The sequence below is a fragment of the Thermobia domestica genome, chromosome 5 (genome assembly GCF_964235325.1).
Source record: "Thermobia domestica chromosome 5, izTheDome1.hap1.1, whole genome shotgun sequence".
NCBI classification, from domain to species: Eukaryota; Metazoa; Arthropoda; class Insecta; order Zygentoma; family Lepismatidae; genus Thermobia; species Thermobia domestica.
In genome coordinates, this window is record NC_137458.1 from 223,668,435 (window position 1) to 223,956,792 (window position 288,358).

A 288,358-nucleotide genomic window follows, 5' to 3' on the forward strand; every position below is an offset into this window, starting at 1 on the left:
TTAAGAAGATGAAACTCTGTATAGAAATTGCTTCGTAAAAGGATGTATAATAATAAAGGATCATATTTCATCATACCTCAGAATTTACTTTTCAAAGGTAGTAAACTATTAAATGATTAGCTTTAAGTTGAAAATAATGTCAGATGTGCGTTTATGGTAATAGATTATACTAAAACGATATATCATACGACTCCTTCATATATATATATATATATATAAATTACTTGAATCCAAGATGTAGGGCTTCAAGAGGGCTTTCATAATAGTACTATACATCAATAGATGCTGTACTAGCTTTATTACTCCTATGCAAATTATGGTCTCACTCTCTTTAGCTGTTCCCAAATTACAAGATTTCTCAATTTACAAGGGTCTCATTGTACACTGTAAACGCATTCAAAACTTTAGTTCCCTTGCAGCACTCTCTAATATTAGTCAATTGAGATATAATATTATACCGATATGATCTGATGTATAACTGGTTTAGAGGTGAGACACAAAAAATCTCGGAAGTCGAAATTTAAGGGCTATCCTAATATAGGGTATATAGATATAAGGATACCTCTTAATTTCCTACTTCAGAGTTTTTTCAGTCTTACCCTCTAAAATGGTTCCACATCAGATGAAAGTAACCCCTAAAAATGGCACAATTGAATAAAATTAATTTTTGCCTCAAACAACCTAAATTTTTGAATCCGGTTACAGTATACATTCTGAAATAGATGTTTGCAATTGATTCTTGTAAGCTAGGAATGCCTGAAGGGAGTGAGATCATATCATGAATATAAGTAATAGAGATTAAAGCGCATCTACTACTGTGCAGTATCATTATTGCGGCCATCTTGGATTCAGATCCAAGCTTTTTAAAGAAAGAGTGTTATGTGACACATCGTTTTAGGATAACTTTTTACTACAAACACATATTTGAAGTTATTTTTAATTTATATATAATCGTTATAAAATTACTAGCTAAACATGCGCTCTCTATACAGCGCATCATTCACATATGAGCACCAATCTACTTGTCATTCCTCACAACATTTGTACATGTCCCTTTACAGACACAAGCGAAGACATCTTGATAAAAACCGGCAAAGGGTACCATAAAGGGGATTTTTTTTTTCATTATTTTCTTAATATCTCGCACCGTCTGCAAGATTTGAGTCTACTTTCGGTTGGAGGTTCTAATTCATGTATTATCAGTATTTTCTTTCTTCTTGCATGCAGTACGTAACAAGCAAATAAATTACAGACACAATTAATTATAATGTCAGTGATATATGATGTTCATTGGGCAAAACACTGCAAGCAATAAAGATCGCAGATTGGAGAAATGATTATCCTTAGTTTTTAATTATCATTTGACCATGAAACAAACGCCTGAGAGATATACAATCTCTGTATACAACTATGTGTTGTTGGAATGTATAAAACGTAGGATATGACGCTTCAATTTTTAAAATTTCCCCTAAAAGTGTAATAAAGAAATAATGGTCATGCTTTTTAAATATTCAATTAGAACTGGACAATTTAGACAAAATTTGAGATCGATCTGTGAAAATGGCACGTTTCTAGCACTTATAGTTTTCGAGATCTCATTTTCGAAAGGATTGGAGACAAACATATAAACTTAGCATTTTCATACATACATTATATTTTAAAAATAAATAATGTCTGTTATTTTATAATCCATTACGGACTGAAGATCTGAATGTTTTGGACGAATTTGGGAATGTTTTTTTTTTTCTTATTTGGTTGACTTCTCTGAATTAAACCATCAAAGACTGATCAATGTTCGTTTCACTACATACCTCAAATAAGAAATTGTAAATGAGATTTATCCTTATTCAATAGATAAAACCCTTAGATATGTTCCACTCCATAAGAAAACAATATATATTTCTCTTCTTAAAAAAATCACACACAATTTATTTAAATGCCAACACAGAAAAATTAGGTGAAACGGTAAATTGTATAAAGTACCGTTTTATTTTTTTTCATTTCTTACCAATGCTTGCTTACTCCATTTGTAAATAAAGTAACAATACGACTATTTACTTCGACGCAATTGAAAAGATACTTTATCAGATAGTGTTTGACTGTCCTAATAGTCAGAGCTTTCGGAAGTTCCTGTGCATGTTCATTATTAATTATTGCTTTCGTAGGAGTTTGTAGATAGTACAGTTGACAGTCTCTGTTGAAATAAGTTATCTGAGTGTCTTTATCAGATATGTCGACTTGATCAGAGTTACTTTACATTTTCATGATGAAATATATTTAGTCCGACAGTGACAAACCAAATTGTCGGATCAAAATTACCTTCAGTGAACAAGAGAAGCTCTATTTTTTAGTCCAAAATTACTCTCTGTGTTACACAAGTGCACAGGCTGTGAAAGAAATGCGGTCTACTTAATGACTGCCATTATTAAAGCTTTAGGTGCCTCCATCTAGAAAGAAAATAATTTGGAGAAACAGCATGCCTCCATCTAGAAAGAAAATAATTTGGAGAAACAGCAAAAGTTCAAGAAAATATATATTTACTGGCAGTGAATTACCTGGTAGTGTATTGGGATACAAAGCTACTTCCAGAGTTGACAAAGCATAGAGAGTAAAAAGCCTATCAGCAATTTTCATTTCAAAAGGAAACCAAGTTACCTGGAGTGTAAAAAAATTGAAGCTGTGCTGAAAAGCAGCAAGTCGAAGTTGTATTTGACAAACTAATTGAATGAATGGTTGCAGATAAAATGTAGTCCTTGTATTGTGATCACCCCTTTAATGCATGCAGTGTAAATGGAGCTTGTGTTTTGCCCGAACAACCAGTGGGGCGTGATTTACCTTGTCTTCCTTGCTGACATCATATTTTAGAAATTTTGTTACATAGTGTATTCGATTTAAAGGAAAATTTACGTAGAGCAAACGTATTAGCAATTTACGTATTAGTTAGTGGTGGGCACAAAAACCGGCTTTTCCGTTTTCTTTAAAACCGATTCGGTTTTCAACGAAACGGTTATCGGTTTTCTCCAAAACCGGTTCAGTTTTCCACCGGGTCCTGTTTCGGTTTTCTTCAAAACCGGTTCCGGTTTTTTCCAAAATTTGTTCTATTTCTGACCAGAATAGTGTTTCGTTGTTCTCCGGAAACCGATTCCGTTTCCATAAAAATATTTTTATGTTTCCTAAAAGTTTTCACCGAAACCAGTTTTGGTGTAAACCGAACCGGTTTTGAAGAAAACCGAAACTGGTTTCGGTGAAAAACGAACCGGGTTTGGAGAAAACCCGACATGTCTGTTTTCAGATGTCAGTTTTTATAGAAACCGGTTTCCGGTTTTTATAAAAACCGGTTTTGCCCATCCCTAGTATTAGCATCCTTATGTACGATCTGCTGCTCATAACACCCGTCACCAGACCGTTGGATTTTGCATAAATTTTCTAACAAAAATAAATCAAAATGAAAGAACGATGACTACACGGAACTACTGAAGCTAGCAATAATGTTTCTAGGAAGAATATCACCTGCTGGAATTGTCTTCAGGTACGATACCCATAAGAATTTCGCCATCCATGGTGGATCAGCAAGACTATATATTGCCTTTATATATTTGTAAAGAAGCCAATTTCATCTTCAAAATACAGAAGAAAAAGCTCTTGAGAGATATGTGCATTTTTACTATCAGTATTTATATTGAAACTCGGTGTAGATACATCGAAACACATGTAATGATTTTTTATTATTATTTAAAAAGTTAGTTGCATATCAAAATTCTGATATTTCAACGACGCAATATGCCCAAACTCTAATAAATATCGATAATTAAAATATCTATATCGATGCGAAAACTGCATAAAACTTCGTGTTTATTATTGTGCAGTATTTGATTTTTTTTTTTTTAATTGTAACTTAAGTAGTTTTTGCAAGACAATAAATTTCTGTTGTTTGTGCTTAACCCCAAATCAGCTTTTTAAGCTCTTGCATGTTTTGTGTAACCTTACAAAACACATACCGCTGAAATCGTATCATCCATTAACGAAGAAACTATAACAATACCAGTTTTTCGTATTTCCTGTAAAATTACACAAAAATGACTTAACTGTACTTTGGAAACAAGATACTCATAAGTTTCTGTATGCCATTAAAATAATTGTTGGAATATAGTGTAAATTGCCTCAAATACCTATTTTGGAAAAGTCAATACCCAGGATACTCGGGATTGATACAAAAAAAGGCGCGAATGACGAGAGGTTATTAATAATGTAATATTGATGCTTAACAGCTCCGTCCTACGAAGCAAAGATATTTTTTATATGTTGCTTATCTTAAGAAAATGATATTTCCCAAGATGCTTATTAGGACACTAATATCGAGCGACAGATAATATCCGAATAACGCAGATAATTTCATTTTACTTTATTTTAAAGTTCTACAGCTTTAGTAAACAATAGGAAGTATTTTATTGAATTTGTTATTTAATTATATTTTGCGTATTCGTAAAAATAGAATTTATGGGTAAATATATCATAGTGCTAACATTGTCAATGGATCAAATAAATTACACTAGATAAGAAATGCAGGTTAAATTCAAAATGCTAATCTAGTGGCGCAGAAGTGTTATCCATAATTCATATGGTACTACCTATATTTCATGTTTCCTAAGCGCTGGGTTATAAAGGGGGAGCATGTGGAATAAAAAACACAATTACACCACTTCAACCCTATAAACTTTCGAAATATGGAAAGTGGGTAATGCTGTAGGAAAGTGGGTAATCTCAAGAAGAGAATACCTATTGTATTAAAAAGATAAACTTTCTTTTAAATGTTGTTTGAATTGCATGTTCGAAAGTTGACAATTCTAAATGCATATCTTCCTTTAATTTACAATATTCTTCTATACTTGTTCTGTGGTAAAACACAACTGCATCCTATTCCTTAAAAGTTTTTGATAAACTAGAAGTAATGTAACGTAAGTTTTTAATTAACATTAAGCACACATACAAAGTTTTTCACTTAAACATTGTCTAGTCCAGTCAGAGCTGAATTATTTTAAATGATTTGGTGTTATGCCAAATTTTTTAGATAATGTTAACAAGTTTTATACAAGTTACAGAGCATTATGCATTTGTTACAGTTCAAATAAGTAATGTGTAAAATAATTTTATTAGTATAAAGATAATTTATATTTTAAGGTTTGTCTTCAAATCTGAATTACTGTAATATACTCTTTATTGTTGAACGAAATCTGTATGTTTCGAAGCAAGCTGCGTTCTTTAAATTCCTCTAACGCATGCAACTTTTTAGGTAGTAAAAATACTAAAATATCAACCACTATTAGCTTTGAGTTTATAGACAATCGTGTTTTACCGAATATGTATATAACATTAAATTTCTTTCTTAGCCAAGTAAAATTAAATTAGTACACCTTCTGGGGTACATTTATTTACCAACATGAAGCATTTAAAATAAATAAAACACATAGGCATCTATAGGGTACGTTCTACCTTTAGCTGAATTACAATTTGTAATTAAACATATAAAGGCCTTTCCCTCTGTGAGTTGTGTACGTAATTAACTTATGGTTAACTTTAAATTTCTTCTTTTAATATAGTATTGTATTAGCTATTAGTAGCTTAGGAAACTATTTAATACGAAGCTAAATTTTAAAGATAAGCTCAATAATACATTCTGTAGGAGCTCATCTGCATATATTATGCTTCTAAACAGGTATATTGTAGACGCTATAAATATATATTCGTATGAAAGCAAAGGAGAAATGCGAGGTAAAATTTTATTTACAAATGGTTTTCCAGTGTATATACAGTACATATTCGTTAATACGTATTTCACTTCATCAATTTGAAAAATAATTGAAAAAGTACATACATACCACCACAATTGTTTCAACGTAAATTATCCACATTGTCTCTTTTACTTAAGAGGCTTACTTTAGTTTTTTATGTATAGACATAACTCCACTTTATTTTTTTTATTTGGAGTAACACTCATTACAATATGGAATTCTTAATGACACCTATTACATTTGTTTTAATTAAAAAACATAAAATCGCCTTTACATACTATAACAACTATGCAACGCAAATGTAAAACTAGCTACAATACGAAATATTCAATAATAGAGAAATACAGTTTAATACTGAACCAGAAAAGTGGAGAAAATATAGATCAAATCTGGTCACTATTTTTACTTTAGACAGATTACAATTAGTTTTTGTAGGTAAATATAATATTAACAATTTTGATTTTTGAAATAACAATCTAGGCATATCATAGAATTTGGATCCAACAGAATTTCCCGAATACGTGAAATGTAAAGAAGTTACATCATTTGCACTTCCTTACACATATTTATTTTCCTCTATAAGTCACTAATACTTTGGATCTAATGTTGTCTCTATGTATATATTAAGCAATACAGAATTTATTATTGAGAACTTCACAATCTCAAGTTATAACCTTTAAATGAACATTTGCATTGAAAAACACAATATAATAAACTGAACTTGTTCCCTAGTTCGCTAAATTTTAAATCATCCATCGTCAATATGTACAGGAAGAATGTGTAGCCGAAGATATTCTGACCTTCATATTTTTGAAGACCAAACCTATTTTAATTTAATTACAAGAGAACATTACTGATTGTAATTAGAATTACATTACTTATTTTTCGACAACATTAGAATATATTCTCTAGTGAATGTCAATTACAACCCGCATTAGAACACTGTTTACAGGTACAGGCATTAGGAAAACACAATTCGTAATTTGTGTACAAGTCCTGTAAAACGCAATAATCTAATTATGACACTCGTACGACGTAATACTGAAAGTATACAAACACCGTTCTAGGTTCTACTCTCCTTTCTGACACCCATCTCTCCTTTTGTTTTTCTGATAACCGATTCATCTTTTATTTTACACTATGCATTTATTTGCATCATTAGTATGATCGCTAACCCAATCTATGAATCTTGAAACTCGTGTATATACTCCTGGGTAATTTTCCCTTGCACATCCTTTGCCCCAAGAGATTATACCTGAAACAAACAATAACTGTTTTACAACAAAATTGTATTAACATTATCTGTAGACTCATTTTAACGGGAACAGGTCAAAACTTCCACAGCCAAAACCCCCACACTGAAGAAATGTCAAAACGCCCACACAAACGGTCATAACCCCCACACAACAGCTAACAGTTTAAGCTAGTGCAAACACTGTTTGAATCCTTACAATCAGACGTAAGCTATTGCACCAATGAGATGAGTAAACTTTCCTCAAAATTAAATAAATAAAACTGCTCTATATTTTATAATATTTCGTCAAACATGCAAATGCTACCCAGGGTTGGGAAGTAATTTGAATTGTTCAAGAGAAAGATATGTTATTAAAAGCAACAGCAAAAGGAAATGGTTCAGTCCCTTCCTTTCTCGAAATTTTGATGTGCAAGGTGCTCCTCGTAGTGGGTGACCAATCACAGAAGAAATGAATGGTATTCCGGCCAAAATGAAGGATGTTCGGCATGTAAGTCATTATTACATGACCAATGATATAAACTTTCATAACTAAACAATGTTATGTTCAGAGAAAGTTGGCTATAAAAACAAGCTCGACGTTTTGTATAACATGATCTCATTCAAAAACATTTACTCGAGCCAATTTTACTGCAGATTTCTACTAAACCGTCACGAACTCGAGCCATTTCTTAAGCAGTTGCTCACGAGTGATGAAAAGTAAATAACATGTGAAAGCAATGCTCGACAAATATAGTGGTCGAAGTAAGTAGAAGCACCACAGTCTGTGCAAAGGCCCACAATGACGCCCAGGATTTTTGACATCGTGCAGTTTATTAGAAGAAAAAAGTTCTAATAAACTGTCATAGAAAACATGGCAATGTATGCACATAGTATGCACTTATATATATTTATTCAATCTTGTAATTAACCCGAAACAAACTTTATATTTATATTTACTTACAAACATAATTAATTGAGAACAAATTTTCTAGCATATATACAGGGTTATTCAAAATGAAAAAGCACCTTGAAAGTATGTATTTCTAATGAACTGCAATAGATAGTAACACACATCATATATCGCTGAATAAAAAAAGTTCAAGGTTTTATGTATTCAATATTAGCACCAATTTTGTTGGAACAAACTTCGAATAGGTGGATCATTTTTTTCCACATACAAATTAACTGTTCCGTTGTTATTGAACTAATGCTATAACGATTCGATTTAGCAGATCTTGAAGAGCAGCAGGCATAGTTGATACACGCTGTTTCTTTTATGCAATTGCACTGCAACAGTGATTCATTCTTTGCATTCTGCAGCACACAAAACAACTTCTTTTGGGTCATCGTCATTTTCTCGTAAACAAATCATACCGCCTCTGTGCGTATTGAATGAAACTAATAGGTAAGGGCTTAAAACTTTGAACTTTCTTGTATAAAGTGGTGTGTAGTATGTGTCTCTATCTATTGTCATTGATTGGAAATAAATATTTTAATTCTGCTCTTTTTTTGAATATTCTTTATCTCGGTTGCAATCAGTTAAATATAAATATCTTTTTCCCAGTTTTGTTACTCTTCAAAATTCTCTTGTTCATGGTAATTCGTGTGCGTTTGTATATTCCTTTAAAAAAAAGATAGCCAGGCAATAATAATCCACAATTGCGTAATAAAAGAAAAGAATTATTTACGTAATTAGCAAATATTTTAGGGATAATCCTGGAACATTAGCGACAAAACATGGTAACAAATTAAGGCAGCATTTAGTGGTAGTTGCTCTTTCTAAGCTAGATTTAACGATGTAAGTCGTGTGTTCTTTTTGTGATGTTTAATGTGTTGTTTATTATATTTTAAAATGCGCTGGCAGTATCTCCATTAATATTGGGCTTAAGTGATAGGCACTGTATAAGTGTTAACAGAATGTTGTTAAATGTTTCATATTTGTACTTGTTGGAATTTATTCAACCACTCTCTAAAGGGTGACATTTGTAATAGCTTTAATTGTGAGAAATAGATCTCTTGGATGGATCTGCATTGAAAGGTAATTTAAAACTGACTTGTCAAGTCAGGAAAATTATTTTCTTCATTACAACTTGGAAAGAAGCGTAGCTACTATGACTACTCTTCTCTACATATGAAATACTAAATAGATTGAAATATTCCAATCATATGAAAAATATAATTGTGTTCCACTTGGGTGTACACTTCGAGAAAATTTATGTGTGTGTTACCTGCCAGCACAGATCTTCCGAATGGTGAGCTTTGGTACAGTAAAGGACCTCCACTATCTCCCTGTAAAAAGAAACAACATTCATTTAGAAACAATGAGTTACTCAGGGGAAAACAATGCTAAGTAACATTTTCTAACTCAGGGGAAGACAATGGTAAGTAATATTTTCTAACTCAGGGAAGACAATGGTAAGTAACATTTTCTAACTCAGGGGAAGGCAATGGTAAGTAATATTTTCTAACTCAGGGGAAGAAAATGGTAAGTAATGTTTTCTAACTCAGAGGAAAACAATGGTAATATTTTCTAACTCAGGAGAAGATAATGGTAAGTAATGTTTTCTAACTCAGAGGAAAACAATGCTAAGTAACATTTTCTAACTCAGGGGAAGACAATGGTAAATAATATTTTCTAACTCATGGGAAGACAATGGTAAGTAATATTTTCTAACTCAGGGGAAGATAATGGTAGGTAATGTTTTCTAACTCAGAGGAAAACAATGCTAAGTAACATTTTCTAACTCAGGGGAAGACAATGGTAAGTAACATTTTCTAACTTCCCAGCCAGCTGGAAAAGAAGTTCAATATTATTATGTAATACAATGCAGTGACACATATCAAATCAACTTCCCCTACCATTTGCTGATACGGATGTTTCCAAAATAAACTACGTATGGTGGTTCCATCCCAACCCTTTTACCTAGTCAATCAATTTCACCAAAAGAGGCGCTTATCACTGTCTCTTTCCGCCCGCTCATGTTCTACAATGTTCAAAGTAATTTTCATTTTGTATATCATAACGAGTCGACGAGTAGAGAGGATCTAGGTTAATTGTTCCAGAACTGGTATCACCAGTGATATTTGATCAGTTTGTCAAGTGATTTCGATAACTGGTTTGTATCATGAGAGTGGGAAAGCTTGGAAACTTGTATTGTATTACACCCGGTTGTGCAATCATATATCATAGCACTGTTCAGCTATTTTGTATCGTATGACATTCTTGTAAATGAACTAAAGTTTCTTCATACTGCAGAATCACTGCAGACGTGAGGCCCCGAACGAATGTTAATCTGCTAATGTAAGGTTTATGGTACAAACTTTGAATACTATAGTAAACATCAGTTTAGTATTATGTTGAAACAGCACGAATCATTAGTTTGGAGGCCATCATGCACAGATCAGCAACACCATTATGTCCATCCCCTAATTTTTGTCAGGTATTCGCAAGCAGCTGTGGTTAATGTTTTCCAAAGGTGGGAAAATAATAGTGGAATCAGCGCCTAACGACAAGGTGAGGCGCGCCCATATCTCATTACAGAGGTCGGACGTCGTAAAATTTCGAGATTTTTGTAACAAGGTAGGAAGCAAACTGTGGCACAATTAACAGCAGACTTTAATATTCTTTGATAGTTGACAAAGAAAGAGTGCGCCTGAGCGCATAGTTCAGCATAGTTAGATATAGGTCCCCTGAGCCGATAGGTAGCTAAAGCGACTACCTCGTCTGAATTCGTTAATGGAGTCACTCCGTTAACATATTAACAGAAAACGACCACTTTAATAGTGATTATTATAACCCATATCCCATGCATGTATGTGATTTTTCTTTCAAAAATCTGATTTTTACAATAAATAGCTAGAGCGATTTTCTTTGCCGACTTAGTTAATGGAATCAATCCGTTACTATTTAACGAATAACGGATAATTTAACAGTGGTTAACCCTATCCCACATATGCTTCACTTGATCCTCTCTACTGTCTTTACTAGAATTTCTTGCAAACAACAATTCAGTGTATCAGGTAATAGAAGCTTAATTATTGCTACCATCTGATACTTGCTCCATTATTTTTTCGGTTTAAATATTTAGTTCAAATTAGAACACTAAAATCTTGTTGTTTTATAACAAAATAAATAAATAAATAATGGAAGGAATCTATATATAAACATACCTGACATGCATCTGTAGTGCCATTAGTTGAAGTAGCACACATCATATTTTCCGTGATGTCCCATTCTTGGTAGTTACTATTTTTCTTGCATTCTTCGTTACTAATAACTTTGACAGCGGTTTCCGTCAAAAGGCTTGCAGATCTCCCGACCTCCGATGTCTTACCCCATCCTATTACTGTGACTTCGTATCCCGTGAAGTTATCTCCTGTTCATATGCAATTTAGAACTTTTTCTATCATTAGAAACACATAAATTTATTGGTTTGAAGCTACGTGATAGTTAGAAGATATACAGTTATTTGTCAACTCATGACTGACGCGATTTACGACCACGCATTCACAACCGGTAGTAAAGATTCGTTTAGGTGGTTATTCTTATCAACAACTTATAATAATAATAATAATAATAATAATAATAATAATAATAATAATAATAATAATAATAATAATAATAATAATAATAATAATAATATAGAAAAGCCACTGTTACGAAGATTATTAAATAAATATGATTGAAGTTTTGAATATAAACCAACTTCCTCATACATAGCCATTATTTCAATATGATAAAAAAAAATTATGAAGTTATGAACGTACACGGAAATTAAACTAACAAAAGCAAAAGTTACAAAAATGTAAAATGAATAAGGTACAAGAATGAAAAGATCATTATAATGAAAGATAAAATGTTGTTGGTGAAAGTAATGTGTATGGTAGCCGTTACACTAGATTAGAATGCGTATGATGTATTCTCGTGCGAACTCTCACTAATTTGTCTCAATTAATTTGTTTAATTAATAAGAGTTTGTAAAAACGAAAGTTTGTACAAATTCTGGTCCAATGTAATCGCAGCCTAAATTGTCCGCGGACGATTGAAATTTATTTTATATTGTATTGTATAGTAGACAACCACCGAGCTGACTTATGACCGGGCAGTCGTAAACGTAGTCCGTCGTTAAGTCGACAACTAACTGTACATTGTTGGCAGATTTAATCTAATTTTCAATACCAAATCGTACCTGTATTGCATATTTTGCTTTGACTTTTATATGTAAAAGAAAATTTGTACAAATATATTAAACTTTACACGAAGAACATGACTTGTATAGATGTCTAACATTATTCTAAATTCTAGTCTTTTAGTGTTTCATACCATCCAGAGTTGTTTATTTGAAGTGAGGAAAATCAAGGGAGGAAGTTCTTAATATTCGTCGAAATTATACTCACAATCTATGATTATATTCTAGTGAATCGCGTAGCAAGCCATGAGTGTCAAAGAAGCTATCAATAAAATAATTCTAGCTTAATCGCAATATATAATTAATTATTGACGTTGAACTGCATTCAATTCTTTTCTGAATCTATGATCTCTTGTAAGTTCTTAGAAGGAAGACCAACTTTCTCTTTTTCTTGGAATACTATTTTACAGATAGTAATGTCATATTTCAAAGTTAACACAAGAGACAAGGAATATAATGGTGAAGAAATTTATATCTCTCAATTAAATATAAAATTTACGGAGTACAAATATATATCTATTCGAGACATGAAGAAAAGACATTTCACAACGCTGACAGCACATTTAATACCAAAAATGTGATTTGTAGCGACATACAAATAATAATAATAATAATAATAATAATAATAATAATAATAATAATAATAATAATAATAATAATAATAATAATAACCAAGTTAAAACAATGCTAGAAAGCAAAAAAAATCTTTTAAAAAGCACTAAAAGGCAGAAAGTAACAGAAAAGGAGTCACTATTATTAATTAAAAAAAATTGTTTGAACTCTAGACAACGCGAACAATTTAATGCGTACTACAAAATTATACGTATTATGAATGGTCTTTTCATAAGATATTAATTTGTTTGACTTGACATATACGAATATTTTGTATATTTATACAAGTATTCTATACATTTGCGCTAAATATTGTTACGTTTTTAATATAACTAAAGAATTCGATGGAACAAACATGTGTTTGTTTAATATTGTCTAGGAATTGCGGTGAAGGACATCTGAATAATGAAATGAATATTTCGAAAATATCGACAATAAATTAAATTTTATACTCTAAGCAATTGTATGTGTTTGTGTGTGCGTGTTGTTATTTCAAATTGGAGGACTTGGAGGAGTGTGTAGATAAATCACTGTAAAATACTTATAAGTAACTATGTTCCCAATAGTTATAAATTCATTTCCATACTGATGTGGCAAGATAACGCTAAAATCTAACGATTCGTATATAAATTGAAGCAATATTACCAGCATATTAAAAAGTTAATTAAATTTTATGTATATTACATTTTCACGTTACTACATTTTCCAAAGCCATCCTCCCATCTACTACATAAACAAAATATAATATTGAAATGTTACATGAAACTTTTTAGTGTTTGCAAAGTAGTATTATCTAAATAGCCAATGTTTTGAAGGGGTTAGTCATTGATCAGCGAAAGCAAATTGTTTACGAACAGTTATATATATATGTGTGTGAATAACTCGTTCTTTACTGCCTCTCCAGACATTACGTGTATTCACACAATATTTAGCTACCACTATATGCTTACCATTCTTCTCCTTGTACAACGTGAGTCCAAGTAATAAAATTAGTGTGTATGTAGCACAATATACTTATGCAAACACACTGTCATTTTTACACAAGATATCTTATAAAACGATTCTTAGACCTAATTCTACGGTACCAAGGGCTATATCTGAGGGCAGCGGCAAATATAGGACACCCTTTTAACAATGTTCGACAAATTAACCATAAATACCATTTCAGAGATTTATTGAATCCCAGTAGATGAATAAGAGGTGCCTATACTGAAATTCTTTTTAAGACCCCATACTTTTAAGAATCATTGAATTACAAGGAAATGCGTTTGTGACTCCCTTTCAGATATATATATATAACTTCTAGAAGGAAAGATGCCTTTTTCACGATTTCTTGTGAATATGAATCATAGTGTATTTTCCATACTAATTGTTGTTGTGTTAGAGACGGCATTTTCAGGAATCGTCACTTAATTTGCTACAAATCAGAATATTTGACTCTGAATTAGAGGTGTTATATTAGAACTTTCAATATATGGTTGTATTTGATTATTTTGAGCTGAGTGTTACAAAATTTTCAACAATTTGTTTTATTTTCCTGCAGTATTATTTATAATGATAACGTTAATGTTATTTGAGGTAAAAACTTCAACTGTGTCGTCTCTCTTTTATACCAAAAACACTGACTGGTCACTTACGGAGCCTCTTCTCTTTCTTTTTTCAGAGTCAGAGCATCTCGAATCATGCTCTGACTACCGCATTTTACTATCGCATTCCAGAACTTTCAACAACTGGTAGTTCATGGATTGATAAGAGTTCTTATTTTTCTTAACTTCATCATTGAAGTATTCTGTCTTAATTTTAAAAAAATAACAAAACATTTGGTTAATACCAATTTATGAAGCATTGAAAGATATAAAATTGCACTCCGGGAAGAGGGAAGCAACGTCAGCTTAGTTTAAGGTGCTGTGCGAAAAGGAACATCTCATGTAGTGGCCGCTTCGTAACATAGTCACAAGTTCACCTGCCTTTCCAATTAATAATTTAATATATATATATATATATATATATATATGCACATTTATTTATGTGTGTGAATAAGTGACGGCGGACAAACGTTTTAGGTATTTTCAATCTTGATTGGCTCCATGAGAGATACTGCAATCAGGGGCGGAATGAAGTCCTACTGGTAGATAATAAAGTTTCATCGCTTAAAACTAAGGAAATAAAGGTTATCTAATGTATTAGTTGTTGTATATAAGAATTAGACATTAGAAAGTTCTCTTCATTTAGTTTCAATCGAATAAACTATAACTTTTATCTGTAACTTCCCTCACGAGCTACTTCTGATTTCAATATAGCGTACGTAAGTCATGGACTATCTGGTCATGTGTTCTGATTTGGGTTTTTCTAGCATTTCTCCGCCTCACACAGCAGTCCTTCAAACAACTGCCTTACGTACAATGTCATCACACTTTTTCTGTGACTGAAAACTTTTTCCTTACCTTCTTGGAGCAGATGGGAGAGAAGGAAATAGACAGTGTCTTATTTGCTGACGTGCAATCAACATAATGAATGTGGGTGGAATTTTCTGCTTCTCCTAGGAAAAAAGACTCATATATTATTTCAAGGACGAGAGGGACCACGCAGTAGATTTCCATGCTTTGCAACCCTCCTATACAAATTATTATGACAGACAAAATAAAGTATTTTTAGTGTGCTTTACAAGTTTGTAATTTGGTTGCACTTGCTGCAGAACTTTCTGTTAGTGTTATTTTATTTTATTTTATTTTATAAGCATTTAAGAAACGAATGAATATTCTGCAACTACATTTTAAATTGACTTACCTTCAAAATGCTACTGTGAAAACAACCACTCGAAGCCACAGGCAAATATGTGAGTTTTTACACATCTAATTCACATATAATTATGAAACACCTTCAAGTAGAGAGTGGTCAGTTACCAAGTCATTTGAGGCAGGTAGGTTTAAGGCGGAAAATACTTACGGGGTTTCAGTAAACTAGGTTCAAACTAGGCTTTCATATATATTCATGCGTATTTTGGAGCTTCTTCGTGTATATAGGTAGTAAACGCACCATAGCCATGAGGTAAGGGGCTACGGTTCCTGGTAGGAGAGTATATGTTTCAGATTCCACATTAAAAACTAGGTCCATGTCATGGTGCTGATTGTGAATTGTTGATTGAATTACTCATTTGCCTTAGGAAAGATCGAAATTGAATGTACCTCTCAATGTAAATGCATAATGAAAATGTTATCGTGTCTCTATTTTATCTTTCTTTTAAGTTTTACGTCCCACGGTTATGCCGCATAGGCTAAAGGAGATTGTGATGATGAGAAATGAATGAAATGGTGGAATGAAGAAAGTGGAAGGAAATGGGAGAACCCCGAGAAAACCCACCCATATAGTGTTTGTCCACCACAAACTTCACTTGGCTTGAACGGGAATCGAACCAAAGACCCCACACATCAGAGGTGAACGCTCTACCACTGAGCCACCACAGTCCCGTCCCTATTTTAGAAGTTAATAAATATTATAAATATGTTGTCCCTGGTTCGTGTGTATTGATTTTCTTGGGATACTCCCGTTTCTTTTCACATTCTCATTTCACTATACTGGATTCCACCTTTTCATCAGAGCACTTCGTGCCTCGATGCCGCTCCTCTTCACCGACTCGACAACTTGCTGCGTTGTCACTTCGTCATAAACACAGAATTAGACAATTCGTGTAGTTACTCGTGCGAGGGAGAGCGAGGGCGACCTGGCTGAGGCTCTGCTGTGCATAGTCATCGAGTTCGATTCAACTGTAATTTATTGAGCGCAATGATTCGAGACCCACTTTATAGAAAAGTGCAGGTACTTTTCTTATGAAATGCTATGTAATGTTCGATAAGAAATTTAATTCAGTTACGCAAAATGAGACGCTATAAGGAGAATTAATTTTGGTTCTGAGAGCAAGAACGAACGAATAAATAAAGCACCTTTTTGGGTATACCCGTATAAAAGCCAATTTATAATACGTAAAGTGTATATGGCAATCAGACTACTACAGTCAGTATATGGGAATCAGACATCGGGGGAAAGAGCGGTGTCCAGAAGGAATGGGGTAGACTCGGAGCGCGTCATGAGTAATTGAAAAGGGAATAAATATTTCACCTGATTTAATTTTCCGCCCAAAGTTACAAATATATATATATATATATATATATATATATATATATATATATATATATATATATATATATATATATATATATATATATATATATATTGCACGTTCATATTACAGTAACTGGTAAGAATAATGCAGCTGAACTACCTCAGCCATTACCACTGCGAGTGATTACAAATATTCAGAAAGATAATGTTTGATATTTGAGGGGATGGCTCCAGGTGTGTAATAATATCAAGAGGTTTTAAGAATCTATGGTTTTGCGATCTAAACAAAGATGTGTTATGTTACTCTCTTTCTCTCCAAATAATAATAATAATAATAATAATAATAATAAATATATCCACCCTAAATTCCCCTGAGAAATTCATGTACTTTCCGCCTTATAGTTTCCCGGGTATAATTGTCATAAATGTCGACACCAGGCCGGTAGCCAGCCCAAAAATGTAGGGGGGGCCGACCGAAGTTAAGGGTGTCCGATCTAACCATATTATAGTTTATCACCATATTATAGTTCATTTGCAAGCCTACCGTGAAAATTTTAGGTGGCCAGCGAAAATTTAGGGGGGCGCCCCAATAGATCTCCCTGGATAGAGGCCTAGTCGACACATGTCATTCGCTTTTCACTTTTTCTGTCTTTGCGTGGGGTCTCTAATCTATCGTTGTTCATTAAATGCTGCTTTCTTATATCATATACAGTAGATTTCGCAACGAGAGTGGCCGCAGCAGTTTTATCCACAGTCTCCCGTACGGAAGCTTTTCTTCCCCCTTCCTGTTCTTGTGAGCGGAAATACGAATAAACGTTAAAAATAAGTGGCTCTCCACTTTTAAGAATAAGCTTTTTTCTCCCTCCAATCCTGTAACATTCGAGTGACTGCACAGATGTTGATGGTTCCATTATTTACAATTAACTATTTACCAAAAACAATACTATATACAAGAAGCATAAAAGGGGGATGAAACACAAACACGAACACACACACACACACATCAAATCTTGAGACGACACACTCACGACAATAACTTAAACTCTACAAATAGAACTTCCGCACTAAAAACAATAAATAATGTATATATACAGTACAATTGATATATTTACATAAATATTACGAAATATTTTCCACGGATATACGCGAAGTAACGAGGCAATAGATCGCTTTCTCTAGGACAGAAGAGTGGCTCTTCAGCGATTGTTGACGTTTGGCAACAAAGGTTGTCATTCTCTCACTGGGGGTGGTTGAGTTGTAGTGTTGCTTACTCCTCTTCTTGAGATCCTCGTATCTATGACCAATGAATCGAACTGTGGGAGCCCCAAATGAATACAAGAAAAGATACAATTCTACTGTTCTTAGTCATTTGGAATCGTATCATCAATTCCGAAATTTGAAAACAACGCTAACGGTAAGTTTATTACTCTCATAGCGCTGAATGAAATTCATATAGCAAATTCTTTATAAGACAGCAATTCTCGTGATAAGCATGCCACGAGGGAATACACTCTAAGGGAAAATTCGTTTGTTAGGTTTTTAGACGTCTTTACCCAACAGCGAGACTATATAGAGACTGGACTTACAGGTTAAAGTGCAATCCGCGGGCCGGACTCAGGCCCACAAAGCATATATCACTTCGGGGCCGCCCGGACCGTAAATTTTTAAATATACAATCATATTTCTCGGTCCTTTTGGGGCCTAACTTTGTAAATGTACTGTACAACGATATTTATTGGACGTTTGGACCATTCTTTCTTAAGAACTATTAAAGCAGATCTGCAAAATTAAACTTCTAATTGCTGTAAATTAAAAAAATATATAATTTTTAGTAAATTATAAAGTTTATGTAATTCGGGTTTATTTCGGGCTAATTTGATTACCACATGAGCTCGGGCCTAAATGCTAAAACATATTTCGGACTCGGGTCGGACCTCACATTATAAACTCACGAGCCGGGCCGAGCCTGGGCTAAAAATTCCGACCCGTACAGACCTCTACTACGTGCACCGAAGGCGAGTGCTTTGAAGTAACGGGGGTTCCCTTAGATGAGTTATTTTATTTCCTCATTTAAAAATGGCAGAGTTACGGAATGACATTTTCTTTCACTCAACAATTTCCACATTTCTTTTTTTTTTAATTTTACAAATTCATTCTCAAAGTAAACAATGATTTTTCACCAGGGGAGAATGGAAACATAAGAGAAACAAGAGAACATGTTATAGATGTAAAACTATATAAAGAGGAAAAGAGAAAATAATTAAAGAAATACGTCTCTTTCATATATATAAAGCTTGTGCTGTGAAACATCGTGTTGATGTTGACTTCAGTCAAAATCTTGATTTGAACATATGCGATTTGAAGACATCCGGATCAAAAAGCACTTCAGCATCAGACAAAACTTTTCAAGGGCAGAAAAAAAAAAGCTACAAGTAGAATCAATGCTTTCTTATGTAAACGCAATACTGTAGACTCATTTTTCGAACTGAAAGAACGTTTTCATAGCCAAAAGGACTTGATAAAAATAATAAGACTTGAACAGCAAGGTGGTATTTCCTTTGAAGTGGGTATTAGCCAATAAGTATCTCCAAGAAATTTAAATTTAGAAAATAGGTAAGTAGGTTTATTAGATTTAAGTTATTTTGTATAAAATGATAAGAGCGTGAATACGAAGACACTATTCATCCTGTGGATAACAGTGGATCTGGGAGCAAAAGGTTTCTTTATAAAGTGCGAAAAGTTCTGCAGAAAAATAACAAGAACATTTTTCACGACAAAATCCCTTATATGCTGAAAACCTGAAAACAAGTGCAAAAAGGAAAAAAAAAAAAAACGCATGGAAAGTCCAGGTGCATACTAATAATGAAACTATAAATGGAGTACAAATTAATTTTTCGTTGCTCCGCTGGTATAGCGGGCTCCCCCGAGTGGTCGCGGGATCGATTCCCGCCGGGAGCTCACCTTCAATGGAGTGGTTCGGAGCCCACTTTAATCTGTAGGTCCACATCTCTATATAGCCCCCCTGTTGAAAAAGGACGTAAAATCCTAAACACTTTCACTTTCAGCTGGTATAGCCTTGGCTTAGCACTCGGGAGATCATGGAATTAAATCACGCGCCAGGACATAATGCATTAGGTTTTACTCACTCAGTCAATGGAATTATCTTGTGTCATTCATTGTGCACCCTTTTAAACCACATATGCCTCCGAAAAGTTAAATAATCTTAACTTCTTCGTCGTAATTTGAAAAGACGCTGACAATAAGTGCTCTAAATTTGTCTGAGCTCTTAGTATTTTCGAATGTGCTGAACGAAAATTCAGCCAATGTTTTTCTCAGTAGTGGATATTGAGACAATCATGTTTGTAAACAAACGGAGATGCAAAGCCTTGTGTTAAAAAAAAAAAAAAAGCGTCCAAACAAAATAAGGAACACATTTCCTTCAGCGTTCTATTTTCTGTAAAATTTGTTTTCTAACAAGCTTACTACACGAAGGGTATTCTTGAGCAGATTTACTAAATATACCGTAATTGTACAGACTTGTACAAACTTCGAAAGAGCAAGTCCGCTGACACCCATGGAAATGGAATTGACAACACTGAGCAGCTTAAAGGGATTTTTGCCATGCCATTTTGATTTTCTCTTTGTCCGTAATTAAAAGCGTAGCGGCATTTCAGATTTGGCTTGGGGGGGGGAGGGCAAGACCCCTTGATATAAGTAAAATTTCGCGTTTTTCACTGACATTACTATTTTATTGATAAAATCTATATAAATCTCAAACTCAGGGGGGAAATGCCCCTCCCTGTCCTCCCTGAATTAAAACCCGTTTTCTAGTATTTATAGTTGAGTATAAAGAAACATATTAATTTTGTAATTGAAAATTTTTAAAACATGCTAATTAAATACAGGATAATTAATAATTAATCACTTATTAAAGTTTTTACTTTTCGGCCCAAGGAAAGAAATTCAAAGCACCAACCCTGCAGAAAACGATTAATTACTTTTCCTGTATACGATAAAATAATTTGCAAAGCTTCATTTACCAACAATCACACTATATTTCATTTTAATTCCTTGATCCCCTAAAATTTCTATTAATTCAATTAAATATTGACTGTGTGTAAATGATGCTTTGTAAATTATTTTATCCTATAGAGAAAGAGTAACTTAGTCATTATTTGCAGGGTTGGTTCATTGAATTTCCTTCGTTGGGCTTCAAAGTAAAAAGTTAAATTATTAATTATTATCTTGCAATTATTTAGCACATTTAAAAATATCAATTACAAAAATCATAATATTATGTACCTTCTTATTTGCAACTATAAATACTAGAAAATATGCTTTAATTACGGAAAAGAAAAAAGAAAATGGCGAGGCAACAATCCCCTTAATTTACGTATTTATTATTTTTAATAATAGAAGGTTAATCAATAATATCCGTAATCTACCTACAAATTGTTGTGTCACAAACATATAAGTTTTCGAAAACTCATATGATAATTAATAGCGAACGTAAGATGACTTGGAAGAAAAGTTGCTGAATTGGATACACTGTCTTTAAAAAGCGCTGGGATCTTCAGCGAGTCCTTTGCCAGTAGCAGACGAAAACCGAAGTGCTCGGATCAAAAGGTGGTCACAAGAATAATTATTACATCATCATTCATTTGCTTTAACCACCGTCTCCCTTAGCCGAGAGAGCATAATCGTGGAACATCAAACTGAAAAATTTCATTTATTTTTTTAAAAATTATTTTCTCCATTACTTCATTTCTCGCATCAGTTTCACTTACCCATCACTGTTGTCATTTTCATTCTTTGCTGGTGATTTATGATTCTTATAGTAATAGACTACCTAGTCCATGAATTATTTACGTTTGAGAACACGACTACGTTATATCTAGACATGGCTACGTTATATCTATTTCTCTCACATGAATGAAAACTTATATCAAGTTTTTTAAACTCAGAAACTTTGTCATTAAGTTTACTATGAGCTACTCACCAGAGCATTTCTAAATCGTTACCTTTTGATGGAAGACACACTGGGTGTACATCGTTAGTAAAGGCTGCAGGTTTGTTTAATTTTACAATGGCAATATCATTGTTTAATGTAAATCCACTGAAATTTGGATGTTGGTAAATTTGACTGACTGTGAAGTTTTGTGTATCTTCAGTATTATCATCCCTGTCATATGCCCCTAAAATCACTTCAATGTTCTTCTTGTCACGTCTGAAAAAGAAATCATTTAAAATTCACAGAACTTTTAAAGTATATGATCATATATGATCATGAAATAGCACAGTGTAACTAACTCTGTGACGTAAGAAATACAAAAGGTTTATTTGCCGTAGAAATAACACCTTATCATTGGCTCTTATGCCGAGTAAATATGGTCTAATTTGTTATTTTATCCCTAATCTCTGAAACGTATTCTTTAAAAGTAGTTCAAAAATATATAATAAAATCATAATGTTTGGACACTTCACAAACCTAGCTTTTGGCTGAGTGATGTGTGACTACCACTCAACTAATATCTCAATTATTTCTTTTTTCCTTGGATGAAGTACTTTATTTCATAATTGAATCGGTTTCTGTTAAAAGGGCATATGTAACATTTTCACAATTTTAACTTTTTAAAGGAAATGAATGTTTTAGAGGTAGATGTAACAATTTCTGTTAAAAGGACATGTGTTTCTTGAAAGGTGTTATAAATATAAGGCATTTTTTCTTTTTTATAAACCAAACCGTCTCGTACGAAAATAATTTTTGTCATTTCCGGACAAATTTTTTTAGTGCGCATACGCACTTTTAATAGAAAGCGATTCAATTAAAATAGCTTCTTAATGCCTTCATAATGTTGTGTTAGCACAGTCTCCCGCTCCCCTTTGGCTATAAGAGAGCCTACCCACTCTAGTATAATGGACCCTGGTTACAATTCATTAATACCTAAGAATATTAAACCACTAGTGTTAATGATATGTCACTAATATAAAGGAGTGCAAGAGCTATGGAATTTCACTACTATATATGAGCACAAGTGCTAATGAAACGTCACTAACAGAAGAGTGTAACTATAAGTGAATAGTCACAGAAATACATAAGAATATTTGTGCTGGTGAATAGTGCTAGTGCTAGTAAGTGTTTACTAAAATAGGAATGCTAGTGCTTGTAAATCATCGCTAGCTCATAAGAATATTACTGCTAGCGAATTATCACTAGCACTAGGAATTCTAGTGCAAAGAATAGTCACAAACACATTGTAATGCTATTGTGAGAATCGTTACTAAAGTCTGTTCCAGGCAACCTGATAGGAAACTCCCCTACCTCCCACCACTTACCACTACAGAAGGGGAAAGCAAATCGTTCACCTTCACATGGAGGAAACTTTTCTAATAAACATAATCATGTAAACTAAATTCGTACGTCAATTCGCTCGTACGTCAAAATCAATAAGGGCTCAATCTGACCAATTTTGTATGAATGTGGAAGTTGATCCCTAACACGAATACAAGAACGGGAACTGCGGGGTTTCGAAAATAAAATGTTGATAAAAATATTTGGAGCAGAAAAGGCATACATTCAGGTGAAGTAAAACGCTATAGGCCTACAAGCTTTTATTTCACAACTACTACAGGTCACCGAGTATTATAGAAATAGTGAAGTTAATACGTATAATATAAGCATGTCACATTACTTGTATGGGAAATACGCACCAAGTCATTAAGCTCTGTTCAAAAAGCCTAGGAAAAGGAGACTATTAGCTGAGCGAAAGAGAAGGCTTCCGGACAATGTACAGCAGAATCTTTGAAGGATGATTGATAACAAACATGGTACATTGACTTTTCGCAGATTAAAATCTAATGGAAATGTTTGTTTTTTCTACGACGAGCCTTTGAGCTCTTTAAGCCAAAGCGTTCGTTATTTTTGTATAATTGAACGAACTCGTATTTATCGTTACTCTTTCTTTCTTATACAATTCTCCACTCTTGTTACAATATTATACTATCCTGCAGGCCTGGGGCCGCGGTGGGTCAGTGGTAGAGCTTTCACCTGTGATGGATGGAAGGAGACCCAGTTACGATCCCAGCTCGCGTTAAGTGATTGTTTTGGTGGACAAACACCGCGTGCGTGCGTGCGTAAGAGAATTGGACGTAAACCTAATTTTTCATGATAATACTTTAGCTTGTTGACAATTAAATTCTTTCTGGTATTACTCGCACCTTGGACAAATCTCGCGGTCATATCATCTAACATTACGCTTACTTAACCTCACACTCACTCGATTTTAATGCACACCCACTGAACCTCACGCTTATATAATCAATCCAACGTCACACTCAGTCGACCTCACGCTCACATCACCAATCTTACATTACACTTACTCGACCTCAAGATCATATTATGTTATGGAATTCAAGCTCAACCTAACGTTCACTCAGTCTCACGTTTACTTCGTGCGGTTGAGATTTAGTAAACGTAAGTCTTAACTCGTACGTAAATCCCGACCTCATGAGTTTGGGCACGTTTGTTTATGCATGCTCATAGTCTCAGCGCCATTATTGCAACTGTATTCAAAGAATATTATATAATATTATTGTAGTCTATCATTTGCTTGTAAGTGGTTTTGATAAATTGTTATGATGATTTATTTTGTGGTTGGTGTTCATAAGACTGCATCAACTTCAAAAGTAATCTGACAATTTTCACATTGGACATACAAATCAAATAAGACTTGGTCAACAATAAATCAAATGGTATGTTTTAGGGATTTTGGTATAAATAGAAAGTGGTAGAGAAAAAAAAAAAAAGAGCAGACTAACGCATCGACGCAGTGACCAGCAGTGACAATATAACGGTCATTGATAAGGCTTCCACCACAGAAATACTGTCCTTTCTCCGTTAGCATTGCCATCCAAGGGTATTGTCCTCTGTAAGCAGCTTGGCCGCCTACAACCCTTGAAGAAGGGCTAGCTGTACCACATCCTGAAACGACAAATAGAATTATTTCAGTAACTATTTTTATCATAATATTACTGTACGCCATTGGCCTCTTTATTATTCATTCAACTTAACAAGATAGGCCTTTGAAACAAACTTTTTTTCTTTTCCACGATTATGCACGTGGATGATAAACATGAGTTTGTGTTCCTCTTTTCAATCTACCTTCTAACATTTAGAGCAGCGCTGTCCAACGTTTTCACCTTATCGGGCGCAACTGGCTCCTGTTTTCCGACGTGCGGGCGCCTTTCAAAAAAATACAAAACTACTATAGAAATAAGCCTACTGCTATGGTACAACAACTACTACTTATTATTTATTTGTTATTAATATTATCATCATCACCATTATTATTATTATTATTTTGAAAATTGATACATACCTAGTGAGAAGACTGACACTGCACGTTTGCTGCCAGTTGAAGGAAATCTGGTGTGTAGCTGGAACAGGCTGCTTTTATTGCGTCATCCAGGTGAGAGGGTGTCAGGGAGGTTCGGTACTTATTTTTCATCATGTTCATGGCAGAAAATGCGACTTCGCAAAGACAGGTTGAGCCAAAGCAGGAACAATTTTTTTTAGCAACACTGCTCAGAAGGGGGTATTTTACTCTGTCCGTTAGAATCCATATATTAGTACAAGTTGCATAGGAAGATTTCAAAACTATATCTTCTTGAATAGTTAGGATTTCAAGTTCTAAATCTTCAAGATTATAATTTCCAAACACTTCACATATCCTACTACCAAGATCAATAACATCAACAGAGACAAATGGATTATTGATGAACAGAACCACTGGTTCAAGTGCTACAAACTGGGCAAATCTGTTTCGAAACACAAGAATAAGAATTTCCAAATGCTTTGAAAATTTTGAAAGATCACAACCAACACAATTTACCTTTTCCACCATAGATTTGAAGTTTAGAAAATGAGAAAGGGAATTCCTGTTTAAGTGAGCAATCCATTTTCTTTTGAAAAGCATTAACTGTACTTATCATGGCTGAAATGTTATGGCCTTTCCCTTGCAATTCTAGATTTAACTCATTTAATTTGAAAGTGATATCTGCCAAGAAAGCTAAATCTAGCAACCATGATGTTTCATCGAGATCATGATAATACTGACCCTTAGATGACTTAAGAAAGTCCCTGATTACATCCAAAAGACAACAGAATCGTTACAATGTCTTGTCCCTACTCAGCCACCTGACGTCTGCATGAAGAAGGACGTCACCATGCTCAGCATCTGATAAATTCAAAATACTTTTGAATAATCGATGACGAGTGGAAGATGACCTAATGTAATTTACTACACGAGTTACTATTTTCATGACATGGTCGAATTTTAAAACTTTTGCACATAAAGAGTATTCCCCAAGAGAGAGCGAGTCTATCCTTACAATGGAAATTTTTCAAGGCGCGATATGACAAAAGACGATCGTGTAAAGAAAGACAGCGCCGCCAGCAGCAGGCACGCGAACTACCGCGGTTGCCATAGCGTAGCGGTAGCCTTATCCAAGTGTAAAGTAACAAATGTTCAAATTAACTGTTGTGAAACTATTTCCTCGATTTTGTTGAATGCTTTTTCCCAGAGTTCAGAACAGCCAGAAGTGCAAGTTACTATTTTCGAAATGAAATAACAGAAATAAAAGAAAATCTAATGTTGAAAACAAGAAATTTTGCGTATTTTGAGTTCGATTTCAGAGGGCGCCAGGAAAATGCTTGGCGGGCGCCATGGCGCCCGCGGGCACCGCGTTGGACAGGGCTGATTTAGAGTTATAGAATGTATTTAAAATATCTAAAGAATTAATTATAACTTTTATAATAGCAAACGCATATTTTTAAACAAGTTATTGTAATAATTTAGGGGGATATTAGTGAGATCTTTTATTAAAATTTGATTGAACATTTGCCATTTATATTATAGTCGGTATTTGTGAGGTAATTTTGAAATGGTAAACGAAGTAAACATTACAGACTTGGAAATTGAAAGTGCGATTTCTGTGTTCATAAGATAATTTCATCTTAATACGTATGTAATCCAAAAGCAATTAATGCTTAGGTATACGTTTGGTTAATTGATTTGATTGGATTAAATTTAAGTTCTCTTTCAGCAGCGAGACTATATGAGATTTGGGAATAAAACTTAACGTGGGATCCGAACCACACGAGTTCCTACCAGGAATCGAACAAAGATCTCCAGGGTCAAAACATTTGCCATATAGTATTCCCATATAATGACGAGAAAGCTCTAGCATACAACGTCTGTCCCGAAAATAAATAGAAAAAAATCGGGGGGAAAATATTTCAGATCAAAGTCTAAATTACTAAAATTCTTCAAAATAGCTCCGTTGTGCAAAGACATACCTTTGCCAGCGCTTTGCCATTCGCTGTTTGCTTCCTGGAAGACGTCGGCGCGAATCTCGTTCAAGCACCTTGACACAGCCTCCTTGACATTTTCCAGCGTTTCGAAAATAATTGCCTTTCAGGTTTCCTTTTATAATTGGAAACAAAAAAATTTCCGCCGGTGCCAAATTGGAACTGTAGAGCGGGTAAGCCAGCGTTGCCATCTTGTACTTGGCCAGATGCTCGGTCACGAGAAAGGCAGTGTGGGACGACAACGCTTTATTCAGTGTTTTGAAGAGGGTCGTGGTGCAGTTTCCTGTTAACAACACCTTCAATCCCTGATGCGTTGCACTCTTATCCGCGGCCTTTCGAGAACTTCCATATAAAAATTACTGTTTACTGTCTGTCCCTGCGGAACAAACTCTTTGTGAATAATACCTTTTGAATCGAAAAAAGACGATAAGCATCACCTTCACCGAAGACTTGCATATCCTTGCTTTTTCCTGGCATGGGGAACTCTTCATGTGTCACTTTTCACTTTTCACTTTGACTTTTTGACTCAGGGTAGTACTCAATGAACCATGTCTAGTAACCAGTAACCACGATATCTAAAAAATTCAGATCACTTTCACAAAAGTCAAATAATTCAAGAGAGACTGTCACATGAGCAGCCATCTGATGTTCCGACAGCACCTGGGTGAACATTTCTACACACATCTTGGGAACCATCTGCGCTAAATTTTCTGTAAGAATGTTATGTTCTGTGGTTTACGGAATACTGTGCTCTTCTGCTAATTCAGACATCGATCGGAATTTTTCTTCTCTCTCATGTTTTGCAAATTTTCGTCGCACTATGCCTTTGACGGACATCCATTCTGCGTCGCCAACCTCTACTCTGCCTTCTCGGAACATCTTGTCCCAGCAAAAAATCATTCCTTAGGACACTGCTTCATCGTCGTAAGCATCTTTAACCATGCTCATGGTCTCCAAACACGATTTTTAGAAAATAACATAAGATTTGGTCTCATATTGTTGCTATATTCAACGGTATCGTGAAGTTATGATGTGAAGTTGAACATCGTTCAGTCTAAAACCAATTCGCACATTGTAACGACGCACAAGCAATTGATGAGGCTCACCTTGTTTCTTCAAGATCAACTACCACCTTTCCCGCCACAAAAGAGCCCCACTCCAACCGTCCGCGTAGGCAGGAACACATTATTCTACTTATTTTTGGGCAGACTCTGTATATTGGTTAGAATATCAAAATATCAACATCATAACGGCGGAACTTCAACTGATTAGAAAAAGAACAAGTACTTCTAATGAACCGTCGTTTTCACTTTAATTTTTAACTACGATACAAAATGCTGTCTTCGCTAAGGATTAAATATAAAATATGCTATAAATGAGTATACACTACAATTTGACACAAATTTTATATGATACAGCCAAAACATTATGACCATATATCTAATATCTGATACGTCCGCCTTTGGTTCGCAGGGCTGCAGTTCGGTTTGGCATGAAAGCAATGAAGCCTTGATAGGAGGTTGACTGTATGGTGCGCAACATCTGCAAACACAAGTCACTTAATTTTGTAACTTTCTTGGAGAGTGTCATGAACTCGAATCTGACATTCAATGACATCCCAACTGTGTTTAATTGGGATAAGATCGGGGAGTTTGGGGCTATTACAGCAGTTACATTTCACCTCTATGCTCCTTGAATCACTGAGTAAAGCACTGGCTTTGTGACGAGAAGTGTTTTCCGGCTGAAAGATGACATTCCCAGCTGGTCAATATGCCGCATGTAAATGGGTGTCCATGATCGAGTATAACCTGTTAATTTCTAGGAGTCGTCGTGGTGCCTCCCACACGCACTATCGGGCTCATGTGAAAGTTTCCCATACCATAATGGATCTACCACAGACCTGTTGTCATCCTATGTGTACGTCCAAAGCAGCTGTTCTTCTTTTTAAAAAAGTAAGAAATAAAAACGGCAGATTCTGACCGTTAACGGCAGATTGTTATGTTGTGCCATTGTTCGGTGGTCCAATGGATACGTGATTATCCAATCGTAATTAACGATTCCGTGTACTTAAGGTTTGGTCTCATATCTAACAATGTAGGCCCAACTCAAACATACTCATGCTTTGTTCATTGTTAAAATCATCTGTTAATTGTGCCAAATTTTGCGCTCTATCCTGTTGCACCAACCTCGAGTGTTAACAGTATCTGATATTTTTATGAGATATAGCCGCTCCATTTCGTGTGACTTGGTGATGGTTTCAAAATCCTTTTTCCAACTTTGGAAAGCATTAACTACAGCAGGTCACGAGCACCCGGCAAGTAGCACTGTTTCCGAGATGCTCGTTTCTATTCTTCTTGCTATTACAATCTAGCTCGTATCAATCTGTGATATATCGCCAGTCTTTCCCTTTCTATATACAAGCATTATACTGACTAGTCGAGTGAGATCCCTGTTACTGTTTGGTGAGCGGATCTGCTCTGTCCCATGCCTTTTACGTCAGCCCAATGACTTCTTCAAGAAGTAACATTCGGTCATAATGTTTTGGCTGGTGAGTGTATGTATTTCATATGGCACAATATGTAATATTTACACACGCTAAATTCATATATTATTTTGCACATGTAATTATTCTATATATTCGACTACGCATTCGTGAAAAACGCTATCTTCTTTGAAATTCGAAAAAAATATAGATTATCAACAGGTTTGGTTTGTCTTACAGCTTTCCCACTCTTAAATAAAAGTGAATTAAATTAACTGTGTAACAATCTAGTTCTTACTTCTTATATATCAATTAACAAATACAAATGAAAGGAAATGTTTAGTACAGCGCCGTAACTTAGACTTTTTTCTGGGGGGGGGGAAACATTCATATTTAGGCCCCTAGAAAAGTTGTTTTGAGTCCTCCCGAAAATTTTGAAAATAGGTTCCTCCTTTCCGTCTTTCTCTTACTCTTTGTGGACCCTGCCGCAAACCTTTGGGCCCGGTCCATACATGACAAATTAATTAAGGAGAAAATATTGACAAATCTCAAAGCCATACGAATAAATATTACTTCTATGGCCCCTAATAGTAGACACTTTTTACTGAAATGGGCCCGCGACTCATTTTTGTTTTATTTACTTTTTGTGTGCTGTTTTGTTTTTGTAATGTAGTGAACCTGTTTGATACTTCATTTATAATTTCATGTTTGTATCGTATGTGGAGTAAGAAAATTTTGTCTTAAAGTGGGCCTCCTCGAACGATGGGGAGCTTCTCCGGGGGCAATTGCCTCCACAAGAGCGCAGCCCTCGTTTAGTACATAAATAAAAACCAATACTTTTTTTTAAAGATGGCAGTTGAATGTAGTTAGGCCTATTAGTAGTGGCAGTTCCTAATAGTGGCTAAAACGAAGAGCAATCCGTTTCCGTTAAATTGGCTGCTGTTGCAGTATGTTGTGTATTTTGGCCCCATAATGAAAAGTCTCAATGCGCACGAAGCCCAAAAATTCCACGGTTTTGAGATATCCGCTGACGTTTATTATCGTCACTTAAAAGCATACAATCCTTTGAAAACTAAAATAATCATTAGGTAAACATTTTATCTATGAAGTATGAACAAGTCTCAGTACGGTATACTACTGGTACGATTTTTGGGGTCGCTGATTCCGAATCCGAGGCTGGTCAACCTCCAAGACGTCAAATTCAAGGTCATTTGAAGGTCAAATAGAGAGAGGACGTTGCAAGAATCTGAGCAAAAAGTACATAAATGTTTTCTGATTCCCTGGATCCGATTGTCATTTTCTTGACCCGACAAGATCATTTCGAGGCTATTTCGGGATCATCTCAATGTCAAACTTGAAAATCCGTCAGAAAAAATCATAAAGAAACATAAACTTTAGGATATCTGATTCCGAATCCAGGTTCGGTGTTAATCGCACCAGTAATATTGTCCATTTAGTTTTCCTGTCAGTCATTTGCAGCGTCGTCTTCTCCAATAAAAAAATTGTTCTCCATCTCGCATCTCATCATTCTTGAACTTCAACCTCCAGTATTTCACCTTCATTTCCATCGTTGTCCACATTATGATTAATACCATCTTGCATGTTTTCCAGTAGAACTCGACTAGGGTATTTGATTTGTTATTGATGTCAAACCCATCCTAAAAACCATAGGACACTGGCTACACGTCCACAACAACCTGATGTCTTCCCGGCGGGAGCTCATGTGGTTCGGATTCCATGTTAATCAGTATGTCCACGTCTCATATAGCTTCGCTGCTGAACGGGACGTTAAACTCAAAATCAACTCAACTCAACAACCTACTGTCCTAGCGCCGGACTTACAAGTGCAATAATACCCTAATATCGGACCATCTACTTCAACGGCCGGTAATTCGTCATCACTCATTGCAAAGCGTATCCAAAGCTGATATCGAGTAGCGTTTCTAAATCTTGAAAATATTCTAAAACGTAAATATCCTGGCTCAAACTCATTTCTATGTAATTGAAAAATATCAGTACTTTCATGGTCTAAATAAAGTTTCTTCAGTTACTCTAAAACCCTATCTATGAGTTTTTCAATCTTTTTCGATGGTTTTTCAAGTCTGACCTTGAAATGACCCTGCAATGACCTTGAAATGACCTTGTCGAATCAAGAAAATGGCAATTGGATCTAGGGACTCAGAAACCATTTAGGTACTTTTTGTTCAGATTTTTGCAACGTTCCCTTCGATTTGACCTTCGAATGACCTTGAACATGACGTAATGGAGGTTAACCGACCTCGGATTCGGAATCAGCGATCCCAAAAACTCTAGTATACCCTAGTGAGACTCCTTCATACTTCATAGACAAAATGTAGACCTAATTACCATTTTCAGTTTACGAGGGAACGTATGCCTTTAAGTGACGATAATAATTAGCGGATATCTCAAAAATGTGGGGTCTTAGGGGTTCGTGCCCATTGAAACTTTTCATCAGGGGATCAAAATACACAACATACTACAATAGCAGCCAATTTAATGGAAACCGGATTTCCATAAGCTCTGAGCGGGTTCCTTTAGATTTCACACGATATTGTATCTTAGAAAGTTTACCTCTCACAAAAATAGACTCTTGTTTTCCGCGTTTGCAGATCTGTTGCTAACTCTAGTGATTTTTTAGTAGTTCTCCAAAATTTTCACCTTACCTACAGATGTACTGATGGATTTTTAAAAAAATAACAAATTTCCCGATATTTACTCTAGCTTCTGATAATTACTAATTTAAATAGGCAGATGTGAAGATCCCCAGATTTTCATGTGACTCGCGCCTATTGCCAATTTATATGAAAAATGAAGCATTGATGTGATACATTGAGATTACAAACCACATATTGACTTCGAAACAATCTCGCGAGAGAGAAGAATACATCACCGTGTAAACGGATAAGTATTATTTCAGAAAATTTCATACTTATATTACTGTCTTTGCCTATCAGATCGTGTGCCAATTTTAGCATGTAGGGCAGAGTCACTTTCTTGCGTAACGTTGGCCTTTTAATTGCCAACTATAAGGATTTTCGTTTAAGTGATTTAGTAGTACGCCATTCGTCTCTTCTGAACCATCTGAATTACATCAACAATAATTCTTCTACTGCGTGGCAAATCTGACACATCCCATATCTTAGGCTTTTCATATCATCTCTTGGTACTTATCTCTTTAGGGCGTGGCTTTCTGTACGCACGCAAGATTTTAAGCCTGTGAACCACACAGTATATGGGGCCACCGTGGCTCAGTGGTAGAGCGTTCACCTCTGTCTGGTGCATCGGGTCCTTGGTTCGATCCCCGCTGACACTAAGAGAGCTTCGTGGTGGCCGAACACCGTGTGAGTTTTCTCGAGGTTCTCCCGTTTCCTCCCACTTTCTTCATTCCACCATTTTATTCATTTGTCATCATTCCCGTCTCCTTTACCTAGCCGGGATATTCATTGGAATTAAAACAAAAATTTAATTTCCACAGAGTACATATTGTTCCTTTTCATGTATGGACACCATCTTAAGAGGATCACCAGTGCATGCGTCACTGAGTAGTGTGATCAGAACAAATATTTCAACTTTCCTTCACTTATATAATTCAAATTGCTCTTGTCATTTATTAAAAATTTAATTTATTTGAAAAATATACCTATTTGTAACTTGTTTATGAGTTAGCATTATGTCCTATAAATCTTTATGATATCCATAATATGTGTCCAAATTCTACATTTATAACACTTACTGCACCAGCTTAAAGAAAATAGTCCCCGTGATGCAGGAGGAGGGCCTGGAGGCGGCAATCGATGATACGTCTGAAACAAAATATAGAAATGTGTACTTTAAAAAAAAAATAATTTTTCACTTTAATATTTATATTCATAATACAAACATGAGTATTAAATATGTAACCACGCTACCCAGCACATTTTTTTTTTATATTCAATTATTAATATATGTCGATATTTATTGTAAATCACTCAGCAGCAAACAATGTGAACATGTTGAAAATTATACCAGTTAACGCTTAAAGTATTATGACGAACTAATCGTTCATCTATAGATCTTTCGTTTAATGCAGAAAGTTAATCGCACCTAAAACGTAAGTATGGCATCTAAAACGTAATGAAACAACTTTGATCCATAAAATAATGAACCCATTTGTTTCTTCATTTAATATATCTTGTCTGGCTCATTTTCAAAGTATTGATTGTACTTAAAAAGAAAGTAATTAGAAGCGTAAAGCCTCTTGAGAAATTGGATAATTACTGTTTACAAATGGACAAATCACTGAAATGTTAATTCTTGTGAAGTTAATTGAATCAGTCGTTTGAGAGACCCGACCTGTCGATAAAATTCTACTCGTATTTTGAGCAAAATGAAAGAGACATTTTATGTTTGCTGTTTCGTATTTTTTGACGTTTAAATGATTTTAGCATTTGAATAGGTCTTTCGATCAGATTAAATGTTTTCTGTTTGTTTGTAATACATTTTTTTTTGTTGTTGTTGTTGTTTCAAAGAACGGACTAGTTTAATTTCTCCTGATCATAATAAAATTGAGTCCCTACAAACAGTGTTTTATATTATGTTAGTAGATATGTCACGACAAATTAAACTCTAAAATTAAAATAAACTAAAGTTTAAATAAGAGGCGGCATTTAAAAAGGGCAGAGGCAATTACCCCTCTGAGTTTCAGAAACATATGTCTTTTAATAAAATTGTGTACTAATATACTAATAAGAGTATGGAAGGCTGATGTCAGTGGATATTCTTCCCCCCACCTCACTCCCAAGTGGCAAAACCTGATATGACCCTATAGTTTGAATTTATTTATGACTCTATTAAATATGATGGAGCAAAACATGACTCAAAAAGGTGACAAATCCAGAATCGGGTATCGCATTACGTCATTATATTAATTCTTGCAGATGATATCTCAATCATGGATTTTTTTTTTTTTTTTTGACAAATCAGGTTTCACAAACAACTGATTCAATTAGTTTTTAATATATTCACAAGATTTAGAACTCGAAGCTGTAGCCATACAACTACTGAATGAATTTTAACGATGATACAAAATGGTAGCAGCTTATTTCATCTTAAATGGAACATTCGCAAACGTTCGCAAACATTCATCTTACACGCACGCCGATTACAATGAAATTTTGCAAGTAGATACTAGACATAAAATAAAGTGAACCGTGCTTTTTCATTTCTACGAAAAAAAATGGTTTGAAGGGGCCTAAGCCCTTTCCGAAATATGTTCAAAAATGCTCAAAATGTCCAAAAGAACAAAATTTACAGAAAATGGTGTATGCACATACTAGATAGAAAAGTGAGGAATGTGGGTTTTTGCTTTTCTATGAGAAAACGGTTGCCGGGTTGCAACGGCCCTCATTCAGATACCTCTAAATAATATTAGAAAGGTCAAAATCGACTAAAAAACATAAGCGATTCAGAGGAAACTATACATGCTGATACTAGACGTAAAAGTAAAAAAGTACGTATTTTTTCGTTTCTGCGGAAAAACGGTTTGAAAGAGCCTAAGCCTCTTCTGGAGTATTTTCAAAGTATTTCTGAAGTATTGGTTACTTTTACCTTAGATTACCGAGGAGAACTGTGCATAATTTACGCCATGCAAGTCTTAAGCTCCTGTTAGTAGAGTGGCTGAAAAATATTTTTTTATATAACGTTTAATACTATGATGTAGCCTTGCTGCCTCTGAAATAAAATTATCAACCTAGTAGGCTAACAGTGTAGAAATACCTAATTTATTTAACATTAAATTTTGAAGTTTGCCTGGGCTAACGTTGGTAATCAAATTGCATAATAGAGGCCATCACATTTATATTTAACATTAAATTAGATGGTATTCGATAACATGATAACCACAATCTTTTAATAATATTACTAAAATGCGATTTAAATATGAATGAACGGTGTGAGTAATCGATTCGAAAAAAAATGTCAATTTTAAATCTTCAGTTTCTCATTCATTGTTTATGCAATATAGATTAAAGATGGCGAACGATTAATGCACGTAAATGGTAATGGAAGAAATACTGGAATTAAAACGTGGAAGGAAATATGAGAACCACAGGATGGTAGAAGAACTGATTCCTATTTTGTCTGGACACCGTTTCCATCTTCCACTCAATCGTTGTTTTGTGTCAGAATTTTCAACTAATACCATACAAAAGATTCACGTGGGAAAATTCTCCTTTAAAATTTTCAAGCTTACAATGAATAAAATGACTTAAGAATAATTTTGAAGACAATCTTAAAATAATTTTTAAATACATTTCCTTCACTTTTCTTTCATCTAATTAGAAGCTATTAACAATACAACCAATTAGTAAGTAAATCTAATAGTGTATTATTATTAAGAATCGATTTTGTCACTACAATTTCAAGTTTTATCCATTTCAAATTTTATTACAATTTAAAATTGTGATATCGAACCCTACTCTTATCTGATCATTTCTCTGATTTAATACAAAATAGGTTTTGTGTATATTATACCAATTTACTAACCTGTCTGTCGCCATAGTATATATTATCTTGTCCTCCTCGGAACATTTCCCTTTCTCCGTAAAAAGGTCTCCTGTTGGACAAATAACTTCCTCCGTCTGTCCACACCAATTGTTCCTGGCGCTGTAAATAATAAAATGGATTCTTACATAAAGGAACGCATGAAAAAATATGTAACAAATAAATATTTTAGTGATTCCAAAACATAAAATGTTTAAAACATGTTAAATTGGAACTCCAAGGAAACTCTACGATAATGTAATACAACAATAGAAGAATACACAGCCTTGTACAAGTATGATTATTGTTTGTTCCATAAGTAGTCATTACTATACTACTGGACTTTACAATCTAAACCATACTACTGGCCATTAATAACAAAACAATTGCCTAAAACACCAAATTTGGAAGGCATATATGATAAAATACAAGAATGGAACGATTTCGTAGTTTGTGGCGTGCTTCTAATGCCTGTCACAACATACAAAACTTAGTTATCAAGAAGGATAATAACTGCTTCGCCACCCAGAGTTATTCGAGAAGGTAGCTAATCATGCGAATATATATAAATGTCTGTATATTATATGTTATCCACTTAGGTACTGGCTACCGGAGCCCGACTGACAATGAGGTATTTACCTACTATATTCCTCATCAGTTTGATGCATGTTAGGTCCGGAAACCTAGCAGGTCTTGGTAGAAAGCATATACAGAGAACAGCAGGCTGAATTCCTTTGGCGACATGGGAACACATGTTATCCTACTGCAAAATGATGTTCCTGCAGTATCCAGATTAAATAAGAGGACAAGTTTGGCTAGTCATGAATGTACGACGCAGTGGACAAACTTTCTGAGTGAAGAGCAATGGCAGCGTGAGGTGTAGCTTATGCATCCTTGTACCACAATGAAAGTTTCAGTCTGTATGGTGAGTACATACTTGTGCTGGATTTATCTACTCGGTTCCATATTTAGGGACACGTATATATCCAAGAAAGCAAGGACTCTCATAGCTGAATACCACTGTCCTCCATTGTAGTGATGAACAAGTGACAACAAAGGTAATGGTGAGAGAGTGGACTTACATATCTGCACCCTAACAGCACAATTACATAGGAGGCATATGCCTATCATGTTCCCTCAGGTACATGGGAATGTGTCTAGTATGCTCCTTATGTACCTCTGAGAGAGAAATAACATGGATGGCAAGTGATAGTCACAGTCTATGTCCGCCCCTAGGCACATGCCTGACATATACCTAAGGGAACATGATAGGTATGTTTTAGGTATTTTCTCCATGCCGTAAGCGTCAATGAACCAAAAAATTACTCCCTCAAAATATGTTAAATCGCCTATATGCGTAATGTGTTTACATTAAGGTGAGTCTAAAAAACACTTTAAACAAGTAAAAGAAAAAGTGTACTCGAGGGTGGGCGCGAACTAACAACCTTTGGACCACGTACTCCTCCGAGTTGGACACGGAGGCGATGATGAAGGAAACGTCGCTTGTAGAGGAATAAATTTTTGAGGTCTTTTGAATTTGGCTAATCAAAGTGCTCCTTTAACCGCGTATATTCGATGATAACCGTTTGGGATCAGATAAAATCTGCTCGCCCTGTAATTTCATAAGAAAATGACGAGTGTCTATTTACTTTATTTTATTGTTCTTCCATATTCACTTTAAAATGATCGGAGACAGTTGCCATCAAATAAAGTTGATGTGTTTGTTGCTTCTAGTACACAATCGCTTGGAAAAAGAAGCAACAAAATGCATCAAATGTGTGAAGATGAATTTAGAACACCTAAATGACGAATGCCTAGCATCTTATACTGTTAGGGTATCTGAAATAGTATGTACCTAAAGGAGTTGAGTTCAGCTGATTTTGGGTTTAACGTTCCGTTCAGCAGCGAGGCTATATGAGACGTGGACCTACTAATTAACGTGCAATCAAAACCACATGAGCTCCCGCCGGGTATCGAATGTACCTAAAGGACGTACCTAGAACATGACAGATATTGTCCCAAGTGATGACATAAAAACAAATGACTGTTAGAGTGCAAAACTGAGCCAGGTATATAAATGCTATATTTGTGGTACATAGTTGCAAATAGCAATTAGGTGTAACAAGTACCTAAAACTGTAGGTAGCTGAAGCACATACTTAGCACATGAGTATCATATGTGCCAAGTGTCGGGTACCTAAAAAGTAGCTGGGACACTTAACTGGCACATGCCTAGCACATCTTGTGCTGTTAGGGCACGAGAAGTCATGATGTGTCTGTACGAACTGTAATAGCTATACCAACAAGATGGGTGTCATCTCGTTCTGTGGTGTGTGTATAGAATGGAAGAAAATGAAAAATGAAATGTTTAAGTTTTACGTCCCACGCTTATTCCGGTTAGGCTAAAGGAGACGGTGATGATGAGAGATGAGTGAAATGGTGGAATGAAGAAAGTGGGAGAAAACGGGAGAATCCCGAGGAAACCCACGAGCACGGTGTTTGTCCACCACAAAGTCCACACGGCGCGAGCTGGGATCGAACCAGGAACCCCAAGCACCGGAGGTGAACGCTCTACCACTGAGCCACCGCGCTTCCCTAGAATGGAAGAGACATTGAGATAACTGACATCGACTTTCATTCTCCTTGCAGCAACTGATTCCATAATCGCATTACTATGGTCACATCTTGTCGAATATGGGTACTAATATGGCACGTTATACGAATGACAAGCCAATTGGATTCATTCTTCCTGGTGTTGAATTTTAATGGCCAATAGTATAGGGCCGGATTGAGGGGGAGTGCACCGATGCACATGAAGCCCCTCTTCGTTGTAAATATACACTATCTAAAGTGAGGAACTAGCAGTAAAAATAACAATACTTCCCGAAAATTTCTGCTATCATTTTCTGTTTGGGGCTTGAAAAGGCAGTTTTGCAAAAGCAATTGTTTAAGTCAATTTTCTGAAGGTTGAAGGAAAAGGATTCACCGAGACCAGCCACAGCAATTCCAGGCCATTTCTCCATTCACATCACAGATCCCAAATAGCATTTAAATATGCAAATTTAATCCAAATGTATATACAGGGGTAAAAGTGAGGGGAACGCGGGGACTGCCGTCTCCCACTTCCAAAAACTATGTACGGCGTCCCCCCAGTTCCTAAAAATTACAATGGAGAAAGATAAGCAGGAGGACGGTGTGACGTCAGGGCGCCGATCTTGAGGGGCCGGGGTCCCCGGGTCCCCCAAAGCTCATGTGCGCCCACCTATTGTATTTGTAAATATACAATATTTGGCATAATTTAAATACAATTTGCCTTAAAATCCTCATATATATACCTTCTGCATCCGAATGCCCCCCCCCCAAATTTACAGAGAAATCGGTGCCCTTGACCACTATCTACCGTCCCTCTATCTTTTCAGATCCACTTTTACCGTTATATATTCAATATGTGATCAATAGTATCCAGATACCCCCAAACATACATTTTTCATATTAGGTACATTAGTTGCCACCTACTGCCAGGTACTCATTATCATCAATCTCAGTAAGCATTAGACATCGTGAGAAAACAGAATGGGGCGCTCCGCGGAACTCACGGACTTCGAACGTGGCCTGGTGATTGGGTGCCACTTGTGTCAGAAGTCTGTACGCGAGATTTCCACACTCCTAAACATCCCTAGATTCACTGTGTCTGATGTGATAGTGAAGTGAAAACGTGAAGGGACACGTACAGCAGAAACGCGTACAGGCCGACCTCTTCTGTTGACTGACTGAGACCGCCGACAGTTGAAGAGGGTCGTAAAGTGTAATAGGCAGACATCTATCCAGACCATCACACAGGAATTCCAAAAAAAAATCAGGATCCACTCCAAGTACTATGACAGGCGTAAGGTAAGAAAACTTGGATTTCATGGTGGAGCGACTGCTCATAAGCCACACATCACGCAGGTAAATGCCAAAAGATGCCTCGTTTGGTGTAAAAAGCGTAAACATTGGACGATTGAACGGAGGAAAACGTGGTGTGGAGTGACGAATCACGGTACACAATGTGGCGATTCGATGGCAGGACGTGGGTACGGCGAATGCCCTGTGAACGACATTTGTCAGCGTGTATAGTGCCAACAATAAAATTCGGAGGTGGTGGTGTTATGGTGTGGTCGTGCTTTTCTTGGAGGGGGCTTGCACCCCTTCTTGTTTTGGGTGGCATTTTCACAGCGCAGCCCTACATTGATGTTTTAAGCACCTTCTTGCTTCCCACTGTTGAAGAGCAATTCGGGGATGGCAATTGCATCTTTCAACATGATCGAGCATCTGTTCATACTGCACGGCCTATGGCGGAGTGGTTACACGACCATAACATCCCTGTAATGGACTGGCCTGCACAGAGTCCTGACATGATTCCTATAAAACATCTTTGGGATGTTTTGGAACGCCGGCTTCGTGCCAGGTCTTAACGACCTACATCGATACCTCTCCTCCGTTCAGCACTCCGTGAAGAATGGGCTGCCATTCCCCAAGAAACCTTCCAGCACCTGCTTGAAAGTATGCCTGCGAGAGTGGAAGCTGTCATCAAGGCTAAGGGTGGGCCAACACCGTATTAAATTCCAGCAGGGACGATGGAGGGCGCCACGAATTTGTAAGTCCTTAATACTTTTGATCACATAGTGTGTATCACTTATCTTCGTATTGCGTAAGCATCGTTTGGTTTGATTATCATATGAAAATTAGGCAACTCGCTTGCAAGACGGAAAAAAAATGTAGTTCATTGATTTCTTACGGATTACATTTCAGTCATGGTTTCATAAAGACGTTTTTAACTTCCTGTAGTTTATACATACATACATAGATATTATTGCCTTAGTTCTATGAAAGATGTACCAAGTTTTGTTGTTATGTGGTCATAGGTAATTGTTTAACTGAAAAACAGTCTACAGGTATATAATTTTTTGAAGTTAAATTGTTAGTAATTTTAAACCGCATTTGTTCCCATATTTACAATATTTGTTTAGTGTTTATTGTGCCTTTTCATGACTAAAACAACGTGAAAATTAACACTTAAGTTTAACTTTAAATTAAAATTACACTAATTTCCAACTCCTTTTACGAATCGAATACGAGACTTCGTTACTAAAGGTGAAAACAGCTTTACCACTTTACCACTATCAACTTCTTTAAAGTAGGTTACGTAAGTCATTCTGAAAAATAAACACATTGCTGAACCTGACTGTACTTATTTAATATATAAAAACACATTTACACGTGACGTTTCGATCTTCTAGCCAAGATCCTCATCAGACGTACATGTTGAGTGTACGTCTGATGAGGATCTTGGCTGGAAGATCGAAACGTCACGTGTAAATGTATTTTTATATTAAATAAGTGCAGTCTTGTTCAGCAGTGTGTTTATTTTTCTGATTTTATTCGCAAGACGTATGACTATGATTGTGTGTAAGTAATTCTGATATTAGGGATGGGACTTGGGTATTTACCCACTGGGTAGGTAAATAAAAATTGGGTAAATACCCGGTAAATACCGAAATTTTATTTACCTACCCAAAAAATGGGTATTTATTACAAACTGCAAGATTACATAATAAGAAGACATAGTGGGTTTTAAAATAGCAGAATAAAATCTTCCAGATAGAAATATGTTTAAAGAAGGATGCAAACCTGAAACAGTGGAAACTCATAATTTATATCTGGTAACATTGCTTCGAACAATTCCTTTTCTAATTAAGTTCAGTGCTAATTCTAATTAAGTCCAAGGTAATTTTTACAATACAGAAACGAATAATAAGAATGATTGGGGCCGCTAAACTAAAAGATCACTGCAAACCAATATTTAAAAAATTTCGTATACTCCCAGTACCTTGTTTGTACATTTTAAATCTTCTATTTGTAAAGACACATCTAGAGGGTGTCCTTACTCGGGTAGAAGAAAAACATGATCATGATACAAGAAACAAACAAAACTTTTCCATTGTAGAACACAGAACCGTATTATATGAAAAAGGGTGTAAATACGCGGGTATCATGCTATACAATAAACTTCCCAAAGATATAAAGACTCAGGAATCTGTTGCTAAATTAAAAAAAAAAAAAGAACTACAGACATAACTATTAAAACACTGCTTTTACTCGATAGAGGAATGCATGAATTGCTAACAGAAACAACAACAACAAAAAACTACATTATCTACAGTAACCAGTGTCGTTGCTTGTTTTTAGCATTTGATATATGTTCAACGATTTCTACATACACTGCAAGTAATAATTACTCTTATTTTATTTTTAATAATATCATGCAAAATGTAATGGATAAGATGTAAGATGTAATGTTTAATTATTAACCTGGTGTGTGTAATTTTCATTATTATTGTTCTTTTTACTTTTGTGTTTATATATAAATGACGTGTCCACTTCATATGCATTGCAATACAGTGCTAAACGTATGAAAAAAGGACGAAATAAATACAATACAATACAATACTGGTATAGTTGAGAGTAGACGTGCCTCTTATCTTAGTTGAATTTCCTAAGTTTTCTTTTATTCAGGGAGAGAAAAAAACTGAAAATGGGTAGAAAAAAAGTAATGTTTCGAGCACATATTATGTACGAAGTGATAAATCAGTAAACTGCAAGTACTGTGGTAAAAACTATAAACACGCAAATGTAAATGAAATGTCAGATCATGTGAATAAATGTTTTAGGAGTCCTGAAAGTCTAAAAGAAAACCATTTTAAAAGGTTTACAAGGGAAAAGTTTGATTGTTGACAAAATACTGGGACAGAACAAGTGAGTGAAAGTGAACAGCCTACGTCAAGTAGTAACAATAAAAGCATTGATGACTCTTAATGACGAGGGTGGCTGATAAAACTTTGATGTGGTTCCATATATGAAGATTCCTCCATCAATGTACAATGTTCATCTAGTAGCATTATCACTTTTCTGGATACAATGACAACTGATGACAACGCAGGTAGCCTATATATGCATACCGTAACACATGTAACTTAATGAGTTAATGAGCTCACACACACATCACATATCAAGTTACGTTTTGGGTTGAGCGATAAGGGAGTAGTATGCTGGCTAGCAGTGTCTATAAGTTGTCTCAAAGTTCAGATAAAAATTGCAAATGGCAAAGGATAGTTAACTACTTATGTAATAACTTCAACAATTAATTTCTTATATATGACCCTGCATTTACCCTAGCTCAGCGCAAGTGTTTTCTATTAATGTACAAGTAATTTTATTTCATGTAATTCAAGGACTTGACATATGATCTTGTAAAAGAGTCAAAAAAGGGGTTGGTAAAACAATTTACATATGACTGAAAAGGGGTTGGTAAAACAATTTACATGTATTTTCAAATAGCTTATATTTTGCAAAATAATGACCACATGGTCAAATAAATTTAAAATTTTAGAGACAAATTGATGCCAAGTTTAATGAAATGCAAACACAACAAGATTCGAAGTATCTAAATCTTCAATGTGACGGTTGGAGTAATGTTCGTAATGAGGGAGTAATGAACTTTAATATTACAAACCCTCATCCAATATTTGTTCATTTTATCTCACAGAAGGTAACCGTCAAACTGCTGAGTGCATTAGAGATAAGTATTTGATGTGATTGAAAAATATGGCCCCAGCAAGTTCTTTGTTCTCATTAGTGATAATGCAGCAAATATGTATGAGGGATTTTCTCTTGTCCAAGAAAAGTATCTCCATTTGCAACCATTGTCATGTAGAACACGCGTTGAACATTGTCTGCAGTGATATTTTGAAGTTTTCTTCAATTTCCTCATTTATGGCAAATGTGGTAGACGTTATTAAAATGGATAAAAATACTCAGTATTGAATGCCTTTTCATGCAATTAACAATGAAAAGAACATTCACACTTCTCTTACTCTTCCATGTAAAACCCACTGGGGATGCTATTTACAATCTCTTAAAAGTCTGAAAGGTACAAAATCACTTTACACAATCTAGCTCTTCGTGAAACCACTGCAAGATATACAGCATTTATCAAAGACCACAAAGCAAGGTTGCTTGAAGATGAGGTTTTCCAGTTGACAGTTGAAAATCTAATATATGTTCTTAAGCCAAAAGTCTCCTGGATAAATATATTAAAATCTGATGAATGTAACATACACCGACTTTTTCCTGCTGTCAAAGAAATCGAAGAGCAACTAAGGAAGGCTGTACCCGAATTCCCATTGTCCGAAGGAGAAGATTCTTAATAATTTCGAAAGCAGAAAAGTTATAGCACTTCAGCCGATTCACTATACCAGAGCCATCCATCATCACAGGGGTTTAACTTGACTGCAGAACAACATGTCGATGGATTGGAGTTCATACAGAAAATTACAGATAACATGAAAGTATATCTTGTAAATGTTATGAAGGATTTCGCACATTAGAAGGCAAAGATAAGTTTGTGGGGCAAGAAATTCATTTGGACAAGTTCTGGTGAAATGAACTCAGTAATTTGGTGGCAAGGTTTGTGTGGAAGTTCCCATTATCTGAAGTCGCACAGTGGATATCAACAGCATCGGGATTATTAGCCGCTACAGAAAGTTCCTTCAGTAATTTCTCAAAAATTCACACTAATACAAGGAATAGACTAACTGCCTTCAGAGCCGGAAAAATTAGGTATAAAGCTTATAATTTGAAGTTGCATCACCGGGAACAGAAGACAAAAGTATTAACGCAGCGTAAAGAGACTGAGAAGACTGTTGAGTTAGAGCAACAGGAAGACTTAGAAAATAAGTTAGCGGAAGATAAAAGTTCATCACACTTGGAATGCACCATGTTACCAAGAAAAAGGAGAACCCATGAAGAAGACAGTGAAAGTGACACTTCTTAGATTTGTGAGATAAATGGAGACATTACCAGCGATTATTCCATATATTCATTTCATGTATCCGATGAATATGATGAGTAATCTTGGTAGAAATGCCATCTCATAACGAGATAACGTTTTGCCCTTATGTGTATAGAATATTTCGAGAACGTTACTAAGTCCTGAATGTTCTGTAATTCAGGACTTTTATTAGCTTGATACTGCCAATTGAGGTGTTTGAAACCAGAGAAAACTAACTGAATTTTGCTCAATTCTAAATTAAAGCATGGAATCATTTGAATTACGCTTATGTATCTGATGCCACCCAATCCTAAACTAATTAAAGAAACTGACGTAACCGTCATGTGAAGCCCATTACCCAATGGCATTTTATCTATTTTGTTCCCAAGAATGCTAGTTTCCCGCAAAACATGAAAATGCAGTTATTTCATTCTGGCTTCAGACAGCTCATTTTTTATTATATTGTGATGCCTAGCGAGCAAGTATAACAGTCTTCGTATATACTCCTACTCTTGCTGTTTTCCATTTGTAGTTATTAAAGCATGTATGATATAACAGAAAATATATTTCAAGTCATGCCAGTTGTAATGACTTGTCACCCATAACCACTTACAGAATGTAAATTAAAAGAAAAGCACTTATTCGCATTCCACGTACATTTTTAGTTTCTTTATTTGTAGAATCATAAATGTAGCCTTTATCAGAGTGATCAGTTCTTAAAACTGTGCTCTCTGGAGAAATATCAAAACAGGAATGACCACATAACTCATTTCTATTAATGAAAATAATAAATTTAATGCCTTTTGACAATTGTTCTAGCTTCTACTGGATCTAATGTTATACCTTTTCATTATTTTTATGTACTGCTTAAGAAGACATGTATCACATATATGATTGGAAAGAAAAAAACCCTTATATTTACCCAATTTGGGTAAATACCTGGGTATTTACCCAAGGTAAATACCCAAAAAATATTTACCGGTAAAAATCCCATCACTATCTGATATGAGTGATAATTGCAATTCGATATATAATGAAGTGCCTCAATAGACGATCCAATATAAAGCCTGTATTGGAGCCAAATAATGTCAATATAAAGCCTCTCCAAATGTGCAACATACAGAAGTGGTTTATTGAATTACGAGCTCCCGGCAGAACACATTTGACTCACGAACGTTCAGAACAATAGAGTGAGACTGATTCGTATATTTGCTTATAAGGAATACTGCACTGGCTATTTTTGCTGCTGTAAATCATAAGAGATTCGTTTCATTCTTTCTATTTTTAAAAAAAGAAATATAGAATAAAAAAGTGCAAATTTAGTGCAATAGAGTGCGTTTCTGTTAGTCAAGTCTAGCACAGTCCTGACGTTAGTCCTTCTCCATTGAAATTATAAGCCTTGATGCGGTAACAAAATGCAATTTTTCCGTTGTTTGATAGCAGCGAAGGACCCTCACTTGACCGACGTTGCACTGTAGCTCTCCGTCCCCTGCTCAGTCTTCTGTAGCTATTTTATCGAACTGATTCACTTTCATTGGAAGCGGAGTCTAAGCATGGTATGAAAATACCTTCTAGTCCGTAAAACATATTTTAAAGAAGAAGCAAAGGTCGCTGCATCTTAGTCACTAAGGTGCAGTAATTCTAACTCGGATTGGATACTCTAAAGCTATATTTTTCTTTAGCGTGCTGTGCTAATTTCCGTATTGTACGAACTGTATCATCCCACTGAGTATTCGGTATATTTTAGTGAAATATCTAAAATGCTCAGACCTCAGAGAATATTTGGGGATATGTAAGAATCTTACCCAGACTTAGTGGAGCAATACGGCATCTAGTAGCTGTATTTTCAAGACGTAGTTTTCTTAGATCAGAAAAGTTAGCGTGTTCTGAGGTTTCTCCTTTTAGATTTTTTTCCTACTATGCGTTGATATTATTGCTATTTTCGATTTTCTTTTTAATTATTTTGGAAGACAAAGTATGATTATCGTATAAAAGTCGATCACGAGATCTCGACGGATTTACACATTACATGGCTCCAACAAATAGAAAAAGAGATTATACGATGTCTGTCCATCCGCTCGTGTGATGTACACTAAAGCGTTTTTCACAGTCCTTTGCACCCTTTAAAAACAAACCGCGTAACTTGATGTTGTATCACTGCGCGCACGACTATTTTCTGATTGGTGAAGAGGAAATTGTTTCGTCTGTTTCCCGCAATATATCTGCTGCAGCACGTGCATGTATTTCTGCTACTGCGATGTGCATTACTCGTCTCACTCTCACACCATTGCCGTGAGGGCAAAATACCCAATACTATATAATCCCCCATCCTTTAAGAGAAACTGAGCATTGTTATTTTCCGCCAAACTGTAATTATAGATGAAATTACAATGAGTTATGTCAAATTATCAACTGAACGATAAAGAGATGGCATGGCGCTGGTATGTAACAGCAAGCATATTTATCATTATGGGAGATTATTTCTTTTTCATCTATTACCTAAATCATTAAGCATATCCATAAAAAACAAATGGTACTTCCCACCCCCCCTTTAGTTCAATTTATTGACGTGCTTTCTTAGCATGCGAACGTACAAATACTAACTTCAGTACTACAAAGTAATTAATAAATATTCTATGAGAACATGAAAATTAGCTATTATAGGTCTTAATTTTCTTCAAGTGAATTGAACAACGATGATATCGTTTGATAAAGTATTTGCTTTTCTTCTGCACGTACGGGTTTGCCTTGTTTATGTTTAACAGAATAACTCGGAACAGCAGGTAACCTGCTGGCTTCCTTGGGTGACATCTTTAAATTGTGGCGCGCACTTCGTATGTTTTGTCATTTGTTGTAACAGTTTTCTCTTACAAATTCGATTTTGGTTCAAGATTTCGATCCCATATAGATACATACTTTGAGCCGGATCCTAAATGTTCTTACTGTGCCTTAACAATACATTAATTACCGTAATACATTGCATTTGTTGTGTACTATTTGCTCATGGAAGAATAAACTGTTATTAGTCTCATTTTCAATGTTCCTAACTCGTAGTTATTTGTCAGTTTTTCACAAAGAATGGTTGTCAAATAGTTGTGTCATTTCATGAAAATGGGCTAAGAAAATGAAAGAATTCAAGTGTACTCGCTGTTCTTATTGAAGATAATAAGTTCCTTATAGTATTTCAGATCTTTGTTTGACCTTTCATTAGAGATGAGGAAATAGTCAATTAAAAAAGAAAAAAAAAAAAAAAGAAAGAGACAGTGAGGGGGATAGAGAGAAGTTAAAGAGGATAAAACCTGTTTTAGTGATTCATTACGAAGTAATATAAGGCTAATTTTTTTTAGTTATAATTTGTATATCGCCTTTTTAAAATACGATCAGAATAAATGACCATTTAAAAGATGCAAAAACCGAATATTCGGTGCCAGAAATGAAATAATGTGCAAAGGAATCTTCAAGATTTAAGAATTTTATAATATTGGATAGGAATGTACTTTTGAAACTTATTTTTTTCTGGCTGCAGTGAAATTAAGAGAAGGTCCTATATGCATGTTAAATAAAGTGTCTTTATTCCTATGTAGAATCTAAAAGGTTTCTTGGAATTTGTTGAATAAGATGTCGATAGTCTTCATACTCTCATGACTGATATTAGTTTATGGCGTAACTTTTCTGTTAGATATCAAATGAAAGGATAAGTCACGAGGATTCAAAGTATATTTTATAGGTATTTTATTACATATAACAAAGGAAATAAAATAATAAATTCTCTATTCAATAAATAAGTAAACTCAGTAGTTTTCAAGTTCTTGCAGAATTAACAATTGCTTGTTCCAAACACTCGCTCGCCTGTAATGGAAACGTACAAGGAGCTCAATTTTGAAATGAAATCCTTTGAAATCTTTCAGTTTTACGTCCCACGATTATGCCGGTGAGGTTAAAGGAGGCGGTGATGATGAGTAATGAATGAAATGGTGGAATGAAGAAAGTGGGAGGAAACTGAAGAACCCAGAGGAAACCCACGCACACGCTGTTTGCCCACCACAAGGTTCATTTGGCGCGAGCTGGGATCGAACCAGGAACCCGTGCCAGAAGAGAACGCTCTACCACTGAGCCATCGCGGCCCCCAAGAGCTCAATTCTGAATAGAAAAGGTGAGTACAATTGCACATGTTTCTGGATCTGATAATTAACTCCTTTATGACTATATGATCCGCGTACTCGTCATCGGGCGGGAGACCTGCGTTCGATTTCCGGAGGAAATTTATGTAGTTCGGATCGCTCGTTCGGCTGTAGGTCAAAATCTCATAGAACTTTGTTGTTGAATGGGACGATAAACTTTAATCCATCCATCCAACCATAGATCTGCCAGTAGGGTCACTAAGTCATCATGTAATAGTGGCTCTGAATCCTAACATTTTAGGTAGATTCTCAGCTAGAAGAAACGTTAGGAGTGGGGATAATAAGTTTTAGTTGTAATTTACACTGGTAGAAGAAATTCAACGTTCTGCCCTTTTTCCTCCTGGTGCGTGACTACGTTTACATAGTAGTTCAAAGATTCAGTGTAGCAGTCCGTACGCCACTGTAAACGAGAGAAAATGGTTCCTGATTCTCCTATCACAAGCCCATGCCATTTTATTTTTAATCTCATTGCTTTTCCCCCTTCAGTTTGTTTATTCATTTCTTAACACAAAATTACATATAACATTTTTTGTTTAATTAGTTGGCAACATTTCTACACTGCAGTCTGCATTGTTTACAAGGGGTGCAAAGCTTCGTGAAAATCACAATAGGCACCTAATTTAAAGGCCACTCCGCTCAACATATCTAGAACAAAATTTTAAGCTTAAAGTTTCTATACAGTTCTTCATTATTATTATTATTATTATTATTATTATTATTATTATTATTATTATTATTATTATTATTATTATTATTATTATTATTATTATTATTATTATTATTATTATTTTGTAAATAACAATATCCTAAAAACTTAATGTGTAAATAAATAAGTAAATAAAAGATTCAATTTAAGAAGTGAGCGTAATAAAATTTAGTGCAGTGGTCTGTGCTTTCTATTTATCTTGTTATTTATTCTTTTAGTGTTTTCAAAACATCTGATTTAACATTTACAACCTCTTATTCTTTAAATCTCTTATTTTGCAGAGCTTGTATTTAAAAATACTCTTTTTCAAAGTTTAATGTTCAATTCTTAACATGCAGAATATGTTATCCATTAGTCTTATCGTCACGAGTACAGTATCGATTAAACATAAGCAATCAATCAATAAACCCTTGTTTGGTTATTTATTTTCTTAACGAATTTCAAAATTATTTTTGTACGTATATGAAGATTAGGTAATAAGTAAAAGCTCTATGTATTTTGTGTATTAAAATAGGATAACTGGAAAACAAGAAATTGCAACTGGTAGTGCGAAACGAAAATAAGAGAATCCCTCATTTAAAAGGAAAGAAATACTGCAGTTTCGTCCTATGCAATCTGAAATTGTAATCTTATAGATAACATCTGTTCATTACTAGCTCAGTGTTTGACCTCTGGAATGGAATTTTTCCTGTCGATCTCAGTTTCTCTTAAATATTTCTCGTACACTTCCGCTTCCTTGTACGCATAACTTCACCATTATATCATTAGCAAGTGTATATTTCATAATGATGAGGGGTGGGAATGAGGAATTGAAAGTCAGAAACTCTGCTTAAAATTCTCAAGTTTACACTGAATAAAATGCCATTTTAGGATTTTTTAATGCACTCTGATGACTGTTTTTTATCTTCTTCTTCATCAGATCCTCACTTTTGGGGCAGGGGGTTCGTTCAATATTGTTATATCCTACACGTGCCTCATATCCTACACAATATATTATTTCAACGAAGTATAAAGTTATTCAACAAAATATGTAATATACAAAGGATATTTTTTATTATTACCGTAAAACGAGGTTACTTTGTACATCAGGGGTTACTTTGCACAAAATATGAAAAGTTTCACAGTCCTCTGTCGGCAAAACTATGAACAGTAAAGAGGAAGTTTCAACTGCCACCGTAAGATAGAACATCTAACTGTTTTTTGGCTATAATTTTGGGTGTTAACATCAGTTCTAATTACCCAGAGGGTTCATTGTTGTAGAGCAGTGTTTCTCAAAAAGTGTGGGTCGCGGGCCGTTTTTTGGTGGGTCGCCAAAAGTTTATCCTTTTAATTATGAAAATTTTATTTTGATGCAGAAACAGATGTTGAAAATTACTATTCAGAAAATAAAAGTTGGAAACACTTGTTAATGATGTGAAGAGGATGTGGTTACTCACTTGTCAGAGCCCTGCCCTGTTGTACAGTCAGTAGAAATGCTGGGTTAGGGTGGAAAGAGTGGGCGAGTCAAAATCTGTCACGGGATAGGGAATTGCGTCGGGAGTAGTTTTAACTCTGCGTTACCTTTCTATGGAAAAATTAAATATGATTTACAAAATTCAATTGCTTTGAAATACACCACCATTACGCAGAATGTCAATGTGTATTTGAATAAAAGTAGGTGGGCCACAAAATACTTTTCAATATTTAATGTGGGTCGAGGTAACAACAAGTCTGAGAACCACTGTTGTAGAGGTATGGAAAGCAGTCACTGCAAAGGCAGCCAAAATTTGAAACATAACACGTACAAGATTTTCCGTCAAAGTTAAGTCAGTTTGGTAGAATACTACTGTGTATAATGGGACTTTGATGCAATAGTTGAAATTGAAATGTGAAACGTTTTAAAGTCATAAAAAAAGTAAAACTGGGAGAAGGCGATTTTGGAGGTTACTTTGCACCGGTCCAAAATATCGCTTAGATAGGAAATTATTACTTACTCCTGCATTCTAAATTTAGGTAAATTTCCTATTTAGGAAGATGCCAGAACGAATTTCTTGTTGGAAAATTATTTATGAACAGTGGCGGATCCAGAAAAGTGGTTTGAGAGGGGCTTCACTCACAGACCGTTTTTTTCTTTTTTCTTTTCTTTTCTTTTCTTTTTTTTTTTAGAAATCACTAGACATTTGGGGGGCTTGCAGCTTATACGCATAGGAATGACTAACATCGGATTTTTTTTTTTTTTTTTTTTTTTTTTAAGAAATCATTCAATTTGGGTGGGCTTCAGCCTGAAAGTCCTAAACGAAGTAAATCTTCCACTGATTACTGTTGGGATGATATTCTTGGACATGAGGAATAACCAAAGGAAATAAGTTCACGAGGATCTTTTCGGTTCCGGAGTTGACATTTTTGTGGGACATATGCTAAACTATTAGAATGCGGTTCCTGTGCCTGTACCAGAAAATAAATAATTTTCTTTACAAATATCGATAATTCAAAGTAAGTACTGATACCGGTACCATCATTCTAATATCAATATTAGTAGACTGCATACAGTTTGTGCAGAAAGTAGGAGCTCCTCCGTAGCTAAGCGGTTAGCATACGCGCCTTTGGCGTGAGACCGGGGTTCGATTCCCGGCGGAAGCTCATGTGGTTGGGATTCCACGTTAATCTGTAGGTCCACGTCTCATACAACATCGCTGCTGAAAGGGACGTTAAAATCAAGTCAAGTCAAGTAGAAAGTAAAATGTATAAATACTAAAGGGAAAACATTGCACAGAAACCTTATGTTCGTATGTTGAACATACGTTTTTGTATGTGGTGCAAAGTAACCCCACCTATGAAATGAAATCTTTAAGTTTTACGTCCCACGGTTATGCCGGTTAGGCTAAAGGAGACGGTGATTATGAGAGATGAGTGAAATGGTGGAATGAAGAAAGTGGGAGGAAACGGGAGAACCCCGAGAAAACCCACGAGCACGGTGTTTGTCCACCACAAAGTTCACTTGGCGGGGGCACCCCACCTATGGGGTTACTTTGCACCAAAGTTTATATTTTAATAACTATGATCATACTGAATGTTTACTAATGAACTTCCATTAATGTTTTCCTTATATATCTAGCTATTATATGTTTAAAATACAGTATTTTAAATCATTACGTTTGTAAGTTACGTGCGATTTTCATTAAAATTGCTTAAATCTTGTGCAAAGTAACCACGTCTTATGGTATATTTAAACGAGGATCAAGGTAGCATAGCACTAATTTGAAAATATACTACTTAACTTCTTTTTATTTGAAAACGACGCCACTTTAAGTGTTATTATTTACAGAACATTTCTAAAAATCTAAAGATCTTGTGCTTTCCAAAAGTATATTGTATACAGTGCATCCCAAAAGTCATTTAACAGCCATGCTAGAAATTTGTAAGTCAGAGATAGAAGTAATGTAACAGTGTAGTAACATGTACTGGCAAGGAGTGGCTTGAGACCACTTCGGTAGCTCCAATCATTGATTCAGATTCTTTTCTTTAATTACAAAACGGATCCTTCACACATCACATCATTACTAGTCACATCATTTTCTATTAGAATTTTAAGTGAAACTTAAAGTTGAAATTAGTTTCCACGCTTTCTACTTCGGTGAAGGTCATCAGCTTTTTTCTTTCTTCGATGAAGATCATTAATTCGATGTTGACAACGTATGATTGCTGGATTGATACGATACTGGAACTTACGATATTTGTTCGTAACTGGCACTATATCTCATTAGTTGTTGATCTAATTGACTAAAAAAATATGATGTTACCCAATATAGAATGAATCCAGTCATCCTGGTATCGGGCCGGAGGATTGGATGATGGTTGATTGATTTGAAATTTAGCGTCCTGTTCAACACCGAAGTTCTATGGGACATGGATTTACAGTTTTACGTGGAATCCGAAACAAATGAGCTCTCACCAGGAATCATCGAGTGCGCATACACTAACCATATGAATGACTTTTCTGACGAGCGGGCGAGACGTTGCAAATGACTTGAGCCAAAAGAATTATCAGAAATAGTAATTACTCTTAAGACTGTTACTAATGTTATTAATCAATTGAAAGATAAGGGTTCAGTGCAAGATAGACGTTGATCTGGAAGACCCGAAACAGCCACGATAAGGAAATAATGACAGCACCGGCATTATTCGTAAAGTCCACACACACACACACACACACACAGAGGCAAAAGTATTCAACGACTGCCCGCTCAATGTGGTGTTGAGTGAGACTTTGATAAGCAGTATTTGTGACAACTTATGTGTCATTCACATTCCACAAGGTGGAAAAACGCAGCAACATATCAGCATCAACTGGAATGTGATCCTGACTTTTGGCGCAACATTCTGCATAGTGATGAGACTTATATACAGAGTGGTAAGAAACTATTTTAACAAACTTCGGGAGCTGATTCCTGACACCGAAACAGGCAAAAACGTCCTGTGGAACTTAAGTCAGTGAGGGATAGTTTCGGCGATATAAGGTACCGAAAGTGCGGGAAAATGAACTTCAGAGGGCTCTAATCCTAAAACAACGACACGTAGAGTGCGGTTTAGCACATGACACTCGAAGTCATATCTGCTCGATTGGAAAATGTATGTTTCAAACCTCCGCAAGATGTGTGTGAGAGATTCCCCAAAGGAACGTAGGGATCCCCAATAACCTAGCAAGTAATCTCTACGTTCCTTTTGAGAATCCCTCACACACATCTTGCGGAGGTTTGAAATATACATTTTTATATCGAACAGGTATGACATCGAGTGTTTATTCTAAACCACACTCTCGATGTTGCGTTGGTTTTGAATTACAGAACTCTGAAGTTCATTTTTTCCCACGCTTTCGGCACTTTATATCGCTGAAACTATACGTCACTGACCAAAGTTCCAGAGGACTTTTTTGCTTGTTTCCGTGTCAGAAATCAGCTCCCGAAGTTTGTTCAAATATTTTCTTACCACCCTGTATATATATCAACAGGAAGGTAATACGTTATAGGTATGTCAATTGCCAAGTCATTTAAGGTAGGTTTAAGACGAAGAACACAAATATTAAACCTTTCTCGTGGATACATAGTTAGCAGACCCATTTTCGTAATGAAATACCACGATTCCGTACTCTCCATAGGAGCACATGTAATTTCAGAATCTACGTTAAGCAGCGGGTTTACGTCTTGGTGCTGCTGATAGTGAATGTGAGAATGAATTATTCATGTGTTTTAAAAACGATCGAAATTGAATGCATTCTTTAATTTCAATACATCATGAAAATGTTATCGTGTCTCTATTTTAGAAATTAATAAATATGTAGTTGACCATGGATTATAAATCCCACGGTTTGCGAACAAATGGGTTACGGACAAGTTTTATGAATAATTTCGCTCGGTCTACGAACAATATCTATTTCGGGATACGAATGCACGCATGTATGCGTGTACCCACAATTTGACACCCCCAGCGTGCTTTTGCGTTTTGTCATAAACATTATTTGCTAGAGTACTGTAATTAAAACTAAGTTTTTGTTCGTTTCCGTACTTTGTGTTTTCTGAAGCCTTCTTACTTTTTGTTTAATTTAGTGTTACTTATTTGTCTATAAAAAGTATAATATTTACAAATTCTACTCTACCCTGTACTTTTCATCACAGAAAATACTTTATACTGTAAAAATGTACGGAACGAATTGACTTTAACCCGAAGGTCCACTGTATGAGAAATGAACCTACTTATCTTTTCAAAATTATTCGAGTTGTTCTTTTCGTTTCGAATTACACTATTAATAAGTACGTATGTGAATGGGCATGTAATAAATTTCACAGAATCGATTGAGAAAATAAAGTTGAACAGTGTTGGCAACATCTGTTGTTTTCCACTTCTTAAATAACTCGAGTTATTCGTGCTGAGCAAAACATGTAAAATTAAGTTAAATAATTCTGTATGAAAGGCATTTATTAGTTTATGGAATGGTAAACAAGGCTTTATTTTTGTTGTAATATTTGTGTCTCACATCAGAACTTGATAGAATTACTTCAAAGTTGAAAATCATTAGAGGCGCCAAACCCGAGGGATAATTTTCCGCTGGGGGGAAATGAAAAGCCGGATTTGAAAGCAATGCTGATATGACTTCCCACTTGTTGAACTCTGGAGCCGCCATTGAGAAAACAAACTAGACTTATAGTAAAAGAACGGGTGCCATTGAAGAGTTCTGCTTTCTATATCTATAGCTTTCCACCTGATTTTCTCACTTTCATCTCTAGTTTATAACGACTCACCAAGGGTAGTCGTCAACCTGGTTCGATCGTTGATATATATCTTGAGTGGTAGTAATAGTTTGCATGTAAAAATATCTTTAATAATTATACATATTATTATTCGCACCTTTTCTATCAAAATTATAACGTCGATGAACGGTATCAAATGGTTTATTAGTTGATACACTTTTATGTATTCTTATTCAAAACGTCATGCACACATACAAGATGATTAGGTATCCATAAACAACAACTACATAGCAACCAACTACATAACACTATCCCATAATATATCTTTTTTTACATATATTAAAAACATTCTTCTTTTGTTATTATTAAATTAACATTCTATTAAGTATATTGCTTATGTATGAGCACTTTCTGCCCACGGTGCAGGTAATTATTAATCTATCCAAAGTATTTCGTTATAAGTTTATTTTAGTCTGGGAAATATTTTGTTAAATCCATCATATCTTTACTAGCTATGTATGCTAGAAAATAGACGCTTGATTAGTATGAAGGATATTTTCTTTTAACTATTATTCTCTTCACCAAACAAGAAGTTAGGGGTCACGGTGGCTCAGTGGTACAGCGTTCACCTCTGGTCTGGTGTTTGGGATTCATGGTTCGATCCTCGCTCGCGCAAAGTGTACGGGTACTTTGTAGTGGACAAACACCGTGTGCGTGGGTTTTCTCGTGGTTCTCCCACTTTCTTAATTCCACAATTTCATTCATTTCTCATCATCACCATCTCCTTTAGTCTAGCCGGCATAATCGTGGGACGTAAAACTAAAGATTTCATCATTTCAAACAAGAAGTACTCTTCCGATCGTAAAATTTATTAGGCTACGGCTAGTTCGAAGAATTGTTCACCAAGCCATAAAACTTTTAACCTTGAAACTAAATTAAATAATTCAATCTCATTCTAAGTTAACACTTTTATATCAGAAAAATATAATATTGGTAAATAAAAACAGGTAACCTGTTCTATGAAATAAAATTTAATGAAATCTGTGTTTTATGTCCCATGGTTACTCTAAGAGAAATAGGTGATTAATGAAAGTGAAAAATTATGAAATAATTAGTGGAATGAACATAGGGAAGAAAACAGAAAAGCCTTTAGAAAAGTAAGACAAAATGTTCTTAATCACAAAGTCATCAGAGAAGCCTGAAATTAAATCAGAAACCCTCAAATGAGAGGTGAGCTCTCTACCTTTAGGCCATTGTGCCTTGGATTGCAACAAATGTATACATATTTTACTTTTTGAAACTTATAATTGATGAATGTCACGCCTCTTCATGCACGCCTTTCATATCTTTTCTTGACGTCCGTTTCCAGTACGCTGCCGAAAGCGTATCTGCAGCTCAACGAAAGATTGAAGTTCACATACCATTGTAACGAACGGGAAGCCGTAAATTACAATTTTTGTTTGTCATTTTTCCGATCTCCCAGCTAACCTCGACAGTTTATGTAAATATCACTTTAAGACTATTAAAATTGCATTGTAGGAAACAGATAATTACATAAATACCGTTACAAAAGGCTACATTTTTTTAAAAAAAATAAATAGCTGTCCTTGCGATTACTATTGTCAGCATTATCATACATGTGCATTATTACTCTATGTTTACTTGTTATTTTCTGCATACTTACTCATATAGTTAATGATGAGAAACTTCCTTATTTATTAGTCGGTAGATATTCAAAGGAGAGACCTTGGTTCAACTTCCTATGGAAGCTCATATGGTTTGCATTCCACGTTAAGCTCTAAGGCCAAGTATAACAAAAAGATTGCTTTGATGTTGTAAATGACGCTAAATCCAAACAATCAAACGATTACGAAGACATTAAATAATTTTACTTCATTTATACTCACGCGATATGCAAAAATTATTAAGACTAGCGAAGATATTTAAGGCTAGCGGAGACATTTCGAATAAGTACAATGGAAAATTGCACGTTATACATGTTTCAGGAATAAAAATTTTCTTCTTGACAGGAGCTTGCTGTTGTCTACTGTAATTTCATTTGGTAGTGTTAATTTCTAAATCAGTGGGAATCAACTGTGTGCTTGCATTATTATTATTATTATTATTATTATTATTATTATTATTATTATTATTATTATTATTATTATTATTATTAGTAGTAGTAGTAGTAGTAGTAGTAGTAGTAGTAGTAGTAGTAGTAGTAGTAGTAGTCGCCTCGAAAACAAGACAAGAGTCAAGACGAGACGAGAAACAGAACACCTTTTTGATTCGTTTTCGAGAAAAGAATCGATATGAAACGAGAAATTTCTTGATTCTCGTTGACAACACTAGTTCGCCCAAGTCTTATATCTCAAACACCGTTTTACTCCTACATCATTCATATGGTAAAGAGAAAATTAGAAATTAATAAAGTGATTGCGTGAAGACAATGAAGAGCATTTATCAGCCTTTAAAGATGCACAAGTCGTTACAAAATATACTTTAATAATAAATGTAGTTTAAATGTTGTTATTTACATCATTCGTAGCCTTGTCATAATACGGAAGAGTTCTGATAACATCGAAATGAAATTATGAAGAAAATCAGAGCATACAATTTGTATACACGACTCCAAAAGTGCATTACCACCTGCAATTCTCCTTTTCCTGCAATAGCAGGCAACCGAAAAAGCTCGGCGGTTGGGTTGGTTCCGAATTCGAAAGGCGCTGGACCAAACCTCAATTTTGTAATAAATATATCAGTGTGGCAAACTGCAAATAAGGGAATAAAACAAATTGTTAAAAATGACAATAATATTACCGTGACGGAAATGGATGACATCAAAAGTTACAAAATGATCTTACTTAAGCAGTTCAAACAAGATGAATGGCAAGAAACATATATAAGAGGAAAGCATTTCTCTCCTCACCTCCCACAAAAAGAATCTCATAAAAAAGAAAAAGTTACATAAATTTACGTAAGTTTTAATATAAAAGCCCCACTCTATATTGTGAAAGGTGACACCAGAAACGCAAGAACAAATAAACCAAAGTCAATGAAATTGTGCACAGATATTGTAGACGTAAAAGGAGGGAATACGAGTTTCGTATTTTCCTGGAAAAAAACGGCTGGGTGGGGCACGGACCTCTCCAAACCTTTGATCACGAAATATCATAATGCTAGTAACAGTATGTCAGAAGTATGTAAAAGACATGAAGAATTGTAACGGAACTTTTTGTATTGAAAATACGCAAAAACTAAAGGAATACGGGCTTTTTAAATTTTCTGCTGCGGAAAAACGGATTTAGGGGCAAAAGATCCCACCCAAAATTTTGAAACTTAACGCCCGAAAGGCAACAAGAAGTGAACCGAAGTGATCGAAATTAAGCGCAGATGTTGCAAACGTAACATGAGGATACGAGTTTTGTATTTTCCTCAAAAAAACGGTTGGGTGGGGCGCGGACCCCTCCAAACCTTTGATCACGGAAAATCAAATGTGCTGGTAACAGCATGTCAGATGTGTGTAAAGGACATGAAGAATTTAATCAAACTGCGGGTATGGACAATACGCAAAAAATAAAAGAAAACATTTATTTAAATTTTCTGTGAAAAAGCGGTTTTAAGGGGAAAAAGCTCAAACCCAAAATTTTGAAATGTGATGCCCGAAATGCAGAAGGAAGTGAACCGAAGTGAATGAAATTTTGCACAGATATTGTGGACAAAACGGGGAATCCGCGTTTCGTATTTTCCTGGAAAGAACGGTTGAGTGGGGCACCGATCCCTCCAAATATTTGATCACGAAAAATGAAAGGTGCTGGTAACAGTATGTCAGTCAGATGTGTAAAGAACATGAAATATTGAAACGAAACTTCTTGTATGGATAATACACAAAAAATAAAGGAACACAGGATTTTCTATGTTCTTCGCAAAAACGGTTTTAGGGGGCAACCTCAAAATTTGGAAATTTGACACCCGAAAGGTAAGAAGAAGTGAACCGAAGTGTAAGAAATTTTTCACAGGTATTGTAGATATAAAATGTGGGAATACGGGTTTAGTATTTTTCTGGAAGAAACGATTTGGTGGGGCACTAATTCCTCCAAACCTTTGATCACGAAATATCAAAAGTGCTAGTAACCGTAAAGGACATGAAGAATTGCAACGAAACTTTATGTATGGACAAAAAAATAAATGAATATTGTTTTTTTATTTCCCGCGGAAAAACGGTTTTAGAGGGAAAAAGCTCCCATCCAAAATTTTTGAAGTTGACGCCCGAAAGGCAGAAGAAAAAAATGAAATATTTGAGTCTTACGTCCCACGATTATGTCGGTTAGACTAAAGGAGACGGTGATGATGAGTAATGAAAGAAATGGTGGAATGAAGAAAGTGGGAGGAAACGGAGAACCCCGAGAAAACACACGCACACGGTGTTTGTTCACCACAAGGTTCACTTTGCGGGGGCTGGGATCGAACCCGGGACACCAAGCACCAGAGGTGAACTCTACCACTGAGCCACCACGGCCACTGAAAGGCAGAAGTAAACCGAAGTGAATAAAAATTTTCGCATATATTGCATACGTAAAATGAGGATACGAGTTTCGTATTTCCTTGGAAAAAACGGCCGCGTGGAGCACGGACCCCTCCAAACATTTGACCACGAAAAATAAAAAGTTCTAGTAGCAATATGTCAAATGTGTGTAAAGGACATGAAGAATTGCAACGAAACTTTGTGTATGAACAATACACAAAAAATAAAAGAATACGTTTTTTAATGTTCTGCAGGAAAACGGTTTTAGGGGGCAAAAGAACCCACCCGAAAAGTTTGAAATTTGACGCCGGAAAAGCAAGAAGAAACGAACCGAAGTGAATGAAATTTTGCACACGTATTGTGAAAATAAAATGTGGGAATACTAGTTCCGCATTTCCTGAAAAAAAACTGTTAGGTGGGGCAAGGACCCCTCCAAACATTTGCTCAGGAAATATCAAAAGTGCTAGTAACAGTATATCAGATTTGTGTAAAGGACATGAAGAATTCCAATGAAACTTTATGTACGGGCAATACGCAAAAAATGTAGAAGGGTTTTTTCTGCGGCAAAACGGTTTTAGGGGCAAAAGCTCTCACACAAAATTATAAGGATGGCGCCCGAAAGGCAAAAAGAAGTGAACCGAAGTGAATCAAATTGTGCACGGACATTGTAGACATAAAATGAGGGAATATGAGTTTGCTATTTTCCTGGAGAAAAGGGGTGGGTGGGGCACGGCCCCTCCATAACGTTTGATCACAAAAAAATCAAAAGTGCTAGTATGTCAGATGTGTGTCAAGGACATGAAGAATTGCAACATAACTTTGTGTATGGCAAAAAGTAAACGAATACAGGTTTTTCTAAGTTCTGCGGCAAAAGCTCACACCCTAAAGTTTAAAAGTTGAGCTCGAAAGGCAAAAAGAAGTGAACCGAAGTGAGTGCAAATGTGCACATATATTGTAGGCATAAAATGAGGATACGGGTTTCATATTTTCCTGGAGAAAATGGTCGTGTGGGGCACGGACCCCTCCAAACCTTTGATAACAAAAAATTAAAATGCTAATAACAGTATGTAGAAAGTGTATAAAGGACATGAAGAATTGCAATGAAATTTTTGTATTGATAATACGCCAGAAATAAAGCAATACGGGTTCTTTTATGTTCTGCTGAAAACTGGTATTAGGGGGCAAATGCTCCCACACAAAATTTTGAATATTGACGCCCGAAAGGCAAAAAGAAATGAACCGAAGTGAATGAATTTCTACACAGATATTGTGGACGTAAAATGAGGAAATACGATTTCCTACTTTCCTGGAAAAAAAGGGTTGGGTGCTGCATGGACACCTCAAAACCTGTGATCACGAAATATTAAAAGTGCTTCCAACAGTATGTCAGATGTGTGCAAACAACATGAAGAATTCCAACATAACTTTGTGTATTAACAATACGCAAAAAAAATAATAATAATTTTTATTTTTTGTTCTGCGTAAAAACGGTTTCAGAGGCAAAAGCCACCACCCGAAATTTTGAAAGTTGACGTCCGAAAGGCAAGAAGAAGTGAACCGAAGTCAATGAAATTGTGCACAGATATTGCAGACGTGAAATGAGAATACGAGTTTTGTACTTTCCTGGAAAAAACAGTAGGGTGGTGCACAGACCCCTCCAAACCTTTTATCAAAAAATCAAAAGTAATAGTAACAGTATGTCAGATGTGTGTAAAGGAAATGAAGAATTGCAACATAACTTTTTGTATGGACAAAAAATAAAGGAATATGTTTTTTTATGTTCTGCGGGAAAACGGTTTTTGGGGGGCAAAACCTCTCAAACAAAATTGTGAATGTTGACTCCCGAAAGGCAAAAAGAAGCGAACCGAAGGGAGTGAAATTGTGCACAGATATTGTAGACATAAAGTGAGTGAATACGGGTTTCGTATTTTCCTGGAGAAATCGGTTGGGTGGGGCACCTACCCCTCCAAACATTTTATCACAAAAAATTAAAAATGCTAGTAACAATATGTCAGATGTGTGTAAAAGACATGAAGAATTGCAACAAAACTTTTTGTATGGACAAAAAATAAAGGAATATGATTTTTCTTTTTTGCGGAAAGACGGTTTTAGGGGCAAAAGAACCCAAAACCAAAATTTTGAAAGTTGACCCGCGAAAGGTAAGAAGTGAACTGAAGTGAATGAATTTTGGACAGATATTATAGACACAAAATTAGGAAATATGGTTTTCGTATTTTCCTGGCAAAACGGTTAGGTGGGGCACGGACCCCTCCAAACCCTTCATCACGAAATATCAAAATATCTAGTAACAGTATATTAGATGTGTGTAACGGACATGATGAATTGCATCAAACTGCGTGTGTGGACAATACGCAAAAAATAAACGAATACATTTTTAAATTTTGGTTAAAAACGGTTTTGGTTGGCAAAAGCTCCCGTCTACAATTTTGGAATTTGACCTCAAAAGACAAGAAGAAGTGGACCGAAGTGAATGAAATGTGCACTAATATTGTAGAGGTAAGGTGAGGGAATACGTGTTTCGTATTTTCGTGAAAGAAAAAAAAACTTGTGAGTGAACCGAGGCGTTGAGTTGCAGGAGAAGTGGACCGAAGCGAAAGCAATTGTATGTAGATATTGGATATGTAAAATATGGCCTCCCGTGTTTCACAAGTGTCGTGCCTCCATCCGATTTCTTCAAATTTGGCAGATCAAGTAACAGCAAACACAAACAGTATAGCGTATTTTATAGTATTTCAGGAGGCACCTTTAATCCTTGCAATGTTTTTTCAGCATGAAGAAAAACACATATCCATTTATTTCCAGTTTTCTATTGATATGCCAAATTTGAAGCAAGACGGATAGGAACACTTGAGAAACACGAGAGCCCTTATTTTACATATAATATCTACACACAATTTGATTTGCTTAGGTCCACTCCTTTCTGAGCTATTACGGTAATATTTTCTTTTTTTCGGATGGGACCTAGGCCCCAACACTGTTTTTCCGCAAAAATTAAAACATGTTTCATATACTGTTTTGCAAATAGTCCCTTTACGAAGTTTCGTTGCAATTCTCCATATTCTTTAGGAACTTTTGCGTATGCTTATTTGCACTTTTGATATTCCGTAATCAACGGTTAGAAGGTCCGTGCCTCACTCGACCGCTTTTCCCGAAAATACGAAACCGAATTATCTCATTTTTCGTCTACAATATCCGCGCACAATTTCATTTAATTCGGTGCACTTCTTCTTGCATTTTGGGCCTCAAATTTCAAAATTTGGGGTGGGGGCTTTTGCCCCCTAAAACCGTTTTTTTCCGCAGAAAATAAAAGAAAAACCGTATTCGTTTATTTTTTGCGTATTGTCTTTACACAATGTGTCGTTCCAATTCGTCATGTCCTTCAAACACTTCTGTTATTAGCAGTTTTGATATTTCACGATCAAAGATCTGGAGGTGTGCGTGTCCCACCTAAACGGTTTTCTTTTTTTCTGGAAAATAAGAAAAACGTATTCCCTCATTTTATGTCTACAATATCTGTGCACAATTTCATTCACTTCTGTTCACTTCCTCTGGCCTTCGGGCCTTAACTTTCAAAATTTTGGGTGATAGCTTTTGCCCCCTGAAACCGTTTTTCAGCACAAAATAAAAAAACCGTGTTCCTTTATTTTTTGGTATGTTGTTCATACACAAAGTTTCGTTGCAATTCTTTGTGTCCTTTACACACATTTGTTATATTGTTATTATCACTTTCAATATTTCGTGATGAAAGTTTTGGAGGGGTCCGATCCCCACCTAACCGTTTTTTCCAGGAAAATACGAAACACGTGTTTCCTCATTTTATGTCTGCAATATGTGCGTAAAATTTCGTTTACTTCGGTTTCCTTGGTTTTTGCCTTTGGGGCGTCAACTTTCAAAATTGTGGGTGGGGTCTTTTGCCCCTTTAAACCGTTTTTCCGCAGAAAATAAGAAACACGTATTCGTTTATTTCATGTGTAGTATCTACCTTCCAAATTTTATCAAAATCGGAGTGTTACATTTCAGAAGTGTTGCTTGTTAATAATAATATTTCTTTAAAATTGTATGAACAAATAGAGGGAATTAAAGCGAAAAATTGGGATCAATTGAAACTTTCGGTTCCTACCAACATTGAAAGAAATGACAGCACAAGTATTTGGATGCAAGGTAGAAATGAAATTTAAAACAGAGATTTAACTATATTTCTGTCATGATTTTAATGCACACTGCGAAGTTTTTAAATGCTAATTAAGTCAGGATTTCACATCCAAATTAAGTTGAACATAATAATTCTTGTTAGTAAACCCGAGTCGCAATGCAAATTTAAGATTAGCCAGTACTTTAGATAGCATGGGAAAAAGGTGAAGACTGTAACCTAAGTGTGCGGCCAAGTGGGTTGCGAGGCGATTTAATAAATTGGATGTCTTCTACTCGGCAGAGTCCACCTCAACCGTTTCATTTTGTTTTAAAACGAAACATTTTTGCCATGAGTTACATTTAGGGATGCGCACGAGACGAATCGTGACAGGATTTTCCTGACAAAATTCGAGTCGAGACACTTCACTTCCAATAGAGAAATATACATTTTTCGAGTCGAGACATCACTTTTACAGCACATTTTCGAGGCGAGACAGCCACAAATCTTGTCTCGTGCGCATCTCTAGTTACATTAGCACACACTACATGAGTGACAATTTATATTATGATAGAATATACTATGAGCTTTAATAGAAAAAGTGTAGACACTAGATAATTATTTTACATAGTAAGATTTCAATAGGTTCAGTGCTTGATCGTGCCGTGTATGAAGTTATGAAATATGAATTGGTTTCAACAGGTGCGGATCCAAGAGGAATTTTATAGGGTCTACAGACTCCCCCCCCCATGACGCTTAGGTACACACTGGATAGAGTGGGTTTCAATCCTACTTTATTTACACTGGGTAAAATTGGAAACTATGGTTTAGTCCATCCCTTGATCATATCCTGGTTCTGCGGTGTTAATATCTGGTCAGAACTTGCTGTTCTAGAAGCCTCAAGTTCATACGCGATAAAATAGTATTTCTGCATTATGCACCTTTTTAAACTATTTTCAATATTTGTATGTATCTTCAGATAAACCCTCCTCGAAAAGTTTGATTTATTGGATACTGTATTTCTGACAATGCTTCCATTATCAAATAGTGTATGTGGTTTTATTTAACATAGAATTGCATACGCCAAAACAGTAGAAAACATTCTCATTGTTATAACTTTTCTTGAGTTGATTTTGAGCTTAACATCCCTTTCAGCAGCGAAGCTATATGAAACGTGGACCTACTAATTAACGTCGAATCCGAATCACATGAACTCCCACCGGGAATCGAACCTGGGTCTTCCATGTGTTAACTTTACTTGAATTTGGAATCGAGCGCTCTCAAGCGGATTTGAAAAAAAATGAAAAAATGAAATGAAATCTTTGAGTTTTACGTCCCGCGGATATGTCGGTTAGGCTAAAGGAGACGGTGATGATGAGTGATGAATGAAAATGGTGGAATGAAGAAAGTGGGAGGAAACGGGAGAACCCCGAAAAACCCACGCACACGGTGTTTGTCCACCACAAAGTTCAATGGGCGGGGCTGGGATCGAACCCGGGACCCCAAGCACCAGAGGTGAACGCTCTACCACTGAGCCACCGCGGCCCCTCAAGCGGATTTAAGATGGTTGACTTGCCACCTCTGAGTTTTTCAATGAATGTATTTCTTAGTAATTATTTTAATTTTACTTTTGAAAAGGTGTAAGCATTTTGCTTTTTTTTAAAAAAAATCCTTGAATTATACGTAGTCAGTGTTGAATATAGCTTTCATTTTTGTATGTGGCAATAGTAACTTTCATGGTCTCCTCTCTTCTACCTCTAGACACAGAAATATTGTTTTTAATAACCTCCAAATTACGATTTTTATCAATAAAGAGTAGCTGTCCTACTAACTCTTGTATCGATTTCCTGTTAAGCAAAGATAAAGTGAATCTGAAAAGGTAGGGGAACGGTAGGTAGCGGCATGACGTCACGCCGTCCCCCATGCCTATCTTTGCCCATTGTAATTTCTTAGGAACTGAGGGGACGCCGTACACATTTTTTTTTTAGCACAATGTTACAAGGCACCGAAGCCTGCGGGCATTCAAGACTTTCGTTCTGTCGTTGGCACGTGTCGAATCAGCTTGCTTGCTGTACGATGTTTTGCCTTCAGGCGATCGACTAGATACCTAGGTAGAAGAGTGAAGAAAGAAATAAACAAAACGATATGCTTGTTTCATGGAGATATGCTTGCTTCTTGGCATTAAGTGTTTGAAAACCAAAACTGTTCTGAGTATCCATTTTGTTATTTCCATAATAAGTATAAAGGGAAATGTTAATTCTCATATATAGGGGGGTAAAACTTAGGGGGAACGCGATGGGACGTTATATATATATATATAATAACATAGCATATATTTTCCAAAATTTTATAAAATCTACTTATTTTATAGAGTTCAAAATTCGGCCAAATGTTTATTAGTATTAATATTGCATGATAACTTTTACTTTTTCTTGCTAAGGTAATATTAGAGCGCGCTAATTAAAAAAAATAACTTTCTTCCATTTAAAAGTTGTTTAAGATATTGGCCGCATTTTGCAACAGTGCAGAACAGCAGATAGGAAGCTAACCAGGTAGATTTCTTTCTTTCTCTGCCCTCGCTAGGTCATGTGCGTGAACTTAGGGTTGTCCGCGGAGAAAAAGAAACCGATGGAATGGAATGCACATTGACAGCAGATAAGAGCAAAGTGTGTTTTGTCTCTCTTCAGAGATCGTAAAGATTTCCTTGTTTCTACGTAAACATCTCCGCGAATAATTACCTGTACATGAATATTGCAGCTAACAAGGTACGACAGTTTCAGAAAATATGTCTATGTTGTTTTCAAGTGAGGGAAGTCTATTCATCTTATAAAATGAGTTTCGAACTGTAGAGCGTAGAGCAAACTCGCTTATTTGTTGCATCAACTGACAAAAGTTTACATACAGATCAAAGAGAAGTCTTAGGAAAAACGGACGACATACTAAATGCTGGTACTTACTGTCTGTTAGGTATATTTATATCAAAATTTTCTAATAAATCTAGAAATGAGTAAAAATAAAAAACGGTCCGTACGATTCTTTTATTATATATATTTTATTTACACATCTGCGTTTTGAATGACATCGAGAACCTTTTTTAAAAATCAAACTTGAGACTACAGGGGCCTACGTTGCAAAACTACTAGTCTTGTAATGTTAGTGAAACTTCTCAAAATCAAATATTTTACACTTGTATATACTGTAAAAAAAGCGGCAAATTAAAATTGTCAGCAATAGTACTTAGAAATGAATTTTACTATTATTCTAGTATTTCTGCGTCATGATATTTGATGGATTCTCAAAAAACATTACAAGACGAGTAGTTTTGAGAAATAGACCGTTGCTGTGTTAGACACACACACAACTGGCGAGTAAATTTAAATGCATTAATTAATTAATATTTATTTTAGAAAACGAAATGTCAAATGGAGCCGAAAGGCCATTTTATACCGAAACATTAATAACAAAGGCAAAGAAATGTAAAAGTCAGGCAAAGCATATGTGGGGAGTACATCATCCTGGGGGCCGCGGTGGCTCAGTGGTAGAGCGTTCACCTCTGGTGCTTGGGGTCCCGGGTTCGATGCCAGCCCACGCCAAGTGAATTTTGTGGTGGACAAACACCGTGTGCGTGGGTTTTCTCGGGGTTCTCCCTTTTCCTCCCACTTTCTTCATTCCACAATTTCATTCATTACTCATCATCACCGTCTCCTTTAGCCTAATCGGCATAACCGTGGGATGTAAAACTCCAAGATTTCATTTACATCATCCTGGTGATATTCGCCTGGTGGGACAGAAGAAAATTGTGGGTGAACTTTAATAATAATAAAAAATTGTTTCTTGATATCCATTATTGATTTTGCTCTATGGATCTATGGATTTGATTTTAGTTTGATTTCAGCTTCGAGTACCGTTCAGCAGGGAGGCTATATGAGACATGGACCTACAGCGAGGGAATACGAACCCACCAGAAATCGAACCCGGGTTTCCCGAACCAAAGAGGCGTATGCTATCCACATAGGCCTGAGGGAGCTCTATGGAGCTATAGGGATCAATATTGAAACTGGAAGAGAAAAATTGTTTTACCATTTCCGGTTTCAGTAGAGAGAAATAGGTGAAGATGGTATTTTTCTTGAGATGCTCAATCGATTTTCGAAAACTGTCGCTATCTACTACCAATTTATTTTTATGGCGATCAATGTTAAAAACGAAAACGGTTTATTCCTACCTTTTCTGATTTCAATGCAGGATTAACGGAAGAAAGAAAGCTTATTCTTGAGACGTTGTTTGAATTCCCGAACACTTCTCGACCTCTCTGACAGTTTTTACTCTATGAAACTGAATATTGAAACCGGAAATAGTAGTAAATTTCTACCACTTCCGGTTTTAATAATGAGATAGGGTATAGGTGGTAAATTTTCTTGACGTTTGATCGATTTCCGAAATCCTCTCGTCCCTAGTTATTTCCGTCTTTGATTTATGGCCATTAATGTTGAAACTGGTTGTAGTCGATTTTTACCACTTACGGTTTAAATATAAGGTTGTTGGAGGAGACGGACACGGAACCTATTCTTGGGGTGCTGAATGGATTCCAGAAAACTGCTTCTCGATATATCTTATCGTCTTTGCTCTATGAAAATCAATATTGAAACTGGAAGTAGTAGTAAATTTCTACCAGTTCCGGTTTTGATAGAAAGATAGGGGTAGAAATGGCACATTTTTGAGGGACATTGAATCAATTCCCTAAACTTGCTTGTCGCTAGCTATTATGACCCGCAAGTAGTCGATCTCTATCACTTCCGATTTATATAGAAGATTGACGGAGGAGATGGAACCTATTCTTATGACGCTAAATCTATTCCGGAAAATCCTTCTCAATATATATATATATATATATATTTTTTTTTTACCGCTTTTAGTCTGATACCTGTCAACAGGCAGAGCCGTTCTATTAGACTTCCAATACTTATGCATAACATAGTTTGGAAGTATAATAAACACAGAAAGAATAAATATTATTTATTAAATCTATTTTCGTGCAGATTAAAAATATGGGAATTTCAAGAATTCTTTTTGCATCAGTTATTGTGCCCTGAATAATAACGGGGACCATAGTGGCTCAGTGGTAGAGTGCTCACCTCTGGTGTATGATGTTCCAGGTTCGATTTCAGCTCGCGCCAAGTAAGCTTTGTGGTGGACAAACGCCATGTGTGGGGTTTTCTTGGGGTACTCACGTTTCTCTCACTTTCTTCAATACAGCATTTCGTGTTCATTCTCATCATCAGAGTCTCCTTTAGTGTATCCGGTATAAGAGTGGGATGTAAATCTAAAAGACTTCATTTCATTTCTAAATAATAACCTAATGCATTCTACAGCGTTCTATTCTTGGCTAATAACCAATAATAGCGTACAGATTGATGATATGCTTGGAAATTGATATGCCATAAAATCGACTATTTATGCAAAAAATGCACCAACATCTCCCAGCTAGTCACTACAAGCAAGAATGATGTCTGCTTCGTTCAGATAATGTTCCTCATGAGACGAAACGAGAAGTAAGATTTTCTCGTCTCGTCTCCTAAGTTTAATAGGTCTAGTCTAGTCTCGATCACTGAAAACATTTTTTGCTCTTGTCTCGAAATTTTATTGCTGAGTTTTGTTAATTTATGTTTTAAAAATTTATGTCTTATTTTTTCTTAATTTCAATTAGGAGTTTTCACAACCGTTTCGCGTCACGATTGTTCCACGAATAGTGTGATATAAGAACATTTAAACCACATTTATTATTGGAGTAAATTGGGTAATGGCTAGGATATTTTAAACGTAGATAATTGCTCTTCATATTGTTTTTATATCATCATTTGTGTTGTACGTATGATGCGAAAACGTAATAATGAAATTATTTCTGTGGGTATTAGCCCGATAGCCCCTAAATACGCCACTGGTCAAAAGATTTTTTCATAATTTTTAGTCATTAAATACAAATTCACTTCATAATTTTACTAAATACGTATGTTCATTGCATTGTTCATATAGAACAATATTATGGTGATAGAACAAACTTTCTACTGCTGTATCTCAGTTACATGAGTTACAAGTTATCCGCCTACATAAATAAGTTCTTCGTTTTTCAGTTGACGGGTTTTATCCGTAAATTTTCCAAAACAAGTGGCCACCTAATTCTTGTTCTGTCTCTCTATTTAATTAAATTATTTGGTGAGCGTGAAATGTAAAGATCTATTTTCGACACAAGTGTTAATAAGCCGGGAAGTAACTACTTATCTATCTTTCTTTTCCTCTTTTAAAAATTAATAAAATCACTTATGTTCTGTCTTGTAGTTTATTTATGATAATTATTATTATTTTCAAAGTGTACAGTGAATATTTTAAATATATATTTTAAACATTCTATACAGAAGAAATCGCCACTGCAAGGTTTGGTCCCGCGAGAGTTTAGATGGCTAAGTTTTATCCCTCGATGATCTAGCCACCCTAGATTTCGTCTGGCAAGATTTTCTTTATGTGAGACTAGCAGCGTTCACCCCGCTTCGCTGCGGTCACCCCGGAACGCAATAAACTTTGTTACTTAGATAATTTTTACTTTTTCGCTTTCAAGTGATATGATAAAAACCATAGAAGATTGCAGTAAATGTTAACATTATATCGCCTGTCATTTATGTTAACCCGCCCCGCTTCGCTGCGGTCACCCCGGAACGCAATAAACTTTGTTACTTAGATAATTTTTACTTTTTCGCTTTCAAGTGATATAAAAACCATAGTAGATTCCAGTAAATGTTAACATTATATCGCCTGTCATTTATGTTAACCCGCCGAGTGACACGGTCATGCGGGTTGCATATAAATACGTTTATTTTTATACCTATGATGAACTAACAAAGGATTTGTACGTTATGGACACTTGAATGGTCAATTATCTCAAGACACTGGTAATTAAAAATTAAAGTGATATGATAAAAACCATCTAGGGTCCAAATCCTAATAACCCCCCAAAAATGAAAGAAATTGGTTCACCCGTATTAGCGTGATGAGCTAACAAAGGATTTGTGCGTTCACTTTTATATAATAGATTTTCGCCAGGCGAGATTCTGGGCCGTGAGATATTGCTTGCGATGTTTCATTCGCAAATCATCAACAAATTTGAGTGGATAAACGGACCAATATAGCTTTCTGTGGATATACTTTTATTGATTTCATGCAATTTGTGATCATTCCTCTGCTACAAGGCCATTACTTTTCATGTGTCGGCCAAATGTGATTGAGAGTTTAAGATTCCTCAGCGGAAAATAATAATTCCAGTTTGCGACCAACCGATAATTGGTTCTTTATGTAAATCAGCACAGTAGAAGTGATACACATTACAGGTATTTTTCTCTAAAATTATGAAGTGTTATGAACTACATAGGGAAAACAAGAATAAACGTCTCTTTGTTCAAAAGTGACGCAATTGTAGATTACTAAGAAGTAAAGTAACGGTGGTCAGAAAACTGAGTCAAAATACTATAACACACACACACACACACACACACACACACACACATATATATATATATATATATATATATATATATATATATATATATATATATATATATATATATATACTGTTCCATAATTCGTGTAATTTTCTACAGCACTGGGAGAGGATGAAATTTTCACACCATTAATATAAAATTTGGCACTCTTATTGAGAAATATCTGAATTTATCGAATTTCTAAAAGAAATAGGAGAAAATTGCTGTTTAGCCCCCCTTTTGGGGATGTAAACACGAAAGTTCATTTTTCCTTATGGGAGATTCAATATTAAATTTTGGAAGCAGTTTTCTCCAATAATTATTCGTAAAGATTTTGGGGCAAATGAGTTGTATTTGTTACGAAATGCAAAAACACTCATTCACAAAGCTAGTAAAGCCGTCTCAAACATTATTTTGGGAAGCCCCCTTTCGGGGGGCAAGGAGCGTAAAAAGATGGTGGGTGATGTGTTACCAAAATCCCAAAATTTATTTTCGGAGTGCCAGTAAACGTCAGATTAATCACGAATGTCACAGAATCAATGCTCCTTACATGTAATAGTGACTGATAATGGGGCTACAGCCCCCTTTCAAAAGTAAGAAAATCACCATAAATATCCTTAGTAGGGACATACGAGAAGTTATTTTTTGTTAATTAATGTGAAATTTGGCGTCATTGTAGCAAAAGGGTATGCATTTTTGAAATCTGGAATGCTATTTTGGTAACGCACCGCCTTAGGGGGCACAGGGGACGAAGCATTAGATGATGTATCTTTATAAAAATTCAAAATTTTGTTCCGGAAATGCCAGTGAGCGTCAGATTTTTCACAAATGTCACAGAATTAATATTCTAATGCTCCTTGCATGTGCCAGTAACTTATGTGGGGCTATAGCCCCCTTTCAAAATAAAAAAATCACCATTTATATCTATATCCCTAGTAGAGACATACGAGAAGGATGATTTTTCTCAATTAATGTGAAACTCGGCGTCGGGTTGGCAAAGAGTTGTGTATTTATCAAATCTGTAATATTTGTTTTGGTAATGTACCGCCTTAGGGGGCACAGGAGGTGAAGCATAAGTTATTGGATCTTTTTAAAGTTTCAAATTTTATTTTGGAAAATCCAATGTGTGTCAGATTGATCACAAATAATACAAAATTAATATTACGATGCTCCTTGCATGTGCCAGTGACTGATATTAGACTACAGCCACCCTTCCAAAAATCACATAATTTACGGTAAATATCCTTAGTAGGAACTACGGGAAGGAGGTAAATATGCTTTACAATTAATGTGCAATTTGTCATTATTGTAGAAAAATGTTTTAATTTCTTTTTAAATTTCGAATCTAGTGTTAATGAATATCGTTTGTCAGTGTAACAGATTGAGGATATAGCTTCGGTTTTCTTTGGCATCACTGGAATATAATCAAAGAATTTTGCGTTTTTAAAAACTAAATTGATCTCTTCTTATAGCATAAAATCATACATAAAGTTACCAGCATATTTTTTGCACACTTAAGCAAACCAGCTCGAAATAGAACACAAAATGACAATGCAAAATGCCGCAGGTACCACGAACGAAAATAGAAGTAATATTTTAAAAATTAAAATATTGTTTTCTTTATTCGTAGAAAAAGCGTATCTTTTCCCTACTTCTTCCACAATAACTTTATGATCCCACTTTCCACGTACTAGCCTACTCGTATACTGCACATGTAAGCACGTCAGGAAATCGTATACTATGGAAACATGGTTATAGTAAAAACAAATGTCTCGCGAGGGATAAGGATTAGGTTGAGTCAGGCTATACCTTAAATCCAAGAAAACATATTATCCCTTTCTAAAAACAATACTTTTCTCTGGCTCAGTTGTCATTAACTAAATTGCTTAAATATTTCATTAATCTAAGTGTAAGACAGATAAAATTAACTTACTTTATTCGGCATGCTCTCGTAGACGAGCAAGACATGAATGAATTAATGCGATTTACTAGAGCCACTGTGAACACCTTTTCCAACATATCTGGATGACTATGCTCTGGACAATTCTTTGTTTTATGTTGCCCAATAAGGAGGAATGGACGTAATAAAATTCCAGACACATGTACCATCATAGATACAAGCGAAAGAGTGTTATTGTATTTTCTAACTAAAAATGCAAATTTACCTATGTCACACTCCCATTAGGCAAAAGAAATTCCGAGTCCACGCCCCTAAAAGAAATCCACATATGAGTATTATCTTATTGTCACAAACATTTATTTTCTAAAAAATAATGCCAAATTTCACATTGCAAAAAAAAAATAAATAAATAAAATGCTTCTGCCAGTAGGTCTTTGCGTAAGAATAATCATATTGAATTTATGATGCTTTTCAAAGATAGCTGTAGTAACATATTAGTCACTGGCACATAAAAGCACTACGGAGTATTAATTCTGCGCATCTTGCAACTAATTTGACACTCATGAGCACTCCCAAAATAAAATTTGGAATTTCTATCAGCCCCTCCCTATGATCCCCAAAAGTACCAAATTACCCTCCGTGCCCTGTGCCTCCTATTCCCAAAATAATATCCCAGATTTTTACTAGCACAACGCCTAATTTCACATTAATTGACAAAATATAGCTTCATCCGTATGTTCCTGCTAAGGATATTTATTATAAATTTTAATGTAATTGTTGAAACGAAGGCTGTAGCTCAATATCAGTCACTGGCACATGCAAAGAGCATCGGAATATTAATTTTGAATTATTTACGATCAATCTGACATACGCTGGATTTTCCAAAATAAAATTTGAAACTTTAAAAAGATCCAATAGCTTATGCTTTACCCCTGTGCCCCCTAAGCCGGTACATTACCAAAATAATATTCCAGATTTGGTAAACGCATAACTTTTTGCTAATTCGACGCCGAGTTGCACATTAATTGAGAAAAAAACATTCTTCCCGTATGTCAATACTAAGGATATTTATGATTATTTTTTTTATTTTTGAAAGGGGCTATAGCCCCATATAAGTCACTGGCACATGGAAGGAGCATTAGAATATTAATTCTGTGACATTTGTGAATAATCTGACGCTCACTGACATTTCCGGAACAAAATTTTGAATTTTTATAAAGATCAATCATCAGATGCTTCGTCCCCTGTGCCCTCTAAGGCGGTGCGTTACCAAAATAGCATTCCAGATTTCAAAAATGCATACCCTTTTGCTACAATAACGCCAAATTTCACATTAATTGACTAAAAATACCTTCTTCTCGTATCTCTACTAGGGATATAAATGGTGATATTTTCATTTTTGAAAGGGGGCTATAGCCCCACATAAGTTACTGGCACATGCAAGGAACATTAGAATATTAATTCTGTGACATTTGTGAAAATCTGACGCTCACTGGCATTTCCGGAACAAAATTTTGAATTTTTATAAAGATACATCATCTAATGCTTCGTCCCCTGTGCCCTCTAAGGCGGTGCGTTACCAAAATAGCATTCCAGATTTCAAAAATGCATACCCTTTTGCTACAATAGCGCCAAATTTCACTTAATTAACAAAAAATAACTTCTTCTCGTATGTCCCTACTAAGGATATTTATGGTAATTTTCTTACTTTTGAAAGGGGGCTGTAGCCCCATTATCAGTCACTCTTACATGTAAGGAGCATTGATTCTGTGACATTCGTGATTAATATGACGGTTACTGGCACTCCGAAAATAAATTTTGGGATTTTGATAACACATCATCCACCATCTTTTTACGACCCTTGCCCCCCGAAAGGGGGGCTTCCCAAAACAATGTTTGAGACGGCTTTACTAGCTTTGTGAATGAGTGTTTTTGCATTTCGTAACAAATACAACTCATTTGCCCCAAGATCTTTACGAAAAAAACTGCTTCCAAAATTTAACATTGAATCTCCCATAAGGAAAATGAACTTCTGTGTTTACACTCCCAAAAGGGGGGCTAAACAGCAACTTTCTCCTATTTCCTTTAAAAATTCGAAAAATTCAGATATTTCTCAATAACAGTGAAAAATGTTATATTAATGGTGTAAAAACTTCATCTTCTCCCAGTGCTGTAGAAAATTACACGAATTATGGAACAGTCTGTATATATATATATATATATATATATATATATATATATATATATATATATATATATATATATATATATATATATATATATAATTCAAAATCACGTTTTCAGTCAAAAGTAAAAAAAACATTTCATTTGTTTACCTTTGGAATACCGATATATAATCTAAATGATCTAGACCCTCAAAAGTATTGTAATATTTATTTATTTATTTTGTATATTACTGTTACGCACACGCCTAAAATGCCATGATTTGTTCTTTCATTTTAGAAGATATTTCTTTTAAAGTTATGTCTTTTTCAGAAACATTTCGTATTTTGGAATGCAAAATATTGATGATAATGCTTTTACAATAATTTTGTTTTCCTTCTGTCGTATCTTCCTTTTTCACCTCGCAAAAGTCGATGCATGTTCAAAAATGGTTGGAAAATGAAAATAGGAATATTTCACCCTGTTTAAAACGTCTTGTTATAACATACTGAACTTAGAAGGTAAATTCTGTACCACCAGACATGTCAACTCTGACGCGAAATCGTAGCAGTTATAGTAGTATTAACTGTGGTCGTAGTAGTAATAATAGAAGTAGTAGTAATAGAAGTAGTAATATTAGTAGTATTAAAGTACTTTGCAGTCTTGAATAAAGAGTCAGTTTCCCAAACACACTACGATTAACATAGACTGACAGTAAGACCGTACGAACACGGCAAAGGCAGGGGTAGTGGAGAACATTTAAGGAAAAAATGACAACATTAGTTTCCAACCCGTCTTTGTGTGTCCGGGCCGAGCCGGGCCGGCGTGGCTCGGCCCGGAAATACATGCACCCGGTTCGGCCCTATAGCATTTGTGTCCGGGCCGAACAGGACACGCCCAGCCCCTGCAGGGCTCTGATTCATATCCACTGCAAACGCTGTTTTTGTTCTATTTTGACTTTTATTTTAGTACTCAGGCGAGAATTGTGTTCTATGTCTTAATTTTCTGCATTCTTTCACATATGGAAAGATTTGTTTACGTATCTAAATGTTTCATTACGTATGGAGAGCTAAATGACAAACAAGCATGTGCTGATATTAATACAAAGTTTCGAAATATTGTATTATTAAGTATTTCAATCAATGTTGATTTTTTATACAATTAATAACAAGTCTTATTATATTTAAAAGAAGAAAAACACATCTGCAAAATTTCTCCCAATTGCAAAGATTGGCCCCGAGGTTCGAACCTGGTTTACTTTTCCCCGAAGATACCCGAAGCTGGACTTAGAAAATTTTTGCCTCTAAATAGCAATAAAGAATGCCTTCGACCTTTGAGACAACATGGACCTTTCGGGAATCAACTTTCAAAAGTTTTGGGTGGGTTCTTTTGCCCCATAAAACCGTCTTTCCGCAGAAAAGAAAAAAAAGTATTCCTTTATTGTTTGTGTATTTGTCCATACAAAAAGTTTCGTTGGAATTCGTCGTGGCCTTTACACACATATGACATACTGTTACCAGCATTTTTTATATTTCGTGATCAAAGGTTTGGAGGGGTCTCTGCCCCCTAACCATTTTTCTCAGGAAAATACGAAACCCGTATGCCCTCAATGAAAACCTACAATATCTGTGCAATGTTTCGTTCACTTCGGTTCACTTCTTCTTACCTTTCGGGCGTCAACTTTCAAACCTTTGGTGTGGGTTCTTTCGCCCCCTAAAACTGGTTTCTGCAGAAAATAAAAAAAGTATTCCTTTATTTTTTTGCGTATTTGTCCATACAAAAAGTTTCATTGGAATTCTTCGTGGTCTTTACACACATATGACATACTGTTACCAGCATTTTTTATATTTCGTGATCAAAGGTTTGGAGGGGTCCCTGCCCCCTAACCGTTTTTCTCAGGAAAATACGAAACACGTATGCCCTCAATTTAAACCTACAATATCTGTGCAATATTTGATTCAATTTGGTCCACTTCTTGCCGTCTTTCGGGCGTCAACTTTTAAAATTTTGGGTGGGTCTCTTGCCGCCTAAAACCGTTTTCCCGCAGACCATAAAAAACCCGTATTCCTTTATTTTTTGCGTATTGTCCATACAAAAAGTTGTGTTGCAATTCTTCATGTCCTTTACACACATCTGACATACTAGCACTTTTCATACTTCGTGATCAAAGGTTTGGAGGGGTCGGAGCCCCACGCTTCCGTTATCCCCAGGAAAATACGAAACTCGTATTCCCTCATTTTATGTCTACAATATCTGTGCACAAATTAATTCACTTCGGCTCATTTCTTCTTGCCTTTCGGGCATCAACTTTCAAAACTTTGGGTGGGCTCTTTTGCCCCCTACAACTGTTTCTCCGCAGAAAATAAAAAAACGTATTCCTTTATTTTTTGCGTATTGTCCATACAGAAAGTTTCTTTGGAATTCTTGGTGGGCTTCACACACACCTGACAATCTGTTAATAGCACTCTTGATATTTCGTGATCAAAGGTTCAGAAGAGTCCGGGCCCCAACTAACCGCTTTTTTTTTTTAGGTAAATACGAAACTCGTATTCCCTCGTTTTATGTCTACAATATTTGCGCAAAACTTTATTCACTTCGGCTCACTTTTTCTTCCCTTTTGGCGCCAAATTTCAAAATTTTGGGATGGGGTCTTTTGCCCCACAAAACCGTTTTTCCGTAAAAATGAAAAACCCGTATTTACAAAAAATTTCGTTGAAAGTCTTCATTTCCTTACACACATCTCACATACTATTAATAGTATTTTTGATTTTTCGTTATCAAACGTTTGCAGGGTTCGGCGCCCCACCTAACTGTTTTCTCTAGGAAAATACGAAACCCTTATCCTCATTTTACGTCTGCAGTACTTATGCAAATTTCATTCACTTCGGCTCATTTCTTCTTGTCTTTCGGGTGTCAACTTTCAAACTTTGGGTGGGAGCTTTTGACCCCTAAAACAGTTCTCCGCAAGAAATAAGAATCTCGTATTGATTTATTTTATGGTTATTTTCCATACAAAATGTTTCGTTGCAATTCTTCATTTCCTTTACAGACACCTCACATACTGTTACTAGTACTTTTTGATATTTCGTGATCAAAAGTTTGGAGGGGTCCGTGCTCTTTCCAGCAGTTTTTTCAGGAAAATACGAAACCCGTATTCACTCATTTTACGCCTACAATATGTGTGCACAAGTTCATTCATTTCGATTCACTTGACTTTGCTTTTCGTTCGTCAACTTTCAAAATTTTAGGTGGGTGCTTTTCCCCGTAAAACCATTTTTACGCAGAAAATAAAAAAACAGTATCCGTATGTTTTTTGTATATTATCCATACACTAAGTTTCGTTGCAATTTTTCATGTTCTTTACACACATCTCACATATTGTTACTAGCACTTTTGGTATTTCGTGATAAAATGTTTGGAGAGGTCCGTGCCCTACCCCGCCGTTTTTTAAAGGAAAATAAGAAACCCGTATTCCCTCATTTTTTGTTTATAATATCTGTGCAGAATATCATTCAGTTCGGTTCACTTCTTCTTACCTTTCGGGCGTCAAATTTCAAAATTTTTCGTGGGGGCTTTTGCCCCCTAAAACTGTTTTCCGCAGAACAGTAAAAACTCGTATTCCTTTAGTTTTTGCGAGTTGTCCATAGAAAAATTTCGTTTCAATTCTCCATGTCCTTTATACACATCTGACATACTGTTACTAGCATTTTTTATATCTCGTGATCAAGGGTTTGGAGGGGGTGCGTGCCCCACCCTACCGTTTTTTTTTTTTCAGGAAAATATGAAGCCATTTTACGTCTGCAATATCTGTGCACAATTTTATTCACTTCGGTTCAGTTATTCTTGCCTTTCGCGTGTCAGTTTTCAAAATTTTGGGTGAGGCTTTTATATTAAAGCTTTCCTTTATGTAACTTTTTCTTTTTTAAAATTCTTTTTTTGGGGGGGAGGAGAAGGAGAGAAATGTTTTTTCTGATATGTGTCTTTTGCCATTCATCTTTTCTGAGGTGCTTAAGTAAGATCATTTTTTAACTTTTGATGTCATCCAACTCCGTTACGATAATAAAATTGTCATTCTTAACAATTTGTTTTATTTCCTTATTTTTCAGTTTGCCACACTGATATATTTTTAAGAGAATTGAGGTTTGGTCCAACGCCTTTCGAATTCGGAACCAACCCAACCGCCGAGCTTTTCGGGTTGCCTGCTATTGCAGGAAAACGAGAATTGCAGGTGGTAATGCACTTTTGGAGTTGTGTATACATAAATTTATTAAACGAGATGATAAAATTTCAAAATGAGAGTAGAAAAGCCTTCCTAGAATTAGACGAAACAAAAATCCAAGAAAATTATAAGATTTTATTTCTCGTCTAGTCGAATGGACAACACTAATTAGGAGCAACGAAAGATTATTTATGTATATTAAGTAATTGAAAGAATTCTTGCAACTTAGATAAGAACCCCACGAGATGTCAACGAGGTACCGAAGATCCAATTTAGTTCGTGAGGTTGTTCTCATCACACTAAGTGTCAGATGAGATCCAAAAAGCTAACTATTTATCGGCGTATTAAAAAAAAAATGATGTTAAACTTTCTGACAAATAAGGCGAAAGTGAACCGTTCTCAACATAAAATACAATTTAGCTATCAGCGTTTAATCGATCTCAAAATTGAGATCATTTTCAGCAAACTACTTAAGACAAAACCACTTTCTAACTTTACCAACTGCAATATCCACATAAAAAGAGAGTTCTACAGGATGGGCCGAAAGTCAGATGACAGACAGGAAAAACAGTTTTGTAGGACCCTCAGAAATATGAGTGACGACTATGGCTGTCATGCTGAATATCACCACATTAAATATCAATTTAATATTTTTAATACGAAGATCCACATGCGACACACGTTTTGTATGCAATCTTTTCACAGGAATCCAATGCCGCTGACTGTTTTATCTTACCGCTATCCATTCACTAATTATGCTATGTTTTGTCTTTGCAGGTGTCACTGACTGAATAATGACGCTGACCGTTTTTTCCTATCACTGATCATTCACTAATTATGATTTGTTTTATCTTCGAAGGTGTCACAGACTGAACAATGACTCTGACAACTGAAGAATGTGTGGAGATAATCGTGATGTCTGGAAATCGTAGCTCGTGTGTTGTAGCTACAGTGTTCAATGTGCTACATCCCCCCATAGGCAGTATGTTATCTACATCAATGTGGCAAAACTTATCAGCAGACTCCGAGGGGCAGGATGTGTACCTTCGCTGTTCTCATATATTCCAGTAAAAGTTACGAACGTAGTACAGAATATAGAATGACTCGAACGGTCATACGGAGGATGCTTTTCGTTAACAATGGCACCCATTCAATACTCATATGCATCAGCATCTGGCAGAGAACCATCATGTCCATCAATTCAATGTACCGAATAGGCGACAGATAAACTGTGAACCACCTGGATCTTCCCTTGAACATGTTCTCCTATGGGCCATGTGTTTAGGTGAACAGAAAACAAACAAAAGCCACCAATACTGGAGTAACAGAAACTCGCATTGGATTGATTCATTGGGATAGTTTATGACGAAAATTTTATGGTCTGGAGTGCTATCTTTGCTCGAGAACCATTGGCTTATTCTTAATTTATGGCCCGCTGAACGCCGACCAACACCTACGGCTGCTGGATGAGGGAATCCTCCTGTCAATTTTGTTGGAGGATAGTCCATATCCCACGTTCTATCAGGATGGAAACCCTACCCATTACAAACGTGGTGTGTGACTCTACCTGAAACAACAATTTACTAGAAGGTGAATAGGGCGTCGGGTACTAGTGAAGTGGCACAAACGCGCTCTGAATTTCACACCCTTGGACTTCTACTTATGGAGCTGTAAAGTTTGAAGGCAATTTTGTCGGAAGTAATTTGCTGAAAATCAACTCAACTTAGATGTTAACTAAGCACTGATTACTAATTTATATTTTATATTCAGAATGGTTCACTTTGGCCTCATTTGTCAGAAAGTTCCGATTTTCTCGAAAACGCGCCAAGGACAAGTTAAGCTTTTTGGATTTGATAGTTACCATGATGAGGGCTATCTGACGAACTAATTACTTCTTCGGGATCTCAAGGTATCTCGTGAGGTTCCCGTGTTAATACCAGTGAGTTGAAAGAAACGATTAACAACATTACGTTAGCGTTAAACACGTTTCATTCCGTAAGTTACTCCCTTTCATTAAGTTAGAATTCAGTGCATACTGAACTGCGGAATCTTCATCCTTGCATTTGGAGAAGGATTGTACTCTTTAGAGAATCGATAGTTAGTGATACAGCACCGTAAGGCTTCAAAGGCTCGTCCCATATTTATACATAGTAATGGATAGAAGTATATAAAGGACACAAAATATAAGTATTTAAGAACTCCACTTGAGTTTGGATACATGGCTAGAAATATTTGTAGGAAAAAAGAAACTTAACCACTTGCTCTTAAGAAGCATAACAATATTGACGTTTACATCCATGAAATATTAAATTAAAGGGCTCTAATGTTTTTCTTTACGCTGCACAGTGGTTCAGTTGCCACATCTAGCTGGACAAAATGTAAAAAAGTGAGTTCTGAGAAATAGTGAGAAAACGATGGGAATTCCTGGGGCAAGGTCCCAAGTGGCGGGAAAAGACCAGTAAGGTGCCCAATTACACATGGGGAAGTATGTCGGGTCCGACGAACAAGATGAATTGTATGCAATGTAAAATCAGCTGATCAACAGTTTCCGTGCTAGACCTTACGTCTGCAGCATGTAACACAGACAGCTGTTGGTCAATGCCAGGAATATAGTGTGACAACTATAGATGAAGGTATGACGTGCATGTGATATGAATGAGAAGTGCCGTGGGTTTATGGGTGAGCTATGGCTTGATGGGAAACACTAGCGAATAAGAACGTACACTGTACTTAGGAATAGGTATAATGAATTGACGCGTAGAAACAATTCTCCACCAGTCTCCAGCTTCTAATGACTATAGATGTGTAGAGTAATGATTGTTGTGTGTGCATAATGACTATGACATGCATATGTTTGCATAATTGTTGCTTTCTGTACTTTCAAAAATAGAGGGTACGCTGACACAACGAGTCTTCTTCGACGACTGGAGAGGTGAACCCAATAGCTGCAAGAGAACCAGTAGTGTTTACACCTGTGTAATAGACAAATTAAGGTTAGAAAACTGTGATAAGGATGTAGCAGAGTGCGTCAAAAAGGTTACAGATAGTTTTTGTATACATGTCAAAGTGAAATGGCAAAAATGTCATCGTGTAATGAATAACTTTGTAACCAAATATGGTAAGTGGCTCGACAGTACAGCGGAGTTTCCTGCAAACGTATGGAATGCAGCGGCATTACGACAGCCAGGATCATTTAGTATAGGTGTGACACCGAAAACACCTATAGGGCGTCCAAGAAAACTGTGTTTAAAGAAGCAAGTGAGAAAACAAAGAGAAGATGGTTGAAGTCGTTAGTACAACATCGACGGCTGAAAAGTTGGTGTTTGCAGCGCACATGGGTTTACGTACAAAAGAAAAACGTGATGCTTCTTATATTGTGAAAGATTGATTGATTGAGTTTAACGTCTCTTTCAGCAGCGAGGCTATATGAGACGTAAACCTACTGATTAACGTGGAATCCGAACCACATGGGCTCCCGCCGGGAATCGAACCCGGGTCTCCCACGCCAATATATTGTGAAAGAGATTGATGTGTCACCCAGGAGGGGATCGCGAATCAAAAGACGTACAAGAGTCCAGAGACAACAGTCCCAATTAAGATTACAAACGATGAGGCATTAGCATTATATTTTGACGCGAAATTAACAAAGAAACAATACCAGTTAGTTCGTAACCAGGCAAAAGTTCACAATGCAAATATCTATCCGTCATACCACAAACTGTTAGAGGTAAAGAAAGCGTGGTACCCAGCCGATATTATCACAGACGTATATGCGGAAGTGCAGCTGCAAGGGTTACTTGATCATACTATCGAGCGGTTGATCACCAGCAACAGTACTGCGAGAGATCAATCAGGGAGTAGAAATGGCCATATTCTTTAAATGGGGTTTGTGATGGCGCGTCAGGTCAGAGCGCGTACAAACAATTGTATAGTTCAGATACAAAAGAAGATATACATGACGATACATAGTTGTTTGTTATTTCGTTGGTGTCTCTGAAATTACAACATGGTTAAAAGACGCTCTGGCATAATCTACGGCCATTGCCAATACGCTATTGTCGGCCAATCAAGCTACCGTTCATGAAAGAAACAGCAGAATTAACACGTTCAGAACTACAAAGATACAGCAGCAAATACCAGCTCTCTCACCAACAACTATCACTTATAATGATCAGCAAATAGTTGTGAAACCAGATTAATGCTGACAATGGTAGATGGGAAGGTCTGTAGTGATATCACAAAACAATCATATCTACGATGTTACATCTTTGGTGCATCTTCGAAGCAAATGAACGATCTAGACAAAACTACAGTACTACCACCTGACAGAACAACATTTGAATTCGGGTTGTCAAGTCTGCGTTCCTGGATAAGATGCTTTCAGTGTCTGTTTCACATTGCATATAGACTGAACATCAAAACCTGGCAAGTGAGAAAGAGGGATCAACCAAATGTTGATCCCCAAAAAACAAAACAAAACAAAAAAAAACTTCAGAAACGATTTCGTGAGGAAATAGGTCTTCTGGTGGATGTGCCGAAACCAGGCTACGGAACAAGCAATGAGGTAATACTGCCCGCAAGTTTTTCTTGAATCCATCATTATCAGCGTCCATTACTGTCATCAATGAAGAGTTGATTAAACGATTTGCAGTTCTCTTACGTACTATTGCTAGAGGTTATGCAATTAACTGTGAAGCATTTGGTATGTATTCTCTGCAAACTGCACGATTATATGTGGACCTGTATAGCTGGTATTCCATGTCGGCATCTGAGCATATAATATTGATACATGGCAAGGACATCGTCGAATCTGGGCTGCTTCCTATTGGACAGCTTTCCGAGGAGGCACAAGAAGCTCGGAATAAAGATTGTCGAAGGATCCGCGAACATCATGCCATGAAAAGTTCTCGTCACAACAACATAGAAGATTTAATGCACATGTTGTTAATTACGTCGGATCCTTGCATAAGAAACCTTAGCAAATTCACACTCAAACACAGTGAACATCTTCCCGAAGAAATACGTCTATTGTTACAAGTTCCTCCCACGTGTCAAGCATATATTTCAGCTGATCATACTACTGAACACAATAATAATTCTTCCAGTGAGGATATGTGACTGCTTGCCGCTTCTTGTCGCTCTGTGCATGGTTTTGTACGTGCTCTGCCGTGTTTTCTTTGGTTATGAATTTTGTCCAGCTAGATGTGGCAACTGAACCACTGTGCGCTGTTTACTAGAATAATTACGATCGTTTTTATAGTTTCAACTCACAATAACAAGAGTATTGGTTACCAACTTATATTTTTAATTCATCTTTCCAAGATTTTTGATGAAGATAAACTTTATTTCAGATTGTCTGTAATGTTTCAACTGGCTCTTGGTTACCTGTTTTGAGTGAATTTTTTCCTCGGCTGATTGCTTCAACAACTTACAGGTTAGGGGTAATGGGGACGCTAGCTGTGGGCTCTAGAACCGTGCAAAAATTTGGTGAAAATTTTTGAAAAGAATAGGAGAATTTTACAAAATGAAAAAAGAAATGGAAAGAAACGAAAACGCACAAGTTGCTTCTAAAAACTGAGAGAACATGCACTCGATGATTTTCAGAAAGAAAGCAAGACAAGAACTTGAGTTTTGAGAAGAGAAGAGAAGAAAGGTTGTAACCAGTACAGTACTTGTATAATATTGGGTTGTAATTGTATGTTGTTTGGTACACGAGGATATTTATGCTTGTGTTCGAGAAGCAATGTGTGATAAGACCATGAGCAGGGGCGCCCGAAGAAAATTTTCTAAAGAGGAACAAGAGGACCATGTTCATGGTTGCTATATTGCATCTGGTATTTCTGGTATTTAAAATACGTGGTTTGCTATATTACGTATACATTTTCGTGAGCCAGAGGGGACCCGAGCACCACCTTGCCCTCCCCTTCGGGCACCCATGACCATGAGTAATCGTAATGGATCATATGAACTTTTGCAACACGATTAAGTTTTGATATACACACAAAAAAATGTTACCTATATACAACCTCTGACAATAAAGTTCGGTGAATGATCCCGTAAATAGAAAGTAGATACAATATGAATGAAACTTATCTTACTGTCCTCCGAAGTAGTCCCCTCCCACAGCTATGCAACGCTAAGCATGGCTGTACATGTCCTGGAAACTTTTTGAGAAGTCTTCTTTCGGGATGATTCTCAGGAGCCTCGTCACGTTTCGTTGGATGCCTGGAATATCGTCAAATCTCTTTCCTTTCAACGCGAGTTTGAGGCGTGGGAACAGGAAGAAATCGGGAGGATTCAGATCTGGCGAATATGGTGGATGGTCAATTTGCACCACCCCGTTTTGAGCCAGGAATTGCCAGACGATATTGGCTGTGTGAGGGCGAGCATTGTAGTGACCCAGAAACCATGAACCTTGTTCTGAGTATTGGGGTCGTACCCTTCGTACACATTTCATGAAACGTCTCAAAATGTCAACGTACGTAGCAGCATTCAATGTTGTTCCCTCAGGTAGAAATTCCTTGTGGATTATGCCATTACTGTCAAAAAGAAACGTGATTAGCATCGTTTTGATGCGTGATTTTTCAGCTTTGACCTTTTTCCGACAAGGTATGCAGGAGAACGCCATTTCATGTTTTGGCGTTTTGTTTCCGGATCGTACCTCACACATCAGGGTTCATCCTCAGCAACAATACAGTTTAAGAAATTTGTATTTTCATCCGCCATAGCGATGAAATTCTGTGAGGCAAGAACACGTGCGTGATTCTGATCATCAGTCAAGTAATGTGGCACGAGTAACAACACGTTTTACTTTTCCCTAAGTCTTTGGTGAAGATAAGTCTCGCCGATTCACGGGTAATGTTCAATTCCTTAGCAATCATTCGCACAGTTAATCGACGATCGTTCGTGATTAATGTCCTCACCTTTTCAATGTTTTCGTCTGTGTGAGAGCTTGACGGCCTTCCGCTACAGGGGTTATCAGAAACACTATCCCGCCCTTCTCGAAAATGGCCGAACCACTCGTAAACACACTTCAAGGACACTACTTGATCTTCATAAACCTGTACCAGCATATCATGTGTTTCTTTCGTTGTCTTCCCAAGCTTAAAACAAAACTTCAAATTGTTCCTTTGTTCTTTCATTTTACTGTTATCAGTTTGGAACCGGACACACTAACACTCACTTGGAATAACGCGTCTCACATAGACCAAAGTTGCCTCACAACTGAACAACGGTGGCTCCACAATGGCGGCAGCTGTCACTAATCGTATGCAGTGTTTCATTGCGCCAGTGTTGCCAAATCGAGCACAGCGACTAAACTTTATTGTCAGAGGTTGTATTTAATTAACATTTTGAGTTTAGTTTAAATCAGACGATACGTTGTAATTAGAAGCTTTTAGACTGTCTTTTATAAAAATTATATTAGAAGCGTAAAATATATTAGGTAATTGTGAGTCACTGTTAGGAATATGTGTGTCACTATTAGAAGTATGTGTGAAACCATTACGGTGAGATACACCACAATAACAGATATCATCTTCATCAGTGGCGATATATATTACTGCTAGCCACGAGAAGAAAGACTCATCCAGCTTCAGAATTCTGTATATAAAAGTTAGTCCGTTAGGTAAGATTGCTTTCCTTAATTTATAGCTATAAAAATAAATGTTTAGCGATGTGACTTCCCTCAAGAGCCGCCAGTATATCTTTACTCAACAGTTTATTTTCCCTCTATATACGTAGTATATAAAGAAATGATTAATCTGTTTCAGCACAATCAAAACGGACAACTGTTGTTGGACATGAACAACATATATTTCACTGCCATAAAAAATTCGTTTTCTCCCTATTCTCTCGAAAACTACACATGAGAACTTGCTTCAATAACTTTTTTAAACAAAATTAAAGCTTATAATTATTATTTTGAGCTATATCTCATTGACCATACTGTATACACGAGAGTTGGTGTGTCCAGGCCCGTATCCACGGGGCTAGGCTGCCCCCCCCCCTAAACTTTGGCTGGCCCCCTAAAAGTTTCATGGTAGGCTTGCAAATGAACTATAATATGGTGATGAAGTATAATATGATTGGGTCGGCCCCCCTAACTTCTACCGGGTCCCCCCTAAATTTTTGAGCTGGCTACGGGTCTGGGTGTGTCATAATGAAAAGCATAATTAAAGTCAACTACTCGTAGCAAACCCGCACGTCCTGCGCAAGCCCAAGACACTATTGTTGTCTAAATGATTGATTTTTTATATATTAATCTAACTTCCCCCTCTTTCCTTAACTAGGTTCTACCGACAAAGTGAAAATATTAAAAAAAAAAAACGTCCAGGCTCGAACGTCACCTTCGTTGAAAATTTTATCGAGATCGGTCAGGTGGTTCAAGAGTTATTGTTTTATTTATTTTTATCTCTCTCTCTCCCCTCCCCTCCTCCTACATTAATTTCTACTGTTAAAGGGATATAATAAAAACCACCCCAGGTCTGAACGTCATCTATATTGATAATTTAAGACCGGTTCGGTGTTTTAAGCATGATGAAGTTACAAAGACAATCACTTTATTTTTATTTTTTTACATATAAAGTAAACGGGCCTGAATTCGACAGGCACCCGAATTCGACATCCCTGTGCTTAAATGTTGTGAAATAAGCGTAAGATGTCATCCCTGCGATCGTGAATAGAAGTGGCAACATTATGGGAGTGTCTTTTCTCGTGTCAAAAGTGCGGTTACAGTAGATGAGTCATACGCATGGAGAAAAGAAGGACATTGTTGTGTGTGTGATACACTCTTCGAGAAAAAACACATAATCTTAAGAAAATCATAACACGGCAGGTTATTTTCGTAAGACTTTTATTCAAGGTGACCAGACGTCCCGTTTTAGCCGGGACAGTCCCTTATTCTCAACCGTTGTCCCGTTTTATTCTAATTCTCGAACGGGACGCCTAAATGTCCCGTTTTTAAGCAAACATGACCCAGGTGTCCCGTAATTATTATTCAAAATATAAATAGTCAATGTTAATTCTACACTCTTCCGTACTAACACTCATTGGGAAGATTCAGCCGTGCATAGAACTTCTGAATATTCAAATGAGAATTGAGTGTTCTATACTTCAAGTGGGAATTGAGTGGGAATTCTGAGTGTTGAAGTAGTTAAAAGTATTTTTGGGTAATACTTAAGTTAGAAACGCTGTGTTATTATTCTTACTTGTGTATTTTCTAAATTGAAAATATTGCTGAGTCCCAAAATGTAATGTGGAAGTCACCCCCCCACCCCCCCGTCACCGATTCGTATGCGTCCCGTTTTTGAAAGTAAAAGTTCTGGTCACCTTGCTTTTATTAAAGTTAGGTTTGCTTCAAGCAAGTAGTGGTACTTTAATGTTGTAAAGAAGTTTCAATCAGTGTGTTTTGTTTTCTTCTGTGAGGACAAAGGTTGTGATGTAACATGAACGGGGGGTTGTTGAAAACACGAGCCTTTATTTGTAACGTGAACCGGATTTCGACAAGGTTGTCAAATTCATGCTCAGTAGTGCAAATATAATTTTAACTGAATATCTAAACGTACAAGTATGTTCAAAGTCTTTTATAAAGCTATTTGTTGCATAATTCTCCGATAGCTGTAACCTCAGTTCGATATGGAATGTCGAAATCAGGTTCCTGCATGTCGAATTGAGGATCATCGAAGTAACTACTCAGTTCAGAAAATTTAAGTTGTGTTTTTTTGCCCGTCTGATAATTTCTGCATAATAATAAAAGAATATTTGAAGTTGAGAAGAGATTACTACTAATAATAATGCCGACTTAATGTTTTACATGAATATAATTGAAGGGTCGAATTCAGGTACCGCAACTGTCGAAACCAGGTGAAGTGTATCGAATTCGCGTTCCATTGGCGAGTTCCAGTTTCATAAAAAATTTTAACATTAGCATTTGAGCCTTGAAGTGACTTTTAGTGTTAGTAGAGACTGTACATTTCAAGGAAAAGAATGGGCGAACACCGACCAATATTATCGCCACAATAGGCAATTGATTTTGAAAAAGGTCCTTAACCAGTCGAAACCCGGTGCGTTTTATGCCGCCCTTCTCCTCCCCTACATTGTGCCGTCAAAGTAAAATAAAAAAAAAAATCATTCCAGGTCCGAACCTTATCTGTGTTGAAACTTTCATCGAGATCAGTCGGGTGGTTCAAGAGTTATTAAGTTTTATTCAATTTCATATATTTACCCTCCTCTCCTCCCCTCCCCTCCCCTAAGTTATACCATCAAAATGAAATAATAAAAGACTTATCAGGTTCGAACTTCATGTAAGTTGAAAATTTGATTGAGATCGATCGGGTGGTTCAAAAGTAATTAATTCACGAACATGGTCACTTTTATTTTTATATTTATTGATTTTTGTATATCTCCCCCTTCCTCCCCATCCCCACGTTATCCCGTCAAATTGAAATGATAAAATCCATCCCGGGCACGAACGTCATCTATGTTGAAAATTTGATCGAGATTGTTCGTTTGGCTCAAGAGTTATTAAGTTTTATTTATTTATTTTTTTTTTAATAATTCCCCCTCCAACCCTAAGTTCTACCGTCAAAATGAATAGCTAAAACCACTCCCAGGCCAGAACTGCATCTACGTCAAAAATTTGTTCGAGATCGATCCGGAGGTTCAAGGGATTAAGGATCACAAACATAGTCACTTTCAATTTGGATCTGAAGTTTTTTGTTCACAGACACCGCTATTAATATATAGATTTCAGTATGTTTCATCTTATTGGTAAGCCATCAAGTTTAGGATTAAAACTATTTTTTCTCAATTTTCTCGAACACTACCCATGATAATTTACATTAAATCATCTCATTTTGTTCAGCTCAAGCAGAGCTATCGCTTGATGTGCGTAAGATATTTGGACAATTTTTAGTTGGCGTGATTTTTGTATATATACTTTCTGTCTGTCCTTCCACCAATTCTTCAATTATAATTCACTTGCATTAATTAGGGTATCTGTCTCTGTTAGCCTAAAAGGCAATAACTGTTGGACATTAAACTGAAAGATTTCATTTCTTTGGTATTTTTTTCAATTATACTATTAATTTATCTGTTTCTTTGAACTTTAGCGTCATCTCTTTTCAGCAGCGAAGCTGTATAGGATATGAACCTACCGTTTACTTGGAAATTCGAACCACATGTATTTCAACTGAGAATCGAACCAGGATCATAAAATCTGGATCACTGATCATTAATTGAAAAGCAAGCTCATATGCAATTTCGTATACTATTATATTCGTGTACAAATCGGTTGGACTAGCAGTAGATATATGGAAAGAGATACGGGAAATTTTATATACACAATGCGAAATTCATAAAGTAAATATTTGGTTTTCCTTTGATTTCGTAGGCCTATACTTACGGCTCAGTGATAACCTCAAAACCCCAATGGTTTATTCTAGAATAAAATAAATAAATAAATAAATAAATAAATAAATAAATAAATAAATAAATAATAATAATAATAATAATATTTTGTTTCGCTTCCGAAAATAGGATACCAAAAAGAAAACCAATCGCTGACAACGTTTGAAATAAGTTTCTGAACATATACGTAACTGGAACTAAATTTGTATCATGTCGCGTTGATTAATATGCGTATCTTTAGTAGGGGAGAGAGGAATTCTTAACTTGTGCTAAATATACCTTAGGAGCCCCTCAAGTTCATGAGATAAAATTCGGTAAATGAACTCCTCATTAAAAATAATTGAACACGTGTTTTCCCGTTATGATGAGAAAAATTACGTATACTTGAGTGCAGAGGAGAAAAACTTATTGACGTTAAGCCCTCCCTTACAAGAGGGGTTTCCGGAAACATTGAACATATCAGAACTTGTTCTGAATAAAGAATTCATATCTTCCTAACTTGAGGACTGATGAGATAGTACCAACTTTTTTGCATTTAGTTTAATATTGAATAGGTCTGCTGATCTTTACAATACCGCATAGCAATAGGTTTGTTCTTTACAATAAGAATGTTAAAATTTATAAATAGTCTACGGTCTCTTCCCTACAGTTACTTACAAGTTAGAAGTATGATAACCCATGTGTGTGAATTCGCAAAGCGGATAAACCAACAAACTTTTGTTGATTTCAAACATGCATATTCAACATTTAAGTAAAGAAATGAGTTAGCCCTATTTCACCAGTCCTCAAGTTAAGATGATGAAACTTGCTATATGAATTCCTTATTCAAAACCAGTTCACAGGCGTTCAACGTTTTCAAGTACCCTTCTTGTAAGGAAGGGCTCAATTTCCATACTTTTGTTCCTTATCTACATTCAAGTTGAGGTTAAATTTCTTATCACCACACGAAAACGCTGGAACACGTGTACAGTTACTTCTAGTGAAAACTTCCGTATATCGAGTTTCGTCTCATCCATTGTTCCTTAATTTTGCATAGATTAATACATTACTCATATAATAATAAGTGTCTTATGGCTAGGTGTCCCTTTGTGGAATACTATAGTTTTATCAATGATAAAATAAGGAGAATAGTTAACGTACCGATTCTTTGGATAACGGTGTACAACATAAAACCATCACAACTCCAAGAAAGACCTTGGCTGATCTCATCATCTTTGTCATGGTTAAACACTTTTACACAAAAAACACAAAATAATAACCACACAGCTAGGATTTTAAACACAGTTGCATGCCCAGAATGTATTTTATGATTGATTTACAAGTATCCAATGAAAGACAAAGAGTGAAACAGTGTTGGACTCATGACCGCGAAAACGCGATCTTAATTTTGTCTTTACATAATGACATTGTTTGACAACTGATAAAATGAGTATTTATCTGCAAAGTGCTAGTTTCCTTATTCCCTGCAACCATGAACTTACTAAACAACTGTAATACATTACTCCTTTACCTTTTAACAGTTCTCAATGTCCTTTGAAGTGAACCTTCACATTCCAAAAGCCGCATACGCTGTATGATACTAATAGTCAGGGCCAGCAAACGGGCGGGCTAATGGACAGCTCTTTGCGGAAAGCCGATATATATAGGGCGCTAATTTACGATGTAATAATATGCATAAACAAGTCACAGTACCATTGATTCATTTTAGGTTAGGGTTGCCAACCGTCCGGTATTTTTCCTCATTGTCCAGTATCCTGTACGTCCTCCAAACCGGACATTAAATGTCAGCAAAGGGCGTCCATGTTGTTGTTTCTAAGGGGGGGGGGGAGTATAAGCGACATTTCAAATGTAGTCTCAAATCTCGCGGTAACTATTCTAAAATATCTATTGAGTTTTCGATCTTCCGAAGCACAATTTCCTCTAGGGGGGACAAGCGCCCCACCTTGCCCCCCCGTGATGGGTGCCCTTGAATGTCCGATAATTCTCCCCTTACTAGTCCTATTCTTTGTTGTATTCAGGGGCGGATCCAGGATCGACTTCTCGGGGAGGGGGGCGGTGGGTTGTCATACTGCTACTTTTAAGGGTTCCAAACTTTAGGATGGGTTTTATTTATATATATAAAATAAGAAAGTTTCCCCGATCGCCCCCCTGGATCCGCCCCTGATTCACATTATTTTGGAGTGATGACAGGAATCGTTTGTTGATGAACATGGTTAAATCAGACCTTAAAATTCGCTTTGATATCTACTTGTTGTGCGTCGAATTTGCTGAAAGGTTGAAGGCAGGAAAATTTACTGAACTTACCAAAGCTGCCAAAGGTCAACAGAAATACATTTTCAAGAGCGCAGCTAGCACTGCTTCATGTTCGGCTACATCTTCGAATTAAATAATACATCCAAATCCAGTAAAAGTATGTAGGCATTATGCGACTGAGACATTAGCAACCCCAGCGAGCTGTTAATGACTTATTTTTCAAGTATATTTTGTGCATGCCATAATTATATTGCCAATTAAGTTCTATATTTACTTTTCTGTTATAAATACAATGTATTGTATGTTGCTGCCGACTCAACTAAAACTGGAATAAGTAGGTTTAATAAAAGCTTCAAAAGTAATTAAAGTTATTAAATTCGAACCCCAAATCGCTTAATTTTATGTGAAGTAACTACTTTCAGATTGTTCACATTTTTTGACGAGTAATCATGTCACAATCTGAAGAGTATACGTACTCCATGAGGGTGTCTGGTATTTCCATTTTCAAAAGTTAACAACCCTATTTTAGGTATGTGTTTCACGTCTTTCACTTGATTTTTGTAATAATAATAATATTAAAATAAAATAAAATAAAATAAAATAAAATAAAATAATAATAATAATAATAATAATAATAATAATAATAATAATAATAATAATAATAATAATAATAATAATAATAATAATAATAACTAGTGTATATCAGGGGTACCTACAGTTAGGGTATAGAGTGAGGTAGTCTCAGAGCGGCGCAGATCTGTCTTCAACATTACGGGGGACGGGTAAGATCGTTTCCATATTTATTTATTTTTTTAAGAGATGTTCAAAATATTTATGAAGTTGAAAAAAAAATGCTATGGAGAATCAGGGAGGCGTCTTCAACATTGGGAGGCGGGCAGATTTCAGGCTTATTCTGGTGGGATATCAATTTCATGCCACTTTTCTTAGTGGCAATCGGACACAAATCATCACATTTCTCTCCGAAGAAACACATTTCAAATCAGATTATTGCGGGAACAGTCCCCCCAGTTCCAAGATTGACGGGGACATGTCCCTTCATCCCTCCGGGATTTGCGCCAGTGGTCTTATAAGGTGTTTTTTTTGGGGGGGGAGGTGAGGGAAGTAATAGGCCTATTTCATTGAAAATGCTACAATCGAACTCTACTAGTTTTTCAAGGACAAAAATGTTCTGAAATTTAATAAAAATTAGTGATCTACAGAGCAAATTACCTTGGTTTCGTCACAACCAACTTCTGATCTCTTCTATTCATTTCTTTATTTTTGAGGGAGGGGGAATTACGTACAAGCACTTCGAGGGTTGGATACCTCTGGTATATTTTCTACGTGATCAGTGAAATTTGTTCGATCTCCACCAAACTTCGCATGCAGGTAGAGATTGACAAACCTAGTGAGAACATAAATTATTATTGTGTGCAAACCTTTGGTTTCTGAGTTATGAACCATCAACACCGGGGGTTTAACTTAATTAAATTTTATTTTCAGAAAAAGCTTCTTACTTACAACAGAAATAAATGAAACAAATCTGTTATTAAACGCCAATTTCACACATAAAAAGTAAGTGATGATACACTTGATTAACTAAGTTGTAAACAGAGTTTATTTTTCTTTCTTTGTTAAGAATTCTTAAGAATGGGGAGCGATTTTTTCGGGATAACAAACTTACTAGTTCTCTAACATTAGCAAGAATTACTTTCAAGAATTTAAAATTTTAAAGGCCGCTTAATTTAGATAACCTAAATATTTTATTTTATCGCTTTCATTAATTACAGGAAGACAAGTGTTGCGTCGTGATTTGTCTGACTGTTCAAATGATTTGCAGTCAACTAGACGTGAACAAGGACAGTGTTTGGAAGAACATCGAAGATCTGATCGTGGGGTAGCTCTGCGCAAAAGTTATACCTCCGTTGCTGAATGATCAAAAGGAGTGCCACATTCAGGTTTGTCAGGACATAGTAGCAGGTCTCCAAACAGAATCAGACTTCACTCCTAAAGTCATCACCGGTGATGAGACATAGCTATTTGAGTATGACTCAAAATTCAACCGCTAGATCTCTCAGTGAAATTCTTCTTCGGTCCTAAAATTGAGAAAAGTAAGGTAATCGAAGTCATGCTGACGGGTCATTCACAGTGAGTTCTTGCCACACTGCCAGATGATTAATCAGGGCGCCTACAAAGAGATCCTGCGGCCTTTGATTCTCTCAGTGTGAGAAACGAGACGAAAATTATGGCAGGACGAATTGCGGTTGCTGCATCAGTGCAACGCATCAAGTCAAATGACTTTTAGCATTCAACAGTTCCTGGCTGAAAAGAACATTTGAACCTGAAGAAACCACTTTATTCGCCAGATTTTGACTCCTGTGATCTTTTTAATTTCTCAATATGAAGGATACTATCAACGGACACATTTTGAAGTTCGAAAAGTCATTAAGAAGTCCGTAGTGACGAAACTTCAAAACATCTCAGCAAACTTCTTTCAGTAATGCATAGAACAGTGGCAGAGACGTTGTAGGAGTGTGTTAGAGTCAAGAGAGATTACTCTGAGGCAAGGAGACATCATGTAGTTTGTAATTTGACCAAAAAAAAAAGTTGTTAGTGCTAGTTGCTCGGTTATTTTTCAGATTTTGTAAATAGTTGAGAGAGACTCACTGTTTGAAATCAATATACGCGTTTCTATCGGTTTTAGTTGCGAAAAAGCATGTGTTAGCTATATTTCAACTATATGAAAATTCAACTAAGAGCATATGTAGGAAAATTCGTCTCAGTAGAAGGTGCTGTTAAAGATTTTGGTTACTAATTTTCTAGAAAAGCGAATTAAACACTTTTTGGTCCGAAAAAGCAACTTAGGTTTCTTTAATAGGTTTACAGAAAGCTCTCTAAATTAAAAAAAAAAAAAAAAAAAACTTTGGGGGGACTAACCATTTCAATGAAATAGATGAATCTACCGTTTTCGAATAGTGTAATAGATACGTCTCAATTTTCGGAAAAGGGATTAATATCTTAAAGTGGCGACCCATAAAATAAACCCATAACTCGAATAAACTCGAACTAGCGTCTACAAGTTTTATCAGTCAGAATTACATTGATAAATGTGAAAAACTATTGGAATTGCGAATAGGCAATTATTGTTATTGTTATTATTATTATTATTATTATTAATTACATTATTTGTTCTTCGTAACTTAATTCGAACAGAATATCGAAAAAAAGACATTAAATAATTTATTGATCTTTACAAAATACATTAATTTCATGCACAATAACAAGCGTCTTGAGTATGTCGATGAATCCAATCCAAAAACTTGCTGACTCGTGTATACACTCCTGGTAAGTGTGGTCTTGCACATCCCACTCCCCAGGATACAATACCTGAAAAACATATAACAAATATAATTTTCTATTATAATTTCTGAAGTTATGTAAACTATAGTATTGATTTTCTCGTAAAGAGTTTGAAACTGTATACATTTCATATTCTACATGTTAACATCAGTGGCACGTAAATGTGCTCGAACATAAGTAGAATATACTCTATTTTTATTTCAGTGACACTTTAGTGTGCACAAAATCAGAAGGATACATTTTGGTCACTTCAGTGATACGAGGGTGGGTTGGAAAGTTCCTTGCTTGACCTAGAAAATTAGAAAATATGTGGATAAGTAACGTTTCGTTTTTCCACGTAATCCCCGTCGACCGAGATACATTTACGCTTCTATACCTCTCAGGTAACGCTTCTATACCACTTTTAAAAAAGGATTTCTCGAGCCCTGCAAAATATCTCGGTACAGCAATTTTAATCTCTGGATCCGAAGAGAAACTGACCCACAATTTTTTTCAGGTTTCTAAACAAGTGAAAGTCCGAATGGGCCATATTAGGCGAATAGGGCGGTACGAAAACAGTTTGAATCAACAGGAATGAATTTCTACCATGAATGAAGAGACGAGTGAATTATCCTGGTGATTTTTTCCCATGTCACAAATTTCCGTCAGTTTTGCAGACTAAGCGTCTTATAAACTCTTCATCTGAAACAACAGAGAAACGAAAGTTTACACAGTGACTACCAACGGATATAGCTACGGTGCTAATACGGTACTTGTACCGATTATGGCCCGGGTCCCTAATATGGCCTACCCACCATATCTCTGCAGATTTAAGTTGGTGCTACTAGATGACAGTCCTCATCAAAAGCATGTACCAAATTTCACATAAGTAAATCCCCACGCTAAGCGGGTTTGCATATCCAGGCTCCTAACTATGAAAATATTTACGATCACTCCAACCCCAATCATTTCACAGATTCAACCTGTTGTATATAAGTTATTAGGACATAAAATTGAATGTAATTTATACGAAAAACCCTTTTATGGATTGCAAGACCTGTAACGTCCAAATATTCACCACAAACTTATAGTTGTATCGACATAAACAAACAAACAAAATAAAAAAAAAAGTGTGGAGCAGGAAACCACTTTACACAAAAGTCAAAAGAGGTTATTGAAGGCATACGAACTGGTCGAGCGGTTTGGGTGACTAGTCTGTCAATCAGAAGTTTACGTGTTCAAACCCTGTAGAAAATATTCGTTTTGTTTTTTTTTTTTCCTTAAAAGTGTGTTCCTATTTTCATCAGAGGACTGAGAACATTTCTTTGAATAAATCTTTGGAAACTACTTTTCTCTCAAATTCGATTAGAAGCGAACATTATATGAATTGCAAATCTAACATCCACAGCTGAGAACAAAATATTAAGTATGTTCAATATGTCATTATTATCCTTTGATTTGTAGTGAAAAACTAATTATAAGCATTGACAATTTCAGAAGATTCTCCCCCGGTAATGGTCAAGATATGAATGAGAAAAAACTGATAAAACATTATTAGTCCATTTGAGCATGATCGAAGATAACTTATGGCCACGAAGGGGAAATTTATGTCGACAGGATCTTAAATTCTCCGACAGGTCATGCCCTGAAATCTTCACTGTTTGAAAGGTTTCCTTAACAAATAGAATATTATATTTATTTCTCCTTCTACGTTTTGAAATGGAAAAATCATAATTTTAAATAGAATTATAATACGATAAGCATAAAGATTTATACAACTAATGAAGTAAATATCCTTGTGTAAGTTATCGATTTCTATTCGGATTAAAACTCGAATATTCGTTTGCATCACATTTTAAAGTAAATCCTCTCTATATATAGTTCCTACTGGAAAGCATGTTTAACTCCAATTACTTAATCAATATTTTTAATAATATATTTTTATTGTAATACTCTTACTATTCAATGTTGTATGCACTTAATTTCCCAAAGCAAAACCTCACAAATGTATAATTGACTAGTAAATATTATCAAATAAATTATCATTTAGTTTACGTAAACATTGCATCGCCTGATTTGAAACTTCGTATTTTAAATAATAATAATAATAATAATAATAATAATAATAATAATAATAATAATAATAATAATAATAATAATAATAATAATAATAATAATAATAGTAGTAGTAGTAGTAGTAGTAGTAAAATCATAGCCATATCTTTATCAGAATTTCAGGCTTAGTCAATAAATGAATTCAACATAGTCTCTATTCGAAGCTCTACAAGAGGAACTTCGAGAACAGGTAAAAGAAAAATGTTACTTTGGTGGGTTTGAAAGTAACTTTTAAGAGTTTTTTTTCTTTTTTTTACAATTACAGACAAATGCCTTGGACACTATTTTCTTTTCTTTAAGTTAACTGATTCTCCGAACGTATCTGACATATGAGTAACTTGTCTCTATATTCTACTCGGTTATACACGTTTTACAATCTTTTCCATTAACCTTGAACGACAAGAACACGAACACAAAAACATCCACGTAGGTATGACAGTTAAAATTCCTAACTTCCCCCACGGGGAATCGAACCCGGAACCACATACACCTGAGGCACACGTGCTAGCCACTAGACCAGCGGGAAGAACAAATAAAATGTATTTTGTAGTGTCTGAAGTTTATAGCTATTTCACCCTGTTGTAGTATGTCTATTGATTTTTTAATGTTTACCGTATTCGTTACTTTGAGGAATGATATATATTATTGATATAGGTTTTATTACATATTCGGCCATAAATATTATATAAATTATCAGAATTATTCATGATCTTCCATGGAAATTCACTGGTGCATGCGCAGTAGAAACAGAAGAACACAATTTTCTGATGTTGGTCAGAACGCAAATTTCTAACAGGCTGTCTGAATTCCTTGGTGGAAAGCAGTAGTTCCCAACCTAGGGACCTGCAGCTTCCTCCTGAGTAAGCATGAAGAGCGAGTAAGGTGGCGAAAGCTACTGGCATAAAAGAATTGTGCAATAAGTAAATAAAGCACTACTTATTATGACTTTCAAATTCAGCTTGACAATTTTATAATTGCCGTTTTACAAAAACATCATATTGCACTAGGAGGGTATGCAAAAGTTTTGCTGGAAATAAATATAAATTCCTGGGATGATGATGATGATGATGATTATTATTATTATTATTATTATTATTATTATTATTATTATTATTATTATTATTATTATTATTATTATTATTATTATTATTATTGGTCTCCTACTTCTTGGCCAAGATGTGAAATATTCACTACCTTCTTCATACCGCTAAATCAATTTCTTCACTGTTTTCTCGTCACAGCTCATACCCCTAGCTATCTGAATGGCAATTTGTCTAATTGTTGCTCGACCTATGATTTTCCCTCGCATAGTAACAGATAGTTTTCTACAGCTTTTAGAGCGAGGTATTTTGACAACCTGTAGAAATTTGCATTGTGATTCGTATTAGCAATGACAGTAAAGTGGATATTTCTGTTCCTACTGTGCATCATCAGTATCATTATATCAGAAGTATTCCGCCATTACCAGCGGGTCACTTACCGCAGCTGAGAAGCTGCCATGCTCCACGATCTTCTGTTAACCTCTCCATCTTCACATACGATTTTTCTGTTTTGATATCGCCAATAGCCTAATTCTGTTTCTATATAGTCTAATTCGTCCTCTCCCTCTCTTCCCTGCCACCATACCCCTCAAAATACTATTTCCTCCATCCTAAAGGCTCTTTTCGCCATTTCTATCCTTGCTTTTATTTCACGTTCGCATGTCAAATCATCACTAGTAATAGTACTCAGATATCGAAAACTAATCACTTGTTGTTTTTTCCCGCTCCTACTTCTATATTTCACACCGATCGCTTCGTTTCAATCACCATAAATTTTGTCTTTCTAACATTTATTTTCATCCCATATTCTTCACAAGCCTTTCTCAAGTTTTCTACATCTTATTAATTTTCTTTTTAGATTCTACAACAACAACCATATCAACCCCAAACCGTATACACCTCACCATTCTATCTTCTACGGAAATTCCATCTTCATTATGTAGACTCGTTTTCGTTATCTCTTCTAAATAGTTATTAAATAAAATATAATCGGCGGAATATAGCCCTATAATCTCTGTTGAACTCATCTTCCAATTACACTGTCTGTCTGTCTACTGCGCATGCACCAGTGAATTTCCATGGAAGATCATGAATAATTCTGATAATTTATATAATATTTATGGCCGAATATGTAATAAAACCTATATCAATAATATATATCATTCCTCAAAGTAACGAATACGGTAAACATTAAAAAATCAATAAACATACTACAACAGGGTGAAATAGCTATAAACTTCAGACACTACAAAATATATTTTATTTGCTCTTCCCGCTGGTCTAGTGGCTAGCACGTGTGCCTCAGGTGTATGTGGTCCCGGGTTCGATTCCCCGTGGGGGAGGTTAGGAATTTTAACTGTCATACCTATGTGGATGTTTTTGTGTTCGTGTTCTTGTCGTTCAAGGTTAATGGAAAAGATTGTAAAACGTGTATAACCGAGTAGAATATAGAGACAAGTTACTCATATGTCAGATACGTTCGGTGAATCAGTTAACTTAAAGAAAAGAAAAAAGTGTCCAAAGCATTTGTCTGTAATTTGCAAAAAAAAAAAAAAAAAAAAAAACTCTTAAAAGTTACATCCAAACCCACCAAAGTAACATTTTTCTTTTATCTGTTCTCGAAGTTCCTCTTCGTATTTCTATCTGATTCGATTAAATAGAGCTTCGAATAGAGACTATGTTGAATTCATTTATTGACTAAGCCTGACATTCTGATAAAGATATGGCTATGATTTTATTACTACTACTACTACTACTACTACTATTATTATTATTATTATTATTATTATTATTATTATTATTATTATTATTATTATTATTATTATTATTATTATTATTATTATTATTATTATTATTGTTATTATTATTATTATTATTATTTAAAATACGAAGTTTCAAATCAGGCGATGCAATGTTTACGTAAACTAAATGATAATTTATTTGATAATATTTACTAGTCAATTATACATTTGTGAGGTTTTGCTTTGGGAAATTAAGTGCATACAACATTGAATAGTAAGAGTATTACAATAAAAATATATTATTAAAAATATTGATTAAGTAATTGGAGTTAAACATGCTTTCCAGTAGGAAATATATATAGAGAGGATTTACTTTAAAGTGTGATGCAAACGAATATTCGAGTTTTAATCCGAATAGAAATCGATAACTTACACAAGGATATTTACTTCATTAGTTGTATAAATCTTTATGCTTATCGTATTATAATTCTATTTAAAATTATGATTTTTCCATTTCAAAACGTAGAAGGAGAAATAAATATAATATTCTATTTGTTAAGGAAACCTTTCAAACAATGATAATTTCAGGTCATGACCCGTCGGAGAATTTGAGACCCTGTCGACATAAATTTCCCCTTCGTGGCCATAAGTTATTTTCGATCATGCTCAAAGTAGACTAATAATGTTTTATCAGTTTTTTCTCATTCATATCTTGACCATTACCGGGGGAGAATCTTCTGAAATCGTCAATGCTTATAATTACTTTTTAATTACAAATCAAATGATAATAATGACATATTGAACATACTTAATATTTTGTTCTCAGCTGTGGATTTTAGATTAGCAATTCATATAATGTTCGCTTCTAATCGAATTTGAGAGAAAAGTAATTTCCAAAGATTTATTCAAAGAAATGTTCTCAGTCCTCTGATGAAAATAGGAACACACTTTTAAGAAAAAAACAAAACGAATATTTTCTACAGGGTTTGATCACATAAACTTCTGATTGACAGACTAGTCACCCAAACCGCTCGACCAGTTCGTATGTCTTCAGTGACCTCTTTTGACTTTTGTGTTGTAAAGTGGTTTCCTGCTCCACACTTTTTTGTTTTGTTTATGTCGATACAACTATAAGTTTGTGGTGAATATTTGGACGTTACAGATCTTGCAATGCATAAAAGGGTTTTTCGTATAAATTACATTCAATTTTATGTCCTAATAACTTTTATACAACAGGTTGAATCTGTGAAATGATTGGGGTTGGAGTGATCGTAAATATTTTCATAGTTAGGAACCTGGATATGCAAACCCGCTCAGCGTGGGGATTTACTTCTGTGAAATTTGGTACATATTTGCGCGGCTCAGAGGACATAGTTTATATTGCCATCTAGTAACAACAACGTAAATCTGCAGAGATATGCTGGGTGAGCCATATTAGGGACCCGGGACATAATCGGTACAAGTACCATATATACAAATATAAAATAATTACTTTTTTCCTAGTCAGGCTACAAACTTTTCAATCCCAATCCTACTATAAAGTGTATAAAACCAGGCGGAACTCCTTCCTTTTATTATTTTTTTTAAACTAATGAACTTATTATGTGTATAAACTTAGATAGAACATCTGTGTTAGTTTAAGAATCAAATGAACAGCCCTTGTATACCATCTATTTAGTATTATAGAACATTGTGCATGCACAATGAAGCATTGTCAATATTCCATACATTGCAGCCATCTTACAATCTTTAATTCTTTAAAAAAAAAGTTAATACCAACCTGCAACGGATATCCTTTTGTCTTCATTCTCTACCAGTAGAGGTCCTCCGCTGTCACCCTGAACAAAGAAATTATATTTATTGATTTCTTATGTAAATATAATTAATTGTATTTATAACTATGTTTTATTATATTGACTCTGGAAATATTACTTTAAAAATTAATACTTTTCTGACCAGAGTATATACTTATTCATTAAAATTAAGATAAGTAGTAACAGTTTCAATAACTCAACGTTATCTTCATCAGATGTAAAATATGCCCAAGCCTCCTACAGTCTCGATCTAGCTCCACCGGACTTTTCCTTTTCACCGAGTGAAGACAGCCGTCAAAGGACACTGGCATGGAACCATAGCAGAGTTCAAAGCGGCTTCGACGCGGTGGTTGAAGAACATTCAAGAAAAGTAAAGAAATTTCAGGGCACCTTCCAAGCGTAGAATGTTAGTTGGCAGAAGTGTGTCGACGCTCAAGGGTCCCATTTTGAAGGATCTTAATGATTTGTAACGATATATTCAATACATTTTCACTCTGAATTTGATCTCTTTATACTTTAGACAAAACCTGTATGCACAGCAAAACACAGTAATTATAAGCTTCCTCTTGTCATCATATGTGGTTCTGAGAAGGTCGTTTCTAAAGTACTTATCCAACTTAAATCACTTTTTTTAAGTACCTCTGGTGCTTGGGGTCCCGGGTTCGATCCCAGCCCCTGCCAAGTGAACTTTGCGGTGGACAAACACCGTGTGCATGGGTTTTCTCGGGGTTCTCCCGTTTCCTCCCACTTTCTTCATTCCACCATTTCATTCATTACTCATCATCACCGTCTCCTTTAGCCTAACCGGCATAATCGTGGGACGTAAAACTCAAAGATTTCATTTCATTTTTCACTTTTTAAGTAGCTTGATTTTTCAGAAACTCCTTTGTATATGTTCACTCTGCCTATCCGTTTCCGCCCGGGAGATACAAAATCCAAGAAAAATTCGATGAATTTTGATCAATTTTTGCCAAGATGTGGAGGACCTAAAGTTAGGAGTCGACTTCGTTGATGGAGGTGATCGATTCAGTTGATCCTAAGATATAGACAATCAAAGATCGTTTCTCCATATATTCAATGGAAGTAATTATGAATATCATCCATGCTTGGTGCAATACCCACAAGTTGTTGAGGTGTTCCGGATAATATAATGCTCAGGATCGAAATATTAATCTGCCCTTGGAATACAACGATAAAATGAAACTAAACGATTTTCTATTTGATACATCTAAAAGCTTAACTATTTTCTGTTTTCAAATGTTCATTCATATTAAAGTATACTTTATTTAATTTGAAGTAAAATCCCATATTTAAACCTAGTCTCCGTAAAATTTAGCTTGTTGTGGAGTTCGGTTTACCACATCTAAACCAAAGTCCTTCACGTAGGGTATCTGTGGCACTGCCACTTGTTTAAGAAACAACTATCGCTTTTATATATATATATATATATATATATATATATATATATATATATATATATATATATATATATATATATGTGTGTGTGTGTGTGTGTGTGTGTGTGAGAGAGAGAGAGAGAGGAATTATATAGATCCTCGAATTTTCTTAAACGTTTTGGATGTTTTGGCCTACTATTTTCCATCCAGATCCTATCATCCACAAAGCGAATAAATTAACTCTTCTCCCCCCCCCCCTATTGAAATAGCCTTTTGCACTGCGTATTATAGAATAAATTGGCAGGGACACAGCCAAGGAATGGATCCTGGGTTACGGGCCTCCCACAAAATCCCGACTTTCCTCTAAATTTAGTATAAACGGGCTATGCTATTTTATAAATGCTAATAGGGGTCTATTATTTATCCTCATATTGAATTTTGACCTCTCCCGTAATCTTTGAGACCCTCCCGAAATAAGTTTCCGCCTACGTTCCTGAATATTAGAGTAGTACTTGCAACATATCTGTCGAAGTCATCATCCAATTACACTTTCATCTGTAATTTATTCAGCTATTCTAATTTATTCTTCAGTTTTAGTATTAATCTTCTCTTCTTAACAAAATAATGAATTCTGCTACAGGGAGTAACGATGATCGCTCGATTTCATGCATGGGATATTCGGACAGGCACTTTACAGTAAGAAAAATCGTATATCTTTTTATCATAGGCAACTAGCATTCCATTGCTATTCTCAGGTTGCATAGAAACTAGGAAATCTTATACGCTTTAAACGGGACATGAATAGTTACCGTTAACGCCAGCACTATCCCTGAACATATTAACGGATTAATTTTCTTAACGAACTTAGTTGAGATAATCGTTCTAGCTGCCTATTGCAAGAAACAGAATTCAAAAATTCTCCTTCGTTCAAGAGCTATCGTATGGAGTAAAGGAAGGACTAATAGTCTAATCTTATAAGGTCCACTGTGTGATCCTAATAACAAGTATTCTGACAATAAACGTTTTCACCCAATTATATCGGAGAACTAGACATGGTATTTATATTCGCAAAGTGCTAACCAAGATTAGAAAATGTAGTCTACGAAATCTGAGTGCGAAGATAGCAATGGAAAAGATACACTGACACAGAAAGAACTTAAAAAATGATTAAAGTAATCAGAATCACATTTACGCAACATAATAACGAACATTGTACCCACAGACATTCCCAACAACATCATATGTAATGCAGTGTTGCCAACTGACCACAAAATGACGTTTTGTTAAATGGCACGGAGCACAAATTATAACATGTAGAAAAGCTAATTATGAGTAGAACCATACCTGTGAAGTCATGATGTGCCGTGTTGCCAACGTTTAAGATAGGCCTATATGCATCCCTATATGAATATCGGATGTAGAAGAGAACATGCAGTATACGATTCAAACTACTTAAAACCAAAATATGAGACCTAAACAACAATGTAATCAGTGAAGTACGAAAATAAGGGACGAAGCATAGTGTCGAAGCATTTTTGACCAAGTGGAAAATCAGAATAGTATCAAACACAACACACAAAACTGCAATGATGCATGCTCTAGAATTGACAATTGATTAGCAGGCTCACGTTTCTGATGCACGTAATATTGTATCACCTCACACATTATTGGTAGTCAATTTTTCAGTGTTTCTGTTGATAAAGCGCTCCACAGTGTGTTGGTAATGCATGTACTCTTCTACATCCGAGATTCATGTAGGAATTCATATAGGCCTATCTTCAAATGTTGGCAACACTGTACATCATGACTTCACAGGTATGGTTCTAATCATAATTAGATTTTCTACATGTTATAATTTGTGTTCTGTGCAATTTAACGAAACTTCATTTTGTGTTCAGTTGGCAGCACTGCATTACATATGCTGTTATTGAGCATGTCTGTGGGTACAATGTTTGCTTACTGTACTGTTGTGTAAATACCATTTTGATTACTTTAATCATTTTGAAGTTCTTTCTGTGTCAGTGTATCTTTTCCATTGCTATCTTCACATGATTCTAGATTCTTCTTTCCTCTGTATCTCCTGTGGTTTTGGGTGTCAGCCCGTAAAACTTTGGATTTCTCACTTTTCTTCACTCCTCTATCGATTGCACATTGTTTGATTGGGCAATGCTACTATCAATATTAGATGCCCCTTGTGAGCACACTTTACACATTCAAATGCGTCATATTTGTAGCACTTATCACTCCCTATAATGTCAACACTAAAGTTATATTGTGGAATCAAAGGTCGTTTCGTTCAAGTATCGAGTCTTATAAAAAGCGAAACAAATCATGTTCCTAAAATTTGGTGCAGAAAATTAGTAAAAAGTGAACGACTAAAACTGTAAAAACTTGTCACAGTACCAGACTTGTTCCTCCAACTAACGTTACTATATCACTGATGTATCTGATGGATACCTTGTGCAGTCGGAAGATATGGATTTCCAGAAACTGTAGATTAAAAGAAGTACAGCCACCAGAAATAAGACGTTACATCACCTTAATTGTTTCTGAAACTGCCTGATGGGTAAGACTGTCATCTGCATTTGCTGACGCCGAATCAAGTGACAAGCCACACCATGATGTTTATCTGTTGATGTCTTAAGGTAGACGCACTGCTCGCAGTTCGGCACTATCTATATGTCAGGAGATGGAGGAGAGTGAAGGTAGTAGTCGAGACGATGTAGGAGTAGTGTTCTAAGGTTCAAACCGGAGCGGGAAAGCGGCGAGGACAAACATTCATACTTAAAGAAATGTCTTATAAGGTAAATGAGGGAGAGTGAGAAGAAATAACCGAAATGTGGCGGAGAGGTGTGGAGAACATGGGACAGTGATAATCAGAGAAAGACGGATGTGCAGATGCATGTAAGCATTTACATACATTGCGTATTGAGAATACGAGTATTCTCTCATTTCCTGTGTTTTTCTTTCATAGGTTAGAGATTCTTTCTGATCTCCAAAGCTTTGTATTCTGCCTGCCAGGCTCTGACTGTATTCCCTTCTGGTCCCCTCTATCTAAATATATGCGCAGTTTCAAGATTGCTGGGAAAGAGCGTTTACTTGTGAGACGAAACATCAAAGGTGGTAAAAGAATAACAAAAGGAGACATAAAAGATTTCGAGAAAGCTGACAAGTTCATTATCAGAAATATAAGCTAGAACACTGTCACTAGAAATACTATCATCTTCCAACACTAGTAACATCATTAGGGAATAAGATCATTAGAAGTAGGATTTGGGTGAAAATTTTGCAAGATTTTTCCGAGTATTCAGCAGGAAGGATACAATATGCACACTCAATGCAACGCAGTTCAGTAGGAATGTATCAGTGAAGGTGTCATACATGCATACTTCTGCAAGAATTACATAAAACAAAGTATACTACATCTATAACTGACCTGACAAGAATCCTTTCCTCCTTGCAAATATCCTGCACAAATCATGTTGGAAGTAATGCGATATGCATTATAAGCCGTTTTCTGCTTGCACAAACTGTTAGATAATATGGGAACTTGTACTTCTCGAAGAATTGCTGACATTTGACCTTTCTCCGTTAAACGCCCCCAGCCAGTTACTGTTCCAATCTGTCCTTCGTAACTGCGATCTGGAAAAATTAAAATAAAATATTATTATGTAGTGTACCGAATTTCACATTGAATTATAATTAGCGTTGATAATAATCTAGAACCGTAAAAATGCTTTTGAAAATAATAATTATGTTCATATTTTGCAAATTGGTGGCAATATTAATGAATAATAATATATCTAATTAACTAAATCTTTTAGAAATAGTGACCTACAATAATCTCTATTCGTTTAATATTGAAATTTGCAACTCACACTTATGTACAGGTAACCACAGGGAGTCCGTAAAGTCTTAGAGGAAACTTAAACTCTGTAACATAAAAACTGTTAAAGAGTGCGGCCAACAAACCATGAGCCTTTAGCCCCCATCTCCCCATGAATTTGCTCGAAGTTGAGTGCAAGGGATAACATCGATGCATAGAACACGACTCTAAAGGAACCAGACTGGTAAGATGCACCGTTCCTGCGTTATCGCTTTCCAAAGTGTGGGATGCCATGAGATAGCGCCAGTATCAAGGCGCAGCAGCGAGATAGCCTCTTAACGCCTCGACGGTACTATCACGTTATAGTGGCCACAGATATAACTCCATATCGTATTAAACTTGTTGATCAAGCTCGTTCTTGCGAGTCTGGAGCACGTACAGAAGGATGTTGTTCACACATGGCCACCATTATTTGGTACTTCTCTTACGGCCACAACTATGAGTTTGTTGTACCCGGTCATCGATAGTCCAACGTTTCTCTTCTCATTGAAAATGCTTTCGATGATGAGGGGGCGCGGTGGCTAAGTGGTAGAGCGTTCACCTCCGGTGCTTGGGGTCCCTGGTTCGATCCCAGCTCGTGCCGTGTGGACTTTGTGGTGGACAAACACCGTGCTCGTGGGTTTTCTCGGGGTTCTCCCGTTTCTTCCCACTTTCTTCATTCCATCATTTCACTCATCTTTCATCATCACCGTCTCCTTTAGCCTAACCGGCATAATCGTGGGACGTAAAACTTAAAAAGATTTTTTCCGATGATGAGGATGTTTCTGATTGAGTTTCATAAACTAAAGTGCCACGTCGATCCCATCCTCGATGGCCATCTCGTGGCATCCCACTCTTTTGGAACGCGATATGTCAGGAACGGTGCATCTGATTATTTTGGTTCCTTCATAGTCGTGTTCTACTATCGAAAGCTATCGATTGCAATCACATTCGGGCAAATTCATGGGGAGACGAAATTGGGGCTACACCTGGAAGCACTCTCTATTAACAAAAAGATCTATGTACTTACAATAAGGTCGAAAGCTTCTTTTAACCTTTAAAAATTAATTGCCAAACCTCTAATTGTGCACAATTCAATTAAACACTTCTTCCAATATTTTTCTGAAACCTAGAATTGCATGCTGTCAGTACTGGAAATGCATATTCAGAATCACATTATTTACCTTGTTCTTTAGGTTGTCCAGATTAGCTGGTTTCTGTACAAACCCTCGGATTTTACATGCTCTCACAATAATAATCACAAGGTTTAAGTCTGATGATCTTGTAGACCAAGGTGCCTGGTCAACTCATCTCTCCCTAATTTTTTCGTTAAGAAATCGCCGATCTTCGAGTGCAAATTATAATGATACAGTAGTATGGGCCCCACTTTGCCTCACTTTGGACTTTGACCCCGACCTTTGTGACGTCATAGGTCAAAGGTCAATGACCTTGGCCCGGGGTCAATGACCTAGGGGTACCTAGGACCACCCCCTCTAAATTTTGGCAGGGGTACCATGGCCCACCCCCTAAATTTTGGCAGGGGTACCTAGGACCACCCCCCTTAAATTTCGGAAATTGCCAAATTTAAAAATTTGGTATGGTAGCCTAGGACCATAGTATGTACCTCTATCAGTATTGGGTGTCTATGTCGTTCCCTTTCATGGGTAAAAAATTGCCAAAAATTCAAATTTCGGGGGTTTTTGACCTAATTTATCCCCTTGGATGAGGTGTTATTACCCTATATAGTTATATGGGCGTATACAGGGGTCCATTACCTTTCATAAGACATGGGTATATTAATGCACCCCTTTAAATTTTTGGGAGGGGTACCTTGGCCCACCCCTTCAATTTTGGAAATTGCCCAATTTCAACATTGGGTATTATAGTACCGGACCCTAATATGTATCATGATAAATTTGGGTGGTCCACCTCGTTTCCTTTTAGGGGTACAAAATTGTCAAAATATAAACGTAAGCAATACGTTGTACCACGTGTTTGGTTTTTGGCTCAATTTATCCCCTTTGATGAGATGTTATTACCTTATATGGTTATATGGTCATGTATAGGGGTCCATTACCTTTCATAAGACATGGGTATATTAATGCACCCCGGGAGGGGTACCATGGCCCACCCCTTAAATTTTGGAAATTGCCCAATTTCAACATTGGGTATTATAGTATTGGACCCTAACATGTATTATGATAAATTTGGGTGGTCCACCTCGTTCCCTTTTAGGGGTACAAAATTGCCAAATTTTAGTACAACCACATGTTTGGTTTTTTTGGCTCATTTTATTCCCTTGGATGAGGTCCTATTACCTTATATGGTTATATGGTCATGTATAGGGGTCCATTATCTATTATAAGACATGGGTACATTGGTGCACCCCGGGAGGGGTACCTTGGCCCATCCCTTAAATTTTGGAAATTGCTCAATTTAAACATTTGGTATTATAGTACAGGTCCTCAATATGTATCATGATAAATTTGGATGGTCTACATCGTTCCCTTTTAGGGGTACAAAAATTGCCAAAATATAAACGTTGTACCACGTGTTTGTTTTTTTTTTGGTCCATTTTATCCCCTTTGATGAGATTCTATGATTACAGGGGTTCATTTCTTATCATAAGATATGGGCACCCTTCTTAAATTTTGGCAATGGGGGTCCACTGAAATTGTCCAATTGAAGCATAGTACAGGACCTCAATATGTTTGGGTGGTCCTATTACCAAATTTGTTTAGTACAACCACGTGTTCGGTTACTGACTCAATTAAGGTTATAAGGTATGGATGGGTATCCCCTTTCAATTTGGTAGGACCCTTCGGGTGTAGTACAGTCACGTGATCGATGATTTGGTTTTGATGCGCGACGAGGTCCCTGGTCAATGTTCTCTAGGAATTAGGCGGAAACTTTGAAGAAGATTCTTGGCATTTAAAACTTTTTTTTCAACTTTTCAAACTAAAAAAATCAAAACAAAAATTGAAACGAAAACTTTTAAACAAAAATCTTGAAACTAAAAATCTTTTCAAAACAAAAATTTGAAACGAAAAATTTAAAACAAAAATTTCGAAACAAAAATTTTCAACAAAAAATTTGAAACGAAAAATTTTCAAACAAAAAATTTTGAAACAATAAATTTACAAACAAAAAAAATTTTGAAACGAAAAAATTTTTAAACAAAATTTGAAACAAAAATTTTGAAACAAAAAAAATTTTTAAACAAAATGTTTGAAACAAAAATTACAAAACAAATTTCAAACGAAAAATTTTCAAATAGAATTTAAATCAAACAGTGATCAGCTTTCACGGTTAACCGTTAAACTTTATCCGGTTTTTAACTATTCGATTAACAAATAAACGGTTTTCAACTATTCGATTAACAAATAAACGGTTTTCAACTATTCGATAAACACATGAACGGATTTTTCCTTTTTCACACCAGTGAGTGCAAGAATTGTTGTACTCGCTTTAAATACGCATCATTTTTGAAACAAGGTGTTAGTGTTCATCATGGATACACAGTGGAAACATCCATTTACCTGTATTCTCGCAGGGCCTAGTGGGTGTGGAAAAACGTATTTTGTGAAGCGATTACTGTCACATCTCCCAACCATGATCAATGCAAAATTTCGTAAGATATACTGGTATTATGCAGAATGGCAAGACGTGTATTCAACAATGCCAGTTCCAGTAGAATTTCACGAAGGACTTCCACGAATGAAAGATTTTCAGCCTCAAGATGGACCACATTTGATTATTATTGATGACCATATGCGAGAAGTGAATAGTGATATTGTTGATATGTTCACAAAAGGATCACATCATCGAAATATTAGTGTGATTTTTATAACACAAAATGTATTTCATCAAAGTAAAGCAAATAGAAATATGAGTTTAAATTGTTCGTATTTGGTGTTGTTTAAAAATCCACGTGACAAGTCACAAATCAAGCATATGAGTTATCAAATCATGCCTGAGCATCCACTGTTTCTACAAGAAAGTTATGCAGACGCAACAAGAAATCCACATGGCTATTTACTGATGGATCTTAAACAAGATACACCCGATGAAATGCGATTTCGTACAAATATTTTTCCCGACGATTTGCATCATTATGTTTACGTACCAACAAAACATGTTTAAATTATTGTGCATGTGAAAAGAATGACTTAGTCTGTCACGATGTCTCCTACAGTGAAACACGCTGATCTGCTACGTGCTCTGCACAAAGCTAAACCAAGATTGCGTAAAGCTATTATTGCCAATGCAGACGCTTCATTAATTCATAGTATTTGTGAATGTTGTTATAATGTCTTAAAAGGCAATGTTCCACTGACAAGTGCGCAGAAGTCAAGATTAAAGCGTTACAAGAACACGCTCCGCTATCTCGTAGACAATACAAAATCATTGGATAAAAAGAAGAAACATTTAGCCGTACAACAAGGAGGATTCTTACCTGCATTACTTGCACCTATTGTAGGAAGTGTGTTATCCAGTATTTTGTTTAAACAATAAACTTCATGGAACATAGCAAGAAGATGGTTTTAGTGCCACCAGAAATGCTTCAACGAATGCATGCATCATCATCCCGTGTGAGTGAAAATCGAGAATCTAATCTCGATCGTGAAATGCAATCTATATTGAATACATCGTATCCAAGTGATGAAGAAAAATGGAATCAGTACAATAGAATATTACAGAAATATCTTTATGTGATACGTAAACAAGAAGAACCAATACCACTTACAATTACATCAATGAAACCTGATGGTGAGTCCCGAATGTTGACGATAGCACGAAACAAGAAATTTTAGCCGCAATACCACAAATGTATCGTAAGAAAGCCGAACTACTATTCCGTCGCTTAAAACAAGATGACGCAATTACGTGGGATCATAAAGGAACAGTGTACATCAACGACAATAAACTACATGGATCCAATATTGTAGATTTAATGTGCGATGTGACTCGACCGAGGAAACATTCTAATCCTCAAGGCTGGGAATTGTTTTGCAACTACCTTGCATCGTCAAACACACCTCAAGAATTGATTGGTAATCCACGAAGATTAAACTATATTGTCAAGCATAATAGTACAACAGCATCTGAAGGATCTGCACCACCAAAACCGGCACCTGAATTATTTTCTTCCGGAGAAGAAGAAGAAGAAGAAGACGATGATGATGTTTTAGAAGTCCGACCAAAAAGAAAACGTATCATTCCACAATGGTCAACGTACAAACCATGAACAAAAAGTTGAAATCCATTTATTACAATCCAGCACATCCTGCATCGTTTTCTACTGCAAAGAAATTATGGCAAGCCACAGGAAAATCTATACCTCTAGCCAAAATAAAACTTTGGTTAAACAAACAACCTACCTACACGTTACATCGTCCTGTACGTCGTCGTTTCCGTAGAGATTTTTATCTTGTCAACAATATTGATGATCAATGGGAATGTGATTTAAATGATTTACAATCCCTTCAAAACTATAATGACAATTACCGCTATATTCTTACAGTGATTGATGTGTTTAGTCGGTACGAGTGGGCTGTACCACTAAAATCAAAAAGTGCCGAGGATATAGTGAATGCATTTGAAATGATTTTCCAGGAGAGGAAACCAATTGTACTACGTAGTGATCAAGGAACTGAATTTACCAACAAGACAGTACAAAAGTTTCTCAGAAAACACAACGTGCAACATGTTACAACAAAGGATCCAGATATTAAAGCCAGCATCGCAGAAAGATTTAATCAGACATTGAAACATCGTATGTGGAAATACTTTACCAAATATCAAACATACAATTACATCAAAGTATTGCCTTTACTTGTAAAAGCATACAATGAAAGTCGGCATTCCAGTATTAAAATGGCACCTGCAAACGTTTCTCAGGACAATTTACTGGAGGTGTGGCATAACTTATACGACAAAAAGCTACAACGTTCAAAACAAGATACGGATTTATCTGTTGGTGATACTGTTCGTATAAGTAAAACAAAACGTATCTTTGACAAGGGTTACCTCGAGAACTGGACTTGGGAAATATTCAGAGTAAAAGCCATTGTACCAAGAAACCCACCAGTGTATCGACTAGAGGATTTAAATCATCAACTTATCGATGGTGTTTTCTACAGAGAAGAATTACAACCAGTGCCGCTCCCTTCGACGTTCCTCATCGATAAAATATTACGTACAAGAACAAAAGGTCGCAGAAAGGAGTATCTCGTCCAGTGGAAAGGATATCCTTCCTCATTCAATTCGTGGATCCCTGCAACTTCATTGAAGAAGAAGAAGAAGAATGGAACCTGATCAAGATTTTTACGTTACACTTCCCAGTAATAGTTCCATGGATTATTTTCCAGAAAATACATTGACTTCATATATTACGAAATTACAACGACGTGTAGAGTTTCGCCAGAAATGGGATGTGGCAATTGTAGAGATTCATTATCCACATTCTTTGCTGAACATTAACAGTAAAAACAATAAAATATATTACAAATCATCAAGTAGTAATGATCAGGAACCGTGGAAGGTTGTAACGATCCCTGTACGCTATTATAACAATATACGGGATCTTATTCATGCAATTAATATACATCATAAAGAAACCAATTTATTTATATCTCATGACGCAACTAATAATATATGCCTCATAAGACATCCCAAAAAGGAAATCCATACTTCTGTACAATTGTCACCAAGTGTTAGTTTAATGCTTGGATTTGACCCGAAAAGTGATTTAAAAGATATGGAAAAGGGACAATATACACCGGATGTACGATTAGGCTTACCATCACAAATGTACGTCTATTGTGACATTATTGAATCTGTCATTGTTGGAGATACAATGGTACCCTTGCTACGAATTGTCAACATGGATCCTGTGAATCATACTTTTGGAAGTCATGCAGTACAAATCTTTAATCCTGCACATTATGTTCCGGTGGAAAAAATGAATTTTGAGCAAATACAAATCGATATAAGGGATAGCACAGGTCATCCTATGCCATTCACCTTTGGAACGGTGTGTACAAAACTACATTTCCGTCGTCGTCGTCATGACTGATCCGTATTTGCAATACTACCAAAAACAAGCGTTATCCGGTATCGGCAACGTCTATGTGGGAAGTCCCTATCAAGCAGGACATGGCATTGGAAGTTTCCTTGGTGGCTTATTTCGTTCAGTGTTACCACTTGTGAAGCAAGGCGCTAAAACTGTGGGAAAAGAATTATTAAAATCAGGTGCCAATATGATTAATGATGTTGTGATCTCGAATCAACCGCTGGAAGAATCGTTTCATCAACGGATGCAAGAGGCAAAAACGAATTTACAAGAAAAAGCTAAAAACAAGTTGAAAACTATGCTGGGAAGTGGATATCATAAACGAAAATGGGATGACTGCTCTCAGTTTGAGGTTGACCTTCCAACGATCAACAACACCATCAATCCTACAAAGAGACGTAAATTATCACATAAGAAGAACAAGAGATCATTGGCATCGTCATCAGATATTTTTGATTAATTCAACGATGGCTTTCTTACATCATCAATCCTGTGAATGTGTAAAAAGTGAATTGGACATTTTTTCAACGTTGCCCACGCAAACCAGTGTTCTGGACAATCGTATTATTGGCTACAAACCAATTAGTTCAATAGCTGAAAATTCACCAATAGAATTTGTAGTGAGTGGTAGCAGTGATGAATATATTGATTTACCACAAACCTTATTATACATCCAAGCACAAATTGTGAAACCAGATGGTTCCTCCTTCACCGAAACGGATAAAGCAATTGCACCTGTCAATGATTTTCTAAATGCTATGTTTAGTGAAGTACAAATCTACTTGAACAATAAACTGATTTCATTTCCGTCACATAATCATCCATATCGTTCGTACCTGGAAAAACTACTCAATTATAGTGATGGAGCTAAAAATACACATTTACAAACAGCAATGTGGTTTCAAGATACGGCTGGTCATATGAACGCAACCACAAGTGAGAACAAAGGATTTCAACAACGCTATGAACTGACAAAACAAAGTATGAAATTCGATATGATTGGACATCTTCATTGTGACATTTTTAATCAAGATAAATTTTTAATTCATGGAGTGGAATTACGTGTGAAACTTATTCCTGCAAAGCCAAACTTTTGTCTCATGGCCGGTGAAAGTGGTGTCAGTGCAAAAATCAATATTCTAGATGCATCGTTGCAGGTGAAAAAAGTCAGCATCAGCCCTAGTGTCAAATTGGCACACAATAAAATTTTACAATCTACACCGGCAAAGTATCCTCTGACAAGAGTTCAAATGAAATCATTTACCATCCCGAAGGATATACAATCCAAAACTATTGATAACCTGTTTATGGGAACATTGCCAAATCGTATTATTGTAGGATTTACATCGAATGAAGCATCCAGTGGAACTATTACCACCAATCCATTTGAATTTCAACATCTAAACATTAATTTCTTTACACTGTACGTGGATGGAAAAGCTGTACCTTCAAAACCATTGCAACCCAACTTTGAAGAAAATCTCTACATTTCATCGTACCACACATTGTTCTCAGGCTCTGGCATACATTTTACCAATACTGGAAATACAATTTCAAGAGCCGACTACAAGAATGGATATACACTGTTTGTATTTGACCTAACTCCCGATTCTTCTGCTGGAGATTGTCACTATTGGAATTTACAACGACATGGAGCCATCCGATTGGAAGTTCATTTCCAAGAGAAATTAGCAGCACCTGCAAACTGTATTGTGTATGGAGAGTTTTCCTCACTCCTAGAGATAGACCACCAGCGCAACATTATCCTGGACTTTTAAATTACAAGGTACGTATACGTTATGTATCATTTCCATTCACGATGTTGAATACATTACAATTAGCTAGTGCTTTACACGGTAGTCCATTATTCAGAAATCATTTTACCGGGGTATTTGCAAGCGATGAGTTGCCCTCACGGATTTCTCTTCCTCTGGCAATCATTGTAAATACAGATCCATCCACAAAACTAGGAAGTCATTGGATTGCAATTTATATTGATCATCGCGGTGTTGGAGAATATTTTGACAGCTATGGCCTTCCTCCTTATGTACCACAACATGTTGCATTCTTAAAACTTCATTGTATATACTATAAATATAATAATAGCCAAATGCAAAGTCTTGGTTCATCCGTATGTGGCTATTATGCTTATTTTTATTTGTGCTGTAAAGCCCAAGGAAAATCTCTGCGTGAAATTCAATATTTGTTCACAACAGTACCCACGGTTAATGATCGTAGACTGTTGCAATATACCTTCCAGGTAATTTTATCATATTTATCATTGTAAGTGTATTTGTTTTATCATCATCTATTTCTATACTAATCATCTTTTTCCTCGTTCTTTTTTACAGAATTCACAATACGAAGCTTTGCAAACGGGTGCTATGCTGCAAAACATGGAAACAAATCATTACAATCAAGAAGAGGAGGCAGTCTAATGAAGAAACCCAGCTCAATATACAAACATTGTCAATAAGAAAGAAAAAGAAGAAACCAGAAAAATGAATAAAATACAATTTATGCTTATTTATGTGTTTTTATTGTCCATTCCATATACAACGTTATCAGATTCTCCTAAAGAACTGTGCGATATAAGACGAGAACCCTGTGCAAAGTTTCCACCTAATTCCTAGAGAACATTGACCAGGGACCTCGTCGCGCATTAAAACCAAATCATTGATCACGTGACCGTACTACACCCGAAGGGTACTACCAAATTGAAAGGAGATACCCATCCATACCTTATAACCTTAATTGAGTCAGTAACCGAACACGTGGTTGTACTTAAAAATTTGAAAATAGGACCACCGAAACATATTGAGGTCCTGTACTATGCTTCAATTGGACAATTTCAGTGGACCCCCATTGCCAAAATTTAAGAAGGGTGCCCATGTCTTATAATAAGAAATGAACCCCTGTAATCATAGGATCTCATCAAAGGGGATAAAATGGACCAAAAAAAAACAAACACGTGGTACAACGTTTATATTTTGGCAATTTTTGTACCCCTAAAAGGGAACGATGTAGACCATCCAAATTTATCATGATACATATTGAGGACCTGTACTATAATACCAAATGTTTAAATTGAGCAATTTCCAAAATTTAAGGGGTGGGGCAAGGTACCCCTCCCGGGGTGCACCAATGTACCCATGTCTTATAATAGATAATGGACTCCTATACATGACCATATAACCATATAAGGTAATAGGACATCATCCAAGGGAATAAAATGAGCCAAAAAACCAAACATGTGGTTGTACTAAAATTTGGCAATTTTGTACCCCTAAAAGGGAACGAGGTGGACCACCCAAATTTATCATAATACATGTTAGGGTCCAATACTATAATACCCAATGTTGAAATTGGGCAATTTCCAAAATTTAAGGGGTGGGCCATGGTACCCCTCCCGGGGTGCATTAATATACCCATGTCTTATGAAAGGTAATGGACCCCTATACATGACCATATAACCATATAAGGTAATAACATCTCATCAAAGGGGATAAATTGAGCCAAAAACCAAACACGTGGTACAACGTATTGCTTACGTTTATATTTTGACAATTTTGTACCCCTAGAAGGGAACGAGGTGGACCACCCAAATTTATCATGATACATATTAGGGTCCGGTACTATAATACCGAATGTTGAAATTGGGCAATTTCCAAAATTGAAGGGGTGGGCCAAGGTACCCCTCCCAAAAATTTAAAGGGGTGCATTAATATACCCATGTCTTATGAAAGGGAATGGACCCCTGTATACGCCCATATAACTATATAGGGTAATAATACCTCATCCAAGGGGATAAATTAGGTCAAAAACCTCCGAAATTTGAATTTTTGGCAATTTTTTACCCATGAAAGGGAACGACATAGACACCCAATACTGATAGAGGTACATACTATGGTCCTAGGCTACCATACCAAATTTTTAGATTTGGCAATTTCCAAAATTTAAGGGGTGGTGGTCCTATGTACCCCTGCCAAAATTTAGGGGGTGGGCCAAGGTACCCCTGCCAAAATTTAGAGGGGGTGGTCCTAGGTACCCCTAGGTCATTGACCCCGGGCCAAGGTCATTGACCTTTGACCTATGACGTCACAAAGGTCGGGGTCAAAGTCCAAAGTGAGGCAAAGTGGGGCCCATACTACTGATACCCCATCTTGTTGGACGCAAACCTCATTGATGATGCCTACCCTCTCAAGTTGTGGCACAAAGAATGCATATAGCTGTTGGCATTTACCATATCTTCCTCGAAGAAAAAAACGACCAATGATGTGACACATTAAAACCGCGCATCGCACATAAACTTTGTGCCTCCCACTCATGTAGATATCTCCAAATTAAACAGTTTTACTTTAATTCCTTTACTTTTCCCGAAACAATAAGTATGGTTTCATCTGAGGATAAAACCCTGGACAAGTTACCATAAGTTGTTAACGGACCACCATTGATTAACAAAATTCCATTCTGATATCAATCTTCATATCAGATTATATGCAAATTCTGACTTCCACTACCAGGTTTTCACCTTTTCATATAATCTCTTAATATTTGTTTCTACTAGGGTTGATGTCCCATACGTTGTTGGGAACTTTCCCCACCAAGATGGGAGTTCCGAGTTTTGGTTCAAAATTTGAAACATACGGCACACACGATGTTATTTTTCTGCACGATGTAATTATAAATCACTTGATTACCAGTGCAAGCGTCAAAAAGTAGTGTTGTCAGATTAAAAGTTTAAATGTTCCTTCTCCTCATCCAAGAAATTTGTTTTCTTAAAGGTAACAGTTACAAAATACAGAGTTTTAGTTTCCTACAAGAATTTATGGACTGTAATTTTCACTCATCCAATTGTACATGAGACTGAAATGAAGTAAATATATGGTTGCTTTCATTTAAGTTACTTTGAATACCGTAACGCAAACAAATGAGTAGAAGAATTATCTGTAAATGAGTACTGCAATCAGTTTTCTATCTGATCTTTCCCCACTGAGTCTACTTCTCACAAACAAGTGAAACAAATGAAAACATATTGTTCACTATGGACAGCAGCACCAAATTCATGCAACGAAGTAGAACGTTGACTGATTCTTTCGCCGTGCAGACAATGAAAACTGATTGTAAAAACGCATTTAGAAAGAAATTTGTCGGTACGTATTTTTGTTTTTGAAATTACGGTAATACTCTGAGTTCACATAGAAAAACACACACCTGTCTTTAGGTTTTGTGGAGCTTTCTTTTAAAAGATGGAATGCGCCCTTCAGAGCAGTAGTGACTCACATTTGCCAATAGTAATTGCCTCCTAACAATTCCACACGAAGTACCGAAAGATATAGAAAAGAAACTTATCGATCCCACACTCTTCTGTGATTTCGTGAAGCTTCATATGCCTGACACCCCATAGTGAAAGAAAATGAGAGGCACCTCACCAAGAACAATCTAGGAGTTTGACTGATTTTCTATTCGGTTAACCTTAAATGAAATTCAGCCAAGCGGTTACACAAGAAGAGCTTGGCCCCCGCGCTAAGGTACTTCGAATGTTTACAGAAGATGATCTCAGACTCGCAAAGTTTCACCAGCAGAAACAGCTAGTAGATGTAACACATGTTCCTGTAGTTATACGCAACCAAACGAAAAAGAAACCATGTTCATGTGTGAACTTAAGAGCGTGAAGGTGAACATGGATGGAAGAACTTCACAATGAACTTCGCGAGTAGAATATCGAATACACAAATGTACTCCACATGTACATGAGAAGGGCCCACTTTTCCTAGTTCGTCGTTTCTCCACTATCATGATTACCATTGTGAATAGATGCAAATCAAGATGTTCTGGTAGCAATAAGTGCCCTCTTCGTTTCAGACAAAGCTAAACAAATCGCATCCCAAATCTACTAACATTCAGAACGTTATATTTGTCAGCAGAAACCAGATCTTTAGAGGACCCGTTACGTCCTTCTCAAAATCTCACCCCATTCTAGATGACGTTTTCACAGAAGAAAAGTCCATCTCAACCGAAACCATGAACATCAGTTTAAGAAGAAAGCAGAAGTAACCATATGAAATGGATGTTCTTAATCGTCACCAAAATCCAATCTCCTAAATCCAACATAAGACTCTCTACATAGATCAACACATCATTTCTTACAAGAAAGACTCAATATCTTCACCACCACATAAGAGCAAACATCCAGCTGAAACAAAAGAACACACAAGAAGAGCAAAACACACAACAAACTATGTTCTTTTTTGGTTTTGGTTGAGTGTTTTTGTAGTTTTGAGGATTTAGAACCTTGTCTCTAAGAAATGCTGTGTTTACCTATGGATTTATTTGAGTTAGAATTTTTGTTGAGCAAAGTTTGTAACCAGGGTGAGAACTATGGTTATGAAAAGGACGAAATACTCAATCAGTAAACACAAACCCAACATTTAGCCTCCAATGCAGCAAGCATTCGCCATTGGAAGAACACTCAGAGATGTTTGTCAACTTCCTCTGGCAGACATGCAACATCAAGCAGCATAATGAACTGTAATATTTTCCATAAGTAGAAGCTTTGCTTTGTATATACTTAAACACAAACAAACTATTTGCTGAGCAAAACAATATATTCACATAAAAAACTATATAGTGTTAGTTGGCGAAACTGTAACATGTATGTAGTTTTTTATGTGAATATATTGTTTTGCTCAGCAAATAGTTTTTGTGTTTAAGCATAACGAAAAAGAAAAAAAACATGGTGAAAACCACCACATCAGAGATGAATGAAGGAGAGAGAAGGAAAATTATCGCCGAGTATCACAACAGCCCGCGTCCTTTAAAGCATCCAGTATGATCAGGAACGAGAATAGATGGGAGCAAAATAAAAAAAAAAAAAACTCCAAAACAAATTTTCTATCACCGGAGCATTTGGTACTGATAAGTCAAGTCATTCCCTTCAGGATGTCGTAAGCCTTCAGTTCATCAACATCATGATACTCACAGTTGTTATCGTCAATTGTATATCCACTTGACGACGTCAAAAGAACCTTGTGCTTACCTGAACTCACGCTCAGTAATTGAGATTGAGACTGATTGAGCATGAATCCCAAAAAACATATTCATTCACTCTGCACCATACAATGAAAACTAATATATAAAAAGGTAAGTCAAAACATATTTACATGAAACTTACGTCGTTCTGGCAAACATGCGCTTGTCATACCCATCGTCATATGAATTGGATAATTTAGTTTTACCAACGCTATATCATAGTCGAAGGTTCTTCCATTAAAATGAGCGTGGTGAATCACTTTAGCGATTTTTCGTGTCTGTGTTTCTGCCTCATAGAACGTCGAGTGATCGTGCTCTGCTAAAATTACAACCACATTCCTCAGAATGGATTTCCTACGAAGAAAACAAAAGAATTAATTTTTCAAAATGTGTTTATTGTATTGCAGCTATATATAAGTCTGTTTTTTTTTTCGCAGCACTAAAAAGGAAAATAACGGACGAATTAAGCAAGGTTACGTGTACAGTTGGAAGTAACACTCTGAATTCCTTTGTATTATAAACAGCAAGAATATATATATATAGGGTGTTTCAAAAAGCATTACTCAATTTAAAATATAAATAGTATTCATAGTGTAGATCATTCAGATTAATAAAAGAGTTTGGTCCAATTAAGGCGACACATAATTGGAAACTCAATGCAGTATATACTTTATATAAAATCTATTTGAAATGAACTTCTGAAGTAGTCCGCACCAGTTCAGACTAGTCAAAAATGCCCTGAGATAGAAAAATGTATCCTCGTCGCCAAAAGTGCCTTTACATCGCCGTGACGGGTATGTGACCGCGCAGTACTCTAAGGAAGGGATGGTTGCATAAGAATTTGTGATTAATTTTGAAGAGTTTTTATTTTGACTAGGGAAATAACGTAGGTATAGATAGTAAAGGCACAGATTTCAAGCATCAGTGCACTGTCATCTCTGTTTTTCAATTTATTGCCTTATATGATAAGTTAAACCACAACATCTGTCACTGATAGCGTAGATCATCTTACTTTTTAAAGTTGCCACTTAGCTTATTTGTGCAAACATTAATCTCCAGACATGATGTAGAGAGAAGAGAAAGAAAGAGATACAACATCTGTAAGATTTATGTAATTCACTAAGGAACTATAGGGACCGACTGAGCTAATTACTGCTACTAGCGATTTTCACTCTCCAGGAATTTACTACGACATGTTTCCTAAGTCCTAAATCTGTGCATGAATTATATCATTCGCCTCACTAATTATTTGGGAATGGAAACTGATTACGCTTAACGTGAATATGTTTCGCTGTCATAAAGCAAGAACAGTAATAAATGTAAATAAGGTTCTCATTATTATATAAAACACAGAAGTATTTATTCCGTGTATAGAACAATATAATACAGTAACTAAGCAACATCACAATGACTAACGCTCGCAGGATTTTTTCCAGGCAAAATACCAATATAGAAAAATCTTTTAAGTTTTACGTCCCACGATTATGCCGGTTAGGCTAAGGGAGACGGTGATGATGAGTAATGAATGTAATGGTGGAATGAAGAAAGTGGGAGGAAACGGAGGAACCCCGAGAAAACCCACGCACATGGTGTTTCTCTAACACAAAGTTCAATTCTGCGTGGGCTGTAATCGAACCCGGGACCCCAAGCAGCAGAGATGAACGCTGTACCACTGAGCCACCGCTTCCCCCCTGAGTCAAACGGCCCCACGTGAAAAGGGCCCGGGTCAAATGGTCTTCGCAAATAAAGGATGCGAGTCAAAAGTCCCTAATCGAAACGCAACTCATCAAAAGGGCCCTGGTTAAAAGGGGCCGAATAAAAACACCCCTCATAAATAGAGCCCGGGTCAAAAGGGTCCCACGACAAAATGACCCAAGTCAAAAGGGCCTGGGTCAAACGGGCTCGAATGGGAAAGGGGTCCGTTAGAAAAAGGCCCGAGTCAAACGGCCCTGTGTCAAAAGTTTCCGGGTTAAAAGGGCCCTGGTCAAAAGGGGACGAATCAAAACGCCTCTCATTAAAAGAGCCCGGGTCAAACGGGTCCCACGACAAAATGACCCAAGTCAAAAGGCCCTGCGTCAAACGGGCCCAGGTGAAAAAGGCCCCCCTGCAAAAGGGCCCGAGTCAAACGTTCCGGGGATAAAAGTGCCCGAATCGAAAGGAGCCCAATCAAAGAACCCCTTCATAAATAGAGCCCGTTCAAACGGGTCCCATGACAAAATGACCCAAGTCAGAAGGCCCTGCGTCAAACGGGCCCACGTAAAAAAGGACCCGCTGCAAAAGGGCCGAGTCAAACGGTCCTGGGATAAAAGTGCCCGAATCAAAAGGAGCCCAATAAAAGCGCCCTTCATAAATAGAGCCCGGTCAAACGGTTCCCACGACAAAATGACCCAAGTCAAAAGGCCCTGCGTCAAACGGGCCCAGGTAAAAAAAGGGCCCGCTGCAAAAGGGATCGAGTCAAACGGCCCCTGGTTAAAAGGGCCCGAATTGAAAGGAGCCGAATCAAAACGCCCCTCATAAATAGAGCTCAGTCAAACGGGTTCCACGACAAAATGACCCAAGTCAAAAGGACCTGCGTCAAACGGGCCTTTATCAATAATGGGCCCGCTATAAAAGGGCCTAAGTCAAACCGCCCCGCGTCAAGAGGGACCGGGTCAAAATGTCTCCACAACAAAAGGACCCGAGTCAAAAAGCCCGGATCAAAACGCCCCTCATCAAAAGGGCCCCGGTCAAAAGAACTCCGCAACAAAAGGGCCCGAGAATAGTTTGTTAACGCAAAAATTTGGGATTTAGGTAGCGATAATAAACATAACAATTATAATGACTGTCTGCATTTTTGCATTACGTTACTATACTCAGAATTTTTGCAAAGACTGTTAAGGAATGACAACCAACGTCAGGAACAGAGGCGACTTTTGATGGAAGCTTCAATTTTAAAAATTTACATTTTACGAATGTAATCCACGAGAACTGCGCAAATGTATGGTGGAATTTCATTTACGATGGAAAACATTTATGGTCTCAAAACAAACGTTCAAAAAAAGAAAAATAACAACCAGTTTTTGTTCATTGTTATGCAAATTTAATGATTATTATTATCATTATTATTACTTTTTCTATTATTATCATTAATAATAATAATATACAAGGTCAATGGTAGACCATGCTTTCAAACCAGTATACGCCACTGCTCGAAACTATTAACTCTATATTATTCCCTTTATAGAACAATATAATACAGTAACTAAGCAACATCATAATCACTAACGCCCGCAAGATTTTTTCCAACGGACCGAATAGAAATATCTTTGAGTTTTACGTCCAACGATTATGCCGGTTAGGCTAAGGGAGACGGTGATGATGAGTAATGAATGAAATGGAGGAATGAAGAAAGTGGGAAGGAAACGGGAGAACCCCGAGAAAATCCACGCACACGGTGTTTGTCTAACTCGAAGTTCAATTGGAGTGGGCTGGGATCGAAACCGGGGTCCCAAGCAGCAGAGGTTAACGTTCTACCACTGAGCCACCGCGGTTCCTTAGTCAAGTGGCCCCGCGTCAAAGATCCCGGGTCAAATGGTCTCCGCAACAAAAGGGCGCGAGTGAAGTCCCGAATCAAAACCCACCTCATCAAACGGGCCCTGGTCAAAAGGGGCCGAATCAAAACGCCCCTCAAAAACAGAGCCCGAGTCAAAAGGGTTTCACGACAAAATGACCCAAGTCAAAAGCCCTACGTCAAACGGGCCAGGTGAAAATGGGGTCCACTGCAAAAGCGCCCGAGTCAAATGGCCCCTGGTTAAAAGGGCCCGAATTGAAAGGAGCCGAATTAAAACGCCCCTCATAAATAGAGCCCGGTTAAATGGGTCCCATGACAAAATGACCCAAGTCAAAACGGCCTGCGTCAAACTGGCCTTTGTCAAAAATGGGCCCGCTATAAAAGGGTCCAAGTCAAACTGCCCCGCGTCAAGAGGGCCCGGGTCAAAATGTCTCCACAACAAAAGGGCCTGAGTCAAAAGGCCCGAATCAAAACGCCCCTCATCAAAAGGGCCCCGGTCAAAAGAACTCCGCAACAAAAGGGCCCGAGAATAGTTTGTTAACGCAAAAATTTGGGATTTAGATAGCGATAATAAACATAACAATTATAATGACTGTCTGGAATTTTGCATTACGTTACAAAATCAGAATTTTTGCGAAGACTGTTAAGGAATGACAACCAACGTCAGTAACAAAGGCAGCTTTTGTTGGAAGTTACACTTTTAAAAATTTACATTTTACGAATGTAATCCACGAGAACTGCGTAAATGTATGGTGGAATTTCATTTACGGTGGAAAACACTGATGGTCTCAAAACAAACGTTCAAAAAAGAGAAAAAAACAACCACTTTTCGTTCATTGTTATGCAAATTTAATTATTATTATTATGATTATTATTATTATTATTACTTTTTCTATTATTATCATTAATAACAATAATAATAATATACCAGGTCAGTGGTAGCCCATGCTTTCAAACCAGTATACGCCACTGCTCGAAACTATTAACTCTACATTAACATCGGTCGTCTTTCGATCATTTTATGTTACTCCGTCCCACTCTCCAAGGTGTGGAAGGGTGCCTTCTTAATCCTTGCCCCAAGGCAAGAAAAGCGAACAATATTTTCGCAAACACAGCGAGGCTTAGAGAGGGAGTGACTCAAAACGCACACAGCTCGCTGTGTAGCTGCAAGAGACCCATGGGTAATTAGTTGCCCTCTTGTTACAAGGCGTTTAGTCAGTACCTATGAAGGTCAGTTCCGTTAGTTGAACATTGAGTTGACTGTTAGAATACAACAGCAGCAACAACTAGTCCCTTCTGTTTACTTTTCACCAATATTTTTCACCTTCATGCGTATTGCGAGATTTAAATGACATGTGTCAAGTATATATTTCCAAAAAGATATGAGTACTCAAAAGGCAAAAACATGTAGCTATTTTTGTTTTCCCCTTTTCTATTAACCAGTGGAAGTGTGTATGGTTGTTTCACATCCCTCTTGTAGTTTGCTTACTATTCCTTCTTCTTTTTAGTTGAGGTTTTGGCTATGAATACCACCGCGACAAGTCGTGGTTCTTATGATAGTGGCGTATTTTCGCCCCGAGAAATTACGGAAATAATAAATAATGTAGACTACGATGCTTTTGGAACGGACGATGAACGTAGTTTGTAGGAAGATTCTAGCATGAATTTGTGACACACACGCCTTTTTTTATATAGCGTCGCTGTTGAACGGAACGTTAAACCAGTGGCGTAGTAGACACACACATTATATATACAGGGTGGCCCATTTTAATCTTTCCACGGAAATATCTCGAAAACGTTTGAGCATAAATAAACTGAACAAAAACTCAAATAGGAAATACCATGGGGCAAATCGAACGGCGCTGTCGCGATGCCCCCAGGGCCGTTCTTCAAGGGGGCCCGGGGCTAAATTAAAAATGAGGCGAGTGAGACTTCATTCGATAGATCTTTAAAAACTAAAAAGCGATGTGGCAAAAGATTTTTTATATCGGTCACCGTGTTCGAAATGACCGCCAAAATATGTTACTTGCATCACATAAACGTCCAATAGCTTTGATATGGAAACGGTTGAACATAAATGAACCAAACAAAAACTCAAATAGGAAAGTCGTGGGGCAAATCGAATAATGTTGTCGCGGTGCCCCCAGGGCTGACTTTCATCTTTGCCCAGGCCCATCTTAGAAGTTTTATATGAAAATATGGGTCACGTGATACCTCATTCGATAGGTCTTCATACACTAAACAGCGTTGTGACAAAAGATTGTTTATATGGGCCACCGTTTTGAAAATGGCCGCCAAGACATGTTGCCTGTATCAGATAAAACGGCCAGTACCACTAATATGAAAACGGTTGAAGATAATAATGGATGAACAGAATAAAACTTCTACAGGAAATCACAGAGGGTATTTATCATTCCACGGCTCGAAAATGTTGCAACGGAGGAGATGATTAGAGTAAAGGTGCCATAATACAAAGGAGGAAATCTAATTCCTTGAAAACGGTCCAATGATAAGTGGGTGAAGGGGACGGGAAGGAACGGTGAAATTCCAAACGATAACCTTAGTTTTTGAAATTGTATCTACACAACAAAATTATCTGATACACGTTTTTTATGAGATATAAGTCTGTAATAGAAAAAAGTAGGTAAAATTCTTGTTAAACGGTACCTTCCATTTTGATTGCATGAAATAATTTGTGCAAAATGAATCAACTGAAATGCGAAACCAATTTGTCGAACGATGCAATTTCAGAACAATCTGTAGAAACGTTGGTATTCTCAAAAGTCGTCTGCAGAATATTAGTTCATTACAGTACCAGTCACTTGTACACCCCAAGTGTTTCAGGAGCTCCTCCTTGGCTAAGCGGTTAGCGTACGCGCCTTTGGCGTAGGAGATCCGAGTTCGATTCCCGGCGGGAGCACGTGTAGTTCGGATTGCACGTTAATCAGTAGGTCCACGTCTCATATAGCCTCGCTGCTGAACGAGACGTTAAACCCAAAATCAAATCAACTCAACCAAGGGTTTCAGACAAACCATACCTATTGCAAGTAAATGTGGGGGTTCTCATTTGAATTTTTACCATTCATTTCCGCTTAACCCCTTGCGGAAGGAGATCGGAAAGATAATTTTCTAAGAATTAGATTTCCTCTTTAGCATTATCACTTATACTTTAATAATCTTTTTCTCCATTGGATTGTTCTCGAGGCGTGGAATGAATAATACCATCTGTGATTTCCTATAGAAGTTCTATTCTGTTCATCCGCTATTATTTTCAACCGTTTTCATATTAGTGATACTGGACGTTTTCTCTGATACAGGCAACATGTCTTGGCGCCCATTTTGAAAACGGTGACCAATATGAACATTCTTTTGCCACAACGCTGTTAAGTGTATGAAGATCTATCGAACGATGTATCACGTGACCCATATTTTCGTTTAAAAATTCTAAGTTGGGCCTGGGCCCCCATGGAAGGCGACCCTGGGCGCACCGCGATAACACTATTCGATTTGCCCCATGACTTTCCTATTTGAGTTTTGGTTTGGTTCATTTATGTTCAACCGTTTTCATATTAGTGCTACTGGACGTTTATCTGATATAGGTAACATATTTTGGCGGCCATTTTGAATACGGTGACCTATATGAAAAACCGTTTGCCACATCGCTTTTCAGTTTTTAAAGATCTATCGAACGAAGTGTCACTCGCCCCATGTTTCCATTTAAAATTTTTAAGTTGGCCTCAGGCCCAGTTGAAGAGCGGCCCTGGGGGCACCCCGATATCGTCATTCGATTTACCCCATGGTATTTCTTATTTGAGTTTTTGTTCAGTTCTTTTATGTTCAACCATTCTTGAGATATTTCCGTGGAAAGATTAAAGTGGGCAATGTATGTTCATATATATATATATATATATATATATATATATATATATATATATATATATATATATATATATAGATAGATAGATAGATAGATAGATAGATAGATATAGATATAGATATAGATATAGATAGATAGATAGAGAGAGAGAGAGAGAGAGAGTAAAACCTGTCAACTTGGCCACCTGTCTATCTTGGAAGTTGTCCACATTGAAACAATGTTTACCCTATGATGATAATGATAAATTTACCTGCATATCTTGGCCACGCAAAGTACCATTTTGTTGTTTTTCTTAACTCTTTCTTATTCCCATACGCGAGTCAGATGTTCTGTATTTGTAAGTGGAGACAAAGAAGCATAGATTCCTAAGATTTGTTCTTGGAGGTCAAAGGCTAGAACACTACCCTGATAAAGGGTTGGGGAAGGAAGACATGAATAAGAAAAAGCACGTACAGGAATTCCGGAAATGATTGCACGTATTTGTTTACCCTATCTGTTTTGGTAAAATCATTAGCTATAGCCTATCAGCTCCGTTCATCAATGGGGAGCTTTAGTAATTCCGGAAAATTCTCAAGGCTAAAGCTAACCATATCAATTCTCAACTATTGGCACATGACTTCTTGTCAAAAGGTAGTGGAGGTTTTGAAATATGAATTCCCTTAACATTCCTCAAAACATCTTTTGCTCCGAGGGAAACACTTGTAGCTCATTAACAAAAAGTAGTTAAATGATTGATCTATATACATTATTTTCATGTAGCTGTCGTGCCATTGCTTATTAACAATCAAGTAATACTAGAAATCCTATTCTAAAAATACACGAATCATACTTATTTTCTGTAAGTTGGCCACTTTTCAATGGAACTAATGTTGGCCAGCATAGACAGGTTTCACTGTATATATATATATATATATATATATATATATATATATATATATATATATATATATATATATATATATATATAGTATTTCTAAGGCATATGTTTAATCTCTTCCTTTAAGTATAAAATTAATAAGTAGTGAAATTTGGTGAATAATATTTTTTTTTCGAAGCATAGATTTCTGAATGTTACCTCATTTGCAAGAAATGGGGGCATTACTTCCCCATACCCTTCTTAGGTATAGTCATTTCTAAATACCTTAGAAATGAACTGCAAAGTAAACAAAAAAACGATAGAAATAAAAAAAACAAACACCTTACAACACCTAACTTAATACCTAATACCAAATAACTTACCTAATTAATACCTTACAGTCTTGAAAATGAGCTCCATACCTTATTCTTCATTTCGGCGAAAATATTAATAGCTATTTCTTTGAATTCAAATATCCTACAAAGCTTCCATACCAAGTTCTTTATTGTAAGTGTCCGTAATTCAGAAAGTTTGTCATGCTGTTCGTTAAGTAAGTTACACTCTTTTCAGGGCATTCATTGAATGTTTACAAAAAACTGGAGTTGATGGAATGCTCAATACCATATTTAGCAGCTTCGTTGTTTCCTGATATATGCTTTGAGGTTCATTACTGAGAATATACTTCAAGTATTCGGGAAGAGAAATGTGTTTATTCTATCGGAACATATGTTGATAAGTTCATTCTTAAGCTGATCTGAGCAAAAAGTATTAGGAAAGGTGGATATCAAGTCATTCAGTTTGCCGTATGGAATAATTTGTTGATGCATACTAAATATTCTATAATTTATTAGTTCTGCAATGACCAGATTTTTTTATTTTTCAAATCTTTCATCTGCACAATTATTGAGCGAAGAATCTAATATAAATAAAGTAGAGTTTGTTTGTGTCTATCTATCTATCTTTGTGTCTGTGTGCGCCAGCGGACCGAGTTACCAAAATTTGGTCACGGATACCTTGATCCAGGCCCCAGACCAAGACAAAAAGGTTTCTCTTTTTCAAAATTCGAACCGGGGGGGGAGCATTTACCGGGACATGTAAAAGTACTTGTCACTCTCGAAAAGATAAAAGTGATAGAATTGCCAATGCATCTAAACTTTTCGTTAGGGAGTCTTTTTTTTTTTATGTTGGAGACATATAGGGACAATATATATATACTAATGTTCTTCAAGGGTACGTTACAACAATTTAACATTTTTATAGAAGGAGCTCGAAAGATGGTTTAAAATAAAAACAAATAAGAAGAAATAGCGGTCTGTTTCTGTCACTTACAAATCCAGCTTAAAATGAAGATAGGTAGCCCTGTAAACGTAGTCAGAACAGCAACTGTCTTTTCGCAAGTACTACAGTGAAACCTCTACGGACATATTTTGTAATCCCCAAACACTGTAATAGGAAAAAACAAATTGATAAACCTCTAAAGCGGACACTCTAGTACGGACACTGACAGTCTTTCCTGTCTTTTATAGGTATTATTTATCTCCGTATTACGGACACTTTCTCTAGAAACAAGTTGGAAAGTGCAGTAAAAATACATTTTTAGTAATTCATACATGTGTCATCAAGGAAGCATTGTGACATTTTGCCTCCTCGACTGGCTGCTTAGCAACCCAGACAAAGTCTCTGTTTAAGAACACTCTCATGTCCTTCGCTTGCATCCACTCCCACCCAAACTGTTTTAGACAGAAAAGTGTTTGACAGTTACCCACAATTTGGGATGGCACGTTATGGTACTGCTCCGCTAGAATCTGTAAGCAAGCAGAAGACAAGTTTGGTATTTGTGGCCCGCGGGTACATATATTGTCTGAAAAAAGACACTACTGAACTGCAATTAACTCACAAATTAAAACAACATACCGAAAATGTAGTAAGTAGTAGCAAGTGTAAAGAGCAGAGAACTAAATCATCTTATTTCCATGTTGTGCCTCGAACATAGAGTATTGGGTGGCGGAGGATAATTCAGGCATTTTTGTAATATTCGTAAATACATGATTCATGCAAAAATATTTGTTTTCTAATTGCGTATTACCTTGTTTACTAATTTACGTCATAAAATATTGAAACCTCTCTAAGGCGGACACCTCTCTATAGCGGACAATTTGTGATTCCCCATGACTGTCCGCTTTAGAGAGGTTTCACTGTACTACATAGCACGAGTCTTTGGACTTTAACTTCTCACGTAGCTGTTTGTTCTCCTACGCTTCTATAGGAATAATGTTCAAGGTTTCGGGAGACCCATTGCTTTCTATCTTTCATACGGAAGCATTAAAAAAAAGCTGAGAATAAATTATAGGAAATTTTAAGTTCAGAATCTAAATTGCAAAATTTCAAGTTAGTAATTTAGGCTTAATGGCTTAATACATATAACATTCTAAAGGGTAAACGCTGTCTACCCTGTCTCCCCTCAGGCCTTGCCACTGCGTTAAACTCAAAATCAAAACTCAACACATATCTCTTTTTATTTAAAAATATTGTGTAGTATACAATATGCGGAATTCAAGATGGCTACTATGATGTATATTAATCATTTAAAGCAGTTTCTACACCAATGCCAAATTGTATCATTTGCTTTTCCTCCGTCTATGCATCTCTTTGTTACTGCCCTATCATGATACATTTTTCTAGTAGATACATACATCAAACATAGCACACTCTGTCTCAAACAAATGATGTGTAATAAATGTAATATTTAATTTCCCTGTAAGTTTTTACCAATTGCTCGTAAATCAAAATTAACGTCACCATTGTTCTTCTGATTAAATTTGCGCCTTAAATCATGTATCACATGATCCTATTCCTATTTTAAAAACTTAACCTTAATTCAAAATTGCGGATTTCAAGATGGCCGCCGTCAGGTATACCTTACTATATGACTTCCCCCTAGTCCTAATATGTACCCATATATTTGTTATTCACCTTTTGTCGTTACAAGAGGTCTTACAGAGCTTTTACCTCCAACTGTATGAAGACTATTCTGTACTTCCATGTGATTTTCTGGTAGCTGTATCTCCTAAACCCCTGGAGCTTCGCACCTACAACTTCACTGAAATACTGACCACATTTAGTACTACTTTCTCATATGTGTCTCAGTCAGCAACTCAATTCACCCAAACTTAAGGTTTACTTGTGAGTAGATCTCTGAAGCTGCAAATTTATTTGGTGTGGTTGAAACCAGTGTCGTGTTCTGTCTGAATACTACAAAAGAAAGAATGTTTGGAAGAAAATGATTGATGCAAGCCACGAGGGACATGACAAACTACGAAAAGTTCAACAAGTTGGTGCAACACGATTGTGTAGCAAAAACAAGGCACTGAATGCGGTAGTCGACACTAACGAGTTTCGCTACGAAACATGAAGCCAAGACGAGACGACTGTCTATCATCATGAAGATTTCTTTCATTTTTATTGTTCCTCAATGATGATGTACAGGACAGAAGTTTTAATGCGAAATCAACATTTCAAGCTAAACTTTGCTGAATAAATTGACAGAATTTAACACTGTAATGATGTGCTCTGTGTTTCAAGACTTGTTTACAGAAACGAAGCATGTTTCAAAATACCTGCAGCCTCACGGATTGGACTATCGTACAACCTGGAGACTTGTAGACAATTTGCTGCAGCAGTTTCAGAAGAAAATAGAGGCGAAAGATGTCTGTTTAAGCTTTACGAAAATACAAAAATATTTTGTGTAAAAAAAAAACAGCTTGTGCAATCTGGTGTAGATATTGCAATGGAAAAAGACTTTCCGCCCAGAAGAATCTTAAAGAAGAACAAAATGTTAGAAGAGCTTGCGGCAGTTGAACTGGAAAAGAACTTAAATATAAGTGAAAACGATTTATTCAGAATAAAAAAAAAACTTCAACGAAAATTCTGAATACAGCTGTTACATGAGTCAGTGATAGATTTCAGCAGCCAAATGAACTCCAAATGCTGGATCCCAAGCACTTTTCGGAAATCAGGAAGAATGGTGTGTCTGCAGGAACTTTCAGAGTTCTTGCGAAAAAACTAAATATAAAATAGGAGGAAATATACAAAGAGCTCCAGCAGTTCTTTATCGTGTATGCTGTCACAAAACGTTCTGGTTTTTGATGATCCTGAAGAGAATGATGCCCCTGAATCCGTAGAAGAAGATGATGATGATTATGCATCTGAGCATGCTATGGGAGATGGAACATTTTGGACGGGATTCACGGCAAGAGTGATAATGATGCTGCAAACACATTGTGTAAAAATTTTTTGTCTTGTGCAGCGAAACTTTTGTACCAATTTCTGTCAGTCTAGTTGTTTTAATAATTTATACATTGCATACAAACATGCGTTGACTCTACCATGCACACAAGTGACATGTGAAAGGTGCTTCTCAAAGTTAAAGTTAGAGAGTAAACAAGTCTCAGAGCTAATTTGTGTTAAGACATTTTGAACACATTTTTACTAATGAAAATTGAAAGAGATATGTTAAATTTAGTGTCTGTGAACGAAGTTATTCAGGAACTCTGCCATTCATAATCTGAACTGAGAGGATGGCTACTATGATGTATATTAATCATTTAAAGCAGTTTCTACACCAATGCCAAATGGTATCATTTGCTTTTCCTCCGTCTATACATCTCTTTGTTACTGCCCTATCATGATACATTTTTCTAGTAGATACATACATCAAACATAGCACACTCTGTCTCAAACAAATGATGTGTAATAAATGTAATATTTAATTTCCCTGTAAGTTTTTACCAATTGCTCGTAAATCAAAATTAACGTCACCATTGTTCTTCTGATTAAATTTGCGCCTTAAATCATGTATCACATGATCCTATTCCTATTTTAAAAACTTAACCTTAATTCAAAATTGCGGATTTCAAGATGGCCGCCGTCAGGTATACCTTACTATATGACTTCCCCCTAGTCCTAATATGTACCCATATATTTGTTATTCACCTTTTGTCGTTACAAGAGGTCTTACAGAGCTTTTACCTCCAACTGTATGAAGACTATTCTGTACTTCCATGTGATTTTCTGGTAGCTGTATCTCCTAAACCCCTGGAGCTTCGCACCTACAACTTCACTGAAATACTGACCACATTTAGTACTACTTTCTCATATGTGTCTCAGTCAGCAACTCAATTCACCCAAACTTAAGGTTTACTTGTGAGTAGATCTCTGAAGCTGCAAATTTATTTGGTGTGGTTGAAACCAGTGCCGTGTTCTGTCTGAATACTACAAAAGAAAGAATGTTTGGAAGAAAATGATTGATACAAGCCACGAGGGACATGACAAACTACGAAAAGTTCAACAAGTTGGTGCAACACGATTGTGTAGCAAAAACAAGGCACTGAATGCGGTAGTCGACACTAACGAGTTTCGCTACGAAACATGAAGCCAAGACGAGACGACTGTCTATCATCATCAAGATTTCTTTCATTTTTATTGTTCCTCAATGATGATGTACAGGACAGAAGTTTTAATGCGAAATCAACATTTCAAGCTAAACTTTGCTGAATAAATTGACAGAATTTAACACTGTAATGATGTGCTCTGTGTTTCAAGACTTGTTTACAGAAACGAAGCATGTTTCAAAATACCTGCAGCCTCACGGATTGGACTATCGTACAACCTGGAGACTTGTAGACAATTTGCTGCAGCAGTTTCAGAAGAAAATAGAGGCGAAAGATGTCTGTTTAAGCTTTACGAAAATACAAAAATATTTTGTGTAAAAAAAACAGCTTGTGCAATCTGGTGTAGATATTGCAATGGAAAAAGACTTTCCGCCCAGAAGAATCTTAAAGAAGAACAAAATGTTAGAAGAGCTTGCGGCAGTTGAACTGGAAAAGAACTTAAATATAAGTGAAAACGATTTATTCAGAATAAAAAAAAAAACTTCAACGAAAATTCTGAATACAGCTGTTACATGAGTCAGTGATAGATTTCAGCAGCCAAATGAACTCCAAATGCTGGATCCCAAGCACTTTTCGGAAATCAGGAAGAATGGTGTGTCTGCAGGAACTTTCAGAGTTCTTGCGAAAAAACTAAATATAAAATAGGAGGAAATATACAAAGAGCTCCAGCAGTTCTTTATCGTGTATGCTGTCACAAAACGTTCTGGTTTTTGATGATCCTGAAGAGAATGATGCCCCTGAATCCGTAGAAGAAGATGATGATGATTATGCATCTGAGCATGCTATGGGAGATGGAACATTTTGGACGGGATTCACGGCAAGAGTGATAATGATGCTGCAAACACATTGTGTAAAAATTTTTTGTCTTGTGCAGCGAAACTTTTGTACCAATTTCTGTCAGTCTAGTTGTTTTAATAATTTATACATTGCATACAAACATGCGTTGACTCTACCATGCACACAAGTGACATGTGAAAGGTGCTTCTCAAAGTTAAAGTTAGAGAGTAAACAAGTCTCAGAGCTAATTTGTGTTAAGACATTTTGAACACATTTTTACTAATGAAAATGGAAAGAGATATGTTAAATTTAGTGTCTGTGAACGAAGTTATTCAGGAACTCTGCCATTCATAATCTGAACTGAGAGGAATCTTAATGTTGTAAAATTATTAGTTGTTTAGTGGTTCAGCAGTGTTTTTCATTTTCAGCAAAACGTCGTGTTCATTCCAGAGTCAAAAGTTATTATTAGTTGTTTGTTACAATTTTCAGTAAGCTGTTCTGTTCTTTCCATAGTAAAAAGCTATTGGCTATTATTTGTTTAGTGTTTCAGCTACTATACAGTGTGTCTCAAAAGTTCCATGACATACGGTAACTCTCTTATTATCAGAGCTACAACAAAATGTAGGAGGGGAAAGCGTCTCCAAATATAATGTTTTCAATCTAAAGTGCAAGAATTTTTCAAAGCGGACAAGCCGTTCGGGCTGTACGCTCTATATGCGCATAATGTTACATGAAAATGCAGCGTTACCATTTACCTGGACCCAGAACATAAATGAATGAAGTTACTGTCTATTAAAAGCTTTATTTGAAGACGGTATCTCCTCTTACATTTTGTTGTAACTGATAATAACAGTTATCCTAAGTCAGGAGACTTTTTAGACACCCCGTGTGGCAATACAATAATTATTATAAAATATTCTCTTGAAAGTTTGTTTCTGGAAATCCTGTGTTTGCTATGACATCAAATTTCCAATGACCAATAAAAAATCATAGCTTGCAAAAACTATCATGTAATAACGAATTTACCACTACTTAACGCGATGGCTCATCGCATATGTTCATTGTACGCACTGGCGCAACCAGGAATTTATTTCGGGAGGGGACAAGAATATCCAATACAGTAGTCCGCAAACGACGTGCTGCACCATTTGATATGGACAAAATCGAAAGTTTGAATTCTCATTACAAGCAATTTAGTTATCCTTATTATTAACTTGCTAAGAAAAACCTTAAAATGAAAATTCCAATTGACAAATTCCCTATTATTAACGGTTACAAGGTTTAAAATTTTCACTATAATTATTATTTTATTCATGTATGTTTTTGCATAAAATGACGCACTCTTTACTAACATTTATTATTCTAAGAAATTAATGTAGGGTTTTTCTCTGTGTATTTCTCTTTCGACAGTGCATTGATTTAATTCAATATTCATTTATGCATTGATCTATTTTGAAATTTCACCGAAATTTGTCTGCAGCGCGGCTGTATAAGATAGACCAGGTTTGTTTCGGGGAGGCATGAGCCCCCGAGCGCATAGCTGGTTGCGCCACTGATTGTAGGATATTTTAGAAATTGGTGTTATAGTCTGAGGGCCCTCCATGATAACCGCGGCCTAGGCCCTAATACACCCAGTCCGCCTATGACGGGAATGCAAGCAAATTTTCATGGACAACGACTTAAGCGAAAGCGATTGTTGCAAACCAATCAACAAGCAAACAAAACTAATATTACAATTCAAATTTCTTATTTGTTACTAACAACCACAGATATATTTCCTTCTTTTGCACAAACACTTCAATTTACTAACAGGACACAAAACCTTTGTGCATGCTTGATCTCCAATCTTGCTTTGATCTAAAGCTTTTTACCCGTGAAACCGTATTTACCGGGCCCTTTTGACGCGGGGCCTTCCTGACTTGTGACTTTGAAGCGAGGAGTTTTGACTTAGGCACAGCTGACACCTGGACATTTTAACCCGTGCACTTTGTAGCGGTGCTCCTTTGACCAGGGCCCGTTTGACATAGTTCCCTGTTGACTCCGGCCATTTTGTCGCAGAACCCTTTTGACCCAGGCTCTTTTCACGCAGCACCCTTATGATTCGGGCCCTTTTTCCGCGCAGACCTTTTACCTGGGCCCTTTCGACGTGGGGTTGTTTTGACTCGGACATTTTGTAGCGGGACCACTTTTGACCCGGGTCCGTTTGACGCAGGGTCCTTTTGTCGTGGGACTCTTTTGATCCGGGCCCTTTTGATGAGGGGAGTTTTGATTCGCCCCCTTTTGACTCGGATACTTTTGTTGCGTAGACTTTTGTTCCAGGCCCTTTTGACACAGGGCCGTTTGACTTAGGCTTTTTGTATTGGAGCCCCATTTCACCCGGGCCCGTTTTACGCTGAGCCCTTGCGATTCAAGACCTTTTGTCGTGTGACTCTTTTGACCCGGGCTCTTTTGATTTGGGGCGTTTTGGTTCGGGTCTTTTGACTCCGGCTCTTTTGTTGCGAAGACATTTAACCCGTCCCATTTAACGCAGGCCCGATTGACTCTTACCCTTTTGTAGCGGGGCCCCTTTTTGACACGGGCCTGTTTGACGCAGGGCCTTTTGACTCGGGTTCTTTTGTCGTGGGACCATTTTAACCCGACTCCTTTTTATGAAGGGCGTTTTGATTCGGACTCTTTTGACTCATTCCTTTATTTGCCGAGATCTTTTGACCCGGGACCTTTTGACGCGGGGAAGTTTTGACTCGGGCCCTTTTGGAGCGGGATACCTTTTGACCCGGGCTCGTTTAAGGAAGGTTCCTTTTGACTTGGTCTCATTTGTCGTGAGGTCCTTTTGAGCCAGCTGTTTTAATAAGGGTTGTTTTGATTCGGGCCCTTTTGACTCCTGCCCTTTCGTTGCTGAGATGTTTGACCCGAGCCCTTTTGACTCCTGCCCTTTTGTTGCTGAGACGTTTGATCCGAGTCCTTTTGACGTGGGGCCGTTTTGACTCAGGTCTTTTGTAGCGGAGCAATTTTGACCAGGGACTGTTTGACGCAGGGCCCGATTGTCGCGAGACCCTTTTGACCCAGGTCCTTTTGATGAAAGGTGATCAAACTCGGGCCCTCTTTTGCGGATACCCTTTGAATCGGGTCCCTTTGATGCTGGGCCGTTTGACGGAGCCCTTATGCAGCGACGCCCATTTTTGACCCAGGCTCGTTTGACATAAGACCTTTTGACTCGGGTCCTTTTGTTGTGGGACCCTTTTGGCGAGACCCTTTTTATAAGGGGCGTTTTGATTCGGGCCCGTTTGACTCAGTCCCTTTTGTTGCGGAGACCTTTTCACCCGGGCACTTTAGACGCAGGGCCGTTTTGGCTGGGGCCCTTTTGTAGCGTGGCCCCCTTTGACCCGGGCTTGTTTGAGGCAGTTTCTTTTTTACTAGAACTCTTTTGTCTTGGTACCCTTTTGACTCGGCCCTTTTGATATGGGTCGTTTTGATTCGACCCCTTTTGACTCTGGCCCTTTTTTGCGGAGACTGTTTAACTCGGTCCCTTTTGATGCATGACTGTCTTGGGCTCTTTTGTAGCGGGGCCCCTTTTTGACAGGGCACTTTTGACGCAGAGCTTTTTGACACGGGTTCTATTTTGTGTGATCCTTTTGGCCAGGGCCCTTTTTATGAGAGACGTTTTAATTCGGGCCCTTTTGACTCAGGCCATTTTGTTGTGGAGATCTTTTCACCCGGGCACGTTTCGCGCGGGGCCTTTTCGGTCTGGCCCTTTTGTCGCGGGCCGTTTTGACTCGGGCCTTTCTGTGTTTGCCATTTTGTCTGCCCTTCTGACATGGAACCCTATATATAAGGCAGCAGCTGAAATACCTGGGACGGGGCCTGGTGGAGTATGAGTAAATCAATAATCGATCGATCCAGGGCGCAGTAAAATTAATTACGCCACTGTTCATATCTCTTTCTTTCTATTCTCTCGACATCATGTCTGGAGATGAATGTTTTGACTAATCAGCTACAGCGGCGAAAGACGATATACGCTATCAATATTAATGTTATGGATTTTAACTTAACATATATAGGGCAATAAAATGAAAAACTCTATATCGGTATTTTGCCTTTCCCCCGTTGGAAAAAATCCTGCGGGCATAAGTGATTATGATGTTTCTAGTTACTGTATTATATTGTTCTATATACGGAATAAATAATTCTGTGTTTTGTATAATAATAAGAACCTTATCTACATTTATTATGATCCTTGCTTTACGACAGCGAAATATATTCACGTTCAGCGTAATCAGTTTCCATTCTCAAATAATTACAGTGAGAGGAATGAAATAATTCACGCACACATTTAGGACTTAGAAAAGTGTCCTGCGAACATGTCGTAGTAAAGTCCTGAAGAGTGAAAAGCGCTAGCAGCAGTTGTTAGCAGTTATTAACTTAACATATAAGACAGTAAATTGAAAAACTGAATCTTTTCAGAGAGGACAGTGCGCTGATGCTTCTAATCTATGCCTTTACTCCCTATACCTACGTTATTTCTCTAGTCAAAATAAAAACTCTTCAAAATTAATCACAATTTCTTATGCAACCATCCCTTCCTTAGAGTACTGCGTGGTCACATACCCGTCACGGCGATGTAAAGGCACTTTTGGCGACGAGGATACATACATATTGCCACCGTCATTCGGAGTCCAGCTGCAATAAGTAAGGTGGGAAAATTGGTACTAGCATATCCATGTTCTGTGTCCAATGAACAAAGCACATTCAATCAAAATAAGTGCTGATGCTGATGAATTATCGAAAAATGTTCCTAGCAATATGATTGTTACCGCAATTACCGACGACCGAAGAGCTACTTATTATATTATGTTTATGTTCAAGATCCCTAAATCCTCAACGATTATAATTACTGTTGTATGGTGGTCTACAGCTGGAATTATTCACTGTGTTTGAAAAACAAGGTGAACCTTTAGATTCAGATCGAATTGCGAGATATCAACAACTCTACCACAAGCAGCCACCATTGAAAACGGGTGTGGAGAGATGCGAGTTCTTAAGCGTCCCCCTCTGTTTGCTTATACTGTATAAGTCAATCAATATCAGTATTTCATAAAAACACTGTAACATTTTTGTGTTGCACAGTGCGAACTATAATGAAATGACCCTCCTGTAATGAGTCTCGATTTTACGCGTATCTAGCTAATTGGAATCTTAATAAAACTGTAAGTCAATGAAACATATTGTTTCGGTGCTGGAACTGGACGTTCAACTTCAAACACAAATACGTAAATGATAATGAACATTATTGTTACCTTTGTTATAATTGCAACATCATCATCAATTTGAAATACTCGAGTAATTCAAAAAGTTAAACATGAAAGCATTGGAAGTAAAATATTTCTCTTTCACAGTGCAATACGCATTCATACTGGACTCGAACAACTAATTAGTGTATATCACATAAATCAAAAACAGTGAATTCAATTGGTAAACGGAACCACTAATTTGACCATAACATCATTCCAATTATTGTCATAGATACTGATAACAACAATACTTACAAACATAACAAATTATTTAACGTTGTGGAACAATAGGGGTCAATCAAGGTAGAATAGAATTATTTTGAACGAAGTCCGTATTATAACAAAAACCTGATACAAGAAGTTTTAAACAAGGTATCATCCGATTTCTATGCATTTTCAAATTTAAAAAACAATCTTAGACCCAAATACGTTTTTAAAAGCAAGCCATAATGCAGGGATACTCATAAGATCCGAAGTGCGTCATTGAAATTCTAGGAGGGAAGAAAAAATTAAATCAGGTCAAGTAAATAGAAGTACACTTTGCTCCCCTTGCTAAACAAGCATGAAATCCTAAGGACTGTATGTAGATGTAAAGGTTTTATACCTTCTGGACTTCGGCACTCACGGAGATGATGCAATCAGGATCATGCTCCAGCCCATTTACCTCCCCAGATTGCCGTAGATACCTATTTTTAGATTGAGTGTCGAGTTAAATCAGATAGCAACTAAAAATTTATGTAGAAACAATATAATTATTACATGAGCAAACCGTTTCAATAAGTAACAACCTGAAGATGGATGTCAAAATCAACCTGCATGTCAGAATCATTGAGAAAGTGTAAAAGTAGAAAATCATTGTTTTTTAAGGTAGAAAGAAAGTCAGGATATACAAGGTGTCCTAGGAGGAAGGTTCGATATTTTGGAAAATGATAGTGCATGTCATTAGAAGCAAAAGACCTATATGAACGGTTCGATTCGGTTTCTATTTAGAGATATCTATAATTCGTACAGTTTATTAAGTCCAATATGCGTGTAAAAATTAGAAATGAAATTAAAAATAAAAATTATTTTGAGTAAGGAGTTTTGGGTTCGTTTTCCGGGTGTTACCATTGCTATCATGTGCACCACCGTTAAAGTCTCCCTTCTCTGAATTAACTGGTTTATGACTCGATAAGGACTGATTTCACGGTTTGGAAAATCCTATCTCCCCGCGGTATCCCAGGGCTTTAGGGAAATAAGATCCCCTAAACCGAGAGCAAACGAAAATTAATTTTATTCGCACTTGTATCCATGTATCCACATGCTGCAATGCTGAAAAAGAATCTTCCTGTAATTTCTAGTTTGTAGGGACGAACTAGACTGATTTTCACTTCCCATGAAAATTGAATAATAATAATAATAATAATAATAATAATAATAATAATAATAATAATAATAATAATAATAATAATAATGCAAGAAATAAACAAACATGTTGAATTTAAAATTTTGATTGAAAGATCATGAAAATCAGTTCAATTCAGTCCATGGCAGATAGAATTAGAAAATTGCCTATATTGCCTTAACAGTTTGGCCTAACAGACTTAAAAAAAATACCGTTGAGGTTAGGGATGTAATTTGTTTATGAAAGAAAAGGCTCACGAATTTTAGGTTAACAAAACAATAAAAGCTTTAATGAATAAAAACAAACAAAATGTTTAGATTTAAAAAAATCGAGTATGATGAAAATTAACGCTGCATTTGGAATATTGTGATAACAAGTGTGAAAAATAAGGCAGAAGGCCTTAGCACCAAAATTAATTTAAGTGAATTACATCTGTTTTCTTTCTTGATCTCCTGCTTGAATGACTTATTACCAGTAACTTGACATACATAAACAAACTAGTGAGATCGATATACATAAACAGTCATATCTGAAACTTACGATTGATTATCCTTTCATAACGAGTACAATACAAGCTGGTTAATTTACGACCTTACATTTAAAAATACCTATTTACGTAACATTGGATAAGAAAAGATTAGCGTTGACCAGCTGATACTTTATGACCAATTATATTCCTAAAATTATTAATTTAAGATTTGTATAATGTGATGGAACCTGAATTTAATTACCTACGATTTAAGTTAAGCAAAAATTAATATATATATTCCCGAATAAGTTGGAATACATTGAAATAGTAATAAATCGAAATAAGTTGAAATAGGTCGAAATAAGTTGGACTAAGTCATGACTTTAGAATTTAGTGAGAAATTTGAGAGAAAAACAGAATGAGCTAAAGAAAATGAGTAAGCCTAAGCCTGACTTCTAATTGTTCTTAGTTATCACTGAGAATTGGAGATAATTACGCCTGATATTAAAATTGATATCATCATAAGCAACAAGAATACCTCATACATAATATCAATGTGATTAATATTGTGACTTAACCATGCATAACACATATATACACACATATTAGCGAATATAGCAAAATATAAAGACACAAATACACACAGATAAATCATAAATATAAGCATGCATACATACACAGAATACAATCTATACTAGAATATTCATAATAAATGCAAAGACGTCTTTTGAAAGAAATTTTTAGACAAATGTATCTATTTTTCATGATTTCTCTTATGTTGCAACAGTAACATACGCATGTATCCGTAGGTTGTCGTAATTAGTGTGGTCTATGCGCATAGACTTCTGATCGCTCTATTGCCTTGAGGATCAGAATAATTCATTCAATGCGGCTTTGCTTAGCCTGCTTCATGGTTATTGCTAATACATACTTTTCATGATAGAATCTAAAAGCTGTTCCGTTCTTAATAACAGATTCCGTATCTCTAACAAAAATGACTAATCGTGAGATTATTCGCGTTTTGCTGATTAGTAATTAACATTTAAGCTCTTTACGTCGAATACTTTCATTGAGACATGATACAGATTTTTATAAAGCTCCTATGACCATATTGATTGAGATGAATTTACTCAGTTACCAACTCCTTTGTAAATGACTTTACAGGCAGTGATTCCATAGAATTTAAACAATATACTGATTACACTTTTAAAAAAAATTATCAACCTTGGTTTTTAATTATCTTACATAAAAAAGTGCCTGTCAATGGCTTAGACGCATTTTCACGGCATATTAATTTAAACATTCTAATTTGAATACTTAATAGTCATATATTATCAAGAATTGCACCATTTGAGCCACTAAAAAGTCTACATATATTTTGTTTACATCTAGTTTATCTCTTTTTATCCTTAATTATGCTTCATGAGTGACAAAGACAAAAATATAGGGATTAATATATATTGAATGAGAATGATGCGGTCACTAATATCACATACTACATAAGTAAAATTGGCAAAGTGTCTCTACAGTTCAATGTAGGCTGACTTGAAGGTAAAAACAATCTAATCGTTGATAGCTCAAGTTCGAATTATAATGTCTATTCTCAATGCGATGGAATTATGTTTGGAAGTCTAAACTATTTCCGGACTTTAATTTTCGTAGAGAGAACGTCTTGCATTCTTACTTAATGCTGAGAATTTTTCCGTTTTCTACTAAAAAAATAATTTAGATGGATCCTACCTTTCGTCGTCACCACTGCCTTGACCACACTAGTTGTTGCCACTGCGCTGACCACTTTTGTTGTTGCCACTGCGCTGACCACTTTTGTTGTTGCCACGGCGCTGACCACTTTTGTTGTTGCCACGGCGCTGACCATACATACAGAGGTCCTTACGTCTCCTCTTTCCATGCCTGCGCATCGAATGTCTTGGATCCTGAGTTCTGTCCTCAGACTTCTCCTGAGTCTTACTTCTGAAGTGCCAGGGGCGACGTCCATCGAAATAAGCACTGTTCCGCTGATTCATCTCTCCAACAATGCACTTTTCTGCACTAAAAATTCCAATTATTACATTGCACCATCACTCTTTGTGTCGTGAGTGTTGTGTCGCACGGACTAATTATATTTAAATGTTTTTACGAAGTGTTCATGACAATTTCAAACTAATTTCGTATTGTTAGGGCTAGTCTAACTGCTGTTTGAAAGTGTGTAGGCACCGTTAAAGTTTGTTTTCACGTCTAGTTAGTAATCGTAGCGTCTTAGTGAAATCAGTTTATTAAGGTTTTTGTAATTTGCAGAAAATCTAAGTATAACTGCCTATACCTTAGTGTTGCTGAAACATCGTCCACCGGGCTACTTGTTAACCTAGTCTCGCATACTGTTTCTTAATTGACGTTTGACTTAGTGTAGTGTGTGTGTGTGCTCCCGGTGAAAGTTTTTGAACACAGTTCTTCCCGGTTTCTTCACTACCACTCACTGACGGACTGACTGACCTGGAATTTTGAATTCTCAACTTCTCGATTGTTTCAGACAAGCCCCTAACTGCGTTTTTGCTCCCCCTTAATTTTCTTTCATTGGTCAGATTATTTTGGTATCCTCAATTTTTATTTTCTTGGTCTCCGCCTATTTACGGTGTTCGAGCGTCGTCTCTCCAACATACGTGCTTTCTTCAAATTTCACATGTTATATATAAAATTTTTATAGGGGTTGATTCGGCGCCTCGTAGTCTCGTGCGTGCTTTTGAACCAAGTTACAGACCTGTGTCAAAATTTTATCTTGGTATGCGTGGCGACATATGGTCTATGATGTGATTTTGACAAATTCATAGAGATTATTTTCCACTTGGATTTCTTTCAATTTGTGCAGACTTTACTATGTTTCGCAAAAAAGATGCTAAAAGCTGTTTTGTTTTCCTTCTTTTGAGCTCACGGAGGGTCCTCTGTATGTGTGGTCTCTTTTTCTACGCGTGTGGCTTAGGCAGTGGTATTAAGAGACAATAGAAGGGTCTTTCAAATGTCCTCGCCGCAACGACAGGTATACAGAATAAATAAAGAAAACATCTTACTCTCAGATAGTAAAGGAAAATACAGAATGTCTTACTTTTAGATAGTAAAGGAAAATACAGAATGTCCTTTGCTTCTTTGAACACAAACATAAAAATAAAAATTATATTCACTAACTTTGTTCATAATTATATGCAAAATTGAATTAAAAGGATTTATTTCAAAATTAAATAAAAATGGTAATGATGCAACTGTAACATGCGCAGTAATAATGAAGCTACTTGCATCACATAAAAGCAGATAAGTATGGAAAGAAATAGGCTGTTAAAATGTATAATGTTAGTTACATTCACGTAAAGAATCCGAATTCCAAAATTTCAAACTTTCACCTTCAAATTTAGGTATCAAACCCTAATATCTTAGAATGTAATGAGAATAAATGAGCAATCGATATACTTTCTAAAACAGTGCGTAAATTCTCAAATTTATGTCGACACGACCATTACCGTCAGCGATACAGCGAGAAGAACGTAAACCTCAAATACCAACAATCGAAGGATGATTGTTGTTGAAAGTCAAGGAATTGTGAGATCAATACTCTTGTAAAAACTCAGTGATAACGAATTTTGAATTCAGAAAAAGAAACATTCAATGCATCAATAACTACGGTAAATTGACTTAGAAGAAGTATTCCTTGATTGTCAAAAAATGGCAGTACTAAGAAGTGCATATCAGTTGCATGTTATGATACAACAATTAACCATAAGAAACAAATTACTAAAATTGCATAACGAAATATTTTGTTACGAGAAGCTTGCCATAGTCAGTATAATTAACAAAATGAGATAACGTGACCAGGATTAAAATTACATTATTTTTTGATGCTTTCATAATCATATTATAGGTAAATTTCCATGTACAAAACATACTTATTCATTTTTGGTCTTGTTGCTATCAGAGTTTGTTGCTATCTTCAAAAAACTATAAAATTAGAATACAATTTAACATAAGTAAGTTTTCAGCTGCTTCTAATGTTCCAACTTTAAGAAAAATCACCATATCTGCAGTACTTTCTGCTTTGTTATATGCTAACACAGTGGTGTATTTACGATTTTGTTTCGGGTAGAGCTTTGCTAACTTTCGGGGGGGGGGGGAAGGATTTGCCTGAAAATGTGAAAATTCTGCAAGATATTTCATATACTTTACTATAGTAAGTAAGATTTCGGGGGGGGCTTAAGCCCGGAATCCCCCCTAAATACGCCACTGTGCTAACATAAAGTTACTTTGCTGTGTCAAGAATGTAGTTTTCAGTTGAGTTTGTTGTTGCTTCAGCTGTTCAACAATCTTTAAACAAAGTCCGGGATTTTCCGGGATTTTTCCTCCTATGAAAAAGATGAATAGAATGAGTCATAAATGTAACCGGGAAACAGCAGAATGTGTTCAAGTATTTTTGATTGTACTTTTTGCTGACTTCGGCGAGCTTTCGATCCATTAGTTTTACCCAAGGAAAGTCGCCGGAGAAGGACTTGTCGTGGGAACACTTGAATCGACAGCGAAACAATAATAAATACAATATCTTAAACAGGTGGTTAGTCATCGAAGTATATTTCCAGGTACGTAATATTGCTCTTCCTTTCATCTCTCTTTTATGAAGTAAAAGAACTTGAAATATAAATCATGTATCAAATTTGCGACTTCAAAGTACCGTATTTTTATGTAAAGTTGCCATGCTTACATTGTGTATCGTACAGGAACGAAATTACTATATGAATACGGTAGTTACCATGCAATTTTCATCATCCATATGCTTTACCATTGAACTAGTGTCAAATACTTTTGTTAAGCAAGCGCTCTACCAGTGACTGTTCCAGTAGGGCCATCTGAGGGCGATTCGATTACAAAGCACTCGTACGAAGCACACCAATCTCCGTGTCCCTTTGCCGTGACTTTGGTTAATCCTCTGAAAGTCTCTGTGGTATCAGTAATCGATATGCTAATATTTTCTGTTTATTTGTACAGTAATTTACCTCACTATCACGGTAAAATTCACAGTCTGGAGACTTACGTTCCAATAGATTGTAATCGATTTGTATTTTATGTATCAAAACATAGCGTTAGCAATTTCCATCCTGTTCACGCATATCATTTTCTTACAATACGAAAAATCTCAAACCTTCACATATTCCCCCAAATTACCTTATCACTAAACTAGTGCTATTTTTCTCTCTAATACTATTACTACTACATACTTGGTGACACAATGAGCTGCAGTGAGCACATAGCGATTATTTATAAGCGTTCCTCCACAATAGAACTTCTTCCTGTGAGCAAACGCAACAACCCATGGATATTCATTAATTTCTGTCGGAGCTCCTCCAACAATGCGGGTCATCGTATTTGGTATGCCACAAACTGAAAGATAAAAGACATCACAAATTAGCTTATAGATGTTAAGACAAAATAGGGGAAAGGCGGGCAAAGTGAACCGAGTGGACAAAGAGGAATTTGTCATTTCCAGAAACATAATGTGATACATCAAAACACAGGTGGTAGCACTGAAAAGATGCAAGTAGCATGTTACTATGACGTAATGGAAAACTCCACGTGTTACGTTGCGCATGAGTAATAGAGGGAAAACGTGTTACATGAAAAGACAAGTTTTCAAAAGGCCAGGAAGGAAAGAGTTGTAGTTCCTGAATATTCAACAGAAATACGTATTTTGCAATCAGTTGAGTTCAGCAATATTCATAGTAGAAATAGACGAAATGGTTTTGTGAACTGATGAAAACCTTGATTTGGAAATGTATAAAATATGAATCGTGCTGACGCGGAAAAAGAGGAATAACAGACGACGGGCAAAGTGGAATTGCTTCACTTTACCCGCTTCGAATACACAAACAAATCATGCAAGTAGTATTCGAAAGATGTGTGGTCGTGTAAGTAAACGTGCTCCATTGAGGCATATTTTGCACATGGTAAGTTTGCTCTTAGAACATTTGTAATTGAGCCAAAAAAAAAAAAAAAAAAAGAACACTAATACAAGATATTAATTCGCTATATTTTACATTTTTATATTCCATACTGTTTTCTTTGTTACACAGATCTTGCCATTTAGAATGCATTATAACTATACTAATTTCATACCGCTAACTTGCCATGCAATAATTACTTCAAGCCTGGCTTCAATGTATGATTCGTTTTGAATGGGCTCGGACAGTCAAGATTCTTGAGTACTAAACTGCCATCTTTATAACTACGTGAATATAATGAGCTGTATTCTGAGTAGATTTTCATTTCGTTTGAATAGACATATATGCAAAATCTGCTTGCATTTTTTTTCTAATTTGTACTTTCTATTTCAATTCTTACTAATGTATTGTAAACACAGAGTATTACAAATCTGTAAGTTCATAATTTGTTCTCCGAAGGTAATAGTTGTAGTAGGGGGCCAGACATAGGTTCTGTTGGAAGATTCGCGTATAGTGAATTTGACTTGTGGAATGTGTTCTGGAATGTTAAAGAACAAGATCTGGCTTGGTCACATAATCATCATCACGTGTGTTTTTTCAATATAACCGCAAATCATTGAGCCTGCTAGTAACTTTAGAAACATTGCAGACCTTGATTTACACTGCTCTTGTGTAGCTCCTAATTAGCGTAGCGCAATGAAAGTTACACCGTTGGAAAGATGAAGGAATGTTTATTTCAAAATGATAACGTTTATGTCTATCGAGTCTATTCTGCTGTAAAGGCAGGCCAAAACATTCGAATTTTTACATTATTGTGATAAAAGAATAATCTAAGCTGGCAACACTGTTATTTAGTATACAGCGGTTAGACAACACAAATACATACATTAAACATCTATGTACATTATACGCAGGAATTAGTAGATTAAAAAAACAAAGATGCAAAGAATGGGATATCCGATTACAGTACAACATAAGGTGTCCTAAAAATATAACCTTAAATACTAATAGGAGACCATTTTTACTTGCCGCCTCCACATGATAGAGTGCACAGATGGATGTGGTTCATATCAACAGTAATTCGGTTCCTTCGGAAACACCCCAAGATCTAAATTACCCGTGGTCTATCAACAGCTGATTTAGAACGTTCCAAAGCTATGTGTGTTTCTCTTTGGGCATCAGAAGGTTAAATCTACTCCCTCAGAAAGGTTAAACACTTTTTAAAACGAATAAACTTTGAAAGTATATTTTAAAAATAAAAAGAATGTTTAAATATAAAACGAGTACGTAAACTCACCAAAACCAATTACCATATTGCATCCAAGAGATTCTAAATATTTTTTTTAAAAAAATCTGACAAAATTTATTATCCTGTACTTTACTTTCTTAGGTTTTCGCAACTACTACTACTCCTACAATCACAAAGTTGGAACAGAAAACCATTTTTGCACTGCAAGCACATACAGTTTCTCGGGTATATTTTTTGCACTTACAGGGAAACCGAAAGTCTTTTGGTAGTCTATCTTCAAAGAGGAAAGTTTGTCGTTCATCATCCTGTTCTTTGAGTTTTACGTCCCACGATTATGCCGGTTAGACTAAAGGAGACGGTGATGATGAGAAATGAATGAAATGATGGAATGAAGAAAGTGGGAGGAAACGGGAGAACCCCGAGAAAACCCACGAGCTCAGTGTTTGTCCACCACAAAGTCCACACGGCGCGAGCTGGGATCGAACTAGGGACCCCAAGCACCGGAAGTGAACGCTCTCCCACTAAGCCACCGCCCCCTCCTCATTCTATGAAACCATCCTCTAGAATGTGATACCAACGGTAACCCTGAAGGTAAGTTCGTCTAATATGAAGATGTGAGGAAGATGTTGGGGATAGCTTTGTAGTCAATACGCTTCATTTGATGATATTGTGCTTTGCGACATTCGTTCATTGATCTAAAATTAGGTTTCAATAGTCTTGCAAGATAAACTCCTGCACCCTGAGTCGTGGTGCTAGTTAACTCTTCCTTTCCAAAATGTGAAAGAAGATGAGGTGACTCTTTAGCAAGTTTCAAAGCAGTATGTTTGGTGCCAAACTTGATGGTTGTGTCACATCCAGATAAGAAATGTACAGCAGGCAGAATTTCAATTACGGGTTTGTTAAAAACATATAGCCAATTCATAAAGTGGAATGTACCTTGTTGTAGTATGTTTTCCGCCCAAAACCCATAGCTAGGTTAGTCGTTGACTTTTAAATTCATGGAGACAATAATACAGCAAACAAATTAAGACATCTGCATCTGGTGAAGCCATTAAAATACATTGCATCATTTACTTGGATACCCAATGTTGAATATGTAGAATTATTCTTTCATCTGATTCTTCAAGCTCTGAAATTAGATAAGGAACGTCAGTGATTTGTCCATTGCATAAGCGTATGCTTTTCCCTCATCAAATTCAAGATTCTCCAAGATACGTGATAACACTGTTTAACTAATCATGCTCCTTTTGAATATAGTCAGCAAAGATCTGTTGTGATTTGTATTTGTATTCAGAAGAAGCCCAGAATGCATTTATATCCTTCGGGAGAGGAGTTTAAATGCCAAATATGGTTACCTCAATTGGATCACATGTCATCCTTCAATTTCTTTCTGATGATTTAATGCTTTCATCTTTGTAGACATCAATTACACTATCTATCCTCGAGGAACCTTGGGATATTTGAAAAAATCACTGTAGTATCAGCTTCACAAGATCTTCAAAAGTTTTGAATGATTTGCCAATTGATGCTGCTACTGTTCTTGCGTGAAGCATAACCTCAAACAAAGTTGCTGTAGATCTTGGGCGGCGATGTTTCGGCCGCGAGATTTTGTCCGTATCAGGTTTTTATCACATCATTTAAAATGCGTACCCTATGAGGGGGAGTTAAACATGTGTGCCGAACATTAAAGTATCTTGCGAGCCTTTAGTGTAAGGGATGCCAATGTTTTTGAAAGTTAAGCTTCTAAAGGGGGTTAGGGGACAATTTCTAAAAAATATTCCATTTTGTAGTCATAAAAATTGAAGTGGTGTAACGTTTGAGCCATTTAAAATGCATTTTTGAACATAATTACCTTGGGCTCACCTGGGTCTCTATCAATTTACTTTGACTGAAAAGAGTTTCCTAAGAAAGAAAGAGAGATTTTTTTTTCAAAAATGATGGTTGCCCCATATGAAATGCATTTTTTGGAACACTTGGGTCGAGCTGAGTTTTCATTTTTTATTTCACTTTGATTCAATACATATCATGAGGAAGAGTGTTCAAATATCGTCTACATTTCAAATATGTTATGTAAATATGTTTTTCCCATGTGAAGAACAGGAATTTCAGTTAGTAAAAATAAAGAAACAACTCTCCACTCTAACTTTCGTAAAATTTATTCGATTACATCATATTGCTAATAGGAATTTTATTTTCTCTGGAGGTTTCAGGGCTGTAGCTACGGGGTGTCCAGGGGACTCAATCCCCCTGATACCACTTTTGCTCCCTGAAACTTTCAGTTGCTTGTTAGTATATATAAATAAACGTAAAATTAACTCAAGTCTCCAAAAACGATCTCAATCCACTCTGTCTTAATGTTCTAATTACGGTTTCCCAATCATTTTCATACTTAGAGTTGAAATTGGTTAAGAATGAGGGAGTCAATTTAGTCCTACCCTACTTCCAATTTAAAAGGAATTTACATCATAGAGCATGCCCCATTTCAAGACTTCCAAACTGTTATGTATAAGTGTGGATATTCTTATAGACTTCATACTCTGATCGTCCATCTGTCTATCTGTTGACAAGTACCAAAGTGAAAATTGTAAGAGAAGTTGAGAAATAGTTCTTTAGATATGATTCAGACTGATTTTCCTGGCAAAGTATGCTAGAATATTATTTATAAGTATTTTGTGAACGGTTTCTGCCTTTAATACTTATCCTAAATAATCGATTTCTTCATTAAATAATGAAATGTCTTACCTTAAATAGTTTACTTCTCCTATCTTTCCTCTTGTCTTCTTTATTTTAATAAAAGACTTTGATCGTTTGACTGTATTGAAAAAGACCAATTCAAACCTTTTAAATAATGGTAAAAATTAAAAAGAATCGAGTGCGTAGCTCTATATTAAATGATTAAATACTTACAACAGTGGCATTCATTACTGAATCTGCCCTCTGTTTCATCCAAAACAGTTAATTCTTCTGTTATCTCCGTGACATTTTGACTTCCAGCAACCTAAAAGGAAATTTAACAGGTGGTTTACATATAGAATAAACTGTACCTCAAACACTGTCTGTCAATACGAGACATTGTGATTGAGGAAACAAGTTCATAGATGTTACAATCGTCACAGTTTAATATTACTGTATACGTGTATCACTGCTCGCTAAGAATTTTTAGAAATTAATACATCATTTTACAAATATAGGGGTAGAGGTAACACATGTTAAGGTGGGATAAAACTCAGGGTGGCTGGCTCCAGGGGAAATAAATCATGCAAAAAGTTGTAATATTGTAGGATTGCGAAAGATTGTATCTGATTTAAAATAAAGCACAAGCAGCCAATCTTGAGAAAAGAAAAACGGATTTTTTGATCTATGATATCGTTGCTGTCCTTTTCTTTGGTTTCTTTCTAACGTTTTATACAAGCTTACCAATTCTTTGTCGTTGACATTCCGTGTATTTTCTGCAAAACAGAAAGTTAAATATTTTTGACAGTTTTTGTAGAATCAAACTTCTTGTCATATAAACTATTCTGAAGACACGGAAAAAGGCTAAAATTTGAAAAACGGTTTGGTGAGTACGATAGAAGCCTGAGATTTCCCAATTAACGCTTTCAATTTTTGTAGCGTCACTTACACTATATGCGGTCTGGCGTTGTCATGGTGATGATCAGCGCCGGATTTAGGGGGGTGCACCGGTGCAACGTGCACCCCCTCCATTCTGAATATGCACTTTCTAAAGTGAGAAACTGGCAGTGGAAATAGCAATACTTTTTTAAAATTTCATGTCATGTTTCCGTTTCGGGCTTAAAAGAAAGCGGTTTTGCTAAACAATAGTTTAAGTTAGTTCCTCACAGATGCCTAAAGGCATTTAAAAAAATAAATTTGATTCAAATGTACTGACAGTTATTGGTGCACCCCCCCCCCCCCTCAGAAAATCCTGGATGCGGTCCTGATGATGATGATTACTTTTCAATTGTCCAGAACAGAACGTGTTTTGTGAATTTCCGCATTAAGTGTGGTGAGTTGCTCACCGTATTTATTCGCCACGATAGTTTCACCAATTGAAAGAAACTTAAAGAAAATTTTTATCTTCAATCCCGTCAAACAGGCAGCAAGACCATTCAATGAAAGATAGCTTTGCCAAGGGGTGCACATTGCTATATAGGATGTACTTTTCGTCTCTTGATATGACTTGGTAGTTCAAAAACTTTTTCATCCCAAACAGAGAAGTAGTGGTAGGGACGCGATCCAGTTTATTCTTTCCGTCAAATAATGCGCTATCTTCATATCGAGCTTAGAAGTGAATTCGCGTTTCTTGCAATGGCGAAATACAAACGAATAGTCAAGCTCCTCAGTTGTATTCGGGTTATGTCTCATTAAGTCAATCACAATTTCGTCATCAACACCAGAAGGCCATTCAGAGTGGATTTACTCTGCAAATTAAAGTCATTGAGAGCGCGATCTCGGCTCAAATACACGTTTCGAATCTCATTTGTTGTAGTTACGCAACGTTCCCTCCTTTCCGAAGCTCAAATAGCTAGGGATGCGCACGAGACGAGACGAGACAGAATTTTCCTGACAAAATTCCAATCGAGACACAGCTCTTCCAATAGAGAAATATACATTTTTCGAGTCGAGACATCATTTTAGAGCACATTTTCGAGACGAGACAGTCTCAAATCTGTCTCATGCGCAACCCTACAAATAGCTATGATGCAATATTTCATTTTCTATTTGAACAGAGTGGAGACATTGATCAGTGGTAGAGCGCTCACCTCTGTTGCAAGAGTCCCTTATTGAATTGCAGGCCATATATATTTGCGATGGACAAGATCGTGCCCATGGATTTCCTCAGGGTTCTACTGTTTCCTTCCACATTGTCATTCTAACAATTTCTTTCATAATCATTCACTTTCGTTAATAATCGATCTCCTTAACCTACAGGACACAAGCGTTGACGTAAAAATAAAATATTTTATTTCTTCCGCCTTGATAGAGTTTCTCCCACACAAATCCACCTCTTTCAACGGTGTCTACCACTAAAATGACTAATTAGGCTACTACCGGTGTCTATCGGTATATTATATCCATGCAGTATTCACCAGCACTGCCCTGAGGCTATAACTCTACTCCTTATAAAAATTGGGAGCAAAAGTAAGCAATCATCGAAAAGAAAACTTTTTTTAATAATATTAAAATTAACATGTTTCAAGTGCTCTCTTCTTTTTATCTTCATTATATCAAGTTTTTGGTTTAATTACTATTCATTGTATCCTTTTTTTTAAACCTAATTGCAGTGAGATTTTAAATTATCGAGTCTCGACGTAAAAGAGAATATGTCAAAAATATTTTGTAAAGTGAAAAGGGCTCTGTCATGAAGGTAGGTGATTCCGAGGAACTAATACGAAATACAGTCAAATAATTCATGTTTTCCGCTACTTTCCGTGGCAAATGGGAATAAGTCTGGCGTATGCCCATTTTTCGTGTTACTACTTACTGTAGGTAGATTTTAATCGTGAAACATAATAAGGAATAAGTCAAAACCTTTGAAACTCTAGCATGATTTTAACATTAATTGCATCGTTCTCTTGGCCGCTCTATATTGTTGGTTTATAACATATCTATTGTCGTCTTGCTCTGAGCGACCAATAATGAATGACTGAAGCAAACTTATTCATAAGTCTTTTACTCTAGCAGTGGAAATCTCGTTGAGTTGTTCCATTTGCGTTCGAGAAGTCGTTAATGCAATCCTTAATGAATTGTATTCAACTTGCTGACATTCGGTGCGAGCGGTCCCGGGTTCGATTCCCGGTGGGGTCACTCGGTCGAAAAAGTGTAACAGCTTTTTCAGGCCAGCCACCCTGAATGAGGTTTTCCTGGGTTTTCCTCATTCACACCAGGCAAATGCCGGGGTGGTACCTAACTTATAGGTCCCAGGCCGCTTCCTTCCTTTCCCAATCCTTTATTCCTTCCCTTTCCCCGGATTGTGTGCTCGCCGAGGGACGTCATCCCTCAAATCGTGAAGGGCTAAATGGCCTTAGATGCCGAAAGCCCAGAAATCCAAATCCTAAATCCTAAATCAACTTGCTGACTGCTGCAATATCCTTTAGTGTATGAGTCTTTGTGTTACAATGGACCACCACCTTACTAATAAAATACCTGAAGAATTATCAGATTCCACTACTGATATCTCTGTCACAGAACAGGGTCGTAACTTGTGGGGGCAGGGAGGGCAACTCTCAGGGAAGCTCCACGCCGTTCGAGGGGGGCCCACTTTTAGACAAAATTTTCTTATTCCATATACGATGCGAACATGAAATTATAAATGAAGCATCAAATAGGTTCACTACATTACATAAACAAAACAGCACACAAAAGGTAAATAAAACAAAAATGAGTCATGGGCCCATTTCATTACAAATGTCTACCATTAGGGTCCCCAGAAATAATATTTATTCGTATAGCTTTGAGACAGGGGCATAAATAAGGGCTCCGCAGACCCCGCATGCGGGGGGGCCTCAAGCCATCAGGGGGTCCCCAAATCGTGCAGTGGGACGTAGAGAAGACGCCCCACTCCACGCTGTCTGCGGAGGGCCCCCAAGTCTTTAGTTACGCCACTGCTTTGAGATTTGTTAATATTGTCCCCTTAATTAATTTGTCATGTATGCGGAACGGGACCGAGGGGTGTAAATAACGGCTCCGCAGACCTTCCCGTGCGGGAGGGCCCACAGACTTCGGGGGCCCATAAAGAGCAAGAGAAAAATAAAAAGACCCAAAAATTAGAATAACAACTTTTTCCAGGGGGACAAATACACCTATTAATGCTTACCCTTCCCCCTAGAAAAAATCTAAGTTACGGCGCTGTCTCAGAAACTGATCCTAGTTTTCATCCCAAAGAGAGTTCTGATTCACTCAGATCAACACTACTGTATTCTTTCAGAGCTTAAAGAAAGAAAATGATACAGAAGTTCAAGATAACACAAAATGCAAACCATGGAATTGATCCGAAGTTGCCATCAACGAGTGGTGAGCCGTGCAGTAAAGGTGAGATACGTTTAGGTGTATATACAGTTTACTGATGATAAAGATGTAAATCAATTCAAGGCTACATGCAAGGAGGGTGATCTGTTCAACACACAGGACTTGCGCTACCGAGGACCACTTCTAAATCAAATTCCTGAATCAAATATACGAACATTCCTATTCTGGACCTAGCCAACGCCACACCTCAAATCTAGGTGCTGTTGACCTAGCCCGGTAAATTCAGCAAAATATCAGGACATTTTTTTTCTTTACTACAACTTCTTGATCCAATGTATTGTTCTTTGTATAAGACGGGGTGCGGTTCAACTCCGGTGCTTGGGGTTCCTGGTTCGATCCCAGCTCGCGCCGTGTGGACTTTGTGGTGGACAAACACCGTTCTCGTGGGTTTTCTCAGGGTTCCCCGTTTTCTCCCACTTTCTTCATTCCACCATTTCACTCATTTCTCATAATCACCATCTCCTTTAGCCTAACTGGCATAACCGTGGGACGTAAAACTCAAAGATTTCATTTCATTTTTTTCTTTCTATAAGAACTTAACAATATCAATCAATTCCTTTCATTGATTCAAGATATACTAATAGTAATGCTTAAGTTGATGAATATTAGTTAGTACTGAAAGAGCATTCACTTGAATGCTGGTTCCTTTCTGTTTTCTGTAATAGTAACTTTCCGTAACCAAGAGTGGTTATACAAAGTAAAGTACGGTACTTTTGTTTTGATAAAAAGTTAATACTTAAACTATTTGTTATTATAGACCAACATTTTACACTGTAGAGTTCGTAGAGCTGTAAATTATATATCTTTCTAAAATCTCTGAATGTGTATAAACAAGTTTTTTTTTTTTTTTTTTTTCAATAAAGATCATCCGTTATGGGACTTACTCCCTTGTAAGTTCTTAGAGCACTGTCCCTTAAAGAAATTTGAATACGGCAAGGTAAAAGTACTGTAAAAAAACAATATTTTAATCAAAAAGAAAATATATATACCAAACTTTAAATAACCACATATGCAAATTAGAATATCCATTTTAACGTATATTATATTTGTTATAATAGAAATTTACCATACATTTCCGTTTCAAAAATGCAATTGACAATTTTATAACTGCTCTGATGCTGTAAAGTAGCATTTTAAACTTACTCCCTTTTGCACGTGAGTCTAGGATTAAACATTGAATCTGATTTCGAAGTCATAGAAAAGAGTCAAAACCATGCCTTTTTAAATATTTTTTCTTTTAGTTGGTTGCAAATGAAATTTATGAAATAATTTATTATAATTAGTTTCTTAAAAAAAGAAATATTTCATATAAAACAAATTGTATCGCAAGCTCGCAACGTAGCCTTTCGGTATCATTTCCCAAATATGAGCCAAAATTAAATACACTTATCTGTCCGTTTCAACGTATAAAAAAGAGGAAACAACAACAGTCTCATGTTGCCAATTGTCCCTGAATTCCAAAATTAAGTCTGTATTAGCCTTCCCTGCTGTTTTAGTGGCCTGCGCTTGTGCATTAGGGGCACGTGCTCCCGGGTTCGATTCCCGTTGGGACAGCACAAAAATTAATTCCACAATTATTCACCACTTTTGTTAATCATCCGTCTCCTTTAGTATAAAGGGCATAATCGTGGGACGTTACACTGAAGTGTCATTTTGTTTCACTAAGCGTGCACTAGCTAAAATTCACAATTGCATTACGAAAGAAAAATTAATAATACGATACCTACCGTACTTTTAATGAATCAGACTATTCAATTTGATAATGTAAAACGCGTGGTACACTTCCTGTAAATAAACTTAACAATCCAGTATATTCAACATTTTTAATTGAAAATAAAGATTTTCAAACTGAATCGGCTGTTTCATGATTTGGCCCATTATTTCTGATATTCGTTAGAAAGGAGACCATAGATTACGGAACTGACTTAACCTATGGTAAGACCAAGGAACAAGTGTATTATATCTTCTATATTTAGATTTATAAGATCGTAATATCCAATCGCTAATCATGAATAAATCCCGAGTCTTCCAACACGTTAAAATTATCATAGTTTTAAATATTCGTTAGGTTATAAGAGAGTACAATGCTCAATTAATATCTGTTACGGTAACACTGATCATAGTATAATGGTGCCACTCATTTCATTTAACGAGATTATTATTAGGATTACACAGTGAGATTTATAATATTGTGTTGTTAGTACGTCCATCCATCCATCCGTTATTTCACGTAATAAGTTCTTCAACGAATGCAAATTTTTAATTCGCGTTTTTTTTTCTTGCAATTGATAGTTAAAGCAATTATCTCAACCAGTTCGTTGATAAAGTCAATCCATTAATGGAAAACGACAACTTTATCTCATACAAGTAAGTGAATTTTTTATTATATTTTCTGGAATAAATAACTAGAACCATTATCTGATCCAAATTTGTTAATATAGTCAAATCGTTAACATTTTAACGGATAAATACAACTTTAACGATTACTATTTGACATACATATTCCTACATGTAAGTGAATTTTTGAATTCTGTTTTCTGTAACAAATAGCAGATGCTATTTTCTCGACTGAATTCGTTGATAGAGTTAATCTGTTAACTATTAATAATTTAACAGTGATAATCTATATCCCAAACATGTAAGCGAAATGGTTTCAGATTTTCAAACAGATAGGTAAAGCGGTCATCTCGACCGAGATCACTAGTGGGGCAAATTACTGTTTTTATAAGTGATGTACGTAAATTTTCCGATTCATAGAAACGTACCCCACTTATTTCTACATCGTTATTTAGCCGTAAAATTTATTTGTAATAAATATTGTCTGAAAAAAGTTTCATGAAGTGAAAATGTAACAATTCTTTATTTCTGCAAATATGTTTCAAAAACTTCAATGTATTCTTCCCTTAGAATTCATCTTTGATCTCACAAAATCATATTTCGTTAAATTAATACGCGTAAGACGATGTTTTCTCATAACTTTAAACACAATAAAATCAAAGCATTTCTTCTTTTTTCTGTTACAAAAATAATCTTCATAAGGAACTGAAACTTTTATGTAGCTATTTTATTACATAGGCAGGCGTATATGTGAATAGTGTTTTTAAAATAATTGATAAATACACAAGGTTTCTTTTCGCTTTCTTATTACATTTTAAACAATGGGACTGGATATTTGTACTCTACGAATTCGATTTATGTCCCTGCACTTTACACAAACACACACACACACACACAAAGAGAGAGAGAGAGAGAGAGAAAGAGACATTATATACATTTTTACTTGCCAACTTGAAATATTAGAAAATTTTCCAGTTCCCGAAAACTAATTAGAAAATTATAATTTGTTGCTGTCTAACTTTCCTCCACAGAAATTCAATTTTATAGATGTGCAGTAAAATATAGTGGACAATTTTCCACCTAACATCACTATACATAATATTCAAAATTGCCCGGGTTATGAAAAGTTTTTCCACTTGATTCTACATTATAATGAAAATATCTTTCACTTGTTTGTACAGGGAAATAAAACTTTCCGTTTCATAAAAAGTAGTTTTACTTTTTGGTTCAAAATTATTAAAATTTTCCTACTTACAAAAAGTTTTTTTTTTCAACTTTTCCATACACGACCGAAAATTTTTCAATTCATGAAAAATTGTTTCACTTGTTTCTATATAGTACGGAAAATTTTCTGTCATGAAAATTTTCAGATTCTTTGAACGATCTTCCACTTTTTAACATTTCTATATGAAGTCAATCGATTTTATGGTTAATGAGGAATTCTTACTTGAGCACTGATGTTTGTTTAGAAAGGAAAATTTTCCGGAAAAATATAGGGGAAAATTTTCCAGAAAATTTTTTGAAAGGGAAAGTTTTCCGCGGAAAATTTTCCACCTCACATCACTAGTTTTAATATCAGAGGTTCTCTCTCGTCTTTTTCTATTCCATATTGATATAGACCCTAATTTAAAAACAGTAAAATGGCAGAACACTTTGAGTAATTTGTTGTAATTTTACAGGAGGAAATTTAGCTGTGCAAATACTAGACAAAATTTCTGATTAAATTTGATAGTCACATTAGTAATTTCTGTTCAAACTATATTTTCTCTTCAGTACTGATGCTTTCTCACATATGGAGTTGCAAAAGCTTAACACAGAATGTGATCCATATGCAAAAGTCACATCGAGGGAAGCTAAGTGATACACAAAAAATCAAAATGAAAATAATAATAATAATAATAATAATAATAATAATAATAATAATAATAATAATAATAATAATAATAATAATAATAATAATAATAATAATAATAATAATAATAATAATAATAAAATCTTTCAGTTTAACGTCTAATGGTTGTATCCTTTAGGCTAAGGGCGACGGATGATTAATGCAAGTGAATGATGATGAAAGAATTGGTGTAATTAGATTGTGGAAGGAAATGAAAGTATTCCGAGGAAACACACGGGTATGATGTTTTTCACGTGGAGTCATTACTTGCCCTGGGGTCAAACCAGGGACCGCACGCACCAGAGGGAAGCGCTCTACCACTGAGCCACCGTGCACCCAAACAAGAAATAACATTATGTTATTAGAGTCTACTTCTAATAGTCGATTTCTTTTAAATATTTATTAAACAAAAAAAGAAAATATGAAGGTGAAACCCCTAAATTAATTAGATAAATAATTGAATTGGTTGGCCGATAATACCAATAATATGAAGTACGGGAACTACTTATATTATTTATGAATCAGAACCACGTCAGGATTTGTATCCAGTGGAGTGGTTGAGGGCACAGACTATCATGGAAGATCACCTCACAGTGTATTATATACATCTTTTGCAGAAAATGGTTAGGATTTGCGTTTCCTGGTGCGGAAGACCAAAAGTTCGATTCCTGGAGGAAGTTCATGTGGTTCGGATCCTACATCTTTCTCGCTTGTCTAGTGGCTAACGCACGATGGGAAAGCATTGAACGAACCAAACTGGTTCACATCCACTTTATAACTGTAGGACTCGTCCTATACAGCATCACTGCTGGTAAAACGCAAAGGATATTAGTACAGTCTTGTTAAAAAAAACTAACCATCCACTTGTATTTGAAACTTCCTGTACTCTTATCCTCAATCGGAACTAAATCAGAAAATGAGGATTTTGTTGGACCGATTGAGATCTTTATTTAAAAATAAAGTATCTCTTACGTACAGTCGCCAGAATATTGTCTCGTAAAGCACGGTGGGTGACCAAGATTTTTTTTGAACACGATTGTACAAATCACTCGCATCTAATGCTAAACTGTAGATTCAATGTTCTGTAACCTCTGTGCAAAGATAATCGTTCAGCTCAAAAATAAGTACATAAATAAATAGAATATCACTTACATTATCGCACTATTTCGTTTCTAAAATACTTGGATTGAAGAACTATGCCGTAAGTTCTATTACAGCTAAGTGATTGATTAGGCCAGTCATAGGTGTATGGCATCCCTAGTTCGATCTTCACCTAAGTAAGTCTGTGGTGGACAATTTCCTGTTAGTGGGTTTTCTAAAGGTACTCCCGTTTTTTTTTCACATTCTCCTTCCACTATTCTTCCATTACTATTCAGTTGCCCTAATCATATGTCTCCTTTAGCATAAGGGATATAATCATGGGACGTTAAATTGAAAGATTTCATTTGATTTCCAGGATAGACTAGTCATATCCAATTAATAATGCCCTGCGGTCCAAGACAAAGTAAGAACCATATTTGAGGCAAATTTTCCATTTTATTTGTTCCTTTCCTAAGGCGAAGGTAAATTAAATGTCCGTAAATAAATCAAATAATTTATGAATCTTTGTTGTATTCTGTGTATCCTGCTTCCTTTTTCATACGTATCGGCCATGTAGGGTCGAACTACGAACATTTCAAAGTAACCCTATAGATTCTGTATTTCTAAAAATCGGCCTGGTGCCAATGGCTTCATCTTGCAAAAGGGCTTCCTAACCAAAAAATTGAGGAAAACATTTTCAGATAAAAGTTTTCTTGATTAAGGTACTGTATACCTGTATTATGACGAACTGCTAAATTCTTCCTGTAATGAATTGTTTTTTTTTTTTTTTTTTAAAAAAAAAAAAAAAAGGACTGTAATTCTTATTTTTACTCGGAGTCCGAATGAAACATGCTCGAGGCCCTAATACGGCTTTTTGCTCATCACTAGAACAGAGTATAACATGTTCTTCAGCACGGAAGCTATATATACAACACTATGTATGGACAACTTAACACTTAATCTGAATCTTGGTTCGTCCACGGAATATTAAATTATAACATAATGAGATTCCCTGATAATAACAGCAAAGATAACAATCTCAGAGCAATAACAATGTTAATGTACTTACAATATAACTTTCAGTTTTCCGTAGCGTCACCACTAAGATTAAAATACCAGAGAAAATCACAGTAACACAATGTAGAAACATATCTCCATGTATCTGTCACCTGCACTCGTGTCAAACATCAAGAAAATGGCATTCATGCAGTTCTAGATTTCTCCAGAGATATAGGTCTGTTTCCCGTTTTATCTTATTTGGAGGTCAGAATTCCGCTATTTCCAGAACAATATTTTGCAAGTCTAACTGGTCTTCTTCAAGATGAAAACTTAAGCATGCATTCAAAATAGAAAATTATTAACTAAACCTATTACTTCCTTTATTATCTTATTTTTGTTTTCTATTTTATCTATTTATATATATTTTCTGCTTCAGAAAGCAATATACTGCTGAATCTCATCTGTTAAACAAAATCATTTTAGTTTTATTCTAATACACAGATTTAGTAATTTCAATTCGAGTGTTCCAAATAGTGTCAAGGTAGCTCAATTGTAGAGCGCTCACCTGTGGTGAATAGGGTTCTGGTTCGATCCCAGCTTGCGCTAAGCTAATTTTGTGGTGAACAAACACTGTATGTGTGGATTTTCTCCGGGTTCCTCCACTTCCTCTCACTTTCTTCGTTCTACCACTTTTTTTCATTATCATTACCACCGTTTTCCTTAGCATTGTTTCACAATTGTGGAAGGGACCGTGGTGGCTCACTGATAGAGCGTTTACCTCTAGTGCATGGGGTCTTTTGTTCGATCCCAGCTCGCGCCAATTGAACTTTGTTTTGGACAAACACAGTGCGCGTGGATTTTCTCGGGATTCTCCTGTTTCCTCCCACTTTCTTCATTCCACCATTTCATTCATTTTTCATCATCACCGTCTCCTTTAGCCTAGCCGGTACAACAGTGGGACATAAAACTCAAAAATTTCATTTCATTTACAATCGTGAGGCACTCAACTAAAAAAGAAAAAAAAAGAAAGAAAGAAAAGAAAAGAAAAAACACGCTATTTCTTCCAGCCAAACTTCTGGTAAGGCTCTACATCTGTACCTTTGGAACTAAGGTAAGTTACACAGACATTACATGTCAGTTTTATTCAGAGCACATTCTTTAGCAAGTGCAGTGCAGTACAATTCTCTTATATTTTGATTCTGTTCTCTCACCCCGGAAAAAGAAGAAAGCCTGGTTGCAAAAGAAGTAGAAAACAGAATTTGACTGATTTCCTAAGCAAGTTCTTTCCTCCTTACTTACTACGTGTCTCTTCCCAAAATAAAGTAAGAGCCCCGTCATTATCTGTGCAGAAGCTCAATGGTAGAGAAGAGTCCTTTGGTGCATGAGGTCTTTGGTTCGATTGCAGGTCTCACTAAGAGGAATTTCTCGTGGCACTCTGTACTTGGGTTTCCATCAACTTAATTATACCATTTCTTTCATTATCATAGTCGTCTCCCTTAGCCTTTGGTGACGTCGTAACAGAGACGTAAGAAATACAGGACACACAGCCTGTGGATGCGGTATGTGTATAGCTTATATATCAGTGGTTCTCAACCTTCTCGAGCCTAGCGCGCGTTGGGGGAATGCGATTATCCTTTATTCCCACCGTCATCTTCACCCAATCCACCCTTACACAAGGCTACACGTAAAACTTGGACGGACAACACAAAGAACCATTCTTAAAATCAGCCTTGAGGAATCTACATTATTATCTGTAAAATAATAATAATAATAATAATAATAATAATAATAATAATAATAATAATAATAATAATAATAATAATAATAATAATAATTTTTGATAATGACATTAGTCCAACAATAAGGAAAAAGTATAATAGGTCATGAAATCTCAAACGCCACGTAAATAGCCTGTTGATTACTATCTTCCCCAATCCTCTCTTTGTTCTAGTGCCTCCTTTGTTAACGAGAACACCTCCTGAGGGCCATTAATACCCACGTTAAGAACCACTGGATACCCCTATGAACTATATACCAAGTTGAATCTACCTTCATAACATCCAGCGACTAAAGAACTTGTAAAGAGGCCTAAGTAATGCGTTTGAAGTGTTAAATACAGTATATCAACATAATATACATGCAGGCCCGTATCCACGAGGGCCTAGGGTGGGCCGGACTCCCCTAAAATTTTCACGGTAGACTTGCAAATGAACTATAATATTGTTGGGTCAGGCTTCCTAACTTCTACCGGGCCCCACCTACATTTTTGTTTTGGCTACGGGCCTGGATATATATATATATATATATATATATATATATATATATATATATATATATATATATATATATATATATATATATATATATATATATATATATATATATATATATGTGTGTGTGTGTGTGTGTGTGTGATCCTCCCCCCTTTAAACGGGAATTTTTCAAAAATACTGCTTACGGGTCTTATTATTTTAAATGAAGACTTTATGTACTAAGTTAGATCTTTCCAAGTAGAGAGGATTGTAAGGTAAGTTTTCGCATAAATTTTGAACTTTTAAATCCTGCTCTTCACTTAGGGCACGTATTTTAACTAAGAAGCATGATAAAAGCCCAAGTTAGGCTATAGTCCATCATGTACCAAAAATCATTAAAATCGGCCCAGTGGTTTAGGAGAAATTCGCGGATAAACATCGTTATTCATTTTAATATATATAGACGAAGCACTCTAGAAACAAGAATTTTCAAAAGCTCTGGTTACAGGTTATATTATAAATGAAGAATGTACATACCAAGTTTCATTTTTCTAAGTTACGAGAAACGTAAGATACTCAATTTTTCACATAAATTTTGAACCTCCACTCCACCTTAGGATATGAATTTTAATCAAAGTAAAAATAATCAAATATCAAAATTGGTCCAGTTGTCTAAGAAGAATTCGCATAGAAACACCGTTACTATACAAAGTGGCCCAAAAGTAGGTATACAGATCTGCATTGATCAAGTATGACATTTTAGTTTATTAAGATAATGAATTTATTTGTTTCGGTCTATTGCGAGTTAAAGGCATAAGTGGAAAGGAATTAAGAACAAATAATAAAGAAACTAAGTCAATACCTGTGGATTCAATAAGTAGATAATATAAAATGCCATGAGCTGATCAATACGGGACTGTATACCTACTTTTGGGCCACCCTGTACAGTATATCGAAAATGAACTGTTGCTCCCTCTTAACCCTTTATTTGGCACTGTTGCCTTCTATTGCGTCATGCGCACGAATTATAACTTCAGTTATCGTTTAATTTGCACTTTTGCTTTCATACAATATCCATTGCGTTTCACTTCTTTAGATACTTTTAATCTTCGTCAACAGCGGACAAATTTAGTATTGTGAAGTCGTGCCCAATCTAAGCTTGCAGTGACGTAAGCACTGGCCCACTCACAATCAGAAGGAAAGTATTGTGTTCATGCGCGCGAATAGGAGAGTTTTCTACAGCTGACAACCAATATGTGAAGCGATGGGTAGGAATCGAGACAGAGCTTCTGATTGATGGAATGATAGCAGTCAGTGACGTTCGAGGATCAGTTAACAAACAGTACAAAAGAAATTCCGAAATTTCTTTATCCGTGGGATCCTTGTTCCTTCCATTGCACCAAAATTTATACATTTTCTGACCCCAATCAGAAATAAGCGCCCTAACACTGAGCCACCGTGCCCCCTAAGAATGAAAGTGCTTACAAATCTCAGATCTTTAAAAAAAGAATCCTTCGTTGTCTCTCTGGGCCTTATTCAGTAGAGTTTTCGTCAACGCAACCCAACAATTACATCTTAATTTGCAATAATAGGCATAGCAGTTATAATTGCTCATTGCTCTTTGCGTTGCGTTGGATCAGCCTCTGTCTTTAATACATTATGGAAACCTTGTGGTAAATAGGGAAATTTTAAAGATGCGAATTATAATAGAAAATTGGATATCAATAAAGTATATTGTACTATATCCTTGTGCTTCTGCTGTGTGTTTATTTAAAAATGCGTAATTGTTTGGTTGGATCTGAGTTCCTTTCAACACTGAAGGTAAATGATGCGTAGACCTACAGCTTAACATAGGTTCCCAGAGGGAATCGGAGCTGGGTCCTCCGCACTGAAAGAGCGTATGCTAACCATATAACCATTTAATACCGAATTCACATTTGATTGAATTTATGATGGTGTCAGTCAATTTTGTTCGTCACCTTGAAAGGATTGATGCATTATGTAATTCGTATGTCGAGTGGTTTAAAACCTTCGGATCACGGAAGTAAACTATTCCCGCGTAACTTCTCAAAACAATTAAAAGAACACACATTTATTTGCTAATAATACAGAAATTACTTCCAACAGAGCTAAACATCTTTGCGTTTGAATTTTATCTTGGTTATTATGTTTACTTGCTACCAAGGAATACAATGATCTTGTAGTTTCTGAAGTACGAAATCTGTTTTAAGTTGAATACATTTTTTTTTTTTATTACGTTGTTTTATACGAGCACAGTTTCATTACAGTCATTAAAAGCTATTTAGAACAGTAAAGTAATTGGTAAACATGTTTAGGAATTCTAGACTCTAAAATACATGACTCATTACGCTTAAGAACATTCAAATTTTGCAGGTTAATTGCAGTTTATCATCATCTCACAATACATGACCTCATAGTGTGTGTTCTAATTAGACGTAGTATCCGCGAAAACCACATTATTTCACATCAATTCTATTATATTCTTAAAACTTTTGTTTAAAAAAATCCTAATATAGCTATTTCTCCGTACGAAAATAAAGACACATGTTCTTTGGTTTTATTTATGTGTGTAGTAGTTTGAACACTGATGAAGGCCGGGAAAGTGTCAGCTGCATGAGGCAACTATTCTAAAATATTGTGACAAATAGAGGTGACAGAGAAAAGGAACATTTGTTTCTACTGGCATTTTATAACGAAAATGCAATGAAAACAATAAACTACTACAAAATCAAAAATGTACAGTACTTGTAGTATGCTTTAACGTGTTTCATTATTTTTAAAACTATGGATAAGATAGAATTTGAGTAGTTAATATTTCCTTTTAACTTTATATAGACGGAAATTGGTCATTAAACTAAGGGTGCTCGAAAACAAGGTCTTGAAATCTTTTGGAGTCAACGGGAAAACTGCTGAATGTAGAAATTATGTAACGTGCAACTCTAAAATATTATATATGTCATCCATATTATAACAATTCTTAGGTTAAGATCCCTAAACTGGGCGAACACTTACCTCATAGGGGAAATTTACGTGGGGTGTATAGCTTAGAAAGCCTTTAGCAGGGCCGGATTTAGAGGTAGTACACCGGTGCACGTGCACCCCTTCGTTGTAAATATGCACTATCTAAAATGGCAAGCTAGCAGTGAAAATAGCAACACTTTCCGAAACTTTATGCCATCATGTTTCTGTTTAGGGCTTTTAAAAGAAAGCGGAGTTTTGCAAAAGCAATAGTTTAAGTCGATTTTCTGAAGATTAAAGAAACAAAAAACTAACAGCAAAACAATATTACTCACTCACACAACACATGCCCAAAGGCATTTTTAAAAAAAATCGAATTTAATTCAAATGTAATGGCGCACCCCCATTAGAAAATTCTGGATCCGGCCCTGGACTTTTGGTACGAGGGATCTGAGATAGGCCTCCACAAAGATAGGACATTAATATAAACAAGTATGAGTGTCAAGTGTACACCACGTGAAGGAGTTTGATTTATATGGCATGACATTTTGTCAATTATGAGTAATATTCAAACCGGAAGTGGTACTGATTTATACCACTTGTAGTTTAAGTAGAGAGATTAGAGTGGAGATGTGATACGTTCTTGGAACGCTTAGCCAACTGCAGAAACCTCTTCTCGCTATCTATTACCAAGTTTTGCTGTATAGTGATCAACGCAAGAACAGGAAATGGTTGATTTCTATCACTTCCGGTTTGAATATCCCCCTCCATCAACCAACATGATTGTTTTGACCCTCTACATCGTGGCCAAAATTGATGATGATGATTCAGCAAGTAATTCTTGGGGTTGTTTTTGTCTTCCAGACAGACGGACACACGACTCCTATATAAAGTAATTTTGGTAAACCAAGCTGTTTAAAAAGCGGGAAGCATAATGCAACAATTCGGACTGGATTGCTTCCGCACAGGTAAGAATTTTATGGCTTTCCCTCGTTTCTGCAGCTATAACCTTTTGGATTTGTTAAGGATTGAATTGATACTTCTTATTGTGTAATCAGACATGATGATTGGAACGAAGCAGTCGGTGTCAAATAAAGATGTAGGAGAGGAGAAAATAGAACAGTGACTAGTTTTCGATATTTAGGTAGTATTATTAGTGATGATATGAAGTACGAAAGGTGAAATAAAAGAGCAAGGATGGGAAAGGCAAAAGAAGCCTTTAGGGGAAGAAAATATTATTTTGTGGAATCTTGAATAAAGAGTTAAGAAAAAGACTCATAAAATGCTTCGTGTGAGGTATTGTACTGAATGTGTCACAAACATGCATATTAGGCAAAAATGATTTAAAAAAATGAGTGCGTTTTCGAAATGTGGATGTGGACAAGAGTGGAGAGAATTATCTACCTCGAATGGAAAACGAATGAAAGGATGTTAACAATGGTCGGGGAGAAAAGAACAATTTTAGATATTATTGAGAAGAGAAAGAGAAACTGGTTGGGACATTGGCTAAGAAGGAACTGTATATTCAGGGACGTACTAGAGGGGGTGGCAATAAAGTGAGGGGTGTGTGAAAAAGACTACAATTAATGGACTATATCAAAACAGGAAAATCGTACGTGAAGAAAAAGAGGTCAGCAGAAGACCGTGGAGCATGGAAATTTCTCAGTTGTGGCGAGTGATCTGCCAGTAATGGCAGAATACCTACGAAAAATGGAAGGTGAAAACAAACCTGTAATTACAATTTATTTTAGACATTGTAACGTTGATTCTTTATTTAATTATGAAACTGAAGCAGCAAAATACACAACACATGACCAGAGAACCACGATATCTTGCGTATGACAAAAGTAATGATAAACCTGCTTCAATAGTTTCGTTCATTCCTTTCTTAGTATGCAAATGAGCTATGTTGAGTGTAACCACATTGTTTTGTTACGTAGGATAGATAACGTGACAGGTACGCTTTTGTTAATAGCAGATAATTAAAAGTGTATACAAGATGGTACTAACTTACCTTTTTACAAGCAAGCAAGTGAATCTTTGTGCGAACTGTTTGCTCCTGTAGAATAAGACTACATTGCTTAAAGGAAGAAAGCAGCAGAGTATGGACGCAACAAAATCGAAGTATGGAGGCAACAAAATCTGTGCTAGTCTTACGAAAGCATGGTTATTAAGATAAAACAATTCGATATTTCTTGATTATTTTTTTTATTAATTGCAGTTACAAGTAATATATGCATCACTATTAGCATATATCAGTCTATTGGGTTAGCGGTTCATATTTTTGTTATACAGTACATACATTAATAATAATAATAAAAGCTTTTCCAGCAGATTAAAAGCACACGTTAATAATAATAAAAAAAATTTCCACCAGAATAAAAATCATATATTAATAATAACAAAAACTTTTTCGGCAGAATAAAACATACATTAATAATAATAATAATAATAATAATAATAATAATAATAATAATAATAATAATAATAATAATAATAATAATAATAATAATAATAATAATAATAGTAATATAATAATAATAATAATAATAATAATAATAATAATAATAATAATAATAATAATAATAATAATAATAATAATAATAATAATAATAATAATAATAACCTTTCCTAGCAAATTAAAAGTACACATTAATAATAAAAGAATCTTTTCGAACAGAATAAAAACTATCAAGTGCATCAGACTGACAATGAATGACATACATTTTAACGCCATAAAACTTCGCCTCTCATGATTTCCTCGAAAACTACATATGATCTAATTCACCTTCAAGATGCCATTTTGTTTATCTCAATGTGATCTATGTCTTATCTCTGGGCAGTATCACAGTAAGACAAAAACTAAAATTTAAAATTAGATCATATATCTAATTAACCATGTTGTAAGGTGTCTATTTGCTAATGTCATAATGTAAAGATCGATTAGTTTATACTTCAGGACCAATTTTAGCTTAACTTACAGCACACATTCTTAGGTTTACAAAAACGAAATTGTTTTTATCGATTTTTTTTTTCAAAAATACCCATAAGGATTTACTTTCATTCATATCATTTTGTTGAGATCAGTAAAACATAATGATTGTTACATGTTTCATGCTTGAACTTTTTCTTTTTTCGGTAAGTGCTAACAATATAAGAACACTCAGTACTTACTGTAGGATGATTTCATGAAAACGGGATTGCCTTTGGTTTTAAACGTACCAAAATAGCCAGGAGTCTTAAACTCAATTTTGTCATTTTCAGAAAAAACAGTTGCTTCTTAGAACCCCACTTCATTAACTTACCTCGTTAATTAGAATCTAAATCTAAAATCTAATTTCTAGTATAATTCAGAAATTGAGATAATTCGACAAAAATACACTACTAAACATCTAATTTCTTACTTTTACATAAAACGGTAGTAATTTTTGTAATTTGAACTAGAAGAGAGTAAATGTGAATGTCCAATCTGTAACCGTCCGTTCCGTTGCAGAAGCTTTTACCTTAAAATTCTACCTTCCATGTGATTTGTTATTCTTTCTTGTTAATGTCCTTTAAATTTTATATATTCCGTCTCGTATATTTATTTTTGTTCGATTGAGTTATTCTGCAGATGATTCTAATAATTTATTATTTTAAATACACTGTTTATGTCTTTACTTTGATGTATCATGAACACCGATTTTGAACTATGTACTTCTGAAATAATCAAAATGGTGGATACTATGGAATTTTAACTATGTATATTCCATACGAAATTCTGATTACTTTGTAAAATTTCATGTATACTTCCCACATTTGGAAAAGATATGCGAAAATTAGTGGAAAACTGAATTAATAGAACCAAATGTGGCAAGATGTTAAGAGGCCCCATCACTGCGAAATTAAAATACCGCTAATTTTACAGTAATTGTGTGATATCTTCCAATATATTAAAGATAATCGAAAAGTGGAACAAGACCTCCCTAGACAATATTATGTTACGTCAGATATCGTTATCACGATTCACTTATCTGCTTTCGATTTCCAACCATTTAGAAAATAGGCATTTATTTTCGCGTTTCTAAATAACTACAAACGGAAAACTACTAGGTGACTCATAATAACGGTAACTCATGCAAAATAACATTGTCTATGGAGGTCTTGTTCCACTTTTCAATTATCTTTTATCTATTTGAAGATATCACGTAATTACTGTGAAATTAGCGGTATTTTAATTTCGCAGTTACAGCCTCTTAAAGTAAAAATCTTTCAGTTTAACATCCCAGGATTATATCTTTTAGCATAAGGGAAACGACGGTTAAAGGAAGTGAATTATGATGGAAGAATTGGTGGAATAAGAAACTAGGAGGAAACTTGAGTACCCAGAGAGAGCCTAGAAGCACGATGTTTTTCACCACAAAACTTACTTGGCTAAGGATCGAACCAAGGGCCTCACACACCACAAGTAAGCGCTCTACCACTTAGCTACCGTGACCCCCAATATTAAAGTTGTATGGTCGTAACTGTTAGTAGTGTGTGTGTTAGTGTTAGAGGAAAACTCAATATAATGTTTAACAGAGGTTTTTTTTTTTTTTTTTTAACATATCTATACAGTACATTCATCTAGTTACATACTCGTATACTCTTTCCCAGCAGAACCAACGATTACTATTGGCAACGGAAGACCTTTTTTTTTTTTTTTTTTTTTAGCGCCATAAAAGTTCATTTTTATCGAGTTTCTCAGAAACCGATCATGAGAATTTACCTTTAAGCATGTCATTTTGTTAGGCTCAATGTGATATATGGCTTAACTTTGGACAGTATTTTAGTTAAATACAAATTAAAGTTAAAAAAAAAAAAAGATAATCGTAATTATGGGCAATGGCAGATCTAGCCTAGGACCGGGGGTCTAGGCCTCCTGTGTTTTTTTGAGCGGCAAAAATAATTTAAGCTATTATTTATACAAGAGTATATTTGTGAAAATTTATAGTAAACTTACGATATATCTATCATAGTCTGGGTTCTGGCTGTCCCCCCCCCCTCTCCCCAGTTTTTACCTTCTAGAGCTGTCACGGTTTTGGCGCATTATATCCAACTAACTCCACTATGTAGTGCCATCTTTTTATGTCATAATGAAGAACTTCATGACGGTATCCTTCAGTATTAATTTGGTTGTTTACGTTCAGCATCAAGTTTTTAAGGTTTACAATATAATGGGCCTTATGCAGAGTCATTCTGACGAGTAATTAGTGTCATACTAAAGTGTTCGACTTACATATATTTCCTGCAGTAGTCATGCCTTTAGTATGACGCTAATTATACGTCAAAATGATTCTGCATAAGGCGGAATACGTTTTTCTACAATTTTCTCGGAAAGTGCGGATGAGGCTTTTACGCTGACATATATCATTTTGTTCGTTTTAGTAATTTCTATCGATTCGTACATGTCTTATCTTTGAACAATTTCTTTTACGTTAAAGTCTCATGATTTTGTGGAATTACTTTCAGTACATTTTAATAATATTTTCAGATAACTATCAAGTTTTAAAACATATTATAATTTTCATGGCTAATATACCAAAAAAAAAAAAAAAAAATCACTGCAATCTCATCCGAGTATTGGTCATGTTTAGAGTGATTGATTGATTTTTGAGTTTTACGTCCCGTTCAGCAGCGAGGCTATATGAGACGTGGACCTACTAATTAACGTGGAATCCGAACCACATGAGCTCCCGCCGGGAATCGAACCCGGGTCTCTCGCGCCAAAGGCGCGCATGCTGGTCATGTTTAGAGTTAGGTGCTTCTATCTCTATTGGGCAATTAATAAAAGAAAAGAACAGAGAACAGCGAAGTAACGTTTTAAATGCTCTGATTTCTTTTTCATCCCATTCAGGTAAAATAATCTTACAAAAGTATGTCAAATATCTTAAAAGCCTCATTTTTGTCTTTTTCTGAACTATTGTCGTGGAAGGAACAGAGCTATCAATGCTGACACAAGCAAGAACAACGTAATGAAAAGTAGAAGAAGGTCGCTTAATCAACTGAAAGAAAGTAAACAACAGTCCGCCTTCAACCCAGTGATACACTGGCCCTTTGCCACATTCACCTACAAGTCAGCCTATTCGAAGTTATCAAAGCAGAAAATAAAAATAACAATAATAACAGAGGTGTACTAACAAGTGTAATTCCATCCAAAATGATTACTTTGTAAATTGTGGTTTGGTTTATCGAAGTACTGTTCAATGCCAGTGCAACGATATCAATGGGTAAGTGGTTTCTACGACTAACAGTGTGCAGTAAATGCACAGACTAATCAGAAATAACAAAAAAAAGAAGAAGAAGAAACATTGGGCAGTGAATCTTCATATGAAAACATGGAAAAAGTTATAGCCAAAAAGTGTCATTTCAGTGTTATTGCCAAAACCACCTAGATTTGAGAAGACAAGATGGCTGCTACAGTGACGTCACACAAGTGGTCTTTCCAGCTGAGTAGTGGAGTTCCCGAGTGCTACGAACTTCATAGCTTTCAGGAATGGGAAATTACAATTTAATATTACGTAGCACTCGTGCTCTAATTGTGCCCTTTTACCTGTTCTTTCTTCTCAAATCTAGGTGGTGTTGTTATAGCCCGCCAAAAACTGGTCGCAATGATATAAAGAGGGATCTCGATAACGAAATGTGGGATGTATTTCGAGTTCATAGTAACTGTTTTATGCATAGATTTCATTACTGTACCAGTGGATAAGAGATATGATATATGTTCAAGCTTTCAGTTCCGTAACTATTGCTTTTCGTATGTATGTGTGCACGGTAGTTCAGTGGTAGAATGCTTACCTCTGTTGCGTAAGACCCCTCGTTCAATTCCCAGTCAAGTAACTTTATGGTAAACAACGTCATGTCCGTGAGTTTTCTCGGGGTATTCCAATTTCCTCCCACTTGTTCATTCCACTAACTCTTCCATCATCATTCATTTGGTTTAATCATCGCCTCCTTCAGCCTACAGGGCACAATTGTGGGACATTAAACTGAATGATTTTATTTTATTTCATTTCTAACGCATCTACTGGTATATTAATGGAATTTAGACTCGAAAAAAAAATACTATATTCTTTCACCCGGCTTTCAGTCGACATTTCATTCTCGAGTTATGACCCTTTATTTTATTGTTCAGACTAATTTTCGGCGGCCTATAGCTCTGAAATAACGAATTTATGCTCTGGTGATCGTATATATAATATGGCAATCTTTTCCTCAAAATTTTAATGTTTCCGAACAGCTTTAATAATAATAAAGACGAAAGCAAAAGGTTATTTAATGTCAAGTGGCATTATTTGAAATATATTTCGTATTCGACCATCTTTTATTTTGACACTACTTTTGTACGTACAGGAGCAACTTGCAGCTTCATTGGAGTGAAGAGAGCGTAAAACTTCATTCTTCCCAACTCGTGTAAGCTGATTTCATTTAGATAACATTTGCACAGCTTTGTCAACACTTACCAAACTTCGTACCGTTATGGTAATTACTGATAAGGACACAGAATGGTCATATTTAGAATAACACACGACACGGAGGAATAAACACCTACAAGCATGTTCTTCCATACAGTTCAATATGCCAAATCTTGCGAAATCGATTTCAACAATGGAATAATAGAATTTTTATAACAGAAAATAGCAGGGTAGGATTAAGAGGGGGCTTAGGGAAGCCGTGGACCCCAACCTCCAAGTGAACGGAGGCCTCCACTCTGATCAAAATCTCAACTGGTTGTCTAAAACGAATCATGCAAGATACAATCATCATCATAAGAGAAAATATGACCAAAAATATAAAACAAATTTCTTCTTTTGCTACATCTACCGTCTTAATAGATTAGCATAAATTAGTTTTAAAAAGAAGATATTGCATGAGAATCGTGATTCACATTTTTTCGTTAAATAGAAGGGTTCTGCAGTCTCATGTAACTATAGAACATCCAGTCCCAATCCGGCAGAAAAATTGTCTCTGCGTAGATGCACAGTAGGTTATATTTCTTTTATATCAACAAGTTCATCTGTTTATAAACTCTGTATGCGTGGAATCGGGTAGAATTTTTGACCACAACAATAGGCGATGTACGTACTTCAAACACATTTGTGCGATAACCAGTTCTCTTGACTTGCAGGATGTGATGGAGAACTTCCCTTGGACGAAAACTAGCAAAAGACTTTTTTGAAATACTCATTTACTTATTTATTACATTTGTATTGTAGAGTAACTTTGTATGTTTGTTTTATACATTTGGAAAGCTCTATTGAGTATAGATCTAATACATGACATGATTGATGTCGTAGAACTACGTTGTATTCTCTTAACTTTCCTACTGTACTTTTACAGAAATGTATTAGCACATATTTGCTGTAGCCCCAGGCTTCCAGATGGGTTAATCCGGTCTAGAAAATGGGGGGAAACTCTGATTTCTTCTATTTACATTTTTTTTTTCTCAAGGCTAACGATTGCAGATTCCCCCAACTAGATAGTGTGTCACTTTAGTACGTATCACGTAGCTAGAGTCTGCCAAACATAGTATTTAACATTGGTCTCTAACAGAAGTTAATAATATATTCTCATTTCCACTGGAATATTTTCTCTAATCTTATGTATTACTTCGAATCAGCTTCCAGATCTTCTTTTCCTTTAATGTCCAGAAAATCTGCTGCTCTATAGAAATCGCGTCTTCGCTTTAAGTCGATCTTTTTGAGTAATATATGGGGGAATGGAAGTAGCACAATATCTAGGGGATATGGAGCCACAGATTCCGTAATTATGAAGACTTCAGGCAGGGATTGGTGGGGGGGGGGGGAGGCCGAGCAGAACGGAGAGGTCTGGATAATCATTGTTACAATTCATATTAATAAAACTTAGAAAAATACAGTAAAGTATGATTTTAGTAATAGATTTGCATCATGAACAACATACTCTTATTTCACGGAATACTTCATTCAAATACTATTATTAAGTGAGCTAGGAAAAAATATTATTGTAATTTAATGCTTTTCTATAGGTCTTAGGAAACATTCTGATGCTTCATTCTAAATTTTACATTGAGCTCCCTCATGGCTATACGGTTAGCACACGCATCTTTCGTGCAATTCGATTGCAGATGGAAACTCATATAGCTCGGATCCCCCGTTAACCTTATAGTCCACATCTCATATAGCCATGCTGCTGAAAGAGATGCTAAACTTCAATCCAATCTAAATTTTACCTTATACAAATACAGCGTATTTCTCAATCAAAAGAGTTTTATTCTAATCTCGAATTCACTCATGGCAAGTGAAATACAAAAATTAGGAATTAATAGTGTACTACTTGTTAAGTAAGAATTTAACGTTACAACTTGCTTAAATAGGGAGCATAGAGAGACTCAGTGGCAGTGTTCATCTCTGGTGCGAGGGGTCACTGATTCGATCCCAGGCCATATGTATTTGTGTTAGGCAACATCTCGTCAGTGAGTTTTCTCATTTCCTTCCACATTTTCATTTCACCAAGTATTTCATAATTATTCACTTTCGTTAATTATCGATCTCTCTTTAGCCTGAAGGGCATAATCGTGAGACTTTTAAACGAGAAATTTCATTTTATTTTCAATTTCCTTAATTATTCACAAAACGAAATTCGCATTGTTCAACTCATAGCATACCGGTACTCAGAATTTATTAACAGCGTATTTCTAAAAAAAAAAAAAAAAAAAAAAAAAAAAAAAAAAAAAAAAAAAAAAAAAAAGAGGTTAAATTAAAAGAAGAAGAAGAAGGTTAAATTAACTTATTTCCATTACCCTGTAGCCCTTCCAGCTGGTGTAGGACGTAGCACGTGGTTCACGTGGTCTCTCCCTTCTATGACCCCGCGTAGCGTAGTCATTAACGCTCTTGTCTTTGGTGCAAGCAATCTCGGATTCGGTTCCCGGTGGGTACACTCGGTCGAAAAAATGTTAAATCATTTCAAGCCAGCCGCCCTAAACGAAGATTTCCTGAGATTTTTCTCATTCACACAGCCTGGGATGATCCCAAACCACTTTTTTCCTTCCCCATTCCTTTCTTCATACCCCATTCCCCGGCTAGCCTAATGGCATCATCCCTCACATGTGACGAGTTAACATGGCTATATCTGCCGAAAATAGTGACGGATCTAGATCTAGAAGGTAAAAACCAGAGGGACAGGCAGAACCCAGGCTATGATAAGTATATCATGAATTTGCTATAAGCTTTCAAAAATATATAAATAATAGCTTAAATTATTTTTGTCACTAGAAGACTGGGGGCGCCTAGGTCTCCTCGGGTCCGGCCTACATCCGCCACTGGCCCAGCTCAAAGATCTAATTCCTAACTATGCACGTGGTCCTGGACTTGATTCCCAGTGAGAGAGAACAAAAGATTAATTCCACAATCATTAGGGGCCTAACTTTTATTAATTACCCGTTTCCTTTAGCCTAAAGGGCATAACCGTGGAAAATGTTAAACAAACAAATATCATTTCATTTTATTCTTATTACCTTGTACCTCGCCTAAACTACACTTATATTATAAAAAAATATATATAGAATTTGAAAATACAGAATGATGTATCATTTCCCTGGAAGAAGGAAAGAGCAGACCTTTATTACAAAGCTGCAAATAGTAAATATCGTATATGCAGTTTATTTCTTACTCACATATTTTATATCGTAGTTTAAAAGAGAGTTTTCAGGATGTTAAATGGTGTCATGGTATAGTAAGAACGGTCGTTGAACTCAGTTTTATCAGACAGAAAACTTATAACTGTTCACATACCTAGTTCAATAACGTGTACGTTATTATCTTTGTTTCTTCACGCACACCCTTTCTAGTTTTTCTCCCGAATACTTGTGATGCAGTGTTCTGATAATATATTTTTTTCTTTTTTTAAAAAAGCAGTTTTATCTATTGTATGCCATTGAACTTTCATTGAGAAAAAATAAGTCATATTGTGGAGTAAAATCGCAGTGTCTCTGTTTATTTATTTTATATTTTTATTTATTTACTTGTAACCGCTTAAATCTACCATTCTTTATCATTCTCCCGCAAAATTTCCATAAGTCTAATCAAGTATCCTTTTTCTCCTCTCCAAATTTACCATTCTCCAGTTCGATTATCCATCTTCAAAGAATATATTATGTCCCCACAAATAATCTTTGGTCCTGACTTGCGCCTTAAGATCGACCTGTGAGCAGTCTTAAATCCACTTCTTTTGGAGGCGAGATAGTGTGATGGGGAACTGCCTGTACTATTAAAGTTGATCTTGAATGATGGTCTGTAAAGCCACTAACTACAAATAAATCAACGCAGACATTCACACAAACTGCAGACGTAAAACAAGATTGCGTCTAGTCATTGCTTGTTTAATTTCTTAAATTTTCTTTGTGTTCCTTCTAGGGATGACCACATTTTTTCGAAAAAGTACCTTTTCGAAAACTGAGAAATGAAAAAAATTCTGAAAAGGAAAACGAAAAACTTTTCGAAAAACGATTTTTTTAAAAAATGGAAAACGAAATAGTTTTTTTTAATGAAAAACGAGAAAGTTCTCAAAAAATGAACGAAAATCATCGGAAAACGAAAAATTATCGGAAAACAGAAAACGATTTTTTTTTTGAAAAGACAAAAGCGAAAAATCGAAAACTGAAATTTTCAAACATCGAAAAACAGTTTTTTTTTTTTTTTCAAAAAGGGTCATTCATAGTTCCTTCCTGAAACTGCTTCAAATGCATTTTCGACGTTGCATTGAACTGTACGAATCGACTATGCATTAATACTGTGATCTATAGTTATGTTCACCTGCAACACTTTTCTGTCTTACTGAATAATGACTGCCAATCAATTTAACCTTGTCCTGACTGAGGAATCAAATCTGAAACAGATTCTAGCCTATTTACGTAACGTAACTATACCAGGTAACTTAGACAATAGAGAGAAGGAAGGTGGCTTAGTTCACCTCCTCAATGGTTTAAAAAGATTTTTTTTAGAACGAGAATTATGAGAGAGAGAGAGAGAGTGAAGAGTCAGATTGGAAATTAAGATCGTTTTCAGTGTTTGGTTTAGTGTACGTTTCAGCAGCGGGGCTATATGAGACGTGGACCTACAGTTTGAAGTGAGATTCGCACCACATTAGCTTCCTCCGGCAATCGAACCCGGGACTCCCATGTCAAAAGCGACTACGCTAACCGCTTAATAACCATAAGGGAGCTTTAAAATTAAGATTACAGAAACTACGTGTACAAGAACTTAGTAATTACGTATGAATTCATTACTTACATATTTCTTCGATATGAAGAAACAATCACTAAAAAAGAAGCTCCAAGATAATTTGTGCTGATTTCAGATTTCCCCGAGGAAAATTTCAATACACGCGGGACGAGAATAGTATCACTAAAATACTGGAAAGGCCATGTTAAGCAGGGTCGAGAAATGCTTTCTGGGAGTTTTCATACCACCAATAATCACTGATGATGAAGGTTATCAATTTAGTAAATGCCTGAAAGCAGTTTTGAATATGCAGTTACTTCGACTCTTTTGACTTCGTCCCTTGTCTTCCTCATTTTTTGCTCTTTTGTATCAATCTTGAGTTATATGTTCGATTAGTGCTTCCGGATTATTATTATTATTATTATTATTATTATTATTATTATTATTATTATTATTATTATTATTATTATTATTATTATTATTATTATTGTTAATAATTGTCCACAATAGTATCTGTACAAGGATGGATAAAGAATTTTCAACCAGACATAAATAACAGTTCAAATTATATTTATTCTTCGATATAAACTATATGATTCATTGATACAGTTTTTGTAACGTTCAAACATTTCTTGTAGCAGTTAAAGAGAACAATTGCTCTTTGATGTTTAACCATTTCGCAGTACAGGGTTTTGTGACTTGGAACATTGTTTTGGAACAGCAGTGCCTTGCCTACCTCAACTTTTTACGTCTTAATAGTGGAGAAGAGCTTTCTAGCGTTGAGCTGAACTTTAAATTTCATTGGTGATAAAGAATCTCGGTACTTCCATTGTTTGTATTATATTTTGACTGTTACAATTTATGCCTCAAAAGACGTTCGAACTAATACTCATTACTTTGAAATTATCATCTGAAAGCTGTTTTAGTTCTGGATGCTGTGGTATCCATCATTGCGTATAGATTATTCAAGTGTAACTATTGGCGAAGAATTGGTTCCACTGATCTATAACTAATCTTAGACATTGGGAAATCGGTTGTGTAGCCAGTCTTTGATTTTTCAATAAAAAGCATTTTTTTTTCCTACAGCATCAAAGTTTTCCTGTTAAGTGATGTCCTACATTTCATTTCATGACTCCTCCTGAAAAGTGTATCTGTTTCTATTTTAAAGACCCTTGTCTCATTTCGTGTCTCGTAACGAAAATTCTGTCTCGTGTCCTCTGATGACAAACCTTAATTTAATCCCGTAATACTTAAAACAAAAACAAACAAAAAAAAAACAAAAAAAGAAAGAAAGAGAGAGAGAGAGAGAGAGAGAGAGAGAGAGAAATAAAAATCCAGAACATACGTCAGATGACTGAAATATACTCCGCCTACATTAGAAAGATTGGAGCTCAATAGTTCATGACAATTTTTCAACGTATTTCCCTTTTAGTGTCACACACCGTTGTCAGCGGTACTTCATTGGTCCCGTAGCTCATCTATCTCCCGTAGCCTAAATAGCATAACTGCAACACTTAAAAATAAATAAATAAATAAAATAAAACCTTCATTTTCTCCGCAGGTATTGATGGATACACTTAATGTATCTACCAGTATTTACTTGAAACTTTTAGACCATTTCTAGTCTACATATGTCGTTATGTATCCATATTTTATAAAATATAAGGAGCCGCGGTGGCTCAATGGTAGAGCGTTCACCTCTGGTGCATGGGGTCCCGGGTTCAAACTGAGCCGCCAAGTGAACTTTGTGGTGGACAAACACCGTGTGCGTGGGTTTTCTCGGGATTCTCCCGTTTCCTCCCACTTTCTTCATTCCACCATTTTATTCATTTCTCATAATCACCGTCTCCTTTAGCCTATCCGGCATTAGCGTGGGACGTAAAACTCACAGATTTAATTTCATTTCATTTACAAAATATATAAGATCTATTCCACACTTGAAGACAAATCAGAGAAAGCATCAAGGCCATCGTCACCTTCTCTCTCAGCAAGTTACAAATGTAACATTCTTTTTTCATACCAAGATTAACTTTTTTTCTCTTTCATACCAAGCTCAATTACCCCTTTCTCTTTTGCTTTTATGTCCAAATATTTAGTTTTCTAATAAACTTCAAAAGTGTATTTGTTTTCTAAGATTTTTGCGTCAATTATTTCTGTATTACTTATTAACAACACACGTGCAATTAGTTCTAATATAATGTCATTTTTTTTCTTCCAAAATTTTTTTAACGAAAAACATTTCCAGATGTAAGAACAGTTATTATAACAAAGTAACACCTTTTGGAAGAGCAATCTTCACTATTTTCAGATGTGCCTTCGAAATAAAAACAAGTAAAAGAATTTATAAAAATAAAAAATGCGTCTGATGCAGGACACAGTAGAAACTCCGTGCGCTAAGTGTTAAGTGAATTCTTCCGCAAAGAAATATAGTAAACTTCCCATAATATATTATTTTTTTTTTCTAAGAATAAAACAGGCATTATAAATGTTTGTGAATAATTTTTACTGAAAGATTTTAACATCATCTTTAACTTCCCTTTTAGTGGCCCCGCGTAGTGTAGTCGCTAACGCTCTCGCCTTCGGTGCGAGAAATACCGGGTTCGATTCCCGGTGGGGTCACTCGGTCGAAAGCGTGTAACACGTTTTTTCAGGCCAGCCACCCTGAATGAGGTTTTCCTGGGTTTTCCTCATTACTCATAGGTCTCAGGCCGCTTCCTTCCTTCTCCAATTCTTTCTTCCTTCCCTTTTTCCGGATTGTGTGCTCGCCGAGGGACCTCAAATCGTGACGGCTAAATGACCTTAGAAGCCGAAAGCCCAGAAATCTAAATGCCCTATTACTAACCCTCGGTGGCTCAGTGACAGGCCTGTAGCCAGCCATAAAATGTAGGGAGGGGGAGCTGTAGAAGTTAGGGGAGGCCCGATCCAACTATATTATATTTCATCAGCACATTATAGTTCATTTGCAAATTCACGCTGAAAATTTTAGGGGGCAGTAAAACTTCAAGGGGAGGCCCTCGTGCCCCCTACGTGGATAGAGGCCTGCTCAGTGACAGAGCGTTCACCTTTGATGACTTGTTCGATCCCAGCTCTCGTCAAGTGAGCTTTGTAATGGACACACACCTTGTACGTGGGGTTTTCACGAGGTTTTCCCACTTCCTCTTACTTTCTTCATTGGACCATTTCATACATTTCTCATCATCACCGTCTCCTTCAGCCTCGGTGCATAATCGTCTGACCTTAAACTAAATATTTAATTTCATTCTCGGTAGTCGCTAACGCTATCGCCTCTAGCGGGTCACGGGTTCGATTCCCGGTGGGAACACTCGGTCGAAAAGGTATAATAGCCTTTTCAATCCAGTCATCCTGAATGAGGTTTTTCTGGTTTTCACTCATTCACACCATTCAAACGCCGGGATGCTACTTAACATACAGGTCTCAGGCCGGTTTTTTTCTTTCCCCTTTCTCGGAAAGTATGCTCGCCGAAGGACGTCATACCTCATACGTGACAGGTATAAGGCCATAGATGCCTATGGTGCCCAGAAATGTTTGTATTAATTAATTTATTTATTTATTTTCCCATGAAAAACAAACTAGTAAAAGAACCATATACGTCATTGCTATTTGCTAATAAACTCTTTTTGCTTCATATGGGATGTCTTCATTTGACGGATGATACTAATCTCTTACCGTAATGATAATAAATGATTCCTATCTTATTGAATGATTCTAGTATTAAATTATTGCTTTAGATGTTCAGTGATTACTATCTCTTGTTTGATATGTCCTCAAATCTAAACCAACTTCAAGTAATCTGTATCAAAACTTTAAGCGCTTTCCCTCTTGAAAGATGGGATAAGACAAACACTCTGCTTGCCATTTTGATGCTTGGCTTCAACGCAAAGTTGCACAGTACCTGAATTATGCTTTTAAAAATGCTCATCTGAATAAAATTTAGATTACAAGCAAGTTATCTTGGTTTTGTCACGAACAATTCGAATCTTCTCTAGAACTATCTTCTTCGTGAAAAAAAGTAGTAAATTTGGAAGAATTGCGCCCAAGCACTTATGAGTAATTGGCACCATTGTATCTTTCCTCTGTTGGGATACGTTCTGAAATAAAAGTAATATGATAAAAACCTTACTTGAAGTAGATACCAATTATACGTAAGAAATCATTTTAAACTGTTCATACATTTTCCCATGATTCGATCCCATACAAAATAAATATCATTTTTATATATTAACAACTTGAAATGCTCGTTCTTCGAACGAAGACAATAAGTTTCTGGAAAATAATTGAATCCCTTTAGTATCCGCATTTTAATGAAAGTGTAATGATTTTTTTTTTTTTAAATACGAGGGACCTTCAACTTATAACCAAAATTTCTTTTTTTCTGTAGTACGCCTCATTGATTGTGGCCCAGTGCGCCAAGAAAATCAGTGCTTATCACCCAGTCTTTGTTCCAGAATATCTACAGCATTACTTTGCCAACGGAGGCTTGTGCCTTGAATTTTTTGGCAGCGGCACGTCAGGATGGTTCTACTCCATGCTAGAGCGCTTGGATTCCGGGGTGTAATGATGCACCCAACTTTCATTGCAGGTGTTTATCTTTGCAAGAAAGCTCTCGACTTCTCTCTGAAATCACTACAGATGCTCAGAGACGAGGCGTTTTCCCTACACTGCTTCTGATCGAACGTTAGCATTTTTGGGACCGATCTGGCTGTAATTTTTCGGAAGTGCAGGTGTTCGTGGATGATCGTTTCCATGCTTCCCTCGCTGGTTTTTGTTCTCGCACTCAAATCTCTCACACTGATGCGTCGATTACTCAGAATGAGCTGCTCTACCTGACGAATGTTGGTTTCGTTGACTGCAGTAGTTCGGCGTGAAGTACGGACCACGTTGAGAACGGATTGTTTTCTTACCTTGAACTTTGAGTTGACTTGTGACTGAAAAAGAAGTTTTTAGCCATATTTCACACCTAATCTTCTGAAGATTTCAGCAGGTGTCACGCCTTCCTTCAGGAGGAACTTGATGATGCAGCGTTGCTTCACTGAGACCGCTAGCTCCACATCCACACTGCTAGGCTTGTTGATATCGTCCATCGCCACTCTCTGAGACTCAATCTCTTCAACTGCTCGTAGTCTCAGAAAAGTGTCAGAACTACCCTATCACAGGATGGGATACGGACACCAAGCTGCTACAGTAACACCTGAAAAAAAAAATAAAAAGAAATTTCGCTTATAAATTCAACGTCCCTCGTACCATTAAATACCCCCCCTTTTTTTTTTGCATAAATTTTGAATCCTACCTCACCTTAAGATATGCCCTTTAATCAGTGACGATAAATTTCCAGTTTGAGTTCAGTACTATGTTCCAAAGTGCATTTCCAATGGATGCGATCACAAACAGGAGATAACGTCGATCCCAATAGAAATAAACTATAGAAGATCCCCCTTACCTCACCACTGTTCCTCGTTATTTTTAATAAGGATTTTATACATCTAGTTTCATCTTTCTACCTTGAAGAGATCGTGAGAAATTGTACATTTTACGCCAATTTTGAAACCCTTCTATCCCCTTTTGAATAGCCTTTATTCAATATGATAAAACAAATACCTTGCTCGTAGGTTTTCTCGGGGTTCTCCCGTTTCCTCTCACTTTCTTCATTCCACCATTTCATTCATTTCTCATCATCACCGTCTTCTTTAGCCTAACCGGCGTAAACGTGGGACGTAACACTAAAGATTTCATTTCAAAATTATAAAACTTTAGCTCAAAGTAACTACTATATCCCAAATTCATTTAAAACTTTTCAACCGTTTCCCAGCGACGCGATTACGAATAACCGGCAATATCGCTTTCTATATGAAGAAAGAATTATAGAAAATGACTCCCTCCTCCCTTAAACCAGAAATTTTAAAAACTTGCACAGATATCCACTCATTTTAACGAGGAGTTTATACACCGACGTGAATTTCATCTTCCTATAGTTAAACTTGAAGGGCTCGTGACATACTATATTTCTACATAAGTTTTAAAGCCCCTTTAACCCCCTTAAGTTGTACCCTTTAACATGATAAAAACTTAGCTCAAGGTGAGTACGTTATATTCCAAACTTCATTTCAAACTGTTTAATAGTTTCCTTGTGATGAGATAACAAACAATAGGCAACATCGCTTTCAATGTAGAAAAAGAAACTGTAGACAATACTCCCCATTAAAACGGGAAGTTTTTAAAACGCTGGGATGCTTATCCCCTTGTTTCTAATGAGGAGTTTATATACCAAGTTTCATCTTTCTAACTTAATGGAGTTGTGACAAACTCAATTATTCGTCTCCGCTCTCCCGTTAGGATATGCAATTCAATCAAAGTAACATGATAAACACTTAGGGGAGTACGGTGGCTCAGTGGTACAGCACTCACCTCTGATGCATATGGTCCCTGGTTCGATCCCCGGACAAGTAAGTTTGGGCAATGGGTTTTCTCGAAGTAGTCCCATTTCCTCCTATTTTCTCATTCCACCAATTCTCCTATTATCATTCATTCGCCTTAATCATTGTCTCCCTTAGCCTAAAGGACATAATCGTCATACGTTAAACTAAAGATTTCATTTCATGTGATGTGATGTGATGTGATTTTATTTTAGCGTCCCGTTCAGCAGCGAGGCTATATGAGACGTGGACCTACTGATTAACGTGGAATCCGAACCACATGAGCTCCCGCCGGGAATCGAACAAGATTTCATTTCATTTCGTAAAAACTCAATTCCAGGTAGATGATAACTATATCCAAAAGTTGATTTCAAACGGTTCAACTGTTTTCCCGTGATTTGATCACAAACAAGATTTTTTTTTTTAATTTTTAGATGATAGTGAGATAACGTCGAACTGAACACAATGACTTGTTTGGGGGTAAATTCTTATGGGAAAGTTTCAAGAACATCACGACAAAAGAATTTTTATAGTGTTATAAGGTATGTTGTTATCCATTGCCAATCATAATTTATGGTTTCTATTTTGCTAGAACAGATTGTTTATTTGCGTATCATCTGAAAATACATTTAAATTTTACATAAGACTATACAAAGTTATTACAGTTCATCCTTTGATACAAAACGTTAAACTTTAAATCTATATAACAATAATTGAACATAATTTTTTTTATTTAAAAATCATAATTAAACGCAAATTTCCAACAAGAACGTAATATAACATAACCTCTGAAAGAAAATGTTTTATGTTGTGTAAAATGTTTGATTTTTAACATAAACTATCCCATAAATACGATAACAAAATTTTGTCCATGGTTATCAACTGATTATGGTAACTGAACATGATTATTAGCTTGCACTTTCAACTACGTTGTGTTTTGATGAAGACATCATCAGCAATGTCCATCTTTAATTGATTGGAAATTTACGAAAATCGTACATTACATTTGAACTAACATTCATCAAGGACCACCCCTGACATTCATGATTAAACTCAAATTTCCAACAAGATACAACATAATCACTGAAACAAACTGTGTTTCAAGTTTTGTAAAATGTTTAACATAAACTATACTACAAACACGATAACAAAATTTCACTCATAGTTATCAACTAATTACAACAACCCAACACGATTATTAGTTTTCACTTTCAACTATGCTGTGTTCTCATGAAAACATCATTAACAATGTGTATCTTTAATTGATTGGAAATTTACGAAAAGCTTACATTACATTTGAACTAACATTCATCAAGGACCATCCTGATATAAAGTGCCTTAGTTAAATTTGTTTTATAACTATTTTTTAAGCTGCTGAACAGAACATAGTATAGTTAATAAACTGTTTGGTGCCTTTAGCGGAAATTGAAACATGATCAAAAATAAAAATAGATGCTTATTTATAGTTTAAGCACTCATTGTAACATAAATCAGATGTGTAAATATCCTTAACTATGTAAGTTAAAGTATTATTACATCTTTCGTCTCGACTTTAAGATTTTGATAGAAAATTACAAAATTATAAGAAAAACGTGTCAAAAGCAGTACGTAAACATTGACTTACGTTTACAACTCTAAAGAAATCAACATTATTTAACATCAACATGAATATGCAGAACCCATTTGGAATGTTCATAAAAATTACGTGTCTTTTAATATTTTCCTTCGCTATTACGTCAATAAACTTGAAGGTTCAAGTAAATACTAAATTGTTTTTAAATAGAATGCATAGGCAAGTTCTAATTACATTGCGTTTTTACATTATCCCTGCGGATACCACAATGAATTATACACAAGAATTCTATATAATTCTATATTTTGCTTTTGCTCTACTTAGGCTTTGCTTGTTTCTTGTTTTCCTCTTGCATGTGGATCTTGAAGTGTTTCTCAAGATCGTGTTTATTGAAGTATCCCTTATCACATTCAGCGCAATGCAGAGGTTTTTCTTTGGTATGACGCATGTAGTGTAATCGTAAAGAACATGACTTTTTAAATATTTTGTTACATATGCTGCACTGTAGTTTATTTTCCTCCCCTCTAATTTCGTGGATGTAGTTTTCATGATACAACAAGTCAGATTTGAACGAGAATGTCTTGCTGCAGATGTTACAAGTAAAAAATTTTTTAGAATCAGATGTATGGCATTGGATATGTTCCTGTAGTTCTACAGAGGACTTAAATGTTTTTCCACACTCTTTGCAAGGGTTGATTTTTGCATTCGATGAACAATCATATCTGCTGTTTGTTTTCTTTTCTTTTTTGAAAAACTTATTTGACGGTAAGACCTCTTTATATTCTCTACTCGCTGAGACTTTATCCTCTTTTGGCTTCTTTTCAAGGGATTGCTCATTGCTAGGTTTTGATCCAGAAATCTCAGTCTTCTTATTAGCCGTAGTCCTTGTTTTCACTCTCTCCTTGCAGTGATTAACCATAATATGATTTCTAATTTGACTTCTCTGAGGAAAAATGAATTTGCATTCTTTACATTTAAATTGCTTTCCTACTGAAGTGTCAATTTCACTGACGTTTTCATCTGTTTGTTTTGGACTTGAATCTTCATCCTCCTGAATAATAGTGTTAATGCACCTTTGTTTATTCACAGATTCCTCACGTATAGGCGAGACTTCATCCGATCCTTGTTCATTTATTTCCGCATCTGACATTGGTAATTGGAAATTCACATTATTATTTTCTTTCATTTCACAATGAGTAATCATATGCACTTTCAAAATCTGCTTTGAATTGAATTCTTTTCCACACATATAACATTGAAATATTCTGGTTTTAGAGTGGACACTGTTCATGCATTTAGATAGTTGTAGTGCAATGTTAAATATTTTACTGCAGCAAGAGCAATTACGATCATTTTCTCTATGATCGGATTTTGTACAAAGAGATAATTGAGAATGCTTGGAATTTTTTTTGCAACATTCAGAAAATTCAAAATGCTTTTGTTTCCTATGATGTTTCACATGTTCTTTCATTGCTGATTTACATGAATTAGCTTTCCTGTCTTCGATTGATTTCTGATCTCTTTTTGTCAAACGGATATTGTGTGCGTTTGAGGGAGAATTTCCATTTCCGTGTTCACATGGAATCTGGCATTGATGTGGACTTCCTTTTCTTTCAGGTTCTCGTTGCAAATCATTTATGCTTATGTAAGTAGTAAAATTACGACAATGTTTACACATGCATATATCTTTAGCAGCATTTAATTTATGGCTACTATTTCCATGTGGCTCTGAGTACTTACAACGACAATTTGGGAAGCAAACTTGTCTACTTGGTGAACAATTCTGATGTTTTCTAATAGAGCGATAGAATTGATCATTAGCAGGATCTATGGTAATAGTTTGATCATAATATTTTTGTTTTGAGAATTTCTCCTTGTCAATGATTATGAATATTGATTTAGTGCCTCCACCATGTTTAGAACACTTACAATTACATTCATTATCTTCAAATTCTTCAAAACGTGGAAAAGTACACCTGCAATTACGATAATTTCTAGGAATGTGTTTAGAACACTTACAATTACATTCATCATCTTTATCTTGAAATTCTTGAAAATGTGGTAAAATACACCTGCAATTACGATAATTTCTAGGTATGTGTTCCCCAGGAACTGGTCGTTCTTTTGTAGTTAAGTCTGGAGCACTTGAACTGGTTTGGTACCTATAGTTTCGAGTACTTCTATGTGTATATTGATTTTCAGAAATAATTGTACTATGTCTATTATGCAATGGATATTTTGCGTTTGTTTCATCGACTCTCATACACTTTACATGTGGAATATTGAATTCTGATCTTCTTGTCAATAGGTGAGTGCCATTTTGGGAATAAATATCTCCTGGATTATTCTGCACTTGGACAACATTCATGTTTAAACTCACGATACATTGGTAATTACATTCTTCACAGGTGAACTTTTTTTCTCCGAATGAGGTTTGAAATGGCTTCACATAATCTGCTATTGCATCCAAGTGCATTTTGGAGTGACTATTATCACACATATATGGCTCACTTGATGTAATTACATTTGCTTTATCATTCTTGACTGTATAAGTCAAATTATCTGGCAGATTTTCCTTAGGTGTACCTATATATGAATTGTACATGTATTCTGTACCACCTCTTTCGTTCTGTTCGGAGGAATCTTTTACATGTTTGCTTTTATTCTCATGAGAAAAACTGTAACATTTTTCATCCAGATTGCTATTTGATTGTATTCTTATGAATCCTTCTCCAGTTGATGTTAGGGACTTCCCTGGTATGTGTCTGGTGTCAATATTTTCCCGATAATAATATATATTTAATTGCCCCCTTTCATTTTGGACATCATCTGGAACTATACCACGTTTCGTTAAATATTTTACGTTACTGTTTGAAGTGTTCCCCAGTATAGTATTGTACGGATTTCTAAAGTTTTTAGTGTTTATTTTAATTTTGTTTTGATTCTGAGGTGATTTTTCATAAGTGACGTTATTATCCATACGACTAGAAGAGTAACATGGACTAATGTTGGTGTCATGTAATGAACTAGATGGTGAAATATTCAATAATTTCTCTTTACACACAGTGCAAACTTCACAATCATGTTTATCAGATCTTGGAGTTGATGAATTTTTCTGAATATCATTTCTAATTTCTGTAGACTCCAATGTATTCCCACATAAACCACAAATAAACCGTTTTGTCTCCGGTCTTCCATTTTCTGAGTGTGTTTGATTCACTGCATTGTCAGTACTTGATTTAGTGTGTTTTACAATTTCGTAACCAGTACTATTCATATCAGGACTATAGTGTTCTTCGAGTCTAGGTGTTGAAGTTGTGTGTACAATTCCAAACTCTGAGTCAGATACAGCATTATTTAGGTCTTCTTTGCTTTTTATATCAATGATTTTGTTACGTTTGTCATTTGTATTCATTGATTTAAACTTTTTTAAAGGTTTGGACCTATCTTGCTTTCTAGTAGAATTGATATTACCATCTGGTTTATTAAAACTTGTATCCATGCATTCATTACCAAGAGTATGATTTGGTAGCCCCGAAATTATTCTACATTGCAGTCTAGCCTCAGTTTCATATTCATTTTCGCACACAACACTTTCATCATTTGTAATTAATTTTCTATAACAATTGTAACTATCTGGTGTAACATTTTGTGCATTAACTAGAACATTATTGAACACTTTATCAAATTCTTTATCATTTTGAATAGGTGTTATTGAACCACCATCTAACATTTCCAGATTGCCACCAGGTTCATTTTCATTTGTTAAGTCTTCCGTTCTTTGTGATGAACGATCACTTTTTGCCAAATGTGAATCATTAATATTAGCAGATATGACTCTGTAGTTTTTATTATTGGAATCTTCAATATTCTGGGCGTGTTCATATTCACCAACTGAAAGACTGCATTCATTACTCACTTCCGACATGAACATTTTGCTTGGTTCCTTGTTTTTATGATACTTTTTCAGTTGTTTAGAATTAGAAACTAGCTCGAGCTCTTCACTGGGAATATCTTGTCCTGAATTTTTTGAAGAATAACGTTTTAACTTATATGCTTTTTCGTTTCCATCAATTAATGCATTTCTTCCAGTTTCTTCTTCTAATGAATCACTTATTTGCAACCACCCAGGGCTTCGTAGAATCTTCTGTTGAGTTCTCGTTTGAAGGCATTTTTCACTCTCTCAACCTAAAACAAAAGATCACATATTTAATTTCAATGCTTATACCTAGATATGAATTCCCAACAGAGACCTTGTGATGCTTCGATCTCATGCTTGTTATTGTATACAGGGTGTTTCAAAACAACACCAACGTTTGGGAGGTGATTCCTGACACGAAAATAAGACAAAAAAGTATAGACCAACCTGGATGCACAAATGCTTCAGTTCGGAGTTATAGGCTGCCGAAACGTGAAGAAATAAAATTTAAAGGCCCATAGCTCCAAAACTATGGGATCTACGTAGTCGGGTCAAGACTTCATTTAGGAACTAATATATGCCCTATCCAAAAATCCATGTTTCAGAATCCTTAGGTATTCACGCAACAATTTTTATAGAGGCAGTTTGGCTATGGGCATATAATTTGAAGTACTCACGAACTACCCCTTTAAAAATTGTTACGGAAGTACCGCAGCATTCTGAAACTTGGATATTTGGTTAGGGCACATACTAGTTCCTATGTGAAGCCTTGACCCGACTACTGTAGGTCCCATAGTTTTGGAGCTGTGGGCCTTTAAATTTCATTTTTTCATGTTTTCGACATTCTATAACTCCGAAAGCAAGCATTTGTGCACCCAGGCTGGTCTATATTTTTTGTCTTGTCTTGGTGTTAGGAATCACCCCCAAACGTTGTCAGTGTTGTTTTGAAACACCTTCTATATTGTTGAGCTATTCGCCGATGTAGGTTAAGAGTATCACAAATCCTGTTTTTGTAACAACTCTGGATTATTTTTAAGGGTTTTACTTCCTAGACAATATTTTATGCAAGAAAAAATTTTTTCTAGTCGTCTATCCTATGCCAATTTGAGCAAATGAGAATTGTTTTCCATCTATTTAAAGCTTTTAACGATGTCCTTGGCCTTAAAGTTTCTTTAACTATATTAACTAACTAACGAACTCTATGGTCTATGGAACCCGAAGGTTCAATGCCGTGTTCACAGAAGCCCTCCACTGACTTCCATCCTTAGCCAACTGGACCCAATTTCTGCTGTGTATTCCTAATTCTGCGAGTGTCCCCCCATTTGCGCCTAGATCTTCCTGATAGTCGTTTTCCGACTGGGCATCCAGTTAAGACTTTGAAACCGTTCCTATTTTCTTCCATTCTGGCTACATGGCCTGCCCACCTAAGCCTCTTAGATTTGATGACCCTAACAATGTTTGGTAAACGGTAAAACTCATGTAGTTCCTCATATGAAGTTTCCGTCATTCCCCTCTCTAAAGTCTAGGTAGCGCATAATTGTTTAGGTTTGTTTGATAGACGTGGGCATTCATTTTTTCAGCCACCAATACCAGGAGTTCCAGTCCAAAGCATGAGAAACAGGGCTACATACACAAGGGGTTGAGGTTGTATCACTCCCTCCGCTCTTTTTATTTTTACGTTCATGTTAGAGCATGTGAGATCTCGAATTTGCTGGAAATTTTACATATTGAATCACAGATTCGATGTGTTTCATTGGTAATGACCATTTCATTTGCACTTAACTCTTACCCTCCTCTTATTTTGACTGTAAGCGTTTGTATGACTTTCTTCCAAATGGTTACTTCCCTTCTATCGCCACACGCAATGCATTTGTGACTTCTATTTGTCTATTGCAAGACATCCTTCATTAATGGCAATGTTGTATATATATATATATATATATAATATGTGTGTGTGTGTGTGTGTGTGTGTGTGTGTACATACAGTTATTTATTTTTCAGAATTTTAAAAACAAGATACACTGCAAAACAAATCCCCAGTGTCCTTTGTTTGGCAAATTCTGAAAACTCAGTAGTGCGCTCACAAAGTACAGGATAAAAATGGATGAATCGAGTTGCGGAATGAGACTTAGTGCGTTTGATAGAGGATGCCAAAAAATATACGAGGGCTATCCAGAAAGTAGATTACGTTTTGGAATAAAAAATCAACAAAGTATAGGAAACAAATTTTATTATATACAGATGAAAGCCACACACAAATACTACTTTTCGACATAGTCACCATTCAAATTAAGACATTTATCGTAGCGATGTACGAGCTTGGAAATTCCTTCGTCGAAAAATTCGGCCGCCTGCGACTTCAACCACTTCGTTACCTCTTCTTGCAGCTGTTCGTCGTCATCAAAACGCTGCATAGCCAGCCACTTCTTCATTGCTGGGAATAGGTGGAAGTCGCTCGGTGCCAGGTCGGGACTGTACGGCGGATGAGGAAACAACTCCCACTGAAAAGATTCAAGAACTTCACGCGTGACATTTGCCGTGTGGGGCCGGGCGTTGTCGTGAATCAACAAGATCTTAGAGCTCAACATTCCTCTGCACTTGTTTTGAATTGCTCTTCTGAGGTTTTGCAGAGTTTGGCAATACCTTTGAGCGTTTATTGTAGTGCCTCTTTCCAGGAAGTCCACCAAAATCACACCTTTTCTGTCCCAAAAAACAGTCGCCATCATCTTCCTTGCCGACATTGTTTGCATGCATTTCTTGGGTTTTTGGGGAGAACCTGTGTGCCCCCACTGCATTGATTGCAATTTCGTTTCACAGTTCACGTGTTTCACCCATGTTTCGTCACCAGTAACGATGCGATCGAGTAAAGAGTCACCATCCTTATTGTAGGCGTCCAAAAAGTGCAACGCTGCAGCCATTCGCTGATTTTTGTGGTCCTCTGTCAAGATTTTTGGAATCCATCTTGCACAAAACTTGTGGTAACCAAGCTTTTCGCTGATGATTTCGTGCAACAAACTTCGCGAAATTTTTGGAAAACTCAAAGAAAGTTCAGTTATTGTGAACTTTCGATTTTCACGGACTTTAACATCGACTTTTTCGACAAGTTCGGCAGTCACTTTGCTGGGTCTCCCACTTCGATCTTCGTCGTGAACATTGGTTCGGCCATTTTTAAATCTTATGACCCACTGTCGCACTCCACCTTCAGTGATAATGTTGTCCCCATACACTTCACACAGCTGCCGATAGATTTCTATCGGTTTACAGTTTTTTGCTGTCAGAAACCTTATTACTGCACGCACCTCGCAGCTCGCGGGATTTTCAATTAACGCAGACATTTCAAACCGTCACAGTATCTTAACGGAGCACAGCACGAACCTCTCACTAGCACGGCTAGATGCCGACTGAGCTGCGCAACGCTCTGACCCCAAGATGGCCGCGCTAGCCCCGCCCCTAGCGGACACAGACGAAAACGTAATCTACTTTCTGGATAGCCCTCGTATATATGTGAAAAATTATAGCAGCTGAGCGTCATAAGAAACGGAGGGGTCAAAGTTGGTGGGAGAAGGGCTAAGCTATGTTATTGAAATACATCAAATAAACTGATGAATCGTGAAAATAGTGAAAGATAGACAACGCAAACGGAGGGAGTTTTACATATTGGCGAAATAATGGGCAGAGTGAATCACGAACCTCCGCCGCCATCTTGAAATCCACCATTTTGAAATCTGCAATATATATATATATATATATATATATATATATATATATATATATATATATATATATATATATATATATATATATATATATATATATATATATATATATATATATATTTTGAAATGTAAAGATAGTCATATGATATATCAATTAGTTCCAGCATGTTCTTAAAAAGTCAATTATGAACTTTAGTGATCGTTATCTGTAGTTATTTGGAAGAGTTATTATCATCTTTATAGTGATTTACGAATCGTATGTTGAAAGTTTGGATTATTATGAAAACACATGTAAGTTAAGCATACCTACACGCCAAGACAATTTACAGTGAAATTTTATATCCAAGTTGTATATTATTACATTATTATTATCAAATTTCACTGTTGGATATCAAATTTCACTGTTAGTTTTCTTGGCTTGTAGGTATGTTTAACTTACATGTGTTTCCATGATAATCCAAACTTACAACATACGAATATCAGTCTCCTATATTTTCATAAATTACTATAAAGATTATCCTATATCTTCCAAATACGTTCAGACAACGATCACAAGTTCATAATTGACTTTTTGAGGACATGCTGGCCCTAATTGATATATCACATGACTACCTTTCTATTTCAAAAAATATCACAGATTTCAAAATTGCGGATTTCAAGATGGCGGCGGAGGTTCGTGATCTACTCTGCCCATTCTTCTTTTCCCAATATGTGAAACTACCACCATTTGCGTTGTCTATCTTTAAATCGTTTCAACAGTTGTCTATCTTTAAATCGTTTCAACATTTTCACGTTTCAACAGTTTATTTTATATATTTCAATAACATAGCATAGCTCTTCTTCTACCAACGTTGACCCCCTTCCCGTCCGTTCTTATGGCGCACAGACGCTATAACTTTGCACATACACATATTTTCACATCGTCTATCAAGCGCACTAAGTCTCATCCCGCAACTCGATTAATCCATTTGGACGCTTTACTTGTCAAGACTTCTGACTGTTCCATAATTCGTGTAGTTTTCTACAACAATGGAAGAAGATGAAATTTTCACACTATTAATGTCAAATTTGGCATTCTTATTGAATAATGTCTGAATCTTTCAAATTTTAAAAGTAAATAAGATAAAATCAAGGTTTAGCCCCTCTTTTGGGACCGTAAACACAAAAGTTCATTTTCGTTATGGGAGATTAAATGTTAAATTTTGGAAGCAGTTTTCTCCAATAATTATTGCTAAAAGTTTAGGACCAAATGAGTATTATTTGTTACAAAATCAATGACACTCATTCGCAATGCTAGTGCAGTCATCTCAAACATTATTTTGGGTAAGACTTCCCTTTTGAGGAGCAAGGAGCGTAAAAAAGTGGAGTGGAATGTTACCAAAATACAAAATTTTGGTTTGAGAACACCAGTAAGAGAGGCTACAGCCTCTTTCCAAAAATCACATTAAAAATTCACCATACATATCCTTAGCAGGGACATACGGTTTAAAAAACTATTTTTGGGGTTAATTAATGTGAAATGTGGCGTTATTGTAGTAAAAATGTATGTGATTTTAATATGGTATGTTATTTTGTTAACGCACCGCTTAGGGGGGCACAGAGGGGCAAGCGTAAGGTGGTGGATGTTTATAAAAAATCCAAATATTATTCTGGAAATGTCAGTGAGCTCAAATTAATTACAAATGCCCATAGAATTAATATTCCAATGCTCCTTATATGCGCCTGTGATTTATATGGGGCTGCAGCCCCCTTCCAAAAATCAGATAAAGTTAATCATAAATATCCTTAGGAGGGACATACCGGAAGAAGCTTTTCTTTTTAAATCAAGTAATGTAAAATTTGTCCCCTATGCCCCCCCTAAGGAAGTACGTCACCAAACTAACATTCCAGATTTCAAAACACATATGTTTTTATTATAATGACACCAAATTCCACATTAATAGATCCAAAAAATAGTCTTTTCCGGTATGTCAATGCTAAGGATATTTATGGTGGAATTTATGTGATTTTTGGAAGGGGGATGTAACCCGATATCAGTCACTGGTACATGCAAAGAGCATCGGGATATTAATTCTGACATTCGTGATTAATCTGACGCTCACTGGCATTTCCAGAATAAAATTTTAAATTTTTATAAAGATCTTCTACATTATGCTTCGCCCCTGTGCCCTAGAGTGAGTTACCAAAATAACAAGTCATTTTAAAATCACATATATTTTTACTAAATAACGCCAAATTTTACATTAATTGACCAAAAAATTGCTTTTTCTTGTATATCCCTGCTAAGGATATTTAGGGTGAAATTTTAATGTGATTTTTGGAAGGGGCTGTAGCCCCATTTCAGTCACTGGCACATGCAAGGAGCATCGGAATACTGATGCTGTGAAATTTGTGATTAATCTAACGTTCACTGGCACTTCCACAATAAAATTTGAAATTTTACTAAACATCCACTGTCTTACGTTTCGTCACCTGTGCCCCTCTAAGACGATGCGTTACCAAAATAACATCCCACATTAAAAACACATACCTTCTTACTACAATAACGAGAAATTTCACATTAATTAATCCAAAAAATATCTTCTTCTGATATGTCCATGCGAAGGGTATTTATGATGAGTTTTAATGTAATTTGGAAGGGGACTGTAGCTCCATATGCACAGGGGTAGCTCCACTCGCACATGCAAGGAGAATCAGAATATTACTTCAGTGACATTTGTAAGTAATCTGACTCTTACTGGTGTTCCCAAAACAACATTTTGTATTTTTGGCAACACTCCACCCACTACGTTTTTACGCCTCTTGCCCCTCAAGGGAAACTTTACTCTAAATAATGTTTGAGAGACTGCACTAGCATTGTGAATGAGTGTTATTGCATTTTGTAACAAATAATACTCATTTGCTCCAAAATCGTCAGCAATAATTATTTAAAAAAATGCTTCCAAAATTTAACATTGAATCTCCCATAAGGAAATTGAACTTTTGTATTTCCACCCCCCAAAAGAGGGGCTAAACCGTGATTTTCTCTTTTTACTTCTGAAATTTGAAAAATTTAGACAAGAATGCCAAATTTGACATTAATAGCGTGAAAATTTCATCTTCGATAGCTGTGGAAAATTACACAAATTATGGAACAGTCTGTATACTGAATATGTTATTTACATATATTTTTAGATTTTGCTTTTTGCACAACAAATTTAAATTTGCATAGCAATTTATCAGTTTTCTATCGATTTTCGGGAAGAAAGGAGGAAGGGAATTATTACGGTATTAGGGGACTACGGTAGGTCAAATAGTTTTGGACGTATGGACGTTTAAAGTTCATTTTGTCATGTTTTCGGCAGCCCATAACCCGAAAGGAAGCATTTGTGCAACAAGTTCGTCTATACTTTTTATCTTATACTAGTGTCAGGAGTCACCTTCCAAACGTTGTGGGTGTTGTTTTGAAACACCATGTATATATGATAAAAACATAAGTTAGTTTCACACAAATGTTCATATCCGTAACTCATAGAGAAATGCTATTCGAACTCAATGTGTTTTCCCATTTTTAAACGATCTAAACTGAACACTTTTTTTTTTTCACAATTCCAATTTAAAATAAAACTAAAGGAACATGACGAAAAGAATAGTTTTTAGCAAAAATATAGAGCAATTAGATGTATCGTTTCCGAAGTCTTTACCAGTGCTTGAAAGAACTATGAAAAATAGAACTGCAGAGAAAACAAGTATTCCTAAAATGCCATGTTTTGTAGTGATTTATGGAGATGTTCTTTTCGAGATCTTCCTTGAGTCATTATTTCGAGATAACATAAAATGTCAAAGTGAAAGTCGACTCTGTCATCAATAGGGTATACTAACGTTCGGTCTGCAGTTATTTATTGTGTACATAGCAATGGATTGTTTTGTGTTATAAAGAACCTAAAACAAACAAAGCAAAGCGTCAAGTTTTCGAGGAAGCATTTCTGATTAAACATTAAATGTATTAGATATTTAGAAAGAACGTTGTGTCATGAAGGAAGGATAACGATCTACATTTTGCTTGAAAAGTAGTTCATCCAGGTAATATTTTATTATCAAAAATGTTTCAAATTTTGAGATACAATTTTTCGTTTGCATCGCACTTCTATGATTTTGTGTCGCAAATTGTAATACATCACTTTTTAAAAACGGTCATATACGCTCGACAGTTAAAAAAAAAGAAATACTCATATATACTAGCCTTCGTCTAGCTGCAGACTTCGCCCTCAGACCTCCGCATGTACTCGGGCAACGATCTCGCTCGTCTCTAACATATTTCTAATCTTAAGGGATTTCGAGATATGTCCGTCTGACTATAACAATTACAACCTTTACCCTTTTATATTCCCATATTTTTCTTCCCTTCTAAAGGAAACCTAAAAATGCTGAAACGTATCTTTAAATATTTTAAATTATGAGCCTAAATACGAAACTTCATTCTAACCTTAATGAATTTCAAGATATGGTCATCTACAAAGGTAATGGTGCTTGGGGTCCTGGGTTCGATCCCAGCCCCGCCAAATGAACTTTCTGGTGGACAAACACCGTGTGCGTGGGTTTTCTCGGGGTTCTCCCGTTTCCTCCCACTTTCTTCATTCCATCATTTCATTCATTACTCATTATCACCGTCTCCTTTAGCCTAACCGGCATAACCGTGGGACTTAAAACTCAACAATTTCATATTATTTTCTACAAAGGTAACCAATAATGTTCTGTCACTTTTTCACTCACCACCTTCGAACATCGATATGTCACTAAAGACAAAAATGGAAGATCAAAGATAGTCCCCATCAACATCGACTACCTACTGCCAACGTTCTGGAAGGTCATGGATTCTATCGCGGTAGAACTTGGTGGGCCGTGAAGCGAAGAAGGTATCAAGTACATTTTGCACTTCTACTAATGATTTGAACTGATGTCCTCTAAGGCGATTACCCAAGGAATTGAACAAGGAATAAACGGACGGTGCAATGTCCGGGGAGTATGGCGGAGGTAATAGTGTTTCCTATCCAAGGTGTAGTGTCCCGGGTCATCCTAGCCACGTGGGACTTAGCGTTGTCCTGTAGCAGGAGGACTCCTTTGCAATATAGAAATGCTGGCTCCAGAGTTTTGAGTTTTTCTTGAACACGGCTCAACTGCTGATAGTATACAGTTGCATTGATGCTCTGGCCAACCGATAGCAGTTCCCGACGCACGATGTCGCAAGCAGTCCACCAAACACACAGGAGAAGCTTCTTCTGGTGCAGCGCTGGTTTCGGCTGTTTTGGAAAAGGTTCATTGGATGCTAACCAATGATGACTTCGTCGTGGAGCTTCGTACAGGAGCCACTTCTCATCACATGTCAACACTCTGTTCAGAAATTGCTCCTTCCTCAGACGAGACAGCAAAGAAACACAGGTGTCTCCTCGCGTTACCTTCTGGCCCGGAGTCAAATTATGTGGGACCCATCGACCCAACTTGTAGTGCTTCCCAAATTAATGAAGGTGCTGCCGAATAGTTTCTACACTCACACTGAATTGTAGCCCCAGTTCCTCACATGTCTGAGCAATATTCGCCTCAATTGCTGCTTGAAGATCTTCATTTTGTACATATGTTGATCTTCCGGCACATGGTTTGTCTTCAAGTGTTTCGTCACCGTCCTTAAACATGTTAAACCACCGCTGCACTGTCCGCATAGTCACAACAGCCTCAGCAAAGGCCTGCTTCCGCCCCGCTGCAGCGGCGTTTGACTCCAGTTTGAACTCGTACATCGTACACGACCTTATGACGTTCTGTGGAGGTCCCATGTGAACAGTCCTTACGCAAGTTCACGGTGTAACTGAACTTCTACAACCAGTATTATGTTGGATATATCCATAGCAACAACTGATCTTCGCCTTATCTCCATTCGCATTCAACTCACGGGGTGAGGGCCAATTGAACACAGACTTCCAGAATAAGCGACATAAGATTCTTGGTTACCTTTATAATTATAATAGTTGTAGCCTTATCCTTTTACTTCCCTTCCTTTCTAGGGCAAATATCAAGAAACAGTGAAACACGTGTCGAATATTAAATGGGAAATCCAAATACCGAATTTCATTTTCCTAACCTTAAGAGATTTCGAGATGTGGACATATTATTATAATAATTGTAATTTACATCTTTCTTCCATTCTGACATCCTTTTCTTCCCTTCTATAGCAACATGCGCATTCAACTCACGGGGTGAGGGCCAATTGAACACAGACTTCCAGAAAAAGCGACAGAAGATTCTTGGTTACCTTTATAATTATGATAGTTGTAGTCCCTTTTACTTCCCTTCCTTTCTAGGGCAAATATCAAGAAACAGTGAAACACGTGTCGAATATTAAATGGGAAATCCAAATACCGAATTTCATTTTCCTAACCTTAAGAAATTTCGAGATGTGGACATATTATTATAATAATTGTAATTTACATCTTTCTTCCATTCTGACACCCTTTTCTTCCCTTCTATAGCAAATATCAAAAATGTTGAAACACGTGTCTAATTATTTTAAATGTTAAGTCCTTGTACCAAATTTCATATCTTTAACCTTCAGAGACTTCAAGATACAGACATTTTAAGATAATAATATTGCCATACCTCTCTTCCTCTTCGCTATCGAATTGCCAAAAATAATATTTCCCAATTGATGGGAAATTTTCAAATATTCTCATGTCCAGTTCACTTTTGGTTCACAGAAATGTTTTGAAATGCAATATTTTGATGTGAAATAAACCATTGGTGTCACGTATGCCAATTTGCAACAGTAATTCCTGAATATTAAGCCTGACTTCCCAAAAGTATAAACCTCGAGTCCAATTTGGTATTTCTTCATCGACGAATTTGTATTAATAATATCATAAACCAATGAACAAGATATCATTGTTCGTTTATTCTATTTTTACGGAAGCAGAAATAAGTTGGGTAGGTCTATATTAGTAGTTCGATTAGTTTTATTGCAGTAGAATTAAATTTTCATGGGACAGTTAATATTTTAGTTGATAGTTGTGTGGTTTTAGAATAGTATTCATTGGTAGACTGATTGTAATTAATTAGTCTTTCGATAGAGTAGTCGTTAGCAACAAGTAAAATGTCATAATAGTTATACGGTAAGTAACAAGTAGTCGTTGTATCGACAGTAATAGGTTAGGCTAGTTTAGGTTATAGAACAAGTAGCATCAGAAATACATACTTTGGAATTATTATACATAACGGATGTGACAATTTAAATTCAATTTTATAATTACGTATGTTGGTAAGGAACAGGTGTTATTATGTTTTGTGTAGAGGCACTGATTATTAAAATTGAGCCCAAAGTGTGGTAAATGTAGCAACACCTTAAAATAAGAAAGTGGAGAACTAGTAATATACCTATTTAAATGTGAATATCGTATTAATACTGTGAATCCATTATGTAATTGCAGTGAATCCATTATGAAAGCAATTGATCGATTCTAATTTAACATATTTTTAGCGACATACTCGCTTACGTGTATACTCATCGTCGTTGACGAGCCTGCTCCCTACGGGCAACCACCGTACTGCGTAAGTCCACAAGCTTCGCCCTACCCTGAGTCAGTTAGATAACATTAATGCCTTTTATGGGCACCTAGCGTAGATTGGTTTGTGTTTTTTACATATAGTATTTATAAAGTACGTCAGGACAAATTATTTAGTCGCGAAATGGTAAACCCCTCCTAAATTGAATCTGCACCTAGAAATGCAACTTCTTTCTTGAGAAACACTTTCTAAAGTAGTGACAATGAACTTCCTAATAAATGAAATTTTAACCCAGAATATATTGGACCTACTTTGCGGTACAAAGGTGATAACTTATCTTTGATGCATAAATATAATTCTGTGAGTTGGTTCTAAAAGGGCCAATGTCACTTTTTGGCAGAAATGAGATGTTGGTCAAATTTTAACGCCTATAAATGGATAGTTTCTTGTGCAAGAAAAGCAAATGTTAATATGAATGATATATATTTCAAACTATTTCGTGTTGACATTTGCTCTTCTTGCACAAGAAAACATCCATTTATAGACGTTAAAATTGAAGAGTATCTCATTTTTGCCCAAAAGTGACATTGGCCCTTTTAGAAGCAAGCAACAGAATTAATCGTAAAATCGGTTTCTATATGTTTCTTTATTTTCCTTCGCTTAACAACGGTAGTTAAGTTTAATTAGGGCTTAAGTTTAGAGTTACCTCTCCAGTTTCAAACCTACAATAAAGCAATTGAAACATTAAACATTGTTAGGTTAGGTTAGTTTAGAATAGGTTAGGTTAGTTTAGGTTAGGTCTGGTTAGTTTAAGTTAGGTTAGCTGGTAAGAGTTTTGTCAGACTAGAATAGTGACTAGACCCTGTTCTCATAGAAGCTTCAATTATCACTTAGATTTAGTGGCATTTATTCCGAAGTTGGGCGTCCGCTTTCGCCAAGTTTTTTCGTTGTTATCTCCTTTCCACACTTTCTGCAATTTGTTAATAGGTTCATTAATTCGTGCTCTTCACAAACTTTTAAAAGATTTTGCTCGTTATCAACGTATTGCTTCACAAATGTTAAAACTGTTAGTTCATTGCCCTTGTACATTCGCCATGTTGATAACATAAATGCTCGTTTCCTTCCCACAATGCAACTGTTCGGTTACCTTGCGCTAAGTAGTTCCCTCCGCTCGCCATATAGTCCCATGTTTATAACCACTTATATGTAACAAATAAACAGATTTTTCGAGACTCTTATATATTATCAAGCACACAAACGATCAAATTATCCATATCTTTCCTGTAAATTTTAAAAATTTTGCTGGAAACGGACGCCCAACTTTAAAACTTAACCCGATTTAGTAATACGTGTTACTCATAAAAATGTAATAAATTCTCTACGTTATTCTTATATAATTCTATAAAACGCATGTGGAAATATCTTATTCAACGCACCCATTCGCGTCCTATACAATTACCATGCTGCTGAATCACCGAAACCTTCCGCATGTTGCAAATAGTACCCACTGCTACATAACTTTTCTCATATTAAACATATATATACTGCCAAACTTACACACACATAAGAACCCCAAATCATTATTCCTTACCTAATTTTTCCTGTAAATTTTCCTAATTTTTATAAAAAAACGGATAGGCAACTCTAAACTTAACCCTTAATTAGCAATAGCGCTCTCCTTCTGAGCATAATTCATCATAAAAATCAACAACGATACTTGGTTTATTAATTCCATTAACAACAGACCTATATTATACTACTTCGTTTGTTTATTGAAATGTAAACTTACATTCTATTAATTTTAAAAAGTTTTCGTGTAATATTCTACCTAAAGATAAATTTTAGAGACAAGATACTAATTCAATATTTCATGTAGTTCATTCTCACTGATACAAGAACAAAGAATATTTTTGATAAATTACCATAATACTTATGCTGTTTCTGCATCAAAATCATGATCAATTATTAGTCCCAAAACTTAAAACTTGTGTTCCTTTTTTCAATAATCTTTTTTTTCTTTCTTTCTTTAACCCAGAAGTAGGGGTTAGGTTTTATTTAGGCAGCTTCGAACTGTATTCCCTATTACACTTTGTTGGTTTGTTTTATATAAATTATGTATTCTGTTTTAATAGTCCAAAATTTAAGTTAAAATTCCATGTCAGTGCGGTTCCATATAATCCTTGAAATCAAATAGTTAGGTCTTCTCTGAAATTGTTGATCTCTGTTGATATACATAAAATTATTTTTTTTTTAAATTTTAATCAGACTTGGATATAAAAATTATTATATTTTGTGCATTTGATTATACGGACTGGTCTTTAAAAAATTAATTATAATCTTCTAATTATGAGTTTCGGTAAATTGCTTTATCAGATTGGTCCGTTTTTATTTATTTATTTATTTATTTATTTTATATTTGAATTTCATTTAGTTGTAAAAATTCTATAATGGTGTGAATGATTTTCCAATTATTTGATGCCAGAAGATTTTGTAAACAGTATGGTCCATATCCAAGATTCCTAAAAATTGTATCCATTATAAATTTCCTTAATTTTTTCTTATTATCACAAGCAAATATTATATGGTCAATAGATCCAATATCTTTTTTGCACCAACATAGATTACTTTCAATTTTATTTATTTTGTATAATTTATGGGTTGTTAGTGCTGTATTGCAAAGTAGTCGATAAAATAGGATAACTTGATGTCTTGTCCAGTTGTGTATGATATTCCAAGGTTTAGATGTATTTATATCCATGATCTGCCAGTAGAATTTGCCTGGACCTTGTCGATTAATTGCTTTCCATTCATTTATTGATTGAGATTGTTGAAGACAAACCACTGGTTTAAGATTTAAATGACTTATTTTAATCAGAGCAGGTTGTCCATCATCACATGCGGATTTCGCGGCCAGGTCTATTTCATCATGATAATTTATGTTGGTATGTGATTTAGTATATAAAAACTTAATTATATACCCATTTTCTAGTAATTGTTTATATAAAATTTTAATATTAAGTAAAAGCCAGGTAGTTTTGATAGTCCAATTAGTCTTTTCTAAAGTATGTAATACACTGAGAGCGTCTGAACATATACATGAACAATAAAGTTTTAAAGTTTTAATGTGGATTAGAGCTTGTCTTATTGCAAAAGCCTCTCCTTCGAAAATTGTGAAAGTTTTTGGAAGTTTATATTTTTTAAGAATGTTTAAATTCGGAATTGATATTGCTGCACCAACATTTTTTCCTTTATATTTTGAAGCGTCCGTGAAGAGTAGAGTACAATTAGGTGGAAGTAGATCCAAATGCATATTCCAAATATTTTTGTTGATTTTATTTGTTTTTTCTATATTCTTAGAAGTGTAATATTTCGGTGTAATAAGATTTATTTGTATTAAATTACTAAAATAATCAATCACATAACAAGGTAAAGAGGGTGTCTTAAATATTATTCCTTCATATCTTTTAATATTGATAAAAGCTTGATAAATCCATGGTAAGTTGTTCTTGTATGGAATCCTTCTTCTTCTATTTTCAACTATATAATGGATCTGGTATAATTTATGAATGATAATATTTTTTGATTTTGCCATTCTAGATAAGATAAAATTTTCACCTTGTTTACATATTTGGTACCGCAGAGGAATCGTTCCGGTTTCTTCAAAAATAACATTTTTTGGGCAAAATTTAGGTTGAGATAGTATGATTTTGAGCATTTCATAAATTAAATTTGTTAATTTCTGATAAAAGTAATTCATTTTCTCAGTGTAAAAAATACTTCCATATAAAATTTTGTTTATAACGCATTGTGTAATGATTTTTTGAAGACAAATAGGATTTATTCCCCATCGCTTCGAACTTAAACTTTTAATTATATTTTGATATTTATTTAAATTTGTAATTAAATAAGATAAATGTTGTTTCCAATTAAGTTTTATATCTAAGTAAAGTCCAAGATACTTAAAATGATTATTATGATAGAGAGTATGTCCATCTATTGAGAGTACTGGAATTGAATATACTTTTTTCCTCGTAAAAACCGAATATATGGTTTTATTCCAATTTATCTCTATCCCATTATTAATTGACCATTTGATCAATTTGGTTAGGATGCATTCAAGTTTGATTTTTCCTTTATTTAGATCATTAGTGGTCAACATTACCACTGTCATCAGCATAAGAAAATATGTTAATGTCTTTTGATGTCTCTAAAATTAGGTCCAAAATATATATATTGAAAAGGATAGGACTCAGCTTACTGCCTTGAAGAAGGCCTATGGATGTTGTTCGATATTTACTATAAGTTTTATTTAATTTAATAGCTATTCTTCTATTTATAAGTAAATTATGAATAAATCTAATGAATTTAGTCGGTACCTTGATTTTATACATCTTTTCAATAAGAACATCTAAAATAACTGAGTCATATGCTTTCTTTAGGTCAATGTTGATGGCCATAACAAATTTCCTTTCCAGATATGCTTGATATATGTTCAGGATAACTGGTCCTATTGCATCACTTGTTGAGGAAGCTTTACGAAATCCTGTAATGTTTTGAGGTAATATTTGATGGTACTCTAAAAACCATAATAATCTATGTAAGATCAAATTTTCACATATCTTGAGCGAGCATGGAAGTAGCGCAATAGGTCTGTAATTATCTGCAATTCCTATATGTCTTTTGTTTTTAATGATGGGAATAATAAGTATTTGTTTCCATTGAGGTGGTATATGTCCAGTTTTCCAAATGTTATTAAATATTTCTAAAAGTGTTTTCTTTCCATTTTCTGTTTATAATGGTTATAATATATTCCATCAATTCCAGGAGAACTGTTAGTATGTAAATTTTGAAGTACAGTGTTAAGTTCCACATAAGAAAAATCTGATTCAAGAGTAGATAGTTCTTTACTAAATAAATATTTCATAAAATTTGTTCTTGAGTTATTCACATATGTCGGGGTTAATTGATGATGAAAATCTACAATCCTTTTTTGTTCATTATTACAAACTTCTGTATATGTCTGTGAATTTTGATGTTTCATGTTTTGATATTTAAAAAAATCCAAATTTTATATTTGGGAGTAGTAAATGAAATATTATTACAAAATTGTTCCCAACTTTTCCTTTTGTAGTATAAAATGTTTTTTTTTAACTATAGCTTTATGTTTCTGATATATTATGAAATTTTCTTTGGATTTGTTATGTAAAAATAATTTGAGTGATCTTTGACATAAATTTATAGCTTTTTGACATTCTATATTCCACCATATCTTATAATTGAGTTGAGAATATATAACTTATAATTCAATAATCTTGAGCAAACAAACACGATTAAATACATGATCTATTTTTTTCTTTCTCTTTCCCTCAATTCGTCTAATAGCATCTTCTAGAAGTAACATTTTCTGACCACAGATAATAAATTAATGTGTTCAGTTTTGAATAACAGACAGTAGTAGTTAACATGTTTTCAGTAATTTAAATTGATTGCATTAAATAAAATGAAACAAAACGTTAAACATGTAAACTGAAATAGATAACAATTTCTAAAATACTATTACAAAATACTATTACACAATCGCTTGCAATTACTTTTGAAAATGGAAACATTGTTCTGTATTTGAGATGGGTGGTGTACAATTTGTAATTTTGACAAATAATTCTGAATCTCGCATTTGTTATCTATATATTATCCATAGTGTATATTGTAGGCATTTTTAGGACGTAGTAAATATTTTATTGAACTTATTAATTTTTAATTATTATTTTAGCCTTTGTTCCTATTATTATCTCAATACTATTTCTGCAATTATTATGTGATTAAACTAGCCCGCTGAGACGTTTTTGATCAATACATTTTTGAATCTTACATAATTTATATGTGCTCAACGGTGTGTTTCTAGTTGTTCTGTAAATTCTCTTTCTATAACTATTCTCTGTATTTACAGTTGTGATTGTTTTATTTCTGGGAAAAAGTGTCAATTTGATTGAGTGATGAAAACAAACAAATTGTAATAGTACCCACAAAAGACATGTGAGAGATATTGGACCCAACGCAAAAAATAAATTTTCTCTTCTTGAAATACGTAATAACATTTTATTCGGTGCATTTTATGGCATTTGCATTTTCACAATATGAAGTTTAAGTTATCGTAAGTGGTAATATGCAATATGTATTACACCGAATTCACCTTATACATAACTTTTTTTCCACACCGAGTTTTCCGTACGCCGAATTTTCTATACACCAAATTTTCCTACACCGAAATTTCCTACATCGAATCTTCCTAGACCAGGGTATTGGCGTATCTATGTACTTTAGGCGCCAATCTCCCACCTCCGTTGATCGATGCTAAAGTGGCGTCAATCGTAAGTGCATTGTTTGTACACCATTGTCATGCAAAATTTTCGATTATGCGTAACTGGAAGTGTGAGATATTGGTGTATCTAGTTTAGGCGCCAGCCACCAATTAACGCTGACTAGCACCAAATTAACTTAAACATTAGTTCATTGTTTGGGTACGAAATGGAGTGTGAGGTTTTTGCGTATCTCTATTTAGACAGCATCTTCCCCAAACATACCGATTGCCACCAAACTCATTTCGGTTAGATTTTCTGCCTCTGGGTCCAGGGGGAGGGGCGATCGGGGCAATCGCCCTCCCCCCAGAAGAGGAAACTTTTATTTTATATATATAAATAAAACCCATCCCAAAGTTTGGAGCCCTTAAAACGTAGCAGTATGACAACCCACCGCCCCCCCAGAAGTCGGTCCTGGATCCGCCCCTGCCTGGGTCTGGCCTAGAGGGACTGGAATGATTGAAAACAAAATTTCAGTATCCATAGCTCTCTGCCCTACGATTAGAAAGCAAAGAAATGAACATTCTATTTACAGATACAAGGGGGGACAGGAGCACACTCAAAAAATAAATAAATAAATAAATAAAATCAGAATCTGCTCTCCATGAAGCTCTGAAAAATAACATTATGTTTCATTTTTCTCTTTTCCTATTTGGCGTGAGCAAAAAGGGCATTTTGCTCCACGTAAAGCCATCGTTCAGCTCTTGGGTCTAGCATAGAACGGGGGGGATGACCGGAGCCAATTTACAGAGCCCATACTTCTTCGTCCTATAATTATAATAATAATAATAATAATAATAATAATAATAATAATAATAATAATAATAATAATAATAATAATAATCTATTTACACATAAAGGGCATCAGGGAGGCATAATCTTAAAACTTGTTCGATTGGAACAATGCTATGGCCATCTTTCTTTGGATTCCAGTAAGGTAATAAACTGTTACACAATATGCAGATAAATTTTAACCACTACTGTAAGATTGAAAAGGGATGCAGGGAAAACTAGGGATGTGCATAAGACAAAATTCGAAGCTGACTCGTCTCTAAAATGTGCTGTAAAAGTGATGTCTTGACTCGAATTTTGTCAGGAAAATTCTGTCTCCACTAGTCTCGTGCGCAGCCCTATGTAAAACACACTTACTTCTGTTAAGGCGAAAAATGGAATTTAGGTCGCTGTATTCCAAATAATGCAAGAACTGTTAATTTTCAAGAACTGAAGTCTGTTGACGTCAGAGATCATATGGAATAATAGAAGGACCTTCCCTGTTTTTCTTTCCTATCTCAATCTGTGCTAGTGCTACCTACTAATACATACTTGTAATATAGGGGTAATTTTGTACCTACTAAAATACAAAACTTTTATCAACAGTTGACAATTCCATGGTATGCCAAACTCTCCCATAGCGTTAAAAAACACAGGTTTTATATACTCGGTATTCTACCTTATATGTTACAGTGCTTAATATTTATATAGAATGGGTCTGCATCATTTATATGTATATTAAGAGATGGGATTTTGTCTTCACGTGCACGAAAAGATAGGCAAATAATTGGGTGAAGTAATCTCTACATTTTGTGATTGAAATTTTGAGAGTTTCTCCGGGGGGGCGATGGATTTTCTTCGGGAGGAGATTCCCTCCGGGCTACCACCTGAATTCATCTCTGCCTGAATGGCATCTGACTCTGCGTTTATGTCTAAACATGTCTTCTGCAAAAATTGATTGAGGGGAGGGTTATCGTGAGAACATCCTAAAGACACGTAATAGTTACGATAAACTCACTGTCGTGCATGGCAGAAGAAAGTGACCGTGCGTTGGCTGTTGTATCTAACTCGGACCACTTGGAACACACTGTAGAGCCTCACTAAGTTCTTGAAATTTCACATGCAATTCATCTCGTTTCACACAATATCTCCAACTGGCTACCAACCGTAAGCTTAAGGACAGTATTACGTTTTAACGATGCTGTGAAAAACGCAATGATCTCTTTCATTGTTCCCAGACAGTTCCTCACGCACTGTACTGACGACGACCTGAAGATGGACAAGTTGAGACTGTGACTGCAATATGAAAAATGCAGCGCGTTTGAAGCCTCCCTCTGCTCCTGCACTGCTCTGCGATTTCGAGAGGTCATGACGGCGCAACCATCTGTAACAATACCAATGCAGTTTTTCGGGTCGAGTAAGAAGTCTCGTAGCAAAGATAGAACAATTTCTTCAATTTTCTCTCCAGTTAGTGAGAGTTCGGGCGGTTCTACGTCTTCGAATTTCGAGCTCGAACCAATGTTGTCATGTTTTAGCTCTGCTGATCGACGATCAATGAAACCTAAGCAGTCTTCTCTTATTTCACCCATGTGTTCGTACCTTAGAATCAAAGACAGGTGAGGTGTGTGCGAAACGTCCGTAGTCTCATCAAGCATAATAGAATAAAACTGACCTTTCCGCACTCGATTGACAATATTACAGACGTGATTTCTCATCCACAACCCTCAATGAGGGCAATTTGTGTGGTTTTATTGGCAAAAATGGTCCTTTTCGATGCTTTCTTCCAGTGATTCTTTAAGACATCGTCACCACAAACCATTCTAAATTTAAGCAATTCTCGAAAATTGACCTCGTTGAACTTAGTTTCTACATCGTCACCATCTAAGGTCCAATTATCCGCTCAAGCATCGTCTCTGTGGCCTTGAAAAGCAATGCCTTGCCTTCCAAGGAATATCACAATCTACAACATTAATTTCAGTTTGTCGCGATTTTGGATGACTTGTCTTTTTGACGAGTTGATTTGATTCTCGACTGATGTCATTGGTTCCCAGTAGTTTTTCAGAGACGCTTTTCCGATCTTAACAGCGTTAATATGATACTGTGCCTTGTTGTGAGTTTCCAAAATACCGTAGAAAGTAGCGAATTTCTTCAATTGTTTAGTCACAAGAGTTCGGAGAGTCATGTTTCTTCGATAGCTTCTAACCAAACCCGTCGCAAAAAGTGAGATATATTCACAAAAAAGACCCCTCTCCTTATGGGAAAGAACCAGCCATGGATAGTTTTCCAGATGTTCTGGCCTCAAGTAACATCGTCCTTCTTCCTGAGATGTATCTGCTATTATTACTCGAGTTATCGTTAGCGTAAACGCGGCATGATGGACAGAGACTATTTTTAAATAGAATTTAGAGAATTAACCTTCTTTTGAAATAACGCAAGAACGATCCCACTTTCGTTCGTGTGGCGGTAAGCTACAAGCGGCAGTGTGTGTAATTTTAACATTTTGGAGGGCTCTTGGGGGAAAATTGCCCCCCTTTAATCCGCTCCTGATCCGCCCCCGGTATTGGCTGTTACCAATTAACTGCTAATAGCCATAGCGTACCTTTTGAAATGTTTTCAAACGTTCTTTGCATAAGGAACAGTTTTCCGTATTCTTTTTTTTTCGCCCTTGCGCCCTGGAGCAACTGCTCCACTCGCTCCATTGTCGTTACGCCACAGTTACTACATGGAGGCCTACTTCATATTCAGCAATCATCACTTAACTGAATACCAACTTTAGGATTACTCTGTATAATTTATATAGTATAAACACGCCAGTGCTTATTGTTTAATATTTAAATAATTACAACTTGAAGATTCTATGGCAACACTTGTGAAATACTGTACTTTCCAGTTCAGTGAATGAAAGACTGAAACAATTTTAAATAATAGAAAGAAACAGTCTTATATAATCTTAGAAGAAATGGTTAGTAAAATTCCTATGGATTCAACAAGGTCTTCCTCAACTTGTTAGTAGGAAACCTCAAAATGGTCATAATTGGTTAATGTTACGTCACAGACGAATCTTCAAATGAAGAAACGAATACTCTACGTTCAGGCTATTTAAAGTCCAGTTGTTAGGTGTGTATGTGTCAATTATGACTCTTGAGACCAGTAATTATCACAAACAAAGTGTTTCCTACTATTAGTTCTTCAAAAGAAAAAGTATAAAACAATTATAAACATGGACAGAGCAACTAAGGCGAATATTCGGACCGAAGAGGGATGGGATTGGGGATTGACGGAAACTTCACATCGTTTACCGAATATTGCTATGGTCATGCCATTTGGAGGCTCAGATGGGCACGTCATGTAGCCATACAATGGAAAAAATTAGGAACGTTTTCAAAATTTTAACTGGAAACACAATTACAAAAATACCACTAAGACCTACGAGCAGATCGGAGGACAATATCAAAATGGATCTCGAAGAAAAGGAATGCAAACTAGAAACTGGATCCAGTTGGTTAAGGAGAGAAGTTAGTGCTCAATAGGGATCTTCTGTGAATAGACCCTACTGCACTGAAGCTTATATATGTTGTGTCTAAAAGAGTATTCTTTTCTGGTGATCCCGCCTAAACTTCATGAGGCTGTAACAACAGTCTTCGGAGCTAGATCATAAAACTCCACAATAGCTGACAGTGTTCATACGATAATTATGTGTAAGAAATCACGCGTAACTTGAACATAGTTGCACTAATTTCCTTGAGTTACCTTTTGTTTGAAAGAGTGTGCTTTTATGGTACTTTCATATAAAATTCATTAGGATTTAATGATACTCTTTGGAGCTAGATCATGAAACTTTTCAACGGCTTACTATAATAATAACTGGTTTCATTGTGTGCATGTTCATGCATACCTTCAACATGGATATGCCGATTTTGATTATTTGTTTTTTCAGTTTCAAAAAGTATACTTTTTCATAGGTTACACATAAATTTTCTTCCAGTTCTTGGAGCTAGAATATGAAACTTCTCAAGAACCGATAGTGTTACCCATTCAACACAAGTACATGCTAGGCATGTGTAAAGAATGTTCCTTGAGGTGCATTAGAATATGTATGATAGGTGCTTGAATAGAGAAATCACGTGAAATTCACATGAAGGGAATAAGGTTACATTTACCCTAAAGTATGTGACTGACACATATCGAGGAAAGTATACATGCTAGGTGCATATCACCTATCGGGTATGTACTAGACACATTCAGTAGCATGTGCCAGGACTAGTGTTGTAAAATTTCCAGAAATTTTGAAACGGCTGGTAAAAAACCGTTTTTTTCCGGTTTCTTTCCGGAAAAATTGGGAAAATAACAAAAATCTTTGTATTAGGTTAATTTTATTAGTAATGGAATCGGTTTTATTTTTAAAAAAAATTCTAAAATAAAACTGTTGTAATTATTCTTGAAAAGTAATAGTTCGCACTCAGGGCCGGATCCAGGATTCTCTGAGGGGGGTGCACCAATAACTACCAGTACATTTGAATTAAAGAGTTTTTTAAATGCCTTTAGGCATCTGTGATGTGAATGAGGAATTCCTTTGGAAATGCTAAGTAGGCTGCTCTCGATGAATTCTTTTCCTTCAACCTTCAGAAAATCGACTTAAACTATTAATTTTGCAAAACTCACTGCAAGCTTCTCATTTTAGGTAGTGTATATTAACAATTGAAGGGAAGGTCCACGTGCACTTTTGCACCCCCCTAAATTCGGCCCTGTCTGCACTCATTTCCGTTATGTGCCTTTTTGTCGTTTATTCCTGGTTGTGCATTAATTACAGATCTTTTACAATTGCATATACATCTTTCTGGTTATTCATTAATTACATAACTTTTACAATTGCATATATATCTACCATCATGAAGCGTTTCTGTTGCAACAAATGAATAAAACTGAGTTCTGAATATGCTCTTTAATCTGGTGAAATTTTGTTAATTTTAACCAAATTACTTCTTCAAAGAAAGAGCAGTAGGCAAATTTCACTAATACTCATGCACTAAGACATATAATTACTATTACTTAATATTCAAATACAGACTTTAATATAAACTTTATGTACAAAATTTTGTATGTAAACAAATACCTGTTTCCTAGTGCCACAAATTATCTATCTATCTATCTATCTATCTATCTATCTATCTATCTATCTATCTATCTATCTATCTATCTATCTATCTATCTATCTATCTATCTATCTATCTAGATAGATAGATAGATAGATAGATAGATAGATAGATAGATAGATAGATAGATAGATAGATAGATAGATAGATAGATAGATAGATAGATAGATAGATAGATAGATAAATGAAAGTGACTTTATAAGTGACTTTATTTGTAACTTAACAACTCTTGAGCCACCAGACGGATCTCCATAAAAATTTTCAACATAGATGAGGTTCGAGCCTGGGATGGATTTCACTTTGAAAGTGCAACCTAAAGGAAGGATGTGCGGATATACATTGAAAATTACCGATCTTAGTGTCGAACTCATAGTTTTCGGAGTTCCTGAGATAAACAGTGACATTTCTGATGAAGCTTAAATTCAAATTCAGCAGTGCAACTTGGAGGAAGAGGAGGGGAGATAAATGATCAAAAATGATCAAAAATGACCGATACTAGTGTCAAATACATAGTTTTCGTGCTTGCTGAGATGCTGTTTAAAAAAAAAAAAATTGCTGAGGCCTGCAACTTAGAGGAAGGGAAGATATATAAAAATGATTGAAAATAGCCTATATCAGTGTCGAATCAATAGTTTTCGGGGTCGCTGAGGTGAACAGTGACACTTTCGATGTCGTTAAACGTATTCTCCCCGTGCGAGGAACGGGTATTCTGTTAGTCTTTAATAATAATGAACGGAAATTTCACATGTTAAATTCTTTAATATATTTGTCGCTGCTCAAATTTACGCACTTGTGCGATGTGTGTGTGCATATGTAAACAAGATCATCTCTCTTTTTGAGTTGTTCGAAAAATATAATTACAAATGATAAAGAGTGATTTTTATCAGAAGTCTGAAAACTAAAAAGTAAAATTAAAAGCTGTTTTTTTTAAGTATTTTCCCTCCTAGCGAAATACGTTGTATACATATATGCTGCAGATACGTTACAGCAAATAAGATTAGTATCAAGCGAAGAAATAGTTTTTAAATTATATTTCCTGGTTTGCCAATATTTCCGAACAAAAGACTTTTTCTAATGGGTTCCAAATTTCCGGAAATTTTACGCAGCACAAGGACAATACGTATCTCCATGTCAAGTAGACCAATGGTTATTACTTCGTCATCTCCGATGTTTTTCAAATTTTGCACAAATGTTACCTGTCACCTCCAATGAAGTATGGTCAAATTTGAGTTGAAGACCTGTAGTGGTTGTAGTAGTAGAGCGTTTCCAAAATGGCTCCTCTTTCAGCAACAACGAGTAGCAAACATCTTCTCCCATTTTGAAGTGCTTGCCATTTTGAACTGGGAGCTCTAACAACCTTCAAAATTTGTTTCGTACGAAAACTTTTAGAGTAGAGAAAGGTCAGATGATCAGAAATGCCCTTGGGATTTCATAATTTGTACAATAAATTAACAAAGTTGTCTAAAAAGTGTGTGCACGTTTAATGTGTGCCATATTTAGACCCCCATCAAGTTGTATAAAGTCAAGTCAGTATATTGATATTTGAAAGAGATAAACGATGACATACGTACTTTAGAATAGATAAAATATTTAGCCTTTAGCGCATATGGTTTAAGGGATATGTGGCCTTTGAAATTCAAAAAAAAAAAATAAAATAAAAAATAACTAAGAGAAAAATGGACATTTTTGTTACCCAAAAATGGCCATGTTGCCAACCTTGCACCAACTTGTAACCATAGCCAATGCAAAGAGCATGACTTGATATAATTATTAATGAATTTTGGGGTTGGTTCCTTGTTTATTTTATTTATTTATTTATTTGGATGGTTGTGTTATATTCTAGGTCAGTTCACAAAATCACCACAGACTTAATTTCTATAATATATCTATGCAAGTGAAAATAATTTTATTTAACATTTGCTATTTGTTATCAAGTTACATTCAGAAATTTTCTCTTCCAGATAATATGGTCACTTCAAGCGACACTGGTCTTCCAGATTGTGCTATAGGCAAAAATGAAGGCTCTGCATGCCACAGCAAAAGATTTTCTAGAAGTTGTTGATTTAAAATGTGTTCAGACTTTACAGAAGAATAGAGACAATTATTATTTATACGAACAGGATGCGAAGTACTACTAGATGATGCATCTATATGTCTTCGCCATGAACAACTGCTACTGGTTAAATACGAAGACCTGCAACTTCACTGTTCCAGCACGTTCGATTACCATAAATGAACACTACCAAAATAAATCACTACGAGTCATTGATGCAGAAACAGCTGTTAAGTTAGAAGAAAGAAATGGGAAAGTTATTAAACCAGGACAGAAGCTGTGTGCAGATTGTAGGAAAAGGAAGAAACTTTTAAAAAGCGTCAGCTAGTGATACAGACACATCTGAATTCAATCTACCTGAATCCCAAAGGAGGAGACTTAACACAAGTCTTGTAGGACTTGATATTTCTCTCCTAAACCCTGAGAGAGTAAGCAGCAGAGATTTGCACAGATGTGCCAAGAGTGAAACAAGCGAGGCACAAAAGGCTACTTGTCAAGAAATTGCGTTCGTTACTGGTGGTAATGTAGGAGAAGGATCCAGCACAATCCAACAGAAGTGTATTGATTGTGGAAATTTCCAGAAACATCTTGAAGAGTTGAAAACCAAGGCCGCAACATCTGACAAACAAAGAAAGCTTCAAATTCTAAATCTGGTCCCATGTTGCTGTTCTATAGAGAACACAGTAAAAGAATTTAGAGTTTCTGAATGAATGTTTAAAACAGCTAGAAATTTGAAAGCACAGCAAAGTATTGTTGCAACACCAGCAAAGAAGATAGAAAAACGATTACCTTCTGAAGTATAAAAAATGAGAGTACAGCAATTTTATGAGGAAGATGAATTCAGCAGGAAGTGTCCTGGCCAAAGAGACTGTGTACCGGTAAGAGTTGATGGACAAAAGGTTTGCAAACAAAAACGGCTGTTGCTGTGTAATTTGAAAGTAATGTACACTGCCTACAAAATAAGATAGGGACCTGACGTAGGTTTGTCCAAGTTCTGTGGCCAAAATGGTGTGTCACAGTTGGTGTTGCAGTTTACACAGTGTTGGAGTTTGTGTCTCTGCTTATCAGCAGAATGCGAAACTTATGTTGGCAGGAACAGTTGTTCAAAAGAATTATAAAACTCTTATGGAAAAATGTGTTTGTGACATGGAGTCGAAAGACTGTATGCTTAAGAGGTGTGACCAGTGTCCTGGGGCGAATGTATTAGAAGAGTATCTTCATGAATTATTTTACAGAAGGAGATATTGGACCAGAGTAACGCAATACTGATAGGGGAATTTGAATTACTAAACTGTTATTAGTAGTTGATTTTGAGTCTGAATTTGTTTCAAAGGTGTCATTGCTATGTGGTCATGATGGCAGCCAGGGGTGTCATGTATTTATCATATACAGTGAACGACAATGTCAAGTTTCCTTATTCCAATTTTCACAGCAGGGGATCACGAGGTATTTCTTGCATTTGTTTCACTAAAGATCAAATTCAACGGCTGTGAGAGTGATAAAAACTAGCTCCACAGGAGGGCGCCAACACACTACCCATTCTACTCCATTCACCCATCTGCAGGGGCATCACACTACAAATGCAGTATCTAAAGAAATCTATCAGAAAGTTTGGTAACACCTAGATTAGCATATATAAGCACTTTTGAGAGATTGGTAATGGCTTTGCTAGCATGGACAACGCAGGATAATAAATAAAACATATTTCAAATACGTACTAGGTAAATTGTTTGCAAACCAAAACCTCATCAAGGCACCAACACCAGAATTCATTCCTAATTATATCAAGACATACTCTTTGCATTGGTTTTGGTTACAAGTTGGTGCAAGGTTGGCAACAAGGCCATTTTTGGGTAACAAAAAGGTCCATTTTTCGCATACTCAATTTTTTCCCAACTTCTAAGGTCACGTATCCCTTAAACCATATGCGCTAAAGGCTAAATGTTTTATCTAGTATAAAGTACGTATGTTATGGCTTCTCTCTTTCAAATATTAATATACTGACTTGACTTCATACAACTTGATGGGGGTCTAAATATTGGCCACATTAAACATGCACACATTTTTCAGCCAACTTTGTTAATTTATTGTATAAATTCTGGAACCCCAAAGAAATTTCTGATCATCTGACCTTTCTCTACTCAGAATTTTCCTAGGAAACAAATTTTGAAGGTTGTTTGAGCCTCCAGTTCAAAATGCAAGCACTTCAAAATGGGAGATGTTTGCTGAGAGAGGAGCCATTTTGGAAACGCTCTACTACTACAACCACTACAGGTCTTCAACTCAAATTTGACCATACTTCATTGTAGGTGACAGGTAACATTTGTGCAAAATTTGAAACAAACCCGAGATGGTGGAGTGGGTTTCAAAATTGGTCCACTTGACATGGAATGGTCCATATTTGATTTTAACATACTGGTATTAGCTAAAATGATTCTGGCCCTGTTATTTAACACTTCCCGCCATAAAACGGTTACTTTATAAGATTATTTAAGATAATTTTAATACGTCTATATTAATTAACCTAACTAGGATTATATTTTAGTATCTTTTGTAGGCATAACTCCATTCTATCACGGTGCTAATTTAAAGGAGTGGTACAAATATATTTGTTGCCACAAAGTTTCCCTATTCTAATACAAGAAACATAACTACCCAATGATCTTAACTGTAAACTAGTAAGTATAAAATAGTTTTCATTTTAAAAGCATATCTCACAAGGGAAGTATCAATGAGCTCATATCGAAACCTACCGTAAAATTTCACTCAGAGGAAGGAAGTCCCACAGAAAGACCACTTACAAAAAAGCAGCTGCGTTTTTGAAGTGGAATTAACTAAAATGGCAGATTGAAATATCGCGTATCCATGTCTACAATTGCACAATACTTTCAGTACCACCCCTTGTAAACTGCCTGTTAATAACAAAAAATCAATAACAACAATGTGGGTACATACTATACCTAAGAGCAAGTCGTACGGTAAGGTGAACCTTGACGGCAGCCATCTTGAATTCAGGTCAAGTTTTGTAAATAGGAATAGGGCTATATGATGCATGATTTTGGGCTAGAACTTAAACAGAGAAACAATGGTAGCAATAGTTTTAAGATACGTGCATTTGGTAAAAAGTTACAGGCATATTTATTGTGTAGAGATGTGCCTACTCGTAGTAAAGCCTGTCAGAGGCAGTACTACTAAGGATTCTAATCTAATCAATTTACAAGGATTGGGTAAGGTTAAAAGTAAGGCAATATTTCCTCAAGTAGGAAATAAATATGTCCCTCACTACGGAACTGGTTAAATTGTCGGATGTTTAACAAAACGATATAGGCCCATAATCTCTATCGCTCAAGAGTAAGACTTATAAACTCTATCCGGCAGACCGATCACGACATCTGCCTCCAAAAGGGGAATCGAACCCAAAAACCATAGGATTCGCAAATACCAAATTAGCCTGCTGCTGGCCCTCAAGTAGAAAACAGACTTAACTGAGAGCTTACAAAGCCTCAGAGAAACTTTAAGAAAAATCCAATTTTCAAAATAGGAGTAGGATTAAAACCACATATAATAACTAGACTTCGGATTTTTGCATATTTGCATGTTTTGTTCCTGATGTGATATCGATATGCTCTTTAAACAGAAATTCGTTTCAGGTGTTTTGGGGTAAAATAGCAGAGTTTTATAGTGCATATATTTGCATATTTCGGATGTTAGTGCATGTTTATGTCGTTACTGCATATAAATGCATATTTAAAGGAACGACCAAATTGATAATTTTCAACAACCAACAACTTTCTTCATAAATGGAATTTCAAGTTTCTAATACAAATAGACTCAAGATCATTAAATGGTTCATTGTTGTCAGTTTAGAATATCTTCTAAGATTATGTGAAACGAGAATAACAAAAGGGTGAGTGATTCATCATCATCCCGGCAATGATGCATGAATGTCAGCTTTTTGGAAGAAGATATAAATAACAATGTCAAATCATCTACAACAAAATTTCCACGTCACTCACCTCAGTAGTTAAAGTACCTACTGTTATGTGTGTGTGGGTTTGAAATTGTGTGGCAGTATAAGAATACCAAAAGAAAAATGTTGGTCTATTTAGTTGTAGTGCGACATCTTAATTAGAATTTTAACTAGCTTAGAATTTTGTATAATTTTTGCCCATTTTTTTTCCACCCAAGAAAAAAAATTGTATCATTTAAATAAAGGAGGGAGGGCCATTTCAAAACTTATCCACATTGATCACCTGTAGTGTGACAACTTCAAACTTGAACTTTAACTAGCTCAGAATCTTGTCCAATTTTTTGTTCATTTTTGTCCACTCCTCAAAAAATTTGTACCATTCAAATAAAGGAGGGAGAACCATTTCAAAATTTCAGCCACTTTGATCACCTGTACCACGACATCTTCAAATTCGTAATTCGCACAGAATTGTGTCGAATTTTTGAACATTTTTGTATCACGAAGAATAAATTCTGTGCTATTGAAATAAACCAGGGACGGTCATTTAAAAATTTGACCAATTGCATCACCTGTAGTGAGACAGTTTCAAATTTTAATTTCAACTATCTTGGTGGTATAAAAGTCTACACAAAATAGGGAAAATCCTAAGTTAGTTAGAATTCGAATTTAAAGATATCACACTCCTGGTGATCGAAGTGGCCAAAATTTTGAAATTGCCCTCCTTTTGTTAATTTGAATAGTACAATTTTTTTATGGTACAGTCACGAACATAAATAAATGGAGGTTGGAGCCATTATTTTTTATGGCTCAAACCTCCATTTATTTATGTTTGTGACTGTACAAAAATGTACAGAAATTGGACGAATTCTGAGCTAATTAAAATTTGAATTTGAAGATATTGCACTACAGGTAATCGAAGTGGCCAATTTTTGAAATGACCTTCCCTCGTTTATTTTAATGGTACACAATGTTTTGTTGGTGGTACATGAATGCACAAAAATTAAACAAAATGTGAAGCTTGTTAAAATTCGAATTTAAAGATGTCGTACTACAGGTGATAGATGTGACGAAATTTTGAAATGACCCTCCCTCGTTTATTTCAATTTACAATTTTTTTCTGAGGTGGACAAAAATGGACAGGGCAAACTCCTAAGCTAGTTAAAATTCAAATTTGAAGATGTCGCACTACTGGTGATCGAAGTGCCCAAGTTTTTAAATGTCCCTCTCTGTTAATTTGAGTGGTACAAAATTTGTTCTTGGGTGGACAAAAATGGACGAAAATAGGACAAAATTCTGAGCCAGTTAAAACTCGCATTTAGAGATGTCGCCCTACAGGTGATCGAATTGGACGAAATTTTGAAATGGCCCTCTTTTGTTAATTTGAATAATAATTCTTTTTCTTGGGTGGACAAAAATGGACAAATTTCTGAGCTAATTAAAATTCAAATTTGAAAATGTCGCAGTACAGGTGATCGAAGTAGCTGAAATTTTGAAATGGCCCTCCTTTGTTAACTTGAATGGCACATTTTTTCTTGGGTAGGCAAAAATTGGACAAAGATGTCGCACTACAACTAAATGGGCCCGAAAAATCTTCTAAAAAGTTATCTTCTGAAACATGGATTAAAGTTGAGAGACGTTAACAATTCAAGAAGAAAATATATTATGCAAAATGTATGCTAAACAAATAATATTTTCAAAGTAAGTAAGCTTGATTTCAGAAGAGGACATTTTTATTTTTTTCGACAGCAAAAGCTAAAACTTCAGCAGCGCTTAATTGTTTATCCTTCTTATATTTTCATAGCAGTTTTAAACCTAATAAGGAGTTTATACATCTATGAAACAACTCAGATGTGTTTTTTTTCATATTCGACAGAGTTCATCGCAAAGAAACCATTGAAAAATGTATTTCGGGAAGGAATGAACAATTCTTTGGAAATGAGCTAATTAAATTAATTAAAATATTTGCTTTACAAAATCTAAAACTCTTCACAGCAGTTACTTTCTAAGATAAGTTTCCAAGTTTTCCTTTAAGGAGTTTATGAGAGTATTTAAATATAAGCTTGTGTTGCTTTGATACGCACCCAGGTCTCTCGAAACGTAACTTTCATACTAAGTCTTCTGTTATGTTTTCGATAACTTTACCTTCTTTCCATTCATGCTCCATGTCTCGCTCAAATCACTTTATTCCATTGTAAAGTATTTATATTATACATTGTAAATTATTACTATTTGAAACGGACAATGTTACGCTAGAAGAAAATATTCTAGGATTTACACATAATTGGATACAAAAAGTAATTTCAAGTGGATTTATTTTCTTTTAAACAAGAACCTAAGGTTTTTGAATACAGGCTTTTAATACAGTAAAAACTGCCTTCAACAGGTCGCTTATTAAACGGAAAATTATTTTAAACGGAAATATTTCACGGTCCCATGAATTTAAAGGTAAAAAAAAAATAATAATAATATAAAAAACATGGTTAAATTCTCTTGATTAGGCGGAACCTGTGTTGCGAAGAACGGATGTTAACATATATATTTTAACGGAAATTTTCAAGTTCCGGAATGTAGCATTTAGAAAATTCTTCGACATTTTGTAAGAGGTTAAATATATATGAACTACGTTGTAAAGATCTTCGTTTACTTGTTACCCTACATATTTAACCTTTAGTCCAGAGCCACATAAGGCCCTAGATACCGTGCGACTTTTTAAACGAAGTGCAATTTACATAGTAATTTCCAAATACCAATAACTGTATTTTTTTGTTAACTGTAAGTTTTATGTGCATTAATTCGTAGCACAAATAAATACTGTAATTGAATACGGAACACCTATGTATCCTCGTCGCCAAAAGTGCCTTTACATCGCCGTGACGGGTATGTGACAGCGCAATACTCTAAAGAAGGGATGGTTGCATAAGAATTTGTGATTAATTTTGAAGAGTTTTTATTTTGACTAGGAAAATAAAGTAGGTATAGGGAGTAAAGACACAGATTTGAAGCATCAGTGCACTGTCATCTCTGAAAAGATTCGTATTATTGCCTTATATGTTAAGTTAAACACCACAACATCTGTCACTGATAGCGTAGATCATCTTACTTTTTAAAATTGCCTCTGTAGCCTATTTGTCCATACATTAATCTCCAGACATGATGTATAGAGAGGAGAAAGAAAGAGATACAACATCTGTAAGATTTATGTAATTCACTAAGGGACTATAGGAAACGACTAAGCTACTTACTGCTACTAGCGCTTTTTAATCTTCAGGGATTTACTACATGTTCGCAAAACATTATTCTAAGTCCTAAATCTGTGCGTGAATTATTTTATTCGCCTCACTGTAATTATTTTAGAATGAAAACTGATTACGCTGAACGTGAAAATGTTTCTCGTAAAGCAAGGGCCGTAATAAATGTAAATAAGGTTCTCATTATTATATAAAACACATAAGTATTTATTCCGTGTATAGAACAATATAATACAGTAACTAAGCAACATCATAATCACTAACGCCCGCAGGATTTTTTTCAACGGGTGGAGGGGAAGTCCGATATAGAATGTTTCGTTTTATTCCCTATATATATTAACAGTCATAACATTTATCATTGATAGCGTATATCGTCTTTCGCCACTGTAGCCTATTAGTCAGAACATTCATCTCCAGACATGATGTCGAGAGAATAGAAAGAAATAGACATGAACAGTGGTGTAACTAATTTTACTGCGCCCTGGATCGATCGATCATCGATTTACTCATACTCCCCCAGGCCCTCTGCCACAGGTATTTCAGCTGCTGCGTTATATATATGGTTCCATATCAGAAGGGCCAAGCAAAAGGGCAAAGACAGAAAGACCCGAGTCAAAAGGGCCCTGCGTCAAATGGGCCCGGGTCGAGATAGCCCCCTCGCTACAAAAGGGCCCGAGTCAAAAGATCTCCGCAACAAAAGGGCACGAGTCAAAGACCCTGCGTCAAACGGGCTCGGGTCAAAAGGGCCCGAATCAAAACGCCCCTCATAAAAAGGACCCGGGTCGAAAGGTCTCCGCAACAAAAGGGCCCGAGTCAAAAGGCCCCGAATCAAAACGACCCTCATAAAAAAGCCCGAGTCAAAAGGAACTCCGCTACAAAAGAGCCAGAGTCAAACGACCTGGCGTCAAAAGGGACCGAGTCAAAAGTGGCCGAATCAAAACGCCCCTCATAAAAAGAGCCATAGTCAAAAGGAGCCCACGAGAAAAGGATCCGAGTCAAAGGCCCTGCGTCAAATAAGCCCGGGTCAAAGGGGCTCTGCCACAAAAGGGTCCGTGTGAAAACGACCCCACATCAAAAGGGCCCGGGTCAACAGGTCTCCACAACATAAGTCCCGAGTCAAAAGGGCCCGAATCCAAACGCCCGTCATAAAAAGGAGCAAAGTCAAAAGGAGCCCCGCTACAAAAGGGCCCAAGTCAAACGGCCGTAAGTCAAAAGGTCGCGGATTAAAAAGGCCCTAGTCAAAAGGGGCCAAATCAAAATGCACCTCATAAAAAGAGCCCGGGTCAAAAGGGTTCCACGACAAAGTTACCTGAGTCAAAAGACCCTGCGTCAAACGGACCCGGGTCAAATAAAGCCGGAGTCAAACGGCCCCGCGTCTAAAGGGCCCGGGTCGAAAGGTCTTCTCAACAAAAGGGCCCGAGCCAGAAGGCCCGAATCAAAACGCCCCTCATCAAAAGGGCCATAGTCAAAAGAGTCTCACGACAAAAGACCCGAGTCAAAAGGACCTGCATTAAACGCGCCTGCGTCGAAATGGGCCCCGCTACAAAAGGGCCCGAGTGAAATCGGCCCCACATCAAAACGGACCTGTTCAAAAGGTCTCCACAACAAAAGGGCCCGAATCATAATGCCCCTCATAAAAAGGAGCCGAGTCCAAAGGTGTCCCCCTACTAAAGTACCCGAGTCAAACGGCCGTGCGTCAAAAGGGTGCTGGTTTAAAGGGCTGGAGTCAAAAGGGGCCGACTCAAAACGCCCCTCATAAAAAGAACCCAAGTCAAAAGTGTTCCACGACAAAGGGACCCGAGTCAAAAGGCCCTGCGTCAAATGGACCCGGGTCAAATAAAGCCGGAGTCAAACGGGCCCGCGTCGAAAGGGCCCGGGTCGAAATATTTCCTCAACAAACGGGCCCCAGACAGAAGGCCCGAATCAAAACGCCCCTCATCAAAAGGGCCCGGGTCGGAATGTCTCCGCAACAAAAGGGCCTGAGAATCGTTTGTTAACACAACGCAAAAATTTGAGATTTAGATAGCGATAATAAACATAACAATTATAATGATGTCTGCAGAATTTTTGTGTATACTGGTACGGAATGACAACCAACGTCAGTAACAGAGGCGACTCTTGAGGGAAGTGACATTGGTAAAAATTAACATTTTACGAACGCAATCCACAAGAAGTTAACTGCACAAATGTATGATGGAATTTCATTTACGGTGGAAAACATTAACGGTCTCAAAACAAAAGATCAAACAAAACTAGTGATGAGCGCAAGAGTCTTGGTCTTGCAGTTTTTGCAAGAGTCTTGCATGCAAGACCAAGACCAGGAATCCCGATGCAAGACCAAGACCAAGACCAAGGGGTGCAAGACCAAGACCAAGACCACACCTGCAAGACCAAGACCAAGACCAAGACTCTTGCGCAAGAGTCCTGCACAAGTACCGTTTCGGTGGTAGAGCAGTCACATGTGGTTATACGGGTCCCTGGTTGAATTCTAGCATGCGCCATGGAAACTTTTTAGTGGGCAAACACCGTGTGCGTGGGTTTTCTCGGTAGAGACCTGCATGGGCCGGGCCTTGCCGAGACCCGAAGCCCGGCCTTGCCCGCGGGCCGGGCTTCGGCGGGCCGATTCTATTATTTCTTTGGGTCGGGCCGGGCTTGGCGGTCCGACACTGATTTCTTTTCAGGTCGGGCCGGGCTGGGGCCGATTAATTGCAATTCTTTAACCCTTGAGAAGTCGCGCTGAAAAAGTAACGCGAGTAGTCGCGCGCGGTCAAATGGACCGAACGAACATAATGTGTTGCAAAAATCGTTTTAAACAGTTTTCTTGTATTAGAAACGTAATTTTGTATATTTTCTGATTAAGAGGGAATAACATTTTTATTATTATAATAAGTTTTACAGTAATAACTATTAGAGAAACCTACAACTAGACATGTTATTTTTTTATTTCTCATTTGGAATAAAATGTTTTTGTCGTTACATATTTCTTTAGATAGATAGCTAGGTTTTATTGAAAATTCTAAACCTGATGATGATCTTTTGTTTTTGTCAACTTTGGTTCGTCTAAAATTAGAAATGCAATAGTAAATTAGTTAAAAATATACTATATAAACTTAACAGTAAAATAAAGCTTCACAGCGCATTTTACATTGAATTAGAGCTCAGTCGTAGCTAAGCGGTTAGCATACACGCCTTTGGCGTGGGACTGCCGGCTCGATTCCCGGTGGGACCTCATGTGGTTCGAATCCTTCGTTAAGCAGTAGGTCCACGTCTTACATAGCCTTGATGCTGAAAAGGGCGCTAAATTGAAATCAAATCAAATTTACATTGAATTATTTTAAGGTCCTGTTATTTTGAAACTTCACCTATACAGCACTACATTGAATTATTTTAGGTTATCTTCAAATTTACACTGTTCTACACTTCGTCGTCGCTTATTTCGTCCCCTCTTGCTCTGACTACATTCGGGGAATCGCTGGTCATTTCTGGGTTTAAGGTCTTCAGATTCGCTCGCAGACTCCTCACTTGACCTTTCGTGTTCACTCATATATATATAAATATTTGTTATGATCTTCCTCAGACAAAGCTTCCACGAGATCATGTCGGCTGATTTATCCAAATAGTCAATCCCTAACATTTCCCTCCGTTGTTTTAAGCTGTTCAGTTCTAATTTTCTCTTTTCTCATACTTGGTATCAGTTTGTTAACTCTGTCGACCTCTCTTCCGTCCATTAAAATAATATTTATGTTTATAAAGCTTAAAACATCTCCAAAGCAAAGGTCACGTGCAGAGCGAAACACTGAGAAAAAACATTACACGGTTAGTCGCGCGCGGTGGAAAGCACCGCAGAATCAGTAAACAATCACTAGTACTTAAACTAATCAACGGATAACGGAGTGATTGAGCAGGAATGTTTGAGAAGGTGAGGGGCAAGATTAGCTAGACGGAAAAGTCTGTCGGACAAACAGAATAGACACACGATCGAAAATAATTTCCCTGTGGTGCTTTTGACCGCGGCGCGACTACTCGAGGGTTAATAATTATTGACATTCAATAAACGATAATTAGAATAAAGGCTAACGTTGAAGAAGTGTGCCCGTGAAAAATGTTATAAAATGAAACTTCGAAAATTTATCGGCCCCGGGCCGGGCTTGGGCCAAGAATTTTAAAAAACTTATAGGGCCGGGCCGGGCTCGGGCCGAAAATCTCCAAAACGTTTCGGGTCCGGGCTGGGCCGCGCCTACGTACATTCGGGCTGGATTGGGCTCGGGCCGAAAACTTCGGCCCGTGCAGGTCTCTATTTCTCGGTGTTTTGATGTTCCCTCCTACTTTCTTCAATCCACTATTTCATTCATTTCTCATGAATACCGTCTCCCTTAGCCCCGATGCATAATCGTGGGACGTTAAACTAGATATTTCGTTTCGTTTTAAAACATATTAGTGGTGTTTTTCTTCCAAAACTAAAGTGAAATGTAGTATTGAACATTGGTGATACCGTACACCATAGGTGTCGACTACATGGGTATGGCCTTGGCTCCCAGACTCAAGCATCCGTTGGGAATTTTTAATGTGTGCTCATAAAATTAATATCGAAATAACATTTTCATGACATTGAAAAAACTTAATACATGTAACCGCAAGTTTGATTTCATGGGCGGATGCTTATACGTTGAATAATTGTTTATCAATATAACTTTTAGAATCCTTAGGTATACGACACATCGAGGGTTGAGCGATATAACATTATCCTACAACAATAAATCTATGTCATAAAATTGAAAGTGACTATTTTTGTGACTCCTAATCTCTTGAACCACCCAACCGATCTCGATCAAATTTTCAACACAGATGGAGTTTGAGCCTGGGAGTGTTTTCATCATTTCACTTTGACGGTAAGCTTAGGAGAGGGGAGAAGGGGGAGTTATATAATAATAAATAAAACTTAACAACTTTAACCAAACGAGTAATCTCGATCAAATTTTTAACATAGATGAGGTTCAAGCCTGGAATGTTATATGTCAGTTCACTTTGATGGTAGAACCTAGGGGGAGAAGAGCGAAAGGGTATATATATATATATATATAACTTAATAACTCTTGAACCACCTGACCGAACTCGATCTTACTTTAAGATAGATGAGGATCGGGCCTGAGATGGTTTCTGTCATATCACTTTGATCTTGAAGTTTAGGGAAGAGGGAGAGGAAAGATATTTAAAAATGATGGAAAATGACCGACATTGAAATGGAATCTATAGTTTTGGGGACCGCTAAGGTAAACAATGATACTTTCGATGCTGTTTAAATCAAAATTCATGGGGAGATATATAAAAATGATCGAAAATGGCGAATATTAGTGTCGAATCCATAGTTTTCGAGGTCGCTGAGTTGAATACTGAGACTTCCTATACCATTTACGACCAAATTCAGCCTCGTAATTTGGGGAAGAGGGAGATGCATAATAATGATTAAAAATGACCAAATATTAGTGCCGAATCCATAGTTTCCTGGTCTCTGACACGAACAGTGACACTTGTGATGCCGTTTAAATCCAAATTCAGCCCGGCAACTTGGGGAGGAGGAAGAGAGGGAAACATAAAAATAATCGAAGATGACCGATATTAGAGAGCGCTTTACTAATAGTAAAAAAGTGATTGACTAACGATATATATATAATAATAATAATAATAATAATAATAATAATAATAATTATTATTATTATTATTATTATTATTATTATTATTATTATTATTATTATTATTATTATTATTATTATTTTAGTTTAACCCAACAAAGTAGATACTTGATGCAAGTAATCCATATTCACAAGTGAGACTTCAAATAACTTGGAGTTTGATGTCCTTATTTTGTATTTCTAATACAGGTCAACAGTATTTATATAAATTGAGTCTACACAAAAGACATAGACAGTTGAGTCGTTTTCAATTTTCCCTCAAATTATTCTAAAATATTAAGAGGTTTGATTATAATAATTATTATTTTAATTTTCTTTCCCTCTTTTTTTTTTGTCAATATTGCTAAACATATCATCATCATAATAGCTATTCTGCTATTATTGGCAGGTTATTTGCTTCAACAGACAAGGTTTGACGTTCGGTGGTCCTCAGCTGGTCTCTTCGTCTTGACGTGGCAATTTTCTGTTTCAATACCTTCCTTCAACTAGTCTGCTTCGCTCGCTCCCTCTTTTTCCTTCCACAATACTCTCTAGCACGTCCCTTGTAATACAGTTCCTCGTCAGCCAATATCCTAAACAGTTCCCTTTCCCCCTCTTAACAATATCTAAAATTCTTCTTTTTTCTCCTACTGCTAATATTTCTAACACCTCATTCGTTTTCGTTCAACACGGTTAATTCTCTCCTTTTTTCTCCATGCCCATGTTTCGAAAGTCTGCAATTTTTTCATCGCTTTTGCGTAATGTGAATGTCTCTGCCCCATAGAGTACATATTGGAATCAGTAAAACAAAAATTCAATATTTAATTGGAAGTTTGTTTAATACAAGAATTAGCTAATCGTGGTTGGAAAGAAAAATCTGACGCCTTTAGAGTGTAAAAATAATTTTGCAATTCATGGTATTTCAATAATCTGTGCCGTCTGATTTTCTTTCATGCGAAACAGGGGTAGCCTCCTCAGTTTGGGAACCAGTGGAATGTTGGATGTTAAAAAATATATATATAAACAGATTACGAAACCCTGTGATTTAGGCATATCTTATAAGTAGTGAAGCATGGGCACCCATTAAAAAAAATAAAGGTCATAACCTATGTTGTACGCTATCATACTTACACGACGTTAAATTATATTACATTTAGAAACATACATTGTATTTCCGTTACTACTGGTGCTTTGTAGAGTTTATTATCCCTTATATCCATAGTAAAATTTACCTATGAAAAGCTTGAGATTTCTTAAATGCAAGACTTGCAAGACTCTTGCATGCAAGACCAAGACCAAGACCAAGGGTTCCAGTGCAAGACCAAGACCAAGACTCGATGTGCAAGACCAAGACCAAGGCTCGATGTGCAAGACCAAGACCAAGACCTTGCGTTGAGTTGAGTTGATTTTAGTTTAGCGTCCCTTTCAGCAGCGAGGCTATATGAGACGTGGACCTACTGATTAACGTGGAATCCGAACCACATGAGCTCCCGCCGGGAATCGAACCCGGGTCTCCCACGCCAAAGGCGCGTACGCTAACCGCTTAGCCACGGAGGAGCTCAGACCAAGACCTTGCATTTGCTCATCACTAAACAAAACACATCAATCACTTTTTGTTCATTGTTATGCATATTGTGATTATTATTATTATTATTATTATTATTATTATTATTATATTACTTTTATTATTATTACCATTTTTATTAATAATAATATGCAAGGTCAGTGGTAGCCCATGACTTCAAACCAGTATACGCCACTGTTTGAAACTATGAACTCTACATTAACATAGGTCGTCTTTCGATCATTTTATGTTCGAAGGTGTGCAAGGGTGTCTTACCCCTTCCCCCAAAGCATGAAAAGCAAACACAGCCAGGGGCAGAGAGAGAGACACACACAGAACACACAGTTCGCTGTGTAGCTGCAAGAGACCTATGGGTAACTATAGTTGCCCTCTTGTTACAAGGTGTTGAGTAGGTATCAAGGTCAGTTTCTGCAGTTGAACACGAAGTTGGCTGTTAGAAAACAGAAGCATATAACTAGTCTCATCTGTTTACTTTTCACGAATATTTTTCACCTTCATGTGTACAGGTCACGTCTGGCGTACATTTAAAAGGCATGCTGTGTCAAGTATATATTCCCAAAAATATATGAGTACTCAAAAGGCAAAAACCTGTAGTTACTTTTGTTTTCCTTTTTCTATTAGCCAGTGGAAGCGTTGTTTCACCATCCTTCTTGTAGCTTGCTTAGCATTCGGCTTTTTAGTTGAGCTTTCGGCTATGAATACTAGGGATGGCCACATTTTTTCGAAAAATACTTTTTCGAAAAATGAATTTTTCAAAAACGAAAATTTTTTCGAAAATACGAAATTTTTTTCGAGAAACGAAAAACGAAAACTACCGAGAAACGGAAAACGGATAATTTTTGTAAAACAAACTGAGTTTATTTCATTTGTTAGTACTTCCAAACTATAGTATACTATGCATACGTATAGGAAGTCTTATAGAAGGGCTATGTTCATCTGTCTGCCTATCCATCCGTTCGTCTGTCAGCTGGTATCAGAGCAAGAGCGGCAAGAAATAGCGAGAAGCATACATGTAAGTTTGCAACACGAATAGATTCATCTAATGCATTTGACTTTTATTTAATAATCCAGAAGTGGTAGAGATCTATCGCTTTCTGCTACATTGTTGATCAACACAGAACACAAACGGTAACATATAGAAAGACGCGATTTTCCAGAACCAATTCAGTGTCCCAAGAATATATTCAATGTTCGCCCTTATTACACTTGCAGCTTAAGCTATGCATAAGTGTCGAAAGTCTTGAGAATGGCTTTGTCCGTCTGTCTGTCGAGAGGTGTCAGAGCAAAACAGTAAGAAATATTGAGAAGTCGTTTCTTGCGGTCGATTTAGAGCCCCTAAAATAGGTTCGATCTCCTAAATTAACCCTCCATTTAAAACCGTAAGTGGTTCTAATACCATTTTTGGTTTCAATTTGTATCGCTATAGAACGAAAATCGTAATAGATAGCGAGAAGCGATTTGTTGCAAACAATTTAACGTCTTAGACAACATACAACTACCCACAACATTTAATCAAAACCAGAAATTGTTTATATTTACTATTATTTCCGGTTTTAATACTGAATTACGAGATATCGAGATGTAGATTTTGGCAATCGATTCAACTACCTAGAAATAGCTGTATCTTTTCCATTAATCCTCTATTCAGATCGGAAGTTGTTTAAAATAATCATTTTCGGTTTAACATTGATCGATATAGAACAAAAATAGTAATAGATAGCCACAAGTGTTTTTTTTTTTAAAAAAAAAAAAACAAATCTATACAGCGTTTCAAGAGTATATAAGCTATATATCATCTCAACGCACAATACTATCGAAATTGAAAGTGGCTGAATTTACTAGTATATTCAATAGGGATTCAATACGGATTTTTATAAAGCAAAAGATTGAAGAAATAGTGATGCTGTTTTTTGCGATCGACTAAGCGTTCTAAGAATAGGCTCTACCTTCTCCCTTGATCTCTATTCACACCAGAAGTGGTTCAAATTAACGATTACAAGTTTCAACATTAATCGCCACAGAACAAAATTGGTAATAGATAGCGACAAGTGGTTCATCTACAATCGATTCAGGTTCTCAAGAGGAAATACAATTACAATCCACAACACTCCACAAAGGCAGAAATGGTTGAAGGTTATTACTATTTTTGATTTTATAGGTAATACTAATTTCCATAGAGCAAAATCGGTCAGAGATATCGAGATGCATTTTTTATAGAAAATTAATCCAGCATCCCAAGAATAGATTCCACCTTCTTCGTTAACACTTTATTTGAACCGAAAGTGTGCAAATTAACCATTTCCGGTGTTAACACTTGTCGCGATAAAACAAAATTGTAATAGATAGCGACAAGCAATTTTCTGGAATCAATTCAGGGTTTTAAGAGAACATATCTTCATAACCTGCACCACTTTTCTGAAACTGAAATGCTTGATATTTACTACTACTTTCGGTTCCAATACTTATATGCATAGAACAATAACTATAAAAGATATCGAGAAGTTTTCTGAAATCGATTCAGCGTCCTAAAAATAGATTCCGTCTCCTCCCTTAACCCTCTATTCAAGCCGGAAGTGGTTCAAATTAGCCATTCCTGCTTGTTCAAATTAGCCATTCCTGCTTTCAATCTTTATCGCCATAGAACAAAAACGATAAGTGATAGCTAATAATGGCTTTTTGATATGGATTCAGCATCCGAGGAACAGATTCTATCTTTGATTTTATTAATCTATTCCAACCAAGAGTTTTAGTTGTGCTACTTGTTGTACTGAAGTTTTGAATATTCAATTCGCATGGATTGCAAGTCTGCCTCAGTTTTACACTGTGAAACGAAACTCATTTGTTTCTCTACAAAAACAGGAAAATGTATCACAATCAGGGGGGATCCAGGGGTCGATCGCCCCCCAGAAGAGAACACTCCTATTTTATATATAAATAAAACCCATCCCAGAGTTGGAGCTCGTAAAAATAGCTCTAAGTAGCAGTATTACAACCCCCCCCCAGAAGTCCGTCCTGGATCCGCCCCTGATCACAACTCCCGGTTTCAGTATTGATCACCATAGAGCAAGCGAGAAGCATGAATTCAGTACCTTCGCAATAGACTATGTCCAAGTTTTATCCTGTGGTAGAAATTTACTACCACTTCTAATTTGAATAGTGATCACCATAGAGCAAAACTAATAAGAGATAATGAGATATGTTTATATATATGAATCCAGGATTCGAAGATTGTCATATCGATCGCTATCCCTCTATGTAAACCGGAAATAGTGAGAAACTACCATTTCCGATTTCATAGTAAAGAAAAGGCGATAACCGGAAGCAGTTTTTGATATGGATTCTGTGCCACAATGGTAGTTTCCATCTCTAAGTTTAATGCAACCGAAAGTGATAAATAGTTACTATATCTCTGGTTACAATCTTTCTTTCTCATAGAACGAGAGAAGTACTAGGAAGCGACAAACGTTTCTTTTCAATATATAATTTTATAATTCCAAGAAAAGATTTCAAGCCCTGCAACTGGTCTAGTGGCTAGCGCGTATTCCTTTGATGCACAGGGTCCCGAGTGGGAAAACATTGAACGTGTTATGGTGGTTCGGATTCCACTTTATAATGTAGGTCCACGTCTTGTATAGTCTTGCTCGATTCTGAAAAGGGACGCTGAACTTCAACAAACAACCAAATAAAAAATATTTCATCTTAGTAATATTCTTCTACTGAAGTTAGTAGCAGTAAAAACTAATACGAAAACGAAGACCCACCTATTTAAAATTTGAATTCTCGTTTGATGAGATTATTATAGTCAGATACTTAGTTCTTTGTCTTACCGTATATAAAACATCTTTAGAACAAATAAACCATTCAATAGTATTTTGTTAGTATTAATTTGCCTATTTTTGAAAGCAATCAAATTGTTTTTGATACTGACTTAATTTGTTATAGAAAATAAGAGAAATGAATGGGGGATCTTAGTGAGAAGTCTTTAGTATCAGTACATATAATCACTTCATGTTTCATATTTTGTTAAAATCAATTGTTAAAAGTCAATTTATTACAGAGTTGCCTGATACTATCACGATCAGTTTATACAGCATCCTTCTATTTGGTAATTTGTTAGTCTTTTTTTACATTATAAAATATAATGTCGGGCTAATTGCTGTATCGCCGGACTAATTTTAGGAAATTTACCGGGTCAATTGGAGAATTTATTTAAGTTTATGAGGAAGAGTGATTGAAAGTCAGGTAAGGGGAATAGTAAAAGCTCAGATAGTGATTGTATTTGATGGTTGTTTTTGATGTTGTAAGCGGCACTGTATGTGGAGACGGATGGGCTATTTCGCGGAGAGGTACACTTGTTTTACTATACGGATCCATAGATTGTAAAATGTATAGATAAATTTGAGCAAATCTTTAATTTGCCCATTTCATGTCGAGAACAGAAACCAACAAACCCTTGTGGGGCTTCTAATCCGTTCCTACTACTATCACTACTCCTACTCCTACTCCTCCTCCTACTACTACTGCTACTCCTACTTATACTATGGATCCGTATAGTAAAACTGCGCACCTAATAACATAATCTAACGTAATTTAATGTAATCCAACCAAATATAACCGAATGCAGTATATTTTGTTCCATTTTTTCGATTTTCAAATTGATCCGGCGATTCAGCAGTAATGCCATATTGTCCATAACACATTAATAATCACTAGTAAATAATTATTTTTTAATATTCTGTAAAATATAAATTTTACACTGTTTACCTTTGTGAATTATTATTTCTAATTTATATCCCTCAAGAACCGAGAACCAAGGGTCTGTGGATCACAATATTTCATGCTGAGCTCGCACACGTACTAGACTTGTTAAAGTCTATGACCATATCAACTTTGGCCAATATCGGATGAGATTAATGCGTTTTAATGAAATTTATTCATTTAACTAAGTTCAAGTCCAAATTTTCTGAACAGTATTTTGAGAAAAAAATACTGCTACAGGCTAGTCAGAGCATCAATGCAACTCTGTACTGTCAGCAGTTGAGCCGTGTTCAAAAAAAAAAAAAACTCAAGACTCTGGACCGCAAAGGGGTCCTCCTCTTACAGGGCAAAGCTAAGCCCCACGTGGCTAGGATAACCCGGGACACCATTCTACACTTTGGATGGGAAACACTATTGCATCCGCCATACTACCCGGACAATGCACCGTCCGATTACCACCTGTTCCATTCCTTGGACAATCAGCTTAGAGGACACCAGTTGAAATCCCTAGTAGAGGTGCAAAATGCACTTGATACCTTTTTCGATTCACGGCCCACCAAGTTCTACCGCGATGGAATACATGGCCTTCCAAAACGTTGGCAGAAGGAGATTATTTTTGATCTTCCAGGTATGTCTTAGGTTAAATATCGATGTTTGAAGGTGTTGGGTGAAAAAGCGATAGATCTTTCTTGGTTACCTTTATAGTTACTAAGCTCGTCAAGATCTACCACCTTACCAAGTTTGGTAAAAATTGGATGAGTTCCATCTTTCGCGCTTTAATGAAATTTCTTGATTTCACTGATTCCAAATCTAACATTGATAGCTAATAACTCAGGAACAAAAAGTCTGCACATCATAATATTTTATATGAGCTTCCATGCATACCAAGCTTGTCAATATTTACGATCCTACCAACTTTCGTCAAGATCATTTGAGTTTAATCAAATGCGACTTAGTGAAATTTCTTGATATCACTAACTTAAAACACAAATTTGATTAGCAATAACTCTGGAACCAAAGTCCCAAACACCATAATATTTAACATGTGTACTAAATACATTGCAGTCCATAACCATACTAATTTTGGTCGTGATTGGATGAGTTTCGTCAATAGTAGCACTACACACTATCCTTTCATTAGATCGAGCTCCTCCGTGGCTTAGCGGTTAGCGTACGCGCCTTTGGCGTGTTAGACCCGCGTTCGATTCCCGGCGGGAGCTCATGTGGTTCGGATTCCACGTTAATCAATGAAATGAAATGAAATCTTTGAGTTTTACGTCCCACGGTTATGCCGGTTAGGCTAAAGGAGACGGTGATGATGAGAGATGAATGAAAATGGTGGAATGAAGAAAGTGGGAGGAAACGGGAGAACCCCGAGAAAACCTATGAGCACGGTGTTTGTCCACCACAAAGTTCACTTGGCGGGGGCTGGGATCGAACCCGGGACCCCAAGCACCAGAGGTGAACGTCCACGTTAATCAGTAGGTCCACGTCTCATATAGCCTCGCTGCTGAACGGGACGTTAAACTCAAAATCAATTCAACCTTTCATTAGATCCAAATCCAAGGAGCACGGTAGCTCAGTGTTAGAACGCTTACCTCTTGTGCATTTGATCCCAGACCAAGTAAGTTCGTGGCAGACAACATCGTGTCCGTGTATTTTCCCGGGGTACTCCCATTTCCTCCCACATTATCATTCCACGAATTCCGAAAACTTTTCGAGAAACGAAAAATCATCAAAAAAGGGAAAACGAATTTTTCGAAAAAAGATCTTTTCGAAAAAACGAGAAACGATTTTTTTCAAAAAACGAAAAATCTTTCGAAAAAACGGAAAACAAATTTTTTCGAAAAATGAAAGACGAAAAAAATTCCGAAAAAGGAAAAACTTTTTTTTTCGAAAAACGAACGAAAAAACGAGAAATGAAATTTCCGAAAATCGAAAAACAGATTTTTTAAAAAGGCCATCCCTAATGAATACCACCGCGACAAGTCGTGGTTCTTATGATAGTGGCGTATTTTCGTCCGGAGAAATTATGGAAATAATAAATAATGTAGACTCCGATGCTTTTGAAACGGACGATGAATGTAGTTTGTACGAAGATTCTAGCATCAATTTATGTGACACACATCCTCTTTTCATATAACATCGCTGTTGAACGGGACGTTAAACTCTAAATCAAAACTCAACACTTACCTCTTTCTATTTAAAAGATGTTGTGGTATACAATATTCGGAATTCAAGATGGCTGCCATGATGTGCACAAAATCATTTAACGCAGTTTATACACCAATGCCAAATTGTAACATTTGCTTTTACTCCGTCTATGTGTCTCTTTGTTACAGCCCTGTCATAATACTTTCCCTATTTGATACATATGTAAAACATAGCACACCCTGTCTCAAACAGATGAAGTGTCAAAAATGAATTCACATTCTCATTTGTGGGAATATTCAAGTCTAAGTTGAAGTGTAAAATCATAACCTTTTACATTTAAAACAATATTGTGTGATATGCAATATGGCGGAATTCAAGATGCCTTCCATGGTGACCACACTCCAAATCAATGCAATTGACATGTCGTTATTATTGTTCTGTCCCAATACTTTTCAGTAACCCTGTATACAGATCCACATGTCTTCTCACAGCAAAATTAAACTAATGTTTTCCACAGAATATTTTTCATACTAATATGTATTTTTATACTTTGATCCAGAAGTAGAAATGGAATTCTAGAAGTAAGGGAAAAGTCAGCAATAGATAAAGTTTGATTGAGCTATGTCACGAGAATACAAACTCAGAAAGACGGTAGTTAGGGGCGGACTGGCCAGGGCCCTTAGGTCGCAATCGCGGCCTAGGCCCTCTAAGAAAACAATGATGAAAGAATAAAGAAAGAAAGAGAAAGAAAAGCTAAAACAAAAGAGAGCTAAATAATTCGGTAGCTCAGTGTTATTATGCTACCAACACACACTCCTCTTCCACCCTTCCATCAATCAGTAAGTTACCTTTTTTAATAGGGTCCTTTCGTTACTAGATTTGTGGCTAGGTCCATCTTTCACTATGGTCTTTTATTATCAGAAACTGTGATTTAGTTTGTACCTGGGGCCTTGGGCCCTTCTTTCAATATATTGGACAGTTGGGTCCTTCTTTCATTACATTGAGAAGTTGGGGCCCTGCGCCCTTTATTCATTATATTGGGCAGTTGGGGTCCTTCTTTCATTTCATTGAGCAGTTGCGGTCCTAGGCATGTTTTTCATCATGTTGAGCTGTTGGGACCTGGGACCTTTTTTCATAATGTATGGTAGTTGCATCCCTTTCAAGGTTGAAGACTGGTGCCTGGTTTGTAGCTAGGTTCACATTTAACCACAGGCTGATTGGTTCTTTATGGATGTTAATACACCTTGTAGGTCTATATTTGATAATTCAAAAATGGGAAAACAACGCATTTTTAAAAATTTATTTTCTATCAAAAAGTTTACAAAATAACAGGAGAAAACAGTGGAAGACGCCAAGAAAGCGGGCATTTCAACATAATGGTTGATTCTATCCAAGATGTTTCAGGGCTTAATCAGCTGGCTATAGTAATTCTCTGCGTTATAAACGGTCAAGTATTTGAGCGGCTGTTAGTAGTTGTCGTAAACAGCTTGGGCGTCTCTGGCAGGGGGACGATGGGGACGCGTCCCTCCAATATTTTGAAGTACAAAATATTCAATATTTTGTTCTAATTTAATTTATTTACTAACGGCAGAATAACATATAAATGATAATAATTATATTTATTTGTCATATAATATTCAGGCTGTGTAACAGAGTTCTTGATATGCCTCACGGGGTCCGTGAAGGTAAGCAGAAATGTAACAAATGGAATTAAAGATAATAAACAGGTTGGGCTAGATAGTACCATTTAAATAACTTTCTTTGATGTCCTCCCCAAATTGTATATACCAGAGACGCCAGTGGTAAACAATGACACTACAAGACAAGTAACTTATAATGAAATCAAAAGAGTACTTTGTGACAAAAATGTTTTGATGCTTGTGATGATATTGTAAGTTGCTTTTTTGATGGAGCTGCTAACTTCAGTGGATGCTATTAAGGAGTTAAAGCATTACTGGAGAAGGATAATCCTGAAATAATTTACACCCAATGCATGGCTTATGCTCTTAATTTCGTTATGACAAATTCGACTGAGTAGATACCTGAATGGGCAAATTTATTTGAAACCAGTGCCATGTTCTGTCTGAATACTACAAAAGAAAGGATGTTTGTAAGAAAATGATTGATGCAAGCCACGAGGGACATGACAGATTACGAAAAGTTCAACAAGTTGGTACAACACGATGATGGAGCAGAAACAAGGCACTGAATGCAGTAGTGGACACTAATGAGTTTCGCTACGAAACATGAAACCAAGACGAGGATGACTATCTATCATCAAGATTTCTTTCATTTTTATTGTTCCTCAGTGATGATGTACAGAACAGGGGTTTTAATGCGAAATGAAAATTTTAAGCTAAACTTTGCTGAATAAATGGACAGAATTTAACACTGTAATGAGGACTTCTGTGTTTCAGGACTTATTTACGGAAACGGAGCCTGTTTCAAAATACCTGCAGTCTCACGGATTGGACTATCTTAAAACCTGGAGATTTCTAGACAATTTGCAGCAGCAGCTTCAGAAGAAAATAGAGGCAAAAGATGTCTGTTTAATGCTTTACGAAAACACAAAAATATTTTGTGTGAAAATAAATCAACAGCTTGCGCAATCTGGTGTAGAGATATCAATGGAAAAAAACTTTTTGCACAGAAGAATCTTAAAGAAAAAGAAAATGCCAGGAGAGCAGATGAACTGGAAAAGAACTTAAATATAAGTGAAAATGATTTATTCAGAATAAAAAAACTTCAACGAAAATTCTGAATACAGCTGTTACATGTGTCAGTGATAGATTTCAGCAGCCGAAAGAACTCCAAATACTGGAACCTAAGGACTTTTCAGAAATCAAGAAGAATAGTGTATCTGCAAGAGCTTTCAGAGTTCTTCTGAAAAAAAACTAAATACAAAACAGGAGAAAATATACAAAGAGCTCCAGCAGTTCTCTGTCGTGTATTTCACTGTCACAAAACGTTCTCGTTTTTGATGATCCTGAAGAGAATGATGTCCCTGAATCCGTAGAAGATGATGATGATTATGCATCTGAGCATGCTATGGAAGATGGAACATCTTTGGACGGGATTCACGGTAAGAGTGATAATGATGCTGCAAACACCTTGTATAAAAATTGTTTGTCATGTGCAGGGAAAATTTTGCACCAATTTCCGTCAGTCTAGTTGCTTTAATAATTTATACATTGTATACAAACATGCGTTGTCTCTACCATGCACACAAGTGACATGTGGAAGGTGCTTCTCAAAGTTAAAGTTAGAGTAAACAAATCTCAGAGCTAGTTTGTGTGAAGACATTTGGACACATTTTTGCTAATGAATATGGAAAGAGACATGTTAAATTTAGTGTCTGTGAACGAAGTTATTCAGAAACTCCGCGATTCATAAGCTGAACTGCAAAGAATCTTAACTTTTATAAATTATTAGTTGTTTCGTGGTTCAGCAGTGTTTATCATTTTCAGTAAAACTGTCGTGTTCATTCCACAGTCAAAAGTTATTATTAGTTGTTTAGTGTTACAATTTTTAGTAAGCTGCCCTGTTCATTCCATAGTAAAAGTTATTCGCTATTATTTTTTTAGTGTTTCAGCTACTATACAGAGTGTCTCAAAAGTCCCGTGACATACGGTAACTCTCTTATTATCAGAGTTACAACAAAATATAGGCGGGGAAACGGTCTCCAAATATGATGTTTTCAATCTAAAGTGAAATAATTTTTAAAATCGGACAAGCCGTTTGGGCTGTACACTCTATATGCGCCCAATGTTACATGAAAATGCAACGTTACCATTTACCCGGACCCACAACATAAATGAATGAAGTTACTGTCTATTAAAAACATTATATTTGTAGGCGGTTTCCCCTCTTACATTTTGTTGTAACTCTGATAACAACAGAGTTATCCATGTCAGGGGACTTTTTAGACACCCCGTGTGGCAATGCAATAATAATTATAAAATATTCTCTTGAAAGTTTGTTTCTGGAAATTCTGTGCTTGCTGTGACATCAAATTTTCAACGACCAATGATAAATTATAGCTTGCAAAAACTATCAAGTAACAACGAATTTACAACTACACAACGCGATGGCTCATCGCAGATGTTCATTGTACGCAGTGGCGCAACCAGGATTTTATTTCGGGAGGGTCCAAGAATATCCAGTACAGTAGTCTGCAAACGACGTGCTGCACCATTTGATGTGGACAAAATTGAAATTTTGAATTCTCCTCATTACAAGCAATTTAGTTATCCTTATTATTAACATGCTAAAAAACCTTAAAATGAAAATTCCAATTCACAAATTCCCTATTATTAACGGTTACAAGTTTTAAAATTTGCGCTATAATAAATATTTTGAACATCTTTATTTTTGCATAAAATGACGCACTCTTTACTAACATTTATTACTCTAAGAAATTAATGTAGGGGTTTTCAATGGGTATTTCTCCTTTCGTACAGTGCTTTGACTTAATTCAATATTCATTTATGCTTTGATCTATTTTGAAATTTCACCAAAATTTGTCTGCAACGCTGCTGTATAAGATAGATCAGGTTTGCTTCGGAGAGGGCATGGGCCCCCGAGTTCATAGCTCGTTACGCCACTGATTGTACGTTATTTTAGAAATTGGTGTTATAGTCTGAGCTCCCTCCATAGTAACCGCGGCCTAGGCCCTAATACACCCAGTCCGCCTATGACGGGAGTGCAAGCAAACTTTCATGGAGAACGACTTAAGCGATAGCGATTGTTCCAAAACAATCAACAAGCAAACAAAACTAATATTATCATTCAAATTTCCTATTTGTTATTAATAACCACAGATATATTTCCTTCATTTGCATAAACACTTCAACTTACTAAGGGGACACAATCCTCTTTTGCATGATTGATCTCCACTCTTGCTTTGATCTCAAGCTTTTTACACGTGGAACCGTATTTACCGGGCCCTTTGGACGCGGGGTCTTTCTGACTTGTGCCTTTTTGACGCAGGGCCCTTTTGACGCGCACCCAGTTGACGCCTGGCCGTTTTGACCCGTGCCCTATTGTAATGGTGCTCCTTTTGATCAGGGCCCGTTTGACGAAGTTTCTAGTTGACTCTGGCCCTTTTGTCGCAGAACCCTTTGGACCCGGACCCTTTTGACGCAGCGTCCTTATAACTCGGCTCCTTTAGTTGCAGATCCTTTTTGACCCGGGCCCTTTTAACGCAGAGCCATTTTGTCGCGGAGACCTTTTTACCTAGGCGCTTTCGACGCGGGGCTGTTTTGACTCGGGCATTTTGTAGCGGGCCCCGTTTTGACTCGGATTCATTTGACGCAGGGCCCTTTTGACTCGGATCCTTTTGTCGTGGTACTCTTTTGACCCAGGCCCTTTTCATGAGGAGCGTTTTGATTCGGCCCCTTTTGACTCGGGTTCTTTTGTTGCGTAGACCTTTTGACCCAGGCCCTTTTGATAAGGGGCCACTTGACTCGGGTTCTTTTGTAGCGGGGCTTTTTTTCACTCGGGCCCGTTCGACGCAGAGCCCTTGCGACTCGAGCCCCTTTGTACTGGGAACCTTTGACTCGGGCCCTATTGATGAGGGGTGTTTTGATTCGGGTCCGTTTGACGCGGGGCATTCTGACTCGGGTCATTTTGTCGTGGGACCCTTTTGACACGGGCTCTTTAAATGAAGGGCATTTTGATTCGGGTCTTTTTGACTCAAACCCTTTTATTGCGGAGAGGTTTTGACCCGGGCAATTTTGACTAGGGCCATTTTGACTCGGGCCCTCTTGTAGCGCGGCATCTTTTGACACGGGTTCATTTCAGGCAGATCTCTTTTGACTCGGGACTTTTGTCGTGGGAACCTTTTGACGCGGCCCTTTTGATTCTTGCCCTTTTAACTCCTACCCTTTTCTTGCGGAGAAGTTTGACCCAAGCCCTTTTTTCGCGGGTCCGTTTTGACTCGTGCCCTTTGTAGAGGGGCTACTTTTGACTTCTGCTCTTTTCTTGTGGAGACCTTTTGACCTGGGCTCATTTGACGTGGGAAAGTTTTGACTCGGGCTCTTTTGTAGCGGGACTCTTTTGATCCTGGCCATTTTCATAATTGGCGTTTCGTTTCGGCCCTTTTTGACTCGGGCCCTTTTGTTGCGGAGACCTTTTGAACCGGGCCCGTTTGACGCAGGTCGCTTGGGACTAAAGCCCTTTTGTCGTGGGACCCTTTTGACTCGGATCCTTTTAATGAAAGGCGTTTTGACTCGTGCCCATTTTTGCGGAGACCTTCTGAACGGGCCCTTTTGACGCCGAGCCGTTTGACTCGGGCCATTTTGCAGCGATGCCCCTTTTTGACCCGGGGCCTTTTGACTCGGGTTATTTTGTCGTGGGTCACTTTTGACCCGGGCTCTTTTTATGAGGGCCGTTTTGATTCGGCCCCTTTTGACTCGGGCCCTTTTGTTGCGGAGGCCTTTTAGCCCGGGCCGTTTGACTCGGGTTCTTTTGTAGCAGGGCTCTTTTTCAGCCGGGCTCGTTTGAGGCAAGTCCCTTTTTACTCGGGCCCTTTTGTCATGGACCCTTTTGATGAGGGTCATTTTGATTCGGGCAATTTTGACTCCTGCCTTTTTGTTGCGGAAACCTTTTGACTCGAGCACTTTTGTTGCGGGGTCATTGTGGTCTGGCTCTTTTGTAACATGGTCCATTTTCACTCGGGCCCTTTTGACTTGGGCCCTTTTGTTGCGGAGACGTTTCGACCTGGGTCCTTTTCACATGGGCCATTTTGACTCGGGCCCCTTTGTAGCGGGGCCTCTTTCAAACCGGGTCCGTTTGAAGCAGGGCCGTTTTGAGTCGGGTCCTTTTGTTGCGGGCCATGTTGACTCTGGCCTTTTGGTCTTTTCCCTTTTGTCAGGCCCTTTTGACATGGAACCGTATATATAACGCAGCAACTGAAATACCTGGGGCAGGGGGCCTGGGGGAGTATGAGTAAATCGAAGGTAGATCGATCCAGGGCGCAGTAAAATTAATCACATCACTGTTCATATCAATTTATTTTTTCTTTCGACATATTTGGAGATCAGTGTTCTGACTAATAGCCTACAGCGGCGAAAGACGATATAAGTTATCAGTGTTATGACTGTTAACGTAATATATATAGGGAATAAAACGAAAAACTCTATATCGGTCTCCCCCCCCCCCGTTAGAAAAAATCCTGCGGGAATTAGTGATTATGATGTTGCTTAGTTACTGTATTATAGTATTCTATACACGGAATAAATACTTATGTGTTTTATATGATAATAAGAACCTGATCTACATTTATTACGGCCCTTGCTTTACGACAACGAAACATATTCATGTTCAGCGTAATCAGTTTCCATTCACAAATAATTACAGTGAGGCGAATGAAATAATTCAAGCTCGAACATGTCGTAGTAAATTCCTGAAGAGTGAAAAGCGCTAGTAGCAGTTGTTAGCAGTTTTTAACTTAACATATAAGACAATAATTTGAAAAACTGAGAATACAAATCTTTTCAGAGATGACAGTGCACTGATGCTTTAAATCTATGCCCTTACTCCCTATACTACGTTATTTCCCTAGTCAAAATAAAAACTCTTCAAAATTAATCAAAATTTCTTATGCAACCATCCCTTCCTTAGAGTACTGCGGTGTCACATACCCGTCACGGCGATGTAAAGGCACTTTTGGCGACGAGGATACAATATTTTATTTTATCTCGCTATGTCCATTATATGTACACCGTATGTACAGTCCGCAGCAAAAAACCTACAACATGAGCATGTAAGTTTATTGTGAAACTACGCCTAACAGTCCAGGGAATCAACATAACGTCTAAGCACGAATCACACCGGGATAAACCTTGGCGTCCTCCCCTAAACACTTATTTTGGAGCAAAGACTTCGTCGTTTCATACATGCTCATGTTGCAGTTTTTTTTTTTTTTTGCTGCAGACTGTACATTGCTATTTTTTAAAAAACATACATCTATCTTCGTTAACTTTAAAATCTTTAACGGAAATTTTTATGAGTCCTGTTCATTTTCGCTAGATAGCTTTTATTATATGTTTATGCCAGAAATGTTTCTCCGAATATATTTATTCTTTATTCACAGATACTAGGCGCATTCTTTTTTATTTGTAAATTTATATATATATATATATATATATATATATATATATATATATATATATATATATATATATATATATATATATATATATATATATATATATATTAATTTCACATCCTACCTGTGAGCTGTTTCAACCCGAAGAAACCAAATGTATTCAAGAAGCTTTGGAGGCTTACGGAGCTGAAAATATTAAAAGCGACCTTACGTTTATCAATATTCATTTCAGTTCATGGAAGCCGCAGTGGCTCAGTGGTAGAGGGTTCACCTCTGGTGTTTGGGGTCCTGGGTTCAAACCCTGCTCCCGCCAAGTGAACTTTGTGGTGGACAAACACCGTGTGCGTGGGTTTTCTCGAGGTTCACCCGTTTTCTTTCACTTTCTTCATTCCACGATTTCATTCATTTTTCATCACCGTCTCCTTTAGCCTAACCAGCATAACCATGGGACGTAAAATTCATTTCATTTTCATTTTAGTGCAATTTCAAAAATCATAACGAGATTAGAAAAGCGATGATTAGGACTTTGTAGTGCATTTGAGCAGTTTGATTCAATAACGAAACAGACGCCACCAAAACCAATCGGACAAGAATTTTTTCGAATTGCATAGTCAATAGACGCGAAAAATTCTGCATAAAATTATTGTCTAATGTAAATAAAGTGTTCCTGGGAACAACGACTCACGAATTTCAGATTTATAGGCAAGTAACATTGCTTCTTTGAAATACTGTCTCTTAACGACCTGTGACAAGGAAAGAACATTTTCCATATACAGTAATGTTTTGATAGATAAATACAGGCTTTTGCCGGAAACATCGAAAAGTACATAGTTGTATATTGTAGCATATATACATCATAGTTATACACCAAGTATATGTAGTTCATGTAATACACCTTTTTTCTCTACTGATAATGAAATTCCTCATTTAACTTTAGCTTTTGAATGGTGCATATTTACAATTTTTAGTGCATATTTGCATATTTTCAGTGCATATTTTCGTAATTTTTAGCGCATATTTGCATGCATATTTTGCCGTTTTTTAGTGCATATCGATCCGAAGTCTAATAATAACTTAATTTGTGTGGATTCATATCTTACACAAAAATATTAAATTTAACAAGAAAACAGCCACAACCACTGACAAATACGCAGAGCGCGCGCTATAGTTGATGATGGTCATGCAGGTAGGAAGGTTACCAATGAAGGATTACATGCACGTGCAGAAGCAGAAATATTGCGGGAAACAGACGAAGCATTTTCTCCTGCACCAATCGCTGAATACTCGTGCGCGGAGTGATACAAATTGACTTACGCGGTTTGTTTTTGAAGGGTGCAAAGGTACGTGAAAAAGCGAGTAGTTGACAAAAAAAATACTTTTTCTCTGGCACACGGAAGAAAATACCTGATTCTAATAGAACTTTTCACGTAGAATTCGAATCTGCAAACAGTTTTTCTCCACCACCCTCGGTTTTCCCGTGACAGAGGGATTTTCGGGAAATTTCCCTATTTTTTTTTTTACCATTTTCATACCTGTAGCTCGGGTACCCTTAGGTATATAAACACACAAATTATATTGTATTGTTGCTTGATTTATACTTAGCAAGCCCTCTAAGTTTCATAAGAATCGCATTATTCTTTCTAGAGAAATAAACATATTTATATAAAAATATGCTACGTGTACTGTTCATCTTACCATATTCATTAGTGGAGATAAAATCACATATAACTTCCACGAAAATTACAATATAAGCACGTTTTATACCTCGTTGGATTTGAAATAAAACATATTTTCTATGATGTATACACCGTGTCACCATTTTTTGTATGAGGGAATTTCTAGAGGGATTTTTTGAAAATTCTCTCCAAAAAGTAGTTTATAAGATTTATTTGTCTCAACTTGCTATTTGTATATAGTGATTTAGAAACAGGGACTGCACTAAAACATAATTTTATGTCTACTTAATAAATAATACAAAAGAAGTTAGTGGTATCTTCTTAATAAATGAACACTTACTTACCTTAACTAAAATATTTTAGTTGTCGACTTTCTTCCGTGTTTGGCTTCTGGAATATCTCTTTCGAGTGTCCAACAGTAATCAGCTAGCATTTGTAAACTCCACTGTCCTGGTTTCTCTTCTCCATGGAGGAAATATTATGATGAAAACGTTCCCCATGCTCATCACTAATAGCACCAAGGTTTTAGGGACATGTTGCAACCCATTTCTTTGAATGATTGCAGGAAATCACTCACAATTTCACGGTAATTTAGGGATTTCTGGTTTCCTAAAAAATCTCTGTTAAACATTTAAATGAACACCAAGCTGCTTTCTCAACCGGAGTTAAGAGATCCTCAAAGTTTTGGTCACGAATCAAACATCTTATTTGGGGACCTACAAAAATTCCTTCCTTGATTTTAGCGTCACTAACCCGAGGAAATTTTTCCTTGAGGTAACAAAATCCTCCATTACTTTTGTCCATTGCCTTAACAAAGTTTTTGAAGAACCGCAACTTTATGTGAAGAGGAGGTTGAATTATCTTATCAGGGCTCACCAGTGAGAAATAAATAACATTCTTCTGTCCAGGAGTTAATACACGCTTTGGCCATTCCTTCTTGATGTACTGTTCCGCTTTGTTCCTGCTGTCCCATTCGCAGAGAAAACAACAATGTTTCGTATAACCATGCTGCAAACCCATTAACAAAGAAATAACTTTTAAATCACAGCAAACGGTCCACTTGTGTTTCTCATACTGAATTCTTTCTAACACTATTTTGATATTTTCATAGGTTTCCTTCATATTAGTTGCATAAGCCAAAGGCACTGAAGGAAATTTGTTGCCATTGTGCAAAAGGACAGCCTTAAAACTAGTTTTGGAAGAGTCAATAAACAATCTCCACTCTGTACTTATATGTGCGTGTCCGAGTGTATCCATCACAGCACAGACATTATTACAATACACTAAATCATTTTCTTGAGAATAGTAGTTTTGAAACTCTGTATGACGGTTTCGAAAAATACACATTTTAGTGTCACGATGGAGCAGATTCCAGCCTTTAACCCTTTGGGGATCTTATCGTACATTTTGTACGATACGCATTTTTCATCGTACATTGCGTTATTTCTCTTCTATTTGAGCTTTTTTGTCCAGTTTTTTTTTTTGTTTTTGTTTTTTTGTTTTTGTTTTTCAAGTCCACATACATTGTAGAAGACATTACGTATGGTTTCAGACCGTCCTGCGTCCAGACATAGGAGGTGAGACGTCATAATTTTGAAATAGAAATTTTCCCTTATGAAGCCTATGTTCATTATTTTTTGGCGGGCTTATTTTTTGACGTAGAAGATTGAAATTTTGCACAAACATTCAGTCCACCGAGTAGTATTTACCAGATTTTTTGTTCCAATGTCAGTGTTAAAACAGGGGGGGGGGGAACCAGAGGGACAAAGGGTTGAAAAAAGGGATATTTTTACCCAAAAAATCCCGTTTTTCAGGATTTTCCCGCCTCACATAAATGATGGGGACACGTGAGTCATACAGTCTGAAAGGCAGTTCCATTCTGAAGAGAATGACGGTCGAATTATTATTCTAGGGTAATTAGAGACGTCTCAGTGAATTTTTTTAAAAATATACTTCTGTATAGGGTAACATGGGGAATTTTCTGAATTTTTTTGGTGGGCTTATTTTTGCACCTAGAAGATTGAAATTGTGCACAGACATTCAGCCCACCTAGTAGTATTTCTCAGATTTTTTTCAGATCTCTGCGTTAAAACAGGGGGGTCCAGAGGGGCTAAAAGTTGAAAAAAGGGAAATTTAGACCAAAAAATCCCTTTTTTCTGGAATTTCCCGCCTTAGATACATGATGGAGACATGTGAATGGTACCGCCTGAAAGGCAGTTCTATTCAGAAGAGAATATGGGCGACACATGTCCCTAGGGTAATTAGGGATGTCTCAGGAATTTTTTTCCCTGAGATCATAGTGTTTTGTGGTAATTTGGGGCATTGTGGGAATTTTTGATAAAATTTCTCCCGCCCTTACCATTCAAGATAGAAACTTGAAATTTGGCACACACATTTAGTATACCAAGTACTATTTATCAGATTTTTTTTAGATGGCTACGTTCACACAGGGGGGGTCCAGGGGGCCAAAATTCGAGGAAAAAATTTTTCCCTCCGAAATTTTCATTTCGACATTTTTTCCCGCTACTGGTATATGGTATGAGCATGCAAGTGGTTCCACTTGAAAGCCAGCTTTATTCTGAAGAGAATGAGGTATGAACCATGATCCTAGGATAAATAGTGACGATGCAGTAGTTGCTTGACTGAAAGTCTAAAAAATAGCCCAAAAAGCCAAGATCCCTTAAGGGTTAAGTCTAGAAGCAAATAGTTCTGCCTGTATCTTGGAGAGTTTTAAATCCCGTACGAGGTCATTTAGTTCACCCTGAGTTATCAGATGGGGAACAAATGTAGACGTGCTTTCTACATAAGTAGGATCATCTTTTTCATTTGGAACTTCAGTAGTTGCCTCAAGTACGTAATCCTCATTTACCGTAACATAAGCAGGAGGTACTGGTACAAGTAATTCTGCACTGTGTGGAACTGGCCTAATTGCTGATGGCAAATTAGGATACTGTACTGTGTGCTTAGATTTACTGGTTATTCCTTTTATCTGTGTCATACAAAAGTAGCAGTCTGACTAATGATCTTTTGGTTCCCTCCAGATCACCGGTACTGCGAAGTTCTTGTTTTGTTCACCATTTGCCAGAGATGTTCACCCTCGCGAGGGTGGCCCTCTCGAGGGCTTCCTCACCCTCAAGTTCCCTCGCCCACAGTGACGCGAGGGCGAGGACAAGTTTTGGCCACCACGAGGACGAGGGTGCGCGAGGGCGAGGACAAGCTTCGATGGCGAGGGTGAGGGTGCGCGAGGGCGAGGACAAGTTCTGGCCGCGAGGGCGAGGGTGCGCGAGGGCGAGGACAAGCTTCGATGGCGAGGGTGAGGGTGCGCGAGGGCGAGGAAAAGCTTCGACGAAGAGGGTGAGGGTGTGCGAGGGCGAGGACAAGTTTCGGCAGCGAGGGCGAGGACAAGCTTCGACGAAGAGGGTGAGGGTGTGCGAGTGCGAGGACAGGTTTCGGCAGCGAGGGCGAGGACAAGCTTCGATGACGAGAGTGAGGGTGCGCGAGGGCGAGGAAAAGCTTCGACAAAGAGGGCGAGGGTGCGCGAGGACGAGGACAAGTTTCGGCAGCGAGGGTGAGGATGCGCGAGGGCGAGGAAAAGCGAAGGCGCGAGGGCGAAGAATTCAATAACGAACTTTTTAAATGAATTAAATGTAGACACCGTAAATTGATAACACTTAGTGTAATCCACTTCATGAAAGTCAGTTATTAGTTGATCAATAATTTTAATTGATCTTAAATTAGGATTGTCTTATAAATCACTACTGTTAATGGTTTAATTGAATTGTCAATTTTGTAAATAAAATCTCATTCTAAGATAATTACGTTAAGTGTAGATCGCAACTATCTAGGCCAGCCCACAAACTGTTTTTAATTGAAATCCTATCCGTTTTCCAAGTACCCAGTGACAATACTATTAAGTCAATACTGAAAACTAAAAACGAAAATATTTATTGCAATTAAACGATTAACATGATTGGTATTATTGGACGGGAGCACGTTGGCTCAGTGCTACAGCCAATCTCTGGTTTCAGGGGTCACTCGTTCGATCCCAGGCCAAGTGAGTTCGTGCAGGACGATAGCGTATACTTGGGTTTTCTCGGGATTTTCCCGTTTCCTCCCGTTTTCTCATTCCACCTATTCTTTCATCATCATTCACTTGCAATTCCATCAGTCTCCTTTAGCCATCGATGGCATAACCGTTGGATGTTAAACTAAAGGTTTATTTTATTTTATTTATTTATTTATTTTTTAAGATTGGTATCTTTGAAAGCGTTTTTAATATAGTGTAAGAATATGCAGCGCACAGTCTTGAGACTATTTTGGGCGTCCAGTAGGCTTCTTTCTGTGATCTGTTACCCTTCATTATCGACGTTTTTTTTTATTTTTTTTTTTTTCGCTAAATAGGATATTAAAATAGAATGATTTGGTTCTATATCGCAAGTTTTAAAGCTCCCTGACAACTGATATTTAGTCAGCAAAGCATAGGAAAGCTTAGAAATAAAGAAGCAAAACTACCTGAAGTATTCGGCTATGGTTCATCTAATCATTGGCGTCGTAACGAGGGGCTTGGGTGGTCGCGTTCCTCCCAGATTTTCGTCACACGTATGTATAAGCAAACTAAGAAAATAAAAGCATATATTCAGGGGTGTAGTCGAGAGTATACGAAGGTGTATTGCTCAATCTTAGTCATTTGCGCATACTTTCTGCTTCAAGGCGTGTAGTACTATATTCAAAACTAGCATATATAACCTGTGAATTTTTTAAGACTAGCGTATACTCTGTGAAAATTTTAAGACTATGGTGTACGCCGTGTGAAATTTTAGGACTTGAGCAGGAAGTTTTTGATAGTCTATTATTGCAACACAGCCCCTGCCCGCTGCAGCCCCTAGTTATTCGCCTCTACTTTCTAAACATTTTCTATATATTTTACATCCCTGGAGTTGGTGGCCCCTCATCGTGGAGGTTGTGGGGACATTATCTAAGCCTTTGGTCAAGTGACCTTACATTTGGACCTATCAAGTGACCTTACATTTACATAGATTACTATTGAGATAAGCGGGTAAAACTGCATTCAGGTTTACACCTATAATTTCATGATTCTTAGTGTTCATCCTCCCAAAGAGGAACTTTCGAAGATGTCCTCAATTCTAACTATAGAGAAACGTTCTCACATAACAGAATAAACATAATTTCAAACCGTTCATGATCTATATTTAGAAAAAAAATAGCACTCTACTAACGTAATTTGCTGTTTTGGAAAATATAAGTTTTACTTATGAATATCTGGGAATCAGTCGATCTGTCTGTATTCTGACGTATTAGAGTTAATGTCCCTTTATAATTCATCACCGATGCCGATGCTAAATGGTACGTGAATCTATAGTTTATGGTAGGATCCGAACCACCATAATGCGTTCAAACTTCACTCAAGGGAGTCGAACCTGAGACTTGCTGCAAAGCAGACATGCTTGCTAGACACTATACTAACTTCCTTTGTATATTTCAATATCATTAACTTTCAGTAATCACCGGTAACCGACCTATAACCAGAGTCTAAGTCTAAGAGGGAGTTATTGAAAATGTTTAATTATCCTAATTTTTATGTAAATATTTCACTTTAGAATATTAGCGTTTAAATACTCCTCTCCCCCATACAACCATTACACACGCTAATACTATGTAACAAGCAGTAACGACTACATATTATCAGGTGCAACATTTAATCAATCAACATATAACATATAAAGCTTATAAAATTTTAATTAGTCAGCTGGATTACATCTTATGAAAAAAGTTGAATAATTTCCACCTTATATGTTAGTTGTTTGACGTAACGTAAGCATGAAGGTAAGCTTAGATCTTTGTTCGAAATTCACATTGAAATGATATTCGCAAAGAATCTTCAGTAGGCTGAATCTCTTTCGTTCCAGGTTGGCAACAAGACTGCGATAATCGTAGGACGTAAAAATGAAGATTTTATTCCCCAGTCAGAATTTTTAAACTATCCTATCTCTTCAAGTCAATGATTGTCTGTTTTGCATTAATACTTTTCAACCACAGAGCAAAATAATTCAGTCACTCTATTCCTGTTTTAATGATGTATGGCAGCGTGTAACAAATTGTTGCGAGGTCCTGGGCAAGAAAAGTTTGTGATCGCCCTTTCAGTTTTTAATTGCTAATTATAATAAATTTCTGGAAATCAATTAATCTACACATTTAATTATTTGTGCTAAAAAAATAAAGGTTTGTTCTCTTACTTTCCCGTTCCACCATTTCTTTCATCATCATTCACTTGCAATTTCATCCATCTCCTTTAGCAGTTACATAACTCTGGGGCGCTAAACTAAAGATTTCATCTTTTCTTTCATTACTACAATCTTAAAGTTTGCACACTGAGAAAAATCCGTTATCCGGACAGCGGTATGTTGTACAAATATATGGAATCCTTACGTTTAGTACGGAAATCTGTATGGAGCATACGTTATCCATATACTACATAATTACTGCCTTTTTCTCACTTAGATATTACATCATGTTGCTGCAGGATGTCTGACATCGAACAAACTTCCGTATATTACATATGTATACGTATATTATATACGTCAGCTATATATTTCATACATCCATCTGTATGTGAGATTCTGACCGCCCATGGACAGTTCTTTCTTTCATCATGAGTGACGTCATTGAACAAAGAACAACTGTCGTTTTCTTGCGGGTCGGTTTATGCATATCGTGTCACGGCGTGGGAGGTCGTAACACCCTTCATTCTATATCTTCTACTTTATACTTTTAATACTTTACTACGTAACACGATCTTATTAATTTATTATACGCTTCATATATTTACTAACTATCCAACGATATTTGTTGCCTCGGGCATTAAATTGGTGAAGAAGAAGAAGAAGAAGAAGAGTCATTTACTGAACTAGGTTTGTTTACAGCTAAAAAGAACAAAGGAAGGAAACAAAAGCCTGAGTAAGTACAATAGTTAACTATAACATTAATTAAATATTCCTTTAATTACCGATTACTTTAGTATAACTCTCTTTAAGCTTAATAAATCACTAACATGTTAACGTGACTTCTGGTTGCAACTCTTCCTATTTTAACCCGTTAGTTAAGAAGAAAGAATGGGCGAATCTGAATTTTGAGAATTCTTTGAACATTGGCGCTTATAAACTTTTTCTACATTTCAAGGTGCACAAAGTAAATGTTGTGTTTATTTATTTCTTTTTAGACGGTCCCTTCCTCGGAGGAGAATTACTATAACATAGAGTAAATCTCATAACTTCATTACATGTTTGCTTAGAAACCGTTTTCAGCGCGAATATCGTCTTCGTGTAGTCTAAAAGACTGTTAGCCATTTTTGCTAGAATATTTTCACATAAAGCTTTTTGTTTAACGTCCTGCGATTATCCACCAAGGTGATGATGAGATAGGTGATAATGGTTGCAAAAAGAAAGTGGGGTGGAACGGAAGAATCTTAAGAGTAATCACGCACACAGTGTTTGCCCACCAAAAGCTCACTTGACAGTAGCTGGAATCGACCCATGGACCCAAGGCGTCAGAGGTGAGAACTCTACCGGGTCCAAGATTTGTTTCGTGAAACACTCTGAAGGGAGGGAATCAATTTGTAAAAATAGTCGAGTAGCACAGAGAGTTAAGGCACCAAATGTGATGGGGCGGAAATTATTATCAGTCAACTTTACTTAGTTTTACTATGCATGCAAATTTACTAGCTTATCTGACCTACTTGTAAGCGCGTAACATTCCAGTTTTTGACGTTTCAAATCTGAAAATATTATGTTGATAGGTTTTCGTGATAAATACTTTCAATATAGAAAAGTAATTCACGTGAAATATATTTACGACGTTAGACGGTCTGTTACTTACAACTCATGGTTTATAAAAGGTATAAATAATACAATGTATATATGTACTGTATGCTGTACACTTATAACATGAAAAAAAGTTTGCAATTTTATTAATAGAGGCCATGATGGGTTAGTGGTAAGGCCTTTACCTCTGGCACATGGGGTCCTTGGTTCGATCCCAACTCGCGCCAAGTGAGCTTTGTGGTGGACAAATGTCGTGTGCATGTTTTTTCTCGGGGTTCTCCCGTTTCCACCCACTTTCTTCATTCCACCATTTCACTCATCTCTCATCATCACTGTCTCCTTTAGCCTAGCCAGCATAAACGTGGGATGTAAAACTTAGAGATTTCATTTCATTTCATTTTTGAAGTAGTGACTTCGACTTTATTCAGCGGGGGTGGTGGCTCAGTGATAGAGTGTTCACCTCCGGTGCTTGACGACCCTGGTTCGATCTCAGCTCGCGTCGAGTGGACTTTGTGGTGGACAAACACCGTGCTCTTGGTTTCTCTCGGGGGTTCTCCCGTTTCCTCCCACTTTCTTCATTCCACCATTTCACTCATTTCTCATTATTGCCGTCTCCTTTAGCCTAACCGGCATATCCCTGGGGCGTTAAACTTAAAGATTTCATTTCATTTCATTTTATTCAGCGGAAAGTCAAAGTTTGGTTTGGAAAAAATCATCGAAATTTATTTTATTTCTTCGGAAAATTCGATTACGTCATTTACGTGTTTTAGTTCTTCTAATGTCCTTTTAACACGCAACCACCGAGTTATGTCACTGCTTGTGAAGTATTGCTTAAATTGGAGCTTTTGTACGGGGCAACTGTAGTTGCTTCCTCTAAAACAGTCGCCGCCACCGTTAGCTTTAGAACAACTGTCTCGAGCAACTCTTCGTACCCGGCAGTCGTGAAGAAGCATTGTGTTAAATGGAAGGATTCGTACGGGGACACGGCAGTTGACGCCACCGTACAAGCTTCCAATGTACCTTTTTTTTTTTTTTTTTTTTTTAAATCTTAGTTGGAGTACTGATCACAGGCGAAAAAAGCGGAGTTGTTTATCACTTTATTTTACGTCACATACTGGAGTTCTCCGATGTCTTAAAACAACTATAGACTATTCCTATATTCTATATATATTACAATGCAGTATCATCCCTGTGATGAACGCATAAGATACCAGGATTACATTGTTGCCTTCTTTATATTTATACCATCTTCCAAATTACGTTTATAATACTGATCTTTCTGTAATACAACGTGCCCATGGAAGCTAACTAGTCGTCTATTACGTTTTGTTTTATGTATATGAAGCATACATATTAATCATCCGATTTGCAGCCACCTCTAAAGCATTTCTGGATGTATGTTATTATTATTATTGAGTTGAGTTGATTTTGAGTTTAACGTCCCTTTAAGCAGCGAGGCTATATGAGACGGGACCTACTGATTAACGTGGAATTCGAACCACATGAACTCCTGCCAAGAATCGAATCCGGGTCTCTCATGCCAAAGGCGCGTACGCTAACCGCTTAACCACGAAGAAACTCATTATTATTATTATTATTATTATTATTATTATTATTATTATTATTATTATTATTATTATTATTCAACCACTAAAGAAAGAAGCAAAGGAGGAAAATATGTTGTTGACCAAACCAAACATACATCGATGGGATTCAGGAGCGTCATTTCAGATTTTGCTTGGGGGGGGGGGGCAAGACCTCTTGATATAAGTAAAATTTTGCGTTTTCTTACTGATTTAATACTATTCTATTGATAAAATCTATATAAATCTCAATCTCAGGGGCGCAATTGCCCCTCCCTGCCCTCTCTAAATGACACCCCTGATGGGATACCTCATGGCCAAGTAGTTAGAACTTCGCTGCCTATGCAGAACAGGTTTGATTCTCGATGGTAGGTACTGTGGTTTGAGAAATGAAATGAATTGAAATGAAATCTTTCAGTTTAACGTCCCATACTTATGTCCGCTAGGGTAAGGGAGACGATGATCAAAGTAAGTGAATGATGATGGAAGAATTGATGGAATGAGAATGTTGGAGGGAAAGGAGTACCCCGAGAAAATCCACGCACACGATGTTGCCCACCCCAAACTTACTTGGTCGAGGATCGAACAAGGGACCTCACGCCACAGAGACAAGGATCTACCACTGAGCCACCGTGCTCTCTAATGTGGTTTGAATGAAAGCTACGGATCTACGTCTAATATAGCCTAGTAGCCTCGGTGCTGTATCTTTGAAAATGAAATGAAATCTTTAAGTTTAACGTCCCACGGTTATGCCGGTTAGGCTAAAGGAGACGGTGATAATGAGAAATGAGTGAAATGGTGGAATGAAGAAAGTGGGAGGAAACGGGAGAACCCCGAGAAAACCCACGAGCACGGTGTTTGTCCACCACAAAGTCCACACGGCGCGAGCTGGGATCGAACCAGGGACCCCAAGCACCGGAGGTGAACGCTCTACCAATGAGACACCGCGCCGCCTGCTGTATCTTTCCATGTATATCTTGTGTACTAACAACCCAGTCCCACTACAGAAAAAATACGTGGGTATTGAAAGGTTTAAAAAACAACAGAGAAAACAAGTAATATATCAGTGTCTGCTATCAGTTGCTTGACGTAAAAAGCATTTTTTTTTATTTCCATTGCCCAATAGTAAAATTGCCCGTAGGGGTTACTAACTGGTGGATCCTTTTCATTGGTAGCATTAGCGGGCGGGTTGTCATTATTTTTGTAATACCCAGAATTCAGTAGCATAGAAGCGACTTAGCTTCGTCTTGGCTTGACATTTGATGTGCAAAATTAGTATAAGAAGGAGAGTGGAAGCATTTTTGATCGTGGTCACTCACCTAGGATTTCAAGTAAGTTGGTTTTCCTGCACTAGAAGATCTACTATTTTACATTTCAATTAGTTTTGTTTTACTTTCACCTCAGTGCTGCGAGATTCCGTAAGCTCGTTTGTTTTTTATTTACGTAAATGTATGAAGGTATGTTTATAGAAGTAGCAGTTTGTGTAGACTACGTTAATCTTTCTTTTCTTTTCTTTTTTTTTAAAGTTTAATGTCCCACGATTATGCACTGGGGCTGAGGGAGACTGATTATGAAATGAATGATTATGTTGGAATAACGAAAGTGGGAGGAAACGAGAGAACTCTGTGGAAAAAAGGGCCATGGTGTTTGTTCATCACAAAGCACTTGGGAACAGTGTAGACCTATTTATTCCGTTAAGCCCCAATAGCTCTTCAACTTTGACAGTAATTACGGGGAAGGTTCTAGAATGCTGGTGCGCATATATAAGTAAAGAGAGTTGGTACCCAGGATGGTTACTTTCTTCATCAAAGCTCAATATTCAATTCACATAGTAATGCCAAGTGAGCGATAGCGAGTCAAGATTACTTAGTAGTCAGGGTGATTATTTTATTACGATTGAGTGGTTCTATTAAAAAGGAAAAAAAAAAAACTGGCATAATTACGTATAAATATATTTTGGTTAGGTTTGCTTAATTTTCGTTCACTGGTAAGAGTGCACTTTGAGCAGAACAAGTGATTTTGGGTATCTTTTAGTTTCTCCCCCAATCCTGCAAATATAAGATCTCCAGTGTTACTTACTAAGGGAAATATAACTGAGCGAGTGACAGCAAGCGAACGGGGTTAGACACCCCGCAGGGCTCGGTTTAGTATTGGTTCCTATGAATGTTCTGTTTAAAGTGCATTTTTACCGGTTCACTTACATAGTAGGTCTGGACCGACGGAGTTTATGGTACTTAACCTTGGAACAAGGATTGAACAGGGAGTAATTCCTCACGTCAGAAGTGACCACACTACCACTGAGCCACCGTGGTCCGAGCTCTCATTTCATAACTTAAATATCATACAATATTGACTGTTGGATTAAGTCATTTGAAATCTTGGAGCATTTTGAAATTACTCAAAGGTGTATATAGGTTGCATAAAATATTTTTTCTTTACGTAAGTAATCGAAAAAAATGTCCTATGTTGGTTGAGGAACGTATCTTCACATAGAGTAGTATAACACGGTCATGTCCGTAGCTAGGATGTAAGCCAGGAGAGAGGGCTTGAGAACCCTTTTTGACCATCTTCAGGCCTTCTTGAAACTTTCAGCTTATTGGTATGTATATATGAAAGTAAAATGAGCTCAAATTAGCTTCCACAAAAAATTAACTCATTCCCTTGCCTTAGTAGTTTGAAATATTAGAAATTAGTAATATAATTTTGAATAGTTAGTGATATGCGATGGTTCTAGCTTATGACGAACTGGTTCCTTGAAATCTCTGGTTAGTTCATATTTGGTCTAGAAAACATAATTTTCAAAATTAAAACATGTTTTCATTGTTTTGGATACATAAATTTGGAATTTAGGTATACATTCCTCCCCTCCCATCTGCGTTAACTTGATATGGAGAGTTGGCGTGTTTGCTATTTGTATTTGTCTTGGCACTTGATTTGGTTACTAAACCATAGTTGAAAGCCATGGGTATGCACGCAAGCCGCCACGAGAGTCTGCAACGGACGTTAAAGCAAATGCCTGACATGGGTTCGAATGCCAGGCAGTTTAATTTCACCTTTCACAGTGAGACTATTGTAGGATTGGACTGGGTTCATATTCTGTGCTTGGTAAAAACGTAAAACAACTGAATTTTAACTTGGACAGATGCTATAGATGTTATGAGACAGAGCATGTTATATATTGATAAGTAATAGTAAAGATATAATGTGGTTACTAACAGCAACGTGAAGACCACATAGTAGTTGGTAACTGTATTTTCATTGTTTTACGAGTGGTGGTTCACGGTATGATAACCAGATTTGATCAATCAAGTACTTGTATTACATTTTATTACGTTACAAGCAGTGGCGGATCTAGCCCGGGGCCGGGGGCGCTAGGCCCCCCAGTTTTTTGAGTGACAGATATAATTTAAGGTATTATTAATATTTCTTTCAAAGTTTATAGTAAACTCATGATATACCTACCATAGTCTGGGTTCTGCCCCCCCCCCCCCAGTTTTTACCTTCTAGATCAGACTCTGGTTACAAGCGGGACGTAAAACTGAAAGATGTTTTACTTTGTTTCCATGCGTTTTCTTTATAGCTGTGCCCAACCTGGGCTAATGCGCCTGCCTGCATTCCCTAATGTCACGAAGATAATTGGGTCTACTTCTTTAGTTGGTATAGTTTAAGGGCACCGTCATAAAAATCGTTCCGTGATATTGGTGTGTACCAGTGGCGTATTTACGATTTTGTTCGGGAGGGGCTTTGTTAACTTTCGGGGGGGGGGCTTTGCCTGGAAATGTGAAAATTCTGCAAGATATTTCATTTACTTTACTAAGTAAGATTTTGGGGAGGGCTTAAGCCCGGAAGCCACCCCCCTAAATACGCCACTGGTGTGCACAGTTCACGATTTCAGATAAACTGCGTTAAATAGCATACTATATACCCTGTTGGCATTTAGAATAAGATTCCTTCTCAATTCTTTACACTAATTTGATTTCTACTATAAATTAAATATATTGTTACTTTGTATTTTAGTAGTCTTCCCCACTGGTCTAGTGATTTCCGTGTGGCCTTGCTAAACGTGGCCCCTCGTCCGATTCTCGGTGGGAGAGTGGAAACAAATTACTTCCATAAACGCGTTCACTTCTATTAATTGTCAGTCTCTTTTGGCCTAAGGTCGTAGCTGTGCGACATGAAAAAAGAAAAATAATTTTTAATTCCCTAGTTTTGGTTTTGTGTAGGTCTACTTGCTGGAGTTGAGACCTTCAACGGAACAGTAAGTTATAGAATTTATAACTAGTTTAATCAGTCGGAAATTATTCCGGTTCCTTGAGATTCATTCGGTTATTAGTTTTTCTTCATAGTATTGTTTCACTATTTCTAGAAGGAATTAGGTATTAACAAAGCAACTAATACGCAAAAACTCGCTATGCTAGGCTTTGATTCACTTGAATTATTTCTCCTATTCCGTTTGTGTTTTGATCCCCAGTTGCGCACATTCTAGTGTTTTGTTTTGAGGCCAGGCCCGTAAGTAGAGGGGGAGGCTAGTGGGCAACTGCCCCCTAAACTTTTCATGGCCCCTCCAGACCTCAATACAGAAAACACAATTTAGATATTTGTAAGAGAAGTTTTGATGACTTGCCCCCCTAATATATTCATGGTCCCTCTAAACATATGTGGCTGGTTTCGGGCCTGCTTGAGACTACGTTTACCCTGTTGTATCCAGGTGGGAAGTGCAGTAACTCGAAGGGTTCAAATGAAGCTTCTTACGAGAGGGTGACTTTTCTAGATATACAATCAAAGCTATTTATATCTCAGTGATGCAATACGAGGGTTGCACTGAAAGTTTCGGGAAAATGATAGAACGCAAGAACATGAAAGTGCATTTTTTTATTGCTTTTGAAAGTACTCCCCATGAATAGCAGTGCATTTTCATGTGATAGAACCAAATCTTGAAACAGGTATGCCACTCCGAGGTTGGTATCTGTGAAACCTGCAGTTTGTATGTCTCGATGGCTTCTTCTGGAGGTGCAAAAGCGCTTCCCACGCAACATGTTCTTTATTGTTGGGAACAAAAAGAAATCACTGGGAACTAAATCAGGGAAATAAGCCGGATGTCATGACTTCGCTTTCCTGGTCCAGAAAATCATTTGTGGCAGCTGCTGTGTGCGAGCTCGTATAGTCGTGTGCAGAATGATACGACGGTTGAACTGTTTGCTCACATTCAGTACTTCTGATAGACATATGGTTGTGTACCATTCTGCATTGACTGTTCTGCAATTCTCCAATGGTACAGTTGCAATATGACCTGATTTACCAAAAACTTATGCAATCGTTTGTTTGGAGGCACAGTGTGCATGAACAACTTTGATTGGTTTAGGTTCTCGCGGAACACCCACACAGCAGATTGTCGTTTAGTTTCCGGTTCGTACGTATATATCCAAGTTTCATTACCTGCTCCAATGTTAAACACCGAATTAGATGATCCAGACTTGAACAGTTTCGTTATAACTTTGCACCACTTTACACGGGCGTCTTTTGTGCGCGACTTAAATTGTGTGGGATCCAACGAGTGCAAAGTTTTTTTACACGTAAATAATAGTAAATATTTGTATTTGGCTCATTACAATGCCTAAGATTTCCTGAATTTCGCGATAAGTCACATGCCAATCAGTGTTCATAATTTCACGAACAGCAGCAACGTTTTTGGGCACAATGACTGTCGATGGACTACCTGCACAATCTCCATCAGTCAGGCTGAGCTGACCACACGTGAATTCCTGAAACCACCTGTAAATTGTCTGAGATGGGGCTTCATCAGGAAAAGTAAGTTATCTGATGAACACATTGTTGTTGTGTTAACCCTTGCCGAATATCGTAATAAATCATAATACGAAAATGCTCTCTCATCAGGTCAATTTTTGTTCACGATCACCTCACTTCAAACTAGTGCCCTGCAACGACAAAGATTGAGAGTTATAGAGTTATATACGGTTTATCTTTAGAGTGAACACTATTAAATTACTTGGAGAGGGGAAATCTTCCTCATCCTCCCGTTCATTCGAATCTTCTGGAAGCTCATGTGGTGCGTATTCCACGTTAAAGATCTAGAACCAAGTCTCAGATAGCCTCGGACCTGAATTGGATGCTAAACTTCGAACCAACCACGCTTGTGTAATGACTTGTGGTTTATTAATTGCGAAAGATTGGTAATGTAATGTAATTATAATGTACAATATATGTATTTTCTCTGTTAAATCATGGGTCGCGCTGGCTCAGTGGTAGAGCGCTCACCTCTGGTGCTTGGGGTCCCGGGTTCGATCCCAGCCCCCGCCAAGTGAACTTTGTGGTGGACAAACACCGTGTGCGTGGGTTTTCTCGGGGTTGTCCCGTTTCCTCACACTCTCTTCATTCCACCATTTCATACATTACTCATCATCACCGTCTCCTTTAGCCTAACCGGCATAACCGTGGGACGTAAAACTCAAAGATTTCATTTTCATTTTTGGATTTGGGAAGGAAGAAAACGGCCTGGGACCTATATGTTAGGTACCACTCCGGCATTTGCCTGCTGTGAATGAGGAAAAGCCAAGGAAACCTCATTCAGGATGGCTGGACTTAAAATCTTTTGATACTTTTTCGACCGAGTTCCCCCACCGGGATCGAACCCGGGACCGTTCGCACCGAAGGCGAGAGCGTTAGCGACTACGCTACGCGGGGCCACTAGTGTAGTTTAGAAAACTCATTTTTACTAGGATATTTGCAAGATTTTTTTTTCTTTTAGTTTAACGCCCCATGATTGTACATCAATGTAAGAGAGAAGGTGACGATGAGATACATGATAATGGTGGAATCAAGAAAATGTAAGGAAACTGGAAAGTCTTAAGAATAACCACACCTACAGTGTTCACCAAAATCCTATTTGTCGGGAGCAGGAATCGAACCAGGGACCTACCGCGTCAGAGGTAAGCGCTCTCAGAGCTTTCTTTTGTTTAAAGAACTTGTTTACAATGAAATATATATATATTACGAAGATATTGACATATTTTACAGCCTCACTGAAATTTAAAAAAAAAAAAAGTAGTCAGGGAGAGCTTACTTGTCAGGTTTTTATTTTTTAATTTAATTTATTTATTTTTGCTTTGTTATGTTCCCTAGTTAATTAATGTTTGGGTTACTGAAAATTAAAAAAACCTTTTTAGTATTATTGTTATGTCATCACTTTGGAACCAAAACGTTAGATTTTTTTTCTTGTGTTTTCATATAGGAAGTTGGTAAGTTTGTGCCTTAGCATTGGTTTGGTTTCTAGAACGTAATTGAAGGTCATGTTGAGTTGAGTCTTGGTGGGTTTGAGTTCGTGAAGTGTCAGGCACTGCTTGTGCCCCTGTCTTCTGTTTGTGATGTTTCCTGGCTTTGGGCTGTGACGTATTTATGTTGAGGAGTACCAACGCAGGCCGCGTGATATACAGGTAGCTACAACACAGCTTCAACAGTTACGAGTGCCAGGTCTTTGAATTTTAGCTTTCGTTACGGCGTGACTAATGCAGTATAGTACTAGGTTGAAATTCTATGGGTGGTAAAAACGGTATGGTAAGAAATACAACGTAATTGTTATTAGTTTAATTAGTGTTTCTTCATAGTATTGTTTCACTATTTCTAGAAGGAATTAAGTATTAACGAAGTAATGAATAAGCAAAAGCACACATTGATTGACGTTTACTATTTCTCATACTCCATTGAGAATGTTTTGATCCTCAGTTGCGCAAACATCCAGTGTGCGTTTATTTTCTTTCTTTTTTGGGGGGTTTACACTGCCTCACAGATGAGCTCACTCGTGGCTAAGTGGTTAGTGAACACGCCTTTGGCGTGGGACACCCGGGTTCGATTCCCGGCCGGGGGCCGCGGTGGCTCAGTGGTAGAGCGTTCACCTCTGGTGCTTGGGGTCCCGGATTCGATCCTAGCCCCGCCAAGTGAACCTTGTGGTGGACAAACACCGTGTGCGTGGGTTTTCTCGGGGTTCTCCCATTTCCTCCCACTTACTTCATTCCACAATTTAATTCATTGCTCATCATCAGCGTCTCCCTTAGCCTAACCGGCATAACTGTGGGACGTAAAACTCAAAGGTTTCATTTCATTTTTTCTTAATCTCTTGCACCGACCGACCGATCTCGATCAAATTTCCAACGTAGATGCGGTTCTGGCCTGGGAGTGTTTTTAGCTATTTACTTTGACAGTAGAACTTCGGGGAGGGGGAGGAGGGGGACAGAAAAAATAAATGACTTAATTTACTTTGAAGTGTAAAAGTGCGAGCGTTTTCTTCTCTCTCTCTCTCTCTCTCTCTGTCTCTGTCTCTCTCTCTCTCTCTCTTCACTCCTCCAGTCTCCTCTCACTTTTAGGGCCGCGGTGGCTCAGTGGTAGAGCGTTCACCTCTGGTGCTTGGGGTCCCGGATTCGATCCTAGCCCCGCCAAGTGAACCTTGTGGTGGACAAACACCGTGTGCGTGGGTTTTCTCGGGGTTCTCCCATTTCCTCCCACTTACTTCATTCCACCATTTCATTCATTTCTCATAATCACCGTCTCCTTTAGCCTAACCGGCATAACCGTGGGACGTAAAACTCAAAGATTTCATTTCATTTTTTCCTCTCACTTTGATTTCATGATTTCGCACTCTGATGAAAAGTATTAAATACCGCCAGGAAAAGTACTAATATATAACCTCTCTTTTAGGCGCCCCTCCAACCACGCGCCCGGGACACGTGCTTTGCTTGCTCGCCCATAGCTGCGGCTCTGTGAGCTACATAAGTAACATACAATGCTTACGTAATACTTTGGGTAATAAGTACTATTAAGAAAGGAAGAATTGCATTTTTTTAACTTTGGGAAAGAAGCTACTATGGGATTAAAGATAAGGTAGGAAAGGCAACACATTCCAGTCTATGCTTTCACCCAGCAGACATATTGTTTGGAACCAAAAAAAAATGTGACTTTTGGAATCTTGTACTTAGGTTCACAGCGAAAGCGACGAAATAACTTGAATCATCCATTGTAGCTCTCCCCGTAACCAGTTTCTAAAATGTTGGCAATAAGTTTGCGAAACGAGAGGTGACGACTCCAATTTTGGGTGAAAAGTCGCTATAAGAAATAATCGAGAAATTCATTGTCTATAAGCATTGTAAAAGTTGTAGATGTAAACTAAACAATATGTTCTACTCACTGGCGCAAATCCCGGGGGGGGGGATGACGGATACATGTCCCCTCCAATCTTGGAACTGAGGGGGACTTCTCCCAAATAATCCGATTTGAAATGTGTTTTTTGGGAGAAATTTGATGATTTTTGTCCGATTGCTACAAAGGAACGTGAGATAAAATAGATGTCCCCCAGAATAAGCCTCAAATCTGCAGCCTCCTAACGCTAAAGACAACTCTGATCCTCCACAACATTGTTTTTCAACTTCATAAGTATTTTGGACATCGCCAAGAAAAGTATGGTAACGGTCTTACCCTCTCCCCCCCCCCCAATGTTGAAGACAGATTTGCGCCGCTGGTTCTATTCACATCTTTGTAAACAGAGCGCAACCAATCCTTTAATTCAGGGATCATTTCAGGTTGTTTCGGGTACTTTTGTTCATGTTGTGGTCAAAATAGTTCCGAAATAATTAACACTACAGTACTTACGTTAAGCAATTTTTTGTAAAAGAAAACGTGCAGAATAATTAAAAGACCCCAGAGGACAAATATAACAAACACCTTCTTCGCCTTTATTCACGCATCTATAGCTAATCTTGTTGCTATCGGTAATGATGTATTACGTGTGTCTCTCAACGGAAACTCGGCGAACTAAAGGACATCAAGTTTGTAGTTATTCTTCGTTAGAGGGCAAGGGTAACATAACAATGCAGGATTGTGGAGTAGTGAGTACGCTGTACAGGGCCGGCGCTAGCAGTTTTGCCGCCCTGGGCGGTACTTTCAAATGCCGCCCCTTTAATCCACAAACCTTATTTTGACAGAAGACATTCAGATATTAAGAAAAAGTAAGATACCATATTTAAAAACATGTATGGAAAGGAAAAGTAAACAAAAAATTGAACTGCCTCTCTCGAATGCTTTAATATTTAAACGACTCCATACATGACACAATATTCAGTATGCTCGATTTTGCTGTACGTGATATACAGCAGGGCATACAGTTTTTTTTTAATGTATGCTTTAGTTCGACTAAGAATTTTAATTTTTAAGCTTATTTTATATCAAAAGGTGTTTCCAATAGAGTATGGAGCAAAAAGATAATATAGTGAGTCAAATATTACGGCAAAAGTAAGTAATTAGCTTAAGACTTATAATGTACTAAAACACAATAGAAATACACAATTTAACATAGTTTAATTGAAAAAACTTTTCTTGTTTTGGTATGAGCAAATTCCTTTATCACATTCGCGTAGTCCAATGTTTCAGCCAATTGATGTTCCATTGATATCATCACTAGAGCACTTAAACGTGTTTGAGATATGGAAGAATGTAGATAGTTTTTAATAAGCTTAGAGTAAGTTTCGAAAAATTTCTTTCTCAACTTGCCACGGTTACTGGTAAGATAAACCAAATCATAACTGCAACACTGACATAGGGAGCAAAGTCATATTTCTTGATTAATTTTAGTCTCTTTTGATGAACTTTTAGGCTTAATTATAGCGGTTAATAGTTTCAGTTCGTCTTTCAAATCACGGGTTAATATCTTTCGATTCTTCGCGTATTAAAATGCAGGCACTTTTCAGACAAAAGTTCAGGTGGCATATCGTTCAGATTATTTATATCGTAAAGAAAATCGAAATACTCGCTGTGATGTTTAAATTGCCCAAACCTTTCTCTTAAATCTAACACAATCACGTCTAGAAGTTTGTAATAAAAATCGATCTTGTATCTTGTTTGTGGATCTTCAATAGCTTCATCTTCTGCCTTCTATTGAAACTGTCTCTTCTTTCGACTTCGAGCGTGCACTGTATTGCCTATCCATGGATCATCCATATCTAATGCTGATGCCAACTCCATCGCATCAATTAAGCAAGGTTGAAACTTTGCATCATTTCTGCTCCTCTGAAAGTTCTCAGATTTGTTTTAAAGAAACCCTACTGGATCAAACACACTTTTGTTTACTATGTTTATGTGGAGTGAAAAGTCATACCACATAACGAGTGAGTAAAGAAAGTAAAGCCACGCAGGTGGTTTGCTATACACAGAACATCATGGGCGATCATTCTATTATATTGTCGTTACTTATTTGAAGTAAGGTATCATAAGCCTCTATTTGATATCTAAGTGAAGTCAGAGCATCAACTCGACTCTCCCATCTTGTGGTGCTGAATGGTTTTAAAGTGAGGCTGCTAATAGGTTCCTTTAGTATGGCCCAACGTTGAACTGACGCAGAAAAGAAGTCAGAAACTTTTTTTTAACTATACAAAAAAAAAAAAAAAAAAAAAAAATGAAACGGTGGACTTGAGATGTTGTGGCTACATCGTTAACGATAAAGTTTAGTAAAGAAACATGTAAATCTTGAGAATTTATTTTTTCTTTTCATATTGGAACTATTGTCATATCTTTGGCCCTTCATATCTTCGATAGAAGTTCATTTCTTTTAGCCGTTTAATTATTACTTCTGTCAGTTCTAGCTAGACCAGTGATGTCTTTTACTGGTACGAAACCAAGAAAGTGTTCGCAAATTTTTGTAAGCCATTCTCCATTATTGTATGTGATTTGTACAAAACGAACGATCCTTTGTACCAGAAATATCTGGTGTACAGTCTAGCACTATAGTATAATATGTTGCAGCTCTCAACAAAAACAGTATTTTACTTTCAATTTACTCACTAAGAATAGGAATTTAAAAAATTTTGGACATCTTTTCCTCAGTAATGGTCGCATTTATTTTGCCCTCCCATGGTTCTTTTAATGTGTTCGGCCATGATTTGTATTGCTTAAATATAAAAACAATTATATATATATTTATATATATTGTTGATAAGACATGATAATGAACAATTTGTAAATTGGTTAAAAACTCGCTGCTAAAACCTAAATGTCTCTAGGTGCTGTAGGCTAGAACCGCCTGTCTCAAGTGGGAGTGTACCTTTTGCGTACTTGGAGTGGAGCGTTAGAATATTGCTGAATAGAAAAAAAATATAAAAGACACTTGACAATCTTATCCGCTCTAGCTGAAAATCTTATCTACGCTGCTGCAAGGGAAATCTTGAACGAGATACCTGTGGCTAGTAGTTTGATAATTGAAAATGAGGGGGAATGCTTTGAATTTCCTGAATCTGAGTGAAGTAAGTTTAAATTACATTCTCAGGGAACACAATTTTATTTTTCCATGTGGGCCTATTACGAAGCATTATATTTTAATAATATTCTTTTCTTTTTCAAATTTTGCCGCCCACTAGACGTGCCGCCCTGGGCGGTGGCACGGCTCGATCCCCCCTCGCGCCGGCCCTGACGCTGTATTTTCAAACTCTTCATCACTTGCGCTGATTAAAACAAACAAACAGAAAAAACTGTTTTGAACTAATAATGCTTCTCTACAGATGAACATTTTGTTTGCAGCAAAAAGTCGCTAAATGTGTAAGTAGGTAAATCGTCATTTAAAAATCACCCAAAAAAGTCTCCAATCGGAATTTTTTTTTGTCGCTATCGTAGGGCGACCATACGTCCCGTTTTGACCGAGACAGTCCCGTTTTAGGGGCGTGTCGCGGCCGTTCCGTCAGTAGATGGAAAAAAGTAGTATTCGTCCCGTTTTATGTAAATGAAAGAAGTAAATAACAAACCCAATACCTTTACTCCTTTTAAAAGTATAAATAATAACAAAGCGGCAAAAATTGAACTGAAATTCCCTATATTAAACATACTCTATAGTTCGCAGTACTGCTCGAAAGGCAGCAGAGGTTTTAGCAGTTGGTTGTGTGTCGAACAAATTTCAACGTGTCTTTCCTTTTTGATAAGTACCCGCTCTGTAACAAAGAGAGAGAGGAGGAAATCTGATATCAAGGCACTGATAAGAACAAAGGTAGATCTAAAAGTCTAGGGTTGCAAGAACCTGTCCCGTTTTTAACTGAAAATTTTATGGTCAACCTACGCTATCGTTGAGGTCGAATTCCCCTTATTTAGCGACTTTACCCAAAATTTGCAACATTGACCCCCACCGAACAACACCCCGTTATCTTTAGCCTAGCCAGTATAATAGTGGGACGTAAAACTTAAAGATTTCATTTCGAACAACACTCCCAGAAAGATTTCATTTCGAACAACACTCCCAGAAACCTATTGTTATACCATTCCCAAAACACCCTTTTGTACAGTTCTCCCTATTCGAAAAAAATTGTAAATAGCAGTGTTCATAGATAAATATGGAACTCAATTTTCCTGAATTTTCCAGGTTTTCCAGGTATTAATTTTGCAATTTCCAGGTCTAGTGGAAGAAACTAATAGTACGAGAACACATAAATTTTAAGAATACTATATTTATATATTTGAGAATGGCCACCCTTCTCCCCAATGAACGATTGCAATTAAATATTGAGTCACAAGAAAATAAATAATTAAAATAAAATTTAAGTTGAAAAATATTAAGTTGAGAAGCCTACTAAGGGAATTATATAATACTTTTGTTCCATACTTGAATACATTCAAAATATACGAAAAATATTGGCTTGGGGAAGAAAAAAGGGCCCGCGAGATTTTAACTGATTCTTGTAGTACTTGACGACAGAAATAGATTACTGAAAGAATTTTCAAAATCGGCACAGGCAAACATGAAGAAAATCGCATTTTCAGGTAGCGGTTCAAAATGGGAAGAAAAAAGGACCGCGAGGTTTTAACTGATTCTTGTAGTACTCGACGAGAGAAATCGATTAGTGAAGGAATGTTCAAAATCGGCGCAGGCAAGCATGAAGAAAATCGCATTTTCATGTACCGGTTCAAAATGGGGAAGGAAAAAGGGCCCGCGAGATTTTAACTGATTCTTGAAGTACTCGACGACAGAAATAGATTACTGAAAGAATTTTCAAAATCGGCACAGGCAAACATGAAGAAAATCGCATTTTCAGGTACCGGTTCAAAATGGGAAGAAAAAAGGGCCCGCGAGATTTTAACTGATTCTTGTAGTACTCGACGAGAGAAATCGATTAGTGAAGGGATGTTCAAAATCGGCGCAGGCAAGCATGAAGAAAATCGCATTTTCATGTACCGGTTCAAAATGGGGAAGAAAAAAGGGCCCGCGAGATTTTAACTGATTCTTGTAGTACTCGACGGGAGAAATCGATTAGTGAAGGAATTTTCAAAATCGGCGCAGGCAAACATGGAGTAAATGGCATTTTCATGTACCGGTTCAAAATGGGGAAGGAACAAGGTCCCGCGAGTTTGAACCGCTACGATGTATGTTCACGAATGTGCCCGTCTTCTCAAATTTAGTTAATTACTGTGACACTGAAACATGTGACACAGAGTCATATTGTGGATGACTCTGCAATCGGCAACCACTGCACATATACTCCTCCTGCCCCACAGTTTGATTATTTCGATCCATTCCTCACGTGCTAACGGCATGGTTCAACATCTGCAAGAAAGAGGTAAATGTAACGTTCAATTGGCAATAGCTTTTCACCAAATTAAGCATGGAATCTGATTGCATGAAATCTGATTGCATATTTGACATACTGAGAAAATTCTAGCCCGTGGCCATATGTATCACATATCCCACCAGTTCATAAAAATTTTGAACACAAAATTACGGTCGTCCGTGTGACGTACTCACAAAAGGCCTAATGTGTATCACCCACCTCACATTCAATGAAACCACATCCGTGTAGAATTTAGAAAGGAACTTCTTATGATGTATACAGGATGTCTCAAACGTTCCCTGACATAGGTTCCCTGACGACAAAATGTAAGAGGAAAAACATCTCGAAATATGACGTTTTCAATCTAAAGTGAACACTTTTTTAAAAAATCGGACAAGATGAATGTGCTGTATACTCTTTATGCACCCAATTTTAAATGAAAATTCAACGTTGTCATTTACCTGGACCCACGACATAAGTGAATGAAGTTACTGTTTGAAACGGGGGCTGGCCATCGACATGTTAGCGTAAAAGACAGTAACTTCACTCACTTCTGTTGTGGATCCAGGTAAATGGCAACGTTGCATTTTCATTTCACATTGGGCGCATAGAGAGTGTACAGCGCAAACGGGCCATCCGATTTTAAAAATTCCTTCACTTTAGATTGAAAACATCATAATTGGATATGCTTTTCCCTCCTACATTCTGTTGTAACTCTGATAATAACAGTTACCCTATGTCAGGGGACTTTTGAGACACCCTGTATACCTTATTTAATGTATGTTTGATGTCACTATAACTGTAGTATAATTTAGTTTGTTTAAATTTACAATTTAATACAAGTAGATTCGGATTTACATGCGTAGGATTTTGTATGCATCTAACTAATGAATTCTTTTATATTTATGCTTAACTTAGTGACTTGGCTTTGGACTGCAACTGATTATTGTAACCCATTATTGCTTGAGAAGAAACAAGATATCCGAATCTTCATTTGGAGAAATCAAAGTCTATTGGAAAGCTGGGGATTACAATCATTAATTTCTACATTTCAAGGTGCGTAGTAAATTATATATTGTGTTAAATTACTATTATTGGGTTTAGAATCAATGAAGCACTTCATGATATTTTATGGGGATCAAGATGGGTGCCGGATAGATAAGTATTTGAGCGTCAGGCTCTTATTTCTTTTCAATTTAATATTTAATCAATGATTATTTTTCTCCCTCATTATTCCACCAAATCGTATTCCAAGATCATATATCCATTTTTGTTCGATATATCCATATTTTTTAACATTATCTCTTTCATATTTCTATATTTTCGATTTTTGATATTGTTTATATTTCGATATTGCTGTATTTTTCGATATTTCTTTGGTGGACTTTGTGGTGGACAAACACCTTGCTCGTGGGTTTTCTCGGGGTTCTCCCGTTTATTCCCACTTTCTTCATTCCACCATTTCATTCATTTCTCATTATCACCGTCTCCTTATCCTAACCGGCATAACCGTGGGACGTTAAACTTAGATTTCATTTTTTATTAATCTCAGCATTTTATAGTGTATTCTTAAGCTTAAGGTGATGTATAATTAAATTTTGAATTCAGTTAACTTATTTTGTTTCTCAGATTGTTTTTAAAATGTATGTACAAACGTTGATGTTCATTCTCGAGAGTTTAAAGTGACGTACAGTTATTAAACATAGTATTTAATATTGTACTCAACGTGGAAGTGATATACAGTTAACTTTTGAATTTAGTTAACATTTTTCTTTCTGAAATTGCTTTAAAAAGTATGTAAAAACGTTTTTATTTTCTTTCTTGAGTGCTAAAAGTGATGCAAAGTTATTAAGCTTACTACGTTATATTGTATTCTCAACCCTAAACTGATACACAGTGCGTTTTTGAATAAATTGTCAAGTTATTTGAGTGATGAACACTGGTAGAAAATCCTGACTACTACTGGAACATTGTGATTTTAAGGTGACGACTACTGGTGCAAGGATTTTAAAATATTGTTTTTCCTTCAAGGGCTACTCCTTTTTGAATTCTGACTACATGGTCACTATAGGAAGGATCAGTGAGTCTTTCCAACTATGGTACAGCTCCGACAGATTCACGATGCTCAGAGAAGAGACAAAATAGTATGTTTTCAAACTTAAAGTGAGAACCACTGGCGTTTTTACCTTGCTATGCAAAAGTGAGTAAGTACTCCAATGGGGTTCCAATGCGGTACCTAATTTCTGCATTTTAGATATATGGAAATACATGTCTCTAAAATGTAAAGAACTGATTTTTTGGGGGGGGAATAAACTATAGGTATGTGGGGCTTGCATACTTGACGCTACAATTCGGAAATTGAATTAAAATATGACTAACGGCTATCAAGATGTTGTCAAATAAAGAGAGGACCAATACAGGTATGGGATTTTCGTGTTAGATGCTAAAATTTCCGAAATCGGTCATGGAAAGTTAATAAACACCAGTAGCAATTTCATCTTAAAGTAATTAGATATCTTCATGGGGTGTTAGAACATCATGGAGTCTACCAAAATTAAATTTTAAAAGCTTTTGAAAATATAATCTGACATTTGTAAACAGTATTTGAAATATGTATTTACCCAAAATTTCCAGCTAGTACATCTAACATCTGGAGAAACACTGTGAAATAAAAGCTTGAAATTTCGGAAACAATTATTGGTCGCAACAAAATTAAATAAGATGGTACTTCTATGGGTTAAATCAGTACCTCAGTACAATTTCGATCGAAAGATTAGTTCAGTCCTAGGTTTTCTTCAGGCAATTCCAAGGGTTCATCGAGCTGTGCAAAAGAATGAAAATTCGCTGTCAATATCTAAGATAGTAACTAAGATATAAGGAATTATATATTTTATGACGTAAAAATAGATATCTTTATGGATTTGTACTTTTGGGTCTTTCCTATAAGAAAAAAAATTCAGAAAACTACTGTATATACCTTAATAGACAATTCAGTGGGCGGGGACACAGTAGCTTAGTGGTAGGGTATTTAACTAATCTTTTTTTTTTTTTTTTTTTTTTTTTTGCAGAAACTATTGGAGTATTCACTTAACCCATAGAAATACGATCATACTTAACTCCCTATTTAATTTTAAAATTAAATAAAAGGAAATATTTCAGTGTAGCGACCCACGATTATGCATTTTAGTCTCAGGGAGATTATGATTAAAGCAAGTGAATGTTGTTGACAGAATTGATGGAATGCAAAGGTGGGAGGAAAGAGAGTACCCCGAGAAAACCCACGAATACGATGTCCACTACAAACTGACTTGGCCGTGGATCGAACCAAGAACCCAATACACCAGAGGTAAGCACTCTACCACTAAGCCACTGTGCCCCGCCCATTTAATTGTCTATTAAGGTATATACGGTTGTTTACTGAAATTTCTTCTTCTTACAGCAAATACTCAAAAGTACAAATCCATGTGGGTCTCTATTTTTACGACGTCATAAAATACATAATTCCTTATATCTCGCTTGCTATATTAGATATTGACAAAAAATGTTCACTTTATTTCAGAGCCCGATGAACGCTTGGAATTGTCCAAAGAAAATTTAGAGCTGAATTAATCTTTCGATCGAAATTGTACTGACGAGTCTGAGGTACTCACTTAACCCATATAAGTACCATCTTATTTAACTTTTGTTAGGATTAATAATTGTTTTCTGAAATTTCAAGATGGTGTATGGTGTCTCTCTAGCTGCTAGATGTACTAGCTGGAAGTTTTAGGTAAATACATATTTCTAATACGGTACTCTTTACAAATGTCAAAATATATTTTCCAAAACTTTTAAAATTTAATCTTGGTAGACCCCATGATGTTCTTAAACTCCATGGAAATACCTAATTATTTTAAGATGAAATTGATACTGATGCTTATTAACTTTCCATGACCGGTTTCGGAAATTTTACCACCTAACACGAAAACCCCATAACTGTATGGATCCTCTCTTTATTTGACAATATCTTGATAGTCATATTTTAATTAATTTTCTAAATTGTACTGTCTAATATGCAAGCTCCACGTACCTATGGTGTCGCTTTTTATTTCATCATATTTCGGTAACTGTTAGGCGTACCGACTTGCGGTTTCGGTAAACACACACCTCTAACGTTATTTAAAACGTTATTAAGACATATTTTAGAATATTTAGAAATGAGTTCTGCGAATATCATGACACCCGAAACCCCCCATCAGGGCGTGTGTGTAGTGTATTTAATTGAAACTACTTTTGAGGTTGTTGTAAGCCCTCGTAATTACGTTTCCAAAACTGCACCACCTAGTACGCAAACCCCACACTTCTATGGTGTCGCTCTTTATTTTCCCATATCTCAATATCCCTAAGGCTTACCGAGTTGAGGTTTTCGGTAAACAAATGTCAGTTCCCTACATTTTAGAGACATACATTTCCACATATCTAAAAAATACAGACATTAGATACCCCATGGTACCTCGAACACCATTGGGGTACCCACTTACTTTTGAATAGTAATACATTTTGAGTTGTTGTTCAGCATCAATAAACACTTCATAATTTTTCTACGTGCAACCCAAAAGTCCATACCTGACGGAACAGATTTTGTCCATTTAATCTCAAAAATGTTAAGATACTTTGTATTGTTAAGTACAACCAAGTTAAGCACACTGAATTTAATATTTTAAATATTTTCTGATTTTTGTTTCAGGTATTTCGTGCATCAAAACAAAACCAGGATTGTGCTTGGAAGACGGTGAAAAGAAGCAGTGTAGGTTGTGGCTAAAAGTACGTTCTTTCTGAAGACAGACCCAATTGTATTTACATTCTTTTGTACGAATATATAACCCTAATAAAAATACTGTACTACAAATTATTATTTCTTTCTTCCATAAATTAGAATAAAATATTATCTCTGTTTAAAGAAAATGTTAGTGTTAAGTCATTTCAACTCTTTTTCTCTGTAATAAGAATATTATCCCTCGCAATATTTTTTATCTTTGTGCTATTACGATTGGATGAAGTAAAATTCTATACGAAGCACTATTATTTCAGACATGCATTAAGAACTAATGTATTGTTCTGTATGTAAGGCAATGTGTATACTGAACATGTCTAGCGAAGTTGTTTTAATATAGAATCTATAACTCAGCTTTTCAGTAGTCAACTTTATTGGGAATCCGAAGAAAGAAGTATATATATATATATATTAAAAAAAAACGTTGGACTTACCAACGTATGTGTTCGAATTCTGGACTAATCCAAATTATCCAGAGAAATCATTATATATTTCTTTGTTGATATTTCAGATGTGTCCTTTATCCAAGTCATATGAAACGGAGACTTCATACATCGCTATACTTTGTATGAACTATGTTCCGTATTTACTTAATCACTTTGTAACTTTCTCTAGGGTTGACAAGGCCGCAGGTGTCAATCGAACAGTTTAGTGTTTCACTCATGTCACCTTGTGACTAAGGTACGTCCTGTCGGTATATATATGGTACTGGGTTCAATTAGCGATAAAATACATTTTTAGCATTAAACAAATGTAAAAATCTACACGAAATGAGATACCATGATCTCTGACTTACGGATAACACCAAGCAACTAATGGTACTGAGTGTGATTGAGTTTACTATCTGGCTAAAATCAGTGTTCCTTTAGCTATACTTCTTTTCGTGCTCTGAATTGCAAAGATTGAAATAACCGTTTTAAATTATTGCATATATATCTTCTGAGTAATTCTGAGAATCATTGCTCTTTCTTTAAGCAATGTATGAGACTGTTAAACTGCTCGTTGCTTAAAATGTTGCACTAAGAAGGATGCATCCCGGAAAGTCCAAATTTGCAGAATGTCTAGAGCAGGGAAGGATAAATATGTTTAGTCGATGGCTGCACAACGCCTCCGCTGTCACCACGTTGTCACAGCGAATACAGCGGACGGTTAAGAATATTCTGCACTTACTATTAGGTATCTGCCTGGGAACTTTGGTGCAGCTACCCAGTCTCCTTCTTGGTGTTGCATTTTTAATAGCGAGTACTGAGTAGGAATCTCTTGTGAGCGAACACGTTTTCGGCTGTCAGCATAATTTTAATTATTGCGATATTAAAAAAAACAAAAAAAAACATACCTGTTAATTAAAATGTACAGAGAAGTTATTTCTGGAAAATTCTATTCAGGCCTCTTGTGGTAACAACTGCACTTTAGAAGAAGATACTATTAAGGAAAAGAATGAGGTAAAATAATCTTTATATCGTACAAGCAATGGATGATAACAGCTTAATAAATGATTGTACGTAAATCTTGTTTGAGTTTGAATATAGGATTGTATATGGCTGTGCATTTTGCATTATTATTGAAGTGCTGCAACTAACTAACTGCAAACCATATGATAAATTCTTACAGTAATATATCACATATTGATTTACTCTGTATGAAAACGAAAATAGTTTAACATATGGTTAACCTTCTTTGTGCCCATAATTTTAAAATTAACGCTTGTGTCACTTTTCAACACTTGGCTTTGCAGTAGCTTTCCAACGAATTAGCAGGAAGCTCAAACTTACAGGACACCCTGCAGGTAAATACATTTCTTTTGACAGTTTCACTGCTCCAAACTAAGATTTGAAAAGTGTAGTATTGTTAATTTTATTATTATTGGCACAAAGGAGATCAACCATATTTTAAACTATTTTTGTTTCCATACAGAGAAAAACAATATGCGACAACATTACAGTAAGAATGTATCATGCATTTTGCAGTATGTTGTAGCACTTCAATAATGGTGCACTATACGTACAATCTAGATCCTGAATATGTCCAATCCATATATTACAACAAGGCAATACGTATGCGATACAGGTAAAATCCGTATATTTCATATGGACAATCTATAAGCTACATACATCCAATCCATACATTACATATGGCCAACCTGTACGGGACATACGTATAATCTATATGCTGCATGCAGACAGTCTATAAGCTACATATGTGCACTCTGTATGGTGCATACGGATATTCTGTATGCTGTATCGGGACAAGCTGTGTGCGACATAAGGAAAATCTGTATAATACATACGTACATTACGTATACTGTATCTAGTCGTACGTACGGGGCACAAGTACAATATAGATGCTGTCTTGGGGTTGAACGCAAGAAACATACGTATAATCTATATACTGCATACGTCCAATCCGTATATTATAAAAAGGCAATACGTATGCGACATACGTAAAATCCGTATACTTCAGACAAACAACCTATAAGCTACATACACCCAATCCATACATTACATATGGCCAACCTGTACGCGACGTACGTATCATCTATATGCTGCATGCAGACAGTCTGTAAGCTACATATGTGCACTCTGTATGGTGCATACGGATATTCTGTATGCTGTATCTGGACAAGCTGTGTGCGACATAAGGAAAATCTGTATAATACATACGTACAATACTTACACTGTATCTAGTCGTACGTACGGTGCATAAGTACAATATAGATGCTGTCTCGGGGTTGAACGCAAGAAACATACGTACATAGCGTATAATACATATTACTTGAAATTATGCTCTGTCCTGAGAGTCAGCGTGTGTCATCATTATTAACTAATATGCTGTATATGGTCCTGACGTCACAAAGCTAGATATCACCTCCGTATATACTTGTTACTGCAGATGACGTCACACGAATGACGTCATTGCACTTATGCAGACAGTGCGTATAATACATGCTTTCTCAGCTATACGTTTGCTGCAGGATGTTATTTACGGTTGTACGTTAAGTCCAGAAACTACAGGAATTACGAATGTAACCTACGTTTTTAAGTATGCCACCTACATTTTTTTTTTCTCCGTGCACGTATTAAAGTTTGCACGACATTATTAATTTTTGAATTGGTAGATTTATAAAAGTCAGTGCTAAATCATTTTAGGCTCGATAATCTTTCCAAGGCCCCTGGAGGCGCTAAGCTCTGAGCGTGCCATTTAGGGAGGAACGGTGGCAAGGCGATAGAGAAATTACCTTTGTTCGAAGGGTCGCATGTTCGATTCCCGTCCAAGTAAGTTCGTGGTGGAGAACATCGTGTTCGTGGGTTTTCTGGGGATTCTCCAGTTTCCTACCACATTCTCATTCAACTATTTCTTTCATCATTCACTTCTGTCTCCTTTAGCATTTAGCTTGCATAATAGTGAGATCTTAAACTAAAGATTTCATTTTTCATTTGCCTTTACGCAGGCCCGTAGCCAGCCTCGAAATTTAGGGGGGGCTAAATGTAAATTAGGGTGGGCACACACACACACACACATATATATATATATATATATATATATATATATATATATATATATATATATATATATATATATATATATATATATATAATGTCTGTCTCTGTGTGTGATGATGAATAATTTCTTATGCTCTTAAAACTAAAACTACAGCGTGAAGGAATTACTATTAAAATTTTCCTCTATAGCGTTAGTACAATTGTACCTGAAAGCTAGAATACTATGTGTTTCCTTTTTATTTATTTGTTATGGCAACAAAATATTTCTTCCGTTTTCTCATCTTCAAGGAAATAAAAAAAAATATTTAAAAAAAATAGTTGGCCGAACGAACCAATCATTAAAATTTCCAAAGAATTAGTACAGGAAATACGTTTTTAAATTTTTGATGGACTGAAAAAATATTTGTGAAACTCGAAAACATCTAGAGAGTAATGAGATTTAATACTATCTTCGAAAAGATTCTACAGAGAAGGGTCTCAAAATCTTAAATCAATATTTTGAAATACATGTGGCCTAAACAATCATATGAATATTGGAAAAATGAAATTAACATCTTACCTGTATTATTATTTACATGTCCTTAGATACGAAACTTTATATTTCTTCAAATATTACGGGCTTTATTTTACACTTGTACTTCTAAACATTTTTTGATCAGTTTTTTATGGTGATGTTCGAAAGAAATAATGATATGTTTATGGGTTTTTGCTATCTACAAATTTATAAATTTTATAAGATTAAGAAACATAAACACAACACGCATATATACACTTTTCATGTTGGCACACTATAGTAGAAACAAGTTGTATATACATTTGAACAATCAGTAACAACACAATCACAGTATAAGTCTCCTTGTTTTGGATGTTGCCAATCTTAGAACAATTGTGTCCAGATCGAGATTTTTGGTGATGGCATTGTTGTAACTCAACAAAACAAGATCGGCACGGTGCAGTTAATGTACAACTCCTTTTGAAAAAATGCCCTAACAAAGAAGGAATTCCTCTCACCTGAAGTAGTCCTACATAACGGTTGACAGGCTTCAGGGCAGAAATTTAGTAAAGAAAATATTCAAATTTACAAACGTAGGTATAATTTCTAATTGCTTTCTTTTTAGTAACTGAAAAAATACATTTTGCATAACAGCTGTGAGTTCCATTTTATCACAACATGTTTCAATTTTTAGACGTCGCGGACCCCGTAGCCAGGTCACGCGAACCCCGGGGTCCGCGGACTCCAGTTTAAAAACCACTGCTCTAGACTCTTTGGAACATACTATCAACAATCATTTAGGACGATTGCTACTAAAGTCATGTTTAAGTAAAAATAATACGTTATGTTTTGGTACTCGAGCATTCAAATAAGAAATAACTCCAAAAAAGTTCCCTGTTCTAGAGCAGTTACCTTCTTTCTCGAAACGAAATTGACAAGAGAAGTAACAATTCATTAAATTTTCTTTGTATAGTACAATTCATATCAAAGTATACATGAAATTCTTCTTTACATTGTACAAATAAGAATTCGAGATCAGTTGCTTTCGTAGGTACTAAAAAAGTTTAAGTTAAGAACTAATGATTTAAACAGCTATTTACTTATTTCTATTGAAGATATCTCTTCTTCAAAATGAAACTACATTAACAAATTGTTATTTTTGTGGGCTACCCCGTAGCCTCATGGGTACTGCGCTCGCCTTTGGCGCGTCTGGTTTCGGGTTCAAACCGTACTGGGAGTCCTCGGATTCAAACCGATAGTGATTTGGATGCTACTTTGAGCTATAGGTCCCGTGTCTGCATAGCCTCCCTGCTGAAGAGGGACGCTAAACTCCCCAACGCACCCTGTTTTAAGTCAAAGGTCAAATTTCAAATTGATAAAGCATTATACATATTATCATCCAATAAGGTTCAATTTTTAATTGAAAATTCTGTTTTTCCTATAAGTGCAACTACTACCTCCGTTTAGTTCGCTACATTTTTTGTTTACATACCAGAAGATTGCAAGGTATTCTTTTACAAAATAGTAACTTTGGATGATTAGGCTTACGTCTGATGATCTGCATGAACATTTGATTCTGGTACCAAAGATTGGCAACAATTAAACTTATTAAATTATTTTAATAAAGTATTTAATAATTCATCCCCGAGAAAGATTAAGTGAATCGAACTTATTTTTAGTTTAAAGATATATTAAAAGTATTACCTATCTATTCCAAATTATTTAACAAATAGTCAAGTTGCTGATACACTACAATTCTCATTCTTCAAGTCAACTTTGGTGCATCTTCAGAAACCAGCATCGATCAACTTTCAATTACAATCATGTTCAACTCATAACACAACAAGAGTAAACACAATTCAGAAAAGGAATCTTTTCTTACTCCGTTATCACGTGACATAAAACGTAGTCAAAATTCCCCCCCTCTCTCTCCATATCCAATATACACAAAACAAACCCATACACCTATGTGATGATTAGAGCGAAGCAGTTGCAACCCCCTGTTAAGGGATGCTGTCTTTTCAATCTCTTGCATATTGACCGAAAGCCAATGACTCACAGCAAAAGGATGTTTTCAGTTGCAAATTCCAAGAAGGACAGGAAGAAGTAAACTCTTCGTCCGCAGATTAAGGTGAAACTATGTTGTTTCTGAACACAAATGCATGTTTGCCGATAGAATAACCATAAATTATTTTTCTCCTGCAGCGAGGGTCGTTTGCACATGAAGCATTTAAAAAAAAAAAAAAAAGTATCACGCTCAAAGAAATATAGGGTCTAGCAGTTCAAAGAAGCGTAGCGCATAAATAGGTCAATACTTTAAATGAGGATAATAAAAGTAAATTTTAATTTAGCTCTCTAAAGTACATTTGGAAATACAATTTCTTCCAACATTTCAGTCAGTGTTCGAATTAAACTTTCGAACGAGAGGGGGATGCTTATGTATTTTTGCTGTAAATGTAGAAGGCGAAAATTTATCCCAGAAATAGATGTTATGTTACTTCTGTGATACGAGCCGGACATACATTTTTACCGAAGGGGAATTTCCCCGGCTTCCCCCGTTAATTCGAACTATGACTTTAGTAGGGGGCTGCAAAAAATTTAGGGGGGCTGAGCCCGCCCTAGCCCCCCCTTGACTACGGGCCTGCCTTTACGTATTTGTAGTGTAAGGAATCCTTGAGACAACGTTTGAAAGATATCATTTCATAATTGTGGGAATTACTGAAAATAAACTTTCCAACAATGATAGCTGCCAAAAATGAACCAAGACCAAAGTGATAAAGTGCACAAATTGGCCCCTAGGGTAGTTTCTTAAGACAAAGTTTCATATTTATGGCAATTATTAAAAAAAAAAAATTAACATTGTTAAGGTAGGACAAATGTATCTCTATTAGTGGTGAATATTAACAATATTTGAGCATCGAAATTAACCTTACAAGCACATTGACACATTTCAGTTTATATTTTAAAATACCAATTAACTTAGATTCACATTCAAATTAATGAAGTCATTCATGTAATAGGTTAGAGTGGGTATATATCAAGGTGACCAGACGTCCCGTTTTAGCCGGGACAGTCCCTTTTTTGGAACCGTTGTCCCGTTTTTTTTCTGATTCTCAAACGGGACGCATAAATGTCCCGTTTTTAAGCAAAAATGATTCAAGTGTCCCGTAATTATTATTCTAAATATAATTAGTAAATGCAAGTTCTACACTCTTCCATACCAACACTCATTGGGAAGGTTCAACCGTGTCTGGAACTTCTGAATGTTTAAGTGGGAATTGAGTGTTCTGTGGTTCAAGTAGGAATTGAGTGGGAATTCTGGGTGTTCAAGTAGTTAAAAGTATTG

The 288,358-nt window shown here is 36.3% G+C and overlaps 3 protein-coding genes across 3 annotated transcripts; all 3 read right to left on the reverse strand.

Annotated features, from left to right (window-relative positions):
- Positions 1 to 5,775: 5,775 nt before the first annotated feature.
- On the reverse strand, positions 5,776 to 97,533 carry LOC145686412 (trypsin-1-like). Its single transcript, XM_081759705.1, has 8 exons — positions 93,346 to 97,533; positions 36,338 to 36,457; positions 33,549 to 33,618; positions 24,762 to 24,924; positions 21,965 to 22,170; positions 11,194 to 11,399; positions 9,252 to 9,312; positions 5,776 to 7,044 (listed from the first exon to the last, which is right to left on the reverse strand). Exons 1-8 carry the CDS (start codon positions 93,424 to 93,426, stop codon positions 6,923 to 6,925), a joined length of 1,029 nt encoding a protein of 342 aa, XP_081615831.1. The 5' UTR covers positions 93,427 to 97,533; the 3' UTR covers positions 5,776 to 6,922.
- Positions 97,534 to 97,685: 152 nt separating this feature from the next.
- LOC145686414 (trypsin-like) lies at positions 97,686 to 166,308 on the reverse strand. Its single transcript, XM_081759708.1, has 7 exons — positions 166,153 to 166,308; positions 155,654 to 155,744; positions 150,778 to 150,940; positions 124,020 to 124,231; positions 109,342 to 109,547; positions 104,475 to 104,532; positions 97,686 to 97,845 (listed from the first exon to the last, which is right to left on the reverse strand). The coding sequence occupies exons 1-7, from the start codon at positions 166,231 to 166,233 to the stop codon at positions 97,727 to 97,729; spliced, it is 930 nt and encodes a 309-aa protein (XP_081615834.1). The 5' UTR covers positions 166,234 to 166,308; the 3' UTR covers positions 97,686 to 97,726.
- A 24,237-nt stretch (positions 166,309 to 190,545) lies between these two features.
- On the reverse strand, positions 190,546 to 208,721 carry LOC145686415 (uncharacterized). The gene is made up of 2 exons (XM_081759709.1): positions 208,620 to 208,721; positions 190,546 to 195,723 (listed from the first exon to the last, which is right to left on the reverse strand). The coding sequence occupies exon 2, from the start codon at positions 195,467 to 195,469 to the stop codon at positions 191,852 to 191,854; it is 3,618 nt and encodes a 1,205-aa protein (XP_081615835.1). The 5' UTR covers positions 195,470 to 195,723; positions 208,620 to 208,721; the 3' UTR covers positions 190,546 to 191,851.
- Between the last annotated feature and the right edge of the window lie 79,637 nt (positions 208,722 to 288,358).

Excerpts from the sequence above, each read along its gene's own strand:
- LOC145686412 (XM_081759705.1), bottom strand. The coding sequence starts at position 93,426 with ATGACAAAGATGATGAGATCAGCCAAGGTCTTTCTTGGAGTTGTGATG. Across the intron at positions 9,313-11,193 it reads GCACTACAGATGCATGTCAG|GGAGATAGTGGAGGTCCTTT; the intron begins GTATGTTTATAT and ends TTCTTTTTACAG. Across the intron at positions 7,045-9,251 it reads CGGAAGATCTGTGCTGGCAG|GTATAATCTCTTGGGGCAAA; the intron begins GTAACACACACA and ends TGTTTGTTTCAG.
- LOC145686414 (XM_081759708.1), bottom strand. The coding sequence starts at position 166,233 with ATGTTTCTACATTGTGTTACTGTGATTTTCTCTGGTATTTTAATCTTA. Across the intron at positions 109,548-124,019 it reads CGCATGTTTGCCAGAACGAC|ATCGCAGTTACGAAGGACAG; the intron begins GTAAGTTTCATG and ends TAATTTTTCCAG. Across the intron at positions 97,846-104,474 it reads CAAAAGGATATCCGTTGCAG|GTATTGTATCCTGGGGAGTG; the intron begins GTTGGTATTAAC and ends TATGTTTTTCAG.
- LOC145686415 (XM_081759709.1), bottom strand. The coding sequence starts at position 195,469 with ATGTTCATGTCGGAAGTGAGTAATGAATGCAGTCTTTCAGTTGGTGAA.